Below are 237,287 nucleotides of genomic sequence, written 5' to 3' on the forward strand. Positions count from 1 at the left end.
ACACTGACCTTGCTGGTTCTTTTTGTGGGTATGTGTGTGAGGCAATTGGGATTAAGTGACTTGCCCAGGGTCACACAGCTGGTAAGTGTTAAGTGTCTGAGGTCAGATTTGAACTCAGGTCCTCCTGAATCCAGGGCTGGTGCTTTATCCACTGCACCACCTCGCTGCCCCCCTCCTTGCTGGTTCTTGAACAAGGCTCTCAAATCCCAATCCTGTGCACACACACATAAATATGTATGTATGTGTGTGTGTATATATATATATATATATATATATATATGTTCCTTAAGTATTTGGATATGAATCCCTTATCAGAGAAACTTGCTGGGAGTTTCCCACACCCCAGGGTCAGGAGAGGGGGTTTGAGGGTAGCTTGAGGTCTGCTTTCCTCTCACCCTCTCTCCTCCTCCTCTTCTATTCCTCTTCTCCCTTCCCATCCTCCCCCACCCCTTCACTCCTTTACCTGCTCCCCTGTGTACAATGCGTTACACCTGGAGACCTCTCATCTCCAGAAAGAGGGAGGGAAAAATGTCAGCTCCACTATATAACACTCAGAAAACAGGATATTTGTGGTTGGAGACATGTGTTCTGAAAATATTGTTTACTACAGCCTTGCTCTCTGTGGAAACACATCTAGTCTGAGAACCCTCTGAGGAGAAGATACATCTGGCATGTGGTAGGAGACACTCTCTCAGAACATTGCCATTACTGCAGGCTTGCTCTCTGTGGAAATGCATCTAATGTCAGAACAGTGAGAAGACAAGATACTTGTGTTATGATCTACGGTATTTGATCACGTTTCCACAGACTTGGTCTCTGTAAAAGCGAAATTTGTTTGAGAAAACTCAGACTTGAGAGGGACATATGGATATGACCCTCCACTGAGATGGAAAGTGCCCCCCCTTCGGCCTAGTGATCTGATCTCAAAGTCTTAAAGCCCTTTAGAGCCCCCTATTTCTCTCTCTCTATTTTTTCTCTAGAGAGAGGCAATAATGGGAAGCTACTATCCCCCTTTCTAAATATAGGCATATCAACTTAAAAATTGTTTCAAAGAGTCTGCACCGAGACATTACGTAGACATGATAAATTTGTTGCAGAAACTGAAAATGTTGGAAAATAAGTAATCGCTGAACATCCCAGGAGAATGATTTATTGCTGAACCCAATTACCGCATTTTGCTCAAATTAGATGTCTGTAAAAAGTATAAAAACTACTTGATTTCTAATCCCAGCGTGTCACACCTCCTGGTTGTCCCAGTGAGTGTGGTGCACCTTTCTTTCGAAAGAAATAAAATCAATGCTTTGGCCTCCTTTCTCCTCAAGTCTCTATTACAGGGGTCAGTGGGTGTACTTCCCATCCCACTCAGACCTCTCCTCTTGGTCATGTTCTGGGAGAAATAAAAGTAATTTGAAGCACAAATGAAGAAGAAAGGGAGGAAAGAAGGAGGGAAGAAAGGAAGGAAGTTGCTGCAAATATTTTGTTCCCAGTTAGCTATTTCCCTTCTAGATTTTACCTACATTGATTTTGCTTGAGCAGAATCCTTTTTTTTGGGGGGGGGGAGATGAGGCAATTGGGGCTAAGTGACTTGTCCAGGGTCACACAGTTAGTATCAAGTGTCTGAGACTGGATTTGAACTCAGGTCCTCCTGAATCCAGGGCTGGTGCTCTATCCACTGCACCACCTGGCTGCCCCTCAGAAGCCTTTTAATTTTATGTGATCAACCTATCAGTGCATTCTTCAGACATCAGAGGTGGTTTTTGGCCAGAGTACCCTGAGACAGCATGGTCTGATCCAGGGTATGACCCTCTCCAGGGTATGCCCTGTACAGCTAAGTATAAACAAGCTTTCGACAAGATAAATTGGAGAAAATTAACGGAGGGATCTGCCTGATCATTGCTCTCTTGCTATGAGCCCTGCAGACTCCTAAGCCCCAATCTGGGGTCTGAATGACCCATTTGTAGGTGCCAGATATCCCTGGCTAGACCTTGGCCCAGCTCCTGTCTTCCAGTCCCTGGCACACCTACAGGTGCCAGGCTTTCCTTCCTCTTGTTTGGGTATTGGGAGGCATCTATGGCCTTCCCTCCTCCCGGACCAGACTTTTCTGGCTGTACTTCCCTTGTGCCTACTGTCTTTCGACATGGACCTAAGCTGGAAAAAAGACGCAGATGTTTTGATCATTACTCATTATGTGGCCTGGCGCTCATTTTCATCCTTGGTAGACTAGGTATGGCAGAGCTAGGCTGCCTTGATCACTTTCCCTCAGCCATCTCGAGTAGAGTTCCCCCTACACTTTAATTTTTGCTCTGGACTAATTTCATTAGCATAAGGAACAGAAGTTCCTCCACAGATGTAACAGGTTAAGTGACTTTGCCACAGTCACACAACTTGTAAATGTTAGAAACAGCACTTCCTGACTCTGAGGTACCGTTTACCCACTGCAAACTGCCGCTTTTCATACATGCACCTGACAAGAATGTTAGACATAATACAGACCGCATTTTAGACAAATTGCAATGCATTCAGTGTGTAGCAGGGATTCTTTGGGAGGATATGAGTTAGACTAGATGACTCAACTCTGGAATTTATGAAAATTGAACTTCATGATGGTTATAAACCCAAATACACACAATGGCAAGGATACTTTCTATTTATTTATCTCTCTGTCTCTCTCTGTCTCTCTGTAGCTATCATTTTCTAGTTTCCAAAGTGTTTTCTGAGTTGTTCCTCAAAATAATTCTTCTAGGGGCAAATAGGGAAGGTTTGCGATTAAGTGACTTGTCCTGGGTCACCTACAGCTAGGAGGCTAGATTTGTCCACAGGCTGACTTCAGGCTCAAAAGTATGGGTGAAAGCCTGAGGCCAGAGCATATGGAAGGAGGAACAGGTTATGTCTGTGAATCAGCTGGGCTGTAGATATCTCTGTGATGAGCTTGTTCTCATCATCTGTACTATATGTGGCATGACTGAACACTACTGGATATTTCTCTGCTGGATTCTGAGTCATTGGTATCCTTAGGCAGGATATTGTTATGTTCTTTCAGCAGAGGTTTATTGTTGTTGTTGAAAGAAAGAAAGAAAGAAAGAAAGAAAGAAAGAAAGAAAGAAAGAAAGAAAGAAAGAAAGAAAGAAGAAAGAAAGAAAGAAAGAAAGAAAGAAAAGAAGGAAGGAAGAAAAAGGAAAAAAAGAAAAAAGTAAACACCTGACTTGGATCAAGAGACATCTTTCTGGTGTATTACTTCACAGTCTTAGCCATGAGGCTTCCCATCTCCTGAACTGGAAATTTTCAGCCCAAGTTGCACAAGGAAGTTTCTGCACGTTATTCCCCACCCCTCCTGGTGCTAAGCTGGGTACCGTTGGCCAGAAACCTCACCTTACTTATGGTATCTAACCAATGAATCGCCTAAATTTGCATCTCTGCATGCTGGACCCAAACCCCAGCAATGTTCACTTTTTCTAATAATCACAAAATTGCTGTGATGGTCAGAGCCTCCCCCCCTTTTTGTTTCTGAATTTTTCCTACTTGCCTATTCAAATGAATGGTTCAAAGAAAAGGTAGAGAGGCTTTCTGTGCCCAAGAGATAAGGTCACTTGGCTCTGCTAACAAATCTGTGAATTCCTGGCCTCTCCATAAGCAACTGATGCTGCTTTAGGGTCTAAATGGATAAAATTTGAAAGGGATTTTGCCCCCTCCCCCATCCCCCCTCCCCCCCCCTCAGAGTTAACATTCTGTCACAGGAGACAACACAGACATGTTATAAGAGTAGTAATTTCACTAATGGTCTTAAGGGCAGTAGTGTTGGGCCTGAAGTTAGGAAGACCTGAGTTCAAATCTGTCCACAGATACTTATTGGATGTGTGACTTTCGGCAGCTCACTTAATCCGGTCTCAGTTTCCTTAACTGTGAAATGGAGATAATAATAGCACTTACATCAAAGAATTGTGAGGACAAAATGAGATAATATTTTTTTATTTTGACATGGAAATATTTTTATTAATAAAGATGTTGACATGTGTGTATATCAATTTAAGCACAAAGCACTTTTTAACCTCAACAATCATTACAACTCAAACAGTGGCAGATTTGATGGTGCAATTGTTAGTTATTATTTTGTAGTGTCTAGATCTGGATGGAGTGGCTAATGTATATATAGAAGAAAGGGAGAACAAACTACTACAGTGCGCCACCTTTATTGTGGATGAAACTGATTTACCATAGATATGGAGGAACTATTAAGAAGACCTCAGCCAGTAGATTAGGCAAGTGGAGGTATATGATAGAATTTCCTTTTTTGTAAAAATGGTGTGGTAGCCTTGGGCGTTTATTTGTCTGTATTTGGGAGCATGGAGGTTGTCTCTCAAGGTTCACTCAGCCCCAGGCATCTCTGATTTACTGGTCTGTAGCTGGAGGAAGAGAGTGAGAACCCCAGGGGAGTTCACCAGCAATTGCTTGTGGTTAATTTTTAAGCTACTCTGGCCCAATGAAAAGAAAGGTAATGCTTAGGTTAAGTCACTCATTCCAAGTTGTGAAATGCTGACTGTAAGTGAAGCCTCCTGCTGTCATCTGATCCTTGCCAATGTCAGTTTTCTTGGAAAGATGAGGGTTTTCCCACAGATGAGCCCTGTAAACTTCCACCTACTTCAGCAGTTTGCCCTTGTGTTTTGCAATCAAAACACAACTATAGGAAATGGGCTGATTCCTCAGAGAAATAGCAGAACCCAATCTGTACATAGTCCAATCTTTCTGCGGCGTTGTATTCAAAGCAGAGAAACAGAGAGGACCAACATCTTTCACTTTCTTGATATGATTTATTGTTAGACTAGAAATCAATGTATCACCCAGCTGAGAAGTGGAAACTCTGAAACTCTCTCTCTCTCTCTCTCTCTCTCTCTCTCTCTCTCTCTCTCTCTCTCTCTCTCTCTCTCTCTCTCTCTCTCTCCCCCTCTCCCTCCCCCTCCCTCCCCCTCTCTCCCTCTCCCTTTCTCTCCCCCTCCCTCCCTCCCTTTCTCTGTGTTTCTATGTCACTCTCTTCTGTCTGTCTGTCTCTTCTTCCTTTTCCCTCCCTTTCTTTCTCTGTGTTTCTATGTCTCTTTCTTCTGTCTGTCTGTCTCTTCTTCCTTTTCCCTCCCTCCCTTTCTCTGTGTTTCTTTGTCTCTCTCTTCTGTCTGTCTGTCTGTCTGTCTGTCTCTTCTTCCTTTTCCCTCCCTTTCTTTTTCTGTGTTTCTATGTCTCTCCCTGCTGTCTGTTTCTCTCTCTCCTCCTTCTCCCTTCTCCCTCCCTCTTTCTCTGCGTCTCTGTCTCTATTTCTGTCTCTGTTTCTCTCTTCTACACAGTATAATATTATGCTTTTTTTCGCATCCAGATCAACGTCTTTTGAACCCATCCTTTGCAACCCCACAACTATTACTCTGGTTTAAGTCCTTATATTAGTCTACTGAAATACCCTGACTCCATAGTCTGCCCTCCAATCTATCACTACCGCTCACTCACTCACTCACTTAATCAATCAAAAGGTATTTACTAGGCACCTATCACAAGTCAGATACCATACTAGGTGCTGGAGATATAAAGTCAAAAGTGAAACTAGCCTTTGATCTCAATGAGATTACTTTTTTTGGTTTTGTTTGTTTTGTTTTATTTGCAGGTCACCGAGGGTTAAGTGACTTGCCCAGGGTCACACAGGTAAGTAAGTGTAGTGTCTGAAGTCAGATTTGAACTCAGATCCTTCTGAATCCAGGGACGGTGCCACCTAGCTGCCCCAAGGAGATTACATTTTAATTGGGATGTGAGAAGGGGAGATGTCCTGAACACATACAGGTACATATAAAAGGTAACCATGGAAGAGTCCCAGGAACTGGGACATTTGGTTCTCCTCCTACCTACCTGACTGTTTCTTCTCCGTCTCTTTAGCTAGATATTCAGTCAGGTCATTCCTGTTAGTTAGGTCCAAGGTTAGGTCCTGAATGTCTGTCTCTCAGTTCAGTCATTTTTCAGTTGTGTCCAACTCTTCATGACCCTATTTGGGGTTTTCTTGGCAGAGATAGTGGAATGGTTTGCTATTTCCTTCTCTAGCTCATGTTACAGATGAGGAAACTGAGGCTAACAGGGTTAAGTGACTTGCCCAGGGTCATACAGTTAGTAAGTGTCTGAGGCCAGATTTGAACTCAGGAAGATGAGTCATCCTGATTTCAGGTTTGGCTCTCTACCCACTGTGCCACCTAGCTGCCCCCCTCTATACTATTTCATTTTATGATCTCATTAGCTCCCACGGATTCAACTCTTTATGCAGGTGATTCTCAGATTTATCTAGTCCTAATATGTCTTCTGACTTGCAGTCTTGCACCTGCCTATCAGACATTTCAAAACAGCTGTCTTGGAGAAATCTTAAACTCCACATATTTCCAAACTAAACTCGACTTTCCACCCCATCTCTCCCCTCTTATGGAGGTGACTCTATTCTCCCAGTCACCCAGGTTCACAACCTAGAAGTCACCCTCTACTTCTTAAGTTCTCTTACTCCCCACCACCTATATCCTATTTGCTTCCAAGTGCTGTTATTTCTGCCTTTATAACAATCCTTGTTTATGTCTTCTTTCCACTCATTCGTCCATCACCCCACTACAGGCTCTTAACAACTCACTTGGGGACTATTGAAATAGCCTGTAGGGGGCAGCTAGGTGGTGCAGTAGGTAGAGCACCTGTCCTGGATTCAGGAGGACCTGAGTTCAAATCCAGCCTCACACACTTGACACTTACTAGCAGTGTGACCCTGGGCAAGTCACTTAACCCTCATTGCCCTGCAAAAAAAAAAAAATAGCCTGTAAATTGGTCTCCATGCTTCAGCTTTCTTCCCAATCCAAACTATCCCTGACTCAACTATCATAATAATTCTTCCAGGGTACAAGTTTAACCATGTCATTCCCCTATTCAGTAAAACCAGTGGCCTTTTATCACCACCAGGAATAAAAATTCTCAATTTGGATCCTAAAGCTCCAAATAACCAGTACAATTCCTGTCTCTTCATACTTCCCAAATGTTTCATACATTTTTAGTCATTTTGGAAGGAATTTCTCTTTTTATATTTCTTTTTCTAGTTGGTTTTTCTTTTTGTAATATACAGAAAGATTAATTTGGGGGTGGGGTATATATTGAAGTTTTACTAAAGTAATTGCTTTAATTTTAAGTTGAATCTTGAAATAACTTCTGCAAAAAGTGATGATTTTGTTTCTTCTTTGCCTATGCTATTTTCTTCAACCTTGTTCCCATGGGAAACATTTCTATAATGGCATGTTGTTGTTCAGTCATTCTTCAGTCATGTCCAACTCTTCATGACCTCATCTAGGGTTTTCTTGACAAAGATACTGGAGTGGTTTGTCATTTTTTCATTCTCAACCTCATTTTACAGATGAGGAAACTGAGGCAAACAGGGTTAAGTGAATTTGCCCAGGGTCACACAGCTAGTAAATATCTGATTTGAACTCAGGTCTTCCTGACTCCAGACCCGATAAGCTATTCATGCCGAGGGGCACCAAGCTGCCCCTTCTCTTTACCTATGTTTGATTTTCAAAGATTCTACTCAGCCCTGTTCTTTTCATTAAAAAAATGCTTGAAAGTGCTCTATTTCCCCCAGTATACGATTTTTCAGGATATGTTGTTTCTGGTCTTTATGTTATGGCTTTTGGAACATTGTATTTCAAGGTTTTTTCTCATGTGTTGTATTATTTACCAGGTCTTGTATAGTAATAACTACTTAGTACTTAAACTCTTTATTTTGGGTTACTTGCAATATTTTTTTCTTTGGCCTTGGCTATGACATGTCTGAGAGTTTTCATTTTGGGGTTTCTTTTAGGAAACCTTGCCTTCTGGTCCTAGTAAATCTGGGCAATTCTCATTTTTTATTTCTTGAAATATAGTATCCAAGGGGCTTTTTTATGATCATGGTTTTTACGGAGCCCAGTGATTCTTAAATTGTCCTCATTAACCTGTTCTCTAGGTCTATTGTTACTGATAGTAAACATCTTGCTTTTTTTCTATCCTTTCAATCTTTTTTATTTTGTTTTAATATTTTTCATTGTCTTATGAAGTCATTGAGTTGTTTGGGGTTCATGCTACTTTTCAAGAATCTAGTACTTGGGTCATGTTTTCCTCTTTCTTTTCTAAACTTTCAATTCTTTCCTCCAGAGCTCTTGTTTCACTTATTACATTTTTTGGTCTCTTGCTTTATTTCTTCCAAGCACTCTTGTGATATTTGTTGCCTACCCATTTTCCCCCTCTGAGTTTGTTTTTGTAGGTATTGTGGAGTTACTTTCTTCTTCTGGGTTTTCCTCTTTGACAGCTCTCGATCCATAATATTTCTTTATATTCTTGAGTGTCTTATCTGTTTGTTCTGTCAACCGGGTGAAGCCCACACCTCAGAAAGCAGTGTGTCCAAGCTAAAGTGAAAGCAGAAAAGTTTTATTAGGAGGAAAATCAGACACTAGTGTTGAGGCAACCCAATTCAAAGTACAAAGGAGCCCATAGCTCAGGAGAGACAGGGCAGGTAAAAGAAGGGGTTGGGGAAAGGAACAGACAATCTTTCCCAGGAACAGGTAAGACACAGAAACAGGATGTTTTGCAGGAACAGTTGACCGAAAGGCTGGCTTGGGCCAGTTTGAGGCCGGGTACCACTCAGCAAGGTCAACCAGCAACCAACCAGCAAAGGCATCTGGGAGTGAGCAAGACTTTGACTCATTGCAGGCTCCTGATTGCTTCCTTTCAGCAAACAGACTTACTCTGTGTTCAGTGCCCCTGACAGGTAAATTAACTCATAGAAAGCAGACATATTAATCTCAGGGATACTTCCACAATTTATTTTTCTAGCCTCAGTTCCATAGTTGGGACTTTCCTCGCAGGGCCAGGCCCTACCCACTCCCACTCTTTTGTATAGTGAGGTCTACCCCGGTTTGGTAACCACCCTACCTCCTTGTGCTCCTGCCTCTGGCTTCCAATTCCTTTGGCACGTTTACACTCATAGCCCTGATATTCTTCAGTATCCCAAACTGTGGTTGGCTGTCCCTGATCAGGATGCCATGTTGTGTTCTCTTCCTTGTTCAGAGCATGTCTTCTGTCCCCTTTGGAGCTTCTCTCTTCAAGATACATAGTGGTCAGGGCAGCTAGGTGGCGCAGTGGATAGAGCACCGGCCCTGGAGTCAGGAGGACTTGAGTTCAAATCCAGCCTCAGACACTTAACACTTACTAGCTGTGTGACCCTGGGCAAGTCACTTAACCCCAATTGCCTCACTAAAAAAAAAAAAAAAGATACATAGTGGTCTTCTGCTCCCCCTGGGGGCTTCCCCTTTTAGGTCACTGTCACTTTTATTCAACCCCCCCCCCTCGCCCTCAAATTCCCCAATTAGGGCATGGCTTTGGTTTGGGCTTCCCAATTTGGGTGCCATAGTGGGCTTCCAGTCCTATTTATTCGAGCTCCTGTTGGCCTCTCTTCCAAGAACCTCCTTATAGCATCATAGCTTCTGGACATCTTTTTTTGTACCAATTCCAGACTGGATGAAAGATCTTACTGATGTTTCTCTTTGGATTTCTTCATTGTTATTCTATCTGGTCTTCTCTCTAGATCCGTGCTGGGGTAAAAGTGGGACAACTGGGCTCTTGTGTGATATTTCACGTGATCATCTTCACAAAACTGTTTTCTTTTAAGCTCTTCCCCTTTCAGTTTTCCCTCCTAAATTCTAATTTTATTTGTGTCTCTTGTTTCATTTCTTGTAACTGTCAGTTCCAAAAACAAATGACCAGAGAGTCACAGAAGTTATGCAACCATTATTAACTCTGAAAATACTAAAGAGTTCACACCAGTTATCACAACCACAGTTAACCAAAAAACAAAATGAAAACAAAGAGCTAACAGCGGTCATAAGCAAAAAGTGTTCTTCATTCTGTGGGAGGAGGGAAACCAGACACGTGTGCCAGAGCTTCCTCTAGGAAGAGAGCAGCTTTAATGTGACCAAATCTTAATACATATAACAATGGCTATGCAGTGAACTTTAGCCCTGACAATAAGGGGTAACAGCAACAATGAGACAAGTTTAATTTGTAGCAGGACTTCATGACTAATGCTTGTCCAAGCTCAGAGACCACCTAGGGCTGGTATGAAATAATTTTGGGATTTTGCTGCAGCTGACTTCATCCAGAGGGTGAGTGCAAAGGATTGTTGTTATGCCAAGCTCAAGTCACAGTTTGCTTGCTGGATCTTAGCTCCAGACAGCATGGTAAAAGGAAAGAAGTAAAAAGAGAGGGGTGGTCTTGGCATGGAGATTCTGGCATAGCCTTATGACCAAAGCCTTTTCCCCAACTGAGGCTCTACTTTGGGGTGCTGTGGGGTTATTATTTTCTTTTTTCTTTTTTTTTTAGTGAGGCAATTGGGGTTAAGTGACTTGCCCAGGGTCACACAGCTAGTAAGTGTTAAGTGTCTAAGGCCGGATTTCAACTCAGGTACTTCTGGCTCCAGGGCCGGTGCTCTATCCACTGTGTCACCTAGCTGCCCCATTTTCTTATTTTCTGATGGGCTTAATGGGGTTTCTCTTTTCCCACAGTGTTTCTTTCTTGTGTTCAGTTTTTCTTTTGTTTTCTAATATTTACAGGCTTGGAGCTTGGACAGGGATTTGTGGGTTTAGGGAAGTCCCTTCTGGCAATCATGAATTTATTGGGTTGGCATTATTGGGTCCTCCGTAGCCTGATTGCCACTGCCACAACTGGTCTGCTTGAATGCCTGGGTTTTCTCTGGTTTCTTGATGGTTCCTTCTGGGTTCCGGCTTTGGCTGGTCTCCATCTCTCCTCCTTGCACATTTCCCTGTCAGGAGCTGTGTCCATTCTTTATTGGCCCCAGTAAAATTTTGGAGGTCATAGGTCTTTCCTATTCTTCTCTTCTGTTAAGCGAGTCCTGAGATTTGACCTCAGTTCCCCAATTATTGAAGTTTGCTCAGAGGGCCGAGTGGTTCAATGACCTTTTGGGGGAGCTCATGCTGACTTCCTTGGTTTTTGCTTTTTAGGGTCTGCCTTTTGGTGAATTTACCAGGCTTAAAGACTTTCTGTCTGTCTCTGCCTTTCACTCTCTGTCTCTCTTTGCTTCTCTCTGTCTCTTTGTCTCTATTTCAGTTTCTCACTCTCATCTTCAAGGGAAATTGAAGCAAGACTCTCATTGAAGATACTCTTACTTTGTGTTAATTTTTAAAAATTTACTTTTCTCAGATACTTTTGAGCTCAGCTTTCCTTATTGTTTTTGTTTGTTTGTTTTGTTTTCACGGGGCAATAAGGGTTAAGTGACTTGCCCAGGGTCACACAGCTAGTAAGTGTCAAGTGTCTGAGGTCGGATTTGAACTCATGTCTTCCTGAATTCAGGTCCGGTGCCTTATTCACTGTGCCACCTAGCTGCCCCCTCCTTATGGTTTTTTGAAATTTTTTTTTAATTCTAAAATTTTTATATGCAATTTGAAAACACTTTTGCATCTCTTTTGGTAAAATTTTGCATCTTGGGCTTTAAAAATTCTGTTTCAATATTGACATTTTTCTTTCCTTTCTGTTTGGGTTTGCATTTCTTCTAGGCTTTCTTGGATATTTTCCACTATCACAATTAATCTGTTCCATTCCTGTGACAAATGTAAGTGCAGAACACCTGGTTGAATGCTGCTAAGTGATGCATTAAGTCTGGGTTTGTGGGGAGTTTGTGAATGTGACATCATTATTGACTAACTTGATGTTGCCTAGTCGTTCACCATTTCCTGCTTTAGGGATGAAGGTGCATAAAAAGCTATTGATGTCACAACTAGAAGCCTCCTGTGTGGACAGGGCTGAAAGAAGTTTCTTTCTTTCCAAAAGAAAAAAGGAAAGAATCTTGTCTCTGAGGGGAGGCAGAATCTGGGTTCTTGGTGTCAGAAATAAAGGCCTCTCCTGAGAAAGGTAAGGCTTTGACCCCTTGAGATGTAAAGAGAGCTTCACTTTTGAATGCAGCCAGGACTCCGTCCCCAGAATGATACAAAAGAACATTACCTGGGGAGGGGGGGACAGCTACGTGGCACAGTGGATAAAGTACCAGCCCTGGAGTCAGGAGGACCTGAGTTCAACTCCAGCCTTAGATACTTGACACTTACTAGCTGTGTGACCCTGGGCAAATCACCTAACCCTCATCGCCCCTCCAAAACAAAAAAAAGAGCATTACCTGTGGGGAAGGATGGGAGAAGGTGGAGGCCAAATCATTGGAGTCATGCAGAGAAGCCTTACCTGTGGGCAAGCAGAGGTACTCTATTAGTCATACTGACTACCCCGATCCCCATTAACTGGGACCTTCAACTTCTTGTGAGGATCATTGAAGGCATATCAAAGCTTCACCCCTTGAGAGACCACTGCTGAGGGACTGTCCACCTTCTACCACAGAGGCTGAAGAGACAATTTCACCTCCTCCTCCTTCAGAAAGCAAGCCAGCTCCCCCAGACACCACATCTTGGTTCTCCAAGCCTTTTTGTTTTGTTTTGTTTTTTGCGGGGCAATGAGGGTTAAGTGACTTGTCCAGGGTCACACAGCTAGTAAGTGTCAAGTTTCTGAGGCTGGATTTGAACTTAGGTCCTCCTGAATCCAGGGCTGGTGCTTTATCCACTGCGCCACCTAGCTGCCCCCTATCCAAGCCTTTTTGAAAAGGGCTACACAATTCCAAACACTGATAAGGCCCTATATGCCCTTCTGGTCAAAGGAGCTGTCCAATGACTGACCCCAAAGGATGTATTGATAGCAATGTGGAAGTGTAGACATGCACACATATATTTATCACCATTTTTCTTAAAAAAAGATACATATATATGTGTGTATGCATATCTCTATATCTGTTAATTGTTTATATTTTTTATATACTGAATATATACATATATGTTTGATACTTATTTTTTATCAGAGAAATATCATACCAAGATTCTTCAAAAAATTTTAAACTGATACAAGGAAGTATCTGAGGCTAGATTTAAATTCTGTTCTTTGTGACTTGAGGCCCAGAGGTTTATCCATTGTACCATCTAGTTAGTTACCTCGTGGTCTTTTGGTATTTTGGTGTTTGGGTTTTTTTGTTTTGTTTTGTGGGGCAATGAGGGTTAAGTGACTTGCCCAGGGTCACACAGCTAGTAGGTGTCAAGGGTCTGAGGCTGAATTTGAACTCAGGTCCTCCTGAATCCAGGGCCGGTGCTTTATCCACTGCGCCACCTAGCTGCCCCCCCCCCCATTTAATTACCTCTTAAAGGTCTCATGTCAGTTATTATTTTATAGCTTTGGATAAAATAACATCCTGTGGGGTAAAATGTGCTTGGGTCAGACCTCAGAGATTTTCATCTTCTTAGGAGACGGGAGCAAAGCTGAATCTTGGAGTTTGGGCCATCTGGAGAAAATGCAGGTGAGTCATAGAGGAACTAGGGATATGGAGGCCAAAGTTCTTTTGGAGGGGGAGGGCAGGCACAGGTCAGACGTCATGGCCCTGGGAGACCAGAATATTGACTGCAAATAAGGTTTGGTGTGGAGAAGTCATGTCAAGTCAAGTCAAGAAGCAATAATAAAATGGCAATCCTATAGCTCCTGCCTCCCAGGCTTGTTGTAAGGATCAATTGAGATAATATTTGTCAAGTGTTTAGCACAGTGCCTGACATAGCAGGCACGTAAGAAATGTTTATTCCTGGGGCAGTTAGATGGCACAGTGGATAAAGCACGGGCCCTGGATTCAGGAGGACCTGAGTTCAGATCTGGCCTCAAACACTTGACACTTACTAGCTGTGTGACCCTGGGCAAGTCACTTAACCCCCACTGTCCCACCACCACCCCCCAAAAAAAGAAAGAAAGAAATGTTTATTCCCCTTTATGCTCATCTGTTCCTCACTTTAACCTTAATTTCATGGGAGGGGAAACTGAGTTTCTGAGAGATCAAGCGACCTGCCACGCCGGTGTTCACACAGCTAGGAAGGGTCAGAGGCAGCATTTCAATTAAAGTTTCCTGTTTTCAGGTCCAGCTTTCTTTCTACTTTACTAAGTTCCCTCTCCATAACTACAAGAACTGGGTGGGACTAGATGGAATGAAACAAATTAAGCAATACAGAAGAGGAACCCATCTGTAGTTCTGTATAAACACTACCAACCATGCAGATAAGGAATGATGGATTCATGCCTTAATTATCCAAATATTTAGTGTTTGCAAATTTTTGTGGGCAGGTAGGTGGTGCAGCAGATAGAGTGCTGGCCCTGGAGTCAGGAAGACCTGAGTTCAAATCTCACCTCAGACACTTACTAGCTGTGTGACCCTGGGCAAGTCACTTAACCCTGAATGCCTCAGACATCCGGTCCTGATGTATATCTTGCCACTGGACCCAGAAGGCTCTGGTGGAAAGAGTGAGGTTGGTAACTTTGCACAGCCTCTCCCTCACTTAAATTCAATTCACTGCAAGCCATGACATCACCTCCCAATGTCATGGTCCTCTTTGAGAATGAAGGACAAACAACAATTCAGTTTACAAATCTTTATCCCATTTTTGTTACTCTTTTAAGTCATTTCTTTTTTTTGGGGGGGGGTTAAGTGACTTGCCTAGGGTCACACAGCTAGTAAGTGTTAAGTGTCTGAGGCTGGATCTGAACTCAGGTCCTCCTGACTCCAGTGCCAGTCAGTACTCTATCCACTGCGCCACCTAGCTGCCCCTAGTCATTTCTTGTCTTCCTTCCTTCCTTCCTTCCTTCCTTCCTTCCTTCCTTCCTTCCTTCCTTCCTTCCTCCCTTCCTTCCTTCCTTCCTTCCTTCCTTCCTCCCTCCCTCCTTTCCTTCCTTCCTTCCTTCCTTCCTTCCTTCCTTCCTTCCTTCCTTCCTTCCTTCCTTCCTTCCTTCCTTCCTTCCTTCCTTTCTTTCTTTCTTTCTTTCTTTCTTTCTTTCTTTCTTTCTTTCTTTCTTTCTTTCTTTCTTTCTTTCTTTCTTTTTGGTGAGGCAATTGGGATTAAGTGACTTGCCCAGAGTCACATAGCTAATAAGTGTCAAGTGTCTGAGCTCAGATTTGAACTCAGGTCCTCCTGAATCCAGGGCCGATGCTCTATCTACTTAAGTAATTTCTTAAGTGCCTACTATGTGCCCGGAACTGTGCTAAGCATTTATTAAGCCCCTACTATATACTACTCTGCACTAAGCTAAGTACTGGAGGTACAAGGGAAGGTGAAAGACAGTCCCTGCCCTCAAGGAGTTTATGCCTATTGAAAATAAGTAGGAATCTGTTGACAAGGAAAAGGCAACTCAGTAAGTGCTTATTACTCATAAGCTAGAAAGGAAGTATGGCATAATGAATAGGGAGCAGACCAGAAGACCTGGGATCAAGTCCTACCTGAGACATATACTGACTGTGTGAGTCTACACGTGCAACTCTTCCTCTTGGTCTTGCAGGTAACTAAATCGGTAAGTTTCCTTTTTTTTTCTTTTGCGGGGTAATGAGGGTTGAGTGACTTGCCCACAGTCACACAGCTAGAATGTGTCAAGTGTCTAAGGCCAGATTTGAAGTCAGGTCCTTCTGAATCCAGGGCCACTATCCACTATCTATCCACTCTACCCACTGCGCCACCTAACTGCCCCCGGTAAGTTTCCTAATAGTTGGCAATGTCTATGTTGGTAGAGGAGTCCCTAGTGCCAGTGAAATCACAAGTCCTAACTTTTCCTCTCTCTCTTTAAGAGCAGGATATGTCTTTTGCTTTTCTTTGTATCCTTATGCGGTGCCATAGTGCACAGACCATTGGGCCTGGAGTCAGGAAGACTCATCTTCCTGAGTTCAAATCTGGCCTAAGACACTTACTGGCTGGGTGACCCTGGGCAAGTCACTTAACCTTGTTTGTGTCAGTTTCCTCATCTGTAAAATGAACTGGAAATGGCAAACCACTACAATATTCTTGCCAAAAAAACCACTCAAATGGGGTCACAAAGAGTTGGACACAGCTGAACAACAATGTAGGCAGAGTACTTCACATAGTGCCATGCACACAGTAGGCATTTTGCTGTTGTTGTTTGTCCTTCGTTCTCAAAGAGGACCATGACATTGGGGTGATATCATGACTTTCAGTGAATTGGATTGAAGTGAGGCAGGGCTGTGCAAGGTCACCAACCTCACTCTCCTCCAGAGCCATCTGGGTCCAGTGGCAAGATACATATCATGACGACTGGAGATGGCCCAGGATGTAGGCACTTTGCTAAATGTTTAATGACTGACTGACTGACTGACTGACTGACTCCCTCACTCCCAAATGAACTGCTTTTATCTTAAACTATCCATAATGTAATGCCATCATACCTTTGGACCTAGAGATCTTCTGGTTCACACTCCTTATTTTATGAGTGAGGAAATTAAATTTCATAGAAATAACATGCTATGCCTGAGGTCAGATAGACAGTAAGTGACAAAGCTCAGATTAACCCCAGGTCTCTAGAGTTAAATCTCGCACTCATTGCTCTGTACAAAATTGCTTCTTTCAAATGGAGTTTATAACATCAGGTATACAGCAGTTATCCCAAAAGGGCAGTTTTGAAAATGTGTGAATTGACAACCATACCATCTTAGGCCATTGATTCTTTCCCTAAGGGCACTTCATTTACTTTGATGGGTACAGATTTTCCTAGTCTCATTGGGTCAGTACATCAGATTTATTAGCATTGCATTTTACTTTCCACATATAAAGTTGCTTCAGCACATCCTTCTCTATATATGAAACATATGCTCCTTCCCCCTTTATTATTTATTTACTTTTAGCATTAAAAAAAATCTGAGGGGCAGCTAGGTGGCGCAGTGGCCTTGCCCAGGGTCACACAGCTAGTAAGTGTTAAGTGTCTGAGGCCGGATTTGAATTCAGGTCCTCCTGAATCCAGGGCCAGTGCTCTATCCACTGTGCCACCTAGCTGCCCCTTGAACACCATTTCTTACTCACAATTGGAGGAAGCATCTTGGGGTGGAAAGAGCACCCTAATCATGGGTGCCACTCCTGATTCTGTCCTTAACTCTCCTCTATTATTCTCTCTCTCCCTCTATCCCTGTCTCTGTCTGTCTCTGTCTCTCCATCTCTTCCCTTCTTCCTCCTTTTCTCTTTCTCTCTCTTCTCCCCCCTTCTCTGTCATATCTCTGCTTCTTATCTCATCTCATCATTTCCCATGGGTTCAATTATCCCCTGATAGAATTGTGAACTGGTACAACAATTTTAGAAAACAATTTATAATTGTTCAAATAAAGTGACATACACATCCTTTGCCCCAGGCTTCTACCACTAGGCTCATACTCCAAGTACCAGAAATGTCAATTGATGCAAAATTTGCTAGGTCCTGTGAGGTATTTATTATTATTTTTTTTATTTGCGGGGCAATGAGGGTTAAGTGACTTACCTAGGGTCACACAACTAGTAATTGTCAAGTGTCCAAGGTCAGATTTGAACTCAGGTCCTCTTGACTCCAGGGCCAGTGCTCTATCCACTGCGCCACCTAGCTTCCTCCAGGTATTTATTCTTAATGCAGATGACTCTTCAACCTATATATTCAGACCTAATGTCTCTCTTGAAATCTATTATTACATTGCCAAATGCCTGGCAGACATCTCTGCCTGGATGTCTCACACACAACTTGAGCTTACTCCACACCACCCCATTTTTAATGAGATCCATTAAGGCAGGCATGTAGGATCACACGTGTGGCAAAGACAATTCACAACTCTTGGTTGTGGGGTCTTGGAAGTCCTTTCTCTATTTAGTCCTCATGACTTCCTTTGGGGGCAGTACCTCTGCTGGGAGGCGTTGCTTATTTGGGTTTCCAGAGTCTACTCCTCTCTATTTTCTGACTCTCTTCTCTACTGCCAGGACTCATATTCCTTGAAGCTGTCTCCTCTTTGGGAATAGTCATCTATATGTATACATATTTATCTGGGGTTTATGTCTCTGCTCTCTGCTGGATGTAGCGTCTCCTACTGGTCCAGCGGCTGGGCTTCAAAGCTACAGGCCAATGGTGAGGAAAGGAGAGAGAAATTCTTCTGCTAGTCCTACAGGGGCTGGGGTCTCCTCCACAGGAAACTCTGCTTGAAATCTTTCCCACTATCAAACCGAGGACACTTTCCCAGAGTGTAGCTATTTAAGTCCTCCAGAGAGCTGGCTAATCTGTTTCTTCAGCCAATACCACTGTTGCTATCTTAACTCAATCAGAGAAGTGTGTTCACACCTTATAAAGGGATGGAGCTGGATAGTTTCACACCTCATTAACATGTTATATTCTGAGCCTTCTGTCACTACAACCACTGAGTCTGGGAGCTTTGGTTTCATCACTTATGAAATGGCAATAATAACATTTGTAGTCATGTTATTATAAACTGTTATAAAAGGGTTGAGGTGGGGGCAGCTAGGTGGCACAGTGGATAAAGTACTGGCCCTGGATTCAGGAGGACCTGAGTTCAAAGCCGGCCTCAGACACTTAACACTTACTAGCTATGTGACCCTGGGCAAGTCACTTAACCCCCATTGCCTCTCAAAAAAAAAATAAAAGGGTTGAGGTTACAAACTGTTAAGTACTGTATAAATATGAGTTATAATGCTAAATTAGCTTAAAAATGGAAATTACAAGAAAAAGAAGTAAAAAGGGCAACTACTGACTTATTACCTGGTCCCTATATTTGCCCCATTTACAGAGTGAAATATGTCACTGTGTAGTTGTCTTTTTTTACCTAAAATATGAACGATACAAATATTCCTATCAGCCAAAGGCCTAGTTCATGAGACCCCAGCAGAGTGTAATCTATGACACACAGGACACTTATATAAGATCACAAATGAAGAGCTGGAAGAATCCATAGTGGTTGGTAATCTAACATCCTTATTTTAAAGATGAGGAAATGAAGGTCTGGACAGGTTTTTATGTACCCACAGTTGCACAGGTAGTAAATTACACCCAGGATTTGAACCTAAGACCTGAGACTCCAAATTCAGCACTCTTCCCATGACATTACACTCCATCGACGTATTTTGTACCTTCACTTTCAAGTGGACCCCTTCCCCCTTTCATACCCAGAGAGTCATCTCTTGTAATGAAGGGAGAAAAACAAAAAAGGAATTTAGCAAAACTAACCTACAACTCAGTCTGCCGGTATATGCAGCATTCCGCATCCATAGTCTCCCACCTCTTCAAATAAGGGAAAGAGGCGCATTTTCTCATCTCTTCTTCAGGGAAGCTTAGTCATTGTAATTATCCAGTGTTCAGTTTTGGTTTGTTGCTTGTTTTTTCCCCATTTATATTATTGAAGTCATCGTACATGAGAGGTATAGAATGCTCCCATTGCAGTCAGAAAGACCTGAATTCAAATCTTGCTTCTGACACATGCTGGTTATGTAACCTTTGGGCTAACCATTTAACAAACCTTCTAAGACTATGAACTGGGGCAGCTAGGTGGCACAGTGGATAAAGCACCCACCCCAGATTCAGGAGGATCTGATTTCAAATCCAGCCTCAGGCACTTAACACTAACTAGCTGTGTGACCCTGGTCAAGTCACTTAACCCTCACTATCCTGCAAAAAAAAAACAAAAACAAAAACAAAACAAAGACTATAAACTGCAAAGCAAGAGGGCAGGACTGATAGTTGTTTGCTCATTGAGAATTACCTGTGCCAATGAAATCAATTCAACTCAATTCAATAAACATTTATTAAATGCCTACCATGTGCCAGGCATTGTGCTAAGCACTGGGTATACAAAAAGAGATAAAAGAATCCTTGCCCCCAAGGAGCTTACAATTTAATGGGGGAGACAACATGAAAACAAATATATACAAAGCAAGCTATAAATAGGATTAATAGGAAATAATAGAGAGAAGGAACTGGAATTAAAAGGTATGGGGCAGGGGTGCAACTAGGTGGTACAGTGGATAGAGCACCGGCCCTGGATTCAGGAGGACCTGAGTTCAAATCCGGCCTCATACACTTGACACTAGCTGTGTGAACCTGGGCAAGTCATTTAACCCCAATTGCCTCACCAAAAAAAAGAAAAAAAAGAGGCATTGGGGAAGGCTTTCTACAGGAGGTGGAATTTTAGTTGGGATTTAAAGGAAACTATGGAGGTCATAGGCCCAGGTAAGTTAATATTGCATTTAATTAATGTAAAATTTGTTTGGCCATTCCCCCAGGTGTGGGCATCTACTTTCCCTCTGGTTCTCTTTTTGGGGGGTGGGGCAGTGAGGGTTAAGTGACTTGCCCAGGGTCACACAGCTAGTAAGTGTCAAGTGTCTGAGGTTGGATTTGAACTCAGGTCCTCCTGAATCCAGGGCCAGTGCTTGATCCACTGCACCACCTAGCTGCCCCCTTCCCTCTGCTTCTTTGCAAAAAGTAGCATCTTATTTCCAGTCTTCATTACATTAAATAAAATAATATGAAAAGCACTTTGAAAACCTTGGTGTGCTATGTAAATGCTATTATTATTATTATTAGTGTTCCTGTCTCAATTCACTCTAAGACATGTAGGGTACATTTTCATTATAACATTCTTCTGAAATAATTGTCACATTTGGGCTCCCAAGGAGACCTACTCAAAAATACTCAAATGGCTAGCCTCATCAATGAGGAAGTTGCCTCCAACGATGTAGGTCACAACCCATTCATACCTGCCTACCCTCTGTGACTCTGGCCCATGTTCTCCTAAAGTTCACCACAGTGGGTCCTCTCAATGTTACAGAAACCCTCTTGCTTCCTCCCCACATCAAGAGGAGGACCCACCATCCCTTGCTCTCACCACACAACCTTCTCTTTCTGTCGGAGAAGTGTTGGAGAACCTCTGTTCTTGTTCAAAATTCCCTCTTGGTTATATGTTGCATCTGCCATGTGCTTTTTGCATTTCCCTATGTGTGATTCTCACCTTTAGTTCTTCAGAAGCAGTAGGTTCCATATTTTCCCCATGGGGGCCAAAGAATAAACATGGTAAACTCTGAAAAGTCCCTTTTTGTAAATTCAAATTTTGTTTTGGTCATTTTGTTTCCCTATTTTATCAGGGTTTGTGTAATCAGGATGTGTGTGCATGCATGTGAGCCATTACAGTGGTCAGAGTTGGCTGATTAATAGTTAATGCCCTTAATAATAAATTAGTAATTTATTAGCAATTAATAAATAATAATTAATGCCCTTCTAAGGTTGCTTTCATTCATATTAGGCAACCTCGTTTATTTGTGTGGTCAGTGATTCCCCTTCTCTAAACTTTCTTCCGTTTGTACATATTTTTTGCCTACCTTGAATTGTTTAGAGAGCTATCCAGCACTTAGCATCGTGCCTGGCACATAGTAGGCACTTAACAAAAGTTGATTGATTGATGTCTGTGTTCTGTAAAACCAATGGGGGAGGCCATCAGGAGAAATATCATCTCTCTTGCAACAGAGTTAATTTGTATCTCTACAACAAATTGGACTAGAAATCAATTAATTTCCTGATGTTTGTTAGTAGGTCAGGATTGTGGAATCACACATGGAAACGATATGTGTATGGAATTGTCAGAAAGAAGGTTGTAGAATGCCTGCAGAGATTGTTCTATTTTTGTCTTCCTATCCCCAGTGACTAGCACAGTCGCCTGATAGGTCTTAGATTGATGGGATGAATTGATCTCTCCTGTAAAAAGTATCTTTCTTTGGAGATTCCAACTTCAGCTAGATGGCAGGTCTGAAGTCAGGAAGACCCAAATTCAAATCTGGCCTCTGACACTTACCAGCCATGTGACTCAGGTCAAGTCATTTAATCTCTGTTTGCCTCAGTTTCCTCATTTGTACAATGGGGATAATAACAGCACCTACTTCCCAGGGTTGTTTTGAGGACCAAATTAATTATAAAGTGCTTTAGCACAGTGCTTGTCACTTAGTAGGTGCTATTATGAGATTGAAAACTGGAAAAATACTCAGAACTGGCCCAACTCCTTCATTTCACAGATTTGGAAATTGAGGCCCAGAGAAGTTAAGTATCTTGCACAAGGTCACAGAAGTAAGCAGGTCTCAGAGGCAAGATCTGAGCTCAGGTTCTCTGGGGAAAGCCAGTTTATGTTTCCTGGGACCAACTCTAGTGCAATTAGGAATTATAAAGGAGAAACGATTATTTTCTTTAAGACTCTTAAAGCTCTAAACTCCACTAAGACTTTTGGGACACTCTATATTATATTTTCCAAAGCAAAAATTTCAATGTGTTGTTTTCTCTTTCTTTCTTTCCTTCTTTCTTTCTTTCTTTCTTTCTTTCTTTCTTTCTTTCTTTCTTTCTTTCTTTCTTTCTTTCTTTCTTTCTTTCTTTCCTTCTTTCCTTCTTTCTTTCTTTCTTTCTTTCTTTCTTTCTTTCTTTCTTTCTTTCTTTCTTTCTTTCTTTCTTTCTTTCTTTCCTTCTTTCTTTCTTTCCTTCTTTCCTTCTTTCTTTCTTTCTTTCTTTCCTTCTTTCTTTCTTTCTTTCTTTCTTTCTTTCTTTCTTTCTTTCTTTCTTTCTTTCTTTCTTTCTTTCTTTCTTTCTTTCTTTCAAAAAGGTATATTTTTTATTTGGTTCAGACAAAGAAGTAAAATCCCAACAATCGGGGAAGAGGGAGGAGAGAAGCGTGTAAAAGAAAAAGAAGCTTTAAAAATCCTTAAAATTTCTACTAAAATATAAAAATCCTCATGTAAGTCATTAATCTAGATATAATTTTAGCTATCTGGAGCACCAATTGTCATTTAGGTCTTTGTAGCGGCTTTGTTTGATGCTATCTTTTGCGGTCTGTTTCCATGGGAACCGTTGTCAAGGAAACTGTCACATGATCTTGTTACTCCTTCATTCCGTGGGTTCCTGACTTAGGCAGCTTCATTTTTCTGGCTGTTTTATTTCTGAAGTTGATTGTAACTGTATCTTGACTATTATGACTAAGAGCTTAATGACTGGATGACTTGGTTAGGATTTCTACATCCCTTGATGGAGAATTTTAAAGAGAAACCATTTTTTTCAATGACTACTACCTTTTAAACAATGTCGTTTATTAGTATCTTTCATTAAATTTTTTCTAAACAATTTTCTTCTCTAAAAAGTCTTCTAGGTATGACGGTTTCAAAAAGTTCATGCTCTATCCACTGCGCCACCTAACTGCCCCTTCCCAATTCTCTTAATCTTCATGCCTTCCCTCTGGGACTACAATTTATCCTATATCTTGTTTACATGTTGTCTCTCCCATTAGATTGTGAACTGCTCGAGAGCAGGGATTATTTGGGGGAGATTTTGGGGGGGGAATTGATCTTCCTTTATATCAGCCATCAACAATAAGCACAATGGCTGACACACAGTAGGTGCTTAAGAAATGCTTGCTGATTTGACTTTTATTCCCCCACCCTGGCTCCTATCTACTGCCAATAACCTGGTCTCCCAGTTCCACAACTTCTGCTTTTGGATGCTTCCACCATCCAAAAGAATAATTGTATGGTCCTACTTTAGAGTCCATCCCCCCAGTTTCTTTACCATTCAATTGCATTTTCTCCAGGTGTCAGAATTTCAAGTTTGAATTTTGCTGCTTTCTCTTAATCCAGGCAACATTTGATGCTGCACATTTATATTATAACTAACTACCAGTAGTTTCAACTGGGTTATCATGTCTAAGGAGTGGACCTGAAGCTGGTACCCTGTTTAGGTTTGATGTTGGAGTGAAATGAGGGACCCTTTAGCCACTGAACAATTAACCAAAGGAGGCTTACTTTGCCTTAACATAGCAAGGATGTGCAACTAGGACATAAGACAATTCCTGGAGCAGCAGAACCCACAAAAGCACGGTGTGAGATCATTTCACAGCCAAAGACAGCTTAGAAGGTCAGCGGGAAAGGTCTGTTGTACCAGGGTGAGAGCAAAGCAGGGCGCCAACACAGATCCGGTCCCGGGCAGGCCACACTAGAGAAAGAGATGCCTGGAGCCTCTGAATCAGCTGCAGCGGCGGTTTCTTCTGGAACTAAGCTCACAGTCTGGGGAGAGGGATGAGCAGTTGGCTGGGGGGAGATTACAGGGGTCTCTGTTGGTGCTATGACAGGGCTTGGTTGTTTTGTCCGTGCTGGGAACCAGGAAGCAGTCTCGAGTGGTGGCCCAGGTCGGGGAGGGGTACAGGCTTCCCCAGAACTAGCAACCACAGCAAAACAGATTTTTTGTTTCCAGGTTAAAGAGCAAGTAGTCCTGGGGGGTATTTACAGACCCGAGTACAGGCCAGGCAAGTGCAGAACATGCCTCTCCTTAAATTGTACCACCTGGGACACCCGAAGGTTGGGACGGTGCAGCCTGGAAACAGTGCCCCACTTTAAGAAGGACTTAAAAGAAATAGGCTAGGGGCAGCTAGATGGCGCAGTGGATAGAGCACCGACCCTGTATTCAGGAGGACCTGAGTTCAAATCCTGCCTCAGACACTTAATGCTTGCTAGCTGTGTGACCCTGGGCAAGTCACTTAACCCCAATTGCCTCACACACAAAAAAAGAAAAAAAAAATAGACTAGCAAAATGAACAGACAGAAAGAAATACGGACCATAGAAAGTTTCTTTGGTGACAAGGAAGATCAAAACAGACCCTCATAGAAACATATCTCTATGTGGAAGCAAGTCTGTTCAGCTGGCCAAGGTGTAGTGACTTCTATGGTCTTCATACATACACCAAGGCTGAAGGCCTTGAAGATTCCACAAGGGTACAACTATTGATTCCAGGAAGCCATGTCAGTCCAGTTAGAGCTCAGCAGGGAGCTGTTGAACCTTGCCCTATCCCTGGGGCTAATCAAGTCCTGACTTTGTCACCTTCTCCTACATGGGGAGGAGGAGGGGAAGGAACCCTGGAAGACACTGGACCTATGACAATCATGAAGACTACCTTTTTTTTTTTTTTTTTAGTGAGGCAATTGGGGTTAAGTGACTTGCCCAGGGTCACACAGCTAGTAAGTGTTAAGTGTCTGAGGGCAGATTTGAATTCAGGTACTCCTGAAATCAGGGCCGGTGCTCTATCCACTGCGCCACCTAGCTGCCCCCAAAATAATCCCTTCCTTAAGGAGCTTGCATTGTACCAGGGGATGTAACACGTAATTAGAGAAGTGTCTACAAAAAGCCGTGAAGAGGTCTAGCTGTGTCATAACACTAGTCTAGCTTCATGTTGTTCAATCATTTTCAGTCCTGTCTGACTCTACATGACCCTATTTGGGGTTTTCTTGACAAAGATACTGCAGCGGTTTGTCATTTCCTTCTCCAGATCATTTTTCAGAGGAGGAAACTGAGGCAAACAGGGTAAAGTGACTTGCCCAGGGTCACACAGCTAGTAAGTGTCAAGTGTCTGAGGTCAGATTTGAACTCAGGTCCTCCTGAATCCAGGGCCAGTGCACTATCCACTATACCATCTAGCTGCCCTAAGTAAACCTTTTAAAACTCTCCATTTTATGAGAGTTTCATTTTGTTCCAACATCAAACCTAAAGAAACTAAGGAATCAGCCTGGGCCTGTGCTAAGAGAAAATGATCGATCAATTAATCAATCAATTCATATGCATTTATTAAGAGCCTACTGTTTTCCAGGGAGTTTTCCAGTGCTAAGGAGTAGGATATGTATACCAATTCTTACTCACAAAGAAGGTAGCTGTGTTCAATTATTTGGAGGGCTGTCATGTGGAAAGGTGATTAAAATTGTTCTGTTTGGCTTCTGAAGGCAGAACTGGGAACAATATCGGGAAGTTACAAAGAGGAAGATTTCAGTTTGACGACAGCAAAAACTTGGGGATAATTAGAACTCTCCCCAAGGGCAATAGACTGCCTCTGGAAGTAATGGGTTCCTTGTCAGTAAAAGTTCGCACAACCCCTTGTTGAAGATGTCACAGGAAAGATTTCTGTGCAGCTTATGAATTAGCTGATAGTCCCCACGATTACTTCCAACTCTGAGATTCTGCAATACTGTGATCCTGGCACTTCCAACTATATGTCTCGCCAGCACCTTACATTTAATATTTCCAAGCTGAACTACAGCACCCTTTCCTTCCAACCAGCTGCCTCTCTTTACTCCTTTATGTCAAATGGTACCACCAGTTTACCGAGTCATCCAGACTGCAAATTTTGGTATCTTTTTGGCTTCTCCGAATCACATACAAACTGACACCCAGAATTTGAGAGCTGCAAGGGAACTTAGCGACTGTCTAGTCCAACCCTTACATGAAAGGAATTTCCTTTATAACACATCCAACGAGTGTTCCAAAGAGGGGAGCCCACCATCTTCCAAAGCAGCTCATTATTCTACCTTTGGGCAGCCCTAATGCTTAGGAAGTTTTCCTTGGCTTCAAGCCTAAATTTGACTCTTTGCAATTTCCACCCATTGTTCTACCCTCTGGGGACAAGACAGCCCTTCAAGTACTTGAAAATAGCTTTCATGTCCCTCCCCTGGCGTCTCTTCTCAAGCCCAGCTCAGTCATCACTAGTGTCCTCAAGCAATCTTCATTTAACACGGACTTCCTATAACAAGGACCTTCATTCACCTGGCTGGCCTCCCCTAGACACACTCCATCTTATCAATGTCCGGGCAAAGACAGGGTATACTGGGATTATCACCTCCTCATTCCAGAAAGATATCTTCCTCCTAATGCAACACAAAATTGCATTGACTTTTTGCACGTTCCCCCCGCCCCCCTGCCATCCCACTGCTGACTCATCGGGAGCATGCAATTCACTAAAACCCCCAGATAATTTTCAGATCGTCTAACCTGGATTCCCCCATTTTATACTTCTGAAGCTGATTTTTTTTGCTATCCAAGTACAAGACTTTACTTATTTCTATTGAATTTCATCTTTGTTTGTTTGTTTTTTTGTTTTTTGTGGGGTTGGGTTTTTTTTTGGTGAGGCAATTGGGGTTAAGTGACTTGCCCAGGGTCACATAGCTATTAAGTGTTAAGTGTCTGAGGTCGGATTTGAACTCAGGTCCTCCTGACTCCAGGGCCAGTGCTCTATCCACTGCGCCACCTAGCTGCCCCAAATTTCATCTTATTATATACAGTCCAATGCTCCTGGCTGTCAAGATTCTTTCAGATCCTGACCCTGTCATTTTTTTTTTTTTGTGGGGCAGTAAGGGTTAAGTGACTTGCCTAGGTTCACACAGCTAGTAAGTGTTAAGTGTCTGAGGTCAGATTTGAACTCAGGTCTTCCTGAATCCAGGGCTGATGCTTTATCCACTGTGCCACCTAGCTGCCCCATATACTTTTTTTTTGGCTGGGCAATGAGAGTTAAGTGACTTGCCCAGGTTCACATAGCTTTTAAATGTCAAGTATCTGAGGCCGGATTTGTTTGTTTTTTGTTTTGTTTTTGTTTTGGCGGGCAGTGGGGGTTAAGTGACTTGCCCAGGGTCACACAGCTAGTAAGTGTCAAGTGTCTGAGGCCAGATTTGAACTCAGGTACTCCTGAATTCAGATTTTAGTTCTCTGCTTTTCTTTTCTTGTTCCTTTCAATCCTCTCTTCAAAAAGTTTGCTTCGCTTGTGACTATTTTGTCTCCGATATTTTCCTCCCTTTTTAACCTCCTTCCCTCCCATCCCCACTTGTTTGCTTAAATTGAATTTGATGTATTTTTATGCCACACTGTGCATGTGTGTTCAATCTTCCTTTGTCTATTTTAGATAAAGAATGAAGTTCATCTGACGCCCAGTTCCCCAACCCATTCCTTTATCTCTGTAGACTATTTTCATACACATCAATTATGAGAAATAGCAAGCTCCACTCCATTCTTCCTCCTTTCTATACCGCTATATTCCTTTTACCTTCCCTTCTCTTTATTTTAAATTTTATTTATTTTATTTGGAGCTTAAGAAATAAAATAAGCATTCCCATAATATAGTAGAATAGAAAAAATGATTGTACAAGAAACTGCAAATCTATTATGTACAACTTTCTATTCTTTTAAATATATAATAAAGTTATCATGTAACTTTCTTTTCCCCCTTTTTCTTTCCCCTTCCTTGCCCTAGAGATGGCTACCATTAGACGCAAATATGTGTGTATATCTATATCTGTGCATATAGATAGATGCACACATATGTATATGTAAAACCATTCTATACATACTTCTATTTCTCAGTTCCTTCTCTTCCCTTCTCTTTCTTCCCTTAAAACTCTTAGAATAGAACCAAATATACCCCAAAGCCACATTTTTTCTCAACTCCCTCAATGCCTTTGAAGACATTAAGGTTATGAATGGACACTGGTTTCTTCTTACCCTAGTAGAATGCTAACACTACATCATCATAAAGTTTCTTCCAATTACTTAAACAAATTTAACTTGCTAGGTTTCTATGGATGCATGTTTACATTTTAAAGTTCCTACTTAGCTTTTGCCTTTTCATTAAAGTGCGTGAAAGTCCTTTTTTTTATTAAAGGTCTCCCCCCCCCCCCCGCCCCCTCCGAATTATATTCACCTTTGCAGGGTAAGTTATTCTTGGTTGTAAGCTTACAAAAATCTTTTGCCTTTTGGATTATTGTATTCCAAGATATCCTCTTTTTTTTTTCTTCTTTTTGCAGGCAAGGAGGGTTAAGTGACTTGCCCAGGGTCACACAGCTAGTAAGTGTCAAGTGTCTGAGGCCAGATTTGAACTCAGGTACTCCTGAATCCAGGGCCGGTGCTTTAACCACTGCGCCATCTAGCTGCCCCATATCCTCTTTTTTACAGTAGAAGCTGCCAGGTCTTGTGTGATTCTAACCATAGATCCTTGGTATTTGTACTGTTTCTTGTAGATACTTGTAGAATTTTTGAGTAGGAACTCTTGATTTTGACTATGGCATTCCTGGACTTTTATTTTGGAGTGCCCTTTAGGACATGGTTTTTTCTCTTTCTTTGACCTTTGGTGCTAATAAATATAGGTAATTTTCATTTATGATTTCTTGAAATAGAGAATCCAGGCTTTAAAAAAAACTTGGCTTTTCAGGGAGCCCAGTGATATTTAAATTATTACTTAAATTGAACTGATTTCCAGGTTAATTGTTTTAAATATCAGATATCTTACATTTTCTTCTGCTTTTTTTTTCAGGATTTTTGTTTTATTTGACATTTTGTACTGTCTTATGGAGTCATTGATATATTTTTTTTGAGTCATTTATTTCTATTCTAGTTTTCAGGCATTCCATTTCTTTGGTAAAGTTTACCACCTTCTTTTTCATTTGTTTGTTTGTTTGTTTGTTTTTGCAGGGCAATGAGGGTTAAGTAACTTGCCCAGGGTCACACAGCTAGTAAGTGTCAAGTGTCTGAGGCTGGATTTGAACTCAGGTGCTCCTGAATCCAGGGCCAGTGCTTTATCTGCTGTGCCGCCTAGCTGCTCCTAACTTTCTCTTCTAAGTTATTTATTCTTCTTCCAATTTTTTCTCAAGCACTTTTATTTCCATTTTTGTTTTTGTTTTTTCCTTCATCTGTGGAAAATCAGTTTTTAAAAGGTCTCTACTTGCAGTAGTTATGGAGTATAGAAACATATGGAGAATAGGAGTTATGTGCACCTTCTTTTGAGGGCTTTTTAAATCTATAATAATTTTTAATACTAATTATGGTTTTCTTTTGTTTTCTCATCTTGGCAGTTTTCATGCTTAAATTTGGGCTGTAAGCCAGGGCTAGCTCTACCCCCTACTCCAGCATTTGAATGAAGTGGTCAGTCCTGCTTGATCTCACAGTGGGTCTCTTGAATTCCTGTGTTGATCTCTATCTCCCAGGATTGTCTCCCCTGGGTTGCTGAAGTGCAGAGAACTAGATCTTCAAGGCTCACTGATATCTCAGAACAGAATGTTAAGGACCTTGGAGTCCCCAGGCTTGGAATATCTCAATCTGAAAGCTGTGGCACCTCATTGGTTGCCCCCAGCTGCAACTCTTCAGGGCTTCCAAGCACCCCAAGGACTTTCTGGTCATCCTTATACTTTATGACTACCCCAGGGCTTTCTCAGGGCAAGCCTCCAATCTCACTGTCTCTGGACACAGAACTTTGCAGGTTACAAATGTTCCTTCCTCATCTCTGGTCATGCTGAGACAGAGCTGTTAGCAAATATTGTTTTTTTTTTCCCAGCTCTATAAGATCATCTTTTGGAGGTTCATTTAGTGTGGCATTAAGTAAATGAATTTTAGTATTGTCATTTTTCTAATTTTGGCTTGACCTACCCATGAGCAATTAATATTTCTCTAATTATTTAGATCTGACTTTTTTTTTGCAAAGATTCTTTTAGGGTTGGATTCTTGTAGTTCCTGAATATATCTTGCAGCTATACTTCCAAGTATTTAATACCTTTTTTAGTTATTTTGAATAGAATTTCTCTTTTTAGCTCTTCCTGATTTTTTTAAATATTCAAGAATAACAATGATATATGTGGATTTATTTTGTATCCTACAATTTATTAATTACTTCAATTAATATTTTAATGGACTCTATAGAGTTTTCTATGTCAATCATATCATCTTCAAAAAGTGATAATTATATTTCTTCTTTGCTTATGCTTATTCCCTAGAATTCACTTTTTTGTTTTATTACTATAATATAGCAATGTTAAATGGTAACAGTAATAGCAGACATCCTTGCTTTATCCTTGATCATATTGAAATATCTTCTCACTTTTGTCCATTATATATGTTTGTTCTTGGTTTTAGATAGATACTATTTACTATACTGGGAAAAAGTTCAATACCCTTAATGAACACTGTTGCAAACATTTTGAATTAAAATATTAGCAAATAGGCTACAACAGCATATTAGAAAAATTATGTACTATGGCCAAATTGGATTTATAACAGGATCGCAGGGTTTGTTCAACATAAGGATGATCATCAATATAATAACTGGTGTTACTAACAGAAGTCATAAAAACCATATAATTATATCAGTTGATGCTGGAACCTGGATCTCTTCCTGCTGCCCACTCCTATCTGCAGCCAGCTTCCTCTGGCCAACACCATTAGGATTTGAATCTGAGCCTCCAAACCCCATGCCAACACATATGTGCCTGCTATCTGCTCTGCCGGGGTCAACTGCTATCCCTTGTGGCAGGGCAGGATAACTGTCTCTGCTAGGCCCTGTATCCTTGTGTCCTGTGCTAGGACAGTGTTATGATTTTGCTGCCAATGTTGCCAGAAAATTCTACCATGGCAGAGCTGACTGTCCCCTCCTGTGCCCTACCTCTTCCCCCCACTCCCCACCATGAAGAAGATTACTGGGGACTTATGCTGATTGCCATCCTTTGTTCTTTTTTTTTGTTGTTTTTGTTGTTGTTGTTGTTTTGCAGGGCAATGAGGGTCAAGTGACTTGCCCAGGGTCACACAGCTAGTAAGTGTCAAGTGTCTGAGGCCAGATTTGAACTCAGGTACTCCTGAATCCAGGGCCAGTGCTTTAACCACTGCGCCATCTAGCTGCCCCTTCTTTGTTTTGTTTTGTTTTGTTTTCATCCTTTGTTCTTAAGACTGCTGTGGGGGCTGCCACTGCCCGGGCCAGACTCTGCCCTCCTATGTTGGGAGAAGGACATAAAACATCACAGCAAACAACAAATTCAGAGACTCCAATTGGCTGGTGTGTGTGCTCTATTCCCCATGGTAGCCACCTCTTTCTGGGCTTGGGGGCCTCTGTTCCTGGGAGCTGAGTTCCGTGTTCTTCAGGGGCCCCTCAATGGAAGTTTTGTAGCAAGAGAATTACAATCCGCAATTTGGGGGTGAATAGAAATGTTTTAATTGATGCAGTACCCCTGCCTGCTCTTCGTTCATTAAGTGGGGGAGGGTATAATAGGCACCTCTGGACAACAGAGGTAACACCTCAATTACCTGGCTTTTCTTCTACTTTCTATACATTTGTTTATAGACTCCAAGTTGATTGTTAAGTTCCTTGTGCAACCACATTGGTCTCTTCAGACAAGTCCCATTTTTCCTCTTCATTACGAAATGGAAGCTGGAGGGGTCTATATATACCCCCAAAATAACAAAGTCATGTGTTTAACTAGGATGGTATAGATAGAGTGACTGCACAGTTTTGCAGAGAAAATGGAGAGAATTAGTTGGAAGGGTACAACACAGAACGAGCAAAAGAGGTGACAGAGCTAGTATGTGATTATTACTTAACTTCTTGGTTGCTGCAGGGAAGGATGGGAAGAGTTGAGTTTCCTTCATATCCTCTAATAAAATTTGGCAAGAAGGAGCAGCAAAATCTCCCTCTTCCCAGCCAGAAATAGATATGGAATTGGCTTAAAACCACTGGATAGGTTTGTACTTGGTGCAAAAAAAAAAAAAAAATGGCCAGTGGGGGCAGCTAGATGGCCCAGTGGACCTGAATTCAAATCCGGCCTCAGACACTTGACACTTACTAGCTGTGTGACCCTGGACAAGTCACTTAACCCTCACTGTCCTGCAAAAAAAAAAAAAAAAAAAAAAAAAGAGCAGTTATGCCTCTAATTATCCTAACCATAAAATTGAACAGATCTAGTTGCCTCATTAGGGGAGGAAGAAGACAGCAACTCAATAAAAAGAGTCAAGGTGGTAATGGATGACTTAGGAGCCCCCATAGCATCCACTTTGATAATAGATAAATTCACACATTTCTCACTTGTGGTATTCTTTTTGAAAAAAGCTCTATTGGGGCAGCTAGGTGGCGCGGTGGATAGAGTACCGGCCCTGGATTCAGGAGGACCTGAGTTCAAATCCAGGATCAGACACTTAACTCTTACTAGCTGTGTGACCCTGGGCAAGTCACTTAACTCCAATTGCCAACCCCCCCCCAAAAAAAGAAAAAAGGTCTATTGGTGTATTTTGTTTTTACTTTCCAAATTTTCTCCGTACATCTGTTCACTTCCCCACACTCAGTGAGCTATTCCATACAAAAAAGTTTTTTTTTTAAAGAAAAAGAGGAAGAAGAGGGGGTAACCACCAAAATCAAACAGGATATATTTTTTAAATCTGACAAAATATGCAATGCTTTTTTTTTTTTTAAAGTGAGGCAATTGGGGGTTAAGTGACTTGCCCAGGGTCACACAGCTAGTAAGTGTTAAGTGTCTGAGGTCAGATTTGAACTCAGGTCCTCCTGACTCCAGGGACAGTGCTCTATCCACTGCGCCACCTAGCTGCCCCCATATACAATGCTTCTTACCTGGAGTAAGTAAAGGAGTAGGGGAGGCATCTTACCTTATCCCTTCTTTGGAGCCATCCTTGTTCTTTGTAATTTTGCAACATTCATTTCAACTGTTTTGTGATTGTGTTCTTCCCATTTACTTTGCCATAGTCATTATGTATGCTGTTATCTCAGCTTTGCATACATCACTCTCCCTTAGTTTGCATAGTTTTTCCTTATTTCTCTGTACTGAATATATTTGTTGTTTCTTAGAGCACAGTAATATTCCATTACATTTATGCACCACAGTTAGATTGGCTGTTCCTCAATAAATGGGCATCTAGGGGGCAGCTAGGTGGTGCCGTGGATAAAGCACTGGCCCTGGAGTCAGGAGGACCTGAGTTCAAATCCGGCCTCAGACACTTAAGACTTACTAGCTGTGTGACCCTGGGCAAGTCACTTAACCCTCATTGCCCCGCAAGAAAGAAAATAACCAGAGTTGGGAGAGTGAATGTCTTCTAAGCAAGGAGGCCAGTGTCACTGGATCAGAAGTATGTGCTTGGGGGCAGATAGGTGGCACAGTGGATAAAGCACTGGCCCTGGATTCAGAAGGACCTGAGTTCAAATCCTGACTCAGACACTTGACACTGACTAGCTGTGTGACCCTGGGCAAGTCACTTAACCCTCGTTGCCCTGCAAAAAAGACCAAAAAAGAAGTATGTGCTTGTCCCTCCAAGATTACCCTCTAATTTCTGGCTATGTGTTTTGTATAAGTGCATGCTATCTGCCCAGCTGGAACAGAAGCTTCTTGGTCTTGGTATCTCCTGTGCCAAGCACAGTACCTAGAACATAGAATATACTTCACTTTGGAACCAGAAGACCTGGGTGAAATTTCTATTTCTCAAGTTTACTTGGCTAAGTCACTTAACCTCCTCCCAAGTTTACTCATCTGAAAAATAAGGGGATTAAACTAGGTGCCCTCTAGCTTTACACCTATGCTGCTCTGCATCCATTCTGCTTTGACCCCATTAATTCCTCTCATTCCAGTGAAATTAGAAATAACTAAGGAGTTGTTGTTGTGGTTTAGTTATTTCAGTCGTGTCTGACTCTTTGTGACCCTATTTGGGGTTTTCTTGGCAAAAATACTCGAGGTTTACCATTTCCTTCTCTAGCTCATGTTGTTGTTGTTGAGTCGTTCCAGTAATGTCAGACTCTTTGTGACCCCATTTAGGGTTTTCTTGGCGGAGATTCTAGAGTGGTTTGCCATTCCCTTCTCCAGCTCATTTTACAGATGAGGGTACTGAGGCAAACAGGATGAAGGTACTTGCATAGGGTCACATAGCTAATAAGTGTCTGAGGCTGGATTTGAACTCAGGAAGATGAATCTTCCTGAGTTCAGGCCTGGCATTCTGTCCACTGTGGCACCTAGCTGCCCAAGCTTAGGCATTTCAGTGGTGGCAATTTACAGAATTTCAAGTTGGAAGAGACCTCAGAAATCATTTCATCCAACCAGTTTTGTTAAGTGAAGGGTATTTATATGAAGTTCAGTTTGGGGAAGTCTATTCCACATCTCGATATTCCTCCCATTTACTGTCCATATTATTGCTCTAAGTCTTTTAGGTAGAACTTCTTTAATGAGTTTTCCATCTGATGGCAAAGACTTTCAAACATAGGCCAAGTCAGAAATCTGTAAGGTAGTTTTGGAAGAATATAGTTCATAGAATTCAAAATGTAAAGGGACTCAGAGTTCATCCGGACACAGACTCATGGTATTTTACATTTGGAAGGGGCCTCTATTCCCCAAAAGTGTATCCACTATCATTTCCCAAACGAGAGGTCCAGTATTTGCTTGAAGACACCCTATCCCCCAAGGATAAGGACCCCACTGCTTTCCTTAGGCAGCCCACACCGTTGTGGGACAACTGTGATTATTGCAAAGTTGTCCTTGACCCCCAAGTCTAAATTGGCTTCTTTGTATCTTCTACCCTTTGCTGCTAGATCCTGAACAGAACAAAGTCTAATCCCCCTACCCTCTTCTCATGATAGCCCTTTAAATACTTTGAGACAGCTAGCATGACCTCCCTGAGTCTTCTCTTCAACAGGTGAAGTATGCTCAGATTCTTTAACTGATCCTTTTATGTCATGGACTCATGCAGTCCACCATCTACGCTTCTCTCCTCTGGACATTCTCTATCTTATCAATGCCATTCAGAAACTGCTATACTGGGGCAGCTAGGTGGAGCAGTGGATAAAGCACCAGCCCTGGATTCAGGAAGACCTGAGTTCAAATCTGGCCTCAGACACTTGACACTAGCTGTGTGACCCTGGGCAAGTCACTTAACCTTCATTGCCCTGACGAAATAAATAAATAAACAAACAAATGAATGAATGAATAGATGAATAAATAATAAATTAATTAAAAAGAAACTGCTGTACCCAAGACTGGACACAGTACTCTACATGTAGCCAGACTAGGCTTTTGTTTGGGAAGCTCTATCTCCCCATGCAGGCCAAAATTATATCTGCTTTCCTTTTTTTCTGCTGCCACATCATACTGCTAATTCATGGTGCTTCCACTAAAATGCCCAGATCTTTTTCAGATCAATTGCTGTCCCCCATCTTATATTTGAAAAGGTGATTTTTATAGATCCAAGTCTAAGACTTTGCATTTATCCCTATTGGAGTTCATCTTATCAGATTCAGCCCAATGAATCAACCAGTCTGTCAAGATCTTTTTGCATTCTGATTCTGTTGCCCAGGGTGTTAACTATCCGTCCAGCTTCATATTATCTGCAAATGTTATTTATTCAAGTCATGGATAAAAACATTCAGCATCGTAGGATCAGGCACAGATCCTTGGGGAACACTTCTAGAGACCTCTAGCCAGGGGGATATCAAGATACTCAAAATAACTCTTTGAGTCTAACCATTTAACCAGTTCTATACCCCCCCATTGTAGCCCCTCACTATCACCATCTATTTGGATTAGTCTTCATCCAATCCTGTCATGTCTTTTACACTCACCATGGTCTTTCAGATGTCTCTGATGGTGTCAGTCAATAAGCATTTATTATGCACCTATTATATGTCTGGCGTTGAGCTAAGAGGTGGAGAGGCAAAAGACAGTCCTCGCTCTCAAGAAGCAGCAGTCACATTTACTAGTTGTTTTTTTTTTCTTAAAAATTGAGAATACAGGGGCAGCTAGGTGGCACAGTGGATAGAGCACCAGCCCTGGATTCAGGAGGACCTGAGTTCAAATCTGGCCTCAGACACTTAACACTTACTAGCTGTGTGACCCTGGGCAAGTCACTTAACCCCAATTGCCTCACTTAAAAAAACATTTTTTTTAAATTGAGAATACAGTTCATCTGTTACAGTTTGAATTTCACCAGGGCATCAAGATGTAACCTTATTACATCCTTCTTTATACTTTGCTCATCTGGTCCCTGTCAGTCATTTTTATTCTGTCATTTCCAATGTAAAGGTCATTTTCCTTGGGAAAAAGAAAAGAAAAGGAGAATCGACCAGCTCTTTTGTTGGTTATCATCATCACAAGCTGCCCAAGTGGCAGTCTTATGCCTTCTTTGATATGTTTTTTTCTCCCAAAGTGTCTTTTTAAAAAACCGCAATTAGTTGTTCAACCTAGCTTCCCTCATCAGCCTCATCACAAAGAGTGGTAGCATTCCTGACACTATCTTTTAGAAAACATGCTATTCTTTTTTATTCAACATCTGTGTTCTGCCCTCGTTTTCATGCATCAGTAAGCCAACGAGCATTTGTTAAATGCTCACTGTGTGCCAGGCACCGTGCTATGTGTTGGGAATGCAGATACAAGTAGAAAGAAAGGCATTCCCTGTCCTCAAAGAGCTTACATTTTACTGGGGAGAAAATAACACATAAAAGAGAGCTGAGGGGCAGCTAGGTGGCTCAGTGGATAAAGCACTGGCTCTGGATTCAGGAGAAACTGAGTTCAAATCCAGCCTCTGACACTTGACACTGACTAGCTGCATGACCCTGGGCGAGTCACTTAACTCTCATTGCCCCTCAAAACAAAACCAAACCAGAAAAAGGGAGCTGAAAAGGGGGGAATCAGGAATGAAGGATAAAGGTGCCCAGTGTATGGGGCCATGGCAGAGAAAGTCCTGTAGAACTAAGTCAGCAGTGCAGCCTGGAGAGGAAAGAGACATGGTGGACCAGAGTCGTCGTCGTCTTCTTCTTCTTCTTCTTCTTCTTCTTCTTCTTCTTCTTCTTCTTCTTCTTCTTCTTCTTCTTCTTTTTTTAAATTTTTGGGTGAGGCAATTGGGGTTAAGTGACTTGCCCAGGGTCACACAGCTAGTAAGTGTCAAGTGTCTTAGGCTGGATTTGAATTCAGGTCCTCCTGAATCCAGGGCCGGTGCTCAGAGTCTTCTTAAAATGGAGGTTCTTTAAAAAATGAAGGTTCTAGAAGGAACCAGCCAGTCAGAGGGACAGGTCCCCGGCAGAGGATACTTCCCATGTGACAAGTACTCCAAGCAAGCTTCCAGATTTCCAAGTCCTTTAGATAAAATATATGACTTAACATATTTTTTAAAATTCAAGTTAGTTTGTAACTTGAATATTCACATTGGTTTTCAAGATACTCTCATTTTTCTTCTTGTGAATTTTTTTCCTTTTATGGCTTCAGAATTTCATTCTTGAAAGTTTCCTGTCCCTTTTGAGATGATTTCCCCTATAGAATTTTAGGTCAGGGGAGCCTACCTATCCTGTCTCCGAGCCCTTTGAAATCTGCTTTCTCCAAATCCACAGTCACATTGCATATCTATCATATACTTAGGGAAGGAGAAATCACTTCTCCCTGTCATGTTTCCATAATTTTACCTGACAAGTTCTCTCAGGGAGAATCAGATCCACAACAGAATTCCCCCCCTGCTGTTTTCTCTACTTTTTTTTTTAAGTGAGGCAACTGGGGTTAAGTGACTTGCCCAGGGTCACACAGCTAGTAAGTCTTAAGTGTCTGAGGCCGGATTTGAACTCAGGTCCTCCTGACTCCAGGGCTGGTGCTCTATCCACTGCGCCACCTAGCTGCCCCTCTACTTTTTGAAAGATGAGATTATCATTAAGGCAAATCAAAGAGTTAAAAGCTTTGTTGCTTTGGGCAGAGAGAAATTGCTTCCATGGATATTTGGACAGTGGAATTATCATTGCTCTATCATGTCTCTTAATGCTAGAATCGGGACCAGTTTCTTGAACTCTTCATTGATTTTGTCTTTCTGTACAGGGGTCTGACAATGAAATTGCTTCTCTTCTTCCTTGGCTCTTTACTCAAATTCTGTAGACATTTTTCCTCTTCCAGCCCCCTGATTTGTTCACATAATATAGAATGCTTTCAGTACCTGGTTACCATCCCCACCAACCACACACACACAAACACTTCTCTTACCTATCTGAATAAGGCATATCCACCCAGAGCCATAAACTAGTCATGGACCTCATCCCACCAAGTCTTTTTTTTTTTCTTTTTCTTTTCTTTTTTAGGGCAATGAGGGTTAAGTGACTTGCCCAGGGTCACACAGGTATTAAGTGTCAAGTGTCTGAATCCTGATTTGAACTCAGGTCCTCCTGAATCCAGGGCCAGTGCTGTATCCACTGCACCACCTAGCTGCCCCCCCCCAAAGTCTTAATAGTATTCATGAGGTCCACTTTGTCTCCCTGCATTTAGATGTCTCTTGCTTGTTGCCTAGACTGTCAACATATGTATGTAGAAATATGAGGCCATGGTTTTTATTCCTGGCTCTATTTTCAGTTTTTCTTACTGTTAGCTCCTGGGTATTCTTTTTCCTTCATTGTAGTCACTCTCTATGGTATCTACCTTGAGGGGTATGCTTTAAGAAAGGATTGTTTTACATTTTTGTATTGGGCTGAAGATTCTCCACTTTCTGCTCACCTTGGTGTGTATAAAATATTAATTTGAAGCTATGTGAATAGCTTTGAGCTATTAAAGTTTAAAAGTACACTAAATTGGGGGGGATACCCTATATTTGAGTGCAAAATGGGACTGGCCAATGAGAGTCCAGCCCTTTATGATCACATGCCTGATGGAATCTTCCACATGCACTTCAAACTGTGGGCAGGCTTTCTGTGACCCTTTCCTGTCCGCCTACCAGATGGTTGGCAGGTGTCTTAATTGGCTGTGGAGTTGGAACTGAGCATACAAAGACTCCCATGGGAGCATGATTTCTTTCCTGATGGCGAATAAGGAAGATAAGCTTTTGGGAGCCCCTGGGTGAGGAAGGAGCCTAGGTCCTCTCCCTCTAAGAATTCATACAAAGCCTCTGCTTTGCCTCTGCTCCTGGGGAGAGAGAGGATCTAACATCACTGGCTTATTCTCCCTCACAGAGTGCACATGAAGCCATGAACATTTGGCCTTGCTATCATGTCTTTCCAAGTTGTGTCTATTATTTCCTGCCTTAAGTAAAGGAATGTTGGAAGAATAACTTAAGCTGGGACTTTGTGAGCTTTGGGAGATCATAAAAACTAGCCACCAGAGCCCCAGTGATGGGAGTCCACACTAGAGTTTGTCAATTTAATTGGGGGAAGAGTGCAGCCCTGAACAATTTAGAAGTGAATTGAAACCAGTTCATTTATCTTCATTCAGAAATGAAGTTGATGAGGGTGAATGTACTGTTGCAACTGCTTTAAGTTTGAGGCCACTCTACTCAGGGACCAAGGTGATGTAGGGAAGAGTGTGCCCCTGGGGATGTAGAGGGGAATGGTTATATACCTCTTTATGCTATATCTTCTTAGTAAATAACCTTTGGTAAAGGCTAATTGATATGAACTGGTTAAATGAAATTGGAGTGCTAATTATTGGGTCAGTCAGAGATATAAGGGAGATATTAACTGTAACTGTTGGTTGATATGGGGAGAATACTCCAGAAGGGGTCCTGAGTCACTGGTATTAGAAATATGCCTCACTGTACCTTAGAGGTACCCCTAGAACCCTGAACAGGAGATGTAGTCTTCAGGTGAGTATCCAAATTGCCAGTGAGAGTGAGAATTAGAATAAAGATGCCCAGAGGATATAAGGTCTGCATTACTATATGAGTTTTAAAATGTTTATTTTTTTAATTTGTTTTAAGTCAATAAGTAATCTAGACCTGTCATTTAGTTGGCCAGACCTGATATTGTCTCAGTAATGTTTTCCCTCTTGTCAATACTTTTTAGTCCAAAGACTGTTAGATTTGCAAGACTCCAAATAATTATTCTTAATCACCTTTATTAGAGACAATCCATCCCTGACCAGGAGTCTTGTCATCTCATTCTTTTTTTTTTTTTTTTTTTGGTGTGGCAATTGGGGTTAAGTGACTTGCCCAGGGTCACACAGCTAGTAAGTGTTAAGTGTCTGAGGTCATATTTGAACTCAGGTCCTTCTGAATCCAGGGCTGGTGCTCTATCCACTGCGCCACCTAGCTGCCCCATTTGTCATCTCATTCTTAAGCATCATCTTCTTAGCCAGCTATTTACTTCCCAAATTATTTTTTCACTTTTTCATGCCTTGTCTTCAGAAATTAGAAGTCAGGAAATTACAATTCAGCATTCAGTTTCTCACCCAAGTCTTCATCGTCTTTGGCAACTGTATTAATCCAATACTCTATTTTACAGATTAGAAACAGGCTTCCAAAGAATAAGTGGTTAGCTCATGATCACAGTTTGTGAGAGAGTCATGATTTGAGCCTAAATTCACTCCAATATCCAGAATATATAATCTGCCCATTGTTCTATGTTTTTAATTTTTTTAAAGATATTATCCCTTCATATTCAACTCACACCTGTGCTCTCTGTCTAAATAAACTCTATCCACCTGCCCTAAGAATGAGAAAGTTCTTATGAGTTACAAGTATCATCTTCCCATGTAGGAATGTAAACAGTTTAACCTTTCAATATCCCTTATGATTTCTTGTGCCCATTGTTCTAAATTAAAAATGAAGCCAAAGATGTGCTGAATTGTTTGCTCCTTAAGTGTCCTTGAGATACTCGATCTTTGCAAAAACTTTTAACATCTGGACAAATGCACAAACTGATTCATAATAATTTATTGTAAATCACTCTGAAATTTACACACCATTAACAGACAAATTAACACTGTTAAATACCCTCTGTATCAAGTACATTAGGAGGACAATTTCATTTTTGAATCATTTCTTTAAAATGTTTAAAATTTACAATTCTCCATCTCTCCTACAAATAGTTGTCTTCCAAGTGCTCCAGATGTCAACAACGTAAGGTTTTTCTCTTGTGCTGAATAACATGTAACACAAAGGGCACTATGCTCCATTAATTCAACATGCTCCTTACCAGGCAACTTGACACACATTTTTTAAAAATTCAGAAGCTCATTATGTAATCATCATTTTATATTTTGATGCTAACTTAATGAATGCTGCATGCACTTAAACATTAGTAGACACTGAATTCTATATAAATGCCAGTTAATTATGATCTGATTGCCTGATGTGGAAAATTAATAGGCTTACTTTGAGAGAATAGCTATAGTACCCATGTACCAGTGACTGTGATTGATTAGACTATGAACCAGATCTGTCAACAATTAAATGAGAGCTTTATTTGACACCAGGCATATTTGCACTCGGTTCCTTTACAAATGACATTGGCAATGAGAACAGATAAAAGGCAGACTAGATAGAGAGCTAACCTTCAAGCCAGGAAGACCTGGGTTCAATTCTTGCCTTTGTCACACCCTGGCTGTGTGACTCTGGGCAAGTCACTTATTCTCTGAGTGCCCTGGGTAATTCTCTAAGACTGTAAATTGCAAAGAAGGTGCCAACCTGCATTGGTAGAGGGAATTCCACACCTGGGAGTTCCCCATACAAATAAAATCATAGTTCTAGACCATAACCCTATGAGAAGAGATGAAGTATTTAAATGAGCCACAATTTACAGGACCAGCTAGGCAAATAGCTTTAAACACAAAATTTGCTGAGTGGAAAACAAAGATGATATTAGCAAAGAAACTGGAGTATTAATAAGCTTAGGAATGGGGTAAAAAAATAGGAGCTGTTTTCCTTTTTCTCTTCTATATTATTTTAAGCCAACTTTTCTCTTCCTTAAAGGAAAACAAAGCAGTCCCAACCTTCTTAAACCTTCTTAAAAAGCATCCTTAAACCCCCTTTTTTGGTTTTCTCATTCTGCTCACTATATTCTTGCTATAGTATATCTCAAAAGCCATGTTTGATTAGTTACTAAAAAAAATTTTTAATGCTCACCATAACTTTGAAAGACTAATCAATTCCTTCATCCAGTCAGGGTCAAGACCATGTATAAGCTTATGACTGTACATTTGACATAAAACTACAAGGACTATTTCATATCCTACATCTTGGAACACTAACATTAAATAACAGCTTTGCTGACTTTTCCTCTTATATTTCAATTAAGAGTTTGATTTGAGACATTAGACAAGCAGATTCTTAAAACGAATAACCCCAAAACAAAATTACAACAGATTTCCCCCCACAAAAAAAATGAACATCAAGACTACATTGGCCAAAGCAAAGAACCAATAAGTAAACAGCATATATTTTGGACAAAGGTCAAATAGTCAAGCACTGCCATCTCCAGTCCTCTCTTTACGGGCTTGGATCATCTGCTTGGGAACCCGTTTAAGATCAGTGGCCAGCCCTAACCAGGACATGAAGTCAATGAACCATGTGGTTGGGTTGAATTTTAAACCAAATTCACTGGCAGAATAGTCAAATGGGAAGGTGTGATGGTAATTATGGAAGCCTTCACCTAGAAAACAAAGAGAACAGTTAAGAAAATCAGTCAACTTCTTTCCAGGTAGATTGCTGATGGAAAATAATAATAGTAATAACAATAGACATTTCTATAACACCTCAATTTGCAAAGTCCTTATTATTCATTTGAGCCTCCCAACTACCCTTTGAGGTAAATGTCTTGGTTTAGGGTCAATGGTAACAGCATTATAGAGAAAAACAACTTTGAAATATTTTAGAACTCTGATTAGTACAACAATAAACCATCAGTCCAGAGGACTGAAGAATCTCACCACCCACCTCTCACCAGAAAAGTCATGGACAGAGAATTCAAAATGGCACCTATATTTTTGTACATGGCAAATTAAGGCAATTACTGAATGATGCATGCTTATTAGGAGGGTTTTGTTTTGCTTTATTGTTCAATTGTGGGAAAGATGGGAGGAAGAGATAATAAATTAATGCTTATAAAAATAAAGTTAAAACTTCATTTATGCAATAAAATTGTCCTCAAAACTTAATTGGTACAGGAGCCTCAGGTTTGAACTATTGACATAGGTCCCTGGTCATCTAAGGCATGTAAAGCCCAGGGCACCAGGATGTAACGATTGGAATAACGCCACCTGCTGGATACTTACTGTAGAAGAGTTCTGCCCATGAAGGGAAGGTCTTTGAGGGCAAGACCAGGAGTCAGGAAGTGACGCGGGCTAGTGGGAGGAGGAAGGAAGAGACTGGCGCTCAGTCTGGCTCTCTTTCCTGGGGATGCTGGCGGAGAAGGGAGCTAAAAATGTGCTCTCCCTTTAATAGATAGAAATCTAGGCCTTTCTCTCTCTTTACCAAATTCTTGTTTTCCTTAATAAATGCTTAAAAGCCTAACTCTTGCTAAAGCTTATAATTTATTGGCGACCACTCATTAGATATTTTAGACAGTTTAGCTAGAATTTTAGCCCTTAACAAGGAGAAAGGACTCCTTAGATTTGCTTTTCCTGTTGCTCTGAATATCAACATGCTTGACTAGTGCTCATATGGAGAAGAGGGGAGGTACATGCATTTGGGCCAAGACTGTACTTTCGCTGGTAATCCTTACCATAATGTCAAGTAAACTTTTTTTGTTTGTTTAAAGTTCTTTTTTTTTTTTTTACCAAGACAGGTTTTTTCTGTTTCTTTTTTTTTTCTTTTATTTTTTTGTGGGACAATGGGGGTTAAGTGACTTGCCCAGGGTCACACAGCTAGTAAGTGTCAAGTGTCTGAGGCCGGATTTGAACTCAGGTCCTCCTGAATCCAGGGCCGGTGCTTTATCCACTGTGCCACCTAGCTGCCCCTAAAGTTCTTTTAAATAGGGGTGAAGAACAGTGTAAGACTTAAGTCATCATGAACGGATCTTTCATCAATCTTTAATTGCATATAAAGGAACCATATAATCTTGTTATAGATGCAGGAATGTGCTGGAGCAGTTCGTTAAATTTTTAATATGATCATTGGCACCTTGGAACCCCTGGAAACTGGGAAGTGCTGTGAATCAGAGCTCAATTTGTTGTTTTGTTGATTATCTAGACTAAAGAAAGCAAAATGGAGGGGCAGCTAGATGGCGCAGTGGATAGAGCACCGGCCCTGGAGTCAGCAGGACCTGAGTTCAAATCCGACCTCAGACACTTAACACTTACTAGCTGTGTGACCCTGGGCAAGTCACTTAACCCCAATTGTCTCACTAAAAAAAAAAAGAAAAAAAAGAAAAAGAAAGCAAAATGGGAAAATGTAAATAATGCAGATTAAACTTAAAAGTGTGTCTTACAGAATGTAGAAAACTACCCTTACACGTAATTGGAAAATGAAATAAATGTTTGTTGCTGAAAAAAAAAAAAGTGTGTCTTATAAACATTCCCCCCCTCCCCCACACACACATACCCTTTTAGCTGGTTTTTAAACATTTGCTAGCACACCTGTGTATAGATTCTATACCAAGCTTATTGGTCTAGTAACTAGATTCATCTCCTAGTTGCCGAGGTTCTCATCTCTCAGAACTCCCTTAGAGCAGACATGGCTTCATTCTTTGTACTTGTATCACTAGTTCCTGGCTTATAGTTGGTAATTAATCAATGGTTTTGTTTTGGTTTTTGCAGGGCAATGGGGGTTAAGTGACTTGCCCAGGGTCACACAGCTAGTAAGTGTCAAGTGTCTGAGGCTAGATTTGAACTCAGGTACTCCTGAATCCAGGGCCGGTGCTCTATCCACTGCACCACCTATCTGCCCCCAAGCACATACTTCAGATCCAGTGATGTACTTGGAATACAGATTGCAGCATATTTTTTGGACATGGCCAGCATGGAAATTTGTTTTGCTTGACTTACATATTTGTAACGCGATTTTTTTCTTGCTTTCTCAGTGGGAGGTGGGAAAGGGAGAGTTGGGAGAGGGAGAGAAGGCAGATCCTCATTTGAAAAAAATTAAAATTTAATTAAAAAAGACAAAAACAAATGTGTCCATCTACTTGAAAAAAAAAAGTTTCTGTCAGGAGTCTCTGACTCAGGGGCAGATAGTTCATATAATTCCCAGCTTAATTTCTGTGTGTGAAACTTTTCCAGAAACTGCCTATGGTGCTTGGCATCCAGGGTCCCTCACAGGTCTCAACTCCAAAACACTTGCTGTTCTATTCAAATGGGTAGGTATAGGAGAGGCGGAAGAACAAAAGTAAGCCCAAGGAACAAGGCCAATGTCCTTTCTTTGTGCTACCTCAACCCTGGATTTAAAAAAATGTATAAATGTATATATGTAAAAGAAATTTATGTATAAATTCAGACTTTGAACTTACTCATATCTCCAATTAGAAAGAGACTATTGTTCACTGCAGGTCAGTAAATCAATAATAAGAAATAATAATAATATTTTTCTTAATATAAGAAAAGAAAGCATATCTCCAGGATAAGTAGGGAACACATACATATATAGGAGACCAAGAGATATTCCCCCAAAGATAAGTGGTAAAAGGATATAAACAAAGAGGTCTCAAAAGAATTGGACACCATTGACAGCCATATGCTAGATTGTTCTTTGTTGCTAATAATAAGAGAAACACCAATCAAAAGAATTCTGAGGTTTCATCTCACACCAAGAAAATTACAAAGGAGACAAAAAATAGCCAGAGTCAAGGCTGAAGAGATTGTGGAAAGACAGGTAAACACATCATTGGTGGAATTGTGAATTGGTCTGGTCATTCTAGAAAGTAATTGGAATTGTGATGAGGTAACTAAAATGTCCATACCTTTTGACCCAGAGGTTTGCAAAGTGTGTGTGTATAGATATGTATATATGTATGTATATGTATATATACATACACACACACACACACACATATATATAACCCCATTTGATTATCACATCCCAGTGAGATAGGTGCTATCATTACCCCCATTAGATTAGAAAAATGATATGTAAAAAATATTAAGTGACTTTTTTGCATGACCTTCTCAGAGCTTCACACAGCTATTAAGTGTCTGAGGCAAAATTCAAAACCAGGTCTTCCTGACTCTTAAGTCCAATACAATATCCAGTATACCATACTGACTCATATTTCCCAAGGAGGTCAGAGAGAGAAGGAAAGGTCCCATATAAAAAAAAATATTTATGGTAGCACTTTTTATTATAGCAAAACACAAGAAGCAAAATAGATACTCATTGATTAGGGAATGGCTAAAACTGGGGCACAAGAGTATATTAGAATATTAGTGTACCATTTGTGAGAATTGGAATTGCACCTCCTACTGGAGAGATACTGTAGGAAAGTTCCACCATGAGGAGAAAGCATGTGATTTAGAGACCATGTGACTTTAGCATCCAGAAGTTACATCTATAGAATCACTTGTGGGACTTGTCAATCAGAGCTACCAGCCAATTAGCTTGGAACTGTGTGCGTGTGGACAGCCCTGTTTCCTGTTGGAGAGGAGGCTTCTGGGAGGAGGAAGGGGAGAGGATCTCTCTTTCGCCCAGGACCTCAGTTGGAGTGGAGCTGAGATGCTGGCTCCCTGAGATAGATAGATGAAGGAATCTTGGCCTCTTTCTCTCTGATCACTAGATCCTAATTCTCCTTAATAAATGCTTAAAAGGCTAAGCTCTAGCTAAAGCTGCTAATTAATAGTGACCACTCAGATTTTTAGGTAGTTTAGCTAGAATTTTAGCCCCTTACAGATGGCAATATTACACATTAGAAATGATGAATATGGGGGCAGCTAGGTGGCGCAGTGGATAAGCACTGGCCTTGGATTCAGGAGTACCTGAGTTCAAATCCGGCCTCAGATACTTGACACTTACTAGCTGTGTGACCCTGGGCAAGTCACTTAACCTCCATTGCCCCGCAAAAAAAAGAAAAAGAAAAGAAAAAAAAAGAAATGATGAATATGGAGAATTTGGAGAAGCATGGGAAGACATATGAACTAATGAAAAGTGAAGTAAAGGAAAACCAAATACCTAGTGATTCTAGTAAAGTAAATAGAATCACAGAAAGTCTCAAATTGCCATTATATTTTTGTTTTATAATTTTTATATAATATTTTATATTTACTTAATTTTATAATTTTTTTTCTCATATTTACCCTGAAGAAAACAAGAGAAAATGTGCCTTCTTCCCTCTTCATAAAGGTTAGGGACTTGCATCATATTGTCAAAATCAACTACTGTGTCGGTTAATTCTATGAACCTTTTTTGCCTTTAAAAAAAAATTTTGAGGGCAGCTAGGTGGCGCAGTGGATAGAGCATTGGCCCTGGAGTCAGGAGGACCTGAGTTCAAATCTGGCCTCAGACACTTGACACTAGCTGTGTGACCCTGGGCAAGTCACTTAACCCCAATTGCCTCACCCCCCCCATTTTTTTTTTTATTACAAGAGGTGGATCTCTGGGTAGGGGATGAGGAAGGGATATATTGTAAAGGAAAGGTGATACAAAACCAAAATATTGTAGAATTTTTAAAAGAGAAGGGAAGAAGGAGGAGGAGAAGAGCACAAACAAGAGGAGGAAGAGGCAAAGGAGGAAAGGGAAGAAGAGGAAAGGAGAAAGACGATGATGTCGAGGATAATGATGATAAACCTGTTGTCTCAGAGTGGAGACTAAAACCAAGTGGGTGGCATTTAGCAAACACTCTCTACTAACCAACAACACTAAGTAAGTCCATTCTACAGGCTGATTCATTCTGTGATCTGGAGATGCATTTTCCAGCAAATTTATCCTAGAAGTCCCAAAAGAATAGAGTCTTTGTCAGAATCAGACATTCTCCAGGGGTCATACTAAGTTTTTTTCCTACTCAAAAAAAAAAAAAATCAAGTAAAGTTTCTCAGACCAAAGCAATCTCATCTTTTTCGTATGGTATAGAATTCTGGGTTCCCAGACAGCACTTGTCCCAGTGTTTGACACATTCAAAGTTCCTTTTTGAGGAAAATATTGGCCTTCCCCATAGATAGCTCTACAAGGAAGTGGATGGCCCTCCATTTGAGAAAGAATCTGTGTCATCCTTCTAAATTCTCACAATATAACATTAATTCTGCCATACTTGTGTCCAATGTCTACAGCATCCACAACACAGACAATAGACAGGTTAGATATAGATGAGCTTATACTCACTCACCAATCAAGACACGTAGGCTGAATGAATTGACTCCCCCTAAATTAAATTGCCATGAGAGAGGCAGCTAGGTGGCGCAGTGGATAGAGCACTGGCCCTGGAGTCAGGAAGACCTGAGTTCAAATCTGGCCTCAGACACTTGACACTTACTAGCTGTGTGACCCTGGGCAAGTCACTTAACCCCGATTGCCTCACCAAAACCAAAACAAAACAAAATTGCCCTGAGAAAACAATCTAATCATATCTTATTATTATTATTATTATTCCTCAAAGAAAAATCTTCATTGAGTTTTATTCATATCAAATATTCAGCTTTTAAAGAGAACAAACATAAGAAATGTCCATTAGATAAAGTATTTGCATCTTCTGCTAAACAATCATTGAAGAGACCACCTACCATGCTCCTCCTCATCACTTATCTAAGAATCCATCCAGGACCAAAGGGAGGCTATAAGCAGAAGGGAAGTGGGATGGAGTGGAGGGAAGGCAAAAACCTTTATCTCCTGATGAACTTGTACACTTTACTTGATTAGACAATGAGAACTGTGTGCCTTAGCTGCCTGGAAATGGGGCTAAGTCTGGGACTCAACAGTAACAACTAACTCATTCCAGATGCCCAACAACGTTTGCTTTTTCTACCCCCGTTAACTGGGTTTGATTCTATTTTGATTTTGATTTTGAATTGCCCTTTTTTGAGTTGTGTTTAATTGTGTAAGCTGCCTCCGATCCCTTTTGGAAACAGTCATGGTACAAATTCTAAATAAGGATACTTTATATGCTAATAGCCCAGTGAATGAGACAGACAATCCACACTGTAGACTTGGTCACCATATGTCCCGAATTCAGTCCCTGAGAAATAGCAATTTCAAGAAAAGAAAGTGTCTGTTTAAGGATGTTTTGCCAAAAAAATATTATCAAACTATACATCCCAGTTTGCCCAGAGGTAAGCTGGTGATACAATGGATAGAGTGCTGGGTCTGGAGTCAGAAAGACCTGAATTCAAATATGATCTTCTTACAGATACTTACTAGCTGTGTGACCCTGGGCAAGTCGCTTAGCTTCTGTCTGCCTCAGTTTCTTCAACTATAAAATAGGGATAACAATGCCACCTCCCTCCCAGGAGGATCAAATGCAATAATATTTGTAAAGCACCTGGCGCTAATGAATGCTTGTTTCTTTTGTTTGGGAAATGGCATTACTGTGATCAGAAGGGACTACAGTGATTAGGAAAGACTTCCCAGGGAAAATGAGACTTCGGTGGGGTCTTAAGGGATACACAGAATTCAGAAAAGGGGAGAGGTTGTTCCCAGCTAAGGAATTTAGTTTTTTAATCTCCCAACTTGGAATATATGTGATGGTAGTACATAGAGATGACTCATTTCGGGAAAGGCAACTGTAGGGTGGATAGAAAGACCCAGTGGTTTTTAAGGTTCTGCAGCAGGGCAGATGGTAAGGTCCAGGTGGCAAGCAACCCACATTGGCTGGAGTATCCAGGGGAGATAATGCTAATATACAAACGCATCTTCTTCAGTGCTGGGTTTAAATGATAAAATAATATTTGTTTCTGATACTTAACCATTTGACTATGTCAAAGGACTTAAAAGATGAAGATCCTTGCATGCCTCCATTACTTTGGCTAGACTGGTTTGTCTGTCCCATTGGTGGCAGTTGGTCAACAGTTGAGGTTGATGGTAACGGTGATTGTGTGGCCAAGTCTTCAGCGGGGTTGGGCCACTGAATGGTGACAGTTGGGGCTAAGATAGATACATAGTTGGTGAGTTGGGGGATGGGATGTTGCTACTTTATTTGGGGAGGTGTTCCTGGGTCACCTACACCAAGGTCTGAGGGGAGGTGATGGTGGTAGCAGTGCTCTCTCCTGCTTTGCTTTGGCCTGCCCACTTGGTTAGTGTTGATGATGGCGATGATGGCCATGCTAAATCTCCTGAGAAGCCAAGCGGAACAAATTTATACATCATAGTTCTTCAAATACTTGAAGACAGCAGTCATATTTCCCATAAGTCTTATTTTTTCAAGGGTAAAACATCTGCTAGGAGCCTTTTCTCCCATTTCCCAATACACCAGCTTATACAATTATCAGATATGTGGCAGCAATCCTACCAAATTCGATCAGAAACATCTGGACTGACAATGTTCAGATGGAGTTCCAGTAAAAAAAAAGACAAGATAACAATTACAAAGAAAGCAAGACTGTGCAATTAATAACAGGGTTTCTATATCATACCTATATTCAATTCTACTGTTACTATAGGGATTTGATCAAGGGAAGTTCCCCAATTAAAGTGATGCGATTACAAGAAGGTAAGCCTTTGTTTGAGACTTCTGAAAGCATCTTTCTATGGAGGATGTGAACATGCCCAACTGCTCATAACTGAAGGGATGTAGGACATCTCCTGATTAAGTCTTTGTGACTTGGGATGCCTTCAAAATGGTATGGTTGGCTTGTCCTCCTATGGAATGGACATAGAAAGGATATATTCTTTGTGCCCTTGCTGCTGCCCTGGGCAGCAGATTCAATAATAAACCTGGGTCCTTGCCTCCTTAGGAACCATTGATGGCGACCTTGAAGTTATTTAACCATTAATGGCTGGGCTGAAGCCTATACTTTGAAGGTGTAGGAAGCCTTAGACAAGTGGTCTTGGCCCCAGTCTTGAAGCTGGGAAGAGGGAACTTCATTTTTCTGAATCACAGCATCTTGGATAGAGGAGGGTAGATTTTCTTCATAGCGTGGTCCCAGAATCCAGCCTTTGAAAAAGAGCAGGGGTATTTCCTAGGCAGCATTGGCCTTGGGGATGGCTTCTCAAGCCACCTCAGATTCTTGAATTCCAAGTGTAAGCTTCTATTAGAGAAGGAGGAATTCCTGAGAGTATCTGAGCAGTGCCAGCCTTTTGTAGAGAACCTGGCTCTTGTAGCTAGAAGAGCAGCAATGAACCACAGGTCAGCAAGGGACCTGTTCTTTGCATTCCACTATTACCTTAAATTCTTCCCTGAGGGTCCAATAGGAAGGCGGTTTCCATTTGAGGAATAGCCCAAGCTCTGGGTAGCACCATAAGCCTAGATGTCTATTTTCATCTTTGTGTGGTAAGAGTGAGACTCATCAGAATGTTGGGGCATCTCCTGTCTAGTTACTCCAAGCTTGTTTCCCCTCAGAGGGCAGAACTCACCAGAGAGGAGGGAGAATTATGGTTTTGATTTATGTTGATATGTTTTATGCATTATTTATAGGTTCCTATGAATCCTTTTTTATTTTCTCCATTTTATGTGGAGTGAAATAAAAGCAATCTTAGTAGCTTAAATATTTTTGTGGAATCTGGGGGACTTATCCAAATTTGTGGAGATACAAACTATATTTTGAGATTTTCCAAGAATTAGCTCTGGGTAGGGCCATAATGAGCCAAAGAGAGATGACAATTTCCTGGGTAGCCCCTAAAATTAGACTGGCACATATGTGGGACCTGGGCTGCAGGTTCCATTATGATCCCTAATCCTCTGGGGTGCTCATTAGCTTTTGGTTTTTATAAGAAAACTCTGCTGGTTTTTTCTGTACTATTTATATAATGCTTATGAATGTCCTTTCTACCTCTCCCATTCAAAGATATGATCTTTGTTTTTATAGATGTGGTTGCCATGACACTCTGTGGAGCAATTAATTAGAGCCTAAAGCTGTTTGCGTGGAGGGGGTAACACTCACTTCTTCAGCTATAACTGATGATTCTTCAGGATTCCCATATGACTACCCCCACCCAATCCAAGTCAGAGCTCCCTTACTTGATAAGTTCTCATATTGCCCACTCACCAATGGCACCCAAAGTGACAAGTGGGTTTTCCCGGGGACTGATGTGCTTGTCATAGGGCCGATTGCCATACATGTGGGCAGCACTGTTGACCAACCAGGTAACATTGAGGGAGATGGTATAACGGAGGATGAAGGCCAGGAAGTAAGAATTCCAGAGACTCTCTCCCCAGACGTACCAGGGTACCAATGTGGGCACAGCAAAGCACATGAGCAACACAGTGGTCTTGTAGTACCTGAAAGACAAGGTGGCAGAAAAGCTGTAAGCAGGACCTCACTGTCAGTGGAAAGGAAGAGGAAGAGCTAATTATTAGAAGGCACCATCCCTGCCTATGAGATCGCCAACAGGCCAGCTCTTCCAACACTTCCTATAGAAGGAATACCCCATTGTGTGTCCATTCTCTAGACAACTTTCAAGAATCAGTCGACCAATATTTTTCCGCCACTTCCTTGAGAAATGTGTTATCTTATATACATGCCACATATCACCATTAAAAAATTGAAGCTTAGGGCAGCTAGGTGGTGCAGTGGATAGAGCACTGGCCTTGGAGTCAGGAAGACCTGAGTTCAAATGCAGCCTCAGACACTTAACACTTACTAGCTGTGTGACCCTGGGCAAGTCACTTAACCCCAATTACCTCACCCCCAAAAATAAAAAAAATTGAAGCTTAGGGGGCAGCTAGGTGGCGCAGTAGATAAAATGTTGGCCCTAGATTCAGGAGGACCTGAGTTCAAATCCGACCTCAGACACTTGACACTTACTAGCTGTGTGACCCTGGGCAAGTCACTTAACCCTCATTGCGGAGCAAAAAATAAATTTTTTAAAAAATTGAAGCTTGAAAGGGATGTCCCCTGCCCAAAAATGGTTTACATGTTAAACCAATCACCTAAAGAGCTTACATAATAAATTATGCCCCGAGATTTTTACAAATAATTTACAAATTCTTTTCCGTCATCATGACTAACTAGTGATTTAAGATTTGCATAGCACTTTACACACATTATCTAATTTGATCTTAACAATGAGCTAGGCATTATTATTATTCTCATTTACAGGTGGGAAAACTGAAGCTCAGAGAGGAAAACAACTTGCCCAGGATCATACAGTTAGTAAATATCTGAGGCGGGATTCAAATTCTATAATCTTGTGAGGAGATGTAGGTTAATTAGGTTGAGTTAAGAGGTTAAGTGACTTCTACAGAGTCACAGAACTGGTATTCGAACATGACTTCTGACCTCAAGTTCTATGTTCTTTTCATAATACTAGACATCGACATATGAAACCCCAATATGTGTAGTTCAATGGAAAGAACATTGAGTGTGGAACTGAATTTGAATGCTGGTTCTGCCTCTTGTGTGATCTTGGTTAAGTCACTCACCTCTCTGGTTGATCTAGATGACTTCTAAGATCCTTCTAGCTCCAGATCTCGGATCTAAGGTGACAAAGCTTTGCCACACAAAACCAAGCTCATTTTTGAGGCAAAAAGAAAACAAGAGAAAGTAAAGAGGCAAAACCAGTTCTCCAGATCTGATTATATAATAAGGAAGGGGGGTGGGGAGAGAGAGAGAAATGGAGACAGACAATAAGACACAGATAGAGACAAGGATAGAGAGACAGAGACAAAGTAAGGGAGGGAAGGAGAGAGAGGGAGGGACAGAGAGAGAGACAAAGACAGAGAGAGACAAAGGGAGACACAAGGAAGGGGGGAAGAGAGATGAAGACAGAGAGAAACAGAGAATGAGAAACAGGGAGACAAAGAGGGACAGAGAAAGAGACAGAGAGAGGAAGAAATGAAAACAGAGAAAGATAAACAGAGACAGACACACCGAGAAGACAGAGATGAGGGGTAGTGGGGGAGACAGAAACATAGAAACAGAGAGACAAAAAGACAGACAAAGGGACACAGAGAAGAGAGAAATAGAGATGGAGACAGGCAGCAAGACACAGAGAAAGAGACAAGGACAGAGAGACAGAAACAGACAGAGACAGAGAATTCCAATTCTCAGCTGGATTGTACACTCATTTCTAGCCTAACAATAAATCGTCTCAGGCAGCTGGCTTCTGTTAATTACAATCACAGGTATGCCACTGCAATTTAACAAACTTAAAGTCACTTTAAACCCCCCCAAACATTTAGATCACCACTCATAGGGTTTCCTAGTTTAATAACATTCAGATCTAAAAAGTCCCAGCTAAAAACCCTCAGAATATTTCTCCTGTGCCCTCCTCTCCCCCTGCTACTTCCCCAGCATTTGTTTGATTCTTCTTCACTTATGAGCTGCTTTGGGGGGGAGCAGAAGGAATGGAATGCTTCTGGTTTTTTGATTGGATTGCTTCCTCGAACTAGACACATTCACTTACTAAGAACCAAGCCAGCTGTGTGTGGATTGATCAAACCTTCCCTCAGTGGCACTGAAGTCATCGTGGAGTTCCACTCCACATAGGGAAGATAGCAAGACTCTTCACTGGCCAAAATATAGGACCAAAGGTAGGAAGTTTTATTGCTGAAAGATAGACATCATAAAGGTAGGAAGGGTGGGGGAAAATGACTTTGCCTATTTCATTTACATTTTTGTGCTGACCTAAATTCATATACACACATGTATGTGTGTATGTATGACACAGAAACAGAAAGATAAAGAGACAGAGGGAGACAGAGAAAAGAGAGAAACAGAGAGAGGGAGAGACAGAAAGTAAGAAATAGAGACAGAAACAGAGTGACAAAAAGACAAAGAGATACAAAACAGAGGGAGACTGAAAAAGAGAGAGAAGAGAGAAAGAGAGGGGATAGAGGAAGGAAGGAAGGGAGAGAGAGAAGGACAGAGAGACAGAGAAAGAGACTATTCACAAAACACATATATACACATATATGTGTATGTATCTCTCTCTCTCTCTCCCTCTTTCTCTTTCTCTCATCAGAGAAGTTAGAAATGTCTAATCCTAAATTAAATATTTGCCTGAGATAAAGAACTGTGATTTCCTTTAAAATAAAAATATTTAAACCTAGCCTAGAGAGCTCTAGGGCAGATAGGTGGCACAGTAGATAGAGCACCAGTTCTGGAGTCAGGAAGATTTGAGTTGAAATTTAGCCTTGGACACTTACTAGCTGTGTGACCCTGGACAAGCCATTTAACCCCTATTTGCCTCAGTTTCTCATCTGTAAAATGGGGACACAGGAAAGAAGGAAATGACAAACCACTCCAAGATCTTTGCCAAGAAAACCCCAGTTAGATGTATGTGGGATCAGATAAAGTCTAACATGACCAAAGAATAACAACACTATCTTTATATGGTGTTCTCACTTTAATTGGGGTAGCCAGGCAGCACAGTGGCTAGAGTGCCAGACCCAGAGTCAGGAAGATCTGAGTTCAAATCTAGCCTCAAGGGGCAGCTAGGTGGCACAGTGGATAGAGCACTGGCCCTGGAGTCAGGAGTACCTGAGTTCAAATCCGGCCTCAGACACTTAACACTTACTAGCTGTGTGACCCTGGGCAAGTCACTTAACCCCAATTGCCTCACTAAAAAAAAAAAAAAAACAAATCTAGCCTCAAACACTTTTCTAGCTGTGTGACCCTGGGCAAGTCACTAAACCCTGTTTGTCTCAGTTTCCTCATTAGTAAAATGAGCTGGAGATGGAAATGGCAAACCAGTCCAGTATCTTTGCCAAAAAACAAACAAACAAACAACCCCAAATGGGGTCAGGATGAGTCAGACACTCTGAAATTGAGCATCAACAGAACAGCAGCATTTGACAACAAAGAGAGCTCTACCTGGCTCTTGTTAGCTGAGTAGAGTGGCTCATAGCCTCTGACCATCATTAATGAGCTAAATACCAGGGAAAGGCCTTCTAAGCACTTCCCTTTATCAGGATGGAACTGAGGTGGCAGGCAGGTAGTCCTGAAGAGATGAAGCCTAGAAGCTGATCACAAGGAACTGTCCTCCCAAAAGGGAGGAAGAGAAGAAGGCGGAAGGGAGGACTGGAGTTTCTATCCTCTGTCCAGGGGGAGAAGAGCACAGGTGTTACACGGTGTAATGCAATGTGATGCCCAGGTGCAGGTCCAGCAGAAACCAGGCCAAAAGGGAGCAGCAGCATGATGACATCCCTAGAAGACATCAGTGGCCCTAGAGTGCTCTCCATGTGTGCCCTGGTCACATACGTTCTCTCTAAGCATGTTCCCTGCACCGTTCCCCTTCCTGTCTACTCCCCCTAATGATGGTATATTTATTTATGGGAGATCATGCTACAGGTTCCTTGTATTACTCTGAAATTTGTTACCCAGAAATGTGTTTGATTTCAACTACTTGTGTTTTGCTAACTAGTATAATGGTGGTCACAAGCTCTGGTTTTGAGTCAATGTATACTCATCGAGTATTTTGACCCTGTGATATATTTTCTGGGTATCGCACATGGAGAGATGGAGTACCCCAAGTCCAACATACTCAGCTATTTTTTTGTTCATTCCCAGGGCTTTCTGTGTGTTTGGTCTTGTACTAGTAGAAAAGTTCCTTTGGCCCTATCCCTTCTTCACTGATTAATTTGATGTGGGCCATAGGAGGGTGAGGTAGCAGGCAGTGGTTTGGAGAACCCATTTCTCTTATAGAGTGGGGCTTTGGCAACTCCATTCAAATATGATCTGAAAGACTGGATAGGTTTAAGAACTAGAAAGATTCCTACTCAGGGTAAAATATGTTATGGAGCCATGTGAAGGGCTTTGAGTAACAGGTTAAAGAGTTAAATTGGATATGGTAGGGGATGATCAGCCTCTGGAGGTTTTTGAGTCAATCTGTGCATTAGGAGCAAAGACAAAAGAAAAGGACAGTCAGCCTATGAAGCTAGAACCTTTGCCAAGAAATAGCTTTGGAATTTTCTCCCTGTCCAAGTCATTTACTTCAAAGACTAAATTTCCCTACGTAATAATAACAAACCTGTCACATAGATAAAATGAGGCTTGATGGTGCTATAATGTGATTTTTCAAAACATCCTCAGTGACTCAAGCAAAGCTCGTTATCCTAACTGACATCTGTCTCTCTTGTAAACCATCTCTTATCTGCCTTTCATTTGAAGGTGGAAAAAAACCCAATCACCCGGATGTCCTGTGTAGTCTAGAGATTTAGAGAAAGACACTGAGATTTTTTCTTTTGTCAAGATAAACAACAGATGATAGCTTTCTTTCAAATTCAACTCAACCAAGAATTGTGATTAGTGAGCCAGCCAAGATTTGGGTGAATGGGCCAAGAAAAACATGCCCGTTTGTGTGTCTGTCAAAACCAACAACCCAAGAGGAGTTCAATGCAAAGGATTTCAGAGCTCTGATCAAAACGGTGACGAATCATGACTTTAAAAGACTGATGATGAAGCACACCTCTTTGGCAGGAAGGCAATGGACTAGACATACAGAATTAGACATTTTCAGATATGGCTAATAGGTTGATTTGGGTTTTTTGTGACTAGATTTATTTGTTACAAAGGAGGTCTTCTATTTTGGGAAATAGAGTGAGTTAGACTAAAAATTGTTTAATAAGAAAAGAGAATTGGTTAAAAAAATTTAAATAAGAATTAAGAGAATGATAAAAATCAATAAAATTTAAATATAAAAAAGTAAAGGGGCAGCTAGGTGGCTCAGTGGATAAAGCATCAGGAGGACCTGAGTTCAAATCCAGCCTCAGACACTTGACACTTACTAGCTGTGTGACCCTGGGCAAGTCACTTAACCCTCATTGCCCCGCCAAGAAAGAAAAAAAGGAAAACAAAAAGGAATTTAGAGAAAGACACAGGGCAATTTTGTCATTAATTTTAAAAAGCTGATATGTACTTTAAAACTGTAACCAGGGGCAGCTAGATGGCGCAGTGGATAAAGCACTGGCCTTGGATTCAGGAAGACCTGAGTTCAAATCCAGCCTCAGACACTTGACACTTAACTAGCTGTGTGACCCTGGGCAAGTCACTTAACCCTCATTGCTATGCCCGCCCCTCCCCCCAAAAAAGAAAAAGAAAACTGTAACCAAAATTCATCATTTTATTGGCAACCTTTTTTTCTTTGTGTATTGAAATATTTATGTATTGATAATGATTAAATTAGTAAGAAAAACACAAAATTAAATAAAATGTTCAAGAAAGAACTTTTAAATTCTCTGTGACATTGAAAGGGCTTTAGGTTCCTGACACCATCTTTCCAGAGAGACAAAAGAGAAATTGAATTTGAAATAACATCATAATAACAGCTCGTGTTTTATAGAATGTTCAGTAACTCTGTGAGGAACTCCAGGCTCAGAGTTAGGAAGACCTGAGTTCAAATTTGACCTCAGATGCTTACTAATTGTGTGACCCTGGGCAAGTCACCTAACTCCTGTTTACCTTGGCTTCATCTGTAAAACGTTACAGTGAATATCAAAGAGATGATATTTGTAAAGCACTTAAGATAGTGCTGTATGAATGTTAGCTATTAGTATAAATATTATTGTCTCCATTGTATAGATGAGAAGACTGAGGCTCCAAGTTCCTCGGAGCCAATAACTGCCTGAGTCAGAACTCCAGCCTAGTTCTATCTAACTCCAAAGGGCTTTCCTGTAAAGCCTTGACTGTGGCTCAGCTGACTGCTGATCAGGATAGAAATCTCCCAACATTGCTCTCCTCATTCCTTCAGTTCTCTTGCTACACTGAGAGAAAGGAAGGGTAGAGGCTACCGCCTGATCTATCTGCCACTAAGAATATGGACATGGGCACAAGCACAAGCACACCCAGATGAGAGAAGCTGCTGTGGGACCCAGGGCAGGCAGGGAGGGTGGACTCACAAGCCCATTGAAGCCTTCATTGCTGTACAGGCAGATGTACTGGGAGGAAGGGTAACTGACCAAGAGAGAAGGCACCCAGCAATGGCAGTCCCCAGGAAGCAAGTTTGATAAGCAGCTGTCTGGGAGAGCAGGAGAGAAGCCTCCCGAAAGAAAGAGAAGTGAGGAAATCAACTGCTGATGAACCAGAGAGATAGAGGGGGAGACCCAAGGACAGCAATCCCTCCTTCTCTTCCAGCCTCTTCATTGGGGGAGAGGTGTGCTTGTGTCCCAATCTCTTTTTCTTAAGAATTGTTTTGCTTTCTCTCTTATCTTTGTTTTAACATCAGCTCCCTGGGATTATTCTGGTCAATTATCTTGTTGCATTTGTGAATGTGAATATGTTTCATTACTAGAATGTAGTGAAGGAAAGACAGTGAATGGGGTTGGGGTGGGGCTGGGTATGGCGATGGTAAAGGGAGAGTTTCCCAGGAACAAAAGTTTAAACAAATAAGTTTAATAGCTTTGGTTTGGGGCTGGGAGTGACTGATATGACAGGTGAGGTCACAGGTATTTCCTCTTCTCATTGATTCTTACCCAAGTCTTTCCCAAGACTGACTTGAAAGGAAAACCACAGCTAGGAAGGAAATAATGGAGGAAAGAAGGAAAGAAGGAAGGAAGGAAGGAAGGAAGGAAAAAGGGAAGAAGGGAAAGATGGTGAGAAGGAAAGAAACAAAAGAAGGAATAAACATTTATATAGCACCTACTATGTTTCTATAGCCACAAGCCCAGGTCTCTTTTGAACCCAAAAGGAAAACATTTTTCATCTCAAAGGTGGGGGTGGGGCAGGTAAGGAGGGAGAGATGTGAGGTGTGGTTGAACCAATATATAAAAAGAGCCTTTTTTGTGTGTCTTGACTTCAAATCCAAATTTCTTCCTACTTTCCCGGTACTAACTCTAAGAATTACAGCTGTGCTCAAGCAGGGCAGAGATAAGATAAAAGGGGGGAAAGAGCATCTGTTGGAAGTGATGAATTGTGTTGTAGCATGGGGTGGGGCATTCTCTCAACTTGTATGTAGGTCACCCAGAGAAGGCTAATCCAGGTTCAGTACCCTTTTTGGGTCCAAATCCACTCAAAACCATAGCTCACAAGCCCCTGTCTATGTATTTACTTTTATTAATCAGCCAGATGACATAATTTATTCAAAGCAAAGGCATTGAATAAATAGTCTAGTAAGCAGCAAAAAATATTTCCTATCTGCTCTTCTTCTAAAAGCTGAAGCACATTTTCCTACAAATACATACACCATCAACAGGAAGAGTAAATACACACAGAGAACCTTGGTGGAGGGGCACACGTGTAGGGAGTATGTGTGACTAAGGTAAAGCTGTGAAAGGATACACACATAGGAAGTGCATGTGACCATGTAGGTCATACCAGGTAGGAGTAACTCACTCCTTCAGGGCTCTAGCACTATTGATATCTTCTGGGGATGTTATGTCATTGCTCCTGACAGGGTTGCAGCCTGCAGGATTTGTATCTTCTGCAGGACAGGTAGTTTCTGCTGATTTAATTCTATGCCAATTAAATTAATAAAGGAATACTTTATAGAATTAGACAAAACATTTTAAAAATTCACTCATAGAATAAAAAGTCAAACGTTTCAGAGGAAGGAAGGGGATCTGGTACTACCAGCTTTCTAATTATATTTCAAAGCAGGAAATATCAAAATATCTATGGTACTAGATAAAAAATAGAAAAGTAAAATTATAAAATAGGCTAGATCTAGAACCCAAAGCACACAACAGCTTAATACTGGATAAGCCCATATACACAATTACTGGGAAAGTTATTTCTTTCTTCAACCAGATCTGCTGGGAAAACTGATGGAAAAAAGGGTTAAATCAAAACACACAATAATACATTCCAAGAAGATCCATAATATAGATACCAAAAAGTATACTATAAAAAAATTAGAGGAGAATGGAAGATTATATTTTTCACAGGATGGATTGGGCAAAATTTTGTAACCAGACACTGGATAGAAAGTTTTATAAACAACAATATAAATTATATCAATTAGAAGATTTTTATAGCTTTTGCACAAATAAAATCATTGCAATTAGAATCAAAAGAAAATATATGGACTGTGGAAAATCTTTGTGTTAGATGGCTCTGATTAAAGTCAGACATTCAAAATTCATAGGGAATTGATACAAATCTATAAAATTAAGTCATTCCCTAATAAAAATGGTTAAAAATATAGCTGTCACAAGAAGTACAAAATGAAATATATAGTTACCACCTAAATATGTACAAAATCACAAGTACCCTAAGAAATACAAATTAAACAATTCTGAGGTCCTTACATATGTCAAGCTAACAGAAACAATAAAAAGTAGAAAAACTCACTGTTTGAGGAACTGTTGGAAGACAGTCCTGTTAATTCACTGCTGGTAGAGATGAGAATTGGTTCAACTTTTCTGGAATATATTTGTAATTATTCAAGAAAAAATTGCTAATCATTCATATTCTTTAACCAAGAGATTCAACTCTTGGAACTGTCTCCCAAAGAGACTAAAAGAAAATTCTCATCTGTAGGGAAAAATCTTCATAGCAACATAATTTGTGATAATAAAAGTTAGAAACAAAATACATCCCCCCCCAATTTGAGTAATGGCAGATCAAATTCTATTGTATGAATGTAATGGAATGTTATTGCCCAGTAAATACTGATAAATATGAAGAATCCAGAGAAACATGGGAAAAGAGCAAATGAACTATATCTATCTATCTATCTATCTATCTATCTATCTATCTATCTATCTATCTATCTATCTATCTATCTATCTATCTATCTACACAATCACCGCAATGCAAGCAAAGGCAGTACTTAGAAGTAATAAAGGGGGCAGCTAGGTGGCACAGTGGAGAGAGCACTGGCCCTGGATTCAGGAGGACCTGAGTTCAAATCCAGCCTCAGACACTTGACACTTACTAGCTGTGTGACCATGGGCAAGTCACTTGACCCATTGCCCCACCAAAAAAAAAAACCAAAAACCCAAAACGAAGTTAGAGGTAATAAAGCCTGGCTTAAATATAGCGGTCAAAGTTAATGGGAACATACCCTTTTTTATGAACAAGTGATAAAGTTACTACAGAAAATGAAACTTGTAAAAGGGCTCTGTTGAGAAGGATGTCATGTCAAAATAAAATATTTAATTTTTTTAAAAGTAACTGCAAATAATTTTTATCATGGAAAGAGATAAGAAATGAAGCTTAGACCCTTCCTACTCTCTTTGCAAAGGTGGGTAACTATCAGTATGAAATATTTCACAGACTGTGCCATTGGGCATGGTATGGTTGCATGGATCTGACCATGTCAGTTTACTCAGGAAACTCTAGTGATTTCCTATCATCCTTTGGTGTTCAAAGTCCTTTATAACTAACCCCATACCTGTGCCACCCCATGCCACCCCACAGTCTTCTTACACCTTATCCCCTTGCATATACCCTTCAATCCAGTGATCCTGGCCCCCTGCCTGTTCCACAAGACCCTCCATCTCTCAGTTCTGGGCATGTCCCCCATTCCAGGAATGTGCTCCCTCCCAGTAACCCTCTGTCTCTGTCTGTCTCTCCCTCTGTCTCTGTCTCTCTCACTGTCTCTCTGACTTTCAAAGAAGAATGAAGATGGAGTAGACCCCATTAAGATCTCAGAGCCTTCTTCCACCCTGAAAAAAAAAGGTCACTGCTTGAATTTTGCCATTAGAGCATCTGGACTGGGCTCGAGCCATGTCTGGACACTTCAATGGCTCTGATCAGGGGGGACCGGTCACTTGGAGGGTCCTGCGGCATGTGAGTACTGCTCCCTGTAGGAACCTGATGGTCAAGTCCCCTGCTAGTGTTCCAACAGGCTGGGGCCAAGATTTGCCTTCAGGTCCTGTGACAGAATCCTGGGCTGTCCCCAAGCACCCCATACACCCCAGCTCAAAGGGCCTGCAGTGTTCTGATTGCCATATTGAAAAGTATTAAACCAGATAGATGAGTTTACTCTAGTCTCTCATTGGCTTTTACTGATCATTGTTTGGTTAGGGGCTTTTAAAATCTTTGCTCTTGTGTTTGTCAAAGGTGTTGGATTTGATTAGGACTCTTCATGTCACCATCTTAATCAGAAGTTTTCTGATTAAGTGAAAATGAAATGGACATCATGATCTTATATTGAAATTCAAGAAATAATAATAATAATAATGACAGCCAGCATTTATATAGTACTTTAAGATCTGCAAAGTGCTTTACAAATATTATCTCAATTTATCTTTACAACAACTGTGGGAAGTTATATTATTTTAGAGATGAGAAAATTAAGGCAGCCAGAGGTTAAATGACTTGCCCAGGGTGGAACAGCTAATGTGTCTAAGGCCATAGATGAAAGAGAAGATTGTTTCTACCTTGTGAAATACTGTTTTGTGAATTAGTACAAATTGTATAAAAGCAAATTAAGTTCAAATGACTGGGTGGAACTAATGTCAGCTTTAAGACTACAAGGGGCATATCATGGGGAAGGGAATAGGATGGAGGGAAACAGTTAACAATAGTAATCATGAAAAAGAGAAAAGGGGGAAAATTGTACAAAAAATATTTGTAGCAACTCTTTGTGGTGGCTAAGAATTGGGAATTAAGGGAATGTCCATCAATTGAGGAATGACTGAAGTAGCTGTGGTATATGATTGTAGTGGAATGGTATTGTACTATAGGAAATGACAAATAGGATGATCCCAGAAAAACCTGGAAAGACTCATGAACTGATGTATAGTGAAGTGAGCAGAACTGGGAGGACATTGTACATGGTGACAGCAGTATTGTTCAATGAGCAATTGTGAATGACTTAACTACTCTCAGCAATACAGTGATCTGAGACAATCTCAAGGGACTAATGACAAAGCATACTATCCACCCCCATAGAAAAAACTGATAAAAAGAGCACTTGTGGATTGTACATATATAACCTCTATATCAGATTGGTTGATGTCTTGTGGAGGGGGGAGGAATGGGAGGGAGGGAGAAAAATTTGGAACTCTAAATCTTATGAAAATGAGTGTTGAGGGGCAGCTAGGTGGTGCAGTGGATAGAGTACTGGCCCTGGATTCAGGAGGACCTGAGTTCAAATCCAGCCTCAGACACTTGACACTTATAAGTCACTTAACCCCAATTGCCTCACCAAAAAAAAAAAAATGAATGTTGAAAACTACCCTTACATGTAACTGAAAAAAATAAAATAAATGTTTGTTGCACTGAAAAAAATAAAGATGGAGTCACTCATTAAAAAAAAAAAAAGACTACAAGGGGCAGCTAGGTGACAGTGTTTAAAGACCAGCCCTGGATTCAGGAAGACCTGAGTTCAAATCTGGCCTCAGATACTTGACACTTACTAGCTGTGTGACCCCGGACAAGTCACTTAACCCTCAGTGCCCTGAAAAAAAACACAAAAAAACAAAAAAAGACTACAAAAAGGGGAGCAAGAAGAAAAGACAGAAAGAGGGGAACTAAAAACTAAAGGATGAAGTCACTTTCCCTATCATAATGCAAAGGTAAGTGTTTGAGGAACTGTCACTTGGCTATTACTTCTTCCTCCAAAGTCTTATGTCTAGAAAATTAATACTATGTTTCTCATATAGTCAGTCCCTCACCAGACACATGGGCCAGTACAAAGCTAAGGAAGTTCTGGATTTGGTGTCAGACAACCTAAGTTTGAATCTCAGTTCTCCTCTCTAGGCCTCAGTTTCCTCATTTGTAAATGACCTGGATGAAGGGCCCTTTCCATTCTAAATATATAATCTAATTATCCCTTCCTAAGATGATAAGTTTGCCAGAGACTGTGCTCTATTGTCATAGCCTTATGGAATCCAAGGCCACGGCCACATCAAAAAGAGGAGGAGGAATATAATGGAGGAACATTAATAAAACCTTAATAACCATCCAATTGATTGTCTGCTTGGTTCCTTACAACATATGAAACACGTTTGGACTGTCTTTTGCCTTTCTTTGGATCCCCCATACTTAGCACTGTGGGACAGCTAAGTAGTGCAGTGGATAGAACGCAGGGACCTGGAGTCAGGAAGACTTCATGAATGACCCTGGGCAAGTCATTTAACCCTGTTTGCCTCAATTTCCTTATCTTTTTCCCCCTTTCAGTGATTTATTGGGATGTCATGAACTTACTTATAACAAAGACGTTCAAGTCTATGGAATGCAAATAAAATCATAATTAAACTGCATTTTGAGCTAGTTTCATATGATTACAAATCACACAAAACCAAAAGAGGCATATTTCATGCTCATATGTCACACAATGTCAGTTTGATGTTTTGAAGTAATCTCATAAATTCAGGGAAATACAACAGGGTTTTGTTCAGTAGTAACTGAAAACAGCACCTTAATTTCTCCAACCCAACTCAATTTCCTTATCTGTAAAATGAGCCAGAGAAGGAAATGACAAATCACTCCAGTATTTCTGCCAAGAAAGTCTCAAACGAGACATGAAGAGTCAGGCATAAGTAATGACTGGAATGAACTTAGCACTATGCCTGGCACATAGTAGGTATTTAATAAATGTTTGTTGACTGACTGAGACTCGGAAGGTGATTGATTTCTTATTAGTCCTCACAACTATACAAGTCTAACCAAGATTCTGGTAACAGATCCTTTCTCATCATCAGTTGACTTGTAATTTATTGTTCGGTGTCTGGGGTGTGTATTTCTCTGTAGAGTTCCAATCTGCTGGACGCTCAAAGATGGAAATTAATTTTTCCTTCCTTTCATGCTCTAACAGGCTTTGATGTCTGGATCTCAATCACCATTAGCTCTGTCCCTCTGGATGTGATATAACAATGTCACTGGATAATGTTAAAAATGAAAGAATACCAACATCCTCTCCATTTAAAAAGAAAACAAAGCTAGAAAATGGTTTGCTTTTATTTGACAACAAAGTTCCCTGGATCTTTTATTTTCTTTAAGAAAACAAACAATTCCTCTTAGAAACCCATTTAATATTTAATCTTTAAGAGAATGTAATACTATAGAAGGAGTCTTCTTAGAAATAACATTTGATACCCTAAAAGAGAAAAAGACCTATTTGTACAAAAATATTTATAGCAGCTCTTTTTGTGGTAGCTAAGAATTGGAAATCATAGGAATACCCATCCATTGGGGAATAGCTAAACAAGCTGTGGTATATGATTGTGATGGAATATTATTGTGCTATAGGAAATGACAAGCAGGATGATTTCAGAAAGCCCTGGAAAGACTTGTATGAACTGATGTATAGGGAAGTGAGCAGAGAACATTGTGCACCGTGACAGCAATATTGTTTGATGAAGAACTGTGAATAACTTCGCTATTCTCAGCAATACAATGATCTAAGACAATCCCAAAGGACTCATGATGAAGCATGCTATCCACCTCCAAAGAAAGAATTGATATTGAACACAGATTGAAGCATGCAATTTTTCACTTTATTTATTTCATTTTTTCTTTTATTCAAGTTTTCTTGTACAAAATTACTAATATGGTGATGTTTTACATAATTGCACATGTCTAACCTATATCTGATTGCTTCCTGCTTCAGGGGGAGGAGAGAATAAGGGAAGGAGGGATAAAATTTGGAACTCAAAACTTTTTAAAAAAGGAAAGAAAGAGAGAGAGAGAGAGAGAGAAAGAAAGAAAGAAAGAAAGAAAGAAAGAAAGAAAGAAAGAAAGAAAGAAAGAAAGAAAGAAAGAAAGAAAGAAAGAAAGAAAGAAAGAAAGAAAGAAAGAAAGAAGGAAGGAAAGAAAGAACAGGTGAAGGAAAAACTTAGTACCTTGACCACCATGTTTTCTTTGCTACTCAGGTTAAGGTGATGGGGAATAGTTCAAATAGCCCCTGTCTGAACTGTGAACTGTTCCCACATGACTACCAACACCTGGCAAAGAACAGTGTTACTTGGCAGCTAAAATACAAAAGAGAATTGAGGTCTTTTGGCTATTCTCCCTATTCAATGAACTCCAGTGAGTATTCCAGGATCAAAATAGAAAATCTTATTTGGAGTTTTATAAGTTGGTCCCTTTGTTTCCAGTCTTCTTACACCCTTACTCATCTCCATCTACTTTTCCTTCCATTGACAACACAAGACATTCAATCTCCAGACTCCCTTCTTCTTCTTCTTCTTCTTCTTCTTCTTCTTCTTCTTCTTCTTCTTCTTCTTCTTCTTCTTCTTCTTCTTCTTCTTCTTCTTCTGCAGGGCAGTAAGGGTTAAGTGACTTGCCCAGGGTCACACAGCTAGTAAGTGTCAAGTGTCTGAGGCTGGATTTGAACTCAGGTCCTCCTGAATCCAGGTCACTGCGCCACCTAGCTGCCCCTCCATATATATATATATATATTTTAGTAAGGCAATTGGGGTTAAGTGACTTGCCCAGGGTCACATAGCTATAAGTGTTAAGTGTCTGAGGCCGGATTTGAATTCAGGTATTCCTGAATCCAAGGCCAGTGCTCTATCCACTGCGCCATCTAGCTGCCCCCTCTCCATATATTTTCAATAGTATTTTCTTTTATTTTTTCCAATCACATGTGAAGATAGCTTCCAAAATTCATTTTTATTAGATTTTGAGTTCCAAATTTTTCTCCCTCCCTCCCTTCCTTCCCCGCTCCCAACGTCGGCAAGCAATCTCATATAGGTTGTACATTACAATCAAGGACTCTATACACTTTCATCGCCTGCCTCCCTACTATACCTGGAATTCTCTTCCTCTCCATCTCTGTCTCCCAGCTTCCTTCAATCTCAGCTAGTCAGCTGACAAACATTTTTTAGGTACCTACTATGTACCAGGCATTCTGCTAAGGGTTGGGGATACAAAGAAAGGCAAAAGACAGGCTCTGCCCTCCACGAGCTATAATCAAGCCCCTTACAGACTGTATGGTGTAATGGATAGAGTGCTTGCCTGGGAAGTGGGACCCCAGGGTTCTAGCCCTGGTCGTTTACTTAATTAGGGGAACAACCAAAAGAATGCTGACTCTTGGAGTCCAAGGACCAGAGTTCAAATCCTACCTTCATTGCTTACTATCTGTGTGACTTTGGGCAATTTTACCTCCCTAGACCTCAGTTTCCCTCATCTGCAAAATGAGTGGTTTGGACAAAAGGGCCCCAAGCTCTTTTTCATCTCAACTTCTGTGATCCTTTGTGGTCACCCCTTTGGGTATCAGTAAAAGAAGATGGTTGGATGATCTCTGGGATCCTTAAACTATACTCATGAAGATGATGTTTAGATACCTCAACCTACCTTGGCTCTCAGGTAGGTGGTAAAAAATAGTTCCCTGAGCCCTATTTAGAGAAGTCTCTGAAATTGCCTCTGGGTTCCTTTAGCTACATTTAGAAATATCCTTTGGGTATGTGGGTCTTCAGCATACCCTTATTAACTCAGCCTACCATATTTCCCAGCGAGAAAAGATATTTAAAATAAGACTTCCTTTTTTATAATCAAATAATCCCAGAGGATGATAATACCTGGCTCAACTCATATGACTGAAATTGAAAGATCTTTGAATTTGGATGTACTTGAGAAGCCACAATTAATCTAGAGTCTGGCTGTTCAAAAGCATTGCTGACCATAAAAATAACTGGCTCATGTTTGTTCAGCATAGTTCCTCAGACTTGGGGTGGTATAACTATTACTAGTTGCATGCTGATTGCAGTTCAACAAACATCAAATAAGAGATTCTCTGTGCAAGACACCATGCTATGCATGAGAAATAAAAAGAAATGGAAAAATGGAGGCAGCTAGGTGGTGCAGTGGATAAAGCACCGGCCCTGGGTTCAGGAGTACCTGAGTTCAAATCTGGTCTCAGATAATTGACACTCACTAGCTGTGTGACCTTGGGCAAGTCACTTAACCCTCATTGTCCAGCAAAAAAAAAGAAAAGAAATGGAAAAATGACAATATAAAATTTAAAGAAGCCTTTGATGGGGCAGGCGTGGGGGGAGGGGGGAGAGAGCTGATCTGAATTGCAATAAAATCACTTGGATGCAAAGGAGACCCAGGGCAAAAGGGGAGGGAGCAGTTCCTGAAGAGAAGGGAAGGAGGTCAGGGGAGGGAAATGCATGCTGATGGGAAACAACTGAGATGGGTGGCCCCTTGCCCCACACTGCCCCCAGCTCCTCAGGCAACCACGTGACTCAGATATTCAATGACCCAAGGCCCTCAAACTGCCCAGAACTCAAAATTCTATAGACTTTGAGACAAACAGTGGGTGCTGCTCTAATAGAGACTGCTCCATCAAGGTGAGGCAAGGCAGTGGGGTAGCTTAAACCATGTAAATCAGTGTGTTTTCTGAGATAACGAATAGAGAATGAGGAACAGAGACCCAGGAAACTTAACTTAACTAGGCGCCACAGCAAGTTGAGCACCTGGGGAGGGGGGCAATATATTGTCTCTGGGGGAGTTAAGCCTTAATATGCATGCATCCTGGAAACTGGGGTGAAACCAGTTCTCATTGACTCGAAGAAGAGAGCCTAGAAAATATTCTAATAAAAAATGAAGATAAGATCCAATAAAGGGAGGGAAGGTTTGTTGGGCTAATGGGTATCAGAGAAGGAATCATGGAAAATATGGCCTCTGAGTTGGACTTTGAAAGAAGAAAAGACTTCTAGGGCAGAGATGAAGAAGGAGTCCGTCCCCCTTGTCAGCTCCCAAGTATGAAGGGCTCAAATATTCAGACAGAAGAGCACTACACAAGACTGGAGAACAGTTAGGGGCTCAGTTTGTTGGAACATTGTGAGTGTAAGTAGCATAAAATAAGGCTGGAAATGGGGGTTAGGGACAGATTGTGGAAAACCTGGCTAAGAAATTTGGCTTCTATCTTATTGGGCAACAGGGAACCAATGACATATTTTGAACAGAAGCATGACATGTTAGGATAGACACGTGTTCTGTAAAGGTTGGGATGCTGGAGACCAGTTAAAAGGCTTTTACAATAATTTTGGGTAAGAAGTGACAAGAATCTGAATGTGGGTAATGACAGCATGAAAGAGGAGAGAATGGAAGTAGGATCAATAGGAATTGGCCAAAACAAAGGAATTAATTTTGCTTGAATTGCTTTCTCAATGAAGGAAAGGGAGAGGGTGAGGATGCTCACCTGAAAATAAAACAAAATTTAACTTAAAAAAATAAAAGAACCAGAAAAAAATCAATAGGACTTCGAAACCTATTAGATGGAGGGGAGGGGAAGGGAAGAAGGAAAGAGATGGAAGTGACCAGAGGTGTCCTGGTAAATGTTTAACAACCAACTCCCTTGAAAACCAACACCCACTTTAAACTTAATCTGAATCATTAACATTTTCTCCATCATTTTCTTAAATGTAAACCAGAGGAATGAAGTTTATTTACAATCCATTCCTAGTTCCTTGGTGAGTACAAAAACCAGGGGTAGCAGGATTTGGCTGGAAGGCCATAGTTTGACTGACCCCTGGTCTGGACAATCAACAAAAAGAGAAATCAAGTCTTCATCTGTAGCTTTTGCCTTTTCTGAAGTGTTAATGTTGACAGTAAAAATATTACAATCTGCACTAGCTGGTTCCAGCTCAGGTAACCCCTAATGGACTACAAGAATAGAGAGAGATAAAGGGAAGGGATTAGAAGTTATAGTGAGGGTGCTTAACTGGTTCCAGGGGAATGAGACATTGGAAAGGATTGTAAATTCTTCCTAGCACAAATGAGTGGTGCTAATTCACCTATGGGAAAAGCAAAATTAGTCCTAAAGGAAATTAATTATAATTTAAAATGAAAACTGAGAGCACATTTCCTAATAGGAAAAAATTTAATGTGAAATCAAACAATTATGACCCACTTAAACAGAATTTTTTAAAAAACGCCTTATTTTTTTTTTTAAAGGGACTCCTTGGGGCAGCTAGGTGGCGCAGTGGATAAAGCACCGGCCCTGGATTCAGGAGTACCTGAGTTCAGATCCGGCCTCATACACTTGACACTTACTGGCTGTGTGACCCTGGGCAAGTCACTTAACCCCCATTGCCCCCCAAAAAAAAAAAAAAAAAAAAAAAAAAGGGACTCCTTGAGGATGTTACTGCCCAGAGCTCTGCTGTCTTAGCCCCTTGTGTGAGAAAGACACCTCATGACATCAGTTCACTTACTTCCTTTGGAGTCGGACAACTGGGTCAGCAAGGAGGTCAGTGAGATCTAGCTTTCTCCCTTTCTCGATGACTTCGCGGTGTTTCCGAACAAATAACCACCCAATATGAGAAAAGAAGAAGCCCCGCTGTGCATTGTGGGGGTCAGCATCCGTCTCTGAGTACTTGTGATGCACCCGATGGTCACGCGACCACTCAAAGATGTCATTCTGCAAGGGGAGAGAAAGTGCATTGAAGAAAGAGAAAGCAATTCCCGCACCTCCTCTTGGCGGGTTCTTTCCTTCATCCCCTACCACACACCCCAGTCTTGGTGTATTTTTGTGGGTTTTCATGTTAACCCAGAGCTATAACTAACACTTTTCACCTGAGGCAAGGGCAAGGGAGACACTCACCTAAAGGATGGACAATGTGTGTGCTGGAGCCAGCTCTAACCAGCTTGAAGGAGATGATGTTACATTTTCAATGTGTGCATTTACATCTTGGAAATCATCAAACATATAAATCAAGGCTTGATTTTTGGGGGTTGTTGATTTTCTAGACTTGAGAAAATGTTGATAATATAGATTAAATCTAAAAGTGTGTTGTGCATATTTGTTGGTTTGTGTGTTTTTTTTGTTAAAAGATGATTGTTAAACATTTACTGGCATACCTCTGGGTGTGGGTGAAGGGCAACATGAAGAAAACCTGTGAAATCCTGGGGTTTCTCCCCTTCTAAAAGGATGTCCCCTAATGGAAACTATGCTCCTTGCTAGAGAGCAAACTCGGTAGAGAAAGAAGATTGCAAGAAACTACTGTCAGGGGCAGGGGCCCCAAAGGAGGAAGCCCCTCTTCCTCTGAGGAAAGGTGCTGTCTGTGCCCTCTACATGTTTCTCCCTGTTATAAAGCTCTGGATGCTTCACCTTAGTTACAGGTTGGTTGCAAATATTTTAGGAACTTTTAGGAAAGGCAATTTGGATTAAGAACCAGTGAATTTAATAAGAGAGTAGTGTAGAAATAATTAACAATGAAAATAATAATAGCAATAATCCTTTACATCATGATTAATACCTAGCATTTTTTTTGGCTTGGGGCTCCCTGTCTTGCCCAGGCTAGAAGTGCCACAGTCACTCAGAGGCCTCTTCCCAAAAGCTTTAACGAGCTTCATTTTTCTGCTCTGAGCTTGTTCACCCTTCCTTAGGCAGTCTAATGATTCTCTGCTCCTGGGAGTTCACCAAACTGGTGCCAGACTAAGCAAATAACTTTCATTGCAGCTCAGAATTCCCAAACTCAAGACATCCACCAGCCTTAACCTCCCAGGCAGTCAGGAATAAAAGCATGAACCACCACACCTTGCCTAGTACTTCCTCAATCATCATCCAGATACTGGTTGATTCTATTATTGAAAAAGAAGTAAACAAGGCATTCTTTCATATCTTTGATCAAAATTGATCAACAGGGGGCAGCTAGGTGGCACAGTGGATAAAGCATTGTCCCTGGAATCAGGAGGAACTGAGTTCAAATCTGGCCTGAGACACTTGACACTTACTAGCTGTGTGACCTTGGGCAAGTCACTTAACCCTCATTGCCTTGCCAAAAAAAAAACTATCAATAAGCATTTATTAAGCACCTGCTGTATCCCAGGCATTATGCTTGGGGATGAGGATACAAAAAAAGGGAGGGGAAATCTTGGATTCTGTGGGGGGTAGACAGCATGAAACGTAAACAAAAGAAATACATTATTACAAGATTTATTTGTTGTTGTCCTTCATACATGAAGAGGACCAAAATGACATCACTCCATCAGGGTCAGTGTACAATGTGTCCAGCTATAGCTAATCAGACCAATACAAGCGCTGAAGGCTCTATCACAGGTAGGGCACAAATAGACTATATAACCGTTTGGGAGGGAGAGGTCTCTAAATGTGCACATCTCATATTTCTTCTGAGCTACAATTCTGCTTTGCTCACAGAGGATAGCTCCTTCTTTGATGTGGGCACGCCATGTTGGGAGGACCTTTGTCAGTGTCTCTCATGACTCACATTCGCTACCAGAGTTCTTCAGAAAGACCTTGAGAGTGTCCTTGTGTCACTTCTTCTGCCCTCCATGTGAGTGTTTACCTTGTGTGAGTTCTTCATAAACAACATAGTCAGCCCCTTGGAGTTGGGTTCTCTGTAGTAGAGTTTGAATAACTGGCAGCTCAGCTCAAGAAAGTAGTGTCTGGTACCTTATCTTGCCAGGTGATCTTCAAAGTCTTTTAAAGACAATTCAACAGAAGTATACAAAGAGTTCAGTACAACGGTTCTGTAGACCTTCAGTTTGGGAGGTTGCCTAAAACCTGTTCTCTCCCACACTTTCCTTTAGAGCCTCCCAAACACTATGGGACTGTGCATACCCCTTGACCGAGTAATACCTCTACCAGGTCTGTATCCCAAAGAGATCATAAAAAAGGGAAAAGGACCCACATGTACAAAAATATTTATAGCAGCTTTCTTTGTGGTGGCAGAGAATTGGAAATCAAGGGAATGCCCATCAATTGGGGAATGGCTGAACAAGTTGTGGTATATGAATGTAATGGAATACTATTGTTCTGTAAAAAATGATGAGCAGGTGGATTTCAGAAAAACCTGGAAAGACTTAAGTGGACTGATGCTGAGTGAAGTGGGCAGAACCAGAAGAATATTGTACACAGTAACAGCAACATTGTGTGATAATCAACTGTGATAGACTTGACTCTTCTCAGCAGTGCAATGACCCAAGACAATTCCAAAGAAATCATGCTGGAAAATGTTCTCCACATCCAGAAAAAAGAACTATGGGTTCTGAATCCACATTGAACCATACTGTTTCTACTTTTTTGTTGTTGGTTTTTTCTCTTTTTTTGAGGTTTTTCCCTTTTGTTCTGATTCTTCTTTCACAACATGACTAATGCAGAAATGTGTTTAATGTGATTGTACGTATATAGCCTATATCAGCATAACTTGGGGAGGGGGAAGAGAAGGGAGAGTAGGAGAAAATTTTGGAACTAAAAATCTTATGAAAACAAATGTTGAAAACTATTTTTACATGTAATTGTAAAATAATAAAATATTTTTATGATTAGAGCCTCCTAAACACTGAGTTAGCTCTGGCAATGTGTGCATGAAAACCATCATCTATGTGTATATACCTGGAAAGTATACTGTCATGGTAAGTAAACTTATCCACAGTATTCTAGATTTCTCCATTGATTGTAGCCTATTGTTCCATATATGGATGGTATAGCATTGGCTATTAAAGAATCTCCGTTTTCTTGGTGTTAATTATCAGGCTAAAATTAGCATAAGCAGCAAAGACTCAATCCAAATTCTATTGCATCTCAGCTTCAGAAGCTACACTGAGTACACAATCATCTGCAAACAAAAAGTCACACACCGTATCTCCCTCCACTTTAGTGTTGGCTTTTTTTGGGGGTGGGAGGAGGCAGGGCAATGAGGGTTAAGTAACTTGCCCAGGGTCACACAGTGTCACGTATCTGAGGCCAGATTTGAACTCAGGTCCTCCTGAATCCAGGGCCAGTGTTTTATCCACTGCCTCACATAGCTGCCCTTGGCTTTTTAAAAATTAAATAATTACCATCAGTGCAGTAGCTGATCTTGATGCCATTTTCATCCTTGTTGAACATGTCTGACAACATCTCTGAAAACATCATGTTAAAAAGCTTGGAAGCAAGCACACAACCCTACTTCACTCCATGAAGTGGAAAAGTGCAAGAGCATGGGAACCCATGCAAGCATCCTGTCACAGATATTGTTCAGTCATCTTCAGTCATGTCCAACTCCTTGTGACCCCATTTGAGATTTTCTTGGCAAATATATTGGAGTGGTTTACCATACCCTTCTCCAGCTTATATTACAGATAAAGAAATTGAGGCAAACAGGGTTAAAGTGCCTTGCCTAAAGAACATAGCTAGTAAGTGGCTGAGGCCAGATTTGAACTCAGGAAGATGAGTCTTCCTGACTTCAAGTCAGGTGCTCCATCCACTGTGACACCTAGTTGCTCATGCCATCATGGAACTGGTGTACAATACTGATGAACTTCTCTGGGCAACCAAATTTTGATATGATCTTCCACAAGCCTTCTCACTTTGACAGTATTAAAGTCCTTGGTCAGATTGCCAAATGTGTGTACAGACACAACTGCTCCTCACATTTCTCCTGCAGTTATTGGGCAGCAATCACCATATCAACTATTCCTTAGCCCTTTGTGAAGTTACACCAATTCTCAGGTAGATACCCATCTTCCAGGTCAAGGATCAGCCTATTAAGGAGAACTCTGGCAAGAATCTTTTTTTTTTTTTTTAGTGAGGCAATTGGGGTTAAGTGACTTGCCCAGGGTCACACAGCTAGTAAATGTTAAGTGTCTGAGGCCGGATTTGAACTCAGGTACTCCTGACTCCAGGGCTGATGCTCTATCCACTCCACCATCTAGCTGCCCCTCTGGCAAGAATCTTGCCAGCAAAGACTAAGTAAAAGAGAAAAACCACCATTATTATCCCTGCCCCCATGCTTGTCACAGGACAATTTAATTTGACAGAAGAGGAATTAGCAGCAGGAGTGAGGAGACCATGGACTTCTCATGGAGAAGAAGAGCTGAGATTGAACAGAAACTAGGAATTCTGAGAAGTAGAAATGAGGAGAGAGCATATTCCAGGAATGGGATGGAGGGAGTACATTCCTTTGCCTGTCAAAGACAGGGAGATGAAGCATTACATGTGAGGAACAAGGCCAGTATGGCCGGATCATTTCCTAGAGTGCATTAAGGGGGGGAAGTATAAGAAGCCTGAAAAGGTAGAAAGGGGCAAGGTTGGTAAGGCCTTTGAAAGACAGAAGATTTTTTATCTGATCCTAGAGGTAATAGGGAGCCACTAGAGTTTCTCTGAGTTGGGGTAAGGGTGATATGATCAGAGATGTACTTTAGGAAGATCATTTTGGCAGCTATATTGAGGATGAATTGGAGTGGGGAGGGACTTGAGATGACAAAACCAATCAGAATCTATTTAATTAATCGAGGCAGGAGGTGATGAGTGCCTATATGAGGGTGGTGAGTAGAGAAAGGGTGATTTTGTAGTGCAGAGGTGACAAACTCAAGTAGAAACCAACCACTAATCTGCCTTTCTAGTCTGATTATGCATTATTCTTCTTCTCAAACTCTTCATTCCAGCCCAATGGTCCTTCTTTCTTTGCCTCACATACAACATATCATCTCTAGCTTTTCTATCTCTGCTACATTTCTATCTATCATTCTCCATGCCTGGAATGCCTTCCCCTTTTACCTCTGTTTCATAGAATCTCTTTCTTCCTTCAGGACACAACTTAAACACCACCTTCTACATGAAACATTTCCTCCAGATTAGTAATTGGGAAATATTTAACAAAAGAAATAAAAATACTATTGAATATAGATCATGTTAATATGCACTTTTTTAGTCAATAGGTGACCTCCAGGTTGAAGACAGCTTATGGCAGAATTGAAACACAAACCTAAGGACTTTATATTTTGTTCTCTAGGTAACAGGGGGCCATTGGAGTGTATTGAACAGGTAAGTGACATGGTCAGATCTTCACTTAAGGAAAATAATTTTGGCATCTGTGTGGGGGATGGCATGGAGTTAGGAGAGACTAGAAGTAATGACACCATTTGGGAGATCTTTGCCATAGTGTAGGTGAGAAGTGGGGGCTTGAGCTAAGGTGCTGATTGCATGAGTAGAGATATTGGATACAAGAGATGTTGAGGAGATTGAAATGGCAAGATTTGGCAACTGATTGTCTATGTGGGGTGATAGAAGGTGGGGAGTTGAGCATAATGCCACAGGATGAAGGTGGGAGACAGGAAGAATGGTGGTGCCCTTTGCAGGTATAGGAAATCTTAGAAAAGGTACAGAAAGATTGGGAGTTGTATAATAGTAGACTCCAATTCTTGGTATAAAGACTCACTGTTGGACAAAAACTACTGGGAATACTGGAAAGCAATCTGGCAGCAATTAGGTATAGACCAACATCTCATATCTCATGCAAACATAGGCTCCAAATGTATACATGACTTGGAGATATAAAAGGTGACATCAGAAGAAGTTAGAGGAGCAAAAATACCCTTTAGAGCTACGACAAGAGGACTGGCTCATGACCAAACAAGGAATAGAGAGGATCACAGAAGGCAAAGTGGACAATATTGATTATAGGAAATTTAAAAGATTTTGTGCAAACAAAACCAATGCAGTTAAAATTAGAAGCGAAACACTGAAATGGAGAAAAAAATCTTTGCAGCAGGTTTCTCTGATAAATATCTCTTGTCAAAGATATAGGAAGAAATTAAAATTTATAATAATGATACAAACAGGCAGTTTTGCTTCTTCTTTTTTTTTGTGGGGCAATGAGGGTTAAGTGACTTGTCCAGGGTCACACAGCTAGTAAATGTCAAGTGTCTGAGGCCGAATTTGAACCCAGGTCCTCCTGAATCCAGGGCTGGTGCTTTATTCCTGGTGCCACCTAGCTGCCCTCAAACAGGAAGTTTTAAAGGGAAGAAATTCAGGCTATCAACAACCAAAAGGTTTGGCGAATAAAATAATTATTAGAGACATAAGTCTGGGTAAATTATCAGTTTTATCCATCACTACTAGCAAGAGGTTGACAAAAAAGACTCCTTAACCTCTTGTCCATCCAAAGAGACCATGAGGCTACTTCTTCAGGTTTTTATGCCTTTTGGACAAGAGGTGGTCCATTAAATAGCAATCAAATCTAATTGGTTAACATAATTGATTACATTAAGATGAAGGACTGAGAGTCCCCTGGATTTGGAAAAATATCTCTATATAAGGTAATCAACTCAAAGAATGTGGACCCCACCCAAGCTGAGGGGAGCACACACATCTGGGTGTAGTCTGGTGCAGGACACAAATCTGTCAGTAACAAAGATGAACACTAAATTACAGCATTAGTTTTTAAAAGGGGGAGCTGAATTTCCTCATGATATTGGTTATTAATAATTATTTCTCACAAAGGAAAAATGTGCCAAATTACTAATGATTAGGGAAATGTGAATTACAATAATTCTGAGATTCTATCTCACACTAATCAAGGGAAAATGATCATTGTTGGAGGGGTTGTGGGGGGAAAAGGCATGCTAGTGTATAGTTTGTGAAACTGTGAATTGGTCTAGAAAATTGGACCACCATTTTCTGGAAAGCAATTTGTACCTATACTGAAACAGTCAATAAACTGTGCACATACCCTTTGACCCAATGTACCACTTAGTAATCTACCCCCCCAAAAAAAAGGAGATTAAGAAGAAAAAAGCGCATAAGCACAAAAATATTTATAGTGGCCTTTTGTTACAACAAAGAACTAGCAACTAAGGGGATGCTCATCAACTGAGGAATGGCAGAATAAATGATGGCATATGAATAGAGTGGAACATTATTGTGCCTTAAGAAAGGATGAAAGAGGCCATTTTAGAGAAATCTGCAAATACCTATGTGAACTGATACAAGTGAAGTAAGCAGAACCAGAAGAACAATTTTTATGCTAACAGCAGCATTGTAAAGACAACCAACTTTGAAAGATGTAAGTTCTCTACTCAATTCAATGACCAACTCCACAATTCCAGAGAACCAATAATAAAAAATATACCACCCAGCTCATGACAGAGAGGTGATAGCCTCAAGCTGCAGACTATTATACATACATTTTTTTCAGGCATAGACAACGTGGAAATTTGTTTTACATAGATCAAAGGACTCAGAGTCAGAAAGACCTAAGTTCAAATGCAGGTTCAAATTCAAATGCAGACTTAACTAGCTTTGTCACCCTGCAGTCACTTAACCTCTCTCTGCCTCAGCTTTTTCATCTATAAAATGGAGAAAACATTCATACCTATCTCACAGGGTTGTTGTGAGAATCAAATGTGATACTATATATGTGTAGACATAAAAAGCTTTGAAAACTTTAATGAGTTACATATTAGTAAGCTATTAGTAAGTTGGTGGAGCAGAACTGAAGCTCAGGGGAGAGACTTACATGGATACATAGACCTGTAAGTCATTTTCATTGATATGACAATTAAACTCATGAGAACTGAAGAGATCTCCAATTAAAAGAATTTATTCAGGGGCAGCTAGGTGGCGCAGTGGATGGAGCACCGGCCCTGGAGTCAGGAGGACCTGAGTTCAAATCCGGCCTCAGACACTTGACACTTACTAGCTGTGTGACCCTGGGCAAGTCACTTAACCCCAATTGCCTCACTAAAAAACAAAAAACAAAAAAACAAAAAAAAAAGAATTTATTCAGGGGCAGCTAGATGGCGCAGTGGATAGAGCACTGGCCCTGGATTCAGGAGTACCTGAGTTCAAGTCCGGCCTCAGACACTTAACACTTATTAGCTGTGTGACCCTGGGCAAGTCACTTAACTCCAATTGCCCTGCAAAAAAAAAAAAAGAAAAGAAAAAAAAAAGAATTTATTCAGAGAAGGCAGCCTAGAACAGAGCCTTGGGGAATACCCATACATGGTGGGACCATGATACAGATGGGAAACTAGCAGAGGAGAAGAAGTCAGACAGAAGTAGAAAAGAATGGGGTTGTAGAAATCCAGAGAGGAGAAAGTCCCCAGAAGAGGGTGGTCTACAGCATCACATGCCATGGAGTGGCCATAAGGAGTGGAGACTAGGAAAAGACCCAGGAAAGGACCAGATTTGGCTGTAAGGAGATGATTGATAATGTTAGAGTTAGAGATGAAGTTGGAAGCCATATTGAAGAGGAGTGAGAAGAAAGAGAGTCTAGCTATGATAGCTTTATCTAGGAGTTTGAGTAAGAAAGAGAAGATGATAGCTTGAGCGGGTGGTAGGGTTCAATGAAAGGCTGGGTTGGTTTGATTTTAACTCAGAAAGGTAGCTATGTACATAGAATGAAAACAGATAAATACATTCAGCTAATCCAAACCAACCAGCTTCTTTTCTACCTTTATACATTTTGCAGTTTTTACTACCATAGGGAAAATAGAGATGAAAATGTTTCTAGCCTTCTGGGGTGTTCTATTTACAAGGTCTATAAAAGAGCAGCTGAGATGGTAAAAGGTTCAGCATTTAACACACAAGGGAGGATGCAGCTGGGTGGCACAGTAGATAAAGCACCAGCCCTGGATTCAGGAGGACCTGAGTTCAAATCCGGCCTCAAAAACTTGACACTTACTAGCTGTGTGACCCTGGGCCAGTCACTTAACCCTCATTGCCCTGAAAAAAAAAAAAGTCAACAGACAAGGAAACTGAGACTGAGAGAGATTAAGTGATTGGCTTGGGGTCATAAGTATTTGAGGTCAGATTTGCACGCAAGTCTTCTTGACTATAAGCCATCTAGGAAAAAAAGGACAGAAAATATAAATGAAATTTCAAAAGTCTGATGAGTTTCACAGCCAGGATTACTTCTTTCTCTCCTCCTCCACCCACTCTCTTCCCAGCCACTCTGAGGTGGGTTGCCAAAGAAACGTGTTAGGATCCTGGGTTCCCTATGTTGATGCCTGTCCTCTGGGAAATCAGTGGAGATGGAGCATCCGACTGTCATTCTCTTAAAAACTGCCATAGCCACGGGTTCTAATCCATTCCTGCTACCCACTGTTTTTTCTCCTCTTGCTCTCCTATCCTCACACTAACACATTCATGTCTCAGGGGCACCTCTCTCTCTGTATCCTTGCTGGTGTTACCCAAATCTTGGATGAAAATCCTCCTCTGTCCATGACTATCTTTTGTTTCTTTTCATATCCTCAGTTCTTAGCACAGTGACTGACACATAGTAGGCACATAGTAAACATTTATTGATTCTCAGAACACTTCCAAGCAGTGCAGCCCCAGGATTTCCTATTCTCTCTGGAAGGAAAGTCTTGCCCAAGTTCACTTTGATCCTCAGCAAAGTCAGAGTTTCTGTGGGAGTTTTGATAAGGTAGAATTTCAAGAGTATAAACTATTATACTTAGTATAATAGTATGGTATAAGTAATATAAATATTATAGTAAAATAAGAATACATTATATTAATATAACAATATGAATGTTATATACAGAATGTAAGTGTTATACTATTCATTACAGTATGAATAAATAGCACGAGCATTATACATATAAATAGGAATATTTTATTACTCGTTATGGTATGAATAAAAACTATGGTTATATACCATTATATATGCCATTTATAAATGGTAAGGGAGGAGAGGTAGAATCTTCAAGATTAGCCAGAAAAAAAATTAGTAGAGTCCTGAACCCTAAGAGAAACCAGGAAAATTAAAGCAAAGCGAACTTTTTCATTAAAATGGAAAATATGGGGGCAGCTAGGTGGCACAGTGGATAGAGCACCAGTCCTGGATTCAGGAGGACCTGAGTTCAAATCCAGCCTCAGACACTTAACACTTACTAGTTGTGTGACTCTGGGCAAGTCACTTAACCCCAATTGCCTCACCAAAAAACAAAATGGAAAATATGGCTCATGACCCAGGGAATGTATTTCTGGCTCTAACTGATAATTATCACACCAGTATTTTGTCCAGAGGCTAAGAAAAAGCTGGGGACAAGATTGCAGGCATATATATATATATATATATATATATATATATATATATATAAACTATCTGTGAAGCTGGTTTATGGCTACCACAAAGTCATATTAATTTTTTTTTTTTGCGGGGCAATGGGGGTTAAGTGACTTGCCCAGGGTCACACACAGCTAGTAAGTGTTAAGTGTCTGAGGCCGGATTTCAACTCAGGTACTCCTGAATCCAAGGCCAATGCTTTATCCACTGCGCCACCTAGCTGCCCCGTCATATTCAATTTTACTTGAGGGTCAGGGCACAGTTTGCAAAAGGTCATCTTAAATAGTTCTTTTTTTGTTTTGCCATAAACAGAACTAGGATGGGGTGAACAGGGCTTTGTCTCAAGTTGCTGACATGGGAAGAGTCACTTTTTATTCAAGGTAGCCTGGTCCCTCCCCCCACCAATACCTCGTGCCTTACTGCCACTTTCCCATTGCCATATGACAGAATTCCATTCCATTGACCAGCTCCAGGATGCAACCCTTAGGATCTTGGCACACTGCCATCCTTCTCCAAGGATCTACTTCCTTATTCTGTCACATCCCCTTAGGGATGGGGGCCTAGACTCACTGAGGGTTGTTTCTCCCCCTCCATTCATGGTAAAAATATACTGATGGTCAAATTGTTTTCTTCTCTAGTAGCACCACAGCCAACTTTAATTGACTCACAATGTTTTGCCAAGGATAAAAGAGTTCCTATGTATGACTTTGACTTTTATGAGGAAGATCTACTGAGGTATTAGTCCTATTTTACCCTCTGGATTTCAAATAGTGGGGAAGTTTTCCTTTATAATTTCTTGAAATATAGTATCTAAGCTCTTTTTTTGATCATTGATTTCAGGTAGTCCAATATTTTTTTTAATTTTTTAATTTTTTTGTCCAATAATTCTTAAATTTTCTTTCCTCCATCTATTTTTCAGTTGTTTTTCCAATAATTCATATTTTCTTCTATTTTTTCATTATTTTGACTTTTTTATTGTTTCTTGTCGTCTCATGAAGTCATTAGCTTCTACTTCCTAATGCTAATTTTTAAGAAATTGTTTTCTTCAGTGAATATTTGTACCTCTTTTTTCCATTTCCAATTCTGGTTTTTAAAGTGTTTTCTTCAGTATTTTTATAACTCTTTTGCCAAGTTGTAAATTTTCTTTTCATAATCTTGCATGACACTAATTTCTTTTCCCAGGGTTTCCTCTACCACTCTTTCTTCAACTCTTCCAGGAATTTTTGTTGGATGTGGGTACAATTAGCATTTTTCTTTGAGGCTTTGGTTGTAGCTCTTTTCACATTGTTGTTTTCTTCTAAGTTTATGTCTTGGTTCTTCCCTGCCATAATAGTAGTTTTTATGGTATGGTTCTTTCTTTATTGCTTTTTACTCATTTTCCCAGCCTATTTCTTTTCTTTCTTTCTTTCTTTCTTTTTTTTTGTTTTTTTTGCAGGGCAGTGAGGACTTGCCCTGGATCACACAGTCAGTAAGTGGCAAGTGTCCAAGGCCAGATTTGAACTCAGGTCTTCCTAAATCCAAGGCCAGTGTCTTATCCACTACACCACCTAGCTGCCCCCAAGATAAGAGTTTATATTTATTTATTTATTTATTTATTTGTTTGTTTGTTTGTTTTTTGCAGCAATGAGGGCTTAGTGACTTGCCTAGGGTCACACAGCTAGTAAGGGTCAAGTGTCTGAGGCCAAATTTGAACTCAGGTCCTCCTGAATCCAGGACCCATGCTTTATCTACTGTACCACCCAGCTGCCCCCACCCCAGCCTATTTACTGACTTTGAACTTTAACATAAATTTTGCCTAAATCATCTGGGGGTGGGGAGTCACTGCGTCAAGCTTCAGCCTTTTTCATGCTGCTGTTTTCAGAGCTAGTACTTGGGGTCTACAAGTTTGCCATCTTGGCTCCAACTCTCAATATTTGGTTTTATCCTGATTGTTTTTCCAACAACTTGCTTAGGAATGGATGATTGCTTCAGAAAAGACCTTGTAGTGTCCATAAACTTTTCTGTCCCTTAAACTGCCCTTTAAGAGCACATGGATTTACAAAAGAGAAACCCTGACAGGTGGCCTTGAGACAAAGCTGAGGGGAATCCCATTTGTTCTTTTGATGTCTCTCTTTCTAGCCAATGGAAAGATAGAAACTTGCCCCAATATGTCAGCTCAAGAGCACAGGTTTTGGTGATAAGTCTTATGACTCAATGATACTCTGTCTAGGAAAAGGACCTTCCATCCAACAGATCAAAAAGCAGACCACATTGCTGGCTTGATTCTTCAGGAACTGCCTGCTTTTCTGGGAATATATTTTATTTTGGTGGGCCTGTCTTAATCTGCTTAGTTCAGATGCCAATATTTTACCATTCATAAGAACATTCTGTGCTTTACTCAATTGTTTATTTTGGATTAGCCCTGATTTTCCTCCAGATAACACCTGGCACTGACAATCTGTTAAGAATGGCCCAGAAAGTCCCCAGACAAGGGCCTGGCAACATTTTAAGCCTTTTGGAAAACTCTACCCTCAAGGGAACAAGTAACCACTTGTTGCCTAATATCATCAAGGAGCATTTCAGGGTACTGTTTTTGTGGTTTATGGTTACCTCAAGGGTATATTTAGTTTTATTTAAGGTCTTCCAGTGGTCTTCCAATTCTTAGGCCATCAAAAGGACAGTGGGCAGAATTTCTAGGTATTCCCTTATGGTACCTCCCCAACTAGGGAAATATCAATTAAAGTCCAGGTCACTACAGAAGCAAATGGAAAATTGTTGGATTGTTCTCTGGGATAGCTCAAGTCCAATATCAATATTATTTATTATGGGGGCGGCTAGGTGGCGCAGTGGATAGAGCACCGGCCCTGGAGTCAGGAGTACCTGAGTTCAAATCCGGCCTCAGACACCACTTACTAGCTGTGTGACCCTGGGCAAGTCACTTAATCCCAATTGCCTAACTAAAAAAAAAAAAATTATTTATTATGGTATGAACACAGATCAACCACAGTGCCTCTACTGAAATATATGTTTGGAGAAGAAGATATATGATCCTGGTATTGGACTAGGAGTCAGGAATACCTGAATTCAAATCCTGACTCAACCACTCACTTTGCAACCCAGGACCTTTTGGCCTGAGTTTCCTCGTCTATAAAACATGGATAATAAAAGCACCAACCTCATGGGGCTATTATTAAGATTCAATGAAATATAGGTCCAGTGAACCAATGGATTTGGGTGATGCTGGCCAATTAGCTTGGAGTGGTGTGTAAGGACCACCTCTCATCCAGACCCTCAGGAAGCTTCCACTCATAGAGGCATAGGGACATCCCTTTTTGGCCTGGGACTGAGGTGTTGGTGGCGCCTTGTTCTCTTTTACTCTTCTATCTTAGATACGTAGGGCTTCTTAACTTTCTGACCCAGGTGTTCTCTTTTTACTAATACTTGGTATATTTTAATAAATGCTTAATGCCCCCCCCAAAAAAAGATTCAATGAGATAACCTCTATAAAGTACTTGGCAAACCTTAAAATGCTATATGAATATTATATTGATATTATATTGATACTATTATTAATTCAAATCATTAATATCAATATAATAATCAATCTATGGTATTATAAAGTTAAAACAGAAACATTACATACACATCAAATCGTGAAGGTGGAAATGTTATTATACTACATATTGATGATGCTGCTGCATTTATTGGGAATCTTGTTTTAGTACAATTTGTTTGACCTCATCTTTAAAATCATGTAAGATAAAGCCTCAACTTTAAAATCAGATAGGATACGGCACTGAGAAAATGAAACCAGTTTCAGAATGGCTGACATAACAGACTTTTCTAAGAAATGGAGAGGAATTGGACAGAGGAAGCAATGAAAACTTTTCAGATTATTATTCACATAAAATTAGGGAGGGATTTGAAAACTTTTGATCAGAATGAAGCTGGTCAGCAGCCCTCTGCTCCACCCCCTGCCAATTTTCCCTATTCTATTGCCTTTTCCCATTCCTTCAATACTAGTAACTTTCCTGTATTGATTACTCTTAAAAACTTTAGAAGTTTAGAAACTCAGAAATGCATAAAATTATATCATATCAATACATTTTATCTTTGAATACCATAAATATGCCCAAATTTTATAATAGGGTATTATTAAAACCTCATAAAAGAAAAAATTCAAATTTCTTCTCTAGTATGAAGGGAGGATTTTCAGAGGTTTTCTAGATCATGGGGGCACCATGCCCCTAACCCCCATTATGTGGAAGGGACAATTGTATTTTCTCTGGTTTTTTTTTTTTTGGTGAGGCAATTGGGGTTAAGTGACTTGCCCAGGGTCACACAGCTAGTAAGTGTCAAATGTCTGAGGTCAGATTTGAACTCAGGTCCTCCTGAATCCAGGGCTGGTGCTCTATCCACTGCACCACCTAGCTGCCCCGACAATTGTATTTTATCAGCTGAGGCAAGGACAGATTGGAGAAGGGAAATACTGGAAGCAAGGAGACCGGTTAGGAGATATGATGGTAGAGTGGGTGTGTGAGGCTTATCACATATAAGGGAATTGAGAGGTAAGGGAGAAGTTTGAGTAACTGGTCAGTCAGTCACTACGTTAAGCATTACAGATACAAAGAAAGACAAATGACAATACATCCTTGCCTTTAAGCAACTCATAGTCTAATGGGAGAAGCAACAGGCAAACAATTATCATTGTACAAACAAGTCTCGGTAAGGATATGTTGTGAAGGGAGAATCCACAAAACTTGGCAAATGATTGGATGCAGGAGGGAGGGGCAGGGAGTGCACCAGTCCAAGCCCCACCTGGAAAGCCATGGAGTTGGCTGCAGCCAGGAATATCCTCAAAGGCAGCTTGGCTTTATAGGACCTGTGGCTCCACAAACGATGGGCACCAGCCGTCACCCCCAGAGCTGTCAGGAGGAAACAGAGGTATGCTGCAAAACACAACAAAGGGGAAACACTCATAAATGGTGAGGAATTGTCCTTAATTTCTTTTTTTTTTTTTAATCCACTGAGAAAGAATTTGTGAAATTGTCCAGGAAAAAGAGGAGACTCTCCTTCAGAGATGAACCAATAAGTTGAGAAACCTTAGCCTTCAATTGATTTGTGGCTTTCTAAATCCTCTGCTGAGGGGACAGAAAGAACTTTCTCTGGGAAACTCTGACTTTCACACTCCAAACATCTTTTTATGCTTTTCTTTCTCCCCAGTTGAGGCTGTAACCATTACACCCAAGTTAGCATGAGTTTAAGACTTAGTTAGATCCTCTCCTGACCTTTAATACTCACATATATATGCTGTCCAAACAGCATATGTCAGAGTAGCAAAGGAAATTAGGCTGCTTCTAAAAGGCTTCAGATTGCAAAAAAAATTATTTGGCTTTAAACGGTCGGACTTGATGGGTAAATCAGAACAGCAATAGAAATGACAAAAATCCTGGTAATTCACAGGGAATGGATGATTCACACATTGACTCACATTATCACTGATAATTTTGAAGCAAGGACAAATGAGGCCTTGGTTGGGCTAGACAAAGGTTTGGCCTGTCTTTGTTAGAGAAAAGTAGAGTAAGGTTGGGGATGAGGATGAAAAATGGCTACTCCTGTAACATGAACAGGGATTATCTGACTGGTAATCAAGCACCTTGAAGTGCTCATAATGGTGAACCAGCTTTTTAACTCTTGGCTTAGATTCCTGAGTCCAGCCCCAAGGCTCTCTGGTGGGTGGGTTGGGTTTTGTTTTTTTCTTGACCAGTTAGTGGTCATTGAACTGACTCAGGATGTCAGTGGGAAGGAGGCAACAGAGAAGAGCCTGGGCATGAAAGGCTTCATTACTTCATTGTGACCAGAGGATTTCCTATCTAACTGATGGATTCATTCAACACAAGAAGATTAATCTCTTTGCCCTGTCCTCCCCACTTTCCCAACACCACTTTGGGTATTATAAGTTACCCTCATCTTTATGTTCCTCATTTCTGAAAGCTTCAAACATTCTACCCACAAAACACATTTTAGGGGGGGTGGGGAAATATAGTGATGGAAAGTAAGCAAGGCATTAGGTAGTCCTTCTTTCTGGCTCCTACCCTCATGGGGTCAGCTCCACTGTTTCCCAGCTCTTCCTTCTTGCTTCTCCTTGAGTATGATCTTTTCTCTTTGGCTCCACTCACCTGGGGAAGGCTTTTCCTTTCAAACTTTACTTTGAAGAACACTGGAAAAAGGAGGCACCTGAGGCAGATGCTTCAGAAAGGCTAAACTAACTTTCAAATGTCCCTCACCAGAAACTGTATCTAAGGTAGTCCAGATTTGCTTTTGGAAACTATTATGATTCAATAATTCTCTTTTTTAAGCTAAGGAGGCACCAGTAATTGGAATAAGAATATCTCTCTGTCTCTCTCTCTCTTTTTCTCTCTCTTCCTCTCTCTCTCTTCCTCTCCCCACCCCTGCATTTGAATAATGAAATACATAGATCAGGAATGCAAACAGATCTAGGAACATCTAGAATGTCATTTGTCCCCAGAATACCTTCACTATATATCATGGTAGGATCCTTATTTTGTCAACTTCCAAATATTGCAGAGACTGCTTGGGTCTATGCATACTGACCTAACTCTTTCTAATTCTTGTCCATCTTCGAATACATCTAATGCTGTAGAAATAGGCCAGAGTACCCGAGAGAGAGTCCCAAGTGTTGTAATGGCCTGGATTGTGGAAAACTCCAAACTCTTGAGAGACTCCTGAACCTGACCTGAGGACCTTATATTTATATACATGGCCAAGTGCTACCATTATTCTAGCACATTTATAGACTTCAATTTTTCCACCTGTAACATAATACAGATCACAGTATCCATCCTTAAATAGTCTTATTGTATTGGAGATCAAAAATTAAGCAAGTAAAAAAAAAATTTTAAAGGGGGGCAGCTAGGTGGTGCAGTGGATAAAGCACTGGCCCTGGATTCAGGAAGACCTGAGTTCAAATCCAGCCTCAGACACTTGACACTTACTAGCTGTGTGACCCTGGGCAAGTCACTTAACCCTCATTGCCCCACAAAAATAAACAAAGAAACAAACAAAAAAATTAAATAAATAAATCAAACAAATAAATGGATAGCCAACTAAATAAATAGATAAAGAGATTAATTAATTAGTGAATTAATGAATGGATAAATAAATAGGTAAATAAATGGAAAATAAATAGATTAAACAAGTAGTTTGGGGGTAGCTAGATGGTGCAGTGGTTAAAGCTCTGGCCCTGGATTCAGGAGTACCTGAGTTCAAATCCGGCCTCAGACACTTGATACTTACTAGCTGTGTGACCCTGGACAAGTCACTTAACCCCCATTGCCCCACAAAAACAAAAACAAAAACAAAACAAACAAAATAAAAAAAACAAGTAGTTTGAATGAAATCATAGTGGAAATGAAGAGTCCCAGAGTCTGAGTTTATTGATGCAGCATGGCAGAGTGTGGAGTACTCAGCTGTGAGTACCTTTCACAGACAAGTGATATCATTGATTCCAACCACAAGCACAATAACCAGGCACAGCTATAGGGGCAAGTGAGGTCCTGGGGGACACTTCTACTAACACCAGTGTGGCTTAGAGGGGTCGCTCAGGGTGTCTACACAAACCACAAGGTGTCCTTCAAAGGAGACACGCATGGGTCCTAGTTCTGGCTCTACTCTCACTTATCTGCATTACATTAGACATCTGACTTAATCTCACTGGGCTTCAGTTTCCTCCCCTGAAAAGTGAAAGGACTGTACTAGATGTACTAGAATAATGCTCTTTCCAGTCTCATACTCTGTGAATTTTATGAATGTTTCAAAGAGAAACTCAAGCCACTCAGATACAATCTATTGGCAACAGAACGTGGGCCTGGAGTGAGGAAGACTTAAATTCAAATCTAGCCTCTACACATACTAAGTGTATGACCCTGGGCAAGTCACTTCACCTCTGTCTGCCTCAGTTTCCTCAATTGTAAAATGGGGGAAATTGCAACATCTTCCTTGCAGGATTCTTGTGAGGATCAAATGAGATAATATTTGTAAAGTTCATAGCACAGTGCCCGGCACATAGTAGGCTTGATCCCTTCTCTTCTTCCCAAGAAAGATCTAAGGTTAAAAGGTAAAATATCTTATTGAATGGGCTCCCCCATACACCCCCCCACACACATGTAAACACACAGAGAAAGGTGCTGAATCAACAGAAGCCTTAATAATAAGTTTGTGTAACAATAAGTGGCAGAGAGCTGGGCTTTCCTGAAGTAAGTCTTTAAACCATCAGTGACCACTTCCCAAGCCTACAACCAGGTAGGCACACTTATTGCTGATCCATTACAGCTGGTTCTACTCAAAGGTAGAAAACAACCCCCCCCCCCACACACACACACACAGTGGAATAGAAGAAAGCAATTAACTTAGAGTTAGTTCTACATACTTTGCTCATTACCTCTCTATGGAATGGAAATTAATTAATTATTAATATCACAACATTCACCCAGTCCTGCTTCTCTTTCATAGAGGGAGGACCCTGAATTTAAATGCATTAGAATTCTAAACAAAAGTATTTACTAAGTATCTATGCATGGAGTCTCACTAGAAGATAAACACTAAGCACTTGAGTCCCCCACACAGGGGCAGTTTAGATCCTAGGGGGACACTTGTACTAGTACTAGCACTAGTGTAGCCCAGAGGGGTTGCTCAGGGAGCAGACACAAGCCATAAGGTGGCACTCAAAGCTTGCAATGGCCAGCTCATTTTCCTGTTCGTGCAGACAACTTCTCAGCATCTCCCAAGCTCTCTACACAGGCTAGTGTTCTTCAAGTACTTTCTATCTAGAGATATGGAGTGATTCCTAAAATAACACACAAGGCACCCACTCATGCTGCCTACCCACTACAATCCCAATCTTTTCTTCCCTTCTCAGTATATTACCTAAGAACCCATTCAATGAGGATTACAAGCTAAAATGTGTTTACCAAAGTCAAAACTTTTATTCCCTAAACTCCAAAGCCCTAAATCATGACCACTTCTGGAAAGGTTGAATTTTTTGACTCTCCCCACCTTATCTTTTCCATCATTGCTTGCACTATGAAGGCAGGGCTGTGTAGAATATATCAGGGACTGCAGAGCAGCTCAATGAAACATTCTTTATCTCAAGGCCACCATACTCCTGTTGACCATACATCCTTTCAGAAGACAGTTGTGATCATTGATTCCAACAACAACAACCAGGCAAAACTACAGTCTGTTATTTCAAATGTCAGCTCCAAGAAGATTTCTCCAAGATATCCATCACAGATTCCTTCTCCACATATCCTCCTGATGTGTCACAGAAATAGCCAGAAACCCCAAAGCAAGTCAGCCTTTTAGAACTTCCATGATATTTCTTTCTTTCCTTTCCTTCCTTCCTTCCTTCCTTCCTTCCTTCCTTCCTTCCTTCCTTCCTTCCTTCCTTCCTTCCTTCCTTCCTTCCTTCTTTCCCCCTCTCCCTTCCTCTCTTTTCCTCCTCCTTCCCTTCCTTCCTTTCTTTCCTCTTTTCTTCCTTCTTCATGGTTTTCCCACTTCACTTTGCATCAGTTGATAACGGTCTTGCCATGTTTTTTCTTTTCTTTTCTTCTCTTTTTTTTGGGTGAGGCAACTGGGGTTAAGTGATTTGCCCAGGGTCACACAGCTAGTAAGCGTTAAGTGTCTGAGGCTGGATTTGAACTCAGGTCCTCCTGACTCCAGGGCTGGTGCTCTATCCACTGTGCCACCTAGCTGCCCCTTGCCATGTTTTTTCTTAACCCCCACCCCTCATTATATCCCATAGCACAATAGTACTCCATCACAATCATATGTCTCACCTTATTTAGCCATTTCCCAGTTGATGAGCATCTCTTAGATTTCTAATTTGTTGACACCACAAGAAGAGTTGCTATAAATATTTTTGTACATATAGGTCATTTTCCTTTGATCTCTTTGGGATACAGACCTAGGTGTGCTATTGCTGGATCAAAGGCTACGCACAGTTTTATAACCCTTTGGGCATAATTTCAAATTGTTCTCCAGAATGGTTGGGCCAATTCACTACTCCACCAGCAGTTCATTAGTGTACCTATTTTTCCTTCATCCCCTCCAGCATTTGTCATTTCTGATAGATGTGAAGTGATACCTCAGAGTTGTTTTAATTTGCCTTTCTCTAATAAATAGTGATTGAGAGCATTTTTTCATATGACTATAGATAGCATTGATTTCTTCTTTTGAAAATTGCCTATTTTTATGCTTTCACAATTTATCAATTGGAGAATGGCTCTTATTTTTTATAAATTTGACCTCAGTCCTATACTCAATATATATTTGAGGAATGAAGCCTTTATCAGAGAAACTTGCTGTAGCCTTTAGCATAGTATAGTTTCCCCAATTTTCTCTTTTAATTAGGTCTATTTTTGCATTTGCTTTGTCGGAGATTGCTATACCTGCCTTTTTTTACTTTAGCTAACGCATATTAGATTTTGCTCCAGTCCTTTATTTTACTCTGTGTGTCTTGCTGTCTCAAGTATGTCTCTTTTAAACAATATATTGTTAGATTCTGCTTTCTAATCCATTCTGCTATCTGCTTCCATTTTATGGCTGAGCTCATCCCATTCACATTCACATTTATGATCCTTAACTGTATATTTCTCTCCATGCCATTTTTTTGTTTCCTTCTCTCTCCCTGTTTTTATCCTGTCCCTCCTCAGAAGTCTATTTTGCTTCTAACCACTGCCTCCCTTAATCTGTCTTCCCTTTAGTTATCCTCTTCCTCTCTCATATCCCTTTCCTCTCCTATTGCACAAGTTACATTTCTATACACAACTGAGTATGTGTGTATGTATATGTATATATTCTTCCCTCTTTAAAACAATTCCAATGAAAGTGAGGTTCAAACATTGTTCATGCTACCATCTTCCCCTCCATTGTAAAAACTCTTCCTTGTGCACTTCTTTTGTTAGAAAAATTTCCCCATTCTACCTCTCCCTTTCCCCTTCTCCCAATGCATCTCTTTCTCAGTCCTTGTTTTTTTTTAGATCATTCTAATATAATCAATTCACACCCATGCCCTCTGACTATGTAAATCCCTTTTAACTGCCCTGATAATGATAAAGTTCATAGGAGTTACATGTATCATCTTCCAATATAGGAATGTAAACAGTTTAACTTTATTGAAACTCTTATGATTACTCTTTCATTTTTACCTTTTTTTGCTTCTCTTATGTTTGAATGTCAAATTTTCTATTCAGCTATTTCATCAGAAATGCTTGAAAGTTCCCCATTTCAATAAATATCCTTTTTTCCCTCTTGGTTGTAATCTTAGCTCCTTTGCCTTTTGGAATATCTTCTTCCAAGTTCTCTGCTCCTTTGATATGGAAGCCACTAAATCTTGTGTGATACTGACGGTGTCTCCATGATATTAAACTGTTTGTTGTTGTTTTTTTCTGGATGCTTAAAGTGTTTTCCACCTGGGCACTTGAATTTGACTATAAAATTCATGGAGTTTTCATTTTGGAATCTTTTTCAGGATGTAATTGGTGAATTCTTTCCATTTCTATTTTACCCTCTGGATCTAAGATTTTGGGGTTTTGGTTTTCCTTGATAATTTCTTGGAATATATCTAGACATTTTTTTTATCATTGACTTTCAGGTAGTCCAATAATTCTTAAATGATGTCTTCTATTTTTCATTATTTTGACATTGCTTTATTTATTGTTTCTTGAAATTTTATGCAGTCATTAGCTTCCACTTGCCCATTTTTCTTGTTCAGTCATTTTCAGTCATGTCCTATTCTTCATGGCCACATTTAGGGTTTTCTTGGCAAAGATACTGGCATGGTTTGCCATTTCTTTCTCTAGCTCATTTTAGAGATGAGAAAACTAAGACAAACAGGGTTAAGTGACTTGCCCAGGGTCACACCCCTTGTAAGTGTCTGAAACTGGATTTGAACTCAGGAAGATGAATTTTCCCAGCATGCTAGGCTCAGTACTCTAGCATTGTGCCACCTAGCTGCCCAGTGTCTGTTTTACCAAATTGTTAATTCTCTTTTCATAATTTTCTTGCATCACTCTCATTTCTTTTTTCATTTTTCCTCTACCACTCATCTCTTTCTTTAACTCTTCTAAAAAGAATTTATGACCAAAGATGAGATAGAGAACATTACAAAATGCAGCGTAGATCATTTTTACTACATTAAATTAAAAAGGTTTTAAATGTGGCCTCAGATACTTGACACTAGCTGTGTGACCCTGGGCAAGTCACTTAACCCCTATTGTCCCCCCCAAAAAAAATTTAAAAGGTTTTGCACAAACAAAACCAATGCAAATAAGATTAGAAGAAAAGCAGGAAAATAAATGAAAGTAGAAAGATGGGAAACAATTTTTACAGACAGTGTTTCTGATAAAGGCTTCACATATAAAATATATAGAGAACTGAATCAAATATATAAAAATACAAGTCATTCCCCAATTGAGAAATGGTCAAAGGATATGAACAGTGAGTTTTCAGATGACAAAATTAAAGCTGTCTACAGCCATATGAAAAAAAAAATGTTCTCAATCACTACTGATTAGAGAAATGCAAATTAAAACTACTCTGATGTACCACCTCACACTTATCCAATTGGCTAATATGACAAAAAAGGGAAATGATAAATGTTGCAGAAAATGTGGGAAAATTACTAATGCACTGTTGGTGGAGCTATGAACTGTTCCAATCATTCTGGAAAGCAATTTGGAACCATGACCAAAAGGCTATAAAACTGGGCATACCCTCTGACCCAGCAATACCACTACTAGGTTTATATCCCAAAGAAATAATAAAAAAGGGGAAAGGACCCACATGTACAAAAACATTTATAGCTGCTCATTCTGTGGTAGAAAAGAAGTGGAAATTGAGAGGACACCCATCAACTGGGGAATGGCTAAACAAGTTGCAGTATATGAAAGTAATGGAATACTATTGTGCTATAAGAAATGATAAGCAGATGGATTTCATAAGAACCTGTAAAGAGGTATATGAATTGATGCTGAATGAAATGAGCAGAATACACAGTATCAACAATACTGTGTGATGATCAACTGTGATAGACTTAACTCTTTTCCGCAATGCAATGATCTAAAACAATGTCAAAAGACTTATGGTGGAAAATGCTCTCCATATTCAGAAAAAGAACTATGGAGTCTGAATGGAGATTGAAACATACTATTTTCACTTTTGTTGTTACTTTTTTGTTATTGCTCTTGTTTATTCTTTCTTGCATTTTTCCCTTTTGTTCTGATTCTTCTCTTACAACCTGACTAATGTGGAAATATGTTTAACATGATTGTAATGTATAACCTATATCAGATCGTTGGCTTTCCTTGGGAGGGGGGAGGAAAGGGAGGGTAGGAGAAAAATCTGCAACTCAAAAAATATATTTACATGGTAATTGGAAAAATAATTAAAATAAATACATATATATTTTAAAAACCTCTTCCAATTCCCTGCCATCTTGTGACCTGGATAGAGGTGTGGTCACTGCTCTCTAGATCTTTCCCCAAGAATGGCCCTTGGTCCCCTGTAGCTGCAAGTGCTAGAGCTCTTCTTTCTTTTGGAATTGAGATCAGGGTCCCTGCTCCCCTGTGACCAATATCCAGGGTTCCTCTTCACCCTGGAACAGCAACCCAGAACTATGTATGGGCAATAGAGTTGCCAATCAGTCCCAGCTATGCCCAGTGCCAGCAATGGGTCTCTTAATCTTTTTTTGACTAGTTGTATGTCCCTCTCTCTAGGCTGGGAGTTCCCAAAGCTGCTGTTGGTGTTGCTGCTGCTGCAACAGCAGCTATTGACACCACTGAATGGATGAACTCTGGACAGGCCTTCACCATGGTGCCATAGAATTCTCCTGCAAACCTCTTAAGTTTTCTTAGGTCAGAAAAATGTCTCACCCTAAGTCTTTCTTGACTTTGCCACTCTAAATTTTGATTTTAGGTGTTATTTTAAAGTTGCTTGAAAGGGAATGTTAGGAGAGTTCAACTGGGTGGCTGCTCCTAATCTACCATCTTGGCTCCCTCCCAACCTACTTCCTTTGTATAGTCTTCTTATCCCATAGCACATCTATGAAGAAGTATAAGTTCCAACATTTACTTCCTTATTTCTTGTCTAGAGTTTTCCTTTTCCCTCCCTTTTCTTTCCTGTTTTAATATCATTTTAAAAACACATTCTAGTTCCTCTGTTATATTTCCTCTGTGACCTTTGAAGACATTATTATTCTTGAAGGTCATATGTTTAATTACTATAATTATAATAATGTATTAATATATAATATATGATACATGGTAATATATAATATATTATAATTGAGCAAATATTTCATCAACACTTATTCCCTTTCAATTGCCCAAATGTAGTTATACTTCTAGGTTTCTCTTGACTCCTGTTTTTGCATTTTAGCATTTCTATTCAGCTCTGATCTTTTTAATGGAAATGGCTTAAAAATCCTCTGTGCCATCAGAGGTGTACTTTTTTCCCTGGAGAAACAGACTCAGTGTGGTAAGTTATTCTTGGTTGTAAGTCTTTATCTTTTGCCTTTGCAAATCTCCATGATTTTATCTCCTTCATAGTAGTATTGTAAGATCCTGATTATGGTTCCTTGGTACTCTTTTTTTTTTTTTTTTTTTTGGTGAGGCAGTTGGGGTTAAGTGACTTGCCCAGGGTCACATAGCTAGTAAGTGTTAAGTGTCTGAGATGGGATTTGAACTCAGGTCCTCCTGAATCCAGGGCCGGCACTCTATCCACTGTGCCACCTAGCTGCCCCCTCCTTGGTACTCTTTATTGCTGGCTGCTTACAATATTTTTTCTTTAACCTGGAAGGTCTTGATTTTGGCTACAAAATTGATGGAACTTTTTATTTTGGGGTTTCTTCATGGATTCTATTTTTGCTTAGGCCTCTGGTTCTAATAAATATGGGAAGTTTTCTGTGTTGTTTAAAATTCTAAATGTGGGTTCTAATCTGCCCCCCCCGTTTTTTGGGGAAACTGGCTAAAATCACTGATAAATTCACCAAGAGTTTAGGCTTTTAAGAGTTTATTAGAAGATATAAGATAGTAAAAAGAGAAAGATTGAGAACAGATTTCTTATAGCATGGAAATCCTAGTCTTCCTATACTCCCATGTGAAGTCCTGCCACCATGCCGATTTCTCCAGCCAAAAAGGAAGAAATTCCCCACCAGCATTCTCTTCCTCCTTTATGTCCTCCTCCCAGAAATGGGAGGTTCTTCAAGCTGATTGGCCAGCATCATTCAAATTCATAGGTTCACTGGACCCGAAGGTGGTCTTGATGTAAAGTTCAAAGTTTTTAGCTTCTGAGAACAATACCCTCTTAAGTACCAGCCAGATGTGCTTACAATCTAATTAACTGGAAGTAAGCCAGTCACAGCAGTCAGTTGCTCTCACCCAATTCAATCAGTTTAGATCAATCTCCAGGTGGGCCCCTGAGTATCTGCTAAATCCCCTCATCTACCACATTCCATTATCTTGACACATTTCCTTTAAGATTTTTTTGAAATATGGCTCCATCACTTTTTTGTCATGATTTTCAGAGTCCAGTGATTCTTTTTTTTTTTTGTAGGCAATGGGGGTTAAGTGACTTGCCCAGGGTCACGCAGCTAGTAAGTGTCAAGTGTCTGAGGCCAGATTTGTTTGTTTGTTTGTTTGTTTTTAGGCAATGGGGGTTAAGTGACTTACCCACAGTCGCACAGCTAGTAAGTGTCAAGTGTCTGAGGCTGGATTTGAACTCAGGTACTCCTGAATCCAGGGCCGGTGCTTTAACCACTGCGCCATCTAGCTGCCCCGGAGTCCAGTGATTCTTAAATTATTTCTCCTTGGCTTGTTTTCCAGGTCAATTAATTTTGTTGGTAAACATATGTTACATTTTCTTCCATTTTTTTCAATCTTTTGATTTTTAGAAATATTTCTTATTACTTCATGAAGTCCTTGAATTCTGTTTGGCCTATTTTATTTTTAGGGAGTCTACTACTTGGATAAGATTAGAAGATGGTTAGAATCTTCTAATCTATTGATTCTTCTTCTAATTCTAGAGTTCTTATTTGATCTATAATTTATTTTTAATCACTTGCTCAATTTCTTCCAGGAATTCTTGTAGTGTTTGTGGCCAACACATTTTTTTCTCTGAGGTTCTGCTTATTTTTGTTGCATTATGTTCTTCTGTGATGACTCTTGTTTTCATTTGTTTTTGGTTGTTGTTGTTGTTGGGTGTGTGTGGGTTTTTTTGGGGGGGGGACAATGAGGGTTAAGTGACTTGCCCAGGCTCATACAGCTATTAAGTGTCAAGTGTCTGAAGCCAGATTTGAATTCAGGTCTTTCTGAATTGAGGGCCAGTGCTTTATCCACCCAGCTGCTCCACCTTTGGTATTTCTTTATAGTGATTTCTGCTTTCTTTTCTTATTTCTGGCCTTAGTTCCTAACTTGTTACTTCCTGGCAAGCCCAGGATCTACACTCTTGAAGGGGTTGACCAAGCCCCACTTAGGCTTAATTTCAATTTCCTGGACTTGACCCCTTATATAAATAAGCACCCCAAGATAAACTATGCTAGTCAAGCCTTTGAGGTAGCCATTTCTCCCTCATCTTTCCTGGAGTGAAAACATTCACATGTAACTATGTGTGAATGTTCATGTAGATCCCTATATTATATCATTACACAGAATGATGGAGGTAACTTATCCTTGTTTCATATTTCAGGCTCATTTCTCCAACAAGACTGAGGTACTCCTACTCTCCTAAGTATTAGAGGTGCCAGAGATGTGAGGAGGAGCCATATTTAGCCACACTAAAAATCACTAGGAAAAGAAAAAGTAAATCTTTTTGAAACTTGAAAATAACACTGGGCAGCTAATTCAACCCTTTCTTTTCGTATTTGAAGGAAAAGAGGCTTCAGAGAAAGTAAGTGACTTGCCTAAAGTCACAGAGATCCAGGTCCCTTCGGCCTTTTAATCCAGTTCTCATTCCCCTGGGCTAAACACCTAGCCCACTCTCCTTGCCTCCTAATGCAAGCACTGCCCATTTCATTCCCCAGAGGGGACAAACACAATCTACACTGCCAGATGTACCTTTTGTTTTCCTGATGGTTTTCAATGTGGCCACAAAAAATGCAGCTTCTCCCCACATCTCTGGCACCTCTCAGAGTTAGGAGAAGAGGAGCATCTCATTCCTAATTCTGTTTGGAGAAATGCGCCTGAAATCTGACACTGGTACAAAAAGACCGGCCCAAAGTCTCAGAGGGGGCCTTGCTGACTAGGCAAATACTGATCCAGGGCATGCCGCAGTGGAATGAAGGGCAGGGAGGAAGGGCATTCTCTTCCACTCTTTAAGCCCACTCCTAGTCTGATGGAGCTTCGATGAAAGGTTTGTTTACATATAACGCTCCATCTCTCAACCTGGGGCATTGTCATTGGCTGCCCCTATGTCTGGAGCTCTTTCTCTCATCACCTGTATGTCTTGGCTTTCTTGGCTTCCTTTAAGTCTCAGCCAACGTCCTTCCTCCTGCCAAAAGCTTTTCCTAGTCCTCCTTAATCTTAATGCCTTCTCCCTGAGCTTGTCCCCAGTTTATCCTGTATGTTTCTGGTCTGTATATCATTGTTTGCATGTTGTCTTCCCCATTAGACTGTAAGCTCCTCCAGGGCAGACTTTCTTTTACCTTTCTGTGTAAGCCCAGAGCTTACCACTTGATATGGCACATAAATGCATCTTTTTTTTTTTTTTTAGTGAGGCAATTGAAGTTAAGTGACTTGCCCAGGGTCACACAGCTAGTAAGTGTTAAGTGTCTGAGGCTGGATTTGAACTCAGGTACTCCTGACTCCAGGGCCGGTGCTCTATCCACTGCGCCACCTAGCTGCCCCTTGATAAATGCATCTTGACTAGGTGCCTCTGACACCAGTTTCGTTCTCCCTTTAGAAAGCATAGTTTGCTTGGCTAACACCGCTGGAGGCTGTTTCTCCATAGATCTTGGGCTGACAATTCTCTCAGATCCCCTACTTCATTATGATTTTCCTGGAGAGACAAGATCAGAATGGCAAATATTCCCCCCCACCCCGCCCCGCCCCTGGGCAATTGGGGTTAAGTGACTCATTCAGGGTCACAAAGTAAGTGACTAAGGACAAATTTTGTTTTGTTTTGTTTTGTGGGGCAATGACGGTTAAGTGACTTGCCCAGGGTCACACAGCTAGTAAGTGTCTGAGGCTGGATTTGAACTCAGGTCCTCCTGAATCCAGGGCCAGTGCTCTGAGGCCAAATTTGAACTCAGATCCTCTCAACTCCACAGCCTGTGTTCTAGCTTCCCCAAATATTCCCTTAACTGACATGGGGCCCCTTCTTCCTCATCATTGTAGAATTTCCCACCAGCTGTACTCCTTGGACTGCATTCTACCATGATCACCGTCCAAAGAACCTCATCACCAATAAACTCAGCAACCTTCAGATTGCAGCAACTTTAATCCTCATACTTGACCAGCATCCTCTTTAGTCCCTGCTCCTCTAATTGGAGGTCTAGAGGGAGGAGAAAAGAACACCTCCCATAGCCTCCATTTAAAAGGGGCTGCCAGGGTCAGCTAGGTGGTGCAGTGGATAGAGCACTGGCCCTGAAGTCAGGAGGACCCAATTGCCTCACCAAAAAAAAAAATTCATTAATTATCGATTAATTAATTAATTAAAGGGGCTGCCAGGCCAGGACATCTTTATTTCCCACCAGCTGAACTCCTTGGATTAGACTCCACCTTCCCTGTACACAAGGTCCCTTCTTTCCCAGACTTCCTTTTGCATGTTGTCTTCATTCATTAGATAGTCTTTTTCTTACTTATATCCCTAGTACTTAGCACAGTCCCTGGCACATATTAGGCATTTAATGATTGTTAACTTGACTGCTGTGGGCAGCTAGGTGGTGCTGTAATGGATACAGTGCTGGTCCTGGAGTCAGAAAAATACATCTTCCTGGGTTCAAATCTGACATCAGGCACTTACTAGGTGTGTGACCCTGGGAAAGTCACTTAACCCTGTTTGTCTCAGTTTCTTCATCTGTAAAATGAGTTGGAAAAGGAAGTGACAAACAACTCCATTATTTTTGTCAAGAAAACCCCAAATGTGGTCAGAGAGGGTCGGGACCCAACTGAAACAACTCAACAACAATGAACAACAAATGTTTGCTGACTGACTAGAGGCTGACTAAGGCTTTAAAAATAAGAACACTTTAAAAATACTAAGACTTTGAGCAAATAAGTTATTTTGTCCATTATAAATACCCAACTTAACTATAAAGTACAATTAAAAAGTGATAAAATAGAAATATGTATAGAATAATTTTACACATGCATACCTATTTGTGTTTAATGGTAGCCATCTTTGGGGAGGGGAGAAAAAGGAAAAAAATTTACAAGATAATTTTGTTGTATATTTGAAAGGTATAGCATTATACATAGTGCTTTTGTGGTTTCATGTACGATCATCTTTTTATTGTACTATGACATGGAAATGCTTGTTTTACTGCATAAATTAAAAATAAAATATATTTTTAAAAAATAAACCTTTATGGTCCAGAAAAACAACAAAAAATAAGAAGAAAGAAATTTTTTTTAATTCTTCTTTTTTTTTTTTTGTGGGGCAATGGTGGTTAAGTGACTTGCCCAGGGTCACACAGCTAGTAAATGTCAAGTGTCTGAGGTCGGATTTGAACTCAGGTATTCCTGAATCCAAGGCTGGTGCTTTATCCACTGTGCCACCCAGCTGCCCCCAAAAGAATTTTTAAATTACCTTATTCTGATGCCTTTGGACTAATCTAAACAAAGCTGAACTAAACTGACCTTATCAGTCTTTCTTTAACTTTCAATTTCAAAACAATGCCCTGCTTCCTCCTCCCCAGACTAGCCCTGAAAGTGAATTAGAGTAATTATCAAACTAAGAGAGGGAAGAAGTCTCTGATTATTTCAGCTAATGGAGGTATCCCTTAAATTCATCTTTGACCAGGTGGAAAGAACAATCCTGAATGGTAGGGTTTAAATAGGTATTGGATGGTCCCAGGAAAATGATTCTCCAAAAGATTCTCAAAGTTAAATGACTATTGTTCTCTTAACTTTTTTTTAAATCTCATTGCGGAATTTTGTCTATTGTCTGACAATACTATAACTGTAACTCCAAAATGACTTGGGTTGGAGGGAGATTTTTAGAATCATAGGGAGACTCAGTCCAGTCTTTTTCTGCCTCTCTCCTATGTTGTCCTTCCTCTCTGTCACTCTGTCTGTTTCTCTCTGTCTCTGTCTCTTCCCCTTCCTCTGTCTCTTCCCTCCTCCCCCCAACTCTTTATCTCCCTCTGTCTGTCTCAATTTCTCTCTCTCTCTCTCCCCCCTCTCCCTCTTTCTCTCCTCTCTCTATGTATTGCTCTGTCTTTTCTCTATCACAGCAGAAATAATGAGATTAGAATAATCAAAATTAATAAAAATTATTTATGGAAGGCTTATGGCCAAAATTCAGAGTACAGAATTTTCTTCCTTTTCATGAAACCCTCAAGATTTCTTGTTCTTCTGACATTTGCCCGTGATGTCTCTTCCCTCTTTGTCATCCCCATGCAAGCCCCCATCCTTCTTGCATTGCTATAGATGTGTGCTGGTTTTTAAATTGTTGATACACTATCATTTTTTTTAACCTTCCTGGCACCTCCAATGACTCACCTACCTTCTCCCTCTCAAGGAGTAAGCACAGAGAAGCAGAACAAATTGATACAAGGACCATGTCTGAAAACAGAGGTCGCATTTTACACATTTCTGTGTCAAAACTGAGATCTCTTTTTGTTCCCAGTTTGCTTTGGACTTAGAGCACGAGAATAGGCTAGAAGGGACCCCAGAAGCAATCTAGTCCGACCCCCTCATTTTACAGAAGAGGAAACTGAGGCTTCACAGGAAGTGAGCAGCAGAGTTAGGCATCAAACCCATCTCCTGACTCCAAATGCAGTGTTCTTTCCCCTTGACCAAAATGAGTTGATCTAAATACAATACTTTCTAATTAAGTATAATTATTGATAAGAAAGAATCCATCTAAGAAAAAATGACCATCAGGATTATCTTGCTGATTCAATTTAAAATCCCTTACGGGAATATTTGACCAGCTAGGGGGCACAGTGGATAGAGTGCTGGTCCTGGAGTCAGAAAGATTCTGAGTTCAGATCCTGCCTCAGACACTTACTATCTGTGTGACCCTGGGCAAGTCATTTAACCCTGTTTGCCTCAGTTTCCTCATCTGTAAAATGAGCTAGAGAAGGAAATAGCAAACCACTCTAGTATCTTTGCCAAGATGGAATTGCAGAGTCAGACACAACTGAAAAGACTGAACAACTACAACAACAGGAGTATTTAACATGCTTAGGACAGACAATGCTTGCAGGGGCTCCAAGTGCCAAAAGTCCTCACCAACAATGTCATCTACAGCTCCTTCCTTGGGAACATCAAGCCTGCTCTGAGGCTAGGCACAATGCACGCCCACCCCATCATGACGGGAGCCCCTGGAAGGCAGGGACTGTGCTAAATACTGGGGAAACAGATATGAAGAAAGGAAAGACAGTCTCTGCCTTCGAGAAACTTACACTCTAGATAAAAAGAAGCTGAAAAGTGGGGATAGGGAGGCGCCTGATGTGAGGACATGGTGGAGAAGTCAGAGAAGAGGAAATGATTATTGACTGAATGAATCACAACACCCCCTTCCCCCACCATGATTTTTGGATGCAGATAATGTGTAAATTTGTCTTGTTTGACAATATATATTTGTTACAAGGGCTTTAGTATTTTTCTTTTCTTTTCTAATGGCAGATGGCAGGAGATAGGGATAGAATAAAAAAATAGAGATAGAGATAGAGATAAAAGAGGGTTGTTGGGGCATCTTTTTTAAAAATTCAGAGAAAAGTGCTGAAGGAAAGGCTGAAAGAAGCACAGACAAGCTGGGTAGCTATGAAAGCTTTAGTATGAATATATATGTGTATATGTGTACATATAGGTATGTGTCTGTATATATAGATATACACAGACACATATACATGCATACACATATTTTCTATATTACATATATACATATTTAGAGCAAGTTTTACATAATAAAGACCTGCAGCTTTATGTACAATGCTCTTTTTCTTTCCTCTTCTAGGAAATGCCTATTTTATTTGGTGTTTGTTGAGTTCAGAATAGCAATAAGTTATGTTTTTAAAACAGCAATATATGGAAAGAAACATAGCCTCAGTGTTTTAGCTAGAAAGCCACTAGTAAAATTAACTTTTCCTACATAAATCTTCAGGAAATAAGATCTGTGAAAAATCATACCTGCCAAATGAAGCTAGTCTTCATCTACTTAATGAGAAAACATTGGAATCAAAAGATCTAGGAGGAACATCAGGGATCTAGTTATTTCACCAGTAAGGAAACTGAGGCATAGAAGCAACTGAATCTAGAGTCAGAAACTCCCGAGTTCAATTCCAGCCTCAGACACTTATTGGCTGGGTGACCCAGGAAAAGCCATTTAACCTGGTCCTGCCTCAGTTTCCTCATCTGTAAAATGGAAATAATAATAGCACCTACCTCCCAGGGTCATTGTGAGAATCAAACAAGATATTAGATGTAAAGGGCACAGTACTTGCCATGTAGTCAGTGTTTAATAAATTTCTGTTCCCTTCCCCCTTTTTATTTGCCCAAGTTCACACAAAGATCATGGTGAAACCTCAACCAGAAACCAAGTTGCCCAACACCCTGTCATAGCATCATGATAGTATGAATGAGACCTTACAGGTCATCTAGGGCAGTCCACTCATTTTCAAGATGAGGAACCTGAAATCCATAGAGTTTAAATGATTTGTCCACAATGACTTGTGACAGCCTGGATTTGAATTAGGTCTAGTGATTCCGAATTCAGTGGTCTTTCCACTGAGCCATGATTCAGTGCCCATTTCACTATTCCCTTTGTTGTCTCCTCTGGGACTTTAACTTCCCTCCCTCTCCCTTAGTAAGAGGGAAGCAAAAGCTTAGTAGTTAGTCTGCTTCCATCAGTAGATCACTCTGAGGCAGAGCTAACTCCTTAATGGTTAAGAAGAAGAATTCTGGGGAATTTCCATCCTGACCAACAGCAGTGCATCTCCAGCATCCATATGTCCTCGGCAACACCAAAGGGTGCTACATCAGTAATATTGTGTCAAAGATGACCACTACAAGAAAATTATTCATTTCTCCAAAATATTTCTTAGCCCTCACTGATACCTACACGATCTTATGACAATAAAAAAAATGTCACTTGGAACCACTTCACTATAATTGGAGCTACTATTCAATTTTTCTTTCTTTCTTTTTTTTTTTTTAGTGAGGCAATTGGGGTTAAGTGACTTGCCCAGGGTCACACAGCTAGTAAGTGTTAAGTGTCTGAGGCTGGACTTGAACTCAGGTACTCCTGACTCCAGGGCCGGTGCTCTATCCACTGCGCCACCTAGCTGCCCCCGCTACTATTCAATTTTATTCGAGTCCCATTTTCAGTATCTAAAGTTTTAATTTAATGAAACATCAAGAATTGAACTATAAACTACTTGTAGATGAGGAAAGCCCCTTTGTGCTTCAGTAAGGTATGAAAACTGAGAAGAGAAAGATGCAAGATTACTTCAAAATACTAGATGTCAAATTAATTCTACAGAAGACTCTGTCCTTCAGAATGATTTAGGATACTTAGAGAAGCTGGGTTAATTTAATCAAGGGCAGAAGTAAAGGGGTTAACTCAACTATTGAGGTAATTTACCTCTAACCCAAGGATTCTTATTTTATTTTCATAAAATTCTGTCTTCTCTTTCCCATTTCTCCTGTCTCCCATTGAGAAGGCAAGAAAAAGTAAACCCCCTTTTTTCGTAAATGTTGTATAAGCAAGCAAAAGGAATGCCTCTACTTGACATACTTCTATTGTGCTATGGACCTCTTTGGCAGTCTAATGAAGTCGTATGTTTTTTTCATTCTTAATTGAAGGAAATAATAAATTTCAGTCAGAGGCTCGTGAAAATAAAGACTTCATGATTTTCCCATCCAAGTTCACTTAAACCCTTGAAATCTATCTGTAGCCCCCAAGGTTAAGAACTCCTGCTCTAACTTGAATAGAGAAGAAAAGGGATCCGAAGGAAATTAGCATTTATTAAGTGTCTTCTACATACCGGCACCAGGCTAGATGCTTTACTAACATTATCTCATCGGATCCTCACAACAATCCTGTAAGGATGATGCTATTATTATCCTCATTTTGCAGTTGGGGAAACAGAGGCAGGCAGAGGAATGGATGTAGCTATGAAGATCAATGATACCCAGAGTCTCTACAACTATCCCATTTACAGCCATCCCTTCTTATCCCTTTGATCCAACAAATTTCCCCTTAGGGATTTACATAATAGTCATTCTATGTCACTCTCTGGTATATTTTTAAATTCCTTCTTCCTGTGACCCATCCACCAAGGCAGAGAACTATAGATAGATCCCATTCATTCATTTTTATTCAATAAACATTGATTAGATCTAAATCAAAGACAGTCTAAGTCCAGGCAGGCTGAATAGGATAGAGACTACTCAAGAGGACCCAAGTGGTTTCCATTGTTTTGAGAACTAGACTACCAATCCTACTTAGGATGCAGATAAAAGCTTTTATAGTGAAATGATAGGTCGTGTGTCTCTTTCCTAGAGAAAAGCCATCCACTGTCATGTCCACTTCATTTTTTAAATCTTTCATCAGACTTTCATCAGAGAATCTAAAACAAATGTATTTTAATCCAGTGAGACAGTAATTTAAACCTGGATTTATGTTCTCTGGATCCATGAAAACCAAGTTCCCATTTAGATTTTATTTCTTCTCCCAAATGCCTCTATTTTGGGGGCAGCTAGGGACCAGCCCTGGATTCAGGAGAACCTGAGTTCAAATCCAACCTCAGACACCTGACACTTACTAGCTGTGTGACCCTGGGCAAGTCACTTAACACTCATTGCCCTGCCCCCACACACACACACACCCAAAGTCTCTATTTTCTTTTACTTTTGCTTATTTAGTCTTTAGTTAATGCTAATTCTTTCCTCAATGGCCCTTGATTTAACATAATTTTTATTGTATTATGGTCAGTAAAGGATGTGTTTAATATACTGTTTTTCTACATTTGTTTGTGAGGATTTTATGCCATAACACAAAGTCATTTTTTGTAAAGGCACCATGCACATTTGAGAAAAATGTATACTCCTTTCTATTCCCATTCAGAAATCACCAGTGAGCTGTCATATATAGTTTTCTACAATCCAGTCCTCAACATCTTTCTTGTTTGGTTTTTTGTTGTTGTTGTTGTTGTTAGATTTGTCTAGCTCTGAAAGGTACCTCTTGAGGTGCCCACAATTGTGGTTTTACTCTCTGTATCTTCCTATAACTTTTTAGTTCTTCCTTTAAATATTTATATACTATCTCATTTGACATACATACACATATATACATATATAGGTATATTTAAATATACATATACATATATGCATATGAAATGTTGAAATTAACTCATTGTTTATGGTACCTTTCAGCAAAATATAGTTTCCCTGTTTGTTTATTTTAATTGTCTTTTTGCTGTTGCCTTATCTGGTATCATAGTTCCTACTCCCTGCTTTATTGAGTTCAGCTGACACATGATAAATTTTACTTTCACCCCTTATTTTAACTCTGTGTGAATTTTAATATTTGAAGTGTATTCTTTCTAAACAACATATTGTTGGATTCTACTTTCTAGTCAATTCTACTAACTTCTGTTTTATGGGTGAGTTCACCTCATTCACACTCATACATATGATTGCTAATTGTGTACTATATATATTTCTCCTACTTTGCTTTCTTCCCTCTCTGTCATTTCTTTCCTCCTCATGATGGTTCCTATGAGTTTAAGTTCTGTTTTGCTTATGACCAATCTCACCCTGAACCTATCGTCCATCTTAATCCCCCCTTTCCCCTTTTCTTGTTTGTTCCTGTTTCCTTGTTATACGGAATATATTTTTATACCACCGCTCTGACCTACATTTCTTCCTTTGCTGACAGAAGTGAGAAGCCTCAGAGGGCAAGTTATAGAACTCAGCAGGATGGTTGTGAGTATTTCACAAAGCAGAGCTAATATTTGTATACTTTACCCATTCCTATGGCATTAGCAGGGAACTGTCCATCCCAGGCCATTTGTATCAACACATTTCATAACTTCCTCCTTCTCACAGAGGCAGTCAAATACAGTGGAATGGTCTCCATGCTTAGTCAGAGGACCCAAGTTTGAATCCCAACTTGCTAACTGTATAATCTTGTGCCAGAAATCAGATTGTCTTTTTTCAAAGGTACACTACACTAGCAAAAAATTATATTATAGAACTAGACAAAATAACAGAATTCAGCTGGAGGTCGAGAATCTCAGGAAAATCATGGAAAAAGTAACCAAGGAAAGGGACTTAGAAGTATCACATTACAAACAACACTATCAAATAATCATAATAAAATAACTCCAGCGTGACCCATGAAACAATCTACACACTCAAGACCCAGAAGCAAACAAACAGCATCAGAGTGTTTCAATAAATCCAAGGACACCAACTACAGGGATAAGGATTTACTAGTCAAAAAAATTGCTGACAGGGCATCTAGGTGGCACAGTGGATAGAGCACCAGTCCTGGAGTCAGGAGGATCTGAGTTCAAATCCAACCTCAGACACTTGACATTTACTAGCTGTGTGACCCTGGGCAAGTCACTTAACCCCAATTGCCTCACCCCCAAAAAAATTGCTGGTAAAACTGAAAAGGTGTTTGTTTATACCAATATCTCATGCTACAATGCTAGTTTTAGACCACAATAAGATCCTAATGGATTAATAACTTAAATATTAAAGGTCATATCACAAACAAATTAGAAGAGAATAGAAAGACACTTTTCACAACCATGGATAGGAGAAGAGCTCTTGACCAAAAAAAAGGATAGAGACAGTCAAGGGATATTTAAAATGGAGAATTTTTATTAAATACCATTGAAGATGTTTTGTTCAAAGAAAATCAACATGATTGAAATTAGATTGTTGTTGTTTATTGTTTCAGTCACATCCAACTCTTCATGATCCCATTTGGGGTTTTCTTGGCAAAGATACTGGAGTGGTTTGCCATTTCCTTCTCCAGTTCATTTTCAGATGAGGAACTAAGGCAAATGGGGTTAAGCGACTTGCCCAGGGTCACATAGCTAGTAAGTGTCTGATGCCAGATTTGAACTCAGGTATTCCTGACTCCAGGAATTCTATCCACTGCTCCACCTAGCTGTACTTTGAAATTAGAAGGGAAACTGAGAAAAAAAAATCTTTGCAGAAAATTTCTCTGACAAAGCAAGATATCCAAGTCATATAGGGAAATAATAAAAAGATATAAGAAGGGCCATTGCCTAATAGATAAATTGTCAAAAGATATGAAAAGGCACTTCTTAAAGGAAGTTTTTATTTGCAGTAGGAGAGAGCTACTGAGCAGATTCAAGGGTAGGATAGGGAGCAGCAGGGATAGTGATGAAAAATAAAAGAAGCAAATTAAGAGAACAATCAGTGAAAGCTGAAAAAAAAAAAAGATGGCAGAAGGAAGTTCAAGAAGAAATATCAGCCAGCAGGGCAATGTCAGGACTACTATTTAAATATATTTTGGTGTGTTATATACATGTATATCTATCTTGTGTGTACATATAAGTATATTTTATGTAGAGAGATAAACGCACATATATGCCAATATAATATATGAGATATACCTCTATATATTGGTGTGCATATCTCTATATATTTGGTATGTATGTATCTATGCAAACATATATGCCAACATTACATTTGAGATATATCTACATTTTGTGAGAAAATAATGGGGTTCTGGGGGACCCAGAGGGCTCCCCACTTGAGGGAGCCTTGCCTGACCTCTTTTTAAGGCCAGCCCAGAGTCAGTAGAATTGAAAAAGAAATGTAGATTGACCTTCCTGACTACCTAAATGACATTAACTCGCCTAGGCAACCCCGCAAGTCATGTCGATCAATGGACTAGCCAATTAGTTTGGATCAATGTGCAGTGACCCACCTCTACCTGAGAGAGGATAAAAAACCTTGGGGCAAGGGGGGTCACTGTCTTCTCTCCCCTGCTCTTCTCACTGAGCCTCTCCCCATCCTGGGATTTTATGGTGGGCCTAGGACTCTGGAGGAGGCAGCCACATGGCCCCCACTCTCTCTTTTCCATCTAGGTATGTAGGGCTTCTGAACTCTAATTCTGAGCAACGTGTTCTTTCTCTTTACTAACATTTTTTTTTCAGGGCAATGAGGGTTAAGTGACTTGTCCAGGGTCACACAGCTAGTAAGTCAAGTGTCTGAGGTCGGATTTGAACTCAGGTCTTCCTGAATCCAAGGCCAGTGCTTTATCCACTGCGCCACCTAGCTGCCCCCTCTTTACTAACATTTAATAAATGCTTAATGCCAAAGACTGTTGCTATAGCCTCTAATTTATAAGTAGCACTATATTAGAAACCCCAAGTTCCCTGAAACCTAGAACAGAGGCAGGCACCCCCATATATTTTCAAATGACACAATATATATATTTGGTATATATGTGTATATAGCAATATAGTCATATTTATGTAAATTATATAGCATAAATAATTATCATATGTTGCTGTTTGTCCTCCATTTTTTAAAGTGAGGCACTTGGGGTTAAGTGACTTGCCCAGGGTCACACAGCTAGTAAGTGTTAAGTGTCTGAGGCCAGATTTGAACTCAGGTCCTCCTGAATCCAGGGCCGGTGCTTTATCCACTGCGCCACCTAGCTGCCCCTGTCCTTCATTTTCAAAGAGGACCAGTGAATCATGGGATGATATCTCCACTTGTGTGTGAATTGAATTTAAATAAGGCAGAGTTGTGCAAAGTCATCAGCCTTCCTCTCTCTTCCTGAATCATCAAAGTTCACTAGCAGAACAAAAGTCAAGATGACTGGTGATGCCTAGGATGCAGGGGATGACCTCCTTGTCTTTCATGTCTGAACATGGTGCTTCATGCCATTGGAACAAATTGTTCTTATGCATCTGCCCATTGCACTTGGGGAAGTTTCCATGTGCTTGGAATATACCCCCCCACAATAAATCACTGATGGGTTCAAGGTCTGTTAATTACCCTCAACCTGATTTAGCCCATCTGCTAAGATGGTTTTACTAAAGTGTGGCCACTGGGAAGGCTACAGCTTCTTGGAACCATTAGTAAGAGTTGGGTGAAGATAGAAGTCACAGGTGAATGAACAACTCTGAGAAGAGCTCAGCCCTCCCACAGAGGGGCTAGTCCTCCTTAACACCCCATGCACCCCAATTGTTATATGATAACATCATATATTGCTGTGTTATATTTTATATAAACATATGCCAAATATCTGTTTGCTATATATAGCCAGAAACCGCAGGTAACCAACTCCAAGTGCTTGTTTTTGGAAGCCCCACACTTCTTCAGGACCTTGTTTGTTCTTTTTTAAGCTAATTTACTTATAAATTGTGTGTGTGTGTGTGTGTGTGTGTGTGTGTGTGTGTGTGTGTTTTTGTGAGGCAATTGGGGTTAAGTGACTTGCCCGGGGTCACACAGCTAGTAAGTGTTAAGTGTCTGAGGTCGGATTTGAACTCAAGTACTCCTGACTCCAGGTCTGGTGCTCTATCCACTGCGCCACCTAGCTGCCCCTGTATATATATTTTTAAAGTATATTTTTAAGGTTTCTATCCACACTGAGAATACCTTAGATTCTCTGAAGTTTCAAAGTATACTTTTCTATCCAGGATTTAGTCATAATAACAATTAAAATTATAAGAGCCTCCTTTTAGGTTCATTGCAAGCCATTCACCCAAAGAAGTACCCCACAAGGCCATGTGCTGCTCAGACAAAGAAGCACGAGGTTCCCCAAAATAAGCACTTGGAGTTGGTTACCTGGGGTTTCTGACTATATATACCAAACATGTAGTTGTTGTATATAAAATATAACGTAGTAATATATAATATTATTACATAATTGTTGCTCTTCAGATAGCAAACATTCAGTAAAAGTTTGTTGCATTGGATTGTACAGCATAGTATTGTGTTGCGTCCCATATTTACCCCTAAAAAGTGAATCTTCGAGAATACCAACAGCTACTCAGAGCTCTGTAATGCCAACATCTTTCAATGCAATATAAAAAATAGGAGGAACAGGTAGAGCTACAAGTTACTGGGAGATGAAGGAGAGGCCAAATTACTCTATTAATGTAGCCCAGGAACTCCTTCCTCAGCTTTTGTCATCAAGGCAAAGATCCACAAAACTTCCTAGTTTGAGAAAAACTGTTTAGGCTAAGGTTTGCTTCTTTGCTGAGGTGGAGTACTATGGGTGTGATACATTGAATACACAGCTAGATTTGGTTGATGTGAAAGAACCACTGTTTCCTTTAGTGCCGCCCCCCCAAGACTTGATTGGTTTCCTTGATGCAGCTTCCTAGTCATTTAAGAGCATAACAAATCCCAGTCGTGTGGACTCTAGGACCTTGGAGTTGGGAGGTTGCTGCTTCCCACCCACATCGCCTTAGCCTGCCCTGGTGACCACATACATGGAGAAGAGTAGGGCTGCATCCAGAGAAGCTAATCACCACCATGCCCTTGTTACATATCTCTGCTGTGTTAGAGCAAAATGGTCCTTTGGTTAAATGTTCACATGACTTTTGGGTAACTCAATCATACCTGAATCAAGAAAGTGCTGGCATATTGGTTAATTTTGCTAAAATATTAATTTTTCTCTTTCTTTTTTTTGCTTCTTTGCTTTAAGGAATGGTGAGGTGGGTAGGGAAAGTGTGTAAGGACACATGAAGGCAGTATAAAAACAAAAGAAGCCAAAGAAAAAATTCAAAGCTTAGGTTTGGTGGTAAGAAATTGCTGCAAGAGGGGGCAGCTAGGTGGCGCAGTGGTTAAAGCGCTGGCCCTGGATTCAGGAGGACCTGAGTTCAAATCCAACCTCAGACACTTAACACTTACTAGCTGTGTGACCCTGGGCAAGCCACTTAACCCCAATTGCCTCACTAAAAACACACACACACACACACACACACACACACAAAAACCCAAAAAACAAAAGAAAAAAAAAAGAAATTGCTGCAGGAAGACCAAAGCATTTTTGACTTTGCACAATCCCCTGAGGTTCAAACACCAATTGCCTTAAACATCCAGGGCCATCTCCAGTTGTCCTGATGTATATCTTGCCACTGGATCCAGATGGCTCTGGAGGAGAGAGTGAGGTTGGTGATCTTGCATAGCCCTCCCTCATTTAAATCTAATTCAGTTCAAGTCATGACATCATCTCCTGTTGTCATAATTCTCTTTGAGAAGAAAGGATAAACAACAAGAAGATTCCAATAACAAGATGTAGTACCCATCCAGGGATAACTCTGCCAACTTACACTTGAAAGTTGGGTTCCCCAGGTTCAAGGGACTCTATAGGTATGAACTTTTAAAACAATCATTCATGAGCCTTGACTGCTCACCTTTAATAAGCAGCCCAATGACACAGTTAGCTCAAAGTAAAAGCACTAATTAAAATGGCGTAATATGAGCAGCAGTAATAAAATGCCTCTCCATAAACCTGGGGTGCACCCTCCTACAAATACACATAAGAAAAGTAAGCAGAGGACACAAGTAGAACAGCATATACATAAGGAAACAATGTAGCTTGGACAATTCACACCCCCAGTGTGAAAAACCAAGGTTTTCCTCTTAGAGTGGCTTCATACTGATGAAGCATCTCTGTTAGGTATGTCAATAGGCTTAGCCCCCTGAGTTGGATCCTAGCCTCCCATCCTCCCCTGTGCTAGAGTCAATGTCTCCATGGGCTATATACTGAAATCTTCTCCTCCCCTCTTGCTGCCCTCTCAGAGAAATGCAGGGAAAAGATGAACAACAATTTCTCAATAGCAAAATCCTTTCCTAGGTTCTGTCTCTCTTTTCAAGACGTCTTTCCCTCTAAACTTCCCTATTCTCTTCAAAGATTCCTCCGTTCTTCTAGTGTCCCAGGTTGTTAATAATCATCATTATCCAGCACCCCTTACTCACTCTCCTTCACCCCATTCAGCCAATCAGTCGCCAAATTTGGCCATTTCTACCTTTATTTGCTACCTCTCCCATAAATCCCTTCTTTCCCTTCATCCAGCTACCACCTGAGTTTGAGACCTCATCATCTCTCCCCTACATTATAGCAACAGCCTTCTAATTGGTCTCCCTGCTTCAGATCTCTTCCGCACTTCCATCCATCTTATGCATTGCTGTCCAAGTGCAGATCTGCCTATGTGACTCCCCTATTTAACTACTCCAGTGGCTTCCCATTGCCTCTAGGATAAAATAAAAACCAAACTGGGCTTCTCTCTGTCCCCCATCCCTGGAATAATAGTGCCCTCCTTCCTGAACTAGCTTATATTTAACTGCTTTATGTAGATCCATCCATCCATCCATCCAACTGTCTGTCTGTCTTTCTACCTATCTGCCATCCATCCATGCATCCACCCACCTACTTATCCAACTATCCACCCATCATCTACCTACCTTTCTATCTACCTGTCAATCAATAAATCAATCAATCTGTCTGTATCTATCGGCCTATCTATCTATCCACTTATCTGTCTACCTGTCTATCTGCCTATCTATCTGTCTATCTATCTACTTATCTGCCTACCTATATATGTACCTGCCTATCTCCCCATCTGTCAGTCTACCTGTCTATCTATGCATCTGTCTGCCTCTCTATCTACCTACCTACCTATATCTATCTATCTATCTATCTATCTATCTATCTATCTATCTATCTATCTATCTATCTATCTATCTATCTATCTATCTATCTATCTCTCCCATCAGAATGTAAACTTCTTGTGAGAAGGGATTGTTCCATTCTTTATATTTGTATCCCCAGAACCTAGCCCCATGACTGGCACTAAGTAATTGTTTAATAGATCCTTAATTTCTTGACCTCCTCTCTCAGCTGACTCTGGAGAAGGGTAAGGCAGATCCTCTTAAGAGCCAGATATTTCCAGTGTGGTGGCAATTACCTTCCCCCAGTAGCCAGAGTCCTATAATCCTCTTAGGTTGGTCAAGGACTTCCTCCATGCCTTCTAAAGGAGCAGTGTCCACTGGCCCATCCAAGTCTGAAGGTGGCACATCCATCAGAGTCTTGAATAGGTCAAGGCTTCATGCTTTTTACAAGCCATGTTAATGAGATAGTCCAAGCACTGCACTTTTATAATCTGTGACTAGGCCATTCAAGGTGACTGCTTGAGGTCTGAAAAAGGTGAGGTCTAAAATGGCCTTTGCCCCACACCCTACATAGATAAAAAAGACCCTGCTCCTTAATTGTGCAGATATCATACAGACAGGCTTAATAAACAGCTATTCCTGAGGGGCCTATGGACTAACATCACACAAAAATGACTGATTCCTAAGGTTCTTTCCTGAATGCTGGTTTGGAGGGGAGGAAGCAGAGGAAGTAGGAAGATCCTGGTCCTCAAAGAAGTGGGGGCAGGAAGTATATGCCAGGAGGAGAGTGGTGGGAGATGTGGAAGGGAGCTACCAAGCACAGGAAGAAGAAACTGCAGGAGCTAAAGTCTTGCTTCACAATGATACTCTGGGTGGGACCTGTTCCCTCATCAGTCAACATCTTCTTAACTAGACAAGCTGGGGCCCCAAGGAGTCCTTGTCATCAAGTCACCTGGTTACTTCCCCAAAGTCTATTCATGAAAATGCAATTAATTTTTCTAACCTATGAATTAAACATTAATGCTTCCTGCAGAGAATTTTAGTTCTGTAGAAATATCCCTTTGATGGCAAAAGAAAAAAGACCCTAGTACATTCTAAAATAAGCTTCCATAGCTAGTAGGGTTATAGGAGAAGCAAAATCTGTGATTTTTTTTTTAATAAAGGAGGGAGAGAAGAGGGAAGGAAGGAAGGAAGGAAGGAAGGAAGGAAGGAAGGAAGGAAGGAAGGAAGGAAGGAAGGAAGGAAGGAAGGAAGGAAGGAAGGAAGGAAGGAGGGAGGGAGGGAGGAAGATAAGACAGCTGTTGATAATTTTCTTGTGCTCTGAAAGATGCTAGGAATTGTACAAGGCAGAAATGAAAAAAGGGAATATTCCAGGCATAAGGGATAAGAGTATGAAGGCTGAAGATTGAATGCTGTGTACAGACAACAATAAATAAACTCCTGGCTTTAGTGTAGAGTTATGAGAGGGGCTAATGTGTTATGGAAAGATAGATTAGGGACAGCTAGGTGGTACAGTGGATAAAGCACCTGTCCTGGATTCAGGAGGACCTGAGTTCAAATCCGGCCTCATACGCTTCATACTTACTAGCTATGTGACCCTGGGCAAGTCACTTAACCTTCATTGCCCTGCAAAAAAAAATAGATTGGAGCCAGTCTGTGAAGGACTCTAAATGACAGCTAGAGATATTTGTACAGTCTTAGTTTCAGGCCATAAGGCACAATGTGCTGGACCTGGCTTTTGCAGAAGCTCTGGACATAGGATTGAAAGGTTTTAAGAGGAAAGTTCGGGGCAGCTAGGTGGCACAGTGGATAGAGCACTGGCCCTGGATTCAGGAGGACCTGAGTTCAAATCTGGCTTCAGACACTAGACACTTACTAGCTGTGTGACCCTAGGCAAGTCACTTAACCCCAATTGCCTCACACACACAAAAAGAGGAAAGTTCATTTCAGTCTTAAAGTGGTTTATCTTTGGGAGGAGGGGCCCAAAATTGAGAACATAAAAGATGAAGTGAGAGAATGTAGCTCTCCAGGTTTTGATGATACTCAAAAACTTCTCTGGATCAGCTGAGTCTTGAGAAGAGATAGTGGATAAGAATTTCAAATCAGAAGACCTGGCTGTAAATCCCAGCTTTGCCACTCAATAGCTATTCCACCATGGTTTCCTTAAAACTTGGTTTCCTAATATGTAAAATAGAAATGATAAGAAATGTTACACTAATTTGCCTCATGGGTTATAGTGAAGAAAACACTTTGTAATAAGCTCTATGTTGTTGTGTTGTTTCAGTCATATCCAACTCTTTGTGGCCCCATTTGGGGTTTTCTTGGCAAAGATACTGGATTGGTTTACCATTTCCTTCTCCAGTTCATTTTACAGATGAGGAAACTGAGGCAAAGAGGGTTAAGTGACTTGCCCAGGGTCACACAGCTAGTACATGTCTGAGGCCAAATTTGAACTCAGAAGGATGATTCCAAGCCCAGTGTTCTATCTCCTTCACCACCTAGCTGCCCCCAAAGAGATTACCACTTACTTTTAGAGAGATTCTAGTAAGAACTATTGCCAAGGCCAGTGTCCCCCATGCCTAGGATGCATTCCCTTTTCATCTCCATCTCTTGGATTCTCTCAAGTATCACCTTTTACATAATACATTTCCTGGTCCCATCTCCAGCCGCTGGTGCCTTTCCCCTCCAAATTATTATGTATCATTTATTTTCTGTATATGCTCATTTGTATTCTTACTGTTTCCCTTGATAAAAATGTAAACTCCTTGTTTCTTTTCTGTTTGTGTCCCCGGTCTCAAGCACAGTACTATCACATAATTGATTGGGCCTTTCTGAGAGACTAAGGTGAGAACCCTCTCTTACCCAAACCACTCATTGTCCAAGTAGGAAGAGCAATGAAGCCATATTCCTTCAATCAATACTCATTTAAGTATGCTGTGTGAGATGCATTGTAATGAGGAATGAATAGAAGTAATTAAGTCAGGCACTTGCCTTCCATTAAAGGAGGTCACCTATACAAAGATGATGACCAAAAATGTTCTGGTAAATATTTAACAACTGACTCTTTGTGGGAAGGTGGGGGGGAGACACACACTAAACATTTTTTCCTTTTTTTTCACCCTACACATTTTAAAGTTTAACCTACATCATTAACATTTTCTCCATCATTTTCTCAAGTCCAGACAATCAACAAAATATCGAACCCAGATCTGTAACATTTGCTGATTTCTGAGGTGTAAATGTTCACCCTGAAAAGTTAACAATTGCCTCTTATGAGCTTATTGGAGCTGCTTTCAGTACACCCAGAATAACTCAAAACAACGTGAATGTTTGAGAGGTACAAGCAAAGGGCTACAAAGCCTCTAAGGAAGGAGAAGGTGATGGTTGAACTGAACCATGAATGAAGTATAATCCATCCCTCAGAGACCATTTGTATGGGACTCTCCTCATTGGTAGAGATTGATTACTTAACACTGGCATCAAGGGCAGAGCTAGTAAGAGCCTGGAAGAAGAGAAATTTTGGTATTCTGACTTCCAATGTCAATAAAGAATTCAGGTGGTTTTAGATTCTCTTCAGGTTTCTGAATGGAGAGGAAGATTCCAGAAAGAAACCAAGATGTAGGGGCAGCTAGGTAGCACAGTGGATAGAGCACCAGCCCTGGAGTCAGGAGGACCTGAGTTCAGATCTGACCTCAGACACTTGACACTTACTAGCTGTGTGACCCTGGGGAAGTCACTTAACCCCAATTGCCTCACCCCAAAAAAAAAAAAAAACCCAAGATGTAAAAGAGCTGGAGCCTCCATCACGTCCCTCTACCTGGTTTGCTACACTAGAGATGTCAGAGAATTTCCCTTTGAGTTCCCTTCTTCCTTGAGTCTTTCCTGGTTGAGCTGAGGTACCCGGCTGCCAAAGGGAGAGCTCATTTACTCTGTCTTGTATGCTATATATTCTCATCTGTACACCTTCCCTGATTTCCTTTTTGTTATCAGTTTGCTCAGATGGTTTTATTTGCTATTTCTTAAGTGTATTCATTGTGGAACTAGTCTTTGGTGGAAAGGGAGTCCAACCGTGGATATACATCTTAAGGCACTCTTCCATTAAGGAACAGCAAATCAGAAGCCCAGCTTGAACCTAAAACTTCTTTGCCCTTGACTATAAATATTTAAGGGGAAAGAGTGACACAACTCCAGTCCAATATCCTTTCTCTGAGAAGATTGAGGCAGCCAGCTTCTGGCCCACCATCCTACTTCCCCTTCTGGCAAGAATCAAAGTTTCCCTTGGAGATGGATGGATGGAGAAGCCACATCTCACAAACTCATGTAAATATGCATAACCTACCTGGGAAAAACATACCACATGCCTTAACAAATGGGTAGGATTTCAACTGATATACAGACTTGGAGGTAAAAGTGGGTGGGAGCAGATTTCAGGCATTTGGAATGGGGCAAAAGCACAGGAAATCATGGAAGATGTTCATGGAATAGTAAGTGATCTGGTTTGCTCTCTTGACAGAGAATAATGAAGAACAAATTTATAGAGGTAGGTGGAAAACAGATTTTGGAGAGCCTTAAAATGGCAGGTATAGCGATTTGGTTTTTATACAATAGGCAATGGGGTCCCATTAATTGATTTTGAACATTACCAGATCCATAAGATTAATCTGGGGGCAGCTAGGTGGCACAGTGGATAGAGCACCGGCCCTGGAGTCAGGAGGAACTGAGTTCAAATCTGGCCTCAGACACTTAACACTTACTAGCTGTGTGACCCTGGGCAAGTCACTTAACCCCAATTGCCTCATTAAAAAAAAAAAAAAAAAGATTAATCTGGCAGGATGGACCACACCCATAGGCAAAAGAATCAACTGTCCTAATGGATTCCCCCTAAAGAAAGAGATCTAAAGTGAGGGCTAGTAGCTTGATATTTGACATAGGTACACTTTAGTTTTTCTAGGTTACTAGGAAGAGAAATTATGGAGCCAGTACCTGGAGGGGTTGGGGAAATGGAGAAAAAAAAAGAAGAGAGATAAGGCCTCATGAAGCCATTATATTCTTGGAGAGATCCCTTACTGTGTCTAGTGGCTTGATTTTTTTTTTTTTGGTAGGAGAATGAGGGTTAAGTGACTTGCCCAGGGTCACACAGCTAGTAATGATTTTTTTTTTTAATGGAAGAAGGAAAAGGAAATGAAAGTACAGTGTGATGTGCATGGTTTGTCTATACTCACTGTGCCCAGGAGTAGAGTGTTATATTTACACAAAATAGCTACTCACAATGACACTTCTCCATCTTAAAAAGCAGTCTTTAATTAACAATAAGCCAAAAGAAATAATCATTTCAAAGGTACTTGTATAGCAAAGCAATAATAAAATACTTCAGAATTCATACATAATCCTGGATCACACTCTCCGACCAATGCACTCAATATCTGGGGCAGAGAATGGGCATGCACTTCCAGGACCCTGGCGCAGAAACACGTGAGGGAGGAAAACCATATCCTGAGGCTTCACAATAACTCACAGCTCTGGGCTACAGGCTTTGATCCAATTGAGGAACATCTGTACTACACAACCGCTTCTCTGCTAACTGCTTGTCTGTGGGGCATTGCTGATCTCCAGCTGCCGGATTTTTTCCTGCATTCCAATGTAGCATTTAGCTCTGTCAATTCACAATTATCCTTAAAAAGAGTATTTAGAAAGTGTTTCCATTTCATTTGAATAACACTTCCCTTTAAACCGCAGAATAGGGAGGAGAGGAGAGGGGAGGGGAGAGAAGGGGAGGGAGGGGAGGACAGAGGAAGTGAGAGGAGGAGACGGGAGGGGAGGAGAGAGGAGGGAAGAGTAGGGGAAGGGAGGAGAGAGAAGGGGAGGGAGGGGAGGGGAAAGGAGAGGAGGATGGAGGAGGAGAGAAGAGAGAGGAGGGGAGGGGAGGGGAAGACTAAAGAAGGCTACCACCATCTTACCCAAGTTAGACAGAGGAATAATGATGCTCAGATGATCCTTTTAAGGATGAAATTTCACTGCCATTCTTCCTACCTTCCCCTTAAAAGGGGGCAATGCTTCCCCTAAGAGCATCTGAACTGAACCTTCAGCAGTAACCTAGGTAATGTTGGTAGTAATGGAAATATTGTTGGATTTGGATTCAAATCCTAGCCCTCCTGTTCACTACCTGTGTGATCTCAGTTTCCCCATCTGTAAAATGGAAAAGATTAAACCCCTATGCTCCGTTCCAGCTGTAAATCTATGATCCTGTGTTTCCACGGTCTCCCAAACCAGTCTATTCTATGCCTGGTTTGTGGTTTTTAATTCTAGGTGGCATATTTTGGCAAGGACATTGCTAAACAAGAGAACATCCTGAGGAGTGCAACAGGCTAGTGGAGGGACTCTAGTTCATGCCATTAAAGGCCTATTTGAAGGGAATGAGGACATTTAACCTATAGAAGAAAGAGTATAGAAGAGCTGTGTTCCAATACTTGAAAGGCTGTCTTGTGGGAGAAAGATCAGGCTTGGTGAGTTTGGCCCCAGAGAGTAGAGGTAGGAGCAATGGGTGGAGAGCAAAGAGACAGATTTAGGCTTCATGGCAAGAAAAAGCTTCCTAACATTTGGAGGTATGCAAAGAGTAGCACAGGCTGCCTTGAGTTGGTAGTGGTTTCCCCGTCTCTAGAAGACTTCACACAAAAACCAGAGGACCACTTTTTAGGGGGTGGTGGCAGGAATCCATTCATGGTAGATGTCTTCAGAGAGCCTTTCCAATTTTGAAATTCTATGATTCTGTCATTCTGCAGATGTAGACAGAGCTAGCCTCAGCAGACTCTCTGGACAGCTAGATCCAGCAAATGATGTCCCACACAAGACACCCTTTGACCCGAAAGCCACCCAACCACTACACCCCATGTGCCACTTAGGAATTCTATGAAGCAATGAGGAAACCAAACCAATCAAACCTCAAATTGAAAATAATTTTCCAAAACTGTGCATCCCCTTTGATCCAGCAATACCACTGCTAGGTTTAAATCCCAAAGACATCCCAAAAAAGAGAAAAAGACCCATTTGTACAAAAATAGTTATAGCAGCTTTTTGTGGTGGCTAAGAATTGGAAATCAAAGGAAGACCCATCAATTGTAGAATGGCTAAACAAGCTGTGGTATATGATGGTGATGGAATATTATTATGTAATAAGAAATGACAAGCAGGATGATTTCAGAAAGGCCTGAAAAAAACTTGTATGAACTGATGTATAGTGAAGTGAGCAGAACCAAGGGAACGTTGTGCCCAATGACAGCAATATTGTTTGATGAACTGTGAATGACTTAACTATTCTCAGCAATACAATAATCCAAGACAATCCCAAAGGACTAATGATGAAGCATGCTATCCACCTCCAAAGAAAGAACTGATATTGATGGAACACAGACTAAAGCATGCTATTTTTCACTTTCTTTCATTTTTTTCAAGCTTTCTTATACAAAATGATTAATATGGAAATGTTTTACATAATTACACATGTATATCCTATATCTGATTGTTTACTGCCTCAGGGAGGAGGGAGGTCAGAGAAAAGAGGGATAGAATTTGAAACTCAAAATTTTAAATAAAAATGTTTATTACTATGTAAAAAAAAAAACAACTTATAGGGGCAGCTAGGTGGCGCAGTGGATAGAGCACCGGGCCTGGAGTCAGGAGTACCTGAGTTCAAATCCAGCCTCAGACACTTAACACTTACTAGCTGTGTGACCCTGGGCAAGTCACTTAACTCCAATTGCCTCACTTAAAAAAAAAAAAAAAGAAACTTATGTTCTCACAGAGGAAGGTACAATTAATTCCCTGGGGAATTTCCCCAGCAGAAGAGAGGTGTCTTCTGGAATAGGTCTTTCAGAATAAATATCCCTCCTCTCAGCACAAGCCAGCTCTACAAGACTTACCCTACTTAGAACCCCAAGTTTGTGCCAAGAAAGACAGTTTTTCAGTGGGACATGCTATATGGATTTGAATAGTATGGTCCATAGAATGAGAAGACCTATATAAATAGATGGTCCTGGATTGTTTTGTTTTTAAGTGAGGCAATTGGGGTTAAGTGACTTGCCCAGGGTCACACAGCTAGTAAGTGTTAAGTGTCTCAGGCCAGATTTGAACACAGATACTCCTGACTTCAGGGTCATGCTCTATCCACTTCACCACCTAGCTGCCCCCCTTTTTTTTTTATGGTCCTGTATTGTTTTAAGGCAATTGGGTTAAGTGACTTGCCCAGGGTCACACAGCTAGTAAGTATCTGAGCTGAGATTTGAACTCAGGTCCTCCCAACTTCAGAACCAGTGCTCTATCCACTGTACCACTTAGCTGCCCCTTTTAAAAAAATATATTTTTTCTGCTCTTATATTTCTTGTTGTCTCACGGAGTCATTGATTTCTGCTTGATCTATCTTTGTTCTCAAGGATTTCATTGCCTGGCTAATTTTGGGGGGGGGGGGAGGGCAGGGCAATGAGGGTTAAGTGACTTGCCCAGGGTCACACAGCTAGTAAGTGTCAAGTGTCTGGGGCCAAATTTGAACTCAGGTCCTCCTGAATCCAGGGCCAATGCTTTATCCACCATGCCACCTAGCTGCCCCCAACCTATATAAACATAAGATAAGATTGTTGTGTTTACTTCTCTTTGCTTTTTTCTCTAGCATTGTTGCCAAAAAAATAAAGCCCTAGAGACAAGTATGCTCTGATGTGCAACTCACAAGTAACCTGTCTAAAATGACCACATTCTGCAGCTGAGCATATAGGAAGGAAGCCTGCTAAGGAGAGCCTTGGTTTGGTTTTAGCCTGGAAGAGTTTCGGTGCCCTGAGAACATTCTGTATTTTCCACAGCTTGTCATTTAGAAATAAGAAGAGAGGGAGATGGACACATACACACACACACACACACACACACACACACACACACACACACACACAAGAGCAATGGAGGGAGAAAGAGATGGAAACAAGCAGAGCAAAGGGGATAGAGACGGACAGGCAGAGGTCACCACGGACACACAGCAACCTTGGAGAACAGACTATCAAAGAAAGAACATGGAAGCCTTGCCTGAAGCCCAAACCAAGGTGTCCTGACATCTGCTGATCACTAAAAGCTACAAACTCCTCTACTCTTCCCATTAACCCCCAAGTCAAATACAATCCCTTCTCTACAGATTGCTAGAGTTCTCAACATGTATATTTTAAAGTTGCATTTTCCTTGTTTTCCAGTGAGGGGAAGGGCAAGAGAGAGATCAAGAGACAGAGACAAAGAGATAGATATGGAGAGAGAATGGATTTCTGTTCATTGAATAAATAAAATTTAATTTAAAAAGACTAAGAAAAAAATGCTTCTTTTAAAGACAAGGAGAAATGTCATTTCCCTTCTTCCCCTCCCCCTTCTTCCACATAATACTATAGAATTTGCCAATCACTCACTGCTAAGCTGTAATTCAAGACACTTAAGGGACTATTTTGGAAAAAAAAAATCCTTTCCTTTCCTTCTCCTTTTTTTGGGAGGGGGAGGAGGGGTTGAAGGGTTGTTCATAGAGAAGGTTGCTCTCTCAGTCTTTTATAGATCACAGACAGGGGAGAACAGAAAAAATGAGCTTTAGTTACCTAGTTTAATCCCTGAGGAAGGGATCAGTAGCAATTGCTTTTGTCTTGGCTATTGTAGGAAAAGCAGAGGCCAAAATAAGCTTTCTAAGGTTGATGCAGAACTCCAAGGTGGAGTTCAGAGTTCAGAGGTTGAAATAAGACATGAACAAAAATCCCCAAGATGATTCTGAAGCCTCAGCATCTCCTACCTCTGGCTCCCTTGTTGGGAGATGGGTGGGGAAGAGAGCCACAGGTGCCTATCCAGGGAACTGCCCTCAGTCTGAGTCCAAGAGTGGGGAGCATGTGCATAATGAATGCATTGTATTCTAGGGCTTTATGTGGGGCCAGGTTTTCACCAGAAAAAAAAAATTCAGGGGCTAGAATTGCAAGCAAACGAGAGGGCAGCAATTGGGGGGAATAGGAATGAAGGGAGTGAAAGGTGAAAAAGGAAGACAGGCAAGGAGGTTAGGAGGAAGAAGGATGAGCTGTGCCAATGTATGTATGAGAACCGATGCTCAGTTCTGTTCTAAATGAGGTCCTCCTTGCTCCATCCCCTCCAAACACACACATACTACAACCCTCCTCCACATTAAGCACACAGTGTGAATATCTTTGCCGTCAGGAGGAGACTGAAATGCTCAACCACCAAACAGAGGAGAATGAGAACAGAACCCAAGGCCCAGAGGCACCCACCCCCAAGAAAAGAAAGACACTCAAACAATATTCCCCCAGAAAAGCCCTTAGAAATCCTGGATTGAACCCCATTTAAACCTCAATTCTTTTATCGTTGATTTCAAAACATGCAACATCATGGGACCCCAGAGACTCTCATCCCAGTCTGCCAGGAAACTAGGAAACCGGGTTAGTCAGACAGAAGGAGAATCTGGAATTACCTGGAATGAAATAACTGCCTTGTCCCATGAGACAAGCTGCAATTCAAAGCATTTAAAGCATGCCACCAATGAATAATGTAGGAAATTTTCTCTTTATTGAACTAGATTGGGGGTGGGAGGGAAACACAAATGGAGGGTCAGCAATACCCAGCCTTTGAATATGAAAAAGGAAAATAAATATTGTTCACATATTTTTCACAGCTGCCCTTCAACCCCTAAGGTTAGGAGGTGCTAAGAGAAAACGAAAGGTATTAATCTTTTAATCGGCAAACATTTATTACTTGCTATCAGTGCTTACTATTAGCCAGACATTGTTCTAGGCACTGGGGTTACAAAAAAAAAAAAGTCCCTGCCTTCAAGGCGCTTACATGCTACTGGGAGAGAGGTCATGTACACATTTCAGAATATATGTAACACGGAGACAAGGGAAGAGCTGGAACTTACCCCAGAGCAGAGTGAGCAGATGGGCCTTAGGAATGAGGGTGAGGGAATACAGGGCCCCGAAGTGAAGGAGGGTCATTAGGGTGACATTCCTCCAGACTATACCCTGTCGGGCTGGTCCCTTCCTCCTGTCCCCGTCCTGGATTCCTTCCAGGGCTGCACATTCTGTCGGGCTTTCTGCGCTCTTCTTGAGAAAGGTAGCCTTCTCTGGACCCAGCGCGCAGCCAGCCCCCGGCCCCGGCATGGTTGGAGAGTGAAATAAGCCAGTAACAGCGGCAGCTCCGATGACCCCCTCTGGCCTCTTGGTTGGGCTTTCGGTTTTCGTTTTCTGGTTTAAATAGCGATGGCCATCTCCTCTCTCTTCCGAATGCCAAGACTTGCCTTTTTCTTTTGTATTATCTTTAGATGGGGAGGGAAGGAGGGAGGTTGCCTACGAATACAAATCTTGGAGCTCAGCATCTGTTGCTAGTCTCCCATCCTTGCTGCTGCTGCTGCTGCTACTGCTGTTGGGTCACAGATGAAATCCGCACAGTAACAGAGAAACGAGGGAGAGGGAGAGGGAGAGGGAGGAGGGAGGCAGGTGGGGAGGGAAGAGAGAGGGAGTTGTGGGAAGGAAGAAAAGAAAGAGTAGGGAGGAGGGGGAGAGATGGAGGAGAGAGAGGCAGGGAGCGCACATTAAAAAGAAAGACCTACATAGCTGTGGCCAATCAGAATGACATGTGATGCTCTTAAAGAGAAAGCGATTTGGTCTCATCACTCTGCACAGCTCCCTGGAACTGAGAGACATTAGCTTAGCCTGAGTTCCTATGAAACTCCCATTATACCGTCAAAACTTAAGGCAGTTGGGGACAATAGAAGAGTCTGGGGGTCAAGGGCAAGAAATTTAGGGATATAGATTATACATATGCAATAATGCAAAATATATATTTCCATATTAATCATGTTAAAGACAGACTCAAAAGAAAAAAAGATGAAAAAATAAAGAAAATGAAAAAAGTATGCTTTGATCTGCATTCAGGCTACATCAGTTCTTCCTCTGGTTGTGGAGAGCATTTTCCATCATGAGTACTTTGGAGTTGTCTTGGATCACTGTATTGCTGAGAATAGCTAAATCATTCATAGGCGACCATCAAACAATATTGCTGTTACTACCTACAATGTTCTCCTGGTTCTGCACATTTCACTTTGCCAGTTCATGTAAATCTTTTCAGGATTTTCTGAGAGCATCCTGCTCACCATTTCTTATATCACAATAGTATTACATTACAATCATATACAACTTGTTCAAACATTCCCCAATTAATGGGCACCCTCTCAATTTCTAATTCTTTGCAACCACAACAAGATCTGCCATAAATATTTTTGTGCAAATACATCCTTTTCCTTTTTTAAAAAGCTCTTTGGGATACAGACTTAGTAGTGGTATTGCTAGATCAAAGGGTAACAATTATTATCACATTTGATCCTTACAACAACCCTGAGAGGTAGGTGCTATGATCATCTCCATTTTCAGATGAGGAAACTGAGGCAGACAGAGGTTTGGTAACTTGCTCAGGATCACACAGCTGGTATAAGTGTCATATATGAGTTCAGATCTGAACCCAGGTCTTCCTGATTCTAGGGCCAGAGCTCTATTAACTTGGCCATTTTACTTCCTCAGCAAGATGGAATGGAAGGAGCACAAAACTTGGAGTCAGGAGACCTGGATGAATCCCAGCTGTTGATGGTGACAAATCAACTTCTGAGACTCAGTTTCTTCATCTGTGAAATGGAGAGAATTTTTGCCCTACCTGCTTTGTGAGATTTTTGTAAGGAAAATACTTTGGAACTTTTAAAGTAATGTAAATATTAACTATCATTATTCAAACTTTAGCATCATTTTTATGTGACCTCAGAGAGAAAGCAGGGTATGATAAGCTCTGTTCTAAAGCTTTTCACAATGTATCCCCAATGTACTTTTCCAACCTTCTTATACATTACTTCCCTTCCCACACTCCAGTTTAGCCAAACTGGTCTTCTTACTGTTCTTCCCACAAGACCTTCCACGTTCTGACCTTGCACTGACAGAAAAAGGTCAAGGACCCCTGCTTCTAGTTGATGTATAGAACCTTCAACTAGGGAAATCAAGACCCTTTGATGGAAGTTTGCCATTAGCCTTGTTGTTGTTGTTGTTGTTGTTGTATCATTTTGATTGTGTCTGACTCTTCTTGACCCACTCTCTGTGACCCCATTTGGGGTTTTCTTGGAAAAGATACTGGAGTGATTTGCCATTTCCTTCTCCAGCTCATTTGTCAGATGAAGAAACTGAGACAAACAAGGTTAAGAGACTTGCCTGGGGTCACCCAGCTTGGCTGAGGCCAGATTTGTACACATGAACATGAGTCTTCCCAAGTCCAAGCACTGTGTTCTATCCACTACTGCACCTACCTGCCACCTGGTAGGCTCTTAATAAATGCTTGTTGATTGGCTGTGGGAGAACTTCTCAGTTCTCTGTCAAAACCCCAGCTTGTTTTGAAATAGGCTAGAAGCAGACATGTGCTTGATGTCCCTAGAGAATACTTTTGGCAGTCTTAGATTAAAGAAGAAGACCTCTGCTCTTTGAGGGTGAGAAAAATAATTAAGTGACATCTGGGGAGTGCTTCAGACAGAAGAGACTAATGTTCCAGCAGAGCTGAGATTGTCTCTAAAGGAGACAGAGGCCAAACAAAATCACAAGGTCTGCCCAATCAGAGCTAATCATTTAAGGCAACTTTCTTTGGAGAGGAGAGGAAATCCGTTCTGACAACAGTTTGTGCCCTGCTAAGGGGGAGGCTGCAGAGAATTGTACCCATAGCAGATTGCACCCAATACAAACCTTATGCCCCCAGGATGGCAGTGTCTCTTAGATCAGGATGATTGCAAAGACATGGTGCTAAATCTTAGAAAGGCAGTCTCCATTATTGAAGGAAAATTAGTTTCAAGATAGTCAAGCCAGCGGAAAATTAAAAACCCCTCAGCTTCTAGGCAGAAAAGGCTTAGTTTCCTCCAACCTTTAAGGAAATAAGAATTTGTGAATGGAGATTTAAAACAGTCCAAGGGGGGGAAATGTGCCCTTTTATTTATTTTCTCTAATAGGAAACAAGTATTTGGAGGAGAAGCATACATGCAGTTAAGAATTCAGAGGTAACTAGAATAGGCCTTTCTCCTCTCTTCATTCACTTAGTTACAGGATCATATAATGTTAGAGCAGGAGGGCTCTTAGACACTACCCAAGCCAATCCTCTCATTTTACAGATGAAGAAATCAAAGTCCTTTGAACAGAGCCATAACTAGCAATTTTTACACCTGAGGCAAGGGCTGCAAACCCAAGTCTGGGCCAGGTGGAAAGGAGTCAGACACCACTTATTGGAGGAGACAATGAAGGATACCTTGCAGAAGCTGATGAAAACATTACCCCTTCCTTACGGAAATAGATTTAGATTGATTATTATTTTTAAAGAATATTTCAAAAATAAAATTTATTGATATCTTTTGTTTTTCCCCTCTGTCCCTTACCAGAGAGCCATCCCTTATAACAAAGAATTTTTTTGAAACCCTGAAACTGATCAACACTGAAAAAATCTGACCTATATGCAATACTGCATACCCATTAGATTTCCCACCCCGAGTCTTTGCAAAGGAATAGAAAGATGTGTCTTCCTCAGAAACTTACTACCTGTGTGATTTGGGCAAGTCACTTAATCTGTTTGCCTCACTTTCTTTACCTGTAAAATGGGGGTAATAATAGCACCTACCTCCCAGGGTTGTTGTGAGGATCAAATTAGATAATATTTAATTTTAATTCGATTTTATAATAAACAGTGCTCAGCACATGGTAAGTGCCATGTAAATGCCTGCAATTACGATTATTGCTGTTGTTATTCTCATCTCTTCTTTATACTTTCAACATTGTTTCAAGCGTTCTGTGGTTGGAGTTCTTTCCATTTACATTGAGGCAGTCACATTTACTGTTTTCCTGACGTGGCTTACTTCCCTTTGTGTCAGTTCATGTAAAATTTGGAGAATGTTTCTCTTTATTCCCCTAAGGCCAACTTTTCTTGCAACCCATTCCATTACAGTCATGAATCACAGTTTGTTTAGCCCTGCCTTGGTTGATGGGCATCCACTTTGTTTCCAGTTTTTGCTATCACAAAACGCATGGATAGAAATATTTTCATGTATATGGGAGCTTTTCTGTTTGTCAATGACCTCTATAGAGTTTATGCATAACACTGGAATCTCTGGATCAGAAGTTATGAACATTTTTAGATATTTTATTTGTATAATTCCAAACTGCTCTCAAGAATGAATGGACCAAAAACAAACAAACAAACAACAACAAAACAGGAATGGGGCAGCTAGGTGGCGCTATAGTGGATAAAGCACCGGCCCTGAATTCAGGAGTACCTGAGTTCAAATCCGGCCTCAGATACTTGACACTTACTAGCTGTGTGACCCTGGGCAAGTCACTTAACCCCCATTGCCCCGCAAAAAAAAAAAAAAAAAGAATGAATGGACCAACACACAACTCCATATGCAACATATTTGTCTATGATACAGTTCCTTGGTCTATACCACAAAGATCAAAGAAAGAGGAAAAGGGCTGATGTTTACAAAAAACATTTGTAGAAACTTTTTGAGGTAGCAAAGAATTGGAAACTGAGGAGATGCCCATCAACTGGGGAATGAATGAACAAGTTATTGTTATTGAATGTGATGGAATACTATTGTGCTGTAAGAAATGATAAAGAGGAAGGTTTCAGAGAAACTTGTGAAGACTTGCATACACTCATGCAAAGTGAAGTGAGAAGAAGCAGGAGAAAATTTATATAATAACAACATTGTAAAGATATTGACTTTGAAAGATGTAGGAACTCTGATCAAAACAATGACCACCACAATTCCAAAGGACTCTTGATAAAATTTGCTATTCTCCTCCAGATAGAGAAGTGATGAATTCAGATTAAGCTTGTTTGTTTGTTCATTGGATGTGGCTAATTGTTCTGCTTGTCTATATATGTTTGTAGCAAGTTTGGTTTTGCTAGCTTTTCCATGCAATGGGGAGGGGAAAGGTATATTAGGAGAATGGTGGTGCCTTTGACAGAAATAGAAAAGTTTGGAAGAATAGTGGGATAATAATGTCCTATCTTGGGACATGTAGAATTTGAAATGCCTATGAAACATCCAGATAAGAAATATGCGTCAGGGGCAGCTAGGTGGCGCAGTGGATAGAGCACCGGCCCTGGAGTCAGGAATACCTGAGTTCAAATCCAGCTTCAGACACTTAACACGTACTAGCTGTGTGACCCTGGGCAAGTCACCTAACCCCAATTGCCTCACTTAAAAAAAAAAAGAAAGAAATATGCAGCAGCCAACTGAAGAACTATTGACCAAAATCATTGATAAATACTTCTGCAGTGTTTTTTAAATCCTCACAAAGAGACTACAGCTAAATATCAAAAAAAATTACTCACCTCAACTACTTTGGATTTTACCAGAAATATAAGGGGGGCTCAAAGTTAAGAAAGCAGTGCAATGAAACATCTTGAACACAATTAAACCTTCATGATTATATCACTACTCCCCCCCAAAAAAAAGGCTCAGATGATGTACACTACTCATTTATACTATTAAAAAAAAACTAACTAAAAAAGACTAGGTACAGAAAAGCTATTTTAGTATAAAAAGGATATTTCTTAATTTTTAAAACCAGCAGTCTGTAATACTTCTGTATATACCAGAACAGTGATTATTAACCTTTTTGATGGGGATGTCCCCTTACCGATCTGGTGAAGTTCTCAGAATAATATTTTTAAATGTGTATTGAGGAAGACTGTCTCCTACATGTAGCATAGGGGTGTTATGTGGCTCAAAGGGAGGCAGAATAGACATCTCTAGTCTCTTCCCCCACCCCCACATATATATCTTTCTCCAGGGGAGATTTTAAGTCCTTCCAGGATGGGAAGCAGGAGGTTGGGGCCAGAAACTTAGCCATTCGGCTCTCCTCAAAGGGATGGGGGTACTGGGGCAGCTAGGTGGCACAGTGGATAAAGCACCGGCCCTGGATTCAGGAGGACCTGAGTTCAAATCCAAACTCAGACACTTGATACTTACTAGCTGTGTGACCTTGGGCAAGTCACTTAACCCTCATTGCCCTGTACAAAAAACAAAAAACAAAAAATCCCCCCAAAAACAAAACAAAACAAAAAGAGATGGGGTACCAGGATAGAATCATATCTATCTACTCCCTTAAATATTATTAGTCCAAGGGATGTAGTTTTCAGATTCAAGCTAAATTTCTGTTCATTAACGGGGAATGGAGAACCCTAAACTTTATATCTAAGGCTTTGTGTTCCACAAAGAACACATATATAGCAGGTAGCAAAGAAACCCCAATTAATATTATTTATATAGTCGATAGCAAGACAGAATTCAGAAAATATATATAGGCAGATAAGTGCCAGATAATACAAAGTGAAAGAGTTCTCTCATTAGGAGCGAAATAATTCAGTTTAACCAAGAAAGACTATCTAGGTGGTGCAGTGGATAAAGCACTGGCCCTGGATTCAGGAGGACCTGAATTCAAATCCAGCCTCAGACACTTGACACTTGCTAGCTGTGTGAACCTGGGCAAGTCACTTAACCCTCATTGCCCCGCAAAAGAGAGAGAGAGAGAGAGAGAGAGAGAGAGAGAGAGAGAGAGAGAGAGAGAGAGAGAGAGAGAGAGAGAGAGAGAGAGAGTCTTAGATCTCACCCAAAGAGAAATCCCCCAAAGTCTCCAGTGTAGCAAGCTGGGGATGGGGACATGATGGAGAATACCAGCTCCTCTCATTTTACCTTCTTCCCACAGTCTTATTTTTCCTTCAGCAACCTGAAGTAAGGTTAGGATCATCCATCTTCTATCTGGAAACTGAAAGCCAGATACACCCAAAGCAACTGGAGATGTGAAGAAACTCAGAGACTGAAGGAAGACTGGAGCTTTCCTTTGCAGTTCTTGCCAACCCTGCCCTATCCCTCATGCAGGCATGGTGTATTAATCTCCACCATGAGTAGAGAGTCCTGTGGACTATCTATGGGCTTTGGAATTCAGGTTACACATAAAATAAAATATATAGGATTACAAAGGAAACCAATTATATTGGAATACAATTATCAAAATTAAAAAACAAAAACAAGCTAATGCCCAGGTAATGAACTCCTGCACTAGAAGCTTTTCTTTCTTTTTTTTTTTTAAGTGAGGCAATTGGGGTTAAGTGACTTGCCCAGGGTCACACAGCTAGTAAGTGTTAAGTATCTGAGGCCAGATTTGAACTCAGGTCCTCCTGACTCCAGGGCCGGTGCTCTATCCACTGCGCCACCTAGCTGCCCCAAAGCTTTTCTAATAAATAAAAGGGTAAAGCAAGGATGCTTTCTTTTCCCACTATTATTTGACACAGCTTTAGAAATAGTAGCAACAGCAGTATGACAAGAGAAAGAAAACAAGAGTTTAAATACTGACAAAGAGAAAACAAAATTAGCCCTATCTGCAGACAACATGATAGTTTATTTAGAGAACTAACTATTAGCTTCACCCCTACAAAACAGATAAAGATGACAAAAGTTGGGAAAAATCAGTGTTGGAAGGGATGAAGAAAGATAGGTACACTCACATACTTTTGATAGTAAAACCATCTTGGAAAGCAATTTGGAGTTCTGTAGAGAAATTGACTCAGCCATCCATAACTTTTGACCCAAAGATTCCATTCCAAGGCATGTGTCCCCAAAAGGCCATGCTAAAAAGAATGGTCACATATATACCAAGATTTTTAGAGCAGCATTTTTTATTATGGCAAAAAGGGGGGGAGAGTAAATACCATAGGTTGGGGGACAACTAAAGAAGTTGCGATACATTTATATAATAGAATATTACTATGCTATAAGAAATTATGATTATGATCTATACAAAGCAGCCTGGAAAGACTTTATGAAAAGATGAAAAGTGAAGTTAGCAGAGCCAAGAAAACAATATAGACAATGACTACAGTAATGTGCATGGGAATAATCAACAATGAAAAGTACTTTGAAATTGCAGTGATCAAACTTGGCCTCAAAGAAGAAATATGAGAAGGTACTTCCCTCCACGTTTTTACAAAGATGGGAAACTACAGGTGTGGAACACTGCATACAATGACACATTTTTTATATGATGGTTAGTTTTGCTGAACTAGTTTTCCCCTCTTTTTTATTCTTTGTTATAAAGGATGGCTCTTTAGGATAGGGAGTGGGGGTGAGGTGGGGATATCTACCTAGGGAAATATAGGTAACATAGAAATATAAGATAGTAATAATATGTATTTTAAAACAAATCACAGTACATAAATGTAATGATACTACTGTGTCATAAAATATGATGGATATAAATAATTCAGAGAACCATGGGAAAATTTATATGCACTAAGGCAGAGTAAAGTAAGCAGGACCAGAAAAACTAGATATATGTATATAAATGACATGTGTGTATATATGTACAACTACATGTGTATATATCCATACATGCTATATATGTATCTACATTTAGATATGTATGTGTCTGTATGTGTATATATACATATATGTATATATCTCTGTGTGTATATATGTATAGGGGGAAAGGAAATGAATGCTATATAATTATAATGATTAAGTTTGGCCCTGGAAAAGAATTGAGAAAAAGTCCCTTACTCCATTCTTTGATTTCATAAGTAGAAGACTATGGATGTAAAATCATACATACTGCCAGACACAATCAACAGAAGTTTCTTGGTTGATTTGCTGAACTGTTCATTTTCTTTTTCTTTTAAAATCTTTGTCACACAGTTCTAAAGAATACATGATAAAAACTGCTACCCAGCTCCAGAGAGAGAACTGACAAACTCTGAATGCAGATTAAAGCATATTTTTAAAAAAACCTTATTTTTATTTTTTCCTTTGTAACATAGATAACTTGGAAACATATTTTGCATGACTTCACATGTATAGCTAAAATAAAAGTTCTTTGAAGCATAATTTTTTTGTTACTTCCTTTATCTGAAGTTTTGTTTTTGTCTGTTTTCATTCCCAACCTGGCTAATGTGGAAATGTTTTGCATGACTACTCATGTATAACTTATATTGAATTGCTTGAGTTCTTGGGGGCAGGGTGGGGAGGGAGAGAGGAATAGAATTTGGAACACAAAGGTTTTTTTTTAATTGATGTCAATTTGGGAAAATAAAATTCTAAATTATAAGTGCTTAGCTTCTCAAGGAGGGGTGAGGAGCAGAAGGTAGAGAGAGATTTTGGAATTTAAATTTTTTAAAAAATTTAAATGTACACCTAATTGGGAAATATTTAATAAATTAAAAGAATTTTTAAGAATAAAATCTTTGTCACAAGGAAAGGTTCAATAGGTACCTATTCCGTACAGAATGGGGGGCGGGGGTGGGCAGCTAGGTGGTGCGGCCCTGGATTCAGGAGGACCTGAGTTCAAATCCGACCTCAGACACTTGACAGTTACTAGCTGTGTGATCCTGGGCAAGTCACTTAACCCTCATTGCCCCGCCAAAAAAAAGCAAGGGGGCAGCTAGGTGTCGCAGTGGATAGAGCCACTACGCCATCTAGCTGCCCCCCACCAACTTTTTAAAAAGCAAAATATAAATTTTTATTTAGAACTAAAACAAATATTTCAGTATCACAAACACAATATTAACCTTCAAGAAATATACAGCTAATTTGGAGCAAGCATTTATTTGCACAATGACAACATGCAGAAGAATCAACCTTCTTTAGTTGTATTATACATTGCCTTCATGCTCTCTACAGTCTAGCCAAACTAGTCCTCACTCTTTAAATTCCATCTCTGACCTCCAAGCCTTTGCTCAGGATGTGCCCTATGCCTGGAATGCACCACCTCCTCACCTCCATCTCCTAGAATCAAGCCCTGGCTTCCTTCAAAACGCAGCTCCAACATTATCTTTTAGATGAGGTTCTTCATGATCCACTCAGCAGTTGTTCAAGACTTCCATCTGAAATTACCTTATTTGTTTTGTATCTATGTATCTATATATGTGTATATATATTCATAGATTTATATATGTGAGTGTGTCTATGTATATATTATCTCCTCAGGAAGCTCCCAGAGGGCAAGCACTCGAAGAATGTTTGCTGATCAATTGCTATAGGGAAGAAATCAAGCTAATGAATACTAGGGTGCCATTCTTCAGAATCAGATCTCTTCTGAAAATGGAAATACAAGTCGATAAAATTCCAAAAACTTACCAGGCACTCATGCTAGGGGTTGAGGAAGATACAAGGCTTAGTTGGATAAAACAAGGGCTTGTATACCATTATCCCTTCCACATCAGTGGGGTCAGAGGTATGACGGACATGGAAAATCCACATAAAAAAATTTTTTTGGCCCTCCTTTCATACCAGAGAAGAAGTATGATTTTTTTCTTTTATATTGTGTTTATAGTACCTTATCGTGAAATGTGGGTTAAGTATTTGGTTGTAGGTTCTGTGTCATCTTCTGGCTTTCACATGCCTGCAGGTTCCACAAAACTCCCCCCAAATTCCCATTTAATTTCTCATGCAGCCCTGCGATATATCAAAACCGTGATGGGGAAAGTTGTGATGTAGAAGGGATAGTTATACTTAGAGAACTTCAGGGCAGAGAGATTCTAAGCTAAGAAGAACAATATGCTTCAACAAGGTAGTTTTTAGACTTTTCAAATTTGAGGACCCCTCTCTAATTTTTTTTTAATTATAGTCACCCACATAAGAATAAACTGCAATTTTAGCAGGCATTGAGAAAATACAAAATAACCCAGAGCTACTATGAATTCAGTTTATGCTTTTAAACAGATATGTACTTATTAGTCATGCGTTACCTATATATACTTGGAAAATAGTAATACACATATATGTATGTGACATGTATTTGGTCTCCAGTGGAAAGAGCACTGGACTCAAGAGTCGGGAAGACTTGAGTTCAAATCCAGTGTCAGACACTTCCTTAACTGCGGTCACCCTGGACATGTCACTTAACCTCTCAGCCTCAGTTTCCTCATCTGTAAAATGGAGATGATAACAGCACCTATCTCCCAGGGGTGTTATGAGGATCAGATGAGATAATGCACATAAAATGCTTTGCAAGCCTTAAAACACTATACAAATGTGAGCTATTATTATCATTTATTATTATTATTACTACTACTACTACTACTACTACTACACAAAATACTGCTTCGGGGGACCTGTGATCTCATCGGGGATCTCATCAATGCAGGCACCTTCCTTAGGGATGTGGGCCCTACCCTGTCCATGCTTTTTCATCATGTCCTGTGTAAATTTTGTCCTTGTTTTTCCACTAATCTACCACAGAGGGTATGAGTCCTCAGGATAAAATGTCACATGGATTCCAATGGGGGCGGGGGGGGGGGGGGGAAGCAGTGGCTATCTCTTGCTCTTGCTAACAGTTGGCTCAACTCCTTTTTCAGAGTCATCCCTAATCCTGCTGATATTCTGTCCTCGTTGTGAGGTTACAGGTGAGATACCAAGAAGGAGCATAAACCATCAGAGGATTATGAATCAGGCTGTTCATTACGCATCCAAGCGTATGGCTTCCCCAGCCTTCAGTGATATGTGTACACAAATCGATAGTGGCTTGGGCATACACATATTCCATTCGAGAGCTCAGATCTCTGGACCTCTTTCCTTTTATCTGATTACTGTTGCTGAGCAAGTTCACAGGGTTTGGGTAGGAAGGAAATGTTAGGGGTAATCAATCAATGGGGCATCTGGAAAGTAACCCACCCTCCCCTTGCCTCATCGACCACAAGAGCATTATGGTTTGGGAAAGTTGCTAACCTTGCATGCATGGATTATTGAAGCTTGCTAAAATTGATAGTTTGCTAACTTTGCATTACTTACCTAAATGTAGCTGACCAAGCCAGTTGTTGGGTACACATGAACTTCGCTCTTCATAAGCAGGTTGGTCAATCAGTGGTCAAACACGGAGTCACTTCTGTCAGCTAGAGCCTAGTAAGAGGCCAGTCCTCACTGTAATATGTTTCAGACTACTCACATCCATCATCTGGTCATGGTACCATGCCTCTCTACAGCCTTTGGGGTGACAATGGAAAGCATTATTTATTTGCTTATTTGTTATGATGTCATTTAATGACATGGTATGGACTTCCTGGAATGTAGCTCTAAAATTCTGATCCTCTGAATACCTGCAAGTCATTCTGTAGCAACACAGTTTGGAAATCACTGGTGTCCAAGAATGCAGGTCTTAGAATCCATGAACTTGCTAACTCTGTGAGCCTCTGTTTTCTCATATATACAATCAATATAATAATATACAATAATAAATATGCTATATTGTATCCTATAACACATGTTATGCATAATAATTAATATATAATTATACAATATGTAATATATGGCATTTGTGGAATGATTAAAATAAATCATGTTATATGGATGTAATGAATATCATTGTACCATAAAAGAAGAGATGATTTCAGAAAATCCTAGCAAGTAGGCTCTGAGACAGACTGAGGTGAGCAGACCAGAACAATTTTCCAGTGACAACATTATAAAGAAAAACAACTTTGAGAGCCTTAGGAACTCTGATCAATGAGTGAATCCACTCTGCCTCCAAATGACCTGTGGTGAAACATACCAAGCTATGGAAGGAGACATTCATTTTGGGATGTGGCCACTGTGTAAATTTTACTTGATTGTACTTATTTTTTTCCAATGTTTTCTCTCCTCTTTTTAGTTGGGGGGGGGGGGGGAAGGGGAGGGAACATGAGAAGGGGGAGGGGGAAAGAGAATGCCAAAAAGAAAAAGAAAAAAGGAAGACCACTGAAACATTTCTAAAAGTGTACAGAGGGGGGGCAGCTGGGTGGCGCAATGGATAAAGCACTGGCCCTGGATTCAGGAGTACCTGAGTTCAAATCCAGCCTCAGACACTTGACACTTACTAGCTGTGTGACCCTGGGCAAGTCACTTAACCCCCATTGCCCCGCAAAAAAAAAAAAAAAAAAAAAGTGTACAGAGGACTACAGAAGGAAGTATAAACAATTAGGACAGTTTTGAAAATGTTTCAGTGGTCTTCCTTTTTTCCCAACTAATGTTTAGGGTTGGAAAGTTGGTCCAGGGTCCCATGTTCTGCTCCCTTCCTACACCATATCCTGCCACATACGAGCACATAAACACCCTTAGTCTCCTAGAAAAAAGGAAATATGTTTTTTAGGGTAGTACCCACAGCCACTAGAAAACTCAAACTTGGAAGATAAACAAATATACCATTTAACATGAACCCTAGAGATCTTTTCCTCTCATAAGTTTCAACGTGTAATTAATAAAATAGCTTGGTAATAAAAATCAGGAAGACTCATCTTCCTGAATTCAAATCTGGCCTCAGACATTTACTAGGTATGTGAACCTGGGTAAGTCACTTAATCCCTGTTTGCCTCAGTTTCCTCATCTGTAAAATAAGCAGGAGAGGGAAATGGCAAATGCTCCGGTATCTTTGCCAAGAGAATCCCCAATAGGGTCACAAAGAGTTGGACATAACTGAAATGACAGAACAACAAGAATAAAAGCACATGGGAAAATTGGGGAGATGCTATAATCTGCACATGCAAGAAACATCACTGCTGCAGGGAGTCAGGCTGCACTAAGGCTAATAAGGAAGAAAAATCAATTATTAATTCAACCTCTCAGAGACAGAAAGCAGTGCGAGAAGATGAAGTCTTTGGTTAGACTGGTCCATTTGGGCATACTTAAAAACAAATCTGAAACACTTAAAATTTTCTGGGAGTAGACAATATCCTGAACACAGTCAGAAGCTGCCAAGGTTATCTTTGGAATCTGATTAGTACTAACCAACTAACAAGAAAGCATGCTGCTAGGTGCTAGGGACAGAAATACAATAACAACAGTTCCTGCCCTCAAAGAGCTTACAGTCTACTGGGGACAGGAAAATACAAAATAGATACAAGGTAATTTCTGGGGACAGGACACTCGCAGTTGGCCTGAGGATCAGAAAAGATTGGCTGTGGAGGGAGTGTTTGAGTTGAGCTATAAAGGAAGCCAGCAGAGGGGAGGAGGGAATGGATTCCAGGCATGAAACAGAAAGGCATAGGGGGTGAGATGGAATGTCATGTAAGGGGACAACAAATAGGCCAGTTTGGCTGGACTATAGAGTGCATGAAAAACAGTCTGGAGCCAGACTATGATGAAAGGCCCCAGTTATTCCCAGAGTGACGCTAGGACTGGGTGTAGAATCTCCAGTTACAACAACTCACAATGGCATCCCCACCACGGTAAAGTCCAGAGCTTTACAAATCTTGCAAAAAGTGCTATATAAATGGCAGCCATCATCTTATGAATAATGGGCATCTGACTTACAACCATACACAGGTTCTGGTCATTTGTCAAATAGTCAGAGCGGGTAACACGTGTTTGTTAGTAATAGTCCTTCACAGGTTCATAAATTCAAAGTGAGAAGGGACCTTAGAAGTCATCTAGTACAACCCCTTCATTTTTACAAATGAGGAAACTGAGGTTAATGGAAGTTGAGTGACTTGCCTTTGTAAATGATTGAATGGTGGGAAAGATAAAACCTTATACATGAGACCATCCTTAACATGGGTGTGCAAGGAGTGGTAAGGGTTGGTGGGATTCAGTTCAAGAGTCCAAGGAAATCACAGAAAGATAGGACTGGGCAGCAAAGTTGGAATAAGATTGAGAGAGGCGGAGAGTACTCATTCATTCAATAAACAATGTATTTCAGGCTAATTGGGAAGGCTGAATTAACCTCTCCTCTCATTCACCCTCATTTTAGGTCTTAGGGAATAGGACAAGGATTCTGGCAGGAAATTGTGTGAAATTGTGGGAATTGGGCATGAGTGTGAACAAGCAAACCTAATTATAATCTAATTTATATAATGTTCTATCCTTTCCAAAACCTTTTTCTCCCAACCCTGTGAGGTCTCTCATCAAGTGATGGAGAGTCATAGGAACAAGTAGAATTACCTCGTATGCCTACTTTAGAACTCAATTGACAATGCGTTTGCACAAATTTAGAAAGATAAAAGTGCTTTAAAAATTTTTAGTATCGTCCCTGGGAGAAACAGAAACAAGAGGTGGGGGATGGACGTCTTTTGCTGGGGTAGTTACATGAACTCTTCGCATATGTCCACATAGAGGCCATCTTGAATAGATTTGGATTCCGTAGGGGGAAGTGAGCCATCCCCAAGTCCTAACACAATGCCTAAATTTTTGTTGCCCCAAACCTTGTAAAATCACTAAAGTTTGTATGAGAAAGGGCTTGGGGGGCAGCTAGGTGGTGCAGTGGATAGAGTACTGGCCCTAGATTCAGGAGGACCTGAGTTCAAATCCGGCCTCAGATACTTGACACTTACTAGCTGTGTGACCTTGGGCAAGTCACTTAACCCCAATTGCCTCACCAAAAAAAAAAAAGAAAAAGAAAGGGCTTGGGAGGGGGTAGAGAGGGTCTCTAGCTAGCATGACCTACAATCTTGTATATACAACTTTAAAAACATTCTATTATGGGCTTCTTGAGGTTTTCCTTTCCTTTAATATTCCCAGTGCATAGCACTATGCCTGGCTTAGAGTAGGCACATCATAAAGGCTTACCTTGACAAATACCCTGAGCTCTTGAGAATACGGGCTCGTTGGGGACAGGGGCTGTGGTTTTTGTCTTGGTATGCCCAACACAGTGGCTGGCACTTCGTAAGCACTTGCCAAAGCTTGTAAAGTTTTATTCCACTGAAATTCACAAGGAGGCCACCATTGTGCACATTGCCAGGACGTGAGGAACATACAAGTAGGAAGCTTGATTTCCCAAAGTCTTCGCTCAGGTAGAGAGGCGGCTGTCTTTCTGTTGCCCTTGCTAGCCATTAGGTGATCTGGTGAGGTCAGGCTGTTAGTATAGCCTCCCCTGTTGGCCAAGATTAGTCCCCACCACCACCAGCCAGATACTGAAAAAGGCTCAGGGCACTGAGTAATTGGAAAGATGAGTCGGATTTATGCACAAGGTCTTTTAGCTCCTCTGAGAGTGGTAATGAATCAGATGGAAATCCCCAAGCCCAACACGGTTTCCTATCTTTATCCAGGGTACTGAATAAGCACAGACAAGCTACCATCAGTTTAAAAGGATGTTTATCATTAACGTTTTAATCATTTACAAAGTAGAGGTAAATTTTTTTCCTTTGTTTTAGAAAACACTATGCTTACCCCTTGAGTTCTGTGGGGTTTTTTCTGCTAAGGAAAAATACAGTCTCTTCTCATAAATATTGTACTCCAATTATTTCCGTAACTTAGAACAGATGTTTCAGCAACCAGCACACCTTTCCCACATTCATTTGAGGGGTCATAAGCAATAAGGATACAATGAAATTGAATAACACTCCCCCCACACCAAAAAAATGGCATTTCTGAAAGTAGAATAATTTTCCATAGTTGGTAAAAACTCATTTATCGACCAATGTATGCCACTGGGTACACATGCAGGTCTAGAACTTTAGTGGACATTTTTACAAAGTTTTCATTTTTTTAAAAAAGGAGTTTTTCCTGTATCTTTTTTTTGGGGGGGGGGCAGGGCAATGAGGGTTAAGTGACTTGCCCAGGGTCATACAGCTAGTAAGTGGCAAATGTCTGAGGCAGGATTTGAACTCAGGTCCTCCTGAATCCAGGGCAGGTGCTTTATCCACTGCACCACCTAGCTGCCCCCAAGGAGTTTTTCCAAATAAAAAGGTGGCTTAAGTTCATGGTAGGATTTACTAATAGGTTTGATAGTTTGCTGTGTGTGCTTTTGTGTCTTTAAACAGTAATATACAGGGTGTCCCAAAAGTCTCAGTTTCGTTTTAAGTATTAAATAATTTAAGCTTAAAACAATGCCGAGACTTTTGGAACCCCCTGTACATTCATCTGAACCGATCGTTACATTTCCGATTTTAGATCCAGATGTAGAAGAGACCTTTGCAGCTCTTATTTTTCAGATGAAGAACCTGAGGCCCAGAGTTTGGGCTCCTTACCCTGGGCCAGACGTGTCTTTACGTGGTGATGAGAGCTGGCATTGATATGGCGCTTTAACATCTGTGGAGTGCTTCACGAACATGATCTTGTTTGGTCCTCACGGTAGTCCTGGGTGCTGTTATCACCCCCATTTTGCAGATGAGGACGTTACAGAGAAGTGACTTCTCCCAGGGTCAAATCTGAACTCGGATCTCCCTGACTCAAGTTTCAGCACTCTGATCACTGCAACACCTAACTGCTAGTATGTTTCTTAGTGTTTTTCCATGATTCTCACTTGACTTTAGTCTCTTGGGTTCTGGTATAAATTCATGGTCTCACGGAGCTCTGGAGAGCAGTGATATATTCATCTGGGCATGGACACAGGGGAACAGAAGGTTGAAATGTCAAGTAGTTGCCCTTCTTGACTTGGCTTGGGGTAGGGAGGGTGAGTTTCCTGTGGAAGGACCAAAATTCTAGCTTTGGAAATGAGTCATTAACTCAGGGTGAGGAGTGGCAGACTACCAAGGTCATTTGTTTTAAACAGTTGCTATTTTTTGTTGTTGTTGGTGAGGCAATTGGGGTTAAATGACTTGCCCAGGGTCACACAGCTAGTAAATGTCAAGTGTCTGAGGCTGGATTTGAACTCAGGTCCTCCTGAATCCTGGGCCAGTGCTTTATCCACTGTGCCACCTAGCTGCCCCCAACAGTTCCTTCTAAAGGGAAGGCAGGCTAGCAAATTTTTGGTTCTGATTTGCCAGGGAGGTCAAGTCAGGAATAATTAAAACAAAATTAAATATAACAGACAGAAATGAAACCTCAATTGAGAATCTGAACAAAGTTTATTAGCAATACTTATTTTGGGACCAAGAATTCTCAAAGTCCAGAGATACGTTTCAATAGCTCTTGATGTGAGATGGATTCTTAACTCCTTAAGGTCCATGTCAATGTCTGTCAGTCACTTCAGGCCCAGCCTAGCGGAGCTTAGAGTGACTCACCATGTGAGGGCTGACCACCATGGGATGGTTTGGTTTTGTTTTGTCCATCACAACAAACTCTTCAGCCAGGCACGAAGAAGTTTCGTCCACACCACTAAACCAAGCACTCACATGGATGGAACTGTAGATCTTTGACATCTTAACAGAAGTATAGTTTAATGAGTTCCTATGTACTGTAACCCAGGTAGTATCTTCTGGATTTTGGTTATTTGCTGTGATCCAAAATAATGTTTTCTCCTCTCCAAAAGTGAGATTAAACTAAATACTGGGGTACAATAAAAAACTAAACACTACATACACATAAGGTAAGATTATACTTTTAAAATCTGGTTGATACCGAGGAAGTGGGGGAATATGGAATAAAATTGGTCTTACCTCTGCTTAATGCATAACTCAATGCTCTTTTTAAAACAGCACATCAAAGCATTAAAAACCATTTTATTAGTACAGTATTTACTTTAGTAGATCATCCTATGAATAACCCATGAAATCTACTATCTGCAGATAAGAGGAATCATTATGGGCAAGAAGAGATTAAACTAAAGAAAAGCACAGGGCCCTGGTGCCACTCCAAAGTGAGTTTATCACCACAAGGACGTGAAGGCTCTCCACTGGATCGCCATGGAAGCATGCTAGTGAGACCTGGTGCCCGCTCTGCAGCTTATAACTTTTGGGGGAGGTGCGAGGCTTCCTCAAAGAGGGGCATTGAGGGCTGCAGGGAGGCTGTTGCTCAGACTCCCAGTTTATTAGCCTGGGTGAGAACCACTTTAAGCACCGGCATGAAGGCCGACGTCTCACTGAAGTTGCTATTGCTCACGACGTGCGTGTGGATATTCAGTCCCTCCAGGTAGTTCCGAGTTTCAATGCTCCTTGCAATGTTGTGCAAACCATTGAGGATTGTTGGGGAAAGCTGAAACAAGCACAGAGTCTGGTCAGAGCAGGGAGTTCTCCACTCGACTGCAAAGCCTCCCACAGTCCAGATCTAGAAACCAAAATAGGCCTGAAACCATATAAAATCCAGCAGCAAATTGTACTCTTCAAAACATTCTGTGAGCCTGGGATTCCTTATGTTCTCAAAGCGGACCCAAACAGACCGCCCCCAAACCCATTTTACTGAAGTGATCGAGTGGTTTTCATTTTCAATTGATAGAGGAGGCCTCGCCGCAGTTTGCTGCTAAGTTCAAAGTGCCATTTGCCCTAATAGAGACTTTAATTCTTCCAGGACTTTGAATCCATATTTGTCTTTTTTTTTTAAATGTTTATGGGTGACAATAAAGATGTTTCTCAAGTGGCTTCCCCCCTTAGCCATATATATCATGACCTCATCCATTTCCTTAGGAAAGACAGAGAGGCCCCAGAACTCGTGTGCCCAAGTGCCCCACTCATGCCCAGATTCTCACTGTGACACACAAAAATCAAAACCAAAAAATACCCAAACCCGCAAAACTGCCATAAGTCCTTCCAAATTAATGCCAAGAAGTCTTCATTCTCACCCTTTGGGTCATTAATACAATAGAGTGGTGGGGAAGGCATGAGTGGGAGACAGAAGTGGAATCTACTTCTTGTGCACACTGACCTGCTCATGTTGCTACTAAGTGACTGTCCACTCCTCTGTGAACCTCAAATGGCCTGGAAATGGGGCATCGAGGCTCGTAAAAGCCACAAGAAAGAGGACTCATTCGGTCTCTAGAAAACATTGCTTTTTCTCCATCTTTCCCATTTCGGGCCGTAATTAAAACAGAGAGCTCTGGGAGGCATCCTTAATGGACAAGTAACATTTACTATTCACACCCCACCCTATCATCTCCTCTATTTAAAAAAACCACTTTGTCATTAATAACATGGCCATTATATCTCTGAGTCCATGAAAGGGAGGCGCGTATGATCCCAAACACATCACTCATAAAATCTGAAGCCCTGGTGGGACTGGAGGGTCTGACGCATCAGGTCCTCTCCACAGCATGCCTAAAAACGGGCTGTGGCACTGCATGCCAAATGTGATCTTAGCCTCCCTGGGACCTTTCGAGTGTTGCCTCTACGCTTCAAACATCATTCAACTTCCACTTGGAAGCTCTCCTACTAGGGAACAAATCACCTACTGGGGAAGCCTGCCCCATCCTGGCCAGTTTTCAAAGGAAAGTTCCCCTTTAACTGGTATGAAACCTGCTTCCTTCTAAGACTACTAATGGAGGCAATTTTTCTCTTTAGACCAAACAGAGTAAATCTTATCCCTTTTCCAGCTGCTTCCTACAGAGTCTTCTCTTCTCAAGGCTAACCCCACTCAGTTCCTTCTGGTCCCCCCTCTGGGACCCCTGCCAGACTGCCAATCTTTTCTAAAAAGTGGCAGCCACAACTGTGCAGTTCTCCAGAAGTGGTCCCCAAGGCAAAGTAAGGCTGATGACGCCACACTGCCTCCCACATGCTGGCAAGGACCTGGCATCACCAGAGCCTCGGCCTGGGTAGCCAGAAGCCACTCCAGCAGGCCACTGACTCAGCTGGTGGTTCACCAAAGCCCACGTCTTCTTCACCTGAGCCATCTACTCATAGCTTCCCCTATCTGGTATAGAAAAATCAGTGGCCCAAGGAGAGAACTTCACATGTTTCCTCATTAAGTTTCCTTTTATTAAATTTAGCTCATCATTCCAACCTGCTTACATGTTCCAGGTCTCATTTCTGGCATCCACTTGGTTATCCCTGTCAGCTTCATTTCACCTAGAAATCTAACAAGCAGGCCATCTGTGAAACTGAACTAGAATGGTGAAGAGCCCAGACGGGGCCAAGGATAGGAACCCTGTAGCATCAGTCTACAGGACTTCTGTCAGACACTGTGCCAGTGGGCAGAACTCGAATCCAGCTCTCTGTTCTCACAGCCCGGACCATGATGCCCAAGGAGATCATGAGGTCTGCCAACTTAGTTTGAAACCCAAGTATATGCTAGGTTCGTGGCATTTCCCTGATCTACCAATTTAGGAAACCAGGTTAGCTTAGAATGACTTGTTCTAATCAAACTCACTTAGCGTAACAGGGACGACTGATCCTCTTCTTTAGTGAGGAAAAAGTCAGGGCAGCTGCTTCTGTAGCAGTAAAAGAAGTTCACCATCACCACCCTCCTCACACCCCAGAAACTTACCGTCTGCTCTCTAAGTTTATCATAGAGAAATTCCAGACGCTTGTTGGCGTCGTCTAACTTTCTCTTCGTTTGCTGTGGGAAAGGAACACGGAGTTCAGTAACAGCAGGGGCAGAGCTCATCCCCACAACTCTCTTTTTGACGCCCATGCCCAGAGATAAACGGGCGAGGAACAAGAACAGGCAGTCCTTGAGAGAAGAAAGCCGAGCTACCCAAAGTCAGGCGAGAACGGCTCCAGCTCACAAATACTTGGACTCAGAAGTACAAAAACATTTAAGCAGTGCTTTTATTCTGTGTGTGATGGTGAAGAACTGCAAACAAAACCCCTGAGCTGGGAAATGGCTGAACACATTGTGGTATGTGAGTGTCGAGAGACAAGAACAAAGGCAGACTAGAACAGGGCTTTGTTGTGTCTTTTGGGGGTGGCGGGAAAGAGGAAGAGGAGAATCAGGGCATTGCGACTTTGAGCCATTTCTATAAATACCCCAAACTGAGGGAAAGGACAGAGTGATCCTCATAACCCAGTCACTTGTTCGCCAGTGACGCCATTCAGAAGAGAAGTCGAGTACCTTGTGCCTTCTGAAAGCACTACAGTGCATTTTGGAGTAGAACTTGTACTCATGAAGAAAACAGGAATTCTGTCTAAGAAAAAAAAAATCTCACCAAAAGAAGTCTCAGAAGTTATTTGTTGCCAGCAGAAGAATAGCGAGTAGCTAAGAGGGCAACGTCTGCTGACAGACTCTGAAACTGCAGCCTGAGCAAGCCTAGTGGCTGCTTCGTTCTGGTGACATCAGGCCGTCGGCCTGAGAAAACTGCAGGCGGAAGAGCAGCATCGGAAAGTGGTATGCTGGAAGCCGATGGAGAAACTGGCACCAGATTTCAGTCAGGACAAGGCCGGGCCAAGAAGCAGCTCTTGCCACTGCACAAGCCAGAAAAGAGCACACCCCAGGATGCTGTGGGAGCCGGTGGCCAACTTCAGGCAGGATGATAAATGTGGTTACGTCAGGATCCTCCAGAAAGACTATGTACCCTCTGAGAAAGGTGTCAATCACCCCCAAGGGGGATAAGTGAGAACCAGCGTGAGCAGAGGAGAAAGGGGGACTTCATGAGCTGGTCCAGGACAACAGGCCCCCCCATGACGCCAAAGACTAACAGAACCACTCCCCTGGGAATGGGGCAGCTGATGATTCCCACACTCACAGACTGTAAGACAACAAGAGTGGTGGCCGTGCCCTAGAAGCCCAAGGTGGGGTGTGTGCTCTACCAAAGCAGCAGGGATGGGATCTCTGCCAATAAACACCTGCATCCAGCTCAGAGGAGGGGACTGCCAGCCCCCAGGCCCGCTGCCTCCCCAGCTACCCCCCTTGCCCAGTGGCAACGGAGAGGGGAAACAGGCCTATGGGTATTGCTACAGAACCACAACTCCAGCCACCTGAACTGTCTACAGCAGGGTCTGATCACTGACTCCCAGGAAACAATCAGGATGGAATTGGGATGGGGGTCCTGTTGGGACAACCTGCTTTAATGTTTAATGTCAAGGACATTGAACAGAGGATTTGAGTGAAATGCCTTCCAATTTCCTCGAAAGAATGTGTGTCATACAATGTAAGCCTGGGTGTTTCATCGGTAATATTATCTAAGTCAGCAGTGTCAAATTCAGCTCCAGGCCTGCCACACTACCAAATACAGCCTGAACTAGATGAAAACATAATTGGGAAATATTTAACAAAGTAAATACAAATACCACAAAACAGAGATGAGATCATATTTTGTCAACAGCAGGCCTGCAGGGATACTTAAGTATGGCTCCCATTTTTATTTGGTAAAATGAGCTTCTTTCAGTTTTAAAGACAGGAGTTTTAAGAAATAGATCTTGAAGCTCCACTGGCACCAGCTCTCATAGGAACACGAGCACTTGGGATGGTTCTAATGTGTAAAACATAAGGAAAACACCTACCGGGTCCGTGGCAGAGGCAAGGCACCGCTGGATGAGCTCCTCAAACGTGGTCTTCAAAATGAGGTGCTCGTCTGGAATGGGCTTCTTGGTGATCTTCTCTGTTGGCAAGGACTGCACATGCTGAAAGACACGTAGTTCTTTTGTGTTTTTGTTTTTGTTTTGTTTTGGTGAGGCAATGGGGGTTAAGTGACTTGCCCAGGGTCACACAGCTATTAAGTGTCAAGTGTCTGAGGCAGGATTTGAACTCGGGTCCTCCTGACTCCAGTGTTGGTGCTCTATCCACTGCACCACCTAGCTGCCCCCAAGACACATAGTTCTTTTAAAAGGAATGCCGACCTCCTCTCTTTACCTACAGACACGCAAGTGCATGTGGGCACTTTGATTCACTGATTCTTGTCAGGGAGACCCAAGCAATACAAGAGCTTGATCCCTCTTCGTGATTTACTGCCATGGTGGACACAGTACTTAAAATACTACTTTGCATAACAAAGCTGTGATAACAAATTTAGAGATGGTCTGATTTAAAAAATGACAAGAACCAGTATGTTGATTGTGGACAGTTAAGTGACACGGCATCATGGTTTACACTGGCCAATTCAGGGACAGGCCACGGCTTTGGGCACCCTCCATATGAGTGTACCACATTCCTGGGACCCAAGACTGGTCTGGGAATCCAACTAAGGACTTCCTCCTAAGCTGGCCTAGCCCTGATAACACAGGCCCATCCGAGGACTTGGAGAAGTTTAAAGAATTAACTGAAGTCTCTGGTCACGCCCCACAATCACTGCTTCTTGGGCTAGTACCAAGGACTGTGCCTAAAGCAAACATGGCCCTCAGGGTGAGGGGGGGGGGGGGAGGAAACATCACCTCAATGGGGGGTCCCAAATACGGCAAAGCCAAAGAATTCACATTAGCCGTCCATTCAGTCGTTTCCATTTTAGTTACTTACTCTCATAACCAGGTAAAGAGCTCTAAGTGCCTGAAGCCTCTTGCTCATCTCTGGCCTGACAGCTCTTACCTGTAACTGACCAGAACCCTAAGGGATGACTTGGCAGAAACAGGACTAGATGCATCCTGGCTTGTGCGGCACACATTACAAGGCAGCAAGTGTGGCTGGAATTCTTCAAATCTGAAGATCTTTCCACAACAGCAAAATGTTGGCTTGCCCTCATTAACAGTGTCTTTTAATTCCTTTCCCACTGCTGTAACAAAGATCTAAAACTCTGCCACCCCACAAAAGGCAGGCTATGGGTGAAATGTTCCCCAACAAGACTCCTCCTTTTCTCAAGACATGATCCCATGGTCTAACACTACACTAACTTGCTGAGCACACAAAGAATTATGCTAAGATATCCGCCCTTTGTCTTCCGTGGAGCCTCTAAGTGTTCCATGCAAACAGATATGTTTAGCCCAAATAGTGGTATTTCATGCTACAACAAAAACAACTTTGTGTCTATTGCATTTAATAATCCACCTTTCTTTTTGGCAACAGTTTCCATATAGCACCTGAGAAAGAAGAATGACCTGACACTGTAGCCAACACTAATCTTCAGGTAGAGGTGGCTCTTACACACTGATCAAAGCTAATTGGCTGGTATCATTCAATTCCATTGATTGACATGACCTGAGACCTGAGGGTGGCCCATATTGACACCTAGAGGAGCAAGGAGCAAGGGTGCATTCAGATAAGGATGGTTTTAATCCCCTCACTTCACTGGCCTAGACTCAAAGAGTCTTATCTCTATTGCACCTTTGGGCTGACTCTGAAAGAGATTAGCTAAAGCTCCTGAGCTAAACTTTCTGAAGTCAGGGAAAAGCGAAAGCTAAGACTGGGTCCCTGTGTCCCCCAAAGAAACCCATTACTAAGCATTATTTTCTCCCACTAAACAGAACTGTAGGATCCATTATCTCTGCAGTTTTTACACGTATGGTCAATGTTCAAAGATCAATCCCATGCCTTACGGGGTTCACACCTGACCACCTCTGGGAACTTACCCCAAGTAGGCTCCATTTAACTCAAAACAAAGGGGTGCTGCCCGTCAGACCGGACGTCCGCCTCTCTGATTACCTGGATGGTATTTCCGATAGGCGCTCCTGGGGCCCCCTCTGCACTAGGCTTTGAGAAAGCTGGTGGGATGGCGGGCTGCAGGGGCTGCTGCATGCCAGGGAAGGGGCTCTGCAGGGTGGGCTGGCTCCCGGAGAGGTGCGGCTGCTGGAACGGAGCCTGTCCTGACAGTGGTGCTGGAACAGAGGGCGGATGCTGCTGCTGCTGCATCTGCGACTGAGGGTCGCCCAGGGGGCTCATGATTGGCGAGGTGATGGGCACAGGCGGTGTGAAGTTTTCAGGGATCTTTTAACAATCAAAACACAAACACGAGAGCAGGATTAGGAAGAAGAGTGTGACGATGTCCTCATGACAGGGCTGGGCCAGGTAGCTCTGGCTGCAATCACATACACCTCTAACACAGACCAAGGACTAGGCCTTATCATGGGATAGACTGTACTCAGTAGGTGGTCAATATGTGCACATTCCTCCAGCCTTGTTCCTTTCATTCTGCCACTGAGCCTTCTCTTCTCCAGTCCCACAGGGCAAGTCCTTCCTGCCCCCTCCCCTTCCTCCTCCTCCTCCTCTTTTAAGCTGGCCAAACTCAATCGTCATCTTCTGCAGGAAGACCTCCTAGATTTCCATGATCAGTAAGGACCTTCCCCATAATGCACTTGGTTTTGTAACTCTCAAACTCACTCATATTATCTCCTGTTGTGTTATCCCCACCCGACTGTGAGCTCTGCGAGCAGCCAAGTCTCCTCTCAATTCTCTCTCTAGTGTCTTGTAAATACCCGGGACCACGGGCACCTGCAAATACTAAAAACAAGGCTAACCAAGTGTCGACTGATAGACTCACTAATTCTTCTCCATATCCCAGGCCTAGGGACAAAGGAGTGGGCTGGGGCCAGGACAGTCTTCCTCCAAGGAGAGAGGGCTTCGCCTCCCTGGAGTTCTCCCCGGAGTCTAGATGACCAACCATTTGCTGCCTGGGGTGGCGGCGGAGGGTCAGACTTAGTGCTTTGGGCTCCCTTTCCATTCCAAGACTCTCTGGTCTGTTTCTCATCTGCTTCTGTTTCATCACTTGGCTAAAAGATGGTCGATCTCACTCACAATCTACTTAGCCTCTAAATGATTTAACACATCACTGTCCAACCTTCACTGGACCCTAAAGACCTCAACACCTCTAAGAACTCCATCTTTGACATTGCAGACCCTTGTTTTAGACTGTCTACAAGCATGCTTTTGGAAGAAATGGCACAGGTGGCTTTGACATCTTTCTCTCTAAAAAGGATCCTTAAATCATGGTGCTACCGTCAGCACAAGGTCTGCTTATTCCACTTTACAGTTTTCATTCCATCACTGATTTCAGAGATGGCCCTGACATGCCCTTTTAATAGCCCAGACAGCCAATTTTGTTTTATATGAGATCTCCACAGCAGCTGCTATGCGCCACGGGTGGAGGGTCACTGCTTTCATCTAGTACCTTCTTTTTCTTGGGAACTCTGTTCAAAGCTGGAGGGTCATTCCAACCATTCTGAGGTCCTGTAACAGAAAACAAAGGTAATTTCCTTTAGGAGAACAAACTGTATTGAATGTTAATGGCAAAGCGCTGGACTTGGGAGTCAGGAGACCTGGGCTTCAATCCTGCCTCTGACACTTACTAGCTGCATGACCCTAAACAAGACCTTTAATCTCTGTGGGCCTTAGTTTCTTCAATTATAAAGGAGGGAATCAGAGAAAAGACTGGGCTTCTCAACTCTTCATTTGTTTCTCTTTTCTCTGAATAGGGCTTTGATAACAGAAATGACAGAGCAAAAATGACTCAATGGAGTTGATAAAAGATAAAAGAAGACAGACCAGGGAAAACAGGAGTGATGGGAGAAGACCAAATATTACCCCAATTTTCAAAAAAGAGAATAGATTCTGCATACAATAATCCAAATGAATCTGAAAACTGAGAAAATTTTAGGATGGATCTTTCAACTAAGAGATGAACATAATTTACCTAAATCTTAGCAATATTTTTGGTAAAGTATACCATACTACTTTTGTATCTTAAAAACAACAGAACTTTATTTAAAAACATGAAAACCATTCTTAGCCTCCAGGCTAAGGTCAGCAGGCCGACTACAGCTCTGCGTGCATATTAGCAGACCTGTTACGTCCATTTCCAGCTCTAAACATGTGATCCTGTATAAAACCCTGCTCCAACCTAAGGGAAAACTCCCAGACCTGGGGCCTGTCAACTGAACTGCGAGGTTCTCTCTGATGTTCCAAGGCAGCTCTCCAAACAGTCTGGTCTTCACTGATGTAAAGTGAAGTGACAAGCACTAGGGGATCACTGTGCACAATAACAACGGTGCTGTAATCACAATCAACTGTGAAGGACTTGGCTACTCTGATCAACACAACTACTACTCTGATCCAAGACAATTCCAAAAGATTCATGAGGAAAAAATGCTACCCACCTCCAGAGAGAGAGCTGATGAAGTGAGGGCAAGCTGAAGCATCATTTTTTTCACTTTTTATTTTTCTTGCTTTTTAAAAAAAATGACTAATATGGAAATGTTTTCAATAACTTTACATGTATAACTGACATCATATTGCTTACCTTCTCAGTGATCATGGGAGGAGGTATGAGGGGGAGAGAATTTGGAACTTACTTTTGTTTTAAACACTCAAAATAAATAAAAAATAAACTGGGGTGTTTTTAGAAAACAACGATGTTGAATTTCTTTACAGTCACACTAATTGGTAACTGTGAGGAGATACGCTTATGTTTTCCCCTCTGGTAAAGATAAAGCACATTTATTTACTCATTACAAATCTGCTAAATAAGGCTTCTAATATATTCAACATGGGGAGAGAATCCCCCCAGCAATTTCCTTTCCCCCAAGGAAGCAATTCAGCACAAGCTAATTCTTTGTAACTAATAAATATGGTGGAAACTCCTAAAGATAGAGCCTGGCTTTGGGACAGTGCAGGTATGCACAACTACAGGTAGGATAAATCGCTGCCAATCACAAATACATTCTGTACACATATTCAATTATATCTAACTGACTTTAAAAGTACCAGCAAAAACAAGTCATAAAAAAAAAAAAAAAGAAATTTGGCTTTTACAACTGAGTTCACTGGAGCACAGATTTCGACCTGGAAAGAATTGTGAAGGTCGTCCTAGCCAATTCTTTCATTTTAGAAATGAGGAAACTCATTCACAGGATGATTACAGTCACGCAGGGAATGAGAAGCAGGTCCTCTGACTCCAGACTCAGTGGTCTTTTTTTTGGTCTTTCTTACAAGGGATGCTTTGCATTTAAAGAGAGCGTCTGCCTTCCTAAAGAAGAACACAAAGGGAAGAAGAAAAATAACACAACTTCAAGTGAGACAGGTGAGTATCCTTAAAAGATGAAAAACAAACAAAGCAGAATGGAAATAGATCAAAAGCAGAATAATTTCTAAACCATGATATAATTTAGCATTTTTGTCAAGTGTGATTTTTAAAAAGTAAAAAGCAAAGAGTTACTCTCCAAAATGAGCATTTTTGTGTAAATGCAAACTTATACTCATTTTAATGAATTTAAAATGACAAGTATTTATGCATTTCATCAAGTGTCAATTCAACAAATTCCAACAGTGAATTTTGGGGGTTTCTGCACAAAACCACTGAGGAGGTCGGGTACTTTAACAGCGGTTTTAGGGGGAAATAGGATGTGTCAAAGGCACTTAAAGTAAATCGGAGAGGAAACATAGCCCTAACAATTAAGGTCATACCCTCTTCCTCCATCCATCTCCAGTTCGATGAGTTATTTCCTTTACTTACTCCCAGCCCCTCATTCATTTTAGAAAGGCAGGAAAGTTAAGTATTGATTTGGGGCTTTAGCCAAGATTTCCATCAAGTATTTCATATACACTGTCTTGCTCATTATTGAGCTAGGCAGGCCAGTGTTTATTATCCCCATTTCAGAGATGAAGAAACTGATGAGAGCCAATGTTAAGTGAGAAGCTCAAGGCCCTGCAAATGTGAGAGGCAGGTTTTAGATCCAGGCCGTCCAATTCCATGTCCAGCGCTCTTTCCACTACACCCCAGTACCTCTTTAGAAGGAAATTACTGTCTCAAAAATCCACTTCCTGAAACATCACCCTGAAAAGAATTTCAGAACCTCTGCTGAAGAATATAATTTATATAATATGAAAAAAGATCTGTAAGAAGGAGGTAGTTAGAAAGTCTATGGTTATTATATAAACTCAATCAGTTTTAGAATTTAATTCATTTAGGAAGTCCAATGCAAAACAAGATTGCTCTGATTTAGGATTTGATCAGCTTGGAAATTCACATGCATTATGGGATGTCGGTTCATTAATTTAATTTGGTGATACAAAGATTCCAAAAGGTGTTCTCTACATCCAATTCACCTTCCCACATAGATGCCTGGTCTTGAGTAGAGTGATTTTCTGCAAACAAAATGTAAGTCACTCAAATAATAATGACAATATAACCCTTGAAAATCGCCCCCAAATCTCTATATATTTATTGCCTGCCTCTGCCCCCTCCCAACACCTAGTTCATTTATATGCTGTTACAGTTGCTTTTTCACTATGCACTATGAAATGTCTTCTAGCTGAGAAAATCGTTTGTTTCTGGGTGAAATGAATAAATTTAAGCCATGTCTGTCCCAGTCAACCCAGAAATATAATTCTCTTCTACTCAGCTTGATTCTCCTAGGAAAGAATGAAATCTCACTTTATTTTGAAGCTTATTCTTCTCAGCACAACACTGCTTCCGAATTTTGGCTTATTTCCCACAATACTGAGGAAGCCAGTGCTTTTAGCTAAGGGACGGCATTCCTTCACCCATCATGTTTTATCTGTCATATTTGCATTATTATTTTTTAAAAATGAACCTTTGCAAGAGTTAAAGCAATTCTTTTTTTTTGGGGGGGAGGGCTGGGCAATGAGTGTTAAGTGACTTGCCCTGGGTTACACAGCTAGTAGATATCAAGTGTCTGAGGCCAGATTTTAATTCAGATCCTTCTGAATCCAAGGTCACTGCTTTATCCACTACACCGCCTAGCTGCCCCCGAGTTAAAGCAATTCTAAAAGGTATCCTTTGGGGGTAGTCATAGGGTCCTAATAAGTTTTTAGTGTGACACCTGCCATAGATGAAAGTACTGAAATGTTAGACACCATAGGGCACAGCCAATTCACACTAATGGGGAAACTCTGGCCACATGTGTATGACGCAGAGTAGACTCTTAATCCATTATCTACTTGAGGGCTTTTCTTGGCCCCTGGCAAGCTCCAAAGTGCACCTGGGGGATTCTAATGGGGGGGGGGGGCTGAGGAATTGCTCTGTTTAAGGAGAGGCTGGTGTGGGTATCCAGAATTCCTCTGATCACCCCTTAGAGACTGACAAGAGCTCAGAATGCCCAGTGGTAGAATGGAGGCCTGAAACGCATCAATTTAAAGGCCACCTGGATTTTGAAGCTGAGTATGGGTGACAACCATCGAAATGGAGAAAGATTAAGATTCCAGGCTTGCCCCGATTCAAAGCTGAACTTTTAGGGCTACTACATTCTCAAGCCAATGGGGGCCGGCATGCATCCACTCAAACACGCTCAAGCTGGAGCTTCTCAAGACTATGCTCTACCAGAGACCCCCCATACCAGCCCTGAGCAGGATGGAGGTGGGACCAGGAATTGAGCCACACCTATAGTTTGATCAGCAAGGGCAACTCTGGGGCAGAAACTCCCCTGACTTACTCAAATGACCAACCTGACTGTACCTGGGCTCTGGGAGCCCAGAATTTCACTCCCAGGCACACAACCATTCTGTGATCCCAAGTGGTACTTGGACTGCAAGGATCATTCCTTCTCTTCTCTCCCACGCTGCTTCTAAGTCTGCTCCATCATAGAAAACCCCTTCCAGTCTGACTTACCTGGGAATGCCTGCGTCCTTGTGTGCCCATGCTGTGCACATACCCCACCCCCCCTGCGCACACACACACATCCTCCTAGGCAACAACAGGTAACATCTCTTGACTGGGTAATCAATCTGAGTGGCACAGACCAAACAAGAAGGTCCTGCTGAGTCACATGACTGAAAATGGCAGTAGGGAGCAAAGAATCATCCAGCTTCTCGCCCAGTCCCTGGAACATCGTGTTGGGGGATTATACAGCCAGTGCTAATGAGGATGGCGAAGGACACCGTGCTGCCTGGGAAGGAACAAGGTCTCCGCGGGTTCAAAGAGCCAGAAGCAGCCCATGGAGAAGAGGTGGGAAGTTAAGGGAAGTCTGCTGACTAGGAAAGGGGAGCTGCAGAGGGCCATCTGGACTATTTCCCAGGCCTCCCCTCCGCTCCTGCCATCTTCTAGAAGGAGGCTGTGCTCAGTCCATCTCTGTCTCCCGACACCCTGTCCCACCATGAAGGACGGCCTGTTGCACGACACTTTTCCCTAGCCTGGCACAGGGTGGGAAACACCGCAGGCACTTTGTTTTCATGTCCGGCTTCATGACCCCATCTGGGGTTTTCTTGGCAGAGATACTAGAGGTTTGCCGTTGGCTGTTTCCTTCTCCAGCTCATTTTACAGATGAGGAAACTGAGGCAAACAGGGCGGCTAAGTGGCACAGCAGAGAGAGTGCTGGGCCTGGAGCCAAGAAGACCTCAGACACTTACTAGCCGTGTGACCCTAGGCCAGTCAAACCCTGTCTGCCTCGGTTTTCTCATCTGTAAAATAAGCTGGAGAAGGAAATGGCAAACCACTCCAGAAAACCTCAAATGGGGCCATGAAGTGTCGGCTACAACTGAAAAATGACTGAACAACAACTTTGACCCTGCCTTGAACTGACGATGGTCTCGTCTTTTCTACCAGTATGTCTATACGCTTCCGGAGGGGAGGGACCACTCCTTGCCCAGCTCTGGGTACTGTGCCTCGAACAGGGAGTGGTTCAGTCAATATTTGCTGATTGCCACCCATCCGAAGAACACAGGATTATCCAAACCCTGATAATGGGATCTTCTGGTTCAATCCTGCTAGAGATTGAAAAATGCTGGCTTAGACCTTGGCAAGTGGCATTCCTGAGCCAGGAGCTCACAAGACACTTTTCCAGCTCCGTACAAACATCCTCCTCACACCTGCCACAGTAAACTAGAGCCAAGATGGCGGTTTCAAAGTCATGCTTCAGAGTACCATTAGTGAAACAAAGAGAGATTAGACGGAAGTGTTCCCATGCAACAAGTAACCCAGCAGCCAAGGCCTTCATGCACACCGAGGCCCAGAAAGGTCAGCTTCTTTGAGTTAGTCCCTTTTTCTCGTTCAGCCAGGTCAGAAGAGTCTGTTGTTACCCTGGAGGGGCCGGCTGGCTCTCCTTCCAACACACCCCAGATGCACACATCTCAATGCTCTGTACCTAGAAAGTGTGCTGCTGGGAAACCGCTTCTGGAGCTCTATCCTGGTGGGAAACGCCTGTAGTCTAAATTTAGGACCAGATCAGTCATAATTCTACTTGGTAGCCACAATCCAGCCCCTGCTACCTTTTGCTCAAGAGATTTAGTTTTTACTTCACAATTAAAAATGAAGCTGAGATTCAAATCATGAATTCGATATTTTGGTAATTTTAAAAATACATTCCTCTCTCCTCTACCTGCCCCTCCCCTCCCAAATACCTTTACATACATATTCAATTTTCAATTTCTGGAGGCTAATTCGTGTAACACATGTGTATGCTTTGGGCACCTGACTAATGAATACTCTTTAGAGAAGTAGGATTTTAGAAACAATTTTCCATAAAACCTTTCAAATTATTACCCCAGAAACCGAGGCAATTTGGCTCCCTGTTCATTTAATCGAATTACTGTGCTAAAACACATCCCTGCAATAAACTGGAAAACTAATGAGTGAAGGACGTTGCTAAGCCAAGAAAACCAGAAGCTTATTTAACTGAATGGCGGAGGTCAGTCCTCCCCTCGCTGCAGGGGCCAGAGCAGCAGTCATCCCAGGTACTACATGACATCGAGTTCCAAACACACCTGGCACAGACTCAGCCCTGGGGCACTGTTGCCTGTCCCCTCCTTCTTTCTTAGCACAGCTTCTATTTGGGGGGCTTCAGGCAAGACAGAGAATACTGGCTCTCGAGGCAAAGAACCAAGGTTCCCACCCTGCAATGGGCTTTTGTCCCTTGGATGGACAAGTCTTGGCATCTCTCAGCCTCAGTCTACCCATCTGTAGAAGGAGGGAGTTAGATTAGATGATCCCATTTAACCATTTCCTGGCCAATTCATCCAATGCTATGGAGACAGTCTGGGATGGTGGACAGTGGTCCTCTGGAAGCCCTAAGTTTAAGGTCTACCTTGCACACGGGCTACGTGACCCTGGACTGACCTCTGGAGGCCCCACAGAGAAAGTGCCAAGCAGCACTGGGAGGGGAACTTTCCTCATCTAGGGCACCCCCAAACCCATGGACACTCCGGCCCTTTTTCATTAAAGGTGCCTGCTCGCAAGTCCATGGGCTCATGTTTTTAAAGGCATTACAACCCTGGAAATGGAAGCGTCTGATGATCTATGGCACAACCTGCTTTGTCAGGAGTTTAACTTAGATGCAGTCTCTGCCACTGCCTGCTGACCAATGGGGCTGACCCAGCAAAGAATATGCCGCTATATGTCTAGTGCCCTCGAGGGTCACTCATTAAATGACCAGAGTTTCTAAAGGGAAGATCCTGCTTTTAAAAAACATAGGAGAATAAATTCTGAAAGCCTGTGGCTAAATCCTCACGTTCAACCAAAGTTAAAAAAAAATATATTAGAAACCACCCCCCAGCCCCGCCAACAAAACCAACCCAGGGGAGGGGGAAGGCAGGCAAACCAAGCGCAGACCTGTTCTTTGGGACGCAGGCAGCTCACTGGCAGCAGGCAGTGTACCTGTGGATCCCGGAGGCAGGCCATAAGCAGTAGAGGACGGTGGAGCGCCTGGCCCGCCATGCTGGAAGGACGCTCCGGAAGGGGGAGGAGGAAAAGCAGACACAGAGCTGGGAGTATTTGGAGAGGTCTGGTGCTGGGCTGCATAGAGTGGAGACTGCCCAGAATGGGAGGAAGCAGAGGGCATGTAAGGAGGATTAGGGTAAGCATTCGAAGCAGGAAGGGGGGTGGGTTGCTGTGGCTGATACATTGCTGGTCCCCCCGTTCCGAATGAATACTGTGGGGCTGGTTGATAGGCTACATGAAAAAGGAAGAAAGAGAGATTTATTACTTACCAGGTCATACAAAAATCCAACATTATCATAAAAACAAACATTTCTCCGGCTAGTAATAACCTTCACGCTTCTCCTCTTTCACCATAAAACTAAAGTGTGGCATGTTTCAAAAACAGATCTTCAAGGAGCCACTTGGGAACAATATTTGAAAGCTGCAGGTTCCAAGATCTTCCTGGTTCTAAAAAAAGCAAATGACTAAACCTGAGAGCTACAAGAAGCTTACCTTTTCCTCTGTTTCGGGGGAAAAAAAAGGCAGAAAAATACTACAGAGCTATCTCTTGGCCTCCAGACTATACTGTGTAGGTAGAACACATGATATCAAAGTCTTTCCACTAAAAAGCTAGGGTAGAGTGGCTTGCAAGACTTCTCTTTCATAAGAAGGCCTTGATCAGCACTGTGGCAGCTACAGCTGCTAGAGAACAATCACTTCCTTTAGCTGGGAGCAGACACGGTTCTGTTCCAAGGACAACACTCTTCCACTGACAAGGCAGTTATTAAGATGAAATTCTATATCACTATCTGATTTTGAAACAAAACAACAGCAGAGACCCGACTTCGCATTAGCTTTTTATTTGATGTTTTCAGCTTTGATTAAGGAAATAAGTTAACTGAGAATTAGGAAACATACTCTCAGCTCCTTTGTTCACTATGTAAGCTGAGATATACCTCCCTACTCCTATATACCGAAGAACAATGTGAACAATAACACTGCACTCATGCTCTGAAGGTACGTATGACAGACTTATGGACTACACGGAGATCTGTGGAGAAAAGGGGCTAGATATATTCTAGTTTACATGCATTATTATTAGGAAATACTATTAAATAAATGACATAACTAATGTCTCATTTTCAACTGGCTTTCTTCCTTAAAATCATCTCACCTTCCTTTTTATCTTGGTTCCTTCATTGATATTCTTCCTTCCAATCCCCTACCCTAATTTCCTTTTGATCGATTTCTCCTTGTTTTGCCATATTCCAACTCTAGTGAGTGCCTAAGAGGAGTCACTTCCTAAGAAATAAATGTCATTCCTTCAGTGTACCCATCCCCCTGGAATAATCAAGTGCAATCTTTCCTAAAGGAAAGGAGCATGTACTATAGAACACCAGGCCTGCAGGCCACCACCACACTCCTGATGCTGTCTGAACTATGTTAAAATGCAAGTGGTAAACATTTAACAAAAGAAAGTATAATACAACAAAACAAAGATAATGTTACATTTTAAAACCAAGTCCATATCAGGTTCACCTGCTGGATCCCTTTAGTCCGATCCGTGGTCCTTGTTTCTATTTGGGTTTGAGACCACTGCTAGAGAAACGTTTCTTTTATCAAAACTAGATCCCTATCAAGAGAGATCAGGTTAGGGTTCAGGAGAAAGCTCTGACAACAGGAACCTATCTTGATCTACTGTTTGAGGCATGCTGACTTATTAGCAGCTAGTCCCTCACATGCTGATTGAAACTTACTTTTTTAAGAAAATGGGGATTCAGGTAGCAAAGACCAAGGGAGTCTTATATGGATGAGTCTTTTCTTCACCTGAAAGGACTAGACTACAGATAACTCTGGAGCTTCAGGGAAAGCAGGCACTGAGTAGGTCATGTCATGTCATGTCATTCTGAGCAAAGGGGATTCCAGGCATTTACTACTTACGCTGTGGCTGTGGATAAGCTGGTACCTGTGCATACATGTGGCCAGACGGGGTGGGCTGTGGAGCTGCCATACTGGGATTACCGGGTCCTGACATGATGAAACCTGGAGGTGGAGGATTTTCTCCCTGGGAAACAAGAGAAGGGTTGGGTTTGGTGTTGAGGATATCATGATATTTTGGTGTTGAGGATACCTTATTTGGGGCCTTGGGTTCACGTCAATAAAGACCTTCCATTAGCAAAAGCACCACTATGTTATTGCACACTCCACCTCCTGCTTTATCACATCAGGATTCAGGAGCCAGGCATTCTGAGCAATTTCAACATGAGAATTCAAGTGACAGTTTCAGTGAAGGGCAACTAGAAGCCGAGGGTAAATAAGAGCATCATAAAATGCAAGAACAGCAGCAATATTTGTCATATGCCAGTGATAGCTGTGAAAAGCCACTAGTAGTTTTCCATCTCTCACTCTCTATTCATTACTCCCAACTCAAGGGATAAATTTAAATGCTACAAAGGCAACGTTTGCTCCCTTTGAATTTTAAGAATCACTGTTCAAAAGAGATCTTCAGTGATGGCTGTCAGATGGGAGACACCATTAAAACCACAGCTAACATTTTTCAAATTCAGTCACCTGGGTAAGAGGACCCAGAACTTAAATGAGGCTTTATCAGGGAGAGAAGAGGGTTAGGGAGGAAATGAAACAAGGTGTATTAAAAACCAAGTTCCTAGCTCCTAAAAGCAGTAAGCTGCAACAAACAGGCAAAGTGGGGTCAAAGAAGAGAGCCTGGGTGAATCTATCTAAGTGAGTCAAGGATCTCTCAAAGAGGAATAATAAAGCTTATACCTGTGTGTCAGAGGGAGAGGCTGCAGGTGGATGGCTGGGAAGGGCAGTAGGAGTTTTGTTACTCCAGGTAGTGACAGTAGGGGCAATTCTAACCTGAATTGAACAAAGAAATACCAATCACAGAAAATAAAAAAATTAAAAAACGGAAAAAATCGCAAGGGCATTAAATAGCAGGTGCAAAGCAGAAATGCATGGATGAAAGCCACTGCTCAGAGCGCAGCTGGGATTCAGAAAGCAAAATTAAAAGGGGAAAAAAATCAATGGCGAAACCTAAATCACAGCACATTGAAAACTGCCACCTAAGGGGGTTAGGAATATAGGAAAAGCAAGGTACTGACAAAGAGGGAGCATATGGACAAAAGAAAACTGAACTGGAAAGTGAGAGGAGCATTAGAGTAGTAGTCGTCATGCCACCACAATTAGGTCTGTAACCATTTTTTTAAGCTGATTTTTAAAAAATGAAGTTAAATGAAGTTATATTGCAATCCAGGCTCCTCCAACCACACTAACAATGCGAAGCCAAGATCTGGGAGGAAGCTGGGTGGTCCCTGATCCAACCCCTTCAATTTACACGTGAGGAAACTGATGACCAGGATCTACACGCCCTGGGTCTCCAAGATCCCAGAAATGTGCCCCTTCACACTCTGGGGCCCTCTCCTTACTTTATCCAACACAAGCTCCACTGAGAGCAGGATCTCAATTTTTCTTTCTAAAAAATAAAAGTGCAACTACAAAACACTACAGAAATAAAGGAAGGTAAACAATTGGGGAGATGATTTCTGCTCATGAATGAACTGTGACAATATAATGAAAATGACAACACTACATAAATAAATTTACTGATTTAGGGCTATATCCAGTCATCAAGGGTATCATTAAGAGATCTAGACAAAAATAACAATTCATTTGGAGGAACAAAAATATAGAGACTCTCGAGGGAAATGAGAAATTACAAACAATGGGGGCACAGTCCTATATGCATAGCTTTACCAGACTTCAAACTATATTAAGAAGTAATAGCTATGTGGTATAGATTACAAAACAGAAAAGCAAATCAGTGGAACAGAACAAGGAAGCAAGTGAAAATAGCAGCTACAGTGTTTCATAAACCTAATAAATCACTGGTGAAAGGCCTCCTCTTCTTGATAGGAATTGCTATAAAAACTAGAAAGCAGTCTGGCAGAAATTAGATTTAGATCAACATGTTGCACCACATACAAGCTCAGGATCAAAGCTCAAAATAGATACATAACCTAAAATGCAAAAGGCTGCACCAGAAAAAAAAATTATTTATGATATGGCTTATTTAAGTCATGTGTCCATCCTGGAGCTTTATATGGTGGGAGCTATCAATCTAAATGTAATTTCTGCCAAAAGGCTGTCTACTTTTTCCAGGAGGTTCTGATGAAAAGCAAGTCCTTATCCAAGAGGTTGGAGTTTTTTGATTTGTTAGTATTCTGAGCTTTTTTAAGTTGCATGCCCGATTTATTGACCTGGTTTTTTTTCTTTTGTTGATGAATATGTTTAGTTAGAAACTGCATCCCCAAAAATCTGATATACTGTCTCATTGTTGTCATTATCTTTAATAAAACCATGTTTTGTGTTTTTATGATTTGTTCTTTAAACCAAAAATTCTTTAGGATTAAGCTATTTAGTCTCCAATTAATTTTAATTCTTTCTTCAAAGGCCCTTTGTAGAATACAACTTTTGTTGCACTATGGTCAATAAAGGATGTGTTTAATACTTCCTCAATTGTTTGTAAAGATTTTATGCCCTGAAAATATGGCTAATTTTTGTAAAGGTGTCATGTCCAGCTGAGAAATATATAAATTGAATTGTTTCCATTAAGTAATCCTATTCACTATCATATACAACTTCTCTAAAGTTCTGTTGAAGTCCTTCTTTCTTATTTATGATTGGTTAGATTTGTTTAAATGTTAAAAAGATACCCTTGGGTTCCTCATTATTGCACACTTCCATTCTCCCTGCAATTTGGTTAAGTTTTTCTTTAATGATTTAAATACTATGACATTCAACACATATTTACTAGGTATCAATATTGGTTTATTATATATGAAGGCTTTGGGAATACTGTGGTTTCCCCAGCTTATTTCTTTTTATTGTGCCTATTTTCACTGTCACCTTGTCTGACACATCGTGATTGTTATCTCTTCTTTTATAGTTCACCGGAAACAAAAGAGATTTTACCCCACACCCACTCCCACCTCCTTATTCTGAGTGCATCTAATTTCAAGTATGCAGTTTGTAAATTACAGTGTTGCATCTTTCTTTCTAATCCATTGTGTGATTCTCTTCCATTTTAAGAATCCATCACCTTCCCATTAACAGTTAGGATTACTATATATTTCCCTCTACCCTATCTTCCTGTTCTTTTTCCTCTCTTTGTTCCTTCCCTTAGCTTTCCAAAGAAGAATGTGGTGAAAGAAAATGAGTTTTCTTAACACTAGCAAGCCATATTCTCCAGGATCTGTATTAACTTCCTTGTTCCTCTTCTCTTCCCTTTGTCCAGCCCAATCACAAGTTTTCATCTTGGACATGATGAATTTGAGATGGCTACAGAATACACAGGTGGACATGCCCAGCAAACTTGTCTGAAAATGAAATAGTGGTGGTTTTTGTACAAAGTTAGCAATGCTTTCACTAAAAGTGAAAGCCTTTTTGTAAGACTGCAGGGTGCATGGCAGTTAATGTGCCACTCAACTCTTAGATTACATTCACAATCAGATCTGCCTTTTTTAAAAAAGTGTACATGATTCAAAAACATGGGTAAACCAAAAATTCTCTACCAGTAAAAAATCCAAAAACAAAAACCAAAAACAAAACAAAACAAAAAAAACCCTTTAAAAAATTCTACTAGAAAGAGAATGATGACTATCTTGGAACTGGTAAGAGCTTATAAATGTACATTTCCACAAGAACAAAAGTAGTGACAAGTTGGGACAGGTAGTGCAGTAGACTGAGAACTGGACCTGGAATCAGGAAGATAAGTTTAAAACTTTCCTCAGACAATTACTAACTGTACGAGTCTGAGCAAGATGCTTAATCTAGCTGCCTCAGTTTCCTCAACTGTAAAATGGTGACTATGATAATACCTACTTCCCAGAGCTGTTATGAGATTAAAATGAGATAATGTTTAATGCACTTTGCAACTTAAAGCGCTTTGTAAATGCTAGCTATTATTGTTATCATCTTCATCATCAAAGAGTGGAGTCAGCAGTTCGGTTAAAAAGATACGGCACTCCAATAATAGTTATTGCATGCTGCCAAAGCAACAACAGACAACATTCAGGGGCTGATTTTGAGACTCTTCCACACCTACCATGTGATCCAGAGAACCAGAGAATCCCTTCTGTTTTTCACATAAAATCAAAGAACCTCAGAGTGGCAAGCAGCCTCAGGTCACCTAGTTTAACCCCTTTATCAAAGTATAATTACATATTTAGAGCTGGAAGGTACAACATACAGAAACTGAGGCTCAGCAAGATTCAGTGACTTGGAGTCATGCAGCTAAAGCATGTGAAGCAGGATCTGAAGGCACTTCTCCTGACACCAAACCCAGTGCTCTAGACATGTCCTCCGTGGCACCTTTCCAGTGTAGGACTCTCCTCTAAAACCTCCCTGACCAAAGGTCACTCAGACTGTTTTGAAACCTGAGGTGACTTATTTAGACCGAATAAGTACAAGTACAAGGATGACAGAGATGTTCACAATGTGATTACATCATTAGTTACACTTTCATCAATTTCTGGACTGACTATATTGATCTAGGAGGCAAGCAGCAAAAACAGTTTTGATGTTATCGTTAAGCTGACCTGCCTTGTTCACTGACTCCCGCTTGGATATGCACCTAAAACAGCATAGTAAGTCACATTCTAAAGCAGGTTTTTGTACTAAGTACTTTACTCCACTTCTGAAGGATGACGGAAACATGAGCACCTGGAAACAGTCAAACCAATAGGTTTTGTTCCCTTGAGTCTGGCCCGTCCTCCGTCAGGCACAGCTCTGACCATGGCCTGCCCCCGTATCTTCCTGCTCCTTTAAGAACCGAATGAATAGTCACTTCTCTGCCTGATACTCAAAGCTTTTCGAGGCCAGGCAGGCTCCCACTGGCCTCCCAAGCCTGAGTAGGGCTGGGTCCTTCTGTAGAGGCCTGTGGGCCTCCTTGCTGCTCCTCACACACAATGGTTCATACCCCAGATTTCTGCACCAACTCAGCCACTTGGCAGATCTCTTCACAAAACCTCGGCCCTTAGCCTCTCTCAGTTTCCTCATTTCTAAAACAAGGATGTTAACAACACCTCCTGTGCCCATCTCACAGGACTTGTCTTGAGGAGACAATGAGAAAGTTCCCAGATAATAAAATATCAGAACTGATAGGAGGGATTACCATTTTCTAATCCAAACCCCATTTTACAGGTGAGCAGCCCAAGGCTCAGCCTGTACAAATGGCTTGCCTGTAATCACATAACTAATTCCCTGCAAAGACTGGAATTCAAATTTGCTGATGCTGAGTCCAGTCTCTGTTCTCTAGAATTCAATTCAATGAGCTTCGGTAAGTACCTACTATACACCAGGCAGCATGTTGAGCAGTTAGGACAAAGACAAAAAACAGGCAGTCCTGCTGTTCACTGCTGTCTCCTCTCAAGCTCCCTCCTCTTTGATCCTTTCAAAGATCTTCCTCTTCCAAGGCCCAGCCCTGGATCCCTCCCACCATCTGCTGCCTTGGCTGCATTTACAGCCTGCTGAACAGTGCTGGAGAAAATCACCCCACTGTGGCTGGGCCCCTGCCAGTGCGCAGGACACAGCCTCCCTTTACATCCAGAGGGCCTTTCCAAACCTCTTCATCCCTCCTCAAGATTCCCATGACTCCCTCTCCCAACCTCCTCTGAGCAGAGGAGACCCTTGCTTCATTGTTCACAGCACTCCTTCTTCAGCCCCGGCTGACATGAAGAGTTGACCTTTCTCTGCAGCCCTTTCCCAATACCCAAGTGATCCCCCCATTAGCTATCGCGCTCTCTCTCCTCCCTTGAGAGAGGGCTAATAAGAGTTCCCCCTCTCTCTCCATCCCTCTTCCCTCCCCTTCCTCTCCTCTGTAATCTGGCTTCTGGCCTCATTGGTCAACCTACACTGCTCCTTCCAAAGTTACCAACGATCTCTTAATCGCCAAATCCAATGGCCTTTCTCAATCTTCGTTGTCCTTGACCTCTCTGCAGCCTCTGACCCTGCTGATCCCTCTCTTCCTGATACTCTTCTCTCTGGAGAACTCCAAATCATATCTGGCTTTTAAAGACCTTCATAAGCTGCTCCCTTCAGAGCCTTTCTAGTCTCTTCACACTTGACTCCCACTACAAAGACTCTGATCCAGCACCACTGGTCTCCTTGATCCCAAATGACACTGTCTTCCGACTCCAGGCATCTTCACTGCTGTCCTCCATGCTCGAACTCCGTCCTTCCTCATCTCTGTCCCAGGCTTCCTTCAAGACTCATCTGCAGTTCCACTTCCTGCAGGAAGCCCTTCTCTGATCTCCTTTCTCTCTGTATCCTCCCTGGGAGAATAGGTTCTATCTGTCCTGCGCTGCATTTGTCTGTACACAGTTGTTGCATATTGTCTCTCCCTTTTAAGCATGGGAGTTCCTTTAGGGCAGGGCCTGATTTTTGCCCTTCTTTGTGGTCCCTGCCCAGTGCCTGGCACAGTGCCATGCATCACTTGGCACACAGCAGGCACTTAATAAGTGCTAGTTGACAGAGTAACTGTCCCTGCCACCAAGAATCTAACATTCTATGTGGGGAAGCAGGTGCTACCCAACTTTAGCTCTTCAGACTGGTTCGTAGCACATAACAGTGGTGGCCTCCGTGCCAAGGAAAGCTTGCCAAGCCACTGCACAATTTCTCCAAGATAACAAGGCCTATCTGTTCATTCTGTCAGGTGCTCAGCTCGCAGTCTGTGTGTCTGTAGGCCAGCTCTAAGCCCACCTCGCTGGCCCCTCCTAGGCTAAACAACAGACATTCTTAACTCACTTGGCTTTTGCTACGTGACTAGGAAAGTCAAACTCTTGAATGATTACATGGATCTCATTTACTAGATGTCTTCCTGATGCCAACAAACACACATGCCCAGGTATCAAAAAACAACTCCCAAAAACCGTCTAGTGACCCTGAAGTGTCCTTACCTATTTCTTCTCCCTTTCACAGCCAAACGTCTATAAAAAGCCATCCACGCTCATCTCCATTTCCTAACCACCTTCTCACTTCTTCATCCCCTGAGATCTGGCTTCAAATGCTACCATTTGACTGAAACTATGGTCTTCAAAGTTATCAAGGATCAGCCTAGGTCTTCTGCCGCTGCTGACCTCACCTTCCCGGTAACTGGGAGAACTTTCTACTAATCTGTCAGAAGGCATGGCTCACAAGTGTCTCACACAGCCTTCAGGAAACATTTCACGACTTCGTCGTTATTACTGTTGTCTTTGTTCTCCCACTGTCTTGTATTTGTGTCTGTTTACATGGTGTATTCCCCAATAGTTGGTCTGAGTTCCTTGAGGGAAAGGAATATGATTTTCAGCACAACAAAGACTGAGGACACGTCACAAAGCACTATTCACATTAACCACCAGACTGCTGCTGTTGATTTGCCAAGTTCTTGAAATGCCTAAGCAGGCAACAACATAAACAGGTACACTGCAACCTATCTTTACCGAAAATAAAATGTACAACCTTATGTGCTTAATAATTTAGAACGGAGGTGCTTAACCTTTTCTATGTCACAGACCCCTCTGACAGTTTGATGAAATCAGAATAGGGTAAATAGGGTGTGGTTTTTAAAAATTCATAATTCATGAAAATGAAAAATTTCAGGGATTAATAAAACTTTAATTTTTTTCCCATTCAAGGTCCCCTGATAGTGATACAAATACTAAATCCCAGGTTAAGAATCCCTGACTTAGGGGAAAAGTAAGTAAGGAAAAATGAGGAAATCCCAGAGAAGGAATTTACAATTTACTTTATACCTAAGAATCTACGTAATTTGAGTAAAATGAGGCATCTTTCTTTCATGACAAATACCACAAACATCATTTACAAGGCTTTACAAGCAATTTGCAAAAACATCCAACAGGATATGCCTCAATTAAAGGTTACCTTCCTCCACAGAGGCTGAGTGATAACGCTGAACAAACTATAGTACTCCCCAAGCTGACGAGAAGCCAGAGGTCGGGAGCCCTTCCATGGGCCTGTAATTACTTACATGAGGACAATATTGCTGGGCTGGGGCCCGTGGCACCTGCGTCTGTGCCACAGCAGGCCCAGGTCCTCCCTTGGACACGTGTTGTCTGTCACAGAGCGTCCGAGAAGCTGCTCCCTGCTCTGACGCAGGCTCACCTTGGGCCCTGCGCAATCTGTCGCGAAGCTGCACAATATTGGGCTATGAAGAAACAAGGAAATAAAACGAGAGTGAGTGGCCCATGGCCTAGCCATGTGGCTGAGCATTCTGACCCTGACAACATAATGTCTTTGGAGTCTGAGCGGGGGTTAGCCCAAAGAAGAGAGATCGCTACTCTGTTCGCAGGTTCAAGACAGGTTGTTCTTCAAGCGAGAAAGGAAGGAAAAAGACTATGACGGGACTGGAAGCAAAGGTTTCCAGTCTAAGGCTGTAGAGATCCAGTCCTGGACCAACCGCACCTCGCAGTGTACATATAATGCTGCCACACAGTTCCAAATGTTTTTCTGAGGAAAAATAATGACCAGGTTTGTAAGAAATAAAAGCCACAGAGTCAATGCTTCTGATTCAAATCTTCAGCTGCTGCTGAAAACAGGGGCCAGTGCCCATTAGTGAGCACACGCCTATCTGCAGTCACATGAGACAAGCATTTCCCAGCAGGCCACCCTCCCCCTCCTCCCCTGTGGTCCTTCTGCCAATGGCTGGGCCCTCAGACCCCCAGAAGGCATCTACCAAGCAGGGTATGGGCCCTAGGACACAGCCACATGGGCTGCCTCTTTGCCCCTCACCCTGCCATTCTCATCTCTGTGCCTCCACACGGGCCGTCCCCCAGGCCTCGAATGCCCTCTCCCTTCCCTTCCCCACTCGTTGTGTCACCCCTCTTCCTGCAGCACACGTGGTCCAGCTCTGTCTCGGCATGAAACCATCCCACTGGTCTGGCCCCCTCTAATGACCTTGGATTTCACCTGGTGACTGTCCTGCTCTCTCCTTCAGGATGGGCGCTCCCTCAGAGGTGAGAGCACTCCTTTCTCTGTATCTGTTTCCCCAACTCCCAGCCCATCTCTGGTCCGACTGACACAGGCACTTCATCAATGCTTGCTGACTGATAGCCTGTGCTCTGGTACAGCTGCAGTATGCACAGGCACAACCAGGACCGGAGGGCAGAAAGGCTTGTCCTCACTTAAATGAAGTCAGCGCCTACCAGCAGTTTTAAATCTCTGACTGGGCCCGTGTGTAAGACTCAATCATTCAAGGAAAGGAAAAGCAGGAAAAGCAGCCCAGTCCGCTTTACCTGGCTGGTGTTGGCAGGAAGGAAAGCCAGAGCTGCAGCAATGCTGCCTTGGGCTGCCAACAGACTGGCATACTGGCTCATCTTCTCGGCCAGAAGGGCCCCAATGGCATTAGCGTCAGACGCTTGGCTGAGCTGCACAGCCTTTCGGAGGATGACAACCTTCTCAATCAGGTCCTAAAAAAAGAGAATGGAGAGACAAAGGGTTAGGGCACCGACCAAAAGCTGACTCTTGCCCTTAGTGATGCTCAGCTCTTTTCAAAGCAGATGGGGTTCTTCCTCCAGAGCCCAGTATCCCTTCTAGGACAAACCATTCAAAGAGGACCAAGGCCTGGCTGACCACACTCCCTGGGCACCTCCACAAGCCCAAATACCCAACTTCTGCTTCTGCCTCCCCCTACAGTTGGCCTGGCAAAGATGTCAGTACCCACCAGCATGGCACCAAAGCGGGCACTCAAGGCTGAAGAAGGTACGGGGGGAGGTACGAGAATGAAAGCACGCCAGAGAGGAATCAGAGAGCGGCCAAAACGAAAAGCCGTCAGAAGCGTAAAGGTGGAATACATCAGATTAACTTCAAGTGTTCCATGGTGCCATTCGTGACAAACAGGAGTGTCTCAGTTAAAACACCCTATGTACATGTGCCGCTCACAAATCTAGAAATCTAAAACTGAACCTCAACTGTTTTCTTCTGCATAAGTTGACACAAAACTTCTAATAAATACTTGTGTTTCATTTGCAACAGACAAGTCTCTTAAATTACTCCACCCAGAAATAAAATCCCACAGAGAAAAATAAAATTCAAACTAAAATATTACAGGCAAGGCCTTTACTCATCAAGTGCTTGTGGGGGAAAAAAAGCCTTTAAAAAGAGAAAGAAAACCCTTCCCTAAAAATATCAAGAGCACATGCATCAAGCCCTTCTGTTGAACAGACACTGACCTGAAGGGACAAAGGGCTGCTCCCATCCTGAGCTTTAGTCCAACACGCCACGAGTTTCTCTATGTTCCCAGCACAAATATAACACAGACACGCCTGGGTCTGCAGGAGAGGATCACCTTCATTCTCCAGCCTGGTGCCTAGCAAATCTAAGGAGGAAAAGAGGTAAATGATACATGGTAGTCTAACTGCAAGAACATTTTGGCAAGCTGAAGGGAGACAGTACGACATGCTACAGAGTCCTGGATGGGGAGCCATCTGAGACACTCTCTGGCTGTGTCAAAATGGGCTAGTTACGGGGCAGCTAGGTGGCGCAGTGGATAGAGCACCAGCCCTGGATTCAGGAGGACCTGAGTTCAAATCCGACTTCAAACACTTGATACCTACTAGCTGTGTGACCCTGGGCAAGTCACTTAACCCTCATTGCCCCACCAAAAAACAAAGATGGGTATGAGATTCGGAATGATGTCCCTGCTGGACAGATACTATAGGGAAGCTCTGCCATGAGGAGAAGCCGTGTGAGGATAAGCCATGCTGCATTAGCGTCCGGAAGCTGGCCGGCTTGTAGCTGTAGAGCCGCCTGTTAGTTCTGTCAATCAAAGCTACCAGCCAATTAGCCTGGAGCTGGGTATGTGTGGATGGCTCTGTTTCGGTTTTTGCGGGTGGCTTCTGGGAGGAGGAAGGGCTGAGCAAGCTCTTGATTTTGCCTGGGACCTCAGTTGGAGTGGAGCTGAAGGGGCAGCTAGGTGGCACAGTGGATAGAGCACCACCCCTGGAGCCAGGAGGACCTGAGTTCAAACCTGGCCTCAGACACTTGACACTTACTAGCTGTGTGATCCTGGGCAAGTCACTTAACCCCAATTGCCTCACAAAAAAAAAAAAGAAATGCTGGAGTGGAGCTGAGACACTGGCTCCCTGAGATAGATAGATGAAGGAATCTTGGCCTCTTTCTCTCTCCTCACCAAGTTTTTATGCTCCTTAATACTTAAAAGTCTAAACTCTTGCTAAAGCTTCTAATTTATGGCAACCACTCATTAGATTTTTTTTTTTTTTAGTGAGGCAATTGGGGTTAAGTGACTTGCCCAGGGTCACACAGCTAATAAGTGTTAAGTGTCTGAGGCCGGATTTGAACTCAGGTACTCCTGACTCCAGGGTCAGTGCTCTATCCACTGCGCCACCTAGCCGCCCCTACTCATTAGATTTTTAGACAGTCTAGCTAGAATTTTAACCCCATACAGATAACAACCTTACAGATGGCAAGATTTCATGGGCAAATTGCTGAACTCAGCCTCAGTTTCCTCATCCATAAAATGTGGATAGTAACATCACCTGTATCACAGATCAGATGAGGGAAGAATGTCAAGTGCATTGCAGACCTTAAAGTGCTATGTAAATGTTAGCTATTATTATTGTTGTTCTTGAAGATGAATCTTCAGATAGGCTGTGACTCAGCTCTTCTCAGCAATACAACGATCCTAGACAATTGCAAAGGGCTAATGATGAAACAATCTACTTCCAAAGAAAGAACTGAAGGGGTCTGAATGCAGATTGAATCACACTTTTTAAAACCTTTTTCTTGGGGTGGTCACTGGCAGGGGTTGGGGGGGCACTCAGTTTGGACATGAGGAGAAGCATGAGCACAGAGTCACGGCAGCTGCAAAGCAGAAAACAGAAACAAACCGCCCAGTTTGGTGAGAGCATGCCCTGTGGAAGGGGAATCAAAGCCAGAAAGCTGGTCAACTGCACAGAGAGGAAAGGATGGCCCCCTCTCCCCCAAACCAAGTAGATCCAAGTGATCCACAGCAGGGGGACTGAGCTTGAGGAAGTCATCTATACACACAGAGGAGGACGGCTGTGGCTACACAGAAATTCACGTGAAAAGAGACCTGGGGGTTTCCCAGGACTGCGAGCTCGGTGTGAACGAACAGTGTGCGTGAGTGAGGGCCATCCTGCAGCAGGGAAATGTGACAGACTCTGGGCTCCTGCAGCAGGAGAGGCAGGCCTTCCTAACAACGAGAGGCGTCCGAGCCCCTCACCTGCTAGCTAGTGCACCCCTCACCCCAGGAGATCTTCAAGCAGGTGGGAGGTAAGTGCAGGCTGGGCCTGTTGTAAGGGAGGTGCCCCAGGCCAGGTGGCCTGTGAGACTGCTTCCTGCTCTGAAATGTCTCAGGCTGCGGGAACCAAACTCTGGGAAGAGGCTGTGGAGCTCTCAGTGTGGGACTCAGCAGTAGAGTCACTTCCATTTGTTCTCTGCACACAAAGCTCTGCAGGTGCCGTGGGTGGTCAGGAAGCAGGGGCACCTCTGAAAGGAGATTCCTCGTACAGAAGCATGCTGGTGTTGAAGAGAAAGGGAAAGGAAGATGGCTTCAGGGCCTGAAGCGGGAGGGGGAGACAGGCAGTACCCGGGGCCAGGAAAGCTGGAGAGTCAAAGCTTATGAGAGAAGGGATGAGAGGGGACTTCATTTAGAGTACAGGACTGAAGATGTGCATAGTCAGCCTCGGCAGAGAGGACAGTTATCTCTTCTGCTTAGACCTAGCCACAGGAAGAGGACACTTGTGGTGACGTGTGACAATGGATTATGTGTACAATAACACGATCACATGCCGTACATACTGTAACATATAGTTACATATGATACAGAGTAACACAGACACTTAAGAGAGCTCAGGAAATGTTCATTTTCTTACCACAAAGAGCTGAAAATTCATCTGGCCTAGCGTAAGTCAACACAGCAGCTAAAGCTTCTCTCCAGTTCTTAAGGTCGCAGGACTGAACAATCTCTTTCCAATTTTTCATCACCACTGCTGTGATCAGCTTGGAAAGAGAGTAAAGAGAAAAGTAAATGCCTCCTAAGTGCCTATATCCTCAAGAGTTCATGCTTTGGAAAAACATGCTATCAATCAATCAATCAGTAGTCAAGTGTTTATCAAGTGCCCCACCACGTGCCAGGCCCTGAGCCTGGAGCCAGAGAGACAAATGAAAGGAGGGAAACAGCCCCGACATGACAGGAGCTCACCCTAACGGAGAAGAGGAGCACATATAAAGGCACACACCACAGAAATACAGAGTTCATAAAGACACATCCATCCTAAGCAGTCGGATACAAGACAGTTCAGGAGGGAGGACGCTCCCAGTCTGGAAATCGATCACAAAGGCTTCAGCAAGAAGAGGAGCTTGAGCGGCATCCTGCAGGAAGAGGTGGCCTTGGGAGATGCACACTGCAGGCAGGGGGTACTGCCAGTGCAGTGGAAGAAGGGGATGAAGTGTCACATGGGAGGAAGGAGGAAGGCATTGAGCTGGACCTTAGAATGCAGGAGAGGGCTGTGCATACTTCATGTGGATTAGCGCCACATCACAAAGTTCCAAAACCAAATAACATAAGAGAAGCAAGAACATGAAACAAATATGCTGCAGTCATCAGGATATTCTTTTTTACTATCCTTCCAAGAAGCCAGAGTAGGAAAAGAAAGAAAACAAACTCCCATTGCACAATGAGAGGGATGGAAGAAGAAGGAGGGTGATCAAGGTGAGATGGAATCCCAGCAAGCCCTGCATCACCTAAAACTTCCGTAAAATAATTCTGAGATCTCATTTTGCCACTTTATTCACTATCTCAACTTCTTAGTTGACCTTGTATAAACAACAATAAATACTTATTTCAAGTAATCAAAGACAGAGCAGGAGTAAACCAACAAATAGTAACTAATAATATGAAATGTTCATGACACAGGCTAAATCAGAGATTCAGAGTGGATTCATTTACCAGGATAGATGACCTTTGACTTTTATGGAGCTCCTGAAGTGGACAACAATCCTTTCTTGTGGCCTGCCCTTCTGCTGAGCCTCTCGGCACCGGCCTGGGCTCATCCTTCTTCCCCAGGAAGTTTTTCCAACTTTCTACAACATGCTAGGGGTTGCATTCCATTACCGAGCCTTTAAGACAATGGTCACTTCCATAGCAGACTAAGATACTGGGAGATCTAGAGAGCAAATGCTCATGACTCTGCGTGTTAATCAGGACTTTTTTGGCTGGCATTCTTTTAAAATTACTGGCTTAACGGGACATAGAAACAAATGCACTAAAAATGACAGGCTTCTCTCTCTCTCTATATATATATATGTATATTTTTTTTTTGCGGGGCAATGGGGTTAAGTGACTTGCCCAGGGTCACACAGCTGGTAAGTGTCAAGTGTCTGAGGTCAGATTTGAACTCAGGTACTCCTGAATCCAGGGCCGGTGCTTTATCCACTGCGCCACCTAGCCGCCCCTATATATATATATATATATATATATATATATATATATATATATATATTTTTTTTTTTTTTTTTTGCGGGGCAATTGGGGTTAAGTGACTTGCCCAGGGTCACACAGCTAGTAAGTGTTAAGTGTCTGAGGTCGGATTTGAACTCAGGTACTCCTGACTCTAGGGCCAGTGCTCTATTCACTGCGCCATCTAGCTGCCCCTCTATATATTTTTTTAAAGCAGGAGAAAGAGAAATATTCCACTTAACTTTCCCAACTACTCAGATGGACTTTTCTGTCTCTCACCTGCATTCTCTCCAAAGATGGAGACCCCAAACAATCCATGTCTGCCAGGACTGAGCAAGCCTGGCATATAACCTGCCACAAGCTTGCCAGTAAGGCCCGAGAGGTGACCTTCCTGTCAACACATTTACTTAGAATATATCTTTACTTTTTAAATATTGCAACATTCAACCTCTACTGCTCAGATCTGACACATTTCAGCAACTTTTGTGCTGTGGAGACACCTTCCCTTCCCTCCCCACTTCCAAAGCCAGCAAGCCTGCCCAGTTTTATCCTTTGTTTAAAAGGAGATAACAATTTTAGTCATCTGTATTCATATCTAGACCTCAGTAGTGTCACCTATAGATAGTTTTCTTACCATTCTCTGTCTTTCTAGAAAGAATGTCTCTTCTCACTGACCCCGTCAGCAATGGCCAATGTGTTTTTTCTTAGTATCTGCTGTGTGTTCTTTTATAAGAAATATAAATTGCTTACTCTTAGCTGCTTAGACTTTATAAGTTTTTGTGTCTCTTTGTGGTATTGTTTTGGTTTTGTAGTAAATGCCATCTCCACTATATCATATTGGTTTTATCAGTGGGTAGAAAGAGCAGCAATATGAAGTAGGAAAATAACTTGTAAATTGTCACCAAGCTATGGGCAAAAAAAAAATCTTTAAATATAATTGGAAAAAAAATTGAATAAAATAAAATTTAAAAGCTGGAAAGGCATCAATGTCAATGACAAAAAAAAAGCCAATTAGACTAGCTAATGTAAAACATAAAATAAAAACACAAAAATCTCTAGCTTTTCTGTATATTTTTTTAAAAAGAGAGAAAGAGAAATATTCCACTTAAGCCTCTTAGCTACATAAGAAGATCTGTACTCGTCTCATCAGTTTGGATATTCCCTCCGTTCTTGTACATATCCTTCCCAAGTTTTCCATAGAACTTCACCTAACATCTTGGGGTGCCTCCTAGTCTTCTGACAATGTGAGGATACCAGCAGATCTTGGGGCATCTCACTGGGTATTCTTCTCATCCTCTTTTCCAAACACCCATTTCTTTGATCATGTCTCTGGTCCTTGAGGATTCACTGTATGGAGCCTGCCCACCCCCACCACACAGCTCTCCACCCCTCTCGAGGGTTGCTCCAGTGGGCCTGTAACCTCATCAGGTCAGGAGTTCCTTCCAACAGTTCAGCTCCCAGCCTATCTGGGCCTGCCCAACCTGGGCAATTCTTGCCAACGTCCTTCCCAGTGCTTGTCTCAGGGGTCCACTGGACATGACCAAAGGCTTTCTCACTCTCTCATGACACTGAGAGGACACCATGGAGAACTGCAGGCTGTCCCATCATGCCTCACTCCTGCCCCATAATCAGTCCGTCACCTAGCCCCTTCCCACCTGTTCAATTTCTTCCACCATCCTCCCCACCACGGAGTCTTCAACCAAGCGACACAAGGTTCCTTCTTGTTCTCCACACACTAACGCTGCCCACGCTCCACACCTGGAATCCTCTGCTTCCTCACGTCCATGTCTGGCTGTGCTGACTTCTTTCGAGTCTCACCACAAGTCTCCCTTTCTGAAAGGTCCTTCCTGCGTCTGCCTTCAGTCAGTGACTTCCCTCTGAGTCATCGCGTATAAATCTCCTTCACGCAAGCATGCTTGCACGTTGTCTTCTCCAGCAGAATGGGAACCCCTTCAGCCAGGGACTGTCTTGTCCTTTTTTTTGTTCAGCCTTTTGTTTAGCACAATGCCTGGCAATAAGCACTAATAAATGCTTGCTGACCCAATCACTTTCATGTCTTCATGTTCCAAGTCCAGTGTAGAATATGGGCCCTATTCCAAAGGGATGCCTTTGTTTCTGGGAGAAGTTGAGGTTCATTTCAGGAGCTCTTCAATTTCCCAAAGGAGATTCAGCCTATCCTCACCCTCCTGTTTCACACTGGGCTCGATCCACCATCACTTATGCCACTAGTTCATGATGTATGTACGGATGGAGGCATCTTGTCCCTGCATCCCCAGGGTCTAACTGGGCATCTGGGCGATGCTTGTTTGTCCAATTGGCTTTTTCCACTTTTTTGAGTGTTATGCATTCAACGTGACACCATAAGCAAAGAAGCAGCTTCTCCATCTCCAGGGCATTCCTCAAAAGCTTGTATTCTGGGATGGCTCTCATCCCTGACAGTGGCCAAGAGCTTTTGGACCATTCATTTCCCTGTTTTACGCTTTGCCTCATATTATTGATGAGAGGATTCAAAGAAAAAGATTTCTCTTGTTCTAGCATGGAAAACAACCGGTTAGAAGACAGCCTTTAGGACAGCCATTTACTCTACCAAATGAAATGTTTCTATAAAACCAATAAATAAGCATCATGAGATATGAAGCTCTCTATAGCTCTCAGCCAACTATCTTATTGCAAAGATGAGATCTCTTGTGTAATAAGAAAACTTTCCTGTCCCCTGCTAATAATGCATCAAGGGTTAATAGAGGTGCAAGTAATTTATACAAAAATATTACATCAGGAAAGGCAGTGAGCTCTCCAACTCATGACACGATCACACCAAAAACCCTCCAAATAATGCCATAGGACAATGCCTGGAACAGCAAAACTCACAGAAGAATGTGCTGAAATCATCTTCTAACCAAGGACGACTTGGAAGATCAGAAGGAGGGAGCTGCTGTGCTGATACAGGAGTCAAGCCCAACCCCACAGTCACCCTGATACAGATCTAGTCCCAGGAAGGCCTCACCAGAGAAGGAGACCCCTAGAGCCTCTGAATCAGCAGAAGCACCAGTGTCGTCTGGAACTAAGCTCACAGTCTGGTGAGTGGGCTGAACCCTAGGCAGGGGAGAGACTACAGTGGTCTATGCTGGTGCTGAGGCAGAAATTGGATTTTTCACCCCTGCTGAGAACCAGGAGGTAGGCTCCAGTAGCAGTGGCCCAGGTTGGGGAGGGGCACAGGTTCATCAGAGCTAACAACCACAACACACAAACTGGTTGATTAGCAAGTTGGTGGGGGGGGGGGGGTCATCTGCCGACCAGGGAACAGGCCAGGCAAGTAAAGAACCTGATCACCCTTAAATCATACCACCTGGGACTTCTTAAGCTTGGGATACTGCAGCCTGGAAACAGTGCCCCACTTTAAGGAGATAAAAGTTAAGTAAAACAAAGGCAAGGTGAGCCAAGAGAGAAAGGTGAGGACCATAGAAAGTTTCTTCAGTGACAAGGAAGATCAAGGGGCACCCTCAGAGGAAGATGTCAACATCAGGGCCCCTATATCTAAAGCTTCCAAGAAAAATATGAATCGGTCTCAGGCCACAGAGGCACTCAAAAAGGACTTGGAAGATAAGGTTAAAGAGGTAGAGGAAAAAATGGAAAGAGAAATGGGGGTGATGCAAGAAAGACATGAGGAAAAAGGTCAACAGGGGAAGCTAGGCGGGGCAGTGGATAAAGCAAGGAAAAGGCTTATGGAGTGGGGGAAGAGATGGGGGAGGAGCAGGGCAGTAAATGAATTTTACACTCATCAGAAAAGGCTCAAAGACCTTAAACTCATCAGAGTTGCCTCAAGGAGAGAATAACATACACACTCAATTGGGTGGAATAATCTCTCTAACCCTGCAGGAAAATAGAGGGAAAGGGGATAAAGGGGGGGGGCAGCTAGGGGGGGCAGTGGATTAAGCACCGGCCCTGGATTCAGGAGGACCTGAGTTCAAATCCAGCCTCAGACACTTGACACTAACTGTGTGATCCTCATTGCCCTGCAAAAAAATTAAAAAAAAAAAAAAGAGAGAGGGGCAAAAGAAGGAAAGGCAGAGTGTGGGAGGGGACAGACAGAAGCACATCCCTTTTGAAGAGGGATAGGATGAAAGAAGATGGATAATAGAATAAATATCATGGGAAAGGAAATAGGATGGAAGGGAAACAGTTAACAACAGTAATCATGAAAAAGAGAAAAGGGGGGAAAATTGCACAAAAAATATTGATAGCAACTCTTTGTGGTGGCTAAGAATTGAAATTCAATTCCATCAATTGAGGAATGACTGAAGAAGTTGTGATATGATTGTGGTGGAATGGTCTTGTACTGTAGGAAATGACAAACAGGATGATCCCAGAAAAAACCTGGAAAGACTAATGAACATCGATGTATGGTGAAGTGAGCAGAGCTGGGAGGACATTGTGCATAGTGACAGCAGTATTGTTCAGTGAGCAATTGTGAATGACTTAACTACTCTCAGCAGTGCAATGATCCAAGACAATCCCAAGGGTATAATGAGGAAGCTTACTATGTGCCCCCATAGAAAGAACTGATAAAAAGAGCACTTGTGGATTGTACATAGATAACCTGATTGTGATCTTGTGGGGGAGAGGAAAGGGAGGGAGAGAGAAAAATTTGGAACTCTAAATCTTATGAAAATGAATGTTGAAAACTACCCTTACAGGTAACTGGAAAAAATAAATGTTTGTTGAAAAAAAATATATTCCATCAATGGAAAAAGCAATACGTAGGTCCACTCCCAATCCCTGGTTTCCCAAATCACTGACCTCCTAGACATACACAAGGACAGATACGCCATTGATATTAGCATCACCCTGAGCATTACACCTCCACAATCTGAGATTCCTCTGGACGGTGGAAGATTATGACCCTTATAAGTACAGATGGGGGAAATTCATAACTGGATCCCAAGAGCTCCAAGGTACATCAGGGTCCATTCAGTCTGGCCCCCTCACTACATAGATAAGCAAAGTGAGGCTTGGGGAAGTCAAGGCACTTGCCCAAGACTGCATGGTTAATAAGTGGCAGGACAAGGATTTGAACCCAGGGCATCTGATACCAAGTGCAGCATCCACCCCACTGTACTACACTGCCTCCCACAGGACAGAACGACAACAGCAGACAACTGTGATTACATACAATTAAAAACCTTGTGCACAAATAAAACCAGTCTAAGTAGAGTCAAAAGAGAAGACACAGAATTAAGGGGGGGGGGGGGAGAGGAGTATCTGCATTAAAAATTTCTGATAAAACTTGTCATTCAAATAAAAAGGGAACTGATACGAAAGTATACCAGTAAGAGCCCTTATTCCGCGATAGGAATCCTCTACTGGGCTAAAGGATATGAATAGTTTTAAAAAGAATACAAGTGATCAAAATCACTTAAAAAAAAGGTTTAAAAGCACTAATAATCAGAGGAATCCAATTTAAAACAACAGGTCACATCCATCAAGGTAGCAATGATGGAAAGAGATGGGAAAATTCATTGCTAAACGGTATGTAGAGGCCAAGCATGCTAATTCACAATCTGTGAAAAGGTGAACTGGTTTAAATGTTCTGGAAAAACAATCTGAATATACAAGAAAGGTTACTAAGTTGTTCATAGAAGCTGACCCAAAGCTTTTACTAAGACAATTGCTGGGGGGGGTTGCGGTGCCTACTAATGGCAAGAAAAGAAAAATATGTACAAAACTTAAGTTGTTTTTCAGCCGTGTCCAACTCTTCATGGCCTCCTTTGAGGTTTTCCTGGCAAAAATACTGGCTTGGTTTACCATTTCCTTCTCTAGCTTTTTTTTTCAGATGAGAAAACCAAGACAAACAGGGCCTTGCCCAGGGTCACACAACTAGTAAATGTCTGAGGTTGGATTTGAACTCAGGAAGGTAAGTCTTCCTGACTCCAGGCCTGGAGCTCTATCCTCTGTACCACCTAGCTACCCTCCATGTGAAAGTAATGGAATATTATTGCTCCAACAGGAATGGGGAATATGATGAATTCAGAGAAATACAGGAAAAATTCTACTAAGCGATGTGAAATCAAGAAAACAAAGTTAAAAGAATATTCCCAGTGATGAGAACACAATAGATAAGGACAAAGAAAGGTAACAGAAAAGAACACACAAAGAGAAGGAATGGAAAAGGTTGACTAGAAAAAAAAATTTTGCATCAATTATTTGATAATGTTTGATATTCAAGATATAGACACCAAAAAAAAAAAAAGACCAAAAGCCATTCCCCAATAGATAAGTGGTCAAAGGATATGAACCAACAGTTCTTTAAAAAAGAATGGGGGGCAGCTAGATGGTGCAGTGGATAGAGCACCGGCCCTGGATTCAGAGGACCTGAGTTCAAATCTGGCCTCAGACACTTAACACTTACTAGCTGTGTGACCCTGAGCAAGTCACTTAACCCCAATTGCCTAAAAAAAAAAAAAGAAAAGGAAAATTATTAACAACCTGAAAGAATGCTCCAAATTATCAATTATAAAATGAAAACAACTCTGGGATTCTATCACACAGTTAGTAAACTGGAAAAGTTGAGACTAGTCAACATTAGAGGAATTATGGAAAAACAGACGCATATTATAAGTGGAACTATGAACTGGTACAACCATGCTGGAAAGCAATTTAGAATTATGTAAATAAAATCACTAAAATGCCTGTACTCTTTGACCCACAGATTCCACTCTTAGGTAATAAATCCAAGAAGTTGATGACAAAAAGAAAGGCTCCATATCACCCAAGTTGTGCTTTCTGTAGTTTCACAAACAACTAGAAATAATGTAGATACTGATGAATGGGGAATGGCTAACAAGCTGTGGCACATCCATGCAATGCAATATCTCTACTAGGCCTGTAACCCAAAGGTATCGAAGAAAGAAGAAAGGACTCATGAACAAAAATATTTTTAGCAGCTCTTTAGGTAGTAAACAAAGAACTGGAAATGATGGGGGTACCCATCAACTGAGGAATGGTTGAACATATTAAGGTGTGTGAATGTAACAGAATTCCATTGTGCAATAAGAACTCCATGAGCAAGGAAGGGAACAAGACCAGAAGAACAATTTAGGCAATAACAGTATCGCTGTGAAGACAACTCTGAAAGACTCAAGAATCCTGATACGCAGGGATCTGCCGAGATTCCACAAGACTGATGATGATTTACGTTGCCCACCTCCTGACAGGTGACGGAGTCAAGATGAAGAATCAAACATACATTTTGGGATATGGGCAAGTTTAAGAGTTTGCTTCGTTTGACTATGCATATTTGTTAGAAGGGTTTTGTTTTTAAAAATAAATTATTATTTACTGAAAAAGAAAATGTAAAAGAAAAAAGAATTTTACTGTGCTATAAGAAATGATTAACATGATGAATATGGAAAAACATCAAGAATTGCTTAAATCAATACAAAATCAAAGCTGAGCCAAAAAAAGATCATACACAAAGAGTATATCAATGTAAAAAGAAAGATAAAGGACCATAAAACACCCACAACGACTGGAACTGAATGTTGAGAAATTATACATAAGACCAAGTTTGGACCCAAAGATGACACCCCCCCCTTCTCCAAAACAGAAGTGGGGGGGGGAGGCTATGGAACATTTTTTGATATGATGGTTCATATTACTGAATTTTTTTTCTCTTCTTTCCCTTTTTAGAAAATGTTTTGATATAAGGGATGGCTCTCAGAGGGAAAGGATGTAGGTGGAAAAGCAGGCAATTTAAAAACAAAAGATATCAATAAAGATCTGTTTTTTAGATGAAATAAAAACCTCTTCAGAGAGATCACAGCCTATCAAAAGGTGAAACTGATGACAAATCAAATAATGAAAATAATAAAAATAATAAAAAACAAAAACAATCTCCTATACATAGATGAATAAAATGTGCTGTATTTGAAAACAAGACTTCCTATAAAGGTTAGTTCTGGACAATACACAAAATAGCACCATTTTAAGGAGCTTATCCTAATAAGATGTATGATTGTATGGGGGGGAGACACTTTTTAAAGCAACACTCAAAATAAAAATTTTAATGAGTTTTCTTGTGTTATGTATATGCATATGTGTAACAAGTGTATACACACATGTGCTGGAGGGGATAGGGGGAGAAAATGATCCTTTAAAAAAATAAGTCACTTCACATTTGGCTTGTTCAGTATGGACATTATTTTAGATAAATTTCATTATTATTCATTCCAGAATATTTTAAGAAATGGGATTTAGCTACAATGAATAAGCTATTAAAACTGTATTCTTCAATCTATAGGAGGACCTTGTATGCTGAAATTCCGCTGACAATGAGGCTCTTGTCGCCTGGCAAGTGAACTGTTCTGACCTGGGTGGGGGAGCTTCATCAAATTACCCATGCTCCGAGACCTTCCCAGTGTGGCATTCTGTTTTGGTTGATACTTTGGGGATTGAGGTAGTTCACAAATTGTAGGTGACAAGCATATCTGAAACAGCTGATAACTGCAAGTGAAGGGAAATAGCAACAATAAAAGGCTCAGTTCCCCTTCCTTCAGCTCTGCTCTTCTCACCTACATCAATGAAATTACAGAGCATGATTGAGAGCTGGACAAGAAAGCACTATTGTTTGCCGAGTTGTGATCAAAGGGAACTGTTCTTTATAACAGTGTTCATCATTATCTTACACAAACATTCACACTACTGAAATTACTTGGGCTAAAAATAACAAAGCTTAGTTGTCTACTGGGAAATTTTTTTCTTCCTTTCATAGTTAGTATTAATGAAGGTAAAATAACATAAAAAAAGAGCAGTCCTACAACTTGTCAACATACTGGTATTACTCTTCAAATCAAATGAGAAAGAAAATTCCAAAAACCCAAAGGGGATAATTCCATTATATACTTTGGATTGTGGTACTTAATACTTGAAAGAGAATGAGAGATTTTATTTCATCTTTTCCCCAGTTAAAAATACATACCCTGGTAATTTTGCTTTGAGTTTTTGCGAAGTATTTTTTCTGGGTTCGAGCCAAGAGCTCTTGTCCACCGGCTATGGCCAATATAATGGCATCTGCCATGCGGTTATCATGTAAACAAAGGTCAACTGCACTTTCAAAATTACCAGTCAGCAAAGCCTGCGTAATTAAGCCATCAATATCTGCAACAGGGAAATAAAACCACCAAATTAAATTAGGGTTAGTATTGAACACACCAATCTGTGTTTTGAAGACAATGTGGGAAAATACATCGCTATCATCAGACCCATCCGTTCTCTCTCTCTCTCATAAACACACACACAAAACATGAAACATTTACCTATTTTTTTAGTTTCGTTAACTCTTGAGAACATTTTAGTAAGTTTTATGAAAAATAAAATATTTTCCTTGTCAGGCCACTTTATAAACATCTATATAAAGACTTGTCAAAGTATCATCTATTATCTGGGACTCTGACCATGTAGCAACAATTTATAGAACAATGACAACACATCAACTAACAAAGGACATTTTTCCTTCTATCCCTTATGACAATTCTAACAGTTCTCCGGTTAGGAAACAGTTCTTTCACTGGAAAAGGCAAAACGTTTAAATTCTATCTGAAAACAATTCCAATAAGCATTTACCTCCACTGACAGAAATGTTAAATGTTCCTCCAGGTGACAGAGAAATTTCAGTCTCTCGATTTTCCTCTTTGGTACTCTTAAAGACAGAGGGGAAAGGATACAGTTTAGTGGGAAAAGAGCTATGAAAAATTTTATGGTAACATATAAATACATGACTATTTGCATAACAAGTTGATGATCCAGCAGGTCTCCCCAGGAAGATGCCACTTTGCATCAGTGCAAAGAGAAAGGAGATCTGGGCTACGCGGCAGCAAACTCACTTCCAACTTGAATAATTACCGAGCCCAGACTGCTTCCTCAACAGTCAAATGGAGATATGAATGAATGCCTCTCCCGCTGACCTGACAGTGTGTATTTGGTACAGATCTGATGACCTAATGGCCATGAGAACAACGACAACTATTCAGGGAAAGAGAAACAGTCGGGATCATTTTTATTATTCCCTCCAATTGTCATTCTCTGCTCAAGAAACTTAAACTTGAGCTGTTTTCCAACTCCCCTCTGCCTAATTTAGGATAAAAAACAAAGCCTGGCATTTAAAATCCTTTCCCACACTGGTGTCAAACAGGGGAGGGATGTGGGAAATGTAGCAAGGTCAACAAAAATTCATTTTCAAAAGAGTCAGTGCAAGTTTTAGGTTCTCTTGTTCTTAAGAAAAGGAAAACAGTAAATTCAATCCTTACAAGGGGACAAAGTAATGAGCTATGAAATGAAGTAGGGAAAAAGAAAAATAAAATTTAAAACATAAACAAAATGTCACTTCCTCTCTCCCTCCAGTCCCTGGCACTCAGTAGCCCTGCTCTGCTGCATGAACGTGGGACAATCACTTAAAAGCTCTGGTCCTCACTGGGTGTAATACCCTCTGCAGTGCCTTCAGGCTTTAAGACATCGGCCTAGGAACTAAGGTCCACAGTGAAGGGTATTTTGGAGTCAGTTCCATTCAAAGTCGCCTCAACTCCTCATAAATATAAAATTAAAATTTAACAACCAGAGGATAACTGCAGTTGTTTCCCATTCCCCAACTAAAACTGAGCAAAAGAGAAAACCTGGGGTGAAAACCCTGAAAATATTGATCCAAGTCTGTCATTTAAGGCTGGCTTTCACCAAGAAGCCTTTTATTTACTTCATCAAGCCTCATTTTGGATTGAAAGACTAGAAGAGCAAAAAATGACACTTCTTTAAGAAGACATTAATTTTCTTTAATTAAAAGAAAACCAAAAATGTAAATAAAAGGATTGTCTCCATGGGCCAAAGAGTACAAAAAGTTACAGAAAAGTTTTCTCCTTCTTTCTTTCTTGACAGCTATGATGCTATCAAACACACACACACACACACACACACACACACACACACACACACAGCTAGCATCTTTCTTTCAGGTTCCTTTCTGAGATAAAAGAATAGTGAAGTATAATTGTGTTTAATTCAAAGAGAAACTGGGCTGGAAATTACTTTTGCAAAATCTATGGTAAAGAAAAGTATTTTCAGGGTAAATTAATAGCCTAATAAGATGTTAAGACACAACACATAACCTACTTTAATAAACAAAATGTTTTCAAGTACTTTGGAAATGACCCATTTACAACACTGTGTTAACCACCTTTTTATTACCTGTTTACTGAAGTCTTCCCAAATGATACTACATTTACTAAAAATTATTAGCTGCCTGGTTTTAAATACTTAAGAGTAATAAAAAAAAAATCTTTTAAAATAATCTATAAGTTTGTCTGCCCCACACACAATTTTTTTTCCTAAAGCTTAACAGTTTCAAAATTCATTGACTGGGGGCAGCAAGGTAGCACAGTGGATAAAGCATTGGCCCTGGATTCAGGACGACCTGAGTTCAAATCTGGCCTCAGACACTTAACACTTACTAGCTGTGTGACCCTGAGCCAGTCACTTAACCCTCATTGCCCCACAAAAACCAAAAACAAAACAAAACAAAATTCATTGACCATCATCTTTAAAACTTACTAATAAAGTTCATGTGGAAGAGTCTCCGTTGTCCAAACTCTCCCATGATTCAAAGTACAATAAAAAAGGAGAAACATCTGGAGACTAACTTTCCAGGATGAAATATGAGAAATCAAAGTATGTTTCTGGTATCAAATGCCAGAAGAAAAAAATGGAAGTGAAAGGATTATCTAGACATGGGCAAAAGCATATAAAAAGTTACCGAAAAGTTTTCTCCCCCTTTCTTCATTGAGTTACAAAGCTACCAGATACACATATTGGTGACAAATTAGTAAACTTGTCTTTCCCTGGACTACATGATGGAGTACCGATTCAAGGATGTAGACCTCTGTCAACCAGCTCCAATGTACAGTGCCAAGGAGGAGAGAAGACACCTGATCCTTTAAGAGGCCATATGATGGGGGCAGCTAGATAGCACAGTGGATAAAGCACCGGCCCTGGATTCAGGAGTACCTGAGTTCAAATCCGGCCTCAGACACTTGACACTTACTAGCTGTGTGACCCTGGGCAAGTCACTTAACCCCCATTGCCCCGCAAAACAAAACAAAAAAAAACAAACAAAAAAAAGTGCCCATATGATTCAAAAGAAAAAAATACTTGGGGGCAGCTAGGTGGCGCAGTGGATAGAGCACTGGCCCTGGAGTCAGGAGGACCTGAGTTCAAATCTGGCCTCAGACACTTAACACTTACTAGCTGTGTGACCCTGGGCAAGTCACTTAACCCTCATTGCCCCACAAAAAAAGAAAGAAAGAAAAAAACACTTCCCATTGCTGCTGTGCTCATGTAACCACAAGAAAGTCCCTGAGCTTCTGCAGGCCTCCGTGTCTTCATCTCTAAAATGAGGGAAGGTTGGACTGGGTGACCTCTAAGATTCCTTTTATTTCCACATCTGTGACCTCATGAACTTCACGTTTAATGCCAATAGAGTATTGTGGAATAAAAACCCCTTTTTTTTTTCATTTTGATATTCTGGTGTACACACTGAGCCACAATCTTAGCACCAATGAGGCTTGTGGTATATATACTCTTGAGAGCAAGCTCACAGAATCACAGGACTGAAAAAGGACACAAACACCTCAGTGTGTGGGCAGGACACCTAAATCAAGCTGAGCACATAAATGGCTCCCATGTGGTGAAGGTCTCAGAAAAACACGTATTCAGAGTCAGGCAGTTATGAGATGCACTCAGGAAACACATGTGCAACAATTAAAAATCAATAACAATCAATACCTCTCCAAAAAAGTTCTCTTCTCCAGCATGACTCTCTTGGCCATCACTTGCTGCCAGCTGGTCAGCATCTTTCAGGACCTTGAGTGGAGGAAATAAGTAAAGCAAGAGCTGAGAGAATGTAGGAGTTAACGAACATTAGTACACAAGGCAGCCAAAAGACCTAACAATATTCAGAACAGGCCAGCCCACAAACAGCAACAAGAAAGGATTTAAATTTGAAACAACAAAACACTGGCAATGAAAACATAATAATAACAAATCACTAAAAATGCTTCTCATCTACTTCCTCAGTCTACCCAGGCTCCAAATACCTTCAGCTCATAAACATACTACATCCTAATGTGCAGTTATTCCTCTTCTGACAGAGAATTAGTGCATTTCAAAGAGCAAGATAAAATGTCTTAATCAAAAATCACACCCAGGGGCAGCTAGGTGGCGCAATGGATAAAGCACCGGCCCTGGATTCAGGAGGACCTGAGTTCAAATCTGGCCTCACACATTTGACACTTACTAGCTGTGTGACTCTGGGCAAGTCACTTAACCCTAATTGCCCTGCCCACCTCTCCCCCCACCAAAAAAAAAAAAAAACTCAAAAGGGAAAAAAAAAAGAACCACATCCTTGAACTAAACTTTTCAAAGCAAGATTCATCTGTCGTTGTTTTTGGTTCTCTTACCAGCTCAGGCCCTTCTCCTTTCTTCAGAGCTAAAGCAATCTGAAACGAAATATAAGATCTATTAAGTGGGATTTTGTAGCATATATGGAAAAACTTCAACTCTTGCAAAATAACCCAGGATGTTTAAAACAGAGAACAGAATGTTTTTAGTATGTTTACAAAACAATTGGCCAGAATTGGTTCTCCAATAGTACTAATTTAATTTTTATGAAATCCTAAACACTAATCCTCCCAGATGCTTAATCATTAAAATAGGCATTTTTCTCTGTTCTTCATGTTAAATAATTCATTTTCAATGTTCATGCAGAGACTGCCATTAAATATAATAGTCAATGTGAAGTTTGGATATATTTTGATTTAGATTTTTTTCTCCATTGTTGGCTACCTGTAATACTTTTATATTAACTGAGTGTCTATCTTTTTGCAAAACCCAAAGAAAGTGGCTAGCCAGTACTAAATACACTTACTGCTTAATAAATATTAAACATTAAAAACCTTACCTAGCTTATAAAATGGAAAACAATGACTGAGAGGACAAGCTATTTTGCCTAAGCTCAAATCCCAAATCCCAAGTATGTTGCTAAAATTAGAAGAAAAACTGTAAGTAAAAAATAAGCCCATATATGCCAACGACCTAGTTTTCTGTTGTTCATCTTCTATCAGCTAAAATGTGCATGGGTATCCCCCCTCTATTTAAAATTCATTTAGGTTTGGGTAACATGCAGTATGTAATGCTGATCAGCTATCCCCTCACTGAGTCAAAACGGAAAGCCTCAGTAATTATGTTTCTGAAGAGATTGAGAAAAGGAGATCTTCCCTTACAGATTCTGAAGTTTTCTATCATCGTTACTGTTCAGTTGTGTCCGACTCTACATGACCTCATGGACTTTTGTGTATGGGGTTTTCTGGGCAAAGATCCTGGAGTGGTTTGTCCTTTCCTTCTCCAGTGTGCCCCATTTTACAGATGAGGAACAGAGGCAAACAGGGGTTAAGTGACTTGCCTAGGGTCATATGGCTATAAGTGTCCGCAGCTGGATTTGAACTCAGATATTCCTGACTCCCAGGCCCAGTGCTCTGTCCACTGTAGCACCTAGTTGCTTGACTATCTAGAAAGCATGGGGAAAGCACCCCATACATAAGAGTATTTTGTAAGATAATCATGTCAGTGTCTCTGGGGTACATATTCTTTACAAATTGATCCTTCAAGCAAAGACAGTGCCATGCTCTGCTATGGAGGTGGGGGTCTACAGGTGTGGAGCACTGTACAAAAATGTCAGATTTTTTTAAACAGGTAGATGGGTTTTGCTGATTTCCCCCCCTTTCCTCCTCTTTTTATTTTTATTTTTTTTAATTCTTTGTTATAAGGGATGATTCTCTGGGAAGGAAAGAAAGATATGGGGGAAATCTAGGTGATAGAAAAATAAAAGACATCAATAAAAAAATCTGTTAAAAAATACTCTTTATGGGGACAGCCAGGCGGCACAGTGGATAAAGCACCAGCCCTGGATTCAGGAAGACCTGAGTTCAAATCTGACCTCAGACACTTGACACTTACTAGCTGTGTGACCCTGGGCAAGTCACTTAACCCTAACTACCCCACCCCCCCAAAAAAATCCTGTTACAAAAAAATACTCTTTACTTATCATACAAGCACAGTACAGGATTTAGCATTTCAAATCTTCACTCAATGAAATTGCTGTTTTTATGGCACAGGGATCAAGTATTTCATAAGACACACCAGCACTGGTGGGTTTGCATTAAAAGGTACCCTCTGCAGAGACAACTAGAAAAATCTTCTCTCTTACTTGTTCTTCAACCTTTCTATTTTTTTTTTAATTTGGAAGGCTCTTTTTCACAGTAAATATGCTGCTGCTGACATCCTGTCTCTGTCAGGAATCTATACTTTCACCCACGAGTATTGCCATTAATATATTCTACTAACACTCACTATGGAATAACTGGCGTGACGTTAGCCTCAAAAAGCACCCATTCACCCTTCCCTGAAAATTCTGCCGTGTGCCCATCATTCTATTTGCTGAACGTAGTGAAGAGCTGCCAGGAGCAATGAGGGTATGGCATGTCAAAAAGGAGGAAAAATGCACACAGTACTACTGCATTTTCATTCATTAGAAAGGCCAGAGGACAGGACTGATTAACTTCCTCAAGTAACGAGCAAAAGGAGAGAAGCCGCAGACACAGCCTCTTCAGTCTTGATGAGAGGATACCAGCATGTCACCAGGGATTTGGTAAAGTGGGGAGGGATGCTCTGCTCATCAGCAGGTCTAACAAATCTGTCCTAACACTTTAAGTCTGGGAATTTGGCAGGAATGATATACAAACCAAGACTCTATATGCCTTTAAGAGTGAAACACAAGGGCAGTTAGGTGGCGCAGTGGATAGAGTTCTGGCCCTGGATTTGGGAGGACCTGAGTTCAAATCTAGCCTCAGACACTTGACACTTGCTAGCTGTGTGACCCTGGGCAAGTCACTTAACTCTCACTGCCCGGGGACACACACACACACACACACACACACACACACACACACACACACACAAAGAATGAAACAGTGAAGAGAAAAAAATGACATCCTTAGACTTTTAGCTGGTGCTCCTGGGATAAGAGCCACACACAGACTGCCTGACCAGCCAGTGCCTCCAGGTCTCAGTACAAGGATTCAGAACCACAATGCTATTTCTCTCAGGATTTTCCCAGGCTGTGCATGTGAATGTCAAGCAACAACTTCACGTTCAAAACTTCCCCAACCTGGGCAGCTAGGTGGCACAGTGGATAGAGCACCAGCCCTGGAGTCAGGAGTACCTGAGTTCAAATCCGGCCTCAGACATTTACCACTTACTAGCTGTGTGACCTTAGGCAAGTCACTTAACCCCAATTGCCTCATTAAAAAAAACAAAACAAACAAACAAAAAAACTTCCCCAGCCCATCGGCTACAATCCTTCAACAGGTACGGCTCTCCTCTTTGTGAGTTTCCCTAACTACGCAGGTTTTAACTCATCCACACACTGCCTTCCCTCCTGTGAGAGTTTCATCCTTTCAAGAATCTTTACTTTAATCTGAACACTGGATAACTGTAAAAAGAACAGTGGATACAAAGGCCATTCCTGATTCCAAAAGACCGATGATGAAACGTGCTACACCCACAACAAAGGTAATGAATTTAAGGTGTGAAACACACATTTTTTGTGCACAGCTAATTTTTAAAAATTACTTCCTCTTCTCTTTTTTTTTCCCAGTGGCATGAGGGGTGGGAAGAAGAGAAAATAGATTTTTGTTGACTAAAAAAATTTTTTTTAAAGAAGTAGGAGGTGCTGCAAGTATGGAATGTGCAGCAGACATTTCAGATGGGGTCCCTGTATTGTCAGTTTTCCTTGTTTTATTTTATTACAAGAGACTGCTCACTCTAAATGTTTATAATGTAAATAAAAATAAAACACAGCCAAAAAAAAATGGTTTAACCCTTACAGGGATACCAGTGGAGTGTGTAGGCCACATTAACTAGCCTACCTTCATGTTCAGTCATATATCTGTCATTGAAATTCTTTATTTGGGGGGGTGGGGGGGTGTGAGGGGAATCAGGGTTAAGTGGCTTGTCCAGGGTCACACAGCTAGTAATTGTCTGAGGCCAGATTTGAACTCAGGTCCTCCTGGCCCTAGGACCAGTGCTCTAACCACTGCACTGCCTAGTTGCCCCTTGTCCCTTGTCTGATGAAATGTTGTACACAATGCTTCTTGTACTATTTGGTGGAAACATGTCAGAGTTTATCTTTGACTGACATATGGCTCTTTCTGCCAAGAATAATGGTGTGAAGAAGATGAGCTCTTGTTTAAAGGAGAAGTCTGGGTCATTAAAGCACTACACAATTTCCCAAAGGTAATCTTGCCCAATCTTCTCCTTGGATTTAATTCTAGCCAGCTAACTGGCCATATGGAGCGTCCATTCAAGATACAGAACCAGGGGGCAGGTAGGTGGCCCAATGGATAAATCACTGGCCCTGGATTCAGGAGGAGCTGAGTTCAAATCTGGCCTCAGACACTTGACACTTACTAGCTGTGTGACCCTGGGCAAGTCACTTAACCCTCATTCCCTCCCCCCCCAAAAAGATGGATCAATGACTGCATGTCCATTCATTCACTTGTTTTTTCCATTCTGGAGAGTCGGGTCTGAACTCTTATGAAGGATCACAGATCATATTTAGGAGAAGTTCTGCAGTGTTTAAAGGGTTGAAACAATCAGACTAATCTTATCTGCAAACAGGAGGACTACAACCTTTCTGGAAACCCCTCCTTTGTTTGGACTCTCCACTGGATAGTCTCTCTATGATAGTTGGTATCAGATACCATTAGTAAAGAGACTTCTGATTTGTGCTTTGCTTGACAGTAATAAATCACAGTATTATAGAACAAAACTCTCTATGACTTATATGTTACATATGCATAATTACATCTTTTTAAACTTTTTTATTATATATACCTTTTTTCCCAGGTCTTCTTTCCTGTATCCCAAAAGTTCAAGGTATTTTCCACGAGAATCATCTTCAAAATTTACCTTTGAAGAAACAAAACACATCAAATTAAAATCAGTCTTTAAAAATCTTTGTTTTCATGAAAGTCAATCTAATGTCACATGACATCTTTTGAACTGTCTAAAATCAACTGTAATAAATAAACAAAGGCCGTCATTAATTTTTTTTTAATCTCTTTATCAAATACACACATCCGTTAAGGAACTATTAATCAGGCTTAAGGAAAGTAGGCACTTCAGGGAAGATAATTAAATTTGAATAAGATTCAAATAAACAGCCCCCTCCCCCCAAAAAAATTGCTGGTACAACATCTATAGAGATGTCCCAGTTAAGCAAAGCATTTTCTAAGATATCTGACAAAATACCCAAAAAAGTACAACTGTAGAATTACATCTTGAACCACCTCTTCTGTCCCCATTCAATACGGAACTAAGTAAATCTCCCCAAAAAATGCAAAGCAGAATTCTTATCACCCACACTCTGGAGAGATCCCCTTAAAGTTCTGAGAGTTACCCATGAGGTTCCTAAAACTTTTGGGATGTATTTGAAACCTTGGAGAACCTTATTGAACAGCTAAGAGGAAGGCGGAAGGGGAAAGTCAATGGGTGTGCTCAAGGTCACCAGCAATCAGCTACCTGGAGAGGGGGGAGAATGAGCCACCCGGCAAGTTTTACCTTCAAAAAAGACCAGACGTTTTTCTCAAAGTCAGTCTGTGAAGCCTCGATTTTCTTCTGGCAGTAGCTGACAAAGCCCTGTGACTGTACAACCTGCTGGAGATGATCGGAGCGCAAGAGGAATTCCTTCTCTGTGACAACCTGGCTGACATGCACCTGGTGGCGCTGAAGCTGCTGCTGCTCCGCTCCGGGCTGCGGCTTCATGCTCTCAAATGTCACCAACTTGCCTCCAAACTATAAAAGGACCAGGAAAAATAATGTGCATAAGCACCCACAATAAAAAAAAGCTATAATCATTTCCTAGCAGGGTGGCAAGAACTTTGGTCATGTAAATATACCAACATGGAGCTCAGACAATTTATTTTATTTTATTTTTATTTTTTGCAGGGCAGTGAGGGTTAAGTGACTTGCCCAGGGTCACACGGCTAGTAAGTGTCAAGTGTCTGAGGCTGGATTTAAACTCAGGTCCTCCTGAATCCAGGGCCAGTGCTTTATCTACTGTGCCACCTAGCTGCCTCCTATTTTATTTTATTTTTGAGCTCAGACAATTTAGACTAACACTAAACTTCTGAGTGCCAGGAGAGCAGGAAACACATCAAAATCTGTTTATTAATGTAATCATTCCTACAACCAGGATTACAAAGCTCTTCACACAAACGTAGATCATCAAAAAACATATGAACTGACAACCCAACATGGGCCTAGAACACAGATGTGGTCTCTTTCTCAGGGCCTCATACAAAGAGAAAAGTGAAGACTAGGAAACACTCATCCAGGGCTGTCTTAGATTGGGAAAAGCCCTTCAGAGCCATTGGTCTAACCAGGCCCCACCGGACAAGTGGGCAGCCCGCCTCTGCGGACAACGTCCAGACATCAGGTCTTCCCGCACTGCTCCTGGCTCTGCCCTTGACGGCTTCTCTCCTCACACACAGAATAGTCCTTCAGGGCTCACTATGGCTATCATGCCCCTCTGAGCCTTCTTTGCTCTGGCCTGGCCTGGCCCTCTCCAGTTCCCCAACTTATGCTCATGACACACCCGTGAGACCCTTCCTATCCTGGCTGCTTTGCTCTGGGTGTGCTCCGCTCTGTCATTGTCCTTCTCCATGTGTGGCCCTTGACCACAGCACAGCCCAGAGGCACAACGACTGCTCCTCACAAGGCTCCGGCCGGCCCTGGCTTTGGGAGCAGCCCCTGCTCAACTGCCCCACACTGAGCTCACCGCAATTCCCTGAAACCCCAGATCTTTTCTTGGTCACACTGCTGTCTCAGCCATCCCAGCCAGGGCTGTAGAGTTACTTTTCTGAACCCAAGTCTAGAATTTTACATTTCTCCCTACTGAATTTCATCTGATGAGAATTATCCCAGTACGACAGCCTACAAAGAACTTCTCCGATCTTGACCATCGGTGGGTGAGTAGTCACCTACCAGCTTTGGATTACACAAAGCACTGGGACTAGCATCTCATCTGGGTCTTTAGGCAAGTCACCAACACAAACCTGAGAAACACAGAAGCCACACTCAGCTCCAGGGGGCACTCCTGCCTTCTCACAACCTCTTGCCAGGCTCACACTGGGCCATTAAAGACAAAACTGAGTCTGGCCATTCAACCAGCTCCAAATTCATCCGATTTGTATTGTCTCACGTTTCAGTTTTTTCTATTCTTTGTATTCTGAGCCCTTAGCTGGCATATAGGAGGTGCTTAGTAAGGACTCGATCTGACTTCACTATTCCATCTAAGTTCATACCTTTCTCACCAAAATAGTATGAAAAACATTTCCCAGCTGCTTTGTCAAAATCTAGGCAAATGTTATCTGCAGAATGCAGATAATTTGGATTGGTCATCCAGATTAGTAATCCTGTCCAAACAGGCAATGAGAGGAATCTGGCATGGCTTCTCCCTGAAGAAAGGGTCTTCTTGACCATCCCTACAAGTACAGGGGTTTGGAGGGAAAAGATCCCTGTGACGAGCCATTCAGGGAAAACTTCAAAAAAGTAACAGGGCTTAAAAGCGAAATTTAGAAGGATAAAGATTCTGCCAAGTGGGGAAAGGATGGGAGTAAGTGCTATGTCAGTTATTACTAGGAAGGCACTTTTGGAAGAAGGAGAGGCACGAGCAAAGTCTACAAAGAGGGGCAGTGTTTTCAAGGCCATTCAGTGTGACCAGGGAGGGAACAGTGGGAAAGAAGGTTGGAAGAACAGTTTGGGATCAGACAGTGATCACTCTCAAGATACATTTAGTAAACACCCACCGTGTGCCCCAGACTGTCAGAGACACTGCGGAGACAAAGACAAAAACAGTTGACTGAGCCCACCCTCGAGGACCTTCCATTCTTTTTGAGGGGACAACGTGAGAGATTTCTACAAAACATCAAGCAGACAAGCTAACCTGAAGAGCGGAGGGAAGGACAAAACATCTGAGGGCACCTATAAAGGCATCATGCAGAAACTGGTATTTGTGCCGAGTCTTCAAAGACAACAGGGGTTCCAAGATGTCATGGGGGAAGATGGGGAGTGGTAAGTTCCAGGTATGGTGGACAGCTAACACAAAGAAATGAAGATAGGAGACAGGAGGAAGAATAGCAACAGTTTACACAGTACCTACTGTGCACCAGGCGCTGTGCTCTGGCCTTTACAAATAGCGTCTCATTTTATCCCAGCAATGCTAGGAGGTAGGTGCTATTATCATCCCCACTTTACAGAGGAGAAGACTGAGACAAACAGAGGTCAAGTCCCTTGCCCGGTGTCCCAGCAGGTGTCTGAGGCTTGACCGGAACGCAGCTCTTCCTGACTCCAGCACAGCGCTCTGTGCACCATGGCACCCTCACGGCCTTCACTGAGGAGCCACCGGAAGGCTGGAGCATGTGAAGGGGAGTGACATATAAGGCTGGAAGGGTAGGGTCAGCGTGTAAAGCCGTGAAGGGCCACTGTGCGGAAGGAGGATTGGGCCTGGCCCATCCAGCCCCCAGGACAGAGCTGGAAGCAATATTTGGGCTTGGTGTAAGGAGGACCTGCCTAAGAACTAGGCCTCTCCCCAAGTGGAGCCAGTGGCCTCGGGAGCTAGGGGCTTCCATCATGAGACAGCTTCAAACAGAGGCTGACGGCTCCTTCTCAGGGGCCATTTTTTCAGGCATGGGTTGAACTAGATGATCCCCAACACTGTGACACGGCAGGTTGTCCTGTACATTTAGAACAAGTAAGTGAGATGATCCATGAAGTGTATTTTAGGGTGTTTTCAACAAGACAATCAGGCTGCTGTGAAGCATGAAAACAAACAAGGAAAGAGACTGTGGGGACCCAACAATGAGCACAAGTGAGCCTGAACGAGGATGCGGCGGGCGCGTAGAGGGAGAGCAGAAAGGAGGAGGCATGGACAAGATTACAAATCACTGCGACCTGGTCAATAATGAACTGCAGGCAGGAGGAATGGGCATCGAGGTTTTGAGGACCGAAGTAACTAGAAACAGAGCCCCGCTGCTAACAGGTCAGGAAGGGTTTCTTCAGCACTTGCTCCGTGCCACACACTGTGCTGACACTGGGGTCCCCGGGATGTCCTGAGGGGAGCTGGTCTGGGGGAGAAGGTGGCAGAGTCCAGCTTCACACACACTAAAGGCATACAAGTGGAGCCGAACTGCATGAGGAGCTAACATTATGGGACCCCGGGTCAGAGGACCGAGGATCCCCTGTAACTACATTACTTCTAGCGCTCCCCTAAAAATCCACATGACACATGGTTGGATCTATAGCATAACCTCTGGCAGAGTGAAGAAGTTTCCGATGGGATTTTACAGAAGCTGAACTCAGAATCACAAAGCAGGTCAAAAGGAATCTGGCACTGGACTCCTTACAACGAATTTCTTCTTCTCAACACTGGCCAGAGATGCCCAACCCATGGACTCCAGGGTCACTGGTGAACTGGCCCTCAGCACACATCCCTCCCTGTGCCCTGGTTTCCTACGTTCCTTCCCTCTCAAGTCCCGTCAACCATCCCAGTCCCTGGGTTATACTGAAATCACACAACTCTGAAAAGCTGCACCATCTCCACCTTGAAAGGACACCCTGCTGAGAAAAATCCCTTGACGACCTGACCACCAGACAGCCCGTGTAAGCACAACCAACATACCGAAAATGAAGCCCCCACAGGCCTGCGGATCCACTTTGGCGGCTTCTTCAAAGGCAGCACCACGGTCTGCGGAGCACTTTGCTGAGGAAGTCGAAGAGGAGGGAGGGGCTGCCCTGTGCCAAAGGGATCGAGGTTCCCGAAAGATGATGAGAGCTTAAAGAAAAAGAAGGTAAAATAATGTGAAAACTGCTTTCTGCGAAGCTTCAGACATTCTCTGCGATACAGAAGAACATGCGGCAGTCCTGCAGCAGCAGCACTGTCGAGTTTGAGGTTTTCAATCCCAGTGGTTTGGAATCTCCTCGACGGGAATGGAACTCCAAGCTTCTCATACCTTGTCTACCTGCTTCTGCCGCAGGCCATCGGAACTTCCTCCCATGATGGAGTAAACACTGATGCGTCCGTCAAAGGAAGCAGCTGAGAGGAGGGCTGGGTTTCGGGGACACCACTGAATATCGAAGCACCACTGAGTGTTGGTGGGAAGTTCATATAGCACCTAGACCAAGACCCCAACACCCCCCAAAATCAAGAAACATTATTATCACTTTCTCACCAGGCCCAGCCAGCAAACAAATAACACACTGGTTTAGAAAGTCTCAACTAAGTCCTTGGAAATGCCATACAGATCATATTCAGTGCTAAAATAACTAATGTACAAGTATTCCAGGAAAAAGACAAGGAAAGCAGTCTCTACATAAAAATTAACAGTGTACTTAGGTGCATTTCAAAAACAGAATGCTTTCAGCATTTATTTATAGGAGTTGAGAGTAAAAAAGAAAAAAATTACATAATATAGTAGGAATATGATTATAAGCCCACCTTGGCTTTTATTTGTCAACATGACATCAATCTTATTTAGATTTGAGATTATTTATTCTTAAAAATAATCTCAAGCAATGAACAACAACAAAAAGAGATTTTTAAAAACCCAAGTCTGAGAATCTTCTACTTGTGAAGTAAGAGAATTATATGCATTTCTGTACTTCCTTCCCTCATTCAAGACATACAATGATACTATAATCTGTCTGACAAATATTGGGCTCCTAGAAAGGAGAGCAAGAAAAGAATGCAGGAAAGAGCGGGTCATAAAAGCTTTCTCATGTCACCTATACTGCCAATTCAAACCAATGTTACAGTCACTGCTCTCCATGGGACTAGGTACACAGAGTTCTTCAAAGTTTAAAAGAAACTGCACATCTTTTGTGTTGGACATGACAAAGAACTATTTATAACCATTTAAAATCATGTCCATATCCACAGTATCGTTCTAATTTCCTCAGGAGTGAACTGGTGGTCTTAATGATAGTATATGTCACATTATCAAGTTATACTGTAACAATCAAATTGTTCTCTCCATATCTAAATTTTCTTGGGAACGAAGCAAAGGATTGGGATTTTACAGGATTTAGTCCGGCAAAATTTAATGTGATTTCAGAAATCTACTCTACCTCCAACCTCCACTCCCCTCCCCGCCATCTAAAGTGTTTTATTTTATTCTATATGGATTTCTGCTTCACACAAAAATTCCCAAATTAGAAATCATATAGACAAATAACCTGTTTTGATATTAACAACATGGAGTTAAAATCCAATGGGGCTATTTCTACTATTATTCCACCATTTACTTACTATATTCCACCATATATTTACTATAAAGCCATTATTAATATTAGAAATATTAATTTGGTAAAAACAAAAATTGATGAGGCTTCTCAACAGAGATGACATCAGAGAGAGGCTATCAGAAAAGAAAAACAAATATTAGTACTATTAAAAACTTCCATTAATAATGGTAATAATAAGGCAGTTGAGTGGAGCAGTAGATAGTCCTGGATAGACTTGGAATTAGCATAAGCTGAGTTTAAAGCCTGCCTCTTCTACTATCTGTGTGACCCTGGAAAAGTAATTTAGCTTCTTTCAGCCTCAGTTTCAACATCTGTAGAATAGGGATAATAAGAGCACCTACCTCCCTGAGTTGTTTGGAGGATAAAATAACATGGAAAGCATTTTGCAAAGCTTTAAGGGTTACATAAATGCTAGCTATTATTACTTTATATTAATCATCTTAAAAGTAATCTTAGCCTTTTACCACAGGCAAGTAAAAAATGAAAATCGATTGTATTTACATGGAATTTAAAAGCTGAGAACCTCAAGGCGCTTCATCTTCTATATCTGATGAATCCCATCTCCCTCTCACCCATCCATGACTAGGCCTGGACAAGGGTTTCCTTCCTCAGGCCCCACGAGGAGTCAATGGTTCGTTGTTACATCCACCACAGCAGGCCACGTTACTACCAGGTACGTTTAGTAACTACTTCTCAACTGAGCGATGCCACGTGTATAATTGATACAAACTAGTCAAGGATGGATAGATCTTTGTCCTAAGTGTGTCTTTTTAAATCAAGGAAGGTATATATAGCCTTTAAAAAAAAAAACTAAGTTGATAAGACAATTTGTAAGTAATTTATAAAGCGATGAACTCTTCAAAACAAATTTTAAAACTGACTTTGAAAAATAATGTTATACTGGATACCTAATGCCTGTGATATAAATGTGAAGAATGTGACGGAAATTGGTCTCACAGCCTTATTATAAAGGGAGTACTTATTTTATTAGTAATTTGGTGCTACATTAACTAATCTTTAGTAAGATCAATAAGAACAAAACAATTTAACAAGATTTAAGAACAATGAGTTGTTCTATATATTATTTTAGGTTCTAAGTTAAACATTAGGCCCACATAATATTAATGAGAAAATTTTTCTTGAATATAAAAAAAAATACCTCTACATTACCCTTCATTGTCAATCACAAAATAATCAGTCTCAGGAATTTCTCCTTTAGAGAGAATGTAACAAAATGCCACTACCTTGGAGAGTGAAAGCTGAAAAACACCACTCCCCCTGCATACCTCTCCTGTGTTGGGGTTGCAGCAGAGAATCTTGGCATCTTTTCCACAGCTCAGCAATAACTCAGGATCTGCCATGCTCCAGGCAATGGCCAGGATTCCTCTGGAGAGAGATGGAAGGTGAAAGAAGAAAATTTTAAGTGTCATTAGACCAAGTATTTCAGAGAAAAAAATCAACTATTTTCCTAACTCTTATCTGTACAAAATAATGAATTTTTTTCCTTCCAGAGACATCTCAAAATCCCTTCCTATCATTCCACTTTCTCCATTTACTTGCTCTAATCTCAGACAAAAGACAGTTCCATTCAAGGCTGCCCCCTCTACTTGTTCCCAGGATCCCATTTCTTCTGGTATCCTCTAGGAGTGTGCCACTAAAATTCCTCCTTCCCCATTTCATTCATTTTCGATCTCTCCCCATCTATTAGCTCTTTATGGGCTCACAAGCCAATAGATGGAAGGAACATCAGAAACCATCCCTTCCTTTAAAGATGACAAACCAAGCCCCTGGGAAAGCCAGAGATTTGACCAAAACCAAGCAGGTGGTAAACAGTTAAGGCAGGATTTGAATGCAGGCACTCAGCTTCAAAGGCCAGTGTGCTTCCAACAAGGATACCTTCTTCAGCTCCTTCTAGCCCCATTTCTGATGCCCTCACCATTCCCTGATAATCATTAAGCTCACATCCAATAGCTCTTCTTTCTCTATCACCAAACTCCTAAAGGAAAGCTGTCTACCACGGAAAAAACAGAAAACTGGAACAGAATAAATAAGCACAAAGCAAGAGCAATCAAAAGCAGCTGTCAATTCCCAAGTGCTCCCTACAAAAACAAAGAACAGCTTAACTAGCTGGAGGACTAGTAGCATGCTCACAGCTGAGCCACGGCAACAAAATATAAATGACAGTATCACCAAAGGTTATTTACACCTGAAATGCTATACCAATCAAATTATCAAAGGGATATTTTATAGAACTTGATAAAATAATTCATTCAGAAAAATAAAAGATCTAGATTATCAAGGGAAATGATGTAAAAAGGCAGGGATGAAGTAGAAACAGAAATTCCTGACCTCCAATTATAGTAGAAAGCAGTGGTCATCCAAACCATTTGACACTGGTTAGAAAATAAAGAGGCAGATCAATGGAACAGACTAGGCCACAGAGAATTTTTTTTAAAAATTGGAACTCAATAACCCAGTGTTCAATAAAATTGGCAAACATAAATTACTTAGGAAAGAACTACATATGGGTTAAAAAAAACCAAAAACAGGCAGCTAGATGGCGCAGTGGATAGAGCACCGGCCCTGGATTCAGGAGGACCTGAGTTCAAATCTGACCTCAGATACTTAACACTTACTAGCTGTGTGACCCTGGGCAAGTCGTTTAACCCCAACTGCCTCACTAAAAAAAAATAAAAAACAAACAAAAAAAAACTCTGGGAAAAGTGGCATGAATTAGGCTTGGACCAACAACTTATACCACATTCTACAATAAACTTTACAATGAAATTCTATGAAACTGCTCCCCCCACCCCTTTCTTTCTTTCTTTCTTTTTTTGCAGGGCAATGAGGGTTAGGTGACTTGTCCATGGTCACACAGCTAGTAAATGTCAAGTGTCTGAGGCCAGCTTTGAATTCAAGTCCTCCTGAATCCAGGGCTGGTGCTTTATCCACTGCACCACCTAACTGCCCCTACAATAAATTTTAAACAGGTAAGTGGTATTGATATTAAAAAGTATGTAATAAAAAAAATTAGAAAATAAGCTGATCATGGCTGGCTATGGAGTAGAAGATGTAACTTTAAAAATGTATTATGTTTTCTGAACTTAATAAACACCAAATAAAGTGGATGTTTCCACATACACAGCAGAACACAATAACAGGATTTCCCAAGATGTTTCCTCCAGCCCACCTTAGCTTCGCACAGAGAGGGTCACACCCTAGATCTTGCCATTACACACAAATGCACCACTTCCATGTTCATGAACTCTTAAATTCTGATATCTGACCACACTTTGGTGTCATTTCAACTCCTCCTCTTGCCTTGTAACCCCAAATCCTATTTTTTCTTCTCATAATGACCTCAAATCACTTAATTCTTTCCCAGGCACCCCCTGCCCTCTCCTTTTTTCCCCATCTTGACCCCAGGACTAAGGTACTTCAACTCTAGATGTATTCTAAACCAGAGCTTCCTAAACTTTTTCCAATTTCAACACCTTTTCACCATAAAAACTTTTATATGGCCCTTAGTATATAGGTATAAAAAATAGGCATACATAACCTTTTACTGTTACCAAATTTTTTGTGACTCTCCCACATTCAATCATACAACCCCATATAGGGTCACAACCCACAGTTTAAGAAGCTTTGTTCTAAACCAAACAAGAGAGGCAAATATAGAAAATAAACTAGATAACTCTGATTATATGAATTTAGAAAGACATGAAATCCCCCCCAAAAAAAATATATGTAGCAAACTTCTGAAATAAAAGTTTCATTTCTCTAACATATAAGGAACTGATTCAACTGTTTAACAATAAGAGCCATTCCCTAATTGATAAATGGTCAAGGGATATGAATAGAAAGCTTTCAGAGAAAGAAATCTAAGCTATCAAGAGTCACAAAAAAATGTTCCAAATCACTAATGATTACAGACATACAAATTAAATCATACCCAGACTGATAATGTTGACAAAAAAAGGAAAATGACAAACTGCAAAGGCTGGAGTGGGAAGGACATTAATGTACTGTTGGTGAAACTGTGAACTGGTCCAGTTACTCTGCAAAGCAAGATAGAGTCATGCCTCCAAAAGTTATTAAACTGCATCCCCTTTGACCCCATGATACCACTAGAAGGCCCATACATCAAAGACATCAAACAAAGAGGAAAAGGGCTATTTGTACATAAATATTTCTAGCAGCTCTTTTTGTGATGGCAAAGAACTGGACACTTATAGCACTTATCAGAGTGCTATAAGAAATTAAGGGAATAGTTTCAGAGAAACCTGGGAAGTTTTTATGAACTGACACAAAGTAAAGGGAACAGAACAAGGAGGATAATTTATATAATGACAACAATCATGGAAAGACAAACAATTTTGAAAGACTTAAGAACTCTATTCAACACAATGACCCAACGTGATTCCAGAGGAATCAAGATGAAACATGCTCTCCACCGCCTGACAGAGAGGTAAGGGAAGCACAGTGTAGCTTGAAACATATATTTTTGGACATGGTCAATGCAGGATTTTTTTTTCTTTATTATCCTTATTTTTTGCAAATGTCTTGGTTTTTTGAAGGGAAGTAAGAGGAAGGCAGACTTGATCTATTGAAAAATAAAATATAATTTCTTTTTAAAGTAAGGGAATGTCATGCAAAAACGATTTCTAGCACAGACTCTGAGCCCTAGAGACTGGGAAAACTTGGCAAGAATCCTCAAAGGGAAGTCACCTCTGCCCCCACAGTAGGACAGATGGGGTCACCACCATGGCCAGTGTGCTGCCCCTGCTCCTGTGTATCTAAGAAACAGATGGGCATGCCAGCGTTACAAACTGGCTACATCTGACACGTCAGCGAGGGTGAGCTTCTGGCAGAAGCCAGCAGACCAAGGGGCCCTTCTTTGTGTTCCAGCACCGCATGATGGCAAGACACCAGAAGAAAACACAAACACCAGCAGCCTGGCCTGTTGGAGATGCTTTCATGCAAATGGCACTGCCCCCTAGAGTAGCACCAACGAGTCCACATAAGATGAACTGAAGACACAAAAGCTTTTGTACATGCACCGATACAACATCACAAAAACTGGAAACGGCTCTCAACACTTGTGGGGAGGAATGTCACACGGCTTTCTGTCAATGACGCCCTGAGCTACAGGCCAGAGAACAACAGACTATAGATCAATTACAATAAATAACTTCCTACCCAAGTCAAGATTAGATAAAATAGGAGTGGAGAATAGGGCGCTAATGGAAATCTTAAGAACCTGAAAATACTAAAACTCTACACTTAATTAAAACAAGAGAAGTAATCTCCTCCCCCAAAGTCCCACCTTGTGACCGGTCGTTTCCTCCTAGAACTTCCAATCGGGGAGGTCTAGGCTAAAGATGTCTTCCTGGGAGCCCTTACTTCCTCCAGCCCACCATCGGCTCCTTTTTATGTACTGTCTTCCCCCATTAGAAGCCAGGCTCCGTGAGGGCAGGCACTTTTGTTAGGATCTGACTTGTATTCCCAAAGCTAAGAAGAGTGGCAGGTACACAGGAAGCAATCAATGAGGGCTTGCTGAATGACGCTCCCAAAGTGCTATCTAAACATAAACTAGATGGGGAAATGCCAGTGGTCTGAATGATTCTGAAAAGGAAATAGGCACCTGGAGAATGTCTTTTCAAAGCCTTTCGGGGGCTTGATGGCACAAATCCAATAGCCTAACTACTCTACTCAAAAGCCTGCTCTCAGCTACAACCATCATGAACAAACACACTCTTCTAAAATACCTGAGAACACAAACATTTCAGGGGCCGTATGAGGCAGCATTTGCTCCAAGTGTTGCCACAGAAAGGCCTCCAAGAGTCAAGTTTAAGATACCCAGGAATACTACTAAGTATGGGTATCATAAGGGACCGGAGCAAGAATTTGAGAAAACTAGTGCACACCTGGGAAGATTACATCCATCTCTAGCCGGGAAGGACAGCAGGAAATATGAACACCTCATCCCCTGGGTAAGGGCAACAACAAAAGAAACATGAGAAATGGAATTCAGAAAACCAAAAGACACCAGAAAATCCTGTATACCCTTAAACAACATTAAAAATGGAGAGACCAAAGATAAAGACAAAGAAGTCAAAGCAAGAAAAAGAACAAAATTTAAAAGCCCCTACCAATCAACAACCCATCACTGACTTCACTGGGCCAGCAGTGGCAAAAAGAAGACAAAAATGATGCCTGCCTTAGGTCAGACAGGAACAGAAATGATCATATACAAGTCGATTAGGAGGAAGGGCTGAGGGGGAGGGGGCTTTGTGTAGCTGTTGCCTGAGTGAGTTGAGAGGAGTAGCAGAGCATTCAGGGATGGGAGATTGTGCCACAGTCAGGAGACAGCGTGCTGTTAGCCCAAGGACCATAAGAGGGTTCAGGGCTAAATGATAAGGTTAGAAAAGGAGGTTGGAATCAGGTTATCAAGCATTTTAAGATCAAAACAAAAATGCTTAGAGCTAAGAGGGACCCACTGAGGCTTACTGAAGAGAGGAGCTGTGTGATGAGGAGCCCACTTTAGGAAAATCACTTTAGCAACTGTTTGAAAGGTGGAGCAAGGATGAAGAGGACCTGAACCGTGATCATGAGCATAGCAGAAAGGAGAGAAACCGTGGCTGAAGGAATGACGGGATTTAACCACTACCTGGGTAGATGGGATGAAGGGAGAGTAAGGAAACAAGAACTGTAAATCCGGGTGACTAGAAAGAGGGCAAAAGATCAACATTCAAAAGCCTGAGAGACCCCCACAAAAAGGAAGCTGCAAAAAAATCTCTGGTCTGTATTTCCAAACCAAGGACAATCCAATAAAAGGACAAGTTGGATCAAACAAGCAAGAACTGAACATCTGCATAGTGTTCATGTAAAAAAAGCTACCTCGAACTCTGGCTTCTCTGCAAAACTTGGAAAACAGAGGTTCCAAGTAAGTTCCAGAACTGGCTCAAGCCCTTTACAGTGGCAGGTGAATTGCTAGCAAAGTCCTTCACCCAGTTTCCTTTCCCATGAAAGCCTAATTCCATCTTTCTTAATAGAAGGTAGCAACAGGACATTAAGATTGCAATATGATAAGACCTAGAGGGACCCAGATCTCCCACAAACACTCAAGAAAATCTCTAAAATTGCACCAGAAAAAAAAAATGATAAGGAAAACCAAAGAGACTTGGCTCTATACCCTCCATCCAATCCAAAACCCAAACTGAAGAGAGCTGGAACCTGCAGATGGTCTGAGCAGAGATTAGCCACAGGAGAAAGAAGTCGATCAAAACCAAAGCACAGAAATGAACCAAAGAGAAATCGGAGAGCCTCTTAAAAACAAAGTTCTAGTAGAGAAAAGAGTGTTTAATATCTCCAAAAAAGGGTTTGTTTGTTTTTTTCAGTTTCAAAATTTAAATAACTTAAGAGGATTATTGGTATCAAAAGTGCTAAATGAACATACTACACAGTAACAGCAATATTGTAAGGATGATCAACTGGGAAAGACTCAGCTACTCTGACTGATACAATGATCCAAGACAATTCCAAAGGACACATAATGAAAAATACTATCCACCTCCAGAGGGAACTAATGAACATTGAATGTGCACTGAAGCATACGTTTTTTTTGGTTTTTTTGGGTTTTTTTTAGTGAGGCAATTGGGGTTAAGTGACTTGCCCAGGGTCACACAGCTAGTAAGTGTTAAGTGTCTGAAGCCGGATTTGAACTCAGGTACTCCTGAATCCAGGGCCGGTGCTCTATCCACTGCGCCACCTAGCCGCCCCCTGAAGCATACGTTTTTAAACTTTATTTTTCTTGATATTTTTTGTCTATTTTCTTTTGCAACATGACTAATATAGAAATGTATTTTGCATGACTTCAGACGTTTAACATATCAAATTACATGCAGGGAGAGAATCTGGAACTCAAAATTTTTTAAAAGTCATTTTAAATAAACTTTACACACACACACACCCCCTACCTTGCATGGTTTTCTAAAACACGGAGTGGGGAGGAAGCAAACCGAAGATCCCACATCTGAATCACAGGTAATCTGTCATCTTCAGAAGCAAGAACCATTTGGGTGGCAACATCAGGATGCCAAGCCAATCCCGAACAGTGCATCTGTAGGTATATAATTATAGAACCAACAATAATGCATCACAGAAAAAAAAATCATCACAGAAGTAAGAATATTTCTTCATTAGCATATATTAATCAAAATGAATCCATTAGCTCAGGCCTAATCTGTACATAGAAAACTCTACCTTCTTTTTCCAGTTATTAGAAGTTTTATTACGTATCAGAGAGATTAATTCCTGGTGCTTTCACTGAATCTCTGTGATACTTAGCAAGCTGTTCCAGAATTTTTGGCCCAAATCAATTTTCCTGATACCACCAAGTGAGGAACTGGACCTGAGATGTCTCACTTCCATTCCCTCCGCCTGTGCAGATTAGCCCTGTCTGCAACCTACAGTCTGAGACATTTTTAAAAATATACAGAATATAACAGAAGGAAAGCTGGAAGGCATCGATAATAAGCAAGACAGATCTGAACTTCTTCTATACGTTTTGTAAAAAGCAAATTGAACCTAGCAGAGATTCACAGCTTCACATATAGCCCTCTTTTCTGTTTTAAGTGTATGGAAATGCTCACTTGGTGTTTAAGTACTGAAAAAAAAACAACAACAAATCTTTAATTAAGCATTAAGAGAGCTACCAACACCTAGAACTTAAGGGACTTGCCCAGATATTCCTGGCTCCAAGGCCAACTCTTTATCCACTAAACTATGCTTGCTTATAACTCAAAAAAATCAAACAATAAAACAACAAGAACAACAACTTTCCAGATATTACAGCACTTCCAGAAAGGAAGATAGCAGAAGACCAATAATCACTTTTTCCACACTTTTGTAAAGGAGAGCAAGGCATAAATCCCTTTGAGAAAAAGGTTATTAACTAACTATTATTGAGAATAGTTTATTTAGCTACAATCTTTCATCTGACTACCTGTTCTCCGTGTCCTCTTGGTACGGAGGTGAGGCTGGGTTCCCAAAGGACTGGCAAATGACGCCTGGACCGTGGGTGGTAACACCAGGCTCTACAGGTTTCAAAGATGGGCCCAATGATGAAACATTCATGTGTCACCAAAGGCCCAGCCTAGCTAATTGGCCATGGGGTGATTAATAGTTTGGGCCACAACAACTCTTGAACATTATCATCTACCAAGTTACAGAGGGGCTGTGAGCTTCATCAGTGGGCTAGGTACCCACATTGACTACATCACAGATCCTGAAATAATGAAGCATTCCTTGTTCTACAAGATGCTGAAATGTCTACTCTAGACTTGATTCCCCCTGCATTTTATATGACAGCTCTTGGTTAACACTACAGAATTATATACTTTTAAAAACAACTATTCAATGGTGTCAGAGGTATTTAATCTTAATTAAACTCATTCCACATCACTTCCAGGTTTGTAGGGCCCTAATATGCCTCTTATATCTACACTCCAAAGCCTCAAACTTGAAGAATTTTCTGACCGTGTACTAGCACGTGTTAAGTGGCTGTCCCTAATGGCTGGGTGCTATATTGCTTTTCAGGTCTATTCAAAACTGTAACTATCTCTCCATGCTTACCCCCAGCCCCAAAAGGAGGGAAACTAAGCTTTGCAGCTACCCAGAGAGGAAGGAAATCTCCAAGCAGGAAAAAAGGGTAAGTGACACAGAACTATGCTGCCTTCTTCCCACCAAACAAGTGCTTTCCATACATGCTGAATCTCTTCATATCTCTTTGAGAGATGAAATTCCACAGGTATTACTGTCTCTGTTCTACACATGAGAAAACTAAGGTTCAGGGGAGTCAACTAACCTGCTAAGGATCACAGAGCAACATTTGAGCTAGGATCTGAACCTGGTCTTTCAGACTTCAAGGCTAGCACTCTCTCCACTTCAAAGACAGAAGTTAATGGAAAAACAGGATTTCGCAAATTTTCCAAATTTGCTTCTGGAACTCAGCCATTTCATAAAACAAGCAATAACACCCCAATACCTCAGCAGGTGAAGGATAGGGACTGAACCCAGACTAGACAGGCACTGGGAAGTCCCAGATGAGGAAATTCCTTCTACCAATGCAGATCAGCATCTCCTCTGCAACTTAAGAGTCTCAAGAGTTGTCTACTATTGTTCACTTCCTTTCATTTTTTCTCTTTTATTCAATTTTCTTGTACAAAATGACTAATATGGCAATGTTTTACATAATTTCACATGTATAACCCATATATGATTGCTTACTGCCACAGGGAGAAGGGGATGGACAGAGGGGAGGAGGGATAAAACTCAAAACTATAAATAAAAATGTTTATTGTTTAAAAAAAACAAAAAGTTACCTAGAGCTCTGAGAGGCCAAGGGACTCATCCAAGGTCACACAGCCAGATCATATTACACAGGTGGGGCCTGACCCCAGGTGTTTCTGGCTTCCAGAAACTATCATACTGCTTTTCACACTTCAAATACCAAACAGATAGGAAACTTAACGTTCTTCACAAATGAAACCCACACTCACCCTGTTACTGTGATCGCTAACTTTGATGATGGGTCCAGTTTTTCTAAGGTCCCAAACAGTAGCCCGGCCACTGGGACTGGCTGAAGCTAGAATGTGCTGGACTTGTCTGTTCCAGGCAATGCAGCTGATGTCTTCTGGGGGCTGTAAGACCAAAACAAACAAACCGTCACTCCAAACAGGCTGAGGATCAGGCCACAGAGTTAAGAGTCTCTGGGAGGTCACCCACGACACCCTCCTTCTTGCCAAAGATGAGGAACCTGGGGCTGCAACAGGTTAAATGATTTTCCCAAACTCACATATGGCATAACAGAATTTGAACCCGGTGCTCATCCCAAACCCAGCCCCCTGTCTCCTGTGACACCTGCCACTGTAGTCAAAAGCAAACCTAAGTAAATTTATAAACACCTGTTCTGTTGGGACCAAAGTCAACAATATACAAGCCACAATTTCAAACAATTCCACGTTGCCTGTGGATTAAGTTTAAATGTGTCCAACCTTTAAGTCATCAGAGCCCCTTCTCGATCAGTAACAGAAATCAGCATAATAATTAATACCTGTGTCTTGACTCCAGGTGTCATGGGAGTTGCAAAACTATTTAAATCCCAAATGTAGATTTCAGACTCATTAGCCCCAGAGGCTACCAGATTAGACTGCAATGTAAAACAAACAACACACACAGTTGTCAAGACAGGCATGAGAAATGACGCTGCCCCCTAGCCACAGGACCAGAGACCAGCCAGCCACCCTTCATTTCTTGTCCCTACTTTCCTCATCATAAAATCTGTTTAGAAAAAGAACATACAGGGCAGCTAGGTGGCTCAGTGGATAGAGCACCGGCTCTGGAGTCAGGAGTACCTGAGTTCAAATCCGGTCTCAGACACTTAACACTTACTAGCTGTGTGACCCTGGGCAAGTCACTTAACCCCAATTGCCTCACTTAAAAAAAAAAAAGAAAAGAAAAAGAACATACAATCAATCAAACTGACTAATGCTTTGGGAACAGCTGATAAAACTCTCATCACTGACCCTCATGATAACAAATTAACTGGAAATGGTGTCTGGGTATTGTGTTGTGTCTACGGGAGTGATGACATTTTTATGCCAACAGGTGTTTTTTCACAATTTTTTAAAGAGACTATGTGGGAACATTCCTTAACATCAAACACCACCCTGAAAAATTCCCTCCTATAGTTCTGCCTCTCTGACACCCCAGTGAACCACCTTAAAAGGTACAGTTGGTCAGATGGGTCATTCCTTAATGAGATAAGGCACGAAGAGCTTACAGGAGGCGGCTGGTGTGGCCTATAACAACCACTAGGCTTTAAATCTCCCTGTACTTCTCCTCGGTCCATTCTTGCTGCCTGCTTTAGGGGAGGCCACTTCATGCAGCCTAAGAATGTCCCCTGCAAGAAAATGAGGCTTCCGGAATAAGGTGAGAGCCACAGTCGCCACCTCCTCCTCCCCTGACAATCTGCAGCCTGAGATACGACTCTGAGTCCGCAACAAAGCCCTAGGTAGGAAGAAAGGCAGTCTGTGGTGGTGGGTGCTTCTCAGATGCCAGGCACTGCCAGTGAAACTAACTGTTGGGTACAAATGCTGTGTGTGCGCCAGGCACTGTGCTAAGTGTTTAACAATTATGTCATTAGATCCTCACCACCATGGGAGGTAGGTGCTGTCGTTAACCTCATTTACAATTGAGGAAACAGAGGCAAACAGGTTAAATGACTTGCCCAGGATCACACAACTACTAAGTGTCTAGATTCCTAGACAGATACCACAACCCCCAGAGGTTTAGCAGTTGGGTTTTCTGTTTCAATAAGCAAAGCAGTTACTTAAAAAGAAACACTTTTAATTTCAAAAAAGGTACTTTCAAAACAAAGAGTTTTATAATGACTTGCTGTTATGGGGGGAAAAATTTCTCAACAGAAAATGTAATTACAGTGAATTGTTACTTAGTATCCTATAAACCAAAGACTATTAAGATACACTTCACCAACCCTCTCCATAGACAGCGCAGACTGACAAAGCTGGGGCCAAGTGGCAACAGGAGCTGGTAAGTTCATTGTAGCACTTAGGATCTTTTGTTAAACTCTTATGCAAAACTACAGAACCATGCTGCCTCCTTCCCATAATGAAACTCATAAACACGACTCAAACATCAGACAAGGCCACTCCAGGAAGCAATGAGGGGGCTCCTGTACACCCCCCCCACACACACACACACACATCTGATCCAGCCCAGACTGAGGCTCCAAGAGACCAGTAAGGTAGGAAATGGACGACAAGGGGTAGACAGGCAGCGCAGTGGATAGAGCACCGGCCTTGCATTCAGGAGGACCTGAGTTCAAATCCAACCTCAGACACTTGACACTTGCTAGCTGTGTGACCCTCATTGCCCCACTTTAAAAAATAAAAAAAAGGAAATGGACGACAAGCCACCAGCACATCCCAGCCAGAAGAGCCTCTAATGGTCCTCAAGCGCACCCGGCACCTAAGAGGGAGGCCCATCATCAAGTACCAACGAGTGGTCAACCTAGCCTCTGCTAAGATCGGCAGGGAGGTCCTCATGATACAAATTCTGTTTGGTGCATAAAGCCCTCCACGGCCTGGGCACCCAGTCTTCTCACAGTAGACATCCCTCCTAGTTCTGGTCCTGCATAGAAGTCTGCAGCCAAACGTGTGTTCTCCACACGTGATGCTCTATGTCCTGTCTCCGTGCTTTGGGACCAGCTGTCCCCCTTGCCTAGGACGTGCTCTCTTCTTATCTCTACCTCTTAAAATCCTGCCTTTCCTTAAAAACCAAATGCAACATGCATAACCTGTATCACACTGTTTGCTGTCCTGGGAAGGGAAGGAGAAAAACTTGGAATTCAAAATCTCATTAAAAAATTGAATGTTGAAAACTATCTTTACACATAATTGGAAAAAATATATTATTTACCAAAAAAAAAAAAATGAAATGGTAGCACCACCACCTTTCCACTAAAGGCCTTTTCAGTTGTTGTTATATTTGGGGGGGGGGAGGGGCAGGGCAATGAGGGTTAAGTGACTTGCCCAGGGTCACACAGCTAGTAAGTATCAACTATCTGAGGCTGGATTTGAACTCAGGTCCTCCTGAATCCGGGCCGGCACTTTATCCACTGTGCCACCTAGCTGCCCCCTGGCCTTTCTTAATAATGGTGACTTCAAGGTACAGTGGAAAGAAAAGAGGGTCAGACTCATACTCCCATCTCTCGACCTCCCCCTCAAGTTTCTTCATCTGAAAAATGAGGTCCCAAGGTCCCTTCCAACTCTGAAACCCTGGCAGTTAATGCCTCCCCCCACCCCACCACACACAAACCTAGCCTGCATTTCTTTTGTCTCCCCCAATCAATGCAAGCTCCCTGCAGGGAGGTCAGCTTGGTTTGTCTTTGTAGCCCAGGAGCTCAGCACATAAGAAAGGGAAAGGGACAGGACCTAAGATTGTTTTGGGGCAGGGAACTCCCAGAGGAGGAAATCCCCTCTACTTCAGGAATTGATCATCTGTCTGTCTGCTTGTTTCTGAGAGCACCTGAGGCCCAGGGGGGATTAAATTACTCAACCCACAGTTTCCGAGGCAGTCATAGTAAGCAAGCATTTAATAAATACTTAATCAATTACAGGCATCCAGGTAGTACAAGCGATCCAGCCTGAAACCTGGAATCTGAGCCATGAGTTTGAATCCTACTGCACGTACTAGCTCCATGACCCTGGCAAATGACTTAATCTCCATCTGCCTCAGTTCCCTCATCTGAAAAATGAGGCTAACAGCACCTGCCTCTTGGGGGCATTGTGAAGATAAAATGACTTGATAATGTATAAAGCACTTTGCAAACCTTACAGTGCTTTACATACCATTATTAGCTATTAAAGTTGAGTGATTGAATAAGGGGACTGAAGACCCTGTTAGGCCTTACCCAATCATCTCTGCCACTTTGGACCTCACTATTGAGCACCACCCTCAATCCCTGGCAGCAATGGGCTATGGGACACGCCCATTCCACTCCTGACCAGCCTATCCTCCTGTGACATGGTACATGAGTCCTAGAGAGGGAAGGGGTCACCAGCTCTTCTCCCCTTTCCCCCTCCCTGGAACAAAGCTGACTGTGTACCCCCAGGCAGGCACTGCCACCCCTGGCCTTCCAAAGGAAACACTCAAGCCTAGGGAACCACCAGTATCACAACACCCCTCTTCTAGCCTGTGGTCAAAAAATGGAAATAACTTGTCCATGGAATAATCCCTGGAATAAGAGAGTTCACTGTGCCTCCACAACCTTACTGCACAACTTCCTCCCCAACAGGGTCCACTAGATCCTCAGGCCTAGGAAGACTGCAACTGCCCCCTACTGAATAAACTCAAGGGGACCGGGATGGAGTCAGCCTGGAAAGAAGCCAAGAGGCCCATGACGACTGAGCCAGCCCTCAGCCAAGCCCAGGCGCACCTGCACCACCTAGTCAGCCAAAACCCAGGACAGCCTGAGGGGTGAGCGTGACATCCCTGGAGGGGATCGTTACAATGAGAGCTCAGTGTACTGGCCCAGCTTCTGGTCAGCCATCAGCATCCCTCACACAGCAGAGAGCCTGGACAGTCCTGGTCCTCCACAGCTCAAGCTGCCCTGACAATCTGGACATCCTGGGCTCAGGCTAAAGCTCTGAGTCACAAGTAGGAGTATAAGGGATTCTCCACTCTAGGGCTCAGGGTAATAAACTGGGAGCTGGCGAGGGGAGGTGGTACTTGCCCAATCTGGAATCCCTGAAAGTGGGAGCCAGACTTCTCCCATCATCACCCTGGCCAGGTGTGCTCAGCTCCCTCTCTGAACCTGAATTTCAACTCAGTGACTTTTGGCAACATATTACACGCCTATCCCCTTTATATTTTTTACTTGAGATTTTAAAAAATTCTTTTAGTAGGTAAATTTGATGCACAGCTTCTGTAATCACTGACCATGCTAGATAGTAGGAGTTACTCTATGTAGGTTAAAAAAAAAATCTCAACATGCTATAAATGATGAAGTTGTGTATTCAAATTTTCATGAAAAAGTATAGCAAAGTAATAAAAGAAGCAATCTTGTTTTCTACATAGAGGGGAAGTTCTAAGTCTTTTGCAAAAAGCCTGCCCCCTCCACACTCCTCGTCATTTTTTCAGTAACACATACCATTCACCTGTTTGGGGGTGTAGCTTTTAACTCCCAGACTGATTACTGATATCCCCCCCATGTCTACTTGCTTCAAAGCACAGCAACACATGCCCCAAGGATCTGTTTGATCAAGTTTCCAAATCTAACCTGGAAAACATTCACATCCAAGGCTCTCACAGGCCCTGTGTGTTTGTTGTTCTGGGCAATCACAACATCACTGTCTCCAGCGATGATTCTGGAAGGATCATACATAATAATATTGCCGTTTTCACCCCCTGCAATTAAGACTCCAGAAAGATGTCCTTTGGAATCCATCTTATGAGGTCCCCAAATCAATTTGTGGTACCTGAAAGACAAAAGAAGCAGAACACCACACTCATAGGCCAAATAAAATGCAAGAGGCTGAAGTCACGTTCCACTTTCCTTTCTCTCTCCTCTTCCCAGCTATCCAGTTTTATGTAGAGCATTGCAACTTTAGCAATCTGATTTAAACATCAAAGGGAAACAGCATTCCTGTGTATTGATCCATAAATAAAGAACGCAACTATCTTCTGCAGAAGCAAATTAGAAAGTTAGCTTAATGCACCCGAAAAACAAATGGACGATATTAGGATACAGCATAATACTCCCTATACTGAAGCGGACCACAACCTCTCCCTTAGTCTTTCAGAGGGTATGTGGCTGAACTGAGGGGTGAGTCTCTCTCCAAACTCAGACAAAAGACACAAAAGATATCACCAATATCATTCCTTACTCAACACCTTTCTGGTTTAGTAGGAATTGCTAATGCTGACATTCTTGTGGCCTAGCTTTTAAAACACAGGGTCCAGGGAGGATATCGTTGGTAAAATCTGAGTTACTAAAATGAATTAAATGAGGGGGAAAGCCAAGCTATCCAAAGCCATATGAAAAGATACTCAAAATCACCAATAATGCAGGAAATATGAAGTAAAAACAACTATCAGATTGGCAAAGCTGACAAGAAATAAAATGACAAGTGCTGGAGAGGAGGTGGGAAACAGACACATTCACACACTGTTGGTGGAGCTGTGAGCTGGTCCAGTCATTCTGGAAAACAAGACAGAACCACACCCCCAAAAGTTATTACACTGCACACCCTCTAACCTGGTGAATGCCACTATTAACCTAGACCTTAAAGAGATCAAAGAGAAGCAAAGGACCAATATGTGTAAGAATTTTTATAGCAGCTCTTTTTGTTGGGAAAATTGGGGAATGGCTGGGAAAGTGATGGAAGACTCTATTACTGGGGATGATGCCGGGGACGGTTTCAGAAAAAGCTGAGAAGACTAGGATGAAGTGAGCAAAACTGGGGGAACAATTTGGCTACACTGAAGAGCCTCTCCACTGCGGAATTAGAAAAAGAAATAGGCTTGTCATTGCTGCCAATAGACATACTTTACCTTGATGGTAACAACAAACCATCTCCCTATTTCTCATGGTATTTTAGCCCAACAAGGATTTACTAAGCACCTAAAACATCCCTGACCTTCAGGAGCTTACATTCGATTGGGAAAAACAACCCAGAAGTCAAAGAATTCTGGGTTCTGAAGTAGAAAGAAGTCTCATCCCTCCTGTGCACTTAAGAGGGAGGATCACTCTCTCATACCAATTATTTTAGAGAAATTGAATGGGCAGAGACCCACAATTGAAATATTTTATTTGTTTTTAATAAGTGGACCACAACTGGCTGTGGAAACCATGGGCAAATCTTCTCATCTCTTTCATCTGCAAAATTACAGGGTAGGACTACGATAAGGTCCCAATCCAGCACTCAAATCTGATGAACCTATGACTCTAAAAAGAATATGTATCATTTGCAGAATTCGGGTACTTTAGCATCACCACCTATCACTTAAATCATTAGTGGTTTTGCAAGAGCAACCAGATTCCTGCAATAGAATTCTTGTTGTCTGAATGGAACTACTTTCTCATAATCTCTAAATGAAAGAAAAAATGATTTTTGGTTTTTTGGACCTGTGATTCCATGGACAGAAAAAAACTCCCTGTGAGGAAACTTCCCCTACCAATGCAGGCAACTAAGTGCAACTAAATGACTTGTCCGGGAGAAAAAGCATCTTACACAGTAGCTTTACACACAATTGTGTGGCAAACTTTTCTTTAACCTCAAAGGAAATAAACTTATAATTACTATGAAAAAACTGAAGCATTACTGCACCAAGTCAAACTCAAGAGATTTTCAACAATTTTCTCCTATTCTATGACGTGTCCCACATCATTGATGACATTTCCTGCAATCATTTTACAATTTTATGCACAGAATGAGCACCAACTACAACTACAAACAGCAGCAGTATACTATTTACAAACAGTGTTAAGCATAGACTGAGATTCATACCTATGGGAAGAAGAAAAAGTAGCACAAGATTTCATATCCAATGATGGATCAGACAGGTCTAATTCAAATATCTCCAGGGAAGCATTGGTACTAAATGTGGCATCCAACTGCTGAGCAGATGTTCCTATGAAAAATAATTCAAAAAAGAAACAGCAAATTAGGGGAGGAAATCCTTGTAAGAAATAGTTTTTATAAAGATCTGCTATCAAAGATGAATAGGGAACTGATACAAACATGTAAGTTATCAATGTACATACAAAGGGGCTGAATCATTAAGAAAAATGCATATTAAAATAACTGATGTTTTAACCTCATCTATCAAACTGGCAAAGATGACATAAGATAAAAATGCCAAGGTTGGAAAGGAAGACACTATGACTTTGTTGGTAGAATTGTGAATTGCTCTAACCATTCTGGAACTATACTAAAAAGTTGATAAACTATATATACCATTTGAACCAGTATCAGGAAGACCCAAGTTCAAATACAGCCTCAGACACTTACTAGCTGTGTGAGCCTGGGCAAGTCACTTAACCCTGTTTGCCTCAGTTTTCTCATCTGTAAATTGTTCTAGAGAAGGAAATTGCAAAATACTCCAGTATCTTTGCCCCAAAAAAATCCCATATGGAGTGATAAAAAGTCTGAACGACTGTAACAAATAAACAACAAATAGCTCAAAGAGGTTAAAGATAGAGGGAAAAGTTCCAAATATAAAAATTATTTACAGCAGTCCTTTTTATCGTAGCAAAGAACAAGAAGGAAAGTGAATGGGCGTAGATTAGAGAATGACAGAATAAATCCATAGTCTATCACCACATTAATGAACCTTTAAAAATACAAAAATTCAGGGAAACTTATTGAACTGATACAAAAAAAAAGTAAGCAAAACCAGAATAATTTACATAATGCAACACCACGAGAAAAAACAAACAACAAAAGGTTTTATAACGCTAATCAAAACCACAATATCAATAACTGTGAACCAAGCTTCCCATTTTTCTGGCAGAAAGATGGTAGACTATATGTGAAGCATGAGGCATAGCCAGGGCAGTGCTTTTTTTAATACTCCATTTATTTGCTAGAAAGCACTGAGTTCTATAGATTTGGGAGGTTTTTTGGGGAGGGAAGGGAGAGCTCACACTGGGAAGTGAGAATGTTGTCCAAAAAAAAGTAATACTAAAAACATTTTTTTTTTGGCAAGGCAATGAGTGACTAGACCAGGGTCACACAGCTAGAAAGTGTCATGTGTCTAAGACCAGATTTGAACTCAAGACCTTCTGAATCCAGGGCTGGTGCTTTATCCAAAAAAACATTTTTCAAAATACATTTATCAATGCATTTGTCCCCAACTTCCTCCCAAAAAATGTCTGAAGTTAATGACATAAGTTCTTTCTTTTCAATTATCTTTTTTCATAAGAATTTTCATTGTCGGTCATTCAATAAAGGTTTATTAAGGACCTACTATGTGCTGGGCACTGAAGTTCTGGGGAAAACAAAGATAAAAGGCAGTCCTTGCTCTCAAAGAAAGAGCTCACAGCTTAATGTGGGAGACAACATGCAAACCATGTACAAAGAAGGTCTATATACAAGATTAACTGAAAATAATCAATGGAGGGAAGACACTAGAAAAGGTTTCCTATAGAAGGTGGACTTTTAGGTGCGACTTGAAGGAAGACACGAGACAGAGATGAAATAGAAGAATATTTCCAAGCATGAGAGACTGCTCAGTGTTGGGAGATGGAATGTTTTGTTCGAGGAAGAACAGCAAGGAGGCCAATGTCACTGGATGGGGAAGAAGAGAGGGAGAGAATGAGGGAGGGGAGGGAGGGATCAAGATGGAGGGAGAGAGGGAGGAGAGAGAGAGAGAGGGAGAGAGAGAGAGAGGGAGGGAGGGAGGGAGGGAGGGAGGAAGGGAGACAGAGAGATGGGAGGGTGAGGTGGAAGAAGGGGAGCAGACTGGGGAGGAAGGGAATCCAAATTAAGAAGGGCTTCCTGAAGGTGATAGGACAGGACTTTATCTTATCCAAAATCTTGACAAGTATGACACCTAATAGAGATAGAAAAAACAAAGGAAAAGTAGAACATAACTACACAAGGAAAGAAAACTGATGAGACAAAAATACTCCTTCAGACCAAATTACATTTCTCTCCAAAACACGGTCTCATAACTTACTAGCGTCTGCTTATGTGTAAAATAAAATCATTTGCTGCTAGGAAAAGATTCTAAGCAAACTAATCTTAGGCAAGCAGTTCCTCCTCCACTTACCTGTAGCCAGGTAAACGGGATGACACTGGGCAGGGCTCCATGCCTGTGTGGCGGTCCGGTCTATTTCCTTTAACTTCATCCTGCTACACACAAGGACATCAAGGAGGCAGCGTTACAAGCCAGAAGCCCACCGCCTTCCCGATAAACAGTAAGCGTGAGCACTGAATGCCGGGGGTAGTGCCCTCTTGTCCGGTCCAGTCTGGAGATTCTAGTGCGGTGGTGAGCCGGGGCACCTGTGCCCGGCGCGGCCGTCTCGTCTGCCTTTAGAAAACCGCCGGGGCCCCGGGAGGTGCAGTGATTTCTCTCCGGACCGGGGCAGCTGGAGCAGACAGACAGACAGACGGAGGCGGGTCTCCCGCCCGGCGGTGACACGTCAGAGGCCAGCGCACTGGCCGGAGGGATGGGGGCCCCCTCCCGCTCCGTGGCCACCCGCGGCGCTCAGATTCCCCCCTTTGCCCAGAGAGACGGAGGCTCGCAGGCGGTAACTGCGGGCGAAGGCAACAGATCGCGGCCCTTCGGAAGGCGGGGGAGGGGGGGCCGAGGCGTCGCGGGGAGCCCTGACGGACCTCACTCTCAGGACCCCCCCGGCTCCCCAGAAAGGGCCCCCCCACCCCGGGCCGCCCGCCCGCCCGCACTCCCAGCCCCCCAAGCTGGAAAGAGGGTGAGCCCAGCCCGGCTTCCGGGCCAGGGGCTTCGAGGGTCCCCCCTTCCCGCTCGTGTGCGTGACCATGCCCGGGGTCACCCTCCCGAGGACAAGCGGTCGTTAGCGGGGCGGGGGCGCTGGCCGGGAGCCCGACCTTGGGCCCCCGGGCCGCGGGGCTGGGAGGAGGAAGGGGCGGTCAAAGGTCCTGACAGCCCGGAGCCCGGGATCCTCGGCCCCCCCCCCCGCCCAGCGGCTGCCCCCGCAAGGAGCCGGGGCCTCGGGGCCTCGGGCTGGGGGCGCCGAGCCGGCCGCGTCCCCCTGGCCTGCCTCAGTTTCCCCGTCTGCAGCTGCCTCCCGAGGCGGGCGGAGAATGCGGTCGCAAGCCTCGGGAAGGCCGGGGGGTAGCGGGGCCCCGCGGCGGTGCAAAGGCGCGGGGGCCGGCCCAGACCCCCGGCTCCCGGCCCCGTACGCACCCGAGGGCGGAGGGGACCGTCAGGGCCCCGGGTCGCGCTCTCCTTCCTCGGGCTCCACAGGGGCCGCGCCGGGCTCGTCTCTGTCGCCGCTTCGCCGCCGGCTCCGAGCCCGCCGCGGAGGAGGAGGAGGCGTCCTGGACGGACTGCCCGGGAGCTGAGACGACGAGGGGCCGGGGCGTCCGTCAGGCAATCGGTCGGTCAGTCGAGCGGCGATCCTCCGGACGCCGCCGCCGCTGCTGCCCCTCCCCCAGACCGGTGAACTTCTCCAACGTGGCAGCCGCGGTCCGGCCCCGCCCCGCGAACACTTCCGGGAGCAAAGGGGGCGGGGGGGTGGGGGGAGATGAAGCGCAAGAAAGGTTTTCCCCGGCGCAGGCGCGCCGACAACCACGGGGGCGCTCTTCCCCGGCGCAGGCGCACACGCCGCTACAGGAACGATACCTACGGACGCAGGCGCGCCAGGGGCCGCGGCACTTCCGATATCCGGCGGAAGGAGACGCAATCTCGCGAGTAACGAGGCTCTGATCCGTTACCCTTCGGTGACGCAGCCGCGTATGTTTCCCCCCGTCCTCTGGCTCCGTGGATAAGGGTCGCAAATCATGGGGCAGAGCCGGAGCCCTGGGCCCGGCCCCGGACGATGCGGATCCGCCTCCACCAGCGGGACCAGCCCGAGGAGCGCCTCGACTAGAGCGGGAGGGGGCCCCACCCCCACCCCGGAGCCCGAGCCTCGGACCGAACCAGGAGCAGCTGTGGGCAGAGGCTAGAAGGCTCGGGGACCGGCGGGGACCCCAGGGCTCCAGCCGCTCTGCATCCCAAACCTTATCCCCGACATCACGCGCCCGTCGGGGCTGAAGAGAGCATCGCTTTTGCCGAGACCTCGAAGGGAGCGGGCCGGGCCCCTGCCCTCGGCGAGCTCGCATCCCCCCGGGGGAGAGGGCACGCGATAGAGGCGAGGAGCCTTCTCCAGGTGGGGTAACCCGGGACTCGAAGCCACTCGCTAAGGATGGAGCGGGAGCACTGGGAAGCCCAAGCTGGTGCAGCCCCTGGGCCTCGGGAAATGGGCCGGAATGGGGGAGACTTGATGCTCTAGGGGCGGACTAGATTGGCACAGGCCTCTGCTGGAGGTTTGAGCTAGCGCTGCAGTGGAGGTTAGAGGTCCCTATATCGGGAGATTAGGCTTTGGCCGGTGTTTGTGGCCTTGTGGTGGGGTCAAGCAAGGGGGTTGGGAGAGCCTATCCAGCCGATTTACGTGGGAAAACCTTCCAGACCTCAAACACTGTAGCTGGGGGCAGTTATAATTGGATGTGTCTGATCTCTAGTAGAGTTCACTCGGAAAACGTGTCCAGTATTAAAACAAAACAAATTCCACTTATCCTGAGGACATCTTTATTATATCTTGGTCATATTTCGAATCTTAGACATTTTGCAATACTCAAATGGTGTTCTAGTATCAGCAATCGGCTTAAGATTTCTTATGTCATTAATGACATGGCACTGTGCACTAGCGATACAAAACAAGATGGAGGTGGAAAGAGCTCCTGTGACTGAAGTGAGGTAAAAAGGAAGCCCTCACTGGGACTTCCTTCTTGGGAATGGAAAGTGTCTGTGAGAGAGCACTTACTAAGTTAATTTATGGAATTCAACTCTAGAAAATCTAACCAAACATTTTGAGCCGAATTTTTTATTCAAACCAATTTAAGTACATTGCTTCCACAGAATTTCAGAATTGGAAGTAGCCATCTTAATCCAATCCAAACTGTCCCAAAAGGGATGTCATCTCATCTAGTTTACATGACCTCTCCCATCTAACGGGGTGTAAACATCACCTGCTAAGGAAAAAAATTACAATACAGGGTATTCCAGTGGGCTATGAACTTAACCAAAAGAATTTTAAAGTTAAATTTTTTTTACTATTTTAAAAATTTTGATTGAAGATGACAAACATTGAAGAAAAAGTCAGCTGTGTACTCTGGTTAGCAGAACTTAAAAAAACTGGATGGAAAATTTCAAAAGAACTGGCTCCCATTTTAGATAAACGAGATCTGGGAGACAAAGTAACTGAAGAGAGCAAGGTTCAAATTGAGAGGGCATTTGAACAGAATCCAAAATCGATTTCGGCTTAGGTCTGTTGACATCAACTTTCCAAAAACCAAACTGCACAGAATTTAACGCTGAAACTCCACAAGCATGAGGTCTCCAGTGACGACCTGCAAACTGACAAAGATGACAAAAGATGGAATCAATATTGGAGATTATGGTAATGAGTGGGCTGGGAAATTCGCCCACTCAAGCAGAAAGGAGGCCAAAGCATAGAGCTGTTTATTCTTTTGAAAGGTGACACACAAAGGTGGAAAAGTCAAGCAGTTTTTATACCTTGTTGCAAACAATTACAGTGGTTAGCACAGGATGTGACAATTAGCTTGAAACCAGATGGTCCTTCAGGGCAGGACCCCCTGACCCCTAGGGTCCCAACAATAGGTCATTCCTTTATTCTTAACTGGTCAAATCCCTGATTTCCCAACATAGCCGGAGGTGAATTTTCGTTAAGCATGTCATTTTCTAGAATTGACACAACTGCAAAACAATGTTGACATGCCTGAGTGAACATCTTTATAGAGATGGGGGGGGGCGGGGTCGGTGGAAATCATGGAAATCATGAGATCTGAACATTAGGCTATCAAGTCATTCCTCTCAGTCCTTCCTCTTTTTTTTTTTAATGAGGCAATTGGGGGTTAAGTGACTTGCCCAGGGTCACACAGCTAGTAAGTGTTATATGTCTGAGGCCGGATTTGAACTCAGGTACTCCTGACTCCAGGGCCAGTGCTCTATCCACTGTGCCACCTAGCTGCCCCGGGTCCTTCCACTTTTTCAGGACCAAGATTCTACTTGGTCCACCCTTTGTTTCAGATCTCACTCAGGACCTCTTTAGAAGTAAGACTCTCCCTGGTGGTTCCAACTTGTTGCTACTAGGGACAGTCCGGTGAATGAGCATAATAAAACATGGAGCTAAACAAGGTTAATAATAATAGTAGTGAGTCCAAGTAATGGGCTCAAGAACTTCATCCACCCCCCCCCATTCCAAAGGCTATTCCACCAATTAGTCCAAGGGGCAGTACTGACCCCTGAGTTGGTGACTATTTCTTTACTAAACTTGTCTAATGCCCTTATACCTTTGGTTATGGCCCCATTGGGGGCCATATGGTTGGGGATAAAAGTACAACTGTCTCCAATGATTTTACAGGCTCCTTTTTCTGCCAGTAGTATGTCCAGGACCATCCTATTTTCCATGACTACTTGACTAGTTGCTGACAGCTGTTCTGCCACCCTTTGTAATGCTCCCCTGGTGCAATGTACCTTTGTTGATTAGAATAGATGTAGTTTATCCAGTTCACGTTCTTATTTATGGTAACCCACCAGAACAAGGACTCAAATCCTGCAGCAATCTGATTTCTCACCTTAAATTGGACCCCTCCAGGAACTCCAATACTATCTAGGGTGATCCCCGGGGCAATCCATCATCCAGCTCAAGTAAGCCCTATCTTGGGGCTAGGTTTTACACTTAAAATAGTCAAAGGGATTGCCAGTTGGACTAGAGCCTATGTGGCTTGAGTCAGGACCTGAAGTAGTCGGTTGCTCTTAGGGTCACATATCCACCAAAGGTCTGAGCAGGGGCGGGTGAAGGGGCAGGTATGATCTATTCGGGTGATGCTCCTACACCATGAAGGAGGAGAGGATGTGTCAGTTCCAAGGCAGTCTAGCTTTCGAAAACCTTGGTTTACCTGAGGCCTTCCTCTTTCTTGTGGTGGAAAGGGAGGGTATAGGGTGTCCCACACGGAGCAATTGCTAGGGAGGCTCTTATTACAGAATAGTGCCAAAATGCAGGTGTATTCCTCAGGTAAAGTAGTGAAGTTGAACGGAAAGGGGACCACTATTGGGTTAGCTCTGCCCTGGGCACAGGCGTAACAGTTAGTTCTCTTCAAAGACTTTACTGAGAACTGTACCCAATCCAACCAAGCATTCCCTTCTCCATACCCCAGTTCTACTTCCATGGCTGTCTTAAGGTCAGTGACCTTAAAAATCCTCATAGGGTTGATTTGAATCAGGAGTAATCGTCGGTTCCTGATTCGATGGGCGGAAAGCTGGGCGAGTCCAGTTGGAAGGGATTACTACCACTTTAAACCTTCCCACCAGGTCCTTCCCATTCAAATCCATTCCAAACCCAGAGGTACCCTCAATGCAAACTGATTTGATTGGACAAGGGTCTCCCCATCCCTTCTGCACCTATTTGCCTCTAAGAAGGTGATGGCCACTGAGTTGCAATTCTTTGTGCAACCCAAGGAAGCCCCTAGTTTGAAGAATTTCACCACATCTTGCAGCTGAACTCAGCACTTCCCTTTTGAGGATGACCACCCCCCTGCCTGAGTGGTCCACCACACCACATCCCAAGTGGGACAGGGGTTAAGGTGGATCTCACTGCCTTCACCTCCTCCCCCAACACAAATATTTGTCCGATCCCATGTAATATGAGTCCCACCCGCCATAGTTTATCACCTGACAGGCATCGAAAGTCACAGTTACAGGGTCGTTAGATTCTTGGATCTGAATGGTGAAAAATTCTTTTTCTTGCCCCAATGTCCAGGATGCTGCCACCAAAGTTATCCAAAGTCCATACAAGGTCATCTTGTTCTGACGTCTACTTGTTCTGATAAGCTGTCTACTTCAGATGTCTGCTTCTTCTCATCCTGGTCTGAGAAATTCAAAGGGGGTCCACCTGCAGTTAATTAGGTTCAAATATTGGAGCCAGTAGTCATTCCTCTCAGTAAGATGGGTACACTTAAGTACTATCGGTCAAGGTATAAATCAGTAACATTAATAAAAGCCATTTGATCAGTTTGGAAATCAGGCAAATAAAGCTGACCAGGAGACTGAACAAAGAGGTTTATAGCCCAAGGAGGGTCAACTGTTCAAAAGTCTCCACTTTACATAAGCAATTTTTCTGGGAGGAAAGAGTTGGATGGATCAGTTGCACAGGTACTATCATACTACTGTTCCTCAATTAGCAATTCGTATTTTTAAAAAAGCCTTTCTGTCTTACCTTTTTCTGTATAGTACAGATTATTACAGCTGGAAGGGGCCTCAGGTCATCTAGACAAATCTCATTTTGTAGATAAGGCTGAGGACAATGACTTGACCAAAGTCACAGCCATAGTGTCCAAGCTCAGATGTACTTGACTGTACCACCTCCAGAACTCTTGATCAAATTCTGAACAGGCAATTTTCTTGATGAAGTTCTATTTTGCAGTTTTATTCCTAGGAAAAGACTCAGGTCAATATGTATGAAAGTAACAAAGTGCAAATTGAGATACACATTCAGATGTGGCCAGTGTGTGGGTTTAATTTGCCTAACTATGCTTTTTGTAATCAGGTAGGGCTTTGGGGGAGGGGAGAAGTGGAGGGTTCAACAATGTAATAAACATCTTAAATTTTTATGTAAATATAATTAATTGAGCTCTGTGTAAGTTTTTTTGTTTTGTTTTGGTTTTTTGCAGGGCAATGAGGGTTAAGTGACTTGCCCAAGGTCACACAGCTAGTTAAGTGTCTGAGGCTGGATTTGAACTCAGGTCCTCCTGAATCCAAGGCCAGTGCTTTATCCACTGTGCCACCTAGCTGCCCCCTCTATGTAAGTTTGACACAATCATTATTCTACTTTGTAAATGGAAATAGTTTTTAATCAGTTCTTCCATGCAGTTTCATTATGACTCAGAATCATGAAAAATAGAAACAGTGAACTTTGAAATCATTAGCTGTTGCCTAGTTAATAAGATACCAAGGGTGACTTAATACTGATTAAACCTGAGTTTGCAAAAATTACTATTTCAACAGTGGCTTTCACACTCACCCTCCTAATGGTGCTTTCTGGTTCCAAAGTATTACACACACACATCGTTTAATCGAGATGGTTTTTACTTTTGTAGTGGCTAGCATGAACCTCAGAGACAAGACCTTGGTTCAAGACCTGGTATGCATACTAGTTTTATGACCCTGGACAATTCATTTACAATCAATGCCCCAGCAGGCTACTTGTTACTTACTGTCTGTAAGTTGCAGGTGCCAACTAGCATTAGTAGAGGGGCTTTCCTCATTTGGAATTCCCTATGGCCTATGTAGAGAGCAGTTTAGTTTTCTAACGCCCTCGAGTAATGCATGCACCCGAATTAGACTTCAGTACAACTTATAATATCAGCATAGCTGTTCACCCCACCTGGAATGCACTCCCTTAAAACTAGTTTTTCTAAAATTGGAAATTGGAAATCTTTAACAAATGTTGAAAACTATCTTTACATGTAACTGGAAAAATCAGTAAACTTGGTTTTCTTTCAAAACTCAGCTCAAGAACCACATTCTACACATCAGGGTTGGCAAACCATGTGCTTGTGACAATGAAAAACCCCAGAGACAGAGTTTCTGGGTAATAATCAATTTATTAGTATGGCTAATAATCAAATAAATTACTGGTCAGTGGTTTTAGTAACCAAAGACAAAACCCATGGAAACACTGAATGCTTTAACTATCAATGGAAAAGGGAGTGCCCCTGACAAGTGAAGATCAACCCTCAATGGTGAATTAATGAAGTAGCATAAGTCAGCTCCTAATGCTGAAAATGTGGTTACATTATGAGGCTCAACTACCTCTAGCAATCTGGACAGAGGAATTCATCTCTATCAAGACAACTCTGGCTGGTTTTCTCCTTCCTGAGCAGGGTCACCCTAAACTCCAATGGCAGGTACAAAAACCTGGGTTTATTTCCTCAGGGCAAGAAGTCACCTCTAGTTTAGATTCTCTTTGCACTTCATACAGAAGGTCTTAGTTGGATACTCAAAAGCTATGGGCAAACTCCTCTATCTGCCATGCCCTTCATGCCATGCCTGACTGACCTTAAGGGATGAAGAAATAAAAGGCCTGGATTCTAATAGTTATTGTTATTCTCTCAGCCAAATGGTTTTTACATTTTGAAATCAAGTTTTTTGTATTTAAAAATGTCCAGCAGCAGACAGTTCCTCTATGTAAAGCCTACCTACCCAAGGGATATTATCTATTTTTTTTTAAATCAAACTGTAAATGATGTTCAAGTCTTTTCCCATTATTCTATGTATATAGAAATGCCTGGGGTTTTTTTATTAAATTCACAATTTTTAAAAAGCAGTTAGGTGCTGACTTTTTAGGCCCTTAAATACAAAGACTTTGTATTTTCTCCTAGAGGCAATAAGAATGGAGGTTTCTGAACAAGTGACATGACCAAACCTGTGATATTCAGGATATGTCTGAGTGAAGATAGTGACAGATGCCAGAAGTGGAGGCAGAGTCAGCCACACAGGACAAAAGCCAGAATAATGGTGAATATCAGGGTTTAATGACTGAGATGACAAAGAGATCACCAAGAGAAAAAAACAACTCTAGTCTGGACCTCAGTTTTCTCACCCCTAAATTGGCTTCTACCTCTCAATTTTTGATCTTATACTGTATTCAGCTTTTTTCCTATTTCTGTGATTAATCTTAAAGCCCTGAGTGTTGCCTATGTCCTGCTATTCGACCTGTGAGGCTCTCCCAACAGTCACCAGAATTTTCAAATAAGCATACAGTTAAAACCTGACTCCTTAACCTCAGCTAAATTCTTGGACTGATTAAACAAGGTGACCTGACATGTATTTTCCAGCTAAAACATCTACAAGCAAAGTGGGAAAAATAATTCCCAGTGTAACTTCAAAAAAAGCCATCCATGCCAACATCTGAATATCCTTTGAAAGAAACATCCAATTTGATCTAGAAATGCCTGTCCTAAGTTAAAATTGCTAATGATAGCCACAATGGGGGGGGGGCTGGGACAAATCACTCACATTTTACATTTTTCTAACACTAGCAACTAGCACAATATCTTGCATATTTGCTAAATAAAATGCCTTTTGAATTGTATTGTTGGGACCATCAAAAGGAAATCACATTAATTAATTTAAAATATGTATGGGAGATAGGCTTCTGGAGGAAATGAAAACTTTAGGATAAAAACATCTTCATAACGTCACCTTTAAATTTTGATTAGCATAATCTCCACATATTGAACAGATCACTGACAGTTATAAGTACTCAGGCAATATACTGCAGATATCACATAATGAACTGAAAGATAGATGTAGCCACTGTTCTGTGCTGCAGACAAGCATGGGGGGGGGACATCCAAAGGAAGTCATGTAAGTTACTAACATGTATAGCTACAAAAATACTTTAAAATTAGGAAAGAGCAGAACAACATCCCTACATTTCTCAAAATTATCAAATATATATAATAGGAAACTAATGAATCATTTTCAAAATAAAAGTAAACATACAGAGATTCTAGCTAATTAGATTTTTATCAAGGTGATCAAATAACATTAAAGCTCATAAAATGCTTACTTTCATATACCCAAAAATAATACCCTGAGAATAACTTACATTTTAATCCTCTTCAACTGCATATTCAATTATCTTCTGAATTTCAGGTTATCTTTTTCCAACCACTGCAAGAACATAATTCCTAAGAGGAGAAAGAGTATTTTAAACTATCTGTTCACCCAAACACAGATCATTTGTAAACACTTATCTTCAGACCAATATGCATATCCTCATAAAATATTTAATAATCACAACGGTTCATGATGTGAACAGCAGTGAAAAGGTTTAATCACTGGATATGAAGCCATTAGATGAGGTCCAAGGTATCAATAGTAAAAAAAATTAAAATCTTACACCATCATTTCATCCTTAAATGTGTGTGTGTGTGTGTGTGTGTGTGTGTGTGTGTGTGTGTGTGTAACACCGCCAAAATCAAGGAGTGATAGATTTCTCATCTGTCTGCACCTAAATGCTCACCCCTCCTTCCCACCAGGCATCAGCTAAGTTTGGCCTCTTGAAGCTCAAGGACCTCCCTCCTGAAGACCATAAAGTCTTGTTAGGCCACCAGCATCTGGGCAGTGTCTTGCACAACAGAAAAATATTATAGATGGACTTGTGTGTGCTGTAATAATTCCTCTGTAAACGAGTTATGATTCAGTTCGGCCAGTATTTTGCTGGCTACTTGCAGGATGTCCTAAAACAGGGAATTCAGGCCAGGCTTGTCAAGCAATGTGGAGGAATAGTTGGTAAATAATTCCATTCCTATTAAAATATTCCAAATATAGTGCCATTAGTCAAAAATTCTGTCGACTGGACAATTTGCTTTTGGCATTTTACATTCAGTGCTATTTCGTGCCTGATTTTGAACTAATAATCTTAAAATTCATCCTAGGGGGCAGCTAGGTGGCGCAGTGGATAGACCACCGGCCCTGGAGTCAGGAGTACAAATCCGGCCTCAGACATTTCACACTTACTAGCTGTGTGACCCTGGGCAAGTCACTTAACCCCCATTGCCTCACTTAAAAAAAAAAAAAATTCATCCTAAAATCCTTCTAGAACCTGAAACAGGTGAACTCACCGAAATCCCTCAATTTAAACATAAGGAAATGGAGGCTCAGGGAGGTTAGGTGACCCAGCATATATTTTAGTTACTCTTACCAAATAGGATTCCTACAAAATACTGGACATCCCATATTGTGTCGCGTATTAGGGGGATTGGGGGGGGGGGCGGTCCTCCTCTGTTAACGATTCCCGATTGTCCAGGTACAACTCGGTTTGGTTGGGGTTTCTTCCCTTCCGGTCTTTTTAGTTTATTTCATTTTTAATTCATCGTCCTAAGGGGTGGCAGGGGGTGGGATACAGGCGGAGAGAACATACAAGTTATCCCAAGGCCGCATTAGCCTGCGGGGGCAGGGTTTCCGTGGCTACCTGCTGGAGCCGGACCCCAAGCCGGGCACAGACGCAGGGGTGCCCCAGGTCTCACCAGGCCAGGAAGGACCCCGAAGCGCACACGGAAGGAGAGGGCCCGGGCCTCGCCCTGGACCAGCCCCAGGGGATGGCCAAAGGCCTTGGGCTGCAGAGGGACGCCCCTGCACCGCCAGCGCGCAGCCCCCGATGTTCCCCGGCCTCGCCCCGCAGAGGCGTCCGATCTCCCCATCCCCCGGCCCCGGAGCGAGCAGGGCCGGCGCTCCCCGCCCCTCAGCCCGCTCTCACCGTCCGGCTCCGGAGTCGCACGCCGGATTCCATGCCGGCAAAAAGGGCCCTGCAGCGCGGACAGAGAGAAGAAAGCGCCTGCGGGAAGGAGGAAAAGAAAGGGACCCGCCCGCGAGTCACTATTTAAAGACGGAGGAGGGGCGGGGCCCGCAGCGAGCCGAAGCCCCCATTCTGATTGGCTCTCGAGACGCAGAGCGGGCGGTGATTGGCGGCATTCAAAAAAAAAACCCGCCTCGCCTGGAACGGAGGCGGTGGAGGAGGAGGGAAGCGCAGCCTTCCCGCCGCATAACGGACTCAGGGGTGCGGCCGTTTCTGTGACGTCATGTCCGGGGGCGGGCCGCGAGACAAGTGTAGAGGTGGCCGGATGTACGTGTGACTCTTCTGCGTCTTAACTTTTAGACCTTTCACTGCCTGACTGGGCTCCCCGGTCCTGCCTCGCTGCACATGAAGCGCCTCCCGCTCTCTTTGTTCCTCCTAACACTGCATCTCTTCCCTTGGCCCGTGCGCATGCGTGGGATGCAATCCCACCCTCCCGGACCGGCCTTCTGCGGCTGCTGCTTGGAACCGAGCACCCCCGAGTTCAAACGCAGCCTGGGTCACTGCCCTACGGTGTAAGCCGGGACGAGCCCCTTCCCCGTCTCCCAGGGCTCCTTCAACTAGCCCTTTCATCTCATCTTCGATCTCCGGCTCCTGCCCCTCCCCACTTTTACGGCCAAACCCCCCGGGAGATTGTTTTCTGAATCCCTTGACTTCGGCCTTCGCCAGCCCGCTGAAACTCCCTCTCCGAGATGGCCGGTACTTTCTTAAGGGTTCATTTCATGTCCCTTCCTCCCTGAGGTTCCTTGACCCCGGTTCTCCCCCTACCTGTCTCAACTCTTAGGCTCTATGCTTTGTTGGCCATTACCCATCATCCATTCCCTTGGGGTGGGTGCCACCCAAGTTTCCCTTCTACCCCTCCTCCTTTTAGAGCCTCTCCCTTGGTAATCTGTGTTCCCAAGCATTCCATGATCATCTCTATACAAAAGATTTGTATGTCTTCGTATGCAAATCTTACCTCTCCTACATTCCAGTCCCCTCATCACTTACCGAATGATCAGACGGGGAAGCAGCAATCAGACTTTGCTCCCCTCTTGGGAGCACAGAAAGCTTCAAGCCCCAGGCCTGTAGGTGAGAAGCCACAATAATACAGCATTCAATATTCCTAAGAATGCAGTCATAGGATCAAGCCAGACCTTCCCTTCAAAAGTGTAGGAAAAGGGGCAGCTAGGTGGTGCAGTGGATGGAGCACCGGCCCTGGATTCAGGAGGACCTGAGTTCAAATCTGGCCTCAGAAATTTAACACTAGCTGTGTGAACCTGGGCAAGTCACTTAACCCCAATTGCCCCGCAAAAAAAAAAAAAAAGTGTAGGAAAGCCCAGTTCTAACATGAAGTCCAGAGTCAAAAAGGAGGCTGAAAGGGGCAGCTAGGTGGCGCAGTAGATAGAGCACCGGCCCTGGAGTCAGGAGTACCTGAGTTCAAATCCGGCCTCAGACACTTAACACTTACTAGCTGTGTGACCCTGGGCAAGTCACTTAACCCCAATTGCCTCACTAAAAAAACAAAAAAAAACAAAAAAAAAAACAAAAAGGAGGCTGAAAGAACTGCAAACAAAAAAAGAACCACACAACAATGAGTTATTATGGTGGCAAGGACACTCAAGACACAAGCACAGAAGAAAAGAATGGCTCCAAAACATCTACAAGCAATGCCTCAGAGAAAAACATGAGTCAAGCAGAAACTCAACTAGAATTCCTGGAAGAGATAATGCAAGTGTTGGGTTTCTTAAAGAGTTAAAAATGTTTTTTTATAAACAGAATGAGAATGCTTAAACAAAGAAAAAAAGGGGGGGGAATAAAAGCTAAAGGGGCAAAATGGTTGAGTGAGAGTCAGCATTTTTGCACAGGTCATCCAAGACACCACAACAACCTAGAAAACCATGAGACTGAATCCTGATTAGGAAGCACTGGGGCAGAAAGAGATCCCTGAACCAGTATCAGGAACAGGAATGGGTGCCAACTGGCAGCTCTGTCACCCATTACCCAGTTCCAGGGTAAAGAGGAATGGTTATGAACAAGAGAGGGCTTTGCTGTGAACAGAGCAAAGAACAAGTTCCCAAAACTTAGTTGTGCAGCTCTGAGCCCAGGTCTGCAATGGAATAAACCAGGACAGGAAAGCAAGACCGAAGGCGAATCAAACAGTTCACTCACTGCTTCTGCAGAACTTCCCAATGGGATAACAGTAACTGAGTTCAGCAGTATACTGAAACTCAATCATACAAAATCCAACAGGTCTGAACCTAGTTCAGTGGTTTACAGAACCAGGAGGGTGAGGTGTATGGGATGTTCAGGGAGGCCTAGCCCCTCTGATGAGAGAGCTGTCCATTTACCTTTAGGGTCCATCTGATTCAACTCTCACTTGTGGCTCCAAGAAGCTGAAGCATGTGCAACAGCCACACCCCAGTAAAACCGTATTAGCATAGGGGGCAGCTAGATGGCACAGTGGATAAAGACTGGCCATGGATTCAGGAGGACCTGGGTTCAAATCCAGCCTCAGACACTTGACACTTACTAGCTGTGTGACCCTGGGCAAGTCACTTAACCCCTCATTACCTTGCCCAAAAAACAACAACAAAAAAAAAAACCTATTAGCAGACAGGCTAAACCAAGTTGAGGGTAACTGACAGGCCTCAAATCCATCTGTGAATTAAGGGTATGCCTACCCCAAGCATGTGAAGACTTTCCCCAGCAGATTGGGTGGATGAGAACAATTTGTTCCAAAAGCCAAGAAAGCAGATGAAGGAGGCCATGTGGAATGCCTAGATCTTAGTCAGACATCAAAGACACCAAGGCCATCCACTATATCCCTGGCAATTAGCAGTCATCTTGACTTTTGTCTTACCACTAGACTTCAATGACTCTGGAAAAAAGAGTGAGGAGAGTGAGGCTGATGACTGTGCAACTGTGCCCCACTTAAATCCAATTCACTCAAAAGTCAAGACATCACCTGTGATGTCACTGGTCCCCTTTGAAAATGAAGGACGAGGAGGCAGCTAGGTGGTACAGTGGATAAAGCACCAGCCCTGGATTCAGGAGGACCTGAGTTCAAATCCAACCTCAGACACTTGATACTTACTAGATGTGCGACCCTGGACAAGTCACTTAACCCTCATTGACCTGCAAAAAAAGAAAAAGAAAATGAAGGACAAACAATACTAGGATGGCAGTGAACAAACCTCTTTCCAGATCATAACATCTTAGAAGCACTGAAAACATGCAGACCCCGTTGGACTGAGCTGTGAAAATATCAGGATGTAAACATTTACAAGCAAAGCCTCAAAGAAAAAATCTGGATCAGATGCAAGGCCAATAGGAATTCTAGAAGAATTCAATTATTTTCTTTTATAAAAGCAAAAAAAAAATGTTAAAACAAATAAGAGCATCAGAGAGGAAAATGGGGGGAAAATTGAAAGCTAAGTAGTTTTGTGTTTTGTTTTGTTTTGTTTTTATGGTTGCAAAGAATTGGAAACTGAAGGGATTCCCATCTACTGGGGGAATGACTAAATGTGATGGAATATTAACAAATGTGCTCTAAGAAACGATGATGAGGACTGGTTTCAGAAAAACCTGGGAAGACTTGTATGATCTGATGCAATGGGAAGTAAACAGAATGAAAAGGCTAGTAACAGAAATATTGTAAAGATAATAAATTTTGAAAGACTAACTCTGAATAACACTAAGCAGTCAAATTCTAAAGTACTAATGATGATATATAACCTACATCAAATTGCTGGCCAGGTCACTCTCCCTCCTTTCTCTAAGAGTGGAGTACCTGGCTCATGTCTTCCTCCCAACCCCAGCCCCCTCTGGAGAGGAAAGCTCAGATAAAGAGCAGCAGAAACCACATACAGAGAACAGTTAACAGAATGTTATTCCTACCCAGAAGGGGAAGAGGAGAACTGATGTCAACAGGAAACAGTCTCAGTGTGTGGCCCCTATTGCCTTTGCTTTGTGGAACCCTAAACAATGGGTTTTGCCCTCTCTCTGGTTGAAGACCTAGAGCCCCTCAGAGCTGAAACGTATATGGAATTTTAGACCAAGAACTGCCTGGCAGCAGGAGACTGCCCTGTAATCCAGAAAAATCAGGTTTTTTTCTTAATTTTTTATTAAAGAATCCAGAATAAAAGGCAGGGTCATGGGGAAGTTAATTCTAAATGTGCCATCCAGCAAGAGGCTGGAGGTGGGTGAGGGATGGTTAATGCCCATTCACTGAGCATTAAACCTTGTATACATGCATCTGGAGAACTGGAAAATACCAGTCAAACTGGTTTTCACTGTTTCACACTTTTTACTGCTGATATATTTGTTAGTGTTTCCTCAAAAGCCTTGCCTCTCAGTTCATCACTTCCTTGAACTCCCATGCAGTGTTTTACCTGGTATATTTGACAACTAGTACAGAGAATTTTTCAACATTCCCCATATAACAAAATTATTTTCAATAATAATTATGAAGTGAAAAATAAAACAATAAAAATGCAGTCAGTGAAAATTTTCTTTTATTAAAATTTGTTTAATCATGCTAATAAAAATGAAATAAATATTATGGTACAAAAAGTCCTTATAGATTAACACTTTTTAATTACATTAATGTATTTTTTTAAAGAAGGAAAAAACATACCTCCATATAGTCTTGTCACAGTAATGAATAACAACATTCCAGCTTTGGGTTCAATTCTTCTACAAATTTGTCAATGACTTCCTCATATTTGATTTTCAAATATTCATGATCAATAAGCCGTATAAATAGATTTGTCGATTGATTTTTCACTTTTTTCTTTTTCTCTTTTTTCCTGTAATCAGCATTTAGAAATGATAGTGTGGATTCTTGGGTTGGTAGCCCCAAGCAGGGCACAGAATAACTTCTCTCTAGTCCCTCCCCTCCTTACCA

The 237,287-nt window shown here is 41.9% G+C and overlaps 2 protein-coding genes across 11 annotated transcripts; both read right to left on the reverse strand.

Moving 5' to 3' along the window:
- Window positions 1–41,123: 41,123 nt before the first annotated feature.
- Window positions 41,124–126,255, reverse strand: SCD5 (stearoyl-CoA desaturase 5). The gene is made up of 5 exons (XM_043973170.1): window positions 125,561–126,255; window positions 86,588–86,718; window positions 71,207–71,412; window positions 52,263–52,495; window positions 41,124–42,856 (listed from the first exon to the last, which is right to left on the reverse strand). The coding sequence occupies exons 1-5, from the start codon at window positions 125,799–125,801 to the stop codon at window positions 42,666–42,668; spliced, it is 1,002 nt and encodes a 333-aa protein (XP_043829105.1). The 5' UTR covers window positions 125,802–126,255; the 3' UTR covers window positions 41,124–42,665.
- A 17,189-nt stretch (window positions 126,256–143,444) lies between these two features.
- Window positions 143,445–222,296, reverse strand: SEC31A (SEC31 homolog A, COPII coat complex component). 10 transcript variants are annotated; one of them, XM_043970425.1, is made up of 29 exons: window positions 222,163–222,296; window positions 221,047–221,129; window positions 218,781–218,904; window positions 216,551–216,749; window positions 211,802–211,897; window positions 211,248–211,388; window positions 208,665–208,807; window positions 201,972–202,071; window positions 199,395–199,556; window positions 199,064–199,216; window positions 194,944–195,177; window positions 194,218–194,292; window positions 189,726–189,764; window positions 189,052–189,129; window positions 185,848–185,923; window positions 185,204–185,382; window positions 174,644–174,770; window positions 171,959–172,104; window positions 171,023–171,196; window positions 169,759–169,935; window positions 162,495–162,587; window positions 161,652–161,775; window positions 159,669–159,962; window positions 155,168–155,206; window positions 152,235–152,293; window positions 150,773–151,054; window positions 148,705–148,824; window positions 146,750–146,821; window positions 143,445–144,529 (listed from the first exon to the last, which is right to left on the reverse strand). In XM_043970425.1, the coding sequence occupies exons 2-29, from the start codon at window positions 221,123–221,125 to the stop codon at window positions 144,350–144,352; spliced, it is 3,765 nt and encodes a 1,254-aa protein (XP_043826360.1). In that variant the 5' UTR covers window positions 221,126–221,129; window positions 222,163–222,296; the 3' UTR covers window positions 143,445–144,349. The 10 variants fall into 10 exon arrangements, with proteins under 10 accessions (XP_043826360.1, XP_043826358.1, XP_043826362.1 ...); XM_043970423.1 differs by having other exon boundaries at window positions 159,624–159,962; XM_043970427.1 differs by lacking the exon at window positions 162,495–162,587 and having other exon boundaries at window positions 159,624–159,962.
- Window positions 222,297–237,287: the final 14,991 nt, after the last annotated feature.

The sequence above is a fragment of the Dromiciops gliroides genome, chromosome 6 (assembly GCF_019393635.1).
Source record: "Dromiciops gliroides isolate mDroGli1 chromosome 6, mDroGli1.pri, whole genome shotgun sequence".
Taxonomy (NCBI): domain Eukaryota; kingdom Metazoa; phylum Chordata; class Mammalia; order Microbiotheria; family Microbiotheriidae; genus Dromiciops; species Dromiciops gliroides.

Excerpts from the sequence above, each read along its gene's own strand:
- SEC31A (XM_043970423.1), bottom strand. The coding sequence starts at position 221,125 with ATGAAGTTAAAGGAAATAGACCGGACCGCCACACAGGCATGGAGCCCT. Across the intron at positions 218,905-221,046 it reads TCCCGTTTACCTGGCTACAG|GAACATCTGCTCAGCAGTTG; the intron begins GTAAGTGGAGGA and ends TATTTTTCATAG. Across the intron at positions 171,197-171,958 it reads GCAGCCCTTTGTCCCTTCAG|GACCTGATTGAGAAGGTTGT; the intron begins GTCAGTGTCTGT and ends CTCTTTTTTTAG.
- SCD5 (XM_043973170.1), bottom strand. The coding sequence starts at position 125,801 with ATGCCGGGGCCGGGGGCTGGCTGCGCGCTGGGTCCAGAGAAGGCTACC. Across the intron at positions 71,413-86,587 it reads CCAACTCCATGGCTTTCCAG|AATGACATCTTTGAGTGGTC; the intron begins GTGGGGCTTGGA and ends CTCCCCTTGCAG. Across the intron at positions 52,496-71,206 it reads GTTGTCCGACTCCAAAGGAA|GTACTACAAGACCACTGTGT; the intron begins GTAAGTGAACTG and ends CTTGTCTTTCAG.